The 288,358-nt window shown below is 38.8% G+C and overlaps 5 protein-coding genes and 2 pseudogenes across 23 annotated transcripts; 3 read left to right on the top strand and 4 right to left on the bottom strand.

Annotated features, from left to right (window-relative positions):
- Positions 1-13,004: 13,004 nt before the first annotated feature.
- TP53INP1 (tumor protein p53 inducible nuclear protein 1) lies at positions 13,005-30,976 on the top strand. Of its 8 annotated transcripts, none has more exons than XM_057734525.1 (6): positions 14,599-14,823; positions 20,508-20,614; positions 21,130-21,390; positions 21,973-22,361; positions 24,989-25,026; positions 26,132-30,976. In XM_057734525.1, exons 3-6 carry the CDS (start codon positions 21,279-21,281, stop codon positions 26,379-26,381), a joined length of 789 nt encoding a protein of 262 aa, XP_057590508.1. In that variant the 5' UTR covers positions 14,599-14,823; positions 20,508-20,614; positions 21,130-21,278; the 3' UTR covers positions 26,382-30,976. The 8 variants fall into 8 exon arrangements, with proteins under 8 accessions (XP_057590509.1, XP_057590508.1, XP_057590507.1 ...); XM_057734524.1 differs by having other exon boundaries at positions 20,508-20,632; XM_057734526.1 differs by lacking the exons at positions 14,599-14,823; positions 20,508-20,614 and adding an exon at positions 13,005-13,080.
- Positions 30,977-44,945: 13,969 nt separating this feature from the next.
- Positions 44,946-48,850, top strand: LOC130854297 (40S ribosomal protein SA-like; annotated as a pseudogene).
- A 15,304-nt stretch (positions 48,851-64,154) lies between these two features.
- Positions 64,155-77,663, top strand: CCNE2 (cyclin E2). 2 transcript variants are annotated; one of them, XM_057735045.1, is made up of 12 exons: positions 64,155-64,172; positions 65,103-65,142; positions 65,239-65,335; positions 65,418-65,474; positions 66,403-66,554; positions 67,467-67,602; positions 69,826-69,972; positions 71,117-71,212; positions 72,582-72,716; positions 74,701-74,812; positions 75,560-75,717; positions 76,148-77,663. In XM_057735045.1, the coding sequence occupies exons 2-12, from the start codon at positions 65,129-65,131 to the stop codon at positions 76,259-76,261; spliced, it is 1,218 nt and encodes a 405-aa protein (XP_057591028.1). In that variant the 5' UTR covers positions 64,155-64,172; positions 65,103-65,128; the 3' UTR covers positions 76,262-77,663. The 2 variants fall into 2 exon arrangements, with proteins under 2 accessions (XP_057591028.1, XP_057591029.1); XM_057735046.1 differs by lacking the exon at positions 64,155-64,172 and having other exon boundaries at positions 65,067-65,142.
- On the bottom strand, positions 77,588-127,474 carry INTS8 (integrator complex subunit 8). Its single transcript, XM_057735044.1, has 27 exons — positions 127,197-127,474; positions 124,908-125,082; positions 123,152-123,292; positions 122,395-122,466; positions 121,315-121,366; positions 119,792-119,974; positions 115,865-115,972; positions 114,221-114,376; positions 110,596-110,696; positions 110,026-110,167; positions 104,264-104,334; positions 103,697-103,872; positions 102,423-102,556; positions 100,634-100,744; positions 98,691-98,892; positions 95,218-95,339; positions 91,071-91,255; positions 90,579-90,612; positions 89,254-89,310; positions 89,109-89,170; positions 86,117-86,235; positions 84,275-84,378; positions 83,616-83,666; positions 81,976-82,049; positions 81,831-81,895; positions 81,623-81,666; positions 77,588-77,788 (listed from the first exon to the last, which is right to left on the bottom strand). Exons 1-27 carry the CDS (start codon positions 127,324-127,326, stop codon positions 77,672-77,674), a joined length of 2,988 nt encoding a protein of 995 aa, XP_057591027.1. The 5' UTR covers positions 127,327-127,474; the 3' UTR covers positions 77,588-77,671.
- A 29,467-nt stretch (positions 127,475-156,941) lies between these two features.
- On the bottom strand, positions 156,942-229,464 carry DPY19L4 (dpy-19 like 4). Its single transcript, XM_057737000.1, has 19 exons — positions 229,386-229,464; positions 222,499-222,744; positions 216,880-216,990; positions 208,122-208,246; positions 205,849-205,939; positions 205,452-205,573; positions 205,197-205,342; positions 193,638-193,761; positions 185,893-186,024; positions 185,693-185,791; positions 183,202-183,275; positions 180,022-180,180; positions 178,952-179,074; positions 173,760-173,880; positions 171,713-171,769; positions 170,917-170,999; positions 167,039-167,171; positions 163,996-164,154; positions 156,942-161,091 (listed from the first exon to the last, which is right to left on the bottom strand). Exons 1-19 carry the CDS (start codon positions 229,462-229,464, stop codon positions 160,927-160,929), a joined length of 2,349 nt encoding a protein of 782 aa, XP_057592983.1. The 3' UTR covers positions 156,942-160,926.
- On the bottom strand, positions 188,620-193,616 carry LOC130853384 (60S ribosomal protein L22-like; annotated as a pseudogene).
- A 2,129-nt stretch (positions 229,465-231,593) lies between the features above and the next one.
- Positions 231,594-287,793, bottom strand: ESRP1 (epithelial splicing regulatory protein 1). 11 transcript variants are annotated; one of them, XM_057737211.1, is made up of 16 exons: positions 287,374-287,734; positions 286,738-286,866; positions 285,368-285,481; positions 282,464-282,578; positions 269,817-269,915; positions 269,621-269,675; positions 268,085-268,195; positions 267,826-267,958; positions 267,674-267,716; positions 265,437-265,738; positions 262,418-262,636; positions 259,979-260,201; positions 256,777-256,915; positions 243,714-243,864; positions 240,254-240,363; positions 231,594-232,910 (listed from the first exon to the last, which is right to left on the bottom strand). In XM_057737211.1, exons 1-15 carry the CDS (start codon positions 287,503-287,505, stop codon positions 240,289-240,291), a joined length of 2,040 nt encoding a protein of 679 aa, XP_057593194.1. In that variant the 5' UTR covers positions 287,506-287,734; the 3' UTR covers positions 231,594-232,910; positions 240,254-240,288. The 11 variants fall into 11 exon arrangements, with proteins under 11 accessions (XP_057593194.1, XP_057593191.1, XP_057593189.1 ...); XM_057737208.1 differs by having other exon boundaries at positions 259,967-260,201; positions 287,374-287,733; XM_057737206.1 differs by having other exon boundaries at positions 256,777-256,945; positions 259,967-260,201; positions 287,374-287,730.
- Positions 287,794-288,358: the final 565 nt, after the last annotated feature.

Genomic DNA, 288,358 nt, shown 5'->3' with positions numbered 1-288,358 from the left:
CCCCATCCCCTGGTGCCTTTCTCACCTGAGCTGGCCCCTGCTCTCTCTGCAGAGTGTGTTTCTCCCTAAATAAATCTCTAAATAAACTTCTTACCTATCACTTTGTCTCTCACTGAATACTTTCTGTGATGAGACATCAAGAACCTGAGCTTCATTAAGTGCTGAAACCAGGTGTGTGATCTCCGTTGGAAGATCTTGGGTTTTGGCTGGGTTCGAGTCCCCGCTGCGTGGGTTAGAGTCCCGATCTGAGTTTAGCTGGGTTCGAGTGCCGGCACCTGGCTTCAAGTCCCAGTCTGAGGTGCAGGGTTTCAGTCCTTTAGCTGTAAATGTCAACCTGATGCTGATGACTCCCAAACTTCTGTTGCCAACCTGAACCTCACCCCTGAAATCCAGACCCCAGCTTCCGCTGCAGCATCCCCACTTGGATATCTAACAGGCATCTCAGACTTAATGTGGCCACAAGACCAACGTCAAATCCTTGGTTTACTCTCCCAGACTTGTCCTCCACATCCCAGCAAACGGCAACCTCAGCCTCACACATGCTGGTACTAGAAGCCTGAGTCGTCTTTAACGCCTCTCTGTCATACCTTAAGCCCAGTCTATCAGCAAGTTTTATCAAATATGTCTGGAATCCAGTCACTTCACTTCCGCCCATTCCAAGACTCCATCATCTCTCACCTGGGCCACTGCTGTGGAATCCCAGCTGGTCTTCCTGCTTTCACTCTTGGCCCTTGTGTCATCTGTTTCCCAGCCTTTTAAAAGTAAGGTGGATCATGGCACCCCACCGCTCAGAACCTTCCAATAAAGACTTTCCTGAGCCCTATACATCTGTACAGAATCTGATTCCCACCCCGCCTCCCTATCTCCTCCCTTGCTTACTCAGCTCCAGCCATGTTGGCTGAGTGTTTCCTTAAAGACGCCAAGCAAGCTCCTGCCTCAGGGAGTTTGCACCTGCTCTTTGCTCCACCTGAAATGCTCCTCCACAGATACCCATGGCTTACTGCCTCATCTGCTTCAGACGCTACTCAAATGTCCTCTCATGAGAGATGCCTTCCCTCCCTCTGCTTTATTTTTCTTCATAGCACTTACTGTCACTTACATATGCTATATCTGTTGTCTGTTTCCACTGGCTAGAATATAGCTCTGGGGTAGAGTGCCTCAAAGTGGTTCCCCATGTTGCCCACCTCCCGGTATACATGCCCTCATGTAATGCCCTCCCCTTGAGTGTGAGCTTGACCTGGTGACTTACTTCAAAAACAGATGGAACCTGGAAAAGGTGACAGAACGTCACTTCCAAGATTAGGCTGCAGAAAGACTAATTTCTATCCTACCTCCCCCCGACCCCCAGCCCAGTGGAAAGGCCCACATGGCCAAGAATTGATGTCTCTGGCCAACAGCCAGGGAGGACCTGAGACTAACAGCCACCTGAGTGAGCGGGAAACAGGTGCTCCCCAGCAGGCCTTGGGATGACAGCAGCCCCAGCTGTAATAAATGTTAGTTGCCTTAAAGCCGCTCAGTTTGGGAGTAGTACATTATGCAACAACAGATGACTAAACAAGGTCCAGTGGGGGAAGAATCCCTGTTTGTTTTATTCACATTATCCCCAACAGCTAGAAAAGTGCACACAGTATTACCCAGCAATGTTTCTGAGTGACGGAATGAATGAATGAATTTCAGGACTTGTGCTAAGAAGATGTTCTGTCTTGCTCTGGACAATGCGACGAGCATATGTGAGTCCCAGAACTACCTCAGCTGTTTTACTACCATTTGTCAAGCCAGCCTTGAATGCAAGGGCAACATAGAGAGGGCAGAGCCAGGAAAATAGCAAAGTTGCAAAACTAGAGCCCCAACAAACACACCTGCCCTCTCGGCAAATTTTTTGGTTACCTAAGAAAGTTTAAGCTAGCTTGTGCTGAATTTTCAATAACTTGAAACTGAAAGCATCCTAACTATTACATTTCTTATGGCATCATTCTCTCCCCTGCCCCCCAAGTGGTATTCTTTATCCTTTTCTTCCCTCTGCCTGCCCCGTTATGGCAGAGATTACCGTTGTCTACCCAGTTTCCATTCTCCCCTACCAAAAGAACCACGAGTTAGTTGGAGCAGTAAGGGGCCTAGCAGAAGAACTAAATCTCCCAGCCTCCCTGGAAGATCAGTCATGTGACTAAATTATGGCCAATGTAAGTAGACATTATGGAGTGGATCTTCTAGAAAGACTTCCTTCAAAGCAGGCTCACTTGGCGGGCAGATACACTTCTCTCTTGGCCTCTTCTGCTTTTCCTCTGCCTGAAATGGGATGGTGGGACCTAAAGTGGCCATTCTGTGATTAAAGTAAATTTGAGGAGGAAATACACACACTAAATACGGTGGTAGGAAAAGAGCCTGGCTCTTTAATGAAGCCAACATACTAACCCTGAGAACCCACCTCTGACGTCTATGATGAGAGAATTACAAATCCTCACCTTATTCCTCATTTCTTCTGTTACCTGTAGTGTAACAGATGTAAGCTTTAAGCCCAGGGTCTGTCTTTGTCTTCTCTTTTCATGCCATACACTTCTCCCGGCTGATCGCATCTACTCCCGCGACTTCAGGAACCATCTACATAATACTCCCAAATTGATGCCTGCGCCTTCTTCCTGTCTCCCAAGCTCCCAAGCAACTTCTAGAGATCCCCACTGGGTGGCACTTAGAAGCAGGTTGGGGGACAGCATGGACTGTGGAGTCAGGAAGATATTGTTTCCAACCCCGATTCCATTACTCTCTGAGCAACCTCGGGTGGGCAAGGGCACCTCTGAGCCTCAGTCTTCTTATCTGTGAAATGAACAAAATAATACCACTTCATAGGGTTTTTATGACAAAATATATCTATATGTGAAACAGTGCCTGGCGTATAACCAGTGCTAAATATGTTTAGTTCTCTCCTCCCTGTCACCCCCTCCACCCTCTCCTCTGCCTTCTGTCCTCTCACCTTCAGGTAAATGGTTTTACCAACTATCCCGTCTCCCAAGCTAGAAATCTTGGACTCTCCTTCAACTCCTCTCTGTCATTCCCCATTATTTCCTCGTAGCCAATCAATGACCAAATTCTGTTGCAGAATTCCCAGAACTGTAACCATGCTTTTCTATCTCCATATTACTCCCTGGTTTAAACTCTTACTAGCCCTTGTCTGGCTTATTCCTATGACCAACCTCAAGCTCTTCACAACTTGCCTTCCATCAGAGTTGCCCCTTTAAAAAAAAAAAAAAAAAAAAGGATCTTGTCTCAACATAGCATATTGACCTTTCCTGAATTCTGTTGTTTACAGAATAAAATCCAAATTGTACAAACGGTCATCTGAGGTGTCCTCTTCAACCCCTTGCTCCTCCCTCCCCAGGTACTCACCATTCTCTAAACATATCAGGCCTTCCCTGACTCTGTCTTCACACCTCTTAGGGTGTGTGTGTTCTGCCCCTGGTCCCTAAGCCACACCACCATCATCAATATGTGGCCCAACAGTTTAAACTTTTCTCCCTGAATTTTCCCTTTTGCCCTTACCCACTCTAAAAGGAGCTGTTCCTAGTCTCTGGGGAGGTGGACAGCAGAACTGGACTGGAGACATTTCCCTTTCTGGCTTGCATTTCCCCAGCCCTTAGCCCACTGAGCCCAATAGAGATTGAGGTGAGAGAGTGTATCTCTGGTGGAAACTGAGCAGAGGTAGATATTCCCCCAAACCAAGAAAAGGTGCCTGGGCCTGGGGAGAAGAAAGAGAGGCCTCTGGGGCCCACAGCAGCAGGGACCTGAGCCCTGCTTTCTAGATGCGCCAGAGGATGCATCAGGCAGTTGGCCGAAACAGCCATGATACATAGGGCGATGGGGTCCTGCAGCCAGGGTTCCTGTGTCAGAGACAGCAGCACAGGGGGCTGCAAGGCCCTGCAGGCTGAGTAACACCAGGATTTTAGCACGGCCTGAGGTGCAGGGGAAAGCTCCAGGAAGGACTAAGATTGAATTTCCTACAAGCGAACAGGATGGGAGCTGAGAGTGAAAATAAAGTTGAATGATAAGAAATCATGAAATGGGGTATTTAGCACCCTGGAATTTCTTACCTGCTTGAGAAGCGAGCCTCCACCCATCCTCTCAGGCTCCTGCCCTGCCCCTCCCCATGTGCCCTCTGGTCTCTTGCTCTTGTCGTTTAGCCCCAGATTTCTGGCTCCTTGGACGGCTATAAGGAATTCTTGCCAATCCTCACAACTTCCCTCCTGTTTCTTTAGACGTTGCGTTTCCTGCATAGCTGTTGATTCTGCGGGCAGCTTGTCCCAACACGCCCCCAGCCGGCCAGCCTCTGGCCCCCAAGAGTAGGGGTGAGAAGGGATACAGTGCAGAGAGCTTCTTTTTCCTCTTCTCTATCTGGCAACTTTATTCATCCTTCAGGATTCTACTAAAATGTCACTTCCTGGGAAACTTCCCTGACCTCGCTAGGTAGTGCTTCCTTCTCTGGGTCTCCACAACATTTTGCTTCTACCTTTGTGCTTGTCTCGTGTATTACTGTTTGTATATTTACATGGTGGCCTTTTTGCCTTGACTATGAGCACCCTGGGGACAGGAACCACGTCTCATTCACCTGGCACACTGTCAGCTACAGAATAGGGCCTCACAAATGCTTGTTGTGTCACTTCTCATGCAGTCCCCCAGACCCTCATGCACCCTTCTATGCTTCTTTTTTCTCTGTATCAGGTAGGCATGCATTTGGCTGCAAGTAACAGAGAACCCGACTACAGTGGCTTAAATAGAGATTTATTCTTCTCACACAAAAAGAAGTCTGGAGGTAAGCAACCTAAGGCTGTCAGAGACCTAGCCTCTTCCTATCGTCCTATTCTACCAGGTTCAATGTGTTGGTCATAGATGCTATTGTACCTCCAACATTACACATAAGTTGTAAGCAAGAAGAAATAGGAGGGTGAAGTGCCGCGTATGTCCCTTTTCATCAGGAAAGACAGGTTTTCCCAGACTTCTGCTCACATCTCACTGGCCAGAATATGTCACATGACCACCCCTAGCTGCGAGGGAAGCTGAGAAGGGGAAGACAAGGGAGACAGTGGAGGAGTCTGGGTGTGAGTGAGGACATTCTTGGGCCCCAGCCCAGACCTACTGACACAGAAATGTTGGGGGTGGAGCTCACAATCTGTGTTGTGTGAAGCCCCCTAAACAATTCCCACTCAGCTGAAGTCGGAGAACCATAGTCGTATATGATGGCCCGTGTTCTGGTAGGGGAAAATCCTAGACTAGAATTCAAAGCACTCATTTTTTACTGTAACTTTTGTTACTGGCCAGCCAGGAAATGTTGGTTTTCTGATCACTGCGTTGTTGTGAGCACCAGTTTAAATATTGTAGATGAAAATGTCTTGAGAGCTGTAAGTCATTGGACATTTATACTGATTTTGAAATCATAAATTTCTTAGTTCACAGTTTATGTAGCTGACACATTCAGCAGACTGCAGATGCCTGGGAAAAGCAAAAACACCCATAAAAGGCATGAAGAGATCGAAAAGTCACAACAGTAAGGGACGAAAATAGAAATTGAAACCACAGACTTTCAAAATACACTGTTATCAAAAACAAATGTTTGCAGCAGCCCCAGTGGTTGCTGCTACAGGTGGTTTCCATGAGAGGAAGGAGGACATACTTGGTTTCAAAAGCAATACTTTGGAGGAGAATGAAATGGAGCATTTAGGGGAAAGGATTGGTAAGAAGCTGTGGAACCAATGTAAGGGATTTGGTGTTCTACTATTTGGATTAAACATACTGAGACCCCGTTGTCTGAGTTCCAGAGTGTCTATCCCTCACTGTAGTGAGACCTGCTCACTCACTCTATTTATTCCACAACATTCACCCATGTAGCAGACACTGAGTGGTTTTCACTGGTGAACTTGGCCAGTTCATCAGCTGCTCACTAGGCACCAGGGAAGTCACAGTCATATCTACATTTGCCTTCAGATAACCTTCTCAGGTTAGGAACTGGCCATGACTGTACCAACACGGGGAGCGTGACCTGTCTGCCCAGGTGAAAACCATAGTGTCAAGAACGAAGTGCTGACAACTCTGTGAATACACACTAAAAATCAATGAATGTATAATTTAAATAGTGGGTTTTATGACTGAATTATATCTCAATAAAGCAGCTAAAAAAATGAAGTGTTTGCAGTCAGAGACCCCGTGACACAGAGGCCATCAAGCAGCTCAGAGACTGTGTGTCCATGTGTCAGTTAACTTTGTACAGAATGTGAAGCCAAGGTTTATTTACTGATTGATTTAACATCTGGGCTCCAACACACACGTGCTGTGATAAGAGAGCTTGTAGAAGCAAAATCACAAAGCCACGTGCTCCTTGGCCTGGTGAAAGAGGGTAGCAATCTGCATGTGAAAAGCTGATGATCTAACCAGCTGAAACTGGTGGTGACCTGAAACCCAGCTCAGTTCAAATAAATAGGCCAACACTGGGTCACAGGTTCCAAACATTCAACCAGTTTTAGAATTGGACTTCCTAGGGGTGTTTCAGTTCATTGATCAGAGAGAGCCTCACCTATTCCTCCTCCTTCCCCTCCTGTGCACCCAAGAGCTCCCTCACCCTGCCGAACCTGAGTGCAGTGCTAGTAGGTGGCCAGGACAGCTGTAATTCCATACGTGACAGTGTTTCCTCCATTGTGTTCCTCTGCTTCTTTCCTGGGAATTATTACAGTCATTGCTGGTATGGAAACGTAGTTGGTGAGACAGTGAGTCTCAGGGTCAAGTGCAAGCTACACCACTCACATTTTGTGATCTGGGGAACTCATTTCACACCTTTTGATCCCATCCCTTCTCAAAGTATTCGAGGACTTTGTAATAATCCCCTCTCTCCCGCACCGTGGTCTCAGCTTCTCTGCTGTGCCTTTCTCACTAGCAATACCAGCAGCTGGAACTTCTCTCTCAGAGTAAAAATTCAAAATAAAGACAAAACCTCCCTGTCTCCCCTGTCACCTCTAGTGCAGTCCTTTGCTCTCCTTCGCAGCAAAATTCCTAACAAAGAATTCCTTCGCGTTAATTGTCCCCCTGCCCTGAAATTCATATGCTGAAGCTATAACCCCCAGCACTCAGAATGTGACTACACTTGGAAAAGGGCCTTTCAAGAGGTGATTAGGTTAAACGGAGGCAGTCTGAGTGGGCCTCAACCCAGTACGACTGGTGTCCTCCCCAGAAGAGAATATTAGGACACAGACCACACAGAGAGAAGACCATGTAAGGACACGGAGGGAAGGCAGCCGTCCGCAAGTCAGGGAGAGGGGCCTCAGGAGACACCAGTCTCGCTGTCGACACCTTGATCCTGGACGTCCAGTTTCAAGAATGGCGAGGAAATAAATGTCTCGTGTTTAAGCCACCCAGTTTTTGGCACTTTCTTATGAGCCCCAGCAAACTAGTACACTTAGACTTCCTGCCTCTGCTTCCTCCTCTCCTAGTCTCTCTCTCGTGATTTTCCTTTCTCTTGTTAACCTATTCCAGTCAGGGTTGCATGGCCACCAATCCACCAGACCTGCTCACCCAAGGTTACCGCTGTCGCCAACTTGCTGAATCCAGAGGCCACTTCGCTGTCCTCATCCAACTTGGTTTCTCTGCAGTTGGTCACATTTTCTTTCTGACGCCATTTTCAACACTTGGATTCCAGGTTACTGCACTCTAAGTTTTCACTCACCTCATTGGCTGCTCCTTCTGATCTTCTTGGCTGAATATTCCTTATCCTTCTGTCTTCTAAAGGTCAGAGCCCCAGGCCAGACCTCAGCCCTCTTCTCTGTCCACAGTCTTTCCCCAGGTCATTCCATTCAGTTCTATGGCTCTAAACATTAGTAAAAAGCCGATAAGTCACACATTTGGGGCTTCCCTGGTGGCGCAGTGGTTGAGAATCCACCTGCCAATGCAGGGGACATGGGTTCAAGCCCTGGGCTGGGAAGATCCCACATGCCATGGAACCACTAAGCCCGTGTGCCACAACTACTGAGCCTGCATGCCACAGCTACTGAAGCCCACGTGCCTAGAGCCTGTGCTTCACAAGAGAAGCCACCACACTGAGAACCCCACACAAAGAAGAGTAGCCCATGCTCTCAGCAACTAGAGAAAGCCCATGCACAGCAACAAAGACCCAACACAGCCAAAAAAAAGAAATAAAAAATAAATTTATTAAAAAAAAAAAAAGTCACACATTTGCATCAGTAGCCCCCACCTGTCCGTCGAGCTCCAGGTTCAAATATTCAGTTGCCTGGAGCATTTCCCCTGAATATCCAAAGCGCATTTCAGACGCAACATACCTGAAACTCCAGGCTCTAATTTCCCATCACATTTAGAATGAAATCCAAATTTCTCATTCCTGCTTGAAAGTTCCCTCATTGCTTTTTGGACCTCATCTCCTCCCACTGCCCCCTCCCTCACCACCCTTCAGCCACACTGCTGGTCCTCTATGCACAGCTGCGGTGGCCTTGACACTTACTGTTCTTTCTGCCTTTACTACGAGTCACAGGTTAAAGCTTCAGAGAGCCTATTTAGTTCTTTACATCACTCAGGGTTTGACTCAAAATTCACCTTCTGGAGAGGATTTTCATGACCCACTGTCTCAATATCACTGTCCTGAAGGTTGTAGAACTCAATACACTCAGGTTACACTAATAACATTTTAATAAGCTCATATTATAGTGCCAAGCATTCTATTAAATTCTTTACATGCATGAGCTCATTTAATCCTCAGAATCACCCAATGAGACATTCCTATAATCCCCATTTTACAGGAGAGGAAACTGAGGCTAAGAGAGGTCAAACCCAAGGTCATATAGTTTGCACTAAGGTCTGATGCCAGAACTAGTGCTCTTAACCATTAAATTCAGTTGCTTCTCACTTTAAATGCTATTCTTAATTATGGACACTATGGCTTCCAGGATTAATTAGTTTCAATTGCACTTGTGTTTGAGGAGGTAAAGGAACTCCCATGTATCCGTGTGTACAAGGAGGCGCTTATATTCCAAACTCTGGTTTTAAACATTCAGATCATACAAAATGCTGGTTTCATAGGGTCAAATTCAAGCATGGGTCCAGACCACCTCTGTGGTTCTTGCTTACAGACTTATTAAAGAAGACGAGGGGATCTGGCTCTTAGCTTTGGTGGTGGTGGCGAAGGGGGGCTCAAGTTCTCTGCAGCTACGAATGCTTTTAAGCTTAGGTTTTTTCTTTTCAAAAAATCCTATTTCCACAAGGTGATTAGAAATAAAATTCTTAAAATAAAATCCTTAGAAAAAGGTCAATATGCTGGTGAGAACAAACATTATCGAATAGCTATGTGTCCCAGGCACTTTTCTGCTTTCACTGTCTCTCTAAGTAGGTATTATTTCCCCTCTTTTACAATTGAGGAAACTGAGGCACTCCGACGATAAATAACGGTCACCACTACAGCACAGGAGCTCTGCAATTCCCTGTTCCTTCCCTCTTCATCAGACAGCACACGCCCCAAAGTGGTGTTGCCTTCCCAACATGCCACACAATCGACTACCTGGGAGCCATTCTGTTACCCTTGTTCTTAGGGCTCTGAAATTTAGTTCCATGATATAATGATAAACATGAAAAGTTACTTCTCAGGGACCTATATGACTTTGTGGAAGTGTGGCCAAAACCCAAAAGACTACAGAGGAATTTAAAGTTCTGGGTCAGTCCTTTTCAACTCGTAGATTTATGGGTCCGATCAAGTAACTGCCAGATACCAGATCATGCTAAACACTCAGTGACACTGTTTGGTACCCGCACAGTACTATTCCTTGAGCACAAGGACGCTCTGCGGGTGACGTTTGCACTGGCTCTTCTGGCTGCCTGGGCTGCCTCTTCCCCTCGTGTCCTTCTGTCCTCAGAGAAGCCTGGCTGACCATCCTAGCTCCCCACCCAGCCTCTCTCTAACCCTGTATTCAGCTTCATTTTTCTTCACAGCACTCATTACATTTCATACTTATCGGCTGATTGTATCTCCTCCACTGAGGGACGCTGCCTGAAGGCTGAGACTTTGTTTTGTTCACTGCAGCATCTCCAGTGCTCGGCATAGAGTAGGTGCTCATTAAATAATTACTGAATGAATGAGTGGATGCTGTAAACACAGCAGGCCTGAATGAATGGGTGGGTGATCTTCAGTCTTTACGGGGCTATACTATTCACATCCTCCTTCTGTCTGAGCTACAAAGGGAGAGACATGACTACTCTTACCAGAGGAGCAAACAGGAAGAGAGGCTCCAAAAGAATAGAAATCAAAAACCCTCCTGCCTCTGATTTCATGGCCAAAGCCATGGAAAACTTGGACATTTAAGAACACAAATTAATCTTGCAAAATGTAATGGATATTTAAGGTGGTTAATTCCAGCCAAAAGAATACCCCAATAAACAAGTTCTCCTTAAGTAGGCAGACTAGGCAGGCAGTGTGCAGCTTACATAAGTAGCAATCACATTGTCTGCGTCACCCTTTTGAGAAAGGCAGCAAGACACGTTCTGATCAAGCTGTCCCCATAATAGAGTGATTCATGGTTACAGACCCCACCTGGAGCTGCCTTTGGCACATTCGGGCTGTTGGGCAATGACCCAGAAGTAGCCGTGTGAGTGAAAAGATAGCTTTAGCAGCAGCAACTACAAAGACGTCTGCTCACACACTTCAGAAAACAGCTGCCACTGTCCTGGGACAGGTCACGTCTGCCCCAGCTGGTGGGTCTCTACAGCTTCATAGCTCCCTGGGGTGTGTGCTGGTGTATGGAGGGCCATTCTAGATCATGGATCTAGGCCACATCCATGAAGGGATGACTCACTTTCTGCTCTGCTATAAGGATGTTTTAATATAATTTTAAATAATTGGACACTTTCCTGTGCATTCACCTAGAAACTAAAAAGCCAGGACTTTACAGAAACTGGAGAAAGCACACGAAGTCTAGCGGACTGTCGTCACTCACTCACAATCCAGCGTGTGCCACCACAGCTCTCGGGGGCTCTTCTCCCCAGACACTAGCTGCTGGATGAGGTGGTCCCGCCTCCCTTCTCCTTTCTGAAGCCTCAGCCAGAACACAGATCGTTTTCATTTTAAGGATTTTATTTCTAATCATGTGGCTATAGGGTTTAAAAAAACGAATCTGCCAGAATTACAAAGGTTCCAGAGTCTTGAAAAGCTAGTACACAATGGCCCTAGTATCATTCCTGATTTCTTCCTGAGATGGTATCTGGCAGCCCAGTTAGACTTCTGTTGCCTGTTTTTATTTCAGAAAGTGGAGTTCACCAAACCTCTCGCTTCCTACTGTCCCAGGCTTTCTGAAGACCAAGACAGACCCTTTCTTTCTTTCTCTTATGACAAGAGATTTCACCAGAATTCCAAGTGATTGTTTTCCCAAAATGAGAAAAAAAAACAAAAACAAAAACAAAAAACCTTGCCTTTCCCAGATACTTTACAACATGCTGGACGAATGGTAGAAGCCCAGCAGACCATATGTGTTGATGGACAGGTTGAAAATGACCTGGGCAGACTTCACTTTTGGAGTCTTCTCAGTACAGACTGAACAACTTGTTGCTTTCTTGTTCCAAGATTGCCCTGAGCAGCCACCCTATGGGGTTCCCCATCTGCAGCTTCGTAGGAAACAACATTCTTTAGCAGCCTTGACGCAAGTGGCAGGGTAATGGCCGCAGCCTGCCTTTGTTAACAGGAGGCGGGGTATTAGCTGTATTGTTTCTGGTTGTTGGCAGAAATGTGGTCCTGCCCTGTGGTCCTTCAGAGCAACACTTGAGGTGGAATCTCTTTTGTTGGGGTAGATAAGGCAGTGTATTGAGCTCCATGGAAAACAGACAGGAGGACTCTGACAGATGGGGAAAGGGTCACCCCCACAGCAGGGGGTCAGCCTGGACGTCGGTACTATAGCAACCCACTGAGAATTATCCCATGAATTAAAGGATGGTTGGATTCACTGGGTCTGCCCAGGCAGGGAACCTGGCTGAGTCTTTGTCAGCCAACAGACAAGAGGCTGGTTTGCAGCTGTCTGATTTGACAGTTTGGTTGTGTAGACAGCTCTGTGCTGTAGAGATGACATTACTCCTCAGTCTCACTGCATGTATGTGTGTAAACCAGTGGCACACCAAGGAGGGAGGCAACAGGAGCCACCCTCTCTGGGTGCAGGCAACAAGCAGTGAATTTGTGTGTGTGTGTGTGTGTGTGTGTGTGTGTGTGTAGAGAATTTTAAAACGATAATAAAACTAACTAAAATTCAGTCTGCTTTTTATTCTTTTCATATTCCAACAGTTCCAAACAATGCACAGTGATAAAATACTCCACCCTTACAGGGGCAGCCTTCTCCCATGCCCCTCCTCCCACCCTTTGGTATAACACAGGGATAAACAAATACCAGGTGGGACAATTATAAATCAGCAAGAGAGTAAACAGAAAGCAAATGACTCCCGAGATAAGATAAAAAAAAATTATCCTCAAAACTCTGCTTTGTGGAGTTTACAGAAAGTTGATTTGTATGCTGTGGGCCTTTCTCTTGTTTAGCTTTGTGTTTTGGTGTCCTATTGCTGCTTTTAAAACTACACCAACATTTACTGCCTCAAAACAATAATCATTTGTTTGCTTAAGACTCTGCAATCTTGGCAGGGCTCAGTGAGGATGGCTCATGTCTGTTCCATGTGGCGTCTGCTGGGCTTGGACCTTCCTAGAGGGCTTTTTCATTCACAAGTCTGGTACCTCAGTTGAGACAGGCTGAACATCTAGGGGCTAGTCAGGCATCTCTCTCTTTCCATGGGGGCCCTCCACATAGTTTGGACTTCCTCACAGCATGGTGGGCTCTTCTCATGTGGTGGCTGGCTTCCCCCAGAGTGCAAAGCAGAAGCTGTCAAGCTTGCTTAACGTCTGGTCTTGGGAAACCTGGAACATTATTTCTGCCACATCCTATAGGTCAAAACAGTCACAGGGCCAGCCCAGATGCAAAGGGAAGAAAAAACAGACTTCACTTCATGATGGAGATATTGTTGTGACCATCTCTGGAATCATCAACCACCTCATATTGTTTTCTCTATCATAACAAGGTATGGTATGCTTTCACATTTTGCCTTTAATGGTGAAAAATCTTACCAAGTTGGAAAGAGGTAGGTTTCAATGTGACCTTTTAAAAATTAGACCCTTAAAATTATCATCATGCCTGGGTTCTGCACGGGAAGATGGTCTCTTCAGGAATTCCTAAGAAGAAATGAGAGATTATGGGGCTCTTAATGTAGCAATGACATCTGAGAAAAAATAGGATGAATCCTATTTGCCAAAACCTAAAATTCAAGTTAAAGGTTTGGTCTACCTTCTGAGGAAAATGTCAAATGGCCCCCGAAATTTTGGTTATTACTCCTGGGTGTCAGACAATCCCCCACACTTTGATTTACCCCCTTTAAAACCAGTATTGTTGGAAACAGACTGATCACAGAATACTTGTGAGGACCAGAATGTGAGAGTCTTTTAGAGACTTAATGTATGATACAGCTGTTAAGGGTCGCTATCAATTTCACTTTGGGTTAGAGAACTGCATCTCAGTCCAAACAAGATGCACACAAGAGTGGAGATACATCAAAACGACTCCCTTGCCTTTGCCAGACAGTGAATCCATCTATATGTGTACAGGGCTTTGGTTTGGAAAGTATTTTCAAGCCCACGGTCTTACTTTCCTCTCACTGTAAATAACCCAGTGAGCAGGTAGACCCCGTGTGAATGGCCCACTGTTTCTACCGTGTAAACTTCAGAATAGAGATCACAGGTCACTTGAGCGCTTGGATGCAGCCGCCCTCCTAACTCGTCTTCCCCCAGGATTCTCCTCGCCTTCTGGAGCAGAGGGCCTCCAGGCGCCTGGCTTCTCCGCCTTCAGGTCCGGTCTGACGGCCTCTCCTGCCTCGCTGGCCTGTGGCTTGACTCCTGAGCCTGCAGGCGAGTTCAGTCTTCTCCCAATGTCCGCTACCACAGCGAGATGGGGCCTGGCTCCTGGTCTTAAAAAGGAGGTTGGGTGGGCGGTATCCCTGTATCTGGATCCCAGACTTTCTCTCCCAAGAAGGCCAAGAAGTTAAGTGGGCCTGCGTCACAGTCTTTGGCCTCCATCACTCTCAGTGCCCTTAATGTTCCTCTCACGGCAAAAAAAAAAAAACCCTTTTTGTCTCTTTATGCCCCAAACGCTCGGCCCCTCACTCGGTCAAAGGGACCGCTGGGGTCGGGGCTCTTCCTCTGCCCCTCCAGTCCCAGGGGTCCTCACACGCCAGCGGGTTCCCATGTCTGTGCGCCCCCAGCCCGCCCTCTCCTCTCTCCCAGTCGCCCCAGTGCCAGCGCCCACGCCCGCCTCTCCCCCTCTTTCCGCTCGCCCCTCGGCTCTCCCCTCGGCGCCCGGGCTTTGTTGCCCGGGCTTGTTTCTAACTCGAGAGCATCGCCCGGCTCGGCGCCAGGTCACGTGCGTTGGTGACAACCTCTCGCAGGGCGGCCCCGGGGCCCCCGCGCCGCCGATTGGTGGGCCGGGCCTGGCGCGGCCCCGGGGCGGGGCGGCCGGGCGGGCGGGCCCGACGGGCGGGCGCAGCGGCCGATCAGCTGTTCCGAAGCTGCACAACAACAAAAGGAACGGGACGGGCCGGCGGCGGCCAGCGGCGCGGCCCCAGGAAGGCTGGACCGGTCCCGCGCCCCGCGCCCCGCGCCCGCCGTCCGGGAGCCGCAGCTACCTCAGCCGCCCCGCGCCGCCAGCGCGCCGGTCCCCGCCGAGCCGGGCGCCCGCTGCCTTCGCCGCCCGTCCGGCTGCAGGTCGGGCCCACGTAAGTGCGGGCGGGGCCGGCGTCCAGGGCCGCTCGCTCCCGGCCGCCCCGCAGCGCTGCGCGGCCCGCGCCTCCTGCCCTCGGGCGGGCCGGCGAGCCGCGGTCGGTGCGCTCCCGGGCTCCGCTGCCTCGGCGGGCCGGCCGCGCTTCCTCCCCCTCCCCCGGCAGACCCTCGGCGCACCCCGGGTGCGGGCGGAGGCGGCGCGCGGACGCGGGCCGGGCAAGCCCCGGCGAGGGGCGGCGGTTGGGTGTTTGGTTTCTGCCTCCTCCCCCGAGCGTGGCCTGTTTTCTTGGCCGCGGCGGGACCTCCTCTCCCTCCTCCTCCTCCTCCGTCCCCTCCACTCCTCCTCCTCCTGCCCTCCGCCGTTGGACTGGGACTCGGCGTCGAGGCCCCCGGCTCCGGAGGAGCGAGCGCGGCCGCCGCCCGGGGACGCATCCCTCCAGGCCCGCGGCGCCGCCGCTGTTGCCCCTGCAGCCCTCCCGGCGCAGGGGCGCGCTCGGCAGCGCGGCGGCGCAGTCACCCGGCGACCGGCGCCTGCCGAGTGTCCGCCCGCCCGTTGCGTGTTGCTTGACCCTGCTTGACCTTACACACCACGGCCTGAGGCTGCACCTGTGGAAAGAGCAGTTTACGTGCCCATCACAGTTAAAACCCTCGTCGTTTTGATCACTCAGGCTGATGGGGTGTTTCTCGTGTCCCATATACTGTGTGAGGACTTTACGTGCATTACCTCAGTTGATTCCCACAGTAACCCTGGGAAGTAGGCTATATTATGCATAGGAAACCTGAGGGCCCAGAGAGATTGAGTAACTTACTCAAGACCACACAGCCAGTTAAAAGGAATTGGTGTTTTCTCTTTAAAAAGTTGCAGATGAATTTTACGTAGGGACGCCTTATTTTTTTGTATTTCCTAATCACATCTGCTCATTATCTTCTATGCTAATTCCAATTTAGAGCAGATGAAGGAAGAGCTCCCCCCACCCCTTCCATCATTCAGAAAAGAACCTTTTCTGAAAACAAAGTAGTTTGGGGAAAGGGGAATGAAAAGTGACTCATAGGGTCATTGAACAGAGGTACTGATGAGGTGCACAGGTTCTTGAAATCACCTGCTTGGTAACTGAAATGTATTTTTCATTGCTGATGTGAAAACCACGAGGAAGCTTTTGCTTTTAAGTCACAGCCACAGTAATCCTGAACCGGCTGCATAATTTTCAAAAGCTCCTGCCTGGAACCCAGGACCTTACTAATTTCTATGACTAAGGTCTCGTTTGTTTTTCCATCCTATCTTTTGTTCTTTTCTGTGAATGCTCCATCGATTGCTCATAGTTCTCTTGGGAATGGTCCCACTTTCAAAATTCAAGCTTAACAGGCTATGAATTACCACTTATTGCTGTCTTTGTCCACTGTCATTCAGCCTTCAGAGCCAACCTGGTGGATCCCCAGGAGAATAAGCCCCTTGTAGCCAGTTGAATAGGCTGGGTAGAGTGGAACAAGCAAAGACAACTTTCTTGGCTTGGTTTTTCTACAGTTTAAAATTTATTTAAAATTACCTGAATCAGCATATTTATTTTTTTAAACTAGTGAGAGAGGGTGAGAGAAAAAGAAAAAGATCATTTCGAGGCCACTTTTTGATGATGATGTGTTAGTTTAGCCACCTGATATTTCAAAACTGTCAAGAAGCCACAACTGCACACATAGTTAGAAGTTAAATCATCAAAGTTGTGGGATTTTTTTTTTCTTGAATTTATAATGTATTTGGAGCCGCCTACTGGCAGCCAAAACCAACTGAAAAGTGCTGTTCTCTGAAGTTCATAGAGCCAGAATTGAGTCTGGAAGGAGCCTGAGAGATCCTGTGCTGGGGGTGGGGGTGGGGGGCAGCGTGGAGCAAGGTCCTTGGAACCAGACAGGCTTATGCTCTAATGCTGCCCCACCCCTGACCAGCTCTGTCACTTTTGAGCAAGTTACTTAATTTCTGAGCCTTAGTTTCCTTATTAGTCAAATGGGACAAATAAGTACCTCAAGTCTGTCATATATAATAAGCATTCAGTAAATTGTAGCTCTAATTATTGTATAAACATTTTGTTGATACACTCAGACCCAAAGATGCTAAGTGACTTGCTCACAGTCATATAACTGGTGTGAAGTGAACTTGTACTGGGTGCCTACTGTGTGCCTGCTTCTAAGCGATGCATACTTAATCTTCACGTTGGCACTACTCTCCCCATTTTAGGGATAAGAAAACTGAGGCACGAGAAGTTACTATATATCCTAACTACACACAGTTTCCAAGGAGCAGGCAAGATTTCAAACAGAGCAGGCTAACTCCAGGGCCACGCGGCCTCTAGACTGGTTGCCTGTCTCAAAAATGAAAAAATAAATCATACTAACAAACTGTTCCAGACTTGTAACTCCTATTCTAAGTTCTCAAAGTAGAATGCTCTACTCCATAAGTATTCAACTCAGCCACTTTTCTCTGCCCACAGAGCTTTTCTACTGGTAATATGAGAAACATTGATGATAAAATGTTAATAGAGCAGGATACAAAATTGTGCATGCGTTAGCCTGCAGTTGTGATAAAAAACCGTATGTGTAGAAGAAGATGCATGATATATTAACGATTGCAACAAAGCATGGAATAATAACTAGTTTCCTTATTTATTTTCCAGACTTTCTGTGATGTGGTTTGGTTCATTTAATAATGAAAAAGACATTTTTTTTAAAGGGAGGGAATGGAGGTATTTCGAGCCAAGCAGAAGAGGGACCAAGCTGCCTTCTTGAAATGCTGGGGCCCAGACACTTTGCTTCTTTTCTCCACTGAAGTGAGATGGCCAGGCTTGCAGGTGCCCCCAGAGAATAGCAGTGCCACTCCAGCTAGCCTTCATTCCTCTGCCTCTTTCCTAAATTCCAGAGCTGTATTTGTGAACTTGTCCTCTTAGGACACTTGCTTTCTCTGGAAGTTTCACTTTAGTTTTATCATTGTCCTAGAGCTATGAATATTAAAAAGTCAGTGATAGATGGTGAGGAGTCATGTCTGAAGTTCTGCTTTGCCTTTTAGCTCCACCTAGAACCAGCCCCACAGAGAGCCTACATTCCTGGGTGGGAGCCAAGGTCAAGAGTAGCAGTGACTTGGTAGGGACAGTCTCTGGGTCATTGGGAGGATAGGCCATCAAGACATTAGAGAGATTTTTCTAGAACAGCCTTGTCCAATAAAAATATGTAATGTGAGCTATATATGTATGTTTAAAATTTTAAGTAGCCACATTAAAAAGGGAAAAAGAAACAGGTGAAATTAATTTTATTAATATATTTTATTTAACCTAATATAACTCAAATAAGATTAAAAATTTAGTTTCTCAGCCACACTAGTCGCATTTCAAACATTCGTTCACCTGATATGCCTGGCGGCCACCTCACTGAACACTTTTAGTGTATTGGGGTCTCTCCAACAGCTCCTGTCCTTTGTGACAGCTACAGAAAGCAGGGCCAAAGGAACTCTGCAAAGTTAGACCAACCTCACTTCAGGAACCAAAAGAAGATTGACCTGTGCTGTCCCATGGAAAGCTCCTCCAGAGACACCTTTCCTGTGGCAGAGCTGTGTGTGTTCCAGGCGTAGGCTGGCTTCCATGTTACGGTTTTGGAGCTGCAGCCAGAGGGGGCGCTTTGCAGCTGGGAACCTGCAGCTGCCCAGCCGCCGTGGCCCCGGCATGTTTTCTGCCTTGTAGTTGCCACTGAACTGGCTGGGGCCCTCCGTGGGTTACCTCATGTGGCGTCACAGTTGGGGGATAAGGGCCCATTCAGGACGAGCAGGGTCTCCCCGTGGGTGCTCCCTCTCCACCCAGCGCCTCTGGCTGGTGCAGGGCCTGAGTCCAGCCCTGTACTCTGGAGGAGTTGGGATTATTCTCCCAATCGGGTCAGCAGACACAGAATTGTACCTGGGGCCAATATCTGCCTCCATAATTTAAGAGAAATGGGGAAGAGATTTTGAAAATATGTATTTTCCCTCCTTCTTGATATGCTCAAAACCTTCATTTACACATCAGCCCCGGTTTAGCTCATCTTTGGGGATATGTCAGGCCAATTACACAGCCCACTTTCCTTCCAAATTCTCTTACATGGGACATAAAGCTGACTTTGAGTTCTCATACTAGAGCTCCAGACTTCATGATTTGGCCATGTTGCTGTCCAGAAGGGTTTCAGGAAGACTGGTTATGCAAGTGACTTCCTGTTTACCCGCTTTTCATAATTAATGGCTGAGGATGACAGATTGTGACCATAAAAGTATTCAAGTGTCATTTATTTGAACACACACTTGTAGTACTACATATGAGTAGTAGCCTGCCAAACAGTTTTAACAGTCCAGTGTGCACATAAAGAATTGAACCAGGAGTCTCATCAGCTACAGATTTGAACTACATTTACAGCTGAAGATGACTGTTTTGAAAGTGAAATGTCAAGTTAGGGATTTAAGACTGAGGATCCCTGGATGGTCTCACCCGCTCTTATGGTTCCTGTCACTGCCTTTGTGTTGATAACTGCCAAATCTGTGTGCCCAGCAGACACCACGCCCTTGAACTGCAGAGTCCTGTATTCAGCTGCCTTCCAGACTTCCCTGGTGCAGGACTGGCAGATTTCCCCAATTCCAGGTGTCCAGAGTACACAGCTTGTACCTCTGCAGTGTTCCTCTTCCACTGAACTATCCCACCAGCCCCCCAGTTGGTCAGGCCAAAAACCTGGGGCATCCTTGACTTTCCCCTCCCCTTTCCTTCTGGCTTACGAGGTCCTGCTGGATCTGGTCCCTGCTTAGCCCTCGAGCCTGCTCTCACAACCGTCTGCCTGGATTTTGAGCCATACGGAAGGTGCCACATTCTCACTTACCTGCACATTTCCACAGTGTTCTTTCTCCTTCCTCCATTCTTGAGCTTCTCAACCATTCACAATTAAAGTTATAGATTGAAGGTGTCCTTCCCTGACTTCTGCCTGTGTGGATCTGAGGAACACCCAGTACGTCTCCTTACATGGCGCTCATCACACCAGGTTGTTGCACTTGCCACAGGAGCGCCTTGTCCACTGCTGTCTCCCCTGCCCTGAACACTAGGCCTGATGCATAATAGGTGCTTCGCAAATATTTGTAGAATAGTCGTTGACATTGCCTGAGAACTTTGTACCAAGTGCCTTGCTAAGTAGGTTGCATGCACGATCTCATTAGACAAGAATAGGATCAGCAAGACCATCTAGGAGGTGGTGATTGGCAAAGTCCAGAGAGCCACCCGTCGGCTTCAACCAGGGTGAGAGTGGTGGAGAGAAGTAGGTGGATTTGAGCCCAGTGTGCAGCTCGAGTCAACAGGACGTGCTGAGAGCTTGGGTGGGGGTGGGTAAGGATCAAAAGGGATGAAGGGAAAGGGCTAGGTTTTTGGCCTGAATCACTGCTGGATGCTGCTGCCTCTCCTTCCTGAGAAGTGGGGGAAGGGCCGTGTGCCTGAATACGTTTTTGGGGGAAATTAAAAGATCTCTTTGCTGTCTGTTAGGTTTGATGTGCCTATCAGGTAGCCAGGCAGAAATGGATATATCAATCTGGAACTCTGGAATAAGCTCAGATGAAGATGGAGTTCCTCATTTAGGAGCCACTAGAACTCCATGGGGTAGACCCATTGCCCACTGAAATAGCGTGACTTCCTTACTCTTTTAGGGCACAAAACCGCAGAGCCAGCATTTGAACCCAGGCACAGTGGTCGTTTCCAGTTCTGGCTGCTGTCCACCTCGGTTTTCTACAGTGTGACCTTCTCCGTGCCAGCTGTACGAACTGTTTTGAAGGTCAAAGTATACTGTACTTACAGATTTTAAATGTAATTAGCTGTGCTTACAATCATATATAAGAACAGAGCAGAGGAAGGTGCCAGGAAAAGGTGAGGGCCTGGTGTGATAGTGGTCACTCACTGGCCACTATTGCTGGGTTCATTTGGCAGCTTCTCACCCGTTGACCGCGAATACCTGGTTTTTGCTCTACTTACAGAAAAGTAGTATTGTTCAAATTTATCCCTTATGATAAAAGCACCGATGTGAAGAAGAACCAACCCCTTCTACTGCACGTTTTGAGATATTTACAGATTGCATCTGAGTACTCGATTCATAATGTTTGTAAAAAAGAGGTATTGTGTTTCTTGTGTTTGTAAGAAGGGAAGAGCCATAACTGTAGGCTAAGGCATGTGCTTTTTCCTAAGGGTGGGGATATGTGTATTTTAAAACCACATACGCATATTATATAAACATGTGCTGATTGGAAATAACCTTCTTTTTCTGTTTTATTTTAGGGATAATGACTCTTCTTGCTTCTCACCTAAGTTGAATAAGCACCTTGTGCACTTTAATCCCCTGTCAGTGCCATCAGGCTGACTGAAGACAGGTTTTTGAAATCTCAGCTATAAAGACATCCAGCCAAAGTCTCAATCTTGCCTTAACAATGTTCCAGAGACTGAATAAAATGTTTGTGGGTGAAGTCAATTCTTCTTCCAACCAAGAACCAGAATTTAGTGAGAAAGAAGAGGATGAATGGATTCTTGTTGACTTCATAGGTAAGGGTGTTCTTAGTCATTAATCATTATAGCAGAAGTGGAAACTCTTGGATCTAGTTTTTGCATAAGTAAACCAGTAACTCTGAAGGTTTTTAAGCCTTAAAGGTAAAACAAGAATTTGTCTAAAAAAAATTGCAGGAAGCATTCTGTGCCAAATGATCAGTCAGTGAAATTGACTGACATCAAACTTTCCAGTTTTGCAGCTCTTACACCCTGACCAAATCAGGGCCACTTTAATAGGAAACCCTCATACTAGACAGGCAGTAACCCATCTGGCATATTATATGTTTACTCAGCAGAATAGAAAGTCTTAAAAACTGTTCCTGCAAAACCAACATAATCCATCCCATAGAGTGATACACACCTCCCCGACACACACACATGCACACACATACTAGGTGCCCAGAAGCTATTTTATAATCATGAGTGAATATGAATGGTTTTGTTTCTGACCTAAGTTAAAGGGAGGAATGTGAGCATCAGCTAACAGCATCATCTCTTCTTTTTCTGTGTTCTGATGTGATATCAATGTGATGCTCATATCCCGCGGGACTTCAACAACGTGTGTGGACTACGATCTAGACACTTGCACTGGTTTCTCAGCAGCAGAAGATGAGGAAGAAGAAGACATCAGTGAAGAGTCACCTACCGAGCACCCTTCAGTCTTTTCCTGTTTACCTGCGTCTCTTGAGTGCTTAGCTGATACAAGTGATTCCTGCTTCCTCCAGTTTGAGTCCTGTCCGATGGAGGAGAGCTGGTTTATCACCCCTCCCCCGTGTTTTACTGCAGGTGGATTAACCACTATCAAGGTGGAAACCAGTCCTATGGAAAACCTTCTCATCGAACACCCCAGCATGTCTGTCTATGCTGTGCATAACGCCTGCCCTAGCCTCAGTGAGGCCCACTGTGGGACTGAGGAATTTCATGACCCAGGCAGTCCCAGGTACGTTACTCTCTCCACAGACAGTCTGGTTAGTATGCATTTTATTTATTTCTACTACAATTCAAAGCTGAGTTTTTAGAGGAGGCAAAGTAATCTTGTAGAGATTCATGAAAGTATATGCCTAGTGCACAAGGCAGTTGATGATATGAAAAAACTTACTCACTTTAGATTTTCAAAAAAGTTAGTCATAGCATGGTCCCAGTTATGTAATGGAGAGCTGTCTCATTCATAAAATCATGCTGCTGAATGGAAAGAAAAGACTGGCATTTCTGCTAAGTATCTTAGAATATAACTCTGGACTTTATAGACTGGAGTATTTGGGGTATCATATTCAACAAGAATAGTATATCTTAAAATAAATCTATGATCTTCCAAGTAGTCTTAACCAGGTCACATCAAATGGCGCTTAACCTTGAAAACCTGAGGAATCTTAAGCATGAAGTAAAATGGCAGATTTAACAAAACATTTTGCTCAAAGAGTTGTTTTCTGCCTTACAGAGGAAAGATTTCACACCCAAACAATGTTTTGCTATTATATGGGTGTCCCGAGTTGTCTGAAAGGCTCTGCTTGAATGGCAGATGGATTGAGGGCCTGGAAAGGTTCAGGGAGTGTGCCTGGTCAGTGATATGTTCCAAAACAGGCTCACAGTCTGTGGCCTTTATCCAGAGACTGTATTCAAGAGTGCTCCCACCCATTAAAATAAAACCCACGGCCGTGTTAATTAGCTCTAGGTCCAGCTAGTCCATGATGCATGTTAGTGGAAGATTTCCACTGACTTAGTTTCCTTAATCCCTGTCAAGGGACAGGTGAATTGGATTTTGGAGCAGTTCACAATATTCCTGTGGTTAGTGCTGTCATGCAAAAGGCCTCTTTTTGGATTGTCCGGGCTCCGACTCTAGTAACTAGACCATTGGATATATCGTCTCCTATTTCCTGTTTGCCAAATATAAACAAAGCGCGGGCAGATCCTTGACTTGTTAACTTTACCAGAGTTTGCTGCACTCTCAAGGCTCAATATTGCAGATGATCTTGAATGAGGATAAACATACACTTGTACCAAACTGAAAAACAATTTGCTTATATAGTTACAGGCTTTATATTGGGTAAGATCTTTGATGGGAAATGTTACTTTAACTGGCACTTTATTCCATACTATAAATGTATCAAGATGTTAATGTTTCAGGCATTCCAACAAAAGTTTAAAATATAAGTTTTTGGAGGTGGTATTGATTTAATTGCTTTACATTAATTCAAATTAATTTCTAAAGTTCTTAGAAATTCTTCGCACCTGATTTTGATCTCATCTCTTGAGGAATTCCACTCGAGAATTTAGCGTGATTAATAGCCACTTTAAATTACTAGCATTTGTATATTTACACTTCAGTATTTTTTTAAGTGTGTGTGTATACGTATATATATTCAGCAGCTTTGTAGACAACTTATTACAGAAGCAGTACATATGCTCTACAGAAAATTAGAAAATGTAAGTTTTTAAATTTTAAATGACATTCTCACTACTGAGAGATGAATGCTGTTAAGACTCTAGGGCATATCCTTCCAAATTGTTTTTTCTGGATGGGCCCATGCACAGGTACATACACCATTTTTAACCTAAATGGAATCAAGCTATATGTACTATTTTATAATCTGCTTCCTTAGGCAATGATCTCTTTTTTATTTCCAGTAAGATTTTACTTCATCAGCTACACAAAGCATTCTCAGATTTGCCCACTAGAGCCCAGAATATTTCATCTAGTTTGTCCAAACCAGCATCCAGTTCAGGACCTTGTACTGCATCTGGTTATGTATTTGCAGTTTTGATGCAGTGAGAATGTTCTTTTGTTTTTTTATCTTGTTTGTTACTGTATCTTGTCACATGTTTTGATATAACACATAGGGTAGACATAAAGGATCACATGAACACACTTTTTTTTTTTTTTTTTTTTTTGCTGCAGTGGGTCTTCACTGCAGTGGTTGCAGCGAATGGCTCTTTGTTGCAGCACGCAGGCTTCTCTCTAGTTGTGGGGTGCGGGCTTTGTTATCCCAAGGCATGTGGGATCTTAGTTCTCTGACCAGGGATCGAACCCTTGACCACTACACTGGAAGGCAGATTCTTAACCACTGGACCACCATGGAAGTCCCTACACTTACACTTAATTTTATATGATTTTTTTTGAACATAAGAAAGTACTGCAAATTATTACAGTTTTATAATAACTAAAATTTTTTAACATCTTTATATTTGGATTTGAAATTCTTATAAGAATCAAGATAGAAATAAGATGTTACCAAAATTAGGAGGATGACTGTGTAGTAAATATGTGTATTTCTGAGCAAGAAATAAATCATATATCTTTCAGAAGTTAGACTGTTTTCGTCCTATCTTTGGAGATATTGCCACAAAGCACATAAAAGTAAGGTGCTTCATAATTAAAGATGTGCTTCAGAGGGTGTACTTTATTGCATTTTAGCCTTTATAAATATTGTTTGTGAAGGTTTATGTGCTATCATAATCTTAAATTAATACATGTGCCTTTAGTGACCCATAGTAAACCAGTTATAATAGAGAAAAGTTGACCACATACTAATAGTAAAATTAAACAGCATTTTCAACCTTACTAGTGATTTAATAGTTCACCATTTAACATTTGTAGGGCCAGGAAAAGCTGCTTATAAGACTCACTGGCACAGAGTAAGTATCTTCCCTTTGAGCCTGTGTGATGTGTGTTAGCAGTCTGAGCAGGGAGGCGAAGCACTCAAGGCACCCACCCTTTAACAGCCACTGTCTTTATTGTAACTGCTCTCTATTAGTTTCTTAATGTGACCTGCTTTAATTCTACCAGTTAATAAAAACAATATATTAAAAGATAATGTGTTTTCCTCTAGTGGTTACAGGCAGAATATTATAATTGCCTTTCCTGTGTAAAATAACCCTTAAAAATCTTAAAGTTCATTATGTGTTAATATAGTTTTGATCTATTTGATTAGCTTTTAATATAGAAAATATATAATAATTATATGGTTTGTAGCCATATTTTAAGATTATGTGTTCTCCAGGGGTCTTTATAACATTGTTATGCAAATGCCATTCCAAAATGTGCCCTGTTGTAATATAAATGTAAAACTTAGAATTGTATTCTGTAATAAGCAGGTAGCTTCATACCGAGAAATATTTTAAATGAGTAGAATTTCCTTATGCATGTTTCTATTAAATACAGATTTAAAGCTTGTTTCCCAGAACATTTTACTTACAGACAGAAAATGTCTCTTAAGGTGCTATTGGCGCAATGCATCAGTATCAACCCTGCCTCACAACCACGGTCTTTGGAGTGTGACCTGTGTTAGAATCTTGGTTGAATCAGTTAATAATTGTGACAGCCTCTCAGAGCCTGAGTTTCTGATCAGTAAAATTTGGGAATTAAAATACATAGTATTTTCAAAGTAGTTGGCAAATGCATATTTCAGTAAATGTTAGTTCCCCTCGTAGGAAAACTTATATAAATGTGTTTGGTGTGTAACTGAAATTCACTCAAAATGTAAGGCATTTTTAAAAAATACAGTCCACTTAACCACCTGTGGATTCTATGGCATATTTCGATTGAAAGTTGGCTTCTCCTTTCTACCATTATCAGTCAGTGTGGTCACAGAATATAAACTTGTCTGTCAGCCATGAGACACTAAGCTCTCATTCAACCATAAACAAATTAGTGTGGCAAATTGAATTGCCAAGTAGCTTTTTCAGTCTCACTGATAACACACTCTGTTACTTAATACATGCCCATTTTTTTCTGTTTCAGAGTGGAAGCTCAGAATGAAATGGGGCAGCACATTCACTGCTATGTTGCAGCTCTTGCTGCTCATACAGCTTTTCTGGAACAACCCAAGAGCTTTCGCCCTTCCCAGTGGATAAAAGAGCACAGTGAAAGACAGTCTCTGAACAGAAATAGCCTTCGTCGCCAAAATCTTACCAGGGATTGCCACTCTCGGCAAATCAAGCACAATGGCTGGGCTGTCCATCAGCCCTGCCCACGTCAGTACAATTACTAAGAATTTCGTGTGTTTGGTTGGTTTCTCTTGGTTTGTGCATATGTGTGTGCGTGTGTGTGTGTGGACAATGAATATGCTGTCTCTTTACAGCCAACCGATGACCAATCACATAGTTTTACCCGTGTGTTTAGACACTATCTTGAAAACCAGATTTACATGCTGTGTATCACGTAATGCCTTGCTCTTAACATTTACTTTTTTGTAAATCTTTTCAGAAACATATCAATACAGTTACAGTGTTTGGTGTTTGGGGATGTCTTTAAATCAATAAGGTGTACACGAGTTAGCAACTTAAAGACATTTCTTCCCAAGTACGAGAATAGGCATAGTTCAATTTCATCTTATTTGGTATTAATCAGTCTTTTGAGTAAGCAGAAATTTATTCTCAGGGTCAGCCATACACTTTATTGACCAGTACTTGATAATCTTTTCTGTATATAACGAATACATTTTTACACACTAACATGAGCATTAACAAGTGATGTGGTTGCCACAGAGATAATGGAATTATGGCTGAACTTTCTTTTGGAAGAAAACTTGATATATTTCTGTGTGTATGGGTTTTTTATTTCCCAGATTAGCCATACAGTTCATTTTGGAATTCAGGTACATTAAGTGTTAGCAAACAGTGCGTTCAGTAATTCCGATGTGACTGTGTAACATGGTACAGACATTACAGGCATCGTGGGACAACAGCACCTGTCTCACATGCAGAGCGATTAAATTAGACCTGTGAAATTGTATTTGGAAAAATGAAATGTGTGTCTGTAACTAACCCATTGGTCCACTATTTAAGTTGTCTGGATTCTTTCCTGCCAGCTCTGCCTACTCGCCACCTCACGTCAGCTGTAAATTCAGAAGTACTTGTCCTGGCACTTGAGTGACTTCCTATTTATATGTGCCCAAGGGAAAAGAGACGGGCTTTGTATTTCTGATACAGTGATAGATCCTCTGCCAGGGAGCCTGTCCTGCCAAGTGGCAAGCAAGGGTGAAGTGGATTCCTGGTGACATCTTCTCATAGCATCTAAATGAAGAGAATGACAGGTTGGCTTCCTTGAGTTTTCATTTTTTTGTTTTCACTCGGGCTTCAGGCAAAATCCTTAACCACTTTGGCCTCTGTTTCCTCCACCAGTGGGGGAGTAGTAACAGGTACCTCCCTCACAGTTGTTGTGAGGACTGTATACTGATTTGAAGTGGAGCTGTCCAGAACTGATCCTTGTGTGGAATTCCAAGGGCCTCTCTACCGAGTCCAGTGATGGGGGTGGGGCCTGTGGCAACTCTTCTGCCACAACTGTTCTTCAGAGTGTTGGTGCTAATGAGGCCAGGGTGCAGGGTTCGAGTCACACAGAGGCCAGTTAACGCAGAGAAAATCGATTTCCTTACCTCTAGCCAGTCACTTTATTTTTTAGCAGTTGTAATGGGTTTTGCTGAGCCATCTGCACTCACCAATTTCCTCTGAAATTAAGTTAAACACATTTACAATCCAAAGCACATTCTACTGACAGAGCAATACTATCACCTGCATGATCAAATAGCTTATTTTTTCCATCTCCTCTGCAACCCTCATTAAATAAGTACATGGCTATACAATGTTTTCAAGGGAGAAAGCAGCATATAGTTATGTGAAGTATTATTATATTCTTCAGTAACCCTGTAGCAGTTGGATGCAGGGAACCACGCGAGACATTTTTTTTAAGTGAAGAGCTGTGTTCTTTTCTGACTAGACTGGGATGTGTGGAGTCAGAAGAGGTCAGATAGCTTAGTTGGACGGTGGTATGAGGTTGGTCCTCCACTGGCTGTGCTGAAGGGCCAGGAATGTCTTTTCAGAACGAGAGTCTAGATCCCCCTTCTGTCCTTAGGCCCCCTTCCATTTCAACTACCCCTTAATTTATTTGTTTTCTAATTAGGGGCCAAGTCTGTAAAGTTTTGTCAAACTGAGCTAGAAGTTATTTTGTTATTTGTGTTTACCAGAGTTGGGAGGTAAGGTAGAGTTTTCATGAAGGTGTGTATGTTTTATACCACGACTGTTAAAGGGCCGTATGTTGCTAACTTGAGCATGGATGTAAGCCTCTGAATACATGGGGTTCTCTTTTTTCATATATTAAATGCAAATTATTAGTACCTCACGAGCTATAGAAGTTCAGCCATGAGAATTTGTTTGGCAGCATGAACAGATTTGTATATAAAACTGCAATGGTCTTTTTTTACTATTTTTTCAGATTTCTTAATATCTTAAATACATCTCTATCAGTTATTGACTTTTTGTTTGCCTTATTTGGGCCAAGTTTTTTATGCTTTGTACCTGGAAAACAAATGATTTTAGTCTTTGAGATGTTTTTTTCAGTGTAAGGATTACCACACACCGTCTGTGATGTCATACTGTCGTTTCTGTATCAATATCTAAGGTTTCTGTCTAAGATTGGCACGTGTAAGAATTGAAGAACGTGGTTATATAATGTAGTTGACGTTCTTGGTCATAAGATATTTGCTAGAGATCTACTATGTGCAAGACACAAGATCAATAATAACAGAGAGTGATGTTAAGTATTCTTTGAAACGTGGCTGAAATGCAGCTTATTATAAGTTAATTTTTTTGCTATTGTAAATATTAGTGGTTTACAATGTGCTTTAGTGCATATTCCTTAAAAATTCAAGCAGTGAGAAATAAGACCCCTTTGAATTTAGTGCTCTGTTTCTAAACTAATATAGAATGTTACTTGGAAAAAGTCTGGAATATATGGTGCACACAGCAGTGCTTCATGAATGAGTTTCTTCGTTTTTATAAAGCACCATGTTTATCAAAGTTTGTGTTTTTTGTTAATAAAACATTTTGTAATGTATATCCTATGTTTATTACTTTTTCTTCTTCACCTAATTTGATTATGTACTGCACTGTAAGTTGAAGATTAACCACCCATTATTTATCCTCTGTGGCAATTTATAATATATGGTTGGGTGGGTGGGGAATTTTCTGCAGAAAGTGCAAAGTGATTGGGTTTTTTACTTACTGTTCCAGGGAGCTTTTTTTCTACATTCATTTCCTGTGCATTCTTCCAGTTCCCCTGCAAACTGTTTCTGTTTACATACCTTCTCTGTTGTATCAGTACTTTGACTCTGGTGAGATGACAGTTTACTTAAAACTTGAGAGGGCCATTCACATTGCCTAATGTTTTTACTTCTCAAATCTGTGTAGTACACTGGTTTGTAATCTCTGTGTCTTCACTGAATCTGAGTATCTTTGCTATTTCTCTTCCTCAAGAAAACATATTGTCTTTATATACTTTTAAGAAAAAAGAGCAAAGAAGGGTATTATTTTATTCTCATTTTTTTTTTTTTGAGTTGGAAACAAACAAAAAAAATGAAGGACTCCAACTAGAAGATAAACATTTAAATAGCTTAGTGGAGAAAGTTTAAGAGTTTCCAAGTATTAGTTTTTGTTTTTAGAATCAGTTAAGAGACTGCTCCTTGTACTAGAGATACTAGCATATATTTTAATGTTACCTGAAAATTACCTTTTTATTTTATGTCCCATACATACTGGTTAAATTCTTTAAAAAGTTGGGGTACTATCATGGATGGTTTCACTCCCATCAGCCCCCACTGATGTATCATAAATGGCATCCTTATTTTAATGCTTAAAGTTTTATATAAAATGCTTTATTTAGAAAACTTACATAATATAGTGGTGTAAGCCTTGCCATGTACCAATTTCACTTGAAATTTCACACCAATTACAGTGGTTTGGGGTGGAGAAAGGTCCCGGAAAGCATACAGATAAGGATATCTTTTTCTATTTGTAACAGTATCCTTCACGTGGGAGAAGTTACTATTCCAAGGAAGGCAGCTTAAGTGGATATTGTTTTGTGTGTCGTTGAGAATTTTCCTTAAAAACTTTTTTTAAATTGTGTAATTGTTAAATGCCCAGTTTTTCTCTGTATTTTCCTGAAGTTTTAGTATTTGTTTTCTAGGTGGGCTTCTGAAAACCAAACCAGTACTAGTACTTGGGGAGGTTCGATGTGTGTGTTTCCAGGCTTGGTATGCATGAGTGGTTTTGCTTGCTTTTTTGGTTGTGTTTTCCTCCAGAGGTTTGGAACCTTAATCAGTAATTGTGTGTGTTAATTTTTTTTTAAGTGGCTTTGTTTTTTGGTTTTTTTCCTCAAGTAAAATTGTGAACACATTTGCTTTTCAAGGGCAGGGCATCAGTTCTAGAGACTGAAGAGTATTATAGATTGTACTTATGTGCCTTCTTGATGTGTTTCTGGAAACAACTTTTTTTGACAACTTGAAAACTCAAAAGGGACATTTGATTAGGTTATATACTGTACATCAATCTATGCATAAATGGCAGCTTGTTTTCTTGAGCCACTGTCTAAATTTTTTTTGTTTTTATAGAAAATTTTTATACAGATTGGTTCATAGATGGTCAGTTTTATACACAGACTAAACAATACAGCACTTTGCCAAAAATAAGTGTAGCATTGCTTATACATTGTGTATTAACACCAGTTCTTTGTAATTGGGTTCAGTGGTGTAATTCGCACTACCTGGAGTTACGGTTTTTAATCTGTCAGTAAATAAAATGTCCTTTAATTTCACTTTTGTCAGATTCTCTTATTTTGTCTTTATGGTCATTATCAATGAAGCAACTGACAAAGGATTAATCTCCAAAATATACAAGCAGCTCAATATCAAAAAAAGCAAACAACCCAATCCAAAAATGGGCGGAAGATCAAAACAGACATTGCTCCAAAGAAGACATGCAGATGGCTAAAAAACACATGAAAAGATGCTCAACATCACTAATTATTAGAGAAATCCAAGTCTAAGCCACAATGAGGTATCACCACACACCAGTCAGAATGGCCATCATCAAAAAACCTAGAAACAATAAATGCTGGAGAGGGTGTGGAGAAAAGGGAACCCTCCTGCACTGTTGGTGGGAATGTAAATTGGTACAGCTATTATGGAAAACAGTATGGAGGTTCCTCAAAAAACTGAAAATAGAACTACCATATGATCCAGTAATCCCACTCCTGGGCATATACCCTGAGAAAACCATAATCCCAAAGACACATGTACCACAATGTTCTTTGCAGCACTATTTACAATAGCGAGGACATGGAAGCAACCTAAATGCCCACCAACAGATGAATGGGTGAAGAAGATGTGATACATATATACAATGGAATATTAGCCATAAAAAGGAATGAAATGGGATTATTTGTAGTGAGGTGGATAGACCCAGAGTCTGTCATACAGAGCGAAGTAAGCCAGAAAAACAAATACCGTATGCTAACTCATATACATGGAATCTAAAAAAGTGGTACTGATGAACTAAGTGACAGGGCGAGAATAAAGACGCAGATGTAGAGAACAGACTTGAGGACATGGGGTGGGGGGCAAAGGGGAAGCTGGGTCGAAGTGAGAGAGTAGCACTGACCTATATACACTACCAAATGTAAAATAAGTAGTGGGAAGCTGCTGCATAACACAGGGAGTTCAACTCGATGATGGATGATGACTTAGAGGGGTGGGATAGGGAGGGTGGGAAGGAGCCATGGGAGGGAGTGGATATGAGGATATATGTATAAATACAGCTGATTCATTTTGTTGTACAGCAAAAACTGGCACAACAGTGTAAAGCAATTATATTCCAATAAAGAGCTTTATTTGTTTATTTATTTATTTATTTTATTGGCTGTGTTGGGTTTTTGCTGTGCCCGGGCTTTCTTTTTAGTTGCGGTGAGTGGGGGCTACTCTTCGTTGTGGTGCGTGGTCTCCTCATTGCCATGGCTTCTCTTGTTGCAGAGCACGGGCTCTAGGTGCGTCGGCTTCAGTAGTTGCAGCACATGGGCTCAATAGTTGTGGCTCACATGCTCTAAAGTGCAGGTTCAATAGTTGTGGCCTACAGGCTTAATTGCTCCGCGGCATGTGGGATCTTCGTGGCGCAGGGATCGAACCCGTGTGCCCTGCATTGGCAGGCGGATTCTCAACCACTGCACCACCTAGGAAACCCAAGAACTTTAAATAAAACAAACAACAACAACAACAAAAGAGGCTGAGCTACCAGTATGTCATATGGGAGAGTATTTATAGCTGCAGAAATATAAAGAGTAAAGGATTAGCATGGTGGTTACCAGGCAGGGAAGAGGAGGTGTGATTAGATAGGGCCCAGTCTAAGATGGGCTCCCAAAGCCCTGGCCCTCTCCTATTTCTTCGCCTAGGTGTAAGACTGTAGTTATGTTTTATACATCCTTATACATGAATAGATGACTATCTCACAATTCTTAAAAGATATATATACGCATACTTATTTATTTAATACCTCCCAAAGGCTAAGACATGAAACTTCCTCTAGACAGAACTGGGGTCTAAGAGCTAGGCCTGGAGAGAGAGACACTTTTCACTGTGTACATCCTTTTGTATTTAACACTACTTAAATAAAACTAAATAAAAATTTTTTTAAGTTTCTTGGTTCTACCCCAGACCTACTGAATCAGAATCTCGGAGGATGCCTGGGAATCTGGGTTCTTCAAGCTCCCTGTGTGATTTTTAGGCAGCTGAGGTTGAGAATCCCTGGAGTCAGAAGAGGGAAATCAGCAGACTGTGCTGTCAGGAATTCCAAGGACAAGAACCCAGTCCTCCTTCTTCCCCAGAAGTTGAAAGCCTTAACCCCTTCCTTGGGAGAGGAAATTCCAGACACGCATTGGCTGAGTGGAGGAAACCACGGGCTCTGGCTCTTGAAGGCTGCTGGTTCAGGTTGCCTCTCTGGAAATAGGAGGCCCCGGCCCACCCACCATAAAGTTCCTTCTTGGTCTCAGGTGGCCAGTCAGAAAAGAATGTGACTGCTCCCTGCACTGTTTTCTGTCACATCCTTCTATCTTGAGCTCCTTCCTTCCTTTAGTGGTACTGCCTCAGTCATCTAGCTCATTAGATCATGGATTATATGCAGTTAAGAAGTAGTATGACTTGAGTTCCATGTCTTTGGGTTAATTTTCGGTTTAAAATACTAAAATACTAAGGTATTAGGGACTTCCCTGGCTGTTCTGTGATTAAGACTCTGCCCTTCCACTGTAGGGGGCGTGGGTTTGATCCCTGGTTGGGGAAGTAAGATCCCACATGCCACACCACCAAAAAAATAAGGTAAAACAAAATACTAAGGTATCCTTCCTTAGCATACAAATACACATTTCAAATAAAAACTTCTCCCTGAATTTACAGTTTAGGGTCCCATAAGACTGCACACTCTAGACCTGGCCTGTCTAGTATGGTAGCTGCTAGCCACACGTGGCTAATTTCCTGCTGCACAGCACAGGGAATTCTACTCAGTGCCCTGTGGTGACCTAAATGGGAAGGAAATCCAAAAAAGAAGGGATACGTGTATACGTATAGCTGATTCACTTCATTCTACAGCAGAAACTAACACAATATTGTAAAACAATTTTATCCCAATTAAAAAAATCAAATAAGATTTAAAACTCAGTTCCTCAGTCACACTAGTCATATTTCAAGGGCTCAACAGCCCCATGTGGCCAGGGGACACTCTATTAGACAGCTCAGACACAGAACATTTCCATCATCCATACGGTTTCATCGGGCAGTGTTCTCTAGACCTATCAACCGTTCCACAGCCCCTATGGAGCAATCTCGGACCACCACTCTGCCATGCAGCTTTCCCCCTGACTTTATCTGCTTCAAGTTATTAGAAACATACAGGCTGTCATCCTCTTTCTTCATGGCCACCCTCCTTCCTATCCAACCTCGATGTCATTTTGCACCATTTGGGCCATTCTCATGATTGCATGCTCAACTCTCTTTTCTGTTTCAGACATGCCTGCTCTGCTAATCTCCAACCTTATGTCAATCAAATGCAGGACTTTATTTCTATGTTTGAGCTGCCTAAGAGCTACTGGAGGAAATCACACAACTGTGGGGATTGGGGCCATGAGACACGCAGAGGGTACAAGCTCAAGTGCCACTGTTGGGCTGTCCTGTTGTGTGCCCCTCATCAACGCTATACAATTCCCCTTCTCTACTGTCTTCAAGTCTCCTAATCCAGGGCTATCAAACTTTTTTTTATAAATTTATTTATTTATTTTATTGGCTGTGTTGGGTCTTTTTTTTTTTTTGCTGTGTGTGGGCTCTCTTTTTAGTTGCGGTGAGCAGGGGCTACTCTTCGTTGTGGTGCGCGGGCTCCTCATTGCCGTGGCTTCTCTTGTCGCGGAGCACAGGCTCTAGGTGCCAAGCATGGGCTCTAGGCACATCAGCTTCAGTAGTTGCAGCACATGGGCTCAATAGTTGTGGCTCACAGGCTCTAAAGCGCAGGCTCAATAGTTGTGGCGCACGGGTTTAGTTGCTCCGCAGTATGTGGGATCTTCGTGGAGCAGGCATCGAACCCGTGTCCCCTGCATTGGCAGGCGGATTCTCAACCACTGCGCCACCTAGGAAGTCCCAGTGCTATCAAACTTTAATGTGCAAACGAGTCACTTGGGAGACCTTAATTAAGAATGCAGATTCTGATTCAGTAGGCCTAGGGTGGGACCTGAGATTCTGCATTTCTAACAAGTACACCCTAAAGTCTGTAAAGCTGAAAAATGGATTACTAGTTAAAGAGCTGACTAGGCTTTGCTGTGATAAAGGAAGCCTCTAAAATAATAGTAACAAAGTCTGAAGTGATGGCTTCCCTGGACAGCTTTTTTCTCAACCAGTCTCCCAGGACCCACCCTGTCACTAATACCTCTGAAACCCTGGGATGTGCGGCCAAGGTTCCCTGCTTCAAACCAAGCCTGGGCCCCAGGGGACATGAATAGCACCTGGCTTTGTCTCCCTGATGAGCCCAGACTGTGTCGATGGCACTGGTTAGTACATTGCACTTAGAAGTTTCTGAGTTGTACAAGTCAGGCAGTAGTTTTCTAGGGGAAATTTTTTTTTTTTTTTACAAATATCTATCCAAAAATCCAGCACAAGTTAGAAAGTCTTTGAACTAAGAAACAACTTACAAAAAAATTTTTTCTGATCCCAAAACATTTAACGAAAGTTTTGCTGATCCAAAAACATATTGCACTTGGCAACACGTGCTAGAGAATGAATGTGCAGCCCCAGAGTTCTGCAGAAGTACCTGTGGGACTATTAGCATAACGAAACTTCCGTTAATACTCTTGCTCTTAAGAAGCAAACATGATGGAGAAACTGACATAGTTTATACTCTTAAAGCAATGTGAATAAACTTAAGAATTCTTTCTTGTATACCTTGTCATAAAATTGGATTGGTAAAACATTAATGCATGAATTAAAACACTTAGGGGAGGACTTGGCAAAGTAAGATGACATTAGTTTTAGGTTCCACTAAAATTTTTGCCCACCTACCGCTTTCTTAACAGAATCTGTACATTTCTTTGACATTTCTAAAATCTCTGTAGTGTTGTAGTTTTAAAACCAGTTTTGGAGGGTGCCATTGCCAATACACTTACTGGTAATTTAAATACCTGGTTATTACACAAAAATAACCTATTGCAGACCCAAAGTTTTATGTTTTACTGTCCATTTGGCAGAACTTACTTTTACTTCTATTTTCCAATTGTTATATTGGGAGGACATATCCTAGTCAGATACGGGAAAATGTGGGTTCTGGTTGTATTACATAGCAACACCTGTGTCGTATCTGAAATCCCAGTAAGTGTATGAAACTACCCTGAGGTTGTAAGGCTTCAAACTCACTAACATTTGAAGATGTTAGTAAATGCCTCTGTAGCTCTCACATGAGGATCCTTGGAACAGGTAGAAACCAGAGGACTGCAATCCTTAGGTTATTGCAGTTTTTTCTGTTTCTTTAAATTTTTTAAGATCCCAGCCCTCAGAATCTTAGTTCCCCAACCAGGGATGAACCTGTGCCCCCTGCCATGGAAGCGCAGAGTCCTAACCACTGGACCTCCAGGGAAGTCCTGATTGTAGTATTTTTATTATAAGAACGTATACCTTGATACCACCCTTTTCAGTGGTTTGTCTTCTAAGTCTGTCTCTTGTGGCTGTTTGTTTTGTTTTGTTTTCATAGGTAAACTAAGCTAAAATTGGGCCTACTCTGTAGTAATTCCTTTAAATGTAAATACTAAGTACATTTAAATGGCTGACAGGATGACAGCTGGGATATAGAAGGAACTGGGTCATTGATGAGGTGTGAAATGCAGGGCACTGGCCTTTCCCTCTCAGATGGATGGACCAGTGGACAATGGCTCTATTAAGGAAGTTTCTTGCTGTTGGGTGGTACTGATCCCACGAGATAAGGATCTGGCTGGCCTCTGTGTAATTCGTTGATTCAGTGTTGAACTGCTTTGAGAAACAACAGAGGGAAAAGTATTGCATCGGGCTCTAAGAACTTACACAAGGCTTTATTCCTTCTCCTTTCTATGCCATTTTGCTACTTCCTTCAGCTACTCAATGACCTTCAAACTCACCACATGTTCATGCCTCACTGCCTAAGTTGTATACACCATTTTTGCTTACCTGCCACTGGCTAGAATTGTCAGTAGCCTCTCATAGCAAGGAGAATGGGAAGATTAGCCTTTCTTTCAAATAAGGAGATCTACCTCTGATGAAGAGGGGGGGGCACAGATATCAGGGAGGGGGATGCCTAGCAATCTCTCCCACCCACCCACCCACCAAAACCCACTCATCCTACACGGTCTAGGATAGGCGTCACTTATTCTGTCTTCCTGTTTCTTCCCTAACCTCCCTAGGCGGACTCCTAGTCACTCATTCCTCTGAAGTCCCACTCCTACTTCTGCTTACTTTTTTGCCTTGAGTACAAGATCTATGAACCTTATCAGGGCTCATTCTCGATTGTAATTCCTGAGCCATGGACACCTATGGCTCAGCTTTGTATGAGAGCTCCACGTTACTCACTTTGTACTTCTAAGAACTGTACATTCACTTTTGTGTGCAGAACCCGGGACATATGTGGCAGTTTGCAGCCTGGGACCTTTGGACCTCTGGTGAAACCAGTAAAAGGAATCTATGCTATTTTCAATATATATTTAAACTACAATATATATTAAGCTAATAAATTTTATGCATAACCTGAGTTGGTATAGAAGTCAAAATATTTGTTGTTTGTATAAATGACATTTCAGTGTGGTTAAGCTGGTTATCCATGCCGATCAGAACCTTTGTCTGGCAGTTGTGTATATATAGAGCTCCAAGGCTAAAGGTCTCTGGTTAAAAACAAAAAAACTGGGAGTCACTGTCCTAGGTGCTCAGGAAATATTTTTTAATGAGTGTATGAGGAAACTGTTATTTCTTTCACTGCATAAAAAATTTCTTCCAAAAAACTAGGCCCATATTCCTTATTGGCAATTCTGAAGTCTGAAAGCTCTTAAAACCAAAAGTTATTCCATAAGTTTGGCACAAAACTTATTTTGCAGCAAAACCTGGCTTGAACTGACCTAAGACTCAGTTGTATCATAACATTCCTCCCAAAATATCTGCTGAGTGCTGGTGTTTTGTTGCTTTGTTTTTTTATTCTTTGTAACCATGAAAACGTCAAACAGAATCAAAGATACCCTGCTGTAATAGTGAGAAGATAAAAAGAAGAAAAGATGTGTCTCTCATTAACAACAGCACAGACAGTGAGGTTATTACAGGACCTTGATCCTGGTGTCTGTGAGGCATTCTACTGAAGATTATGGAGTAGAGTAATTATTAAATATGACTTAAAGAAACAGTAAGGTGTATAGTGATGATTAACAAAAATTAATAAAAATAAGAAAATATTGCATAGGACAAAAATGTAAGATCTTGACCATGTTTTGGTCGAGTGGATTCCACAAGAAGGGAACGTATATCTAGAATATAGATAGACTATGCCATGAAGAACTGACCCTGAAGGTATGTGTGAACATTTATTAGAATTGGCTACAGATGTTGAAGGAGCTTCACTGTGTAAAATAACCTGAAAATCAAGTGGAAAAAGCTCCTAATGATCAGAAAGCATCAGAAAATTATATGAGTAAATTTGATAAAATCATATCTGATAAAAAAAAAACCTTATTCTTGAGCAAATTGACATTGCTGATGAAACAGCTCTTCCCTGGAGATACATTCCTGGAAAGACATCAACAACACTGAAGAGTGAGATCCACAGGTCTTGGGTGGGCCACAGCTGTGGCCCACGTTAGAGAAAACTGGCAGTGACTGGAAAGAGCAGCCTCCAAGATGCCCAAACGGTGCACATGACTTACCTGGGCTGCACTATGCAAACAAAACATAGGTAACCAGAGAAATACAGTAAGGCTCCTACATACGAACCTTCAAGTTTCAAACTTTCAAATCACGTTTAGTTCATGTGTCTGGCGTACACTGTCACATGCGTGCATCCTCTACAAGTGGTTGTGCTTTTGTGTACTTTACTGTACAGTACTGTCTAGAGTACAGTAGTACAGTGTCTTTATTTCAAGCCCAGGATGTCCGGAGGCAAGCATAAAAGCAGTGATGATGTAGCTGGTACTGCTAAGAAGCTCCAAGTGATAACGATGGAAACAAAAGTAAAAATAATTGAGAGTGTGGAGAGAGGCAAAAAAGATGGCAGGTGTCGCTTATTCTTATAACATGAATCGTTCAACCACTGGCATGATTCTAAAGAAGAGGAAAAGATCATGGAATGTGTGAAGTGTAGTGTGCCGATATATCGACAATAATGTGGAAGAAGCATGGAAAAGTGATGGAGGAGATGCAGAAACTTCTCAGTGCATGCGTGCAGGATCAGCATCAGTGTCAAGTCCCGCTCAGCTTAACGCTGATTCAAGAGAAAGCTAAAAGCCTTGAAGGATACTTGAAGAAGCAACGTGGAGAAGAATCAGAGGGCACATCTTTTCATGCAAGCCATGGCTGGTTTGATCTGTTCAAGGCTAGAGCCAACCTTCACAACATAAAAGTAAGTGGCGAGACAGTGAATGCAGATATGGTAGCTGCCTGGGAATTTCCTGAAATGCTTTGAGAAATTATTGATGAAGGCACGTATTTACCTGAGCAGGTATTTAATGTGGATGAGACAGGACTGTATTGGAAGAGGATGCCAGACTGAAGTTACATCAGGAAGGAGGAAAAGTTGATGCCAGGCTATGAAGCAGCAAAGGATAGGCTAACTCTGTTTTTTTGGTGGCAATGCTTCTGGCATAATGAAGCTGAAGCTTCTTACTTTATCATTTAGAGACCCCACGAGCCCTTAGAAACATAGCCAAGGGCTCTCTTCCTGTTGTGTGAAAGAGTAACCCCAAAGCCTGGGTTACACAGGCTATTTGCCAGGACTAGTTTTTCCACCACTTTATCCTGGAGGCAGAGAAATATTGCTTGGAGAAGGATGTCCCATTCAACACTCTTTTGCTGCTCTACAATGCTCTGGGCCACCTGCCATTCATGGACGACTTTCATCCCAATGTCAAGATAGTGCATCTGCCACCGAATACTATGTCACTCATCCAACCTAAGGACCAGGGAGTTACAGCGACTTTCAAGAAATATTATTGACGTCACACTTTTAGTCAGGCAGTAAAGGCAAGTGATAAATCAGGAACAACCTTGTGACAATTTTGGAAGGACTATAACATCTACAAGGTCATAAAATACACTGACTTTGCTTGGCATGAGGTTACAGCCGTCACCATGAATGAGCTTTGGAAGAAACTCTGCCCACAGTTTGTTCATGATTTTTGTAGATTTGAGAAGGTGGATGAGGAGTCCAAAGAGCTCTTCAGCAACTTAGTGACCCTCAGTGAGAAGCTGGAGCTGGATTTGCAAGAGCACAACTTCATTCAACTCCTTGCTGTGCAACACAAGGAGCTTACTAATGAAGACCTGGAACTGGAGGCCCAGAGAAAGGATGAAGAGAGACAAGAGGAAGAAGTAACTGAAGAACCGAGGAGATTCATGATGCAGGAAAGGGCAAGGGGATTTTCTTTGAGGAGGCACTGTTAGTTTTTGAGACACAGGACCTGAACATAGAATGGTACACGAAGGTTGCAGCAGCTGTTCAGAATGCAATGCAGTGCTACTGTATCATCTATGATGAGAAAAAAAGAGCTACTGCCCAGACATCACTGGATTGTTTTTTCAAGAGGGTAGATAGAATTGAATCCAGCAAGGAACCAGAACCTGTGCCATCAGCGTCAGGCGTGAGTGAAATTGCAGCTGGCCCTCCATCTCCTATTGCTGACAATCCTTCAGCTCTACTATCCCTCACCTTCTTTCCCTCCCCCAGTCAGTAACTCTTCTTTCCTGTTCACTTCATGCCAGCCCCTGTATGCCAGCTGTTGTACTGTACTACTGTACTTTTCAAGGTACTGTACTGTAAGATTAAAAATGTTTTCTTTGGTTTTTGTGCTCATTTTTTATGTATTATTTGTATGAAAAGTATTATAAACCTATTACAGTGCAGTTCTATATAGCCGGTTGTTAGTTTCGTACTCACGCTAACTTTGTTGGGCTTATGAACAAAGTGGACTGAACGGAACTCATTCATATGTAGGGGACTTACTGTACTGTGATGGGTCAATAAGGATTTCACCACGGCAGTGGGCAGTTCACTGCAGGCAGGCCGATCAGGAAGGACTGTGAGGTTTCACTCTTCCTAGAGAAGTAATCCACACACCCATCCTGAACTTCTCGTGATGCCAATGTGGAATTTTACCCTCCGTGAAGAACAAGTAAAATCATTTAAGAAATAAGACAAAAACTGTCCTAGGTGCTTGCTTGCTGCAGTCAACGAGGGCCTCAGAATCAAAGACTTCCTGGAAAAGTTCAGTCTTCAGGTTGCCATTAATACAGGTGCTAAGGCTTGGAATTATGGTGATAAGTCAATATTAAAAGAGCTTGTCATTGAGATGATGCACACTAATCATGAGAAAAATCAGACAAACTCAAATCAAAGGACATTTTACAAAATACCTGACCAGCACTCCAGAGCTGTTTCAAGGTTATGAAAAGGAAAGACTGAGAAACTGCCACAGACTCCAGGAGACTAAGGAGACATGATGATTAAATGCAATGGAGTAAACTGGATTGGATCCTAGAACAGAAAAAAGACCATTAATGGGAAAACTGGTGAAATCTGATAAAGTGTGGGCATTAAGGAATAGTATTATACCATTCTTAATTTCTTAGTTTTGGCAAATGTGCCATGGTTAGTTAACATTAGTGGAAGATGGGCGAAAGGTATATTGGAACTCTGTACTATCTTTTAATCGTCTCTGAAAATCTAAGATTATTTCAAAATTAAAAGGCTATTTTAAAAAATGCTTGGACTTTGGTTTACAGTGGTGTCTGAAGCTAAATCCACAGATGAATATTTTGAAGGATTTCATATCGCTAATGAGAAGACCACCTTTTGCTAAAAGTTTATCAACTAAAAGTATAAATTAAGTTGACATCAATGAAACATTCCACATTGACAATGATGCTTCCACTGTGCATGTCTTGAGTGGGGAAATGGCTGAAGTGGTTTTTTTCGTTTGTTTTTGTTTTGTTTTGTTCTGTTTTGTTTTTAAGATTTTGTGTGGAGGGACTCCCCTGGTGGTCCAGTGGTAAAAGAATCCTCCTTTCAATGCAGGGAACTCGGGTTTGATCCCTGGTCAGGGAACTAAGATCCCACATGCTTCTGAGCGACTAAGCCCATGTGCCATAACTAGAGAGCCCACACGCCCTGGAGCCCTTGCACCACAACTAGAGGAGAAAAAAACCCACACGTCACAACTAGACGGAAGCCCATGCACTGCAACGAAGATTCCATGTGCCACAACAAAGACCCAACACAGCCAATAAATAAATAAATAAATAAATATTTTTAAAAAGATTTTGTGTAGAGGTATTTTTTATTGTAGTAAAACACACATCATAATATTTACCATCTTAACCATTTTTAAGTGTACACTTCAGTACAGTCACATTGTTGTACAACCATCGCCATCATCCACCCCAAAACTCCTTTCATCCTATGAAACAAACTCTTCTCCTATAAACAACCCCCAGCCTTCCCTCCCCTCAGGGCCTAGCAACCACCATTACAGTTTCTGTGTCTGTGATCTGCGCTACTCTAAGCACCTCAAATAAGTGGGATCAGATAGTATTTGTCTTCTTTGTGCCTGGCTTATTTCACTTAGCGTGATGTCCTCAAGGTTCATGCATGTTGTAGCATACTGCAGAACTTCCTTCTTTTTTAAGGCTGATTTGTATGTAAATACTACATTTTGCTTATCCATTCACCAGTGATGGATGCTTGAGTTGCTTCCATGTTTTAGCTAACGTGAATAGTGCTGCCATGAAAATGGGTGTACAAATATCTCTTCGAGACCCAGTTTTAAATTCTTTTGAGTATATAGCCAGAAGTGGAATTGCTGGATAATACATAGTAATTCTATTTTTAATTTTTTGAGGAACTGCCATACTCTTTTTCCACAGTGACGGCACCATTTTACACTCCCACCAACAGTACACAGGTGATCCAATTTCTCTCTGTCCTTTCCAGCACTTGTTTGGGTTTTTTGATAGTAGCTATCCTAATGGGTGTGTGAAATGGTTTTAAATACAGATAATCACGAGGATAACAGTAATAATGGAGATAAATCTGTAAACAAGTCCCTACATGAGATGGTGAAAATGGGTGATCAGTCAGTGGCTAGCCTTGAACCACGCATATTTATCAATGAACATGAGCTTATGGTGGTTCTCATAATTTAAGAGGGACTGCTTAGATGCAAACCTAAATTAATGAAGCATTTGACCTGGCGAAAAGTCCTTAAAATGGCCCTTCATTCGGCTCCTGCAATCACAGGTGCCACCCCGGTGGCTGCTGGTGACAGGCACTGAGGTTCCTCTCCTAAGATGCTCAAGCAACCAGAAGGGATGGATGTTTTCGGATTGTGTATGCACAGGCACACTTGGCTGAATTCGAACCTGCATATATTTAAAGATTTATCAAATGTGTTCTTAGAAATAAGATTACTAGACTATTTACATTCTATTTTATCCCACTATTTCATTTAGTGGTTTGTTATTTAAATAAACTACACACTATTTGTCCTAATGAATACCTCACTACAGAAATATTAATATGTTTGAGTATCATGCACTGCCTCAGACCCTGCTGGGGCTACTGCATTACACACTACTTCTCAAGAAATCTGAGAAATTCTGAATTCCAAAACTCACCAGGCCCCAAGTATTTTGCATTATAGATTGTGGACCTTCTTTTAGTCAAAAAGCAAATAATGCACTTGTGAGAAATCATTCCATTGTTCCTGGTTAAAATCCATTTTGAACAATTTCTAACACCTGCCACACTTGGCTGTCCAGATTTCTAACTATAGGCAGCTACTCTATCTTTCCCTCATAGGATAAAGACCTCTGATATATTCTGGCACTAATAAAAATAAAGCTTACTTATTACACAACGAAACTGAAAAGTTTAATCATCTTTGGTGGTAATACTTCTAGACTGTATCACACTCTAATTAGGGGCCTTTACAAGATTATATGAAGCATGAATTAATTTCTCCCTAATAATCCAGCAGCATCATTAAGAAGATCAGTTATTCATTGTGAAAACAGGGTCTGGCCCCAGACCATCTGTCTTCCTGAGTACGTGTTTGCATTTCAGTCTCCCATGCACCCTGGGCTCAGACCCTCCTGGCTGCTCTCTGGGTAACTGCCGTAGCATCATCACTGGAAAAGCTCGTTCGGGTTATCTAAAATAAGAATAAATGATCCAGCAGGAGCTTGAACTTCAGACATCTGTTTTTGCTATTCAGAGGCCCTCTTCCTTCCTCCCTACTTCACAGCTGGGTTACTAATAACTGAGGTACCAGGTAAATAACCCTGGAGGTCCAAGGTACCATTTTATATTATTCTTTGTCTCTATAAGGATTAAGGGGGCAAAAACAGACCTTAAATCAGCCCTTTGGCAGGCCAATGCCACATTGTGTACATCAAGAGAACACAAACTGGTAGCAAAGCCAATACATTTTGCGTGTGCTTTAATACTCTACTCCAAATTGCTTGAGCAGAGGGAAAAAGAACTTAACATAGATGGATTACAATGTGCTACATGCTTTGTATACTTTACTTCCTTTAATCAAACATGGGGATGTAGATATATTCCCCTTTTACAGATGAGGACTGAGGTTAAGTACTTTACCAAACCTCTCACAACTATTAAGTGACAGAAACTAGATTATAACCCATCTACCTCTCAAACCCAGTCTCTCAAAATTTTTTCACTTTATTAAAAAAAAAATCACAAAATCAATGCATGCTTGTTATAAAAGACAAACAACACAGATATGTTGATGTCTCCTTCCCAACCCCAATTCTACCCTCAAGGCATAAATTTTATCAGCTGTGACCAGGGATTGAACCAGGGCCTCCACAGTGAAAGCTCCGAAGCCTAACCACTAGGCCACCACGGAACTCCCCGACTTACTATTTTTTGACTTTACCATAGTTCAAAAGCGACACACCATACTTGAATTTTGAATGCTGACCTTTTCCCAGGTTAGCGATATGCAGTAAGAGACTCTCGAGATGCTCGGTAGTGGCAGCAAACTGCAGCTGCCAGTCAGCCACACCATCAAAACGGTAAACAGCCAATACTCTGACAACCATTCTGTACCCAGACAATTATTCTGATGTTCACTTTCAGTAAAGTATTCAATAAGTTACATGAGATATTCAACACTTTATTATAAAATAGGCTTTGTGTTAAGTGATTTTGCCCAACTCTAGGCTGATGGAAGTGTTCTGAGCACATTTAAGGTAGGCAAGGCTAGGCCGTGAAGTTCGGAAGGTTAGGAGTATTAAGTGCATTTTCAACTTACGATGGGTTTATTGGGATGTAACCCCATCATAAGTCTGGGAAGATCTGTAATCATGTATACACACATACAAAGATTTCCTTGTTTTTTCCAAAAGGAAGATCATTCCATTAATGTTACTCTGTAACTTTATTACTGTATGATATATTCTGTATTACAGCTAAGCCATAATGTATTCAACATTTCCTGACAGAAATTCAAATTGTTTTTAGGTTTTTGCAATTACAAACAGAATTTTAGTAATCTGTCTTGAACATATAACTTTACAAACTGGAATCTTGATTTCCACAGGATAAATGAACAAAAATGACATTACTGAATGTAATCTCTGTATTTTTTAATAGATAGTTGGCTGCATTCCCAAAAGGTGCAGCAATTCCTATTTAAAGCAGCAATATATGAGTGCTCATTTTCTCACCCTTTTGCCATCACAAAACATCAGTCTCTAATTTTTGGCCTACTTGATGGTTGAAAAGGGTATTTCACTGTACTTCTTTGATGACTGGTAAAATTTAGATTTGTGTGCTTCTGTTATCAGGTTTGACTCATAAAAAAAGAATGATGTGCAAGGCCAAACAATGGAATCTCTCTTCTCTAAGGCCTGGTAGTATTCCTACAAGACAGGGGCAAGATTCTGTTGGACTCTGCAAAGCACACCCTCAGTTGGCCAGCATGGTCTACACCTGGGGCATCAGAGAAAGAAAGGAAAACAAAATTGGACTCTGAGGTGTAGACAGTTCAAAAACAATAAATAAAGAGGTCAGTGGGGTTATTTTTATTAACTTTCAAACTTGGAGACCTTTATCAAAACCAGATCTTATTTGCCAACAAAGCAACTGACAAAGGATTAATCTCCAAAATATACAAGCAGCTCATGCAGCTCAATATCAAAAAAGCAAATAACCCAATCCAAGAATGGGCAGAAGACCAAAATAGACATTGCTCCAAAGAAGACATGCAGATGGCTAACAAACACATGAAAAGATGCTCAACATCACTAATCATTAGAGAAATCCAAGTCTAAGCCATAATGAGTTATCACCTCACACCAGTCAGAATGGCCATCATCAAAAAACCTAGAAGCAATAAATGCTGGAGAGGGTGTGGAGAAAAGGGAACCCTCCTGCACTGTTGGTGGGAATGTAAATTGGTACAGCTATTATGGAAAACAGTATGGAGGTTCCTCAAAAAACTAAAAATAGAACTACCATACGATCTAGTAATCCCACTCCTGGGCATATACCCTGAGAAAACCATAATCCCAAAAGACACATGTACCACAATGTTCTTTGCAGCACTATTTACAATAGCCAGGACATGGAAGCAACCTAAATGCCCACCAACAGATGAATGGGTGAAGAAGATGTGGTACATATATACAATGGAATATTAGCCATAAAAAGGAATGAAATGGGATTATTTGTAGTGAGATGGAAAGACCTAGAGTCTGTCATACAGAGCAAAGTAAGCCAGAAAGAGAAAAAACAAATACCGTATGCTAACTCATATACATGGAATCTAAAAAAGTGGTACTGATGAACTAAGTGACAGGGCGAGAATAAAGATGCAGATGTAGAGAACGGACTTGAGGACATGGGGTGGGGGGCAAAGGGGAAGCTGGGTTGAAGTGAGAGAGTAGCACTGACATATATACACTACCAAATGTAAAACAGATGGCTAGTGGGAGGCTGCTGCATAACACAGGCAGATCAGCTCCATGATGGGTGATGACTTAGAGGGCTGGGATAGGGAGGGTGGGAAGGGGACATGGGAGGGAGGGGATATGGGGATATATGTATAAATACAGCTGATCCACTGTGTTGTACAGCAGAAACTGGTACAACAGTGTAAAGCAATTATACCCCAATAAAGACCTTAAAAAGAAACAAACAAACAAACAAATCTGAAGGTCTTACAGGGGAGGAAGTAGGGAAACTTGAAGACTGGATGCCTTTTTTACAACCCTCGCCCCTCATCTGCAAGGTAAATAAGAAAGAGGAAAAAGAAAGGACAGAAAGAGGGAAAGACAAAAAACCCCAGTTTCCTTTAGCAAGGGCCAGGCTCCTGTCAGAAAGGGTTGGCTGTCCTAGGCCTCTGATGCAAGAAAGCAGAGAGGAGCTTGGTCTCCCACAAGCTCAGTCCACAATCTCCAACTGAGAGTGAAATCTGAGGACAAGCCAGAGGCAGTCAGTGGAGGAGCCAGCTTCAGCGTAATGAGTTCTCAAACTAGAAGTGTGCCTGTAGATATGTCATAAAAATTCTCCAAACCTTTTTTTCCTATTTTGAGCAATGAGGGAGGGGTTTGGAATTTGTGATGTCTAAGGCCACTTTCAACTCTAAGATTCTATAATTCCAATGATAAAATGTTGACAATTTTCTAAAAATTCCATCTCATCTTCAATTGGTATCCATAAAAAAGTTGAAAGATCATACAATTTGGATTCACGTCTAGCGTTCAAGTTCCAACCTGCCAACTATGTAGTCTTAGACAAGCCCCGTGGTTCCTCTGAGCCTTTCCCCTCATCTATAAAACTGACAAAATAAATCTCATAGGGTTGTTGTAAGGTTCAAGTGAGGGGATATTTGTGAGCGTACTTATAAACTGCAGAGGTTAAAACAAACATAGCAGAACATTCTTACTAATTCTGAGTGCTTTCCGTACTACCCAGACAGGGGTCCATATGGCGTTGTTCTGGATTCCCATCATAACTTCAAGGGAAACTCTCACAGTGTTCAGACCCTTGATATCTTGCAAATGAAGGAGGATGTTCTCAAATTTCTTGCAGAAGGAACCCACTTAGGGGGCATCAACCTTGACTTCCAAATGGAACAGCACATCTACAAAAGGAAAAGTGATGGTATCTACATCATAAATCTGAACAGAACCTGGGAGAAGCTTCGGCTGGCAGCTTGTGCCATTTTTGCCATAGAAAACCCAGTTGACATCAGTGTCATATTCTCCAGGAACACCGGCCAGCAACCTGTGCTGAAGTTTGCTGCTGCCACTTGGAGCCACTCCCATTGCTGGCCGCTCCACTCCTGGAACCTTCACTACCCAGATCCAGGCAGCCTTCTGGGAGCCAAGACTTCTGGTGGTTACTGATCCCAGGGCTGACCACCAGCCTCTCACAGAGGCCTCTTACATTAACCTGCCTACCACTGCCCTGTGTAACACAGACTCTCCTCCGCATTATGTGGACACTGCCATTCCCTGCAACACCAAGGGCGCTCACCTGGTGGGTCTGATGTGGTGGATGCTCACCAGAGAAGTTCTCTGCGTGCGTGGCACCATCTCCTGTGAACATCCATGGGAGGTCATACTTCATCTCTATTTCTATAGAGATCCTGAGGAGATTGAAAAGGAAGAGCAGTTGGCAGCTGAGACGGCCATGACGAAGGATGAATTTCAGGGTGAATGGACTGCTCCAGCTCCTGAGTTCACTGCTACTCAGCCCTGAGCTGGCAGACTGGTCCAAAGGCATGCAGGTGCCCTCTGTGCCTATTCAGCAGTGCCCACTGGAGGCTGGAGCGCTCAGCTGGCCACTGAAAGACCGGTCTGCAGCTCCCACTGCTCAGGCCACTGAATGGGTAGGAAGAACCACTGAGCGGTCTTAAGCTGTTCTTCCACAAACTCGTAAAATGGAAATAGGTTGACGGAAAACAAACAGTTAAAAAAAAATGTCTGAGCCACTCATTTCCGTTTCTTCACTTAATTTAAACTTCACTAATCAAATACTTAAATCACTCATTTTGTAAGTACTGACAGACTGTTTCCTGTTTTAGGCACTAGAAATACTTTAGTGAATAAGACACTGGAGGTCACTGATATCATGGGACTTGGAGTTGAAGATGTTCTCTTAACATCTACATCAGAAAAGGAAATCTGGACACAAGACACATAAAAGTTAAACAAGCTGTGTCCAGTATGGTAGAGATATGAATTTAATAAATATGTATGGAGCTCCTACTATGGCCCCAGACATAAGGACCAGGCACCGTTTTAGGTGTTGGGAGGCTGAGCATTAAACCAACTCCCTGGCCTTTTGGAGCTTACATTCCACCAGAAGAACTGAATCAATCAGGCCATCACTAATTATATATGGAAGACACAGCCAAAAAAAATATGAGGCTGATATGAGAGGTATGAACAAAGTTCTGGACCCAGAGCTTCCGGCTTCTTTTCCTGATGTGGAATGCTGCACAAAGAACTTGGAGTCTAAGACCTCAAGTGATGGGAAGAATTAAGAAAGGCAAAAATGAAGTTTCAAGTGAATACTTATTTATGGCCCAATGCTGGCCAGGCACAATGCAAGGTACCAGGCACCCAATGGTGAACAGTATGGACTTTGCAGTAAAGGGCTTCAGTGGGAAATACAAACAAACAAACAGGCAATTACAATCACTATATGGTGTGATGTATATTACAACAGGTAAAAATACCAGGGTGATGGGAGAACACAGTAAAGTGTATTTGTCAGGATTCTTTCAGCTGCACTTAAGCTAAACTGTGTTAGACTGGCTTATGTCACCAGGAACCTCAGGGCGGATCCAGGACTTAAACAAGGAATCTCTCTCTCTCTCTCTGTCAACATATCCTTTAATTTTGCAGACAGTGTGTTCTTCCAGATGAACATTCTTTGACACAGTGACACCAGAAGCAAGAGGCAGGCTTCCTAGCTAGCTCTACTGAAAGGAAGTCAGGGAGGGACTCTGGCCCTGCTTGGACCAATCAGCTTTCCCTGAAACTGTTGCCCAGGGAAGGGGCACCATGACAAGCAAGCTAGGTTTATGCATCTAACCTTGTTGGTGGGTGGTAGAGAGAGGGAGAAATACATGCTGGGTCCCCCAAAACCATGCTAAAGAAGCCCCTGAAAGGAACACTGCAATTGTGGAAAACAGCTGGAACACAGAGGAAGGAATGTGCATGGTGAGTTCCTGGGATGGTGGGAGATTAGTCTGGCTGGAACCATGGTCACACCTAAGAGCAGGGAGAAAAGCTGAAACCAGACTGTGGAGGGCTTTGAATGCCTGACTAAGGACTCTAAGTCAGCCTGATGGATACATGGTGACAGCTTTGTTCACAATCTTTCCATTTTTCCTGAAAATCATTCAGAGCAACAATAACGAAGGTGTGAAACACCTACAAGCTTACATCTTCAGTAGAACAAGGAAGTGAGAAACTTCACCAACTTCATATGGTGTGTAGAGCCACCCCCTGAACCAGCACAGGAAACCATAATATGAAGTTTAGCAGGTGCCCCAGGGAAGACCAGAAACGGCACTGGAGTCCAGAGGATGCAAGTGCCAGCAACTCCCAGCAATCCCCGGCGAAAATTCAACCTAGGAGAGGGCTCACCCTGGGTGGGAACAGACGTGAGCAGGACCAAGAAGGAAGAGGACAGGAACACTGGGAGGGGAAGAAATAAATCCATAAGTGCCTGGAGGACTCACAGGTGCAGCTTAGGAAAAAGAGAAGAACAGGCTGGCAGGAAGGAGCAGAACGCCTGGAAATCAGTGGTTGGGGGAGGAACCAGGGGAGCTCCAGACTAGTTGTAAGAGCTCAGCTGAGCCAGGTTAGAATCCTAAATTGAGAGGAGACCCCATTACACGGAGGCACCATAAAGTATACACCCCTATACTGACAGAGGAGGCAAGCCTTAAGCTGAGAAATGAGGAAAGCTCCCTTGTTCCCATCATGGGATTCTTTTGTCAATAGTTGTTTTAGAAAAATCCAACTCCAAAATGATAAAAACTTATAACTCAATATCCAACCAAAGGTATTGTAAGCAAAACAGTCATACAAAGCTACTGTCAGAAGAAAATATGAAAAGGAGTAAAGAAACTTCCCTGCAGGTTAAGAAAACTCATCAGAGAAATGTGGCCACAAAGCAGAAGAAAATTTTAACCCAACATCCTGTTGTGAATTTTTCAAAATGTAACGAGGCAGTGGCAGCTGTGCAGGGAGCTGACAAAGCAGAAATAATTCAAGGAAGATATGGTCAAGTCAAGGAATGAAAGGTGACAGACAACAGAAGGACAAGGAACAGAAATGGGTAGATTTAGAAAATAAGTGTAAGAAAAACACATACAAAACATTTCAGAAACAAAAACCAAATTACTAGAAACACAGAGAGAGGAGACACCACTCTAAAGGAAACCATGGAAGATACAAAGAATAGAAATAAAAGTGAAGAAGATAAAACGGAACTGAATAAAAATCATTAGAGAGAGAGCGATAGCGAAGACAGGTAAAGGAAACTGCACAAATGTAAAATCAGAGTTCCTGAAGAAAAACTCAAAACAACAGAACAGAACAGATATTTTAAAATAAGATCAATTTTAAGTAGGGTTTGGAACTGGGATTGGAGGGAGAGTTGGGCCCAGGTCACAGACCTAAATTTAGGAATGAGGTGGGGAAGGCAGACCTGGAAGTCGTCTGCAAGGCTTCAGTGACCGGGAGCAGGTGGGGGTGCTGTCTGACAGGCCCTCCTCCCTGGAGTCTCTGGGGAGCTTCCCCTGAACTGTGGCAGCTGCAAGAGGGAGACAGAGTGGGAGTGAGCAGCTCTGCTCCCACATCCCAAGCTCAGCCCAGTCTCCACCACCTGCAGAAGTGGAGGGCAGGGGCAGCAGCTTACATACAAGCTAGCAATCAGAGAACCAAAAACTACAGAGATTAATATAATGAACACGTCTCCAGCAACCAACTTTATAAAATTTTAACATGTTACCACATTTGCTTCAGATGTTTTTAAGGAAATACAACTTTACCGATACAGTTGAAGCCAATGATGAACCCCTCTGATTCATTTCCCCAAACCCCACTTGAGATACCACTATCCTGAAATTGATTATTTTTGAAAGTTTGATTTTGTGCTACTACTGTATTAGTACCCATAACTATATGTAATATTTCTTTCACAGGCTTTCAAATTTTATATAAAGGTATCATATTGAATGTTTCAATCTAAAATTTGCTTCCCCCCTCCCCCCAAACATTATGTTTTTGAAATTTATCCATGTTGATGCATGTGGCTTTACTTGATTTTGACCATAGCACAACATTCCATAATATGAATACACCACAATGTATTTATGCATTCTTTTGTTGATGGACCTTTGGAAAAAAGGTCTGACAGTTATTTTATAAAACTAAAGCAGGAGATGGAAAAAGATATTCCATGCAAATGGAAATCAAAAGAAAGCTGGAGTCGCAATATTCATATCAGATAAAATGACTTTAAAATAAAGAATGTTACAAGAGACAATGAAGGACACTACATAATGATCAAGAGATCAATCCAAGAAGACATATAACAATTATAAATATATATACACCCAACATAGGAGCACCTCAACACATTAGGCAAATGTTAACAGGTATAAAAGAGGAAATCAACAGTAACACAATAATAGTGGGGGACTTTAACATCTCACTTACACCAATGGACAGATCATCCAGGCAGAAAATTAATAAGGAAACAGAAGCTTTAAATGACACAATAGACCAGATAGATTCAGTTGACATTCATTGGACATTCCACTCAAAAGCAGCAGATTACACTTTCTTCTCAAGTGCACACAGAACATTCTCCAGGATAGATCACATCTTGGGTCACAAATCAAGCCTCAGTAAATTTAAGAAAATTGAAATTATATCAAGCATCTTTTCCGACCACAATGCTATGAGATTAGAAATCAATTACAGGAAAAAAAAACTGTGAAAAACACAAACACATGGAGGCTAAACAATACACTACTAAATAACCAAGAGATCACTGAAGAAGTCAAAGAGGAAATCAAAAAATACCTAGAGGCAAATGACAACGAAAACACGATGATCCAAAACCTATGGGATGCAGCAAAAGCAGTTAAGTTTATAGCAATACAGTCCTACCTCAAGAAACAAGAAAAACCTCAAGTAAACAATCTAACCTAATCTAATCTACACCTAAAGGAACTAGAAAAAGAAGAACAAACAAAACCCAAAGTTAGCAGACGAAAAGAAATCACAAAGATCAGAGCAGAAATAGAAACAAAGAAAACAATAGCAAAGATCAATAAAACTAAAAGCTGGTTCTTTGAAAAGATAAACAAAATTGATAAACCTTTAACCAGACTCATCAAGAAAAAGAGGGAAAGGACTCAAATGAATAAAATTAGAAATGAAAAAGGAGAAGTTACAATGGACACTGCAGAAAATACAAAGCATCATAAGAGACTACTACAAGCAACTACATATGCCAATAAAATGGACAACCTGGAAGGTATAACCTTCTAAGACTGGACCAGAAAGAAACAGAAAATGTGAACAGCCCAATCACAAGTAATGAAATTGAAACTGTGATTAAACACCTTCCAACAAACAAAAGTCCAGGACCAGATGGCTTCACAGGTGAATTTTATCAAACATTTAGAGAAGAGCTAACACACATCCTTCTCAAACTCTCCCAAAAAATTGCAGAGGAAGGAACACTCCCAAACTCATTCTATGAGGCCACCATCACCCTGATATCAAAACCAGACAAAGATACTACAAAAAAAGAAAATTACAGACCAGTATCACTGACACATTAAAAGGACCATACACCATGATCAAGTGGGATTTATCCCACGGATGCAAAGATTCTTCAATATATGCAAATCAATCAATGTGATACACCACATTAACAAATTGAATAAAAACCATATGATCATCTCAATAGATGCAGAAAAAGCTTTTGACAAAATTCAACACCCATTTGTGATAAAAACTCTCCAGAAAGTGGGCATAGAGGGAACCTACCTCAACATAATAATGGCCACATACGACAAACCCACAGCAAACATCATTCTCAATGGTGAAAAACTGAAAGCATTCCCTCTAAGATCAGGAACAAGACTAGGATGTCCACTCTCACCACTACTATTCAACACAGTTTTGGAAGTCCTAGCCACCGCAATCAGAGAAGAAAAAGAAATAAAAGGAATCCAAATTGGAATAGAAAAAGTAAAACAGTTACTGTTTGCAGATGACTTGATACTATACATAGAAAATCCTAAAGATGTCACCAGAAAACTACTCGAGCTAATCAATGAATTTGGTAGGATACAAAATTAATGCACAGGGACTTCCCTGGTGGCGCTGTAGTTAAGAATCCGCCTGCCAATGCAGGGGACATGGGTTTGATCCCTGGGCCGGGAAGACCCCACATGCCCGTGCACCACAAGTACTGAGCCTGTGCTCTAGAGCCCATGAGCCACAACTACTGAGCCCGTGTGCCACAACTACTGAAGCCCGCACGCCTAGAGCCTGTGCTCAAAAACCAGAGAAGCCACCGCAATGAGAAGCCCACAACACCACAACAAAACCCCTGCTCGCCACAACTAGAGAAAGCCCACATGCAGCAACAAAGACCCAACACAGCCAAAAATAAGTAAATGAAATGTTAAAAAAAAAATGCACAGAAATATCCTGCATTCCTATATACTAACAACAAAAGATCAGAAAGTGAAATTAAGGAAACAATCCCATACACCACTGCAACAAAAAGAATAAAATAACTAGGAATAAACCTACCTAAGGAGGTAAAAGACCCATACTCAGAAAAGTATAAGACACTGATGAAAGAAATCAAAGATGACACAAACAGATGGAGAGATGTTCTTGAACTGGAAGAATCAACATTGTGAAAATGACTATACTACCCAAAGCAATCTACATATTCAATGCAATCCCCATTAAATTACCAATGGCATTTTTTACAGAACTAGAACAAAAAATCTTAAAATTTTTTTCAAGACACAAAAGACCCCGAATAGCCAAAGCAATCTTGAGGAAAAGAAAACGGAGCTGGAGGAATCAGACTCCCTGACTTCAGACTATACTACAAAGCTACAGTAATCAAGACAATATGGTACTGGCACAAAAACAGAAGTACAGATCAATGGAACCAGACAGAAAGCCCAGAGATAAACCCACGTGCCTATGGTCAACTAATCTATGACAAAGGAGGCAAGGATATATAATGGAGAAAAGACAGTCTCTTCAATAAGTGGTGCTGGAAAAACTGGACAGTTACACGTAAAAGAATGAAATTAGAATACTCCCTAATACCATACACAAAAATAAACTCAAAATGGATTAAAGATTTAAATGTAAAAAACAAACAAAAACTAAAGCATATAACTGCCCTATGACCCAGAAATTCCCCTCTCAGGCATCACCCAAAAGAAATGAATATGCTTGTCCACAAAAAAGAAAAAAGCCAGACACAAATGAGTGTATATGTAACATTCCATTTGTCCATATCCATTTATTCCCTATAGGGATAAATGGAATCACATATATATATTCATATTCCTAGTATAGAACTAGTAAAACCAACCCATGGTGGAAAAAATCATAACAGTGGCTGCCTCTAGGAAGGTGGAAATGGGAATTAAAAGGGAAAAGAAACTTTCCGGAAGTGACAGTAGTGTTCTATAATTTGTCAGGAGTTTGGATTACACAAGTGTATCCATTATGAATGTACACTTAATATTTGTACTTTTCATTGAAATTTTACCTCAAAGGAAAAAAAAAACTAAACAAATATTGAACAATAAAGAAAAGAAAGTCTCGATATGTGTATAAAAACAGATGACTGAACTTGGTGTACCCCCCCAAAAAATAATAAATAAATAAATAAAATTTAAAAAAAGAAAAGAAAAGAAAAGAAAGTCTCTTCAATAAATGGTGCTGGGAAAACTGGACAGCCACATGTAAAAGAATAAAATTAGAATATTTTCTCACACCGTATACAAAAATAAACTCAAAATGGACTAAAGACCTAAACGTAAGACCTGAAACCATAAAACTCCTAGAAGAGAACATAGGCAGAACACTCTTTGACAGTAAATTGCAGCAATATCTTTTTGGATCTCTCTCCTAAGGCAAAAAAAAAAAAAAAGGAGAAAAAAAAAAGGAAAAGAAAAGAAAAAATAAACAAGAGGGACCTAATTAAGCTTAAAAGCTTTTGCACAGCAAAGGAAACCATCAACAAAATGAAAAGACGACCTACTGAATGGGAGAAAATATTTGCAAATGATATGACCAATAAGGAGTTAATATCCAAAATATATAAACAGCTCTTACAACTCAATATCAAAAAAAAAAAATTAATGATGACTGAAAAGACACTTTTCCAAAGAAGATAAGACAGATGGCCACCAGGCACATGAAAAGATGCTCAACATCACTAATCATGAGAGAAATGCAAATCAAAATTACAATGAGATATCAACTCACATCTGTCAGAATGGCTGTCAACAAAAAGTCTACAAATAACAAATGTTGGTGAGGATGTGGAGAAAAGGGAAACCTGGCACACTGTTGGTGGGAATGTAAATTGGTGCAGCCACTATGGAAAACAGCATGGAGTTTCCTTAAAAAACTGAAAATAGAACTACCATATGATCCAGCAATTCCACTGCTGGGTATATATCCAAAGAAAATGAAAACACTAATTCAAAAATGTACATGCAACCCAAAGTTCATAGCAGCATTATTTACAATAGCCAAGATATGGAAGCAACCTAAGTGTCCATCAACAGATGAATGGATGAAGAACATGTGTATGTGTGTGTATACATCTTTATCACTTATATGTGGAATCTAAAAAACAAAACAACTGAATATAACAAAACAGAAGCAGACTCACAGATATAGAGAACAAATTAGTGGTAACCAATGGGGAGATGGAAGGGGAGAGGAAACTGCCATGTATGAAACAAATAAATACAAGGATATATTGTACAACACAGCAAATATAACCAAGATTTTATAACTTTAAATGGAGTATAAGCTATACAAATATTGAATCACTATGTTGTACACCTGAAACTAACATTAGAAATCAACTACACTTCAATTAAAACAGAAACAAAAACAAAACAAATATTAAAGTCTGTTAATGCCGTGCATGCTAAAGTATTTCGGGGGAAGTGTATTGATATCCCCAACTTTTTTTTTTTCGGAAATACATCAAAAAATAAGATGGAATGATGGATGGAAGAGGGAGGACAGATGGAGAGATTAAGCACAGCAAAATGTTGATGCAGTTTAGGCAGTGAGTATACTGGTGTTCACTATAAAATCCTTTCAACTTTACTGAACACAAAATTTTCATAATAAAAATTTCCCCCTGCATTTTAACATTTAACTTGTCAAAAACCAACTCTTGATTTCACCCTGCCCTAAAGCCACCTTTCCCTTCATCTTCCCCATTCCAATAAGTGACAAACGTTCACCTAGGTGCTCACCTTTGGGTTGTCTCCATCCCACACATCTAATCCATCAGCAGATCCCTTCAGTTCTACCTTCAACATATGTCCTGTATGCAACCCTGAAACTATGTCCTGTTCCAAGCCACCAGAGTCTTTCATCTGACCTACTGGTCTACTAAGTGGTCTCCCTGCTTCTAGTCCCCACCTCCCTTCCAGTTAGAATCTGTTCTCCACACAGCAGTCACAATGATCATTTTAAAAGGCTTCCTCCTGCTGCCTCTCCTCTCACTCTCTCCCTTGCTCACTCCATTCCAGCCATCCTGACCTCTTTGCCCATTAATTATGCCAAGGTTCCCCTGCTTGGAATGTTCTTCCTTCTCATCCTCACAGCTTGTTCTCTCACTTCACAGTTCTCTGTTCAGCTGTCACACAAGAGAGGTCCCTGAACATCTATCGTGTTTTTCCTGAGTTCTTATTACTGACATGTTTATTTGTTTTCTATGCCCCCCTCCCCACTAGAATTAAGCTCCAAAAGGACAGGAATTTTTGTTTACCTTATTACATATTATGTCCTAGTGTTTGTTGAATTAATGAATGAACTAGATAAAACAGCACCTCCTCTGTGAGTCTGTCCCATATCCCTCCCCACCCCCTACAGCTGAGGTAGTCAACTCTCTCATGTTAGAATATTTTACCTCTTCCATAGTGCTTATTAGTTATTTGTTACACATCTCGGTCCCCAACACCAATAGAATATAAGCTCTTGTGGACAGTCCACGCCCTGCAGTTAAGGAGAACTGTGGCTGGCCCAGCACCCTCACCCAACCAGCACCCTCACCCAACCAGCACCCTCCTGCCTCTTTTAACCTCCACCCAGAGCTTCTGGATTTCCAACGCTGCCTTTATCCCTGTTCTTTCTCTGCACTGTGGACTATCATGAACCCTAGGCGGGCTGGACCAACAGTCTTTAGGATGCCCTCCAGCTCTCATACCCTACAATGGCTTCCTTCTCAAGGGCCCCGCTCTGAGATGGCGGCCAAGGCAGCTGCCACAAAGCCAGCACTCTCTGCCTAGACTCCGCGATGCTTCTGGAGTCTCTGAAGCCACGAACAATTCTGCCTCTAGAGGGCAGCATTCAGGCGCGGCCCTGCTTGCCCTCCAAGGTGTCAGCTGCAGAGCTCTTTCAAGGGAGAATTCACTGGAGTCTAGTTAGGAGGGCCTCCCCCAGTGAGCACACCTCTTCTGGCTCCCCATTCGTCCCACAATGGGGTCTGTGGTCGGCCATGCCCCAGGCCCAGCGTGAGGGCCCCAGCGACAGAGGCAGCCCCTGCCCCTAGGAGCTCCCAGCAACCCGGGAAGGGCAGTGGTAGAGGCAAGAGGCGGGGAGGAAGGGGTGTAAAGGAGAGCCCTCCCTAGTGCAGGGCAGGACAACTTATAGAGAAGGCATATTTGTGTATTAACAGATAACTGGGAGTTCGCTGGGGAAGACAGTGGAGTTGGGAGGAGAGGTACAGGTGCAAAGGTGGGAAGTGAGAAGGTCAGGATGTGGAGAACAGCACCCAATTCGATTTCCTGGGTTTGAGGGGCTTCGTGTGTTAAGTTAGGGGCTTTGGCCTTTAACCCAAAGTGATCCATAACAGGCCGGTGGCTATGTGGGCAGATCTGTGCTTTAGAAAGAGAGCTTAGGAGATAACATTGGAAGGAAGAATTGAAGAGGCAACACACGTCAGGAAAACCAGTTAGGAGATTACTGCACTAACTGAGGAGAGAATGGAGTGCTGAACTAAGGCAAAAGTAAAAAAGAGAATCTGGAAATGACATGATGGTAACTGGAGATAGCACGGCACAGGAGAGCTGGAGCCAGACTCCACTAAGGGACTTGGGCAAATTACATTTGCGCCTTGGCTTCCTCATCTGTAAAATGGGAATGACAGTAACAGTACCTGTCTCACAGTGCTGGAGGATTACAGGAGTTAATATAATGCAAAAGCTCAGAGTAGAGCTTCACAACATCTTACTCAGGACATGCTAACTGTAATTATGGAGCTCAGAGAAAAGAAGAAAGGAATGACTAAGATGACTCCCAGCATTCTGGTTTGGAAACTAGGTCTGCAGTTCTCAAAGTGTGTTCCATGGATGTCTGGGGGGTCCCAAAGACCCTTTCAAGGGGACCAAAAGGTCACAACTATTTTGACAATAAAATCGTGACATTTGTCTTTTTCACTGTGTTAATGTTTGCTCTGATGATGAAATTGCAATGGTAGTTAAAACTGTTGGTGCCCTGGCACAAATCAAGGCAGTGGCACCAAACTACACTAGTAGTCATCGTACCACCACTCGCCATATAAAAAATAAAGCCAGTTTACTGAAAAATGTCCTTGATGAGGCAATAAAAGGAACAGTCTGATGGGCAATCCAGGATTAAAATTTGGAAGAATTTTTTTTCCTACAGTTGTGTTTTGGCTAATAGGGATAATAAGCAAGTCTAATCAAATGGGGGGGGGATGTTTTATTCCTCTCTTATTATGTGAGAAATGCTGATTTTCATTTAGCCACATTCATTTTTAACTACAAATCAGCCCTATAACAATAAAAAGGTATCACCCTGACTAAAGCTAGACCAACTTGAGCAACAAGATAAAGATATAAATAAATCACTGAATGACTTAATAAATGGGGGAGAAGAGACAAATCTCCCAAAAAGAAGAATTTCAAATAAATTATGTAGATACTTCACCCTTAAGGAGGGGGAGCAAAACGTTCCACTCTTAGGTATAGACTGCGCACAGCGACTTCCTTACAAAGAGTAGGTATAGCACAGAAGGGGAGAGGGACAACTTCACAATGGAGAAACCTGGGAAACACCACCAGGTGATCCAGGTCAACATCAGCAGTCATAAACCATGATGACCTCATGTACCTTTGATATGATGTGATGAAAACGATACTTCACTTCTGTGATCTTCTTCCTCCACACCCATAACCATCTCATGGTTACAGAAAATCTAACCATGAGAAAAACACTGGATAAATTCCCATAGAAAGGCATCCTACAAAATATTAATACCTGACCAGTCTTCCGCAAAACTGTTAAGGTCATCAAAAACAAGGAAAGTCTGAGAAACTGTCACAGCCAAGAGGAACCTTAAGGTGACATAACTTCTAAATGTGATGTTTGTATCCTGCCACAGTAAAAAGACATTAGGGTAAAACTAAGGAAATCTGAAGGAAATATGGACTTTAATAATTATTATTAGCTTTGCATGATAATAACGATACAATGCACCAACACTGGTTCATATGGTAACAAATGCACCACACTAATATGAGATGCCAATAACGGGAAACTGTGCCGTGGTCGGGGAGGGTGGAGGAGGGTGGAGCAGTATATGGAAGCTCTGTTCTACCTGCTCAGTTTTTCTGTAAATCTAAAACTTTTCTAAAAAATAGCTTATTAATTTAAAAAATCCTAATATTAATTGGGAATAATTCTACCATCCATCACTCTAAACTTACAGAATTAAAGTTCTATAATGGGATATCCTGTCCAGAATTCCGTTCAGTATTTACCAAGGTCCTATTATGCATGCCTCTGAACTGGTGGGTACTGGCTGTAAAAAAAAAAAATGAACAAAACAAGGTCCAAGGCCTAGTTGGAGACAAAAGACATTTTAATTGGTAATTATTGTCCTAGGAAGTGAGCATAACTAAAGAGCACAGAGAAAAGGGTCTGGGAAGGCTTCGCAGAGGATGTATGGCACAGAAAAGGTGCAGAAACGAGAAATAACTGGGCTGGGGCAGATTTTTTTTTTTAAATCTGTCCTTCTAAGAATCTTCCTTTTTTCCTTTCTTTTTTTTCCCTGAAAATGAAAGCACTGTAGAGGCCAATACTTTATTTACCATGGTGTTCTGACTTTGCATTTTCAATGGAGAAAACATACTTTAGAAAATGCCAAAGTTTCTAAAATTATTACAAGTATAAAAGAACTTCACACATTTCAAAGTAAGTGAATTTTAAAACTGGGATGAGTAGAAAAAGAGGTAGCTAAAAATTAACATATACAAATAAGAAACAAAGATAACATATTGAAAGATGATACCTAAAACAGGTACCCAAAAGGACAACTACAAGAACAAAACTCTGGAAAACAGCAATTTTATAATTCAGCTTCCTGTTTTATTCAGGATCCTTAAAACTACTTCTTAATTTCTACGGGTATAAACTAGAAAGGGGGATGGATAGGAGAGAAAAGATAGCACTTGGCATCTGCTCTGTGACAGGTACACATGCAAGAGAGGGTCTCTACACACATTATAAAATTTAATCTTTGAAACAACCCTTGAAACGAGTGTGTCATCTTTTCTAGACAAAACTCATGCTCAGAGGGATCTGATAGCTTACAGCAGAGCAAGATGTGAAGCTGCGCCCAGCTGAAAGGTAAGCCCATGTTCTTTTTAGTCCCACTTGACCAGTGACCATGTACTTATAATATGACAAAATTAACCCTGTTTCCACACAAAGCAGTCTTAGGATTGTTTCTGAATTTCTCCTTTACTAGGATTGCACCCTGTTCGTTCATAGTCAACCGCATTGTCCAGTGAGCACTTGTAATCACGGTGTCTCATTCACAAGTAATTTACTAGCTGGCCCAGTGCTGGGCATCAACACTCCAAGACTGGTTTTCGGTGTGACTACCAAATTCACTCATGGAGGCCACCGGTTTTGCTTCTGTTCAGGTCACCCGCGCTTGCTGGAAGGCCTCCCATTTCTCACCATCACGCTGTTAGCGCTCTAAGCTTTACACCGGAACAGCCCAGCGTTTTGAGGTGACAACAAAAAGGAACCAATTCCCCTCCCCCCCCCCCCCCGAGAAAGCCATCCAAGCATCATAAATAGTATTAAATTCCTTGGGACTGACAAGATTGTGGGCCTCTTCAGATTCTAAGTCACCTTGAGCAAGGTTCATTTCCTCAGGCGTAAATTTGGGAGAAAAACAATTACTTTGCCGGCATCTCGAGACTGTGGTGGGAAAATCGTGAAAGAGGATTCTGCCCGAAGAGCACTCGTTATTTCTAGGCTCTGGGGCCCGCACGGGCGGCGCGGCACAAAAGGCGCGGAGCGGGGGCCCCGGGACGGTCCCCGCCGCTGCCTCCTGGTGCATCTCGGGAAGGGCTCCCGCCCGGGCCGGGGCGGCTTGGTCTCCCGGGCCTCTCCCAGCGGCTCCCTCGGGCCAGGGCAGAGAGACCAACACGGCCTGCCCGCGTCCGGCCCGAGCTGCCGCGGGTTCAAGCAAGTCTTCGCAAGGCTCCTCCGCCCCGGGGGTCTTTGTTCCCGCCTGCGTCCCCCGCCCCACTGCTCCCGCCGCAAACCCAGTTTGCGGAGTATCAACGACCTGTCCTACTTGGAGGTGTCCAATGTTGGGGCGCACTGGAGCGGGCCGTTAGCAGAGGCAGCGAGGGAACTCAAGTTTTGGATACGGGGGGAAAAGGAGGGAAACGCGTCGGACCGCCTCCTCCCACACCAGCGCGGAGGCGGGCGGCTCCCTCCCGCGCTGGTGGCTCGCGCGGGCTCTGCAGGGCGCGCTGGCGGCGGCAGCGGCGGGGCGGGGCGCGGCGGGCGGGCTCCGGGCCTGCACGTGGTGGAACCGTTCTCCCCGCCAGGCGTGACCCCGGAGAGCCACTGTTCTCTTGAGGAAGGGGCAGTGCCAGCCCCGGCCCCGCTCCGAAGAGGCCTTTACCCTTGGGGGCCCCAGAATTGGGTGTTGGGAGGAGAGAGGGAGCGCGCGGCTTCCAGGGCTGGAACTACCGAGTGAGAAGCCGCCAGGCAGCGGCAGGGCAGCGGCGTGTCGAGTGGCCCACCCACGGGAAGGGTAACCCGGTCGGCGGAGCAGGGAGCGGAAAAACAGGGTTGATACATACCTCGGTCGGCGGGCTGGAGCAAAGCGCAAGACAGGCATCCCCCAGCATGGCGGCCCGGAGGAGCCCCAGCCGGGCGCCGGTGGCCCCAGCGGCCCGGGGTGGCGCGCGGAAACACACGTGGCCGGCCGCGCCCCGCGCTGTGTTTACTTTCTGCAGCCGCTCCACGTTGTGCCGCGGTCCTCGCCTCCCATTGGCCAGCGCTCCGGCCAACGCCGCGCTCCTCCCGCAGGGGCGGGCCCTCCCGGTCCCCGCGTCCCTTCGGAAAACCCGGGTTCCCGGAGGCCTACGCGGGACAGACAGGGTTCTCCCCAGGATGGCCGCTTCCTGGCCACTCTACGCTCGCCCGAGCCGCCTCCACCTGGCCGTGCGCCGGGGCCGGGCCGCGGCCTGTCACCCCCGGCGTCCGAGAGTTGAGAGAGGGAGGAGACAGAAACGCACTGGCGGGAGATGAGGAAGCCCGGCGGCGGGGAGCCGGGCTGCGGAGGAGGGGCCTCTGAGAGCCTCCCTGCCGCCGCCGGGCCGGAGGGGCAGGTGAAGTGCAGGTGACCGCAGACCGAGGGCCTAGGCGAGCCCGCCCCGCGGCCCCTCGAGATGGGCGGGCGCGGACTCGCGGCTGGGCGCGGCGCGCGGGCCTGCGGACGGGCGCGCGGGGGAGGGGAGGGCACGGTCCGAAGGTGTCAGTCTGAGGCGCATGCGTGCGGGGCGGGCCTGGCCCGGCCTATATATTGGGTTGGCGCCGGCGCCAGCTGAGAGCCGAGCGGTAGCGGGTCTGGCGGTGAGGAGGTGCTGGGCGTAGGGCGGGATGCGGGAGGAGATGAAAGCCCACCAGGGCCGATCCGTCCCGCGGGCGGGAGCCGGGGGAAGATAAGAGGGGAGGGCTGAGAACGAGGCTTCTGGGGGCGATGGGTCCCCGCGTTGCGTCCCTGTCAGGACTTTGGCAGGGGGCCTGGGAGGCGGCGGGGGATGGAGGGCTGCCCCTAAGTGGGAGGCCACGGGAAAGCCTCTCATTCTAGGGGATTCTGTGTGCCACCCCCATTTGGGGAGCTATCCCTCAGGAGAGAGGATGGGGTCTGGGTCTCCTTCACGGGGAGACAAGTTCCCCGACCAGCCCCGTTTCCCCCTTTATTAATTGAACTTCCTTTCCATCACCCCCATCCCCCATCTGGAGTCTGGGTCCCGGTGCCCCTGCAAGCGATTGGCAGGGTCCGGTGGGGCTGGGAAGGAGGGAAAGGAGACTGAAGGACGTGACACAAGTTCCCTCCGCCCCCCTGCTTCCCCGCCACCGCCGCTCTCCAAATTGGCGCGGAACCGGCTTCTCCACAGCGTTTAGCCTCCACAGCCCCCTCTCTCCGCGGCTCGGGCAGGATGGGAGGGGGGAAATGGGGGCGCTGCCCCGGCCCCACTCGGGGTGTCTGGGGGTGATAGTGCAGGACGCAGAAAAGACCCGTCTGCCTCCCTGCGCGTTCGGGGCTGAGGGTGCTTTGCAAATTTTTGAAGACTCTTGTCCGGGCTGTACATTCAGTTGAGGAAATACAGGCATGTGTCCAAAATCATGAGTCCAAAGTCATGCACTAATATAGTGCAGAAGACAAAGTGGTAAAATGGCTCAGGTCATCTCCTGAGGGACTTAGCTGTAACATTTGACAGGCACTTGAAGAGTATGGATAACAATGTATTTGACTCTGGTTTTTCCTCTCTCCTCCAGAGGTTTCATACTCCTGAAAGAAAAGAATGTCAAGACGCAGGTAACATTATTTGTCTTGGAGATATGTTTCAAAGTTAGCTGCTGCCTTTGAAACGCATCGCTTACTAATTAAACTTCCTTTTAAAACACTCTACAGTAGCCGTTTACAAGCCAAACAGCAGCCCCAGCCCAGTCAGACGGATTCCCCGCAAGAAGCCCAGGTAATTCTGGCCAAGAAGAGAAAAACGGCCCAGGTGAGTTAAGAGAGAAAGAGAGGAGAGAGAGAAAATTCCTTGCTGGGACCTTAGTTTAACAATGGCCTTTTCTATTTTCCAGGATGTCAAAAAGAGAAAAGAGGAGAAGGTCACCAAGAAACAGCAGTATGAGATTAGGGTAATTCAGAACTGGGCCGGGTTTGGGGAAAACAAATGCGGGACAGAAAGAATAGAGTTGTGTTATTGCTTTGTGATAGGAAGATTCCTCTGACACTTTTAATGCCCCTAGAGGTCAGCAGGAAGGCGCTTGTCTTTGGGTGGTTTTTATGTCCCTGAATCCTACTACAGCTGCAGAGTAAGTTGCCTTGACGCAGCTGGTTCCTCTTTGTAAATCCCTCCCTCTAGGAGCTGCCTGGTGCACCAGGGCCCGCCTAATCTGCCCAATGTACTGCTCTTTGTTCCCTCTCTGACTATGGTGGAGAGTCCTAATAGCTGCTCCTAGGGCATAAATAGGATGTGAGGTCACTGACAGACTGGCACCCAGCCCTTTGCTACCTATCCTTCCTATGTGTTGTAAAGAAAAAACACTTTAGAAACAGTGGTTTTCTTTGAAACCAGCAGTGATTGGCGAAAGCATCCTTGAAGTATTTAAGTAATTGTTTACACTTTTAAGGTTTTGCCTTCCTGTATTCTAAAGTACTGGAACAGGCCTTAACGAGTGAGGGGTGTAGCTTTCTATCAAACAAGGTGCTCTGGCCAGTATTGATAAATATAGAGGGAGAATTTTATAATCTTGAAAGTGATTAATATTTGACTACACATGCGTTTTGTTGCTCTTTCTCCTCTCCCTCAATAGCTAATGTCTTGTATTTCCAGAATTGTATTTTGTTGCCTAAAATATTCTACCTGTTAAAAATGAGCTATATGGCTTTTTATAAAATATGTATGTCAGCTTAAATTAACTATGTTGTCAGCATTGTTAGCTAACGATGGTGTTTGGGGAAAACTATAGACTGTTTAGAAGTATTAGCTTTCATTTATAAAGGATCCAAGACAAAATCTCGTTTCCTATTGCACAAAGATATTTTTATTTTTTTAAATGACAGAATTGTTGGCCACCTGTATTATCTGGGGGGATAAGTCCTTGCATTATCATTGAAACACCCCACAAAGAAATAGGAACAAGCGACTTCTCCAGATTTACAAATTACAGATTTAAAAATCTTTTTATTAATCCTTCACCTTTGCCTGATTTAAGGTAAGAAAAAAATTTCAGTAATTTAATGTCAAAGATTAAAATTTACTGATGTAATATATGGTGCTATTTTGAGTTATTTTTTCCTTTCATTATAAGAGAAAAACTCATGAACTGCTTTTTTTTTAACTAGTCTTTAAGCATATATTATTTTACCTGACAGTAGTGTTATTTGCAAATGACATGGGTATTTAAAACCTTGATTCTATAACATTATTTTCATTTGCTTGCTGAGGACTGTAAGCCTTATCAGAAGAACTGAGTCACCTTTTTAATGGAGTTTATCTAAATTGTTAAGATGGAAGTATTTTAACATGTACAGCATTTTCATTTGATAGATCAGCTATTTTTATTTCTTACCAAACTTACTTATTAAGGTCTATACTTCTTCTAGTTAATGAATGACTAAGAGATACAGCTTGTATAAAATGTGTAGTGTAGTAATTTATATTTGGCTTTAATGAGCAAGTTGATGGACTCAGACATTTAAATTCACCAATCTTCCCCTTCTCCGTACTGTCCCACCTTACCCCCACTGTAGTGTATTAATGATCTATTTGGAGGTGATTGAGACTGTCTCTGCTGGGATCATATGCTTTAAATATTTACTTTTTTAGTGTTGCTCTTGAGAAAACATGGTTATCTTAAACAGGTGCCTTTGCAAATTATAAATAAATGAGGACTAGAAAGCACTCTTGAAATCTGTCAGTGTAGATTATCGTAGTCCAAGTTCTTGCTGTATAATTTCATACTAAAGGCATGGTTTCTAAAAGTAGCAATTTTTCCTAATTTACTTTAAGAACTTTTCCTTCCAAATTCTATTTCAAAGTTGGATTTCAGTGTTTGAAAGTTGAGTTTACTCTCTGTGAAATGGGTAGCTTGTAGGTCACACAATAATTTTCCCCCTTTCCATAGCTGGGGATGTTCACAGGATGTTTGGCTAAATATGTTAAAAAAAGAGACAAGATATGTTCATGACAAACATTTTGAAGTTCTGCATTCTGAGTTGGAACCACAGATGAGGTCAATACTTCTAGACTGGCTTTTAGAGGTATGTTCCAGCAATATAAATTTCCTTTTTCTCTGTATGATGGAAAAATATTTAGATGTAAATATGCTTTCCATGTATCTTCATGGTATATTACCTATTGCCAGGAGCCATTTTGGGGGGGCTACTCACTGTAATTGAGTATACCAAAATGGAAAATAACTGTCTGCTTGATAAGAGTAAAATCGTGAGGACACAGCTACCATGTCCCATGCAATGCAAACCCAATTCAGAAATTGTGGTATCTTAGGATCACTATGTACTAGGCACTGTTCTAGGTGCCAGGGACACTCGAGATAACAGAATTTGACAGGGTTTTGAATTCTGCTACACAAAGTGAAGAACCAGGACTAGGCTTCAGGACCCTCAGAAGTCCTTTTCTTCATCACCAAAATCAAATTATGATTTGGAATCCTAATTTCTATATCCTAAATGATAAGGAGGCTTTGAATATCCAGTAGCCCTAAGCCCTCGAGGCTCCATGTAGCTTCCTTTTATTATATCCCTCTATTCCTTTCAGAAATAAAGTGTACCATTACTTTAAAGGAATAATAGTGATCCAGAAATCCCTCAATATCTGTGCCAGAATGTTCTCTGTTGTTTAGGCCCATTCCCTTTCTCCGGATAATAATTCTAAAAGAATGTGTACAGTTGTTGAGGAAATGATTACTTATATTGATAACAAACTGATTTTCCCCCAACCCTTGGATATGTGCTCTGTAGTTTCCCTGTCTTTAATACAGATAGAGACAATGAACTCTAAGGGGAAAATACCACAGGCTTTTTGGTGGAGAAACACATGGCAGAAGAGATCTCAGAAGCTATCAGAAAAGTTCTTAACACTACAAAATGTTGTCCTTTTGAGTCAGGTCATCTTATTCCTTATTCTGACTAGAAGGGAAGATTATGTTTCAGCCATGTGTGTACAAGAATGTGGTTGAATTTTTACTTTTTTCTAAATGTCTAATGATCATAGATGCAACTGAAGCACAATTATGTTGATTTTATTTTATGTTTCCTTTTTATGTTACATTGAGTTTATTCAGTGGTTGTCTATCAAATTTATCCCTATTTTCCCTTAAATATATATTATATATACAAAACTAAATACAATATAATAAATCAAATCCAGGAGACCATTAAACTCTACTTTGTCTTAGTATATTCTTTCAGTCTAGGAGTGCAAAAATGGTTCAACATTTGAAAATATATTAACAGTTTAAGGGAGAAAACTCATAAGGTTATATATTATAGATGTAAAAGATATTTTTTTGAAATTCAGTATACATTCCTGATTTTTAAATGTGTAATAAACTAGGAATAGATTGCCTTAACACATTGTTTATTAGAAACTCATGTATGTCTATCCCTCTGTTTCCTCCCTACTTCATGAAGTTATTTTGAGAATTAAAAGCTTTCCCTATATTAAGTGTAGAAATGACAATTACTACTTATTATTAATATAGGGAAACAGGGGAATTCCCATTACAGTCAGAAACAAGGAATAAGATAAAAATTTTGTCTATCACCAATGTTATTCCTTCAGTTTTCTTCTATAATTCTTAAATGAGGTTAAGAACACTGAAAGGGACAGAGTTGTCATTTTGTAGTTAAATCTATATCTAGAATGGTGAAGAGAATCAGTTGGAACTATTAGAATATAAACTAAGCATGAAAACTTACCCATTTATCATCAATAAAAATTAGATGACATATATACACTATTGATACTATGTATAAAATAACTAACAAGAATCTAATGTATAGCTCAGGGAACTCTACTCAGTGCTCTGTGGTGATCTAAATGGGAAGGAAATCCAAAAAAGAGGGGATATATGTATACATATAGCTGATTCACTTTGCTTACAGTAGAAACTAACACAACATTGTAAAGCAGCTATACTCCAATAAAAACTAATTTTTTAAAAAATTAGAAAATTAATAGGAAAAAAAGTTTTCATCCATAGTCAGCAACAGTGTAAAGGTATCTGGGAATAAACACATTAAGTCTATGTGAAAAAAAACTTATAAAACTAATTAAGAGGACTGTAACAGATTTATTTATCCTATTAGCACATGTTAATTTTTTCCCCCATTTTAGCTTTGGTATCCTAAAAAGCAAAGTTGGGCTTCAAAAAGTGTTCTAAAATCTGGTATGATAAGAGGTAACTTTCTAATTTGGAAAAATTAATGGAATAATATTTAAATGTTTGGATTCTTCTCTAGGTATGTGAAGTATACACACTTCACAGGGAAACATTTTATCTTGCGCAAGACTTTTTTGACAGATTTATGTTGACACAAAAGGATATAAATAAAAATATGCTTCAGCTCATTGGAATTACCTCATTATTCATTGCTTCCAAACTTGAGGTGAGTTCTCAGAGGTTATCCATAGATGTATTTACCCCAAACTTTTTTGTTTTAATCAACACATTAACCCCAGAGAATACTATGTACCACTTTTTTCACCCCCCACCCCCACCCCCGGCTGCATTGGGTCTGCGTTGCTGCGTGTGGGCTTTCTCTAGTTGTGGCAAGCAGGGGCTACTCTTCCTGGCAGTGTGCGGGTTTCTCATTGGGGTGGCTTCTTTTGTTGCAGAGCATGGGCTTTAGATGTGCAGGCTTCAGTCAACTAGTCAAATGCAATACATGCTATATTGGGTTAGAATAATGGTCTATATCCAGCCTGGTATTTCTGTATTTGATGATGGTGCTAGGATAAAAGGAAACACCTTTCGTGCCTGAGATTTTCCTTCACACAATCTCAATCGACTTTTCTTAGACTCAACACATAAAGATATCATTAGTACCTTCTGAAATTTGTGAAGCCTGTATTGTTTGAGGGTAGAAGAGGTGCTGTGAATCATATATTTTTCTTCTCTTCCACATTTGTCTTTTGAGCTTTAAGGGCTACCCCCAGGTTCTGCCAAATGTGATGAATAAGTTTGTATTCAGTGTATCCTTACCTGAAATCATACTGTGTGTTTCAGATCTCTTTCTAGACTGAAATCTTGATCTTTAGCCTGTTCTCACCTGTGGCAGGCATCTCTTCTACTTCTCTGATCATTCTAGTTGTTCTTCTCTGAACTGTTAAGACAGATCTGTCAGCCAAACTGCACAAATTATTGTTTGGCTAACTATACTTTTGTACTAGGGTAAAGTTAATGTTTTCAGTTTCTAGACCTTTTTTGTTGAGAATCTTGTTTTAGTCTAAGATATACTAAACTGCCTATACTGTTTCAGGCAATCCTAAAACAAGTTTATTAACTAAGTTTCAAAATCAGTTCTATAAAAATGTTTCAATCAATATAGTTGGCTAATTTAGATACCTAGATATGAAAAATATCTTTAAATGTAAGGTTGCTTTGGCTATCATAGAATTGTTTTAGTAAGATTTATAATCATTTTGTGAAACTGTCCTTTAAAAAAGATGCCTAGATGTGGTTTGTATATAGTTCTTTTGTTTTAATCCCACTCTCAACTGTGCTTGCTATTAATTAAATCTATTTTAAAGGAAATCTACGCTCCTAAGCTCCAAGAATTTGCTTATGTCACTGATGGTGCTTGCAGTGAAGAGGATATCTTAAGGATGGAACTCATTATATTAAAGGTAATAATAATTATATCTTTATTATTTCTAGTTGCAATTTAGTAACTCTGTAGTTTACTAAATCTCAAAGACTACAATATAAGTAGTCAAAACTGAGGTTTTCCTATTAGGATCCAGTGCTAAGATGGGAGCAGAATTTGCTTAACCTGTAAACTCTGTTTTTCTGTATCTTTCAGTTTTCCTCTATTGAGAATATTATTTCTTCATTTTAAAGTGTTTAACAGCAACACTGTCAAAACTTATAGGTAGTTAGCATAAGCATTTGTATATAAACGAATCTCAACAACAATTCTCAAATCTTAGTTCTGATTTTCCACTTCTTCCAGCAGGTAGAGAATGAGATTACACTGCCTTTTTTTTCTATATGCATGGAAAGGACTATTAATAGAAGGGTAGAGGAGAGAAGCATAAAGGTGTTTAATCGGGCCCTGAATTAGAGATTAAAGGGTGAATGTTAGCTACTAGGAAGTATGTTTTGAAATTTGAGCATCATGGTTTTATAAATAGGACACACAAGAAAGCACAATCAATATGACTTTCATTTACAAGATATCTATAAACTATATACATTATAATATAAATTATACATGTTATGTTTATAAACGTTCAGATAGCTCTGTTAGAATGGGATCTTGTTGGCATGCTGGTATTGTTCTTTTAAAAAAAATTTTTTCATTAAAGTATAGTTGATTTTCAATGTTGTGTTAGTTTTAGGTGTACAGCAAAGTGATTGTTTTATATATATTCTTTTTCAGATTCTTTTCCATTATAGGTTATTATAATACATTGAATATAGTTCTCATATGTTCTAATAATGGGAAGATGGAATTCTTTGGGTAGTCCTACAGGCATTAAGACTCTCTGTTCTCTCCTGATTATTTTAGACTTCTTATAAATGGTAAAATCCTAGGGCTTCATGACAAGAAAGATATCATAAATTAGTATTTGTCTCCTTTTTAACTTTTACATTTTGAACAGAAGCCATTAGAGATCACAGAAAAAGTGTAGAATCAGTTCTTGGAAGAGCTGAATAGAATTAGCTGTGGAGTCATTGAATACAATTAAAAGGGCAATTTCGATAAAGTAGAGAACACATTTAGAAAGCAGGGGGCTGCAAGAAATGAGAAAAGTAGTAATGAAAAATAGGTCCAATGAACTTTGTAAATAAAGATAACTAGAGAATAATAAAGGGGTCTATATCAATAGACTAAAACACAAGCAGCTTTAGATTGTGAGGTGTCTATAATATTAAAATAGATAAAAATAAGCCTAAAGCAGAAAGTTTCTTAAATCACAATTTAAGGAAGTACCTATATAATGTGGTATATATACCTACATTTATTAACAGGCATTTTAATTTCATTAACAGGCTTTAAAATGGGAACTTTGTCCTGTAACAGTCATCTCCTGGCTAAATCTCTTCCTCCAAGTTGATGCTCTTAAAGATGCTCCTAAAGTTCTTCTACCTCAGTATTCTCAGGAAAAGTTCATTCAAATAGCTCAGGTATTGAAATTTTTATTGAATATATGCTAATGTTTTTAATTACAGGTTTTGTTTAGTGTATGTATAGTGTTAAATAGGCTATACAACAAAATGACAGCATATTGAATGAAATTCACTCCTTAATTGACTAGAACAAAACTTCTGATCCATAAAATTCTGTGCCCAATATTTACATTGCTTACTGAAAATTCTAGAAAACAAAGTTTTAAAATTTGAGTTTAAGGACTTCCCTGGTGGTGCAGTGGTTAAGAATCCACCTGCCAATGCAGGGGACACGGGTTCGATCCCTGATCTGGGAAGATGTGATCCCACATGCCGAGGAGCAACTAAACCCATGCGTCACAGCTACTGAAGCCCTGGTGCCTACAGCCTGCGCTCCGCAACAAGAGAAGCCACCACAATGAGAAGCCTGCACTCCGCAACAAAAAGTAGCCCCCACTCACCACAACTAGAGAAAGCCCACGAGCAGCAACAAAGACCCAACGCAGCCAATAAATAAATAAAAATAAATACATAAATTTAAAAAATAAAAAAACATTAAAATGGCAAAAAAAAATTTTTTAATTAAAAAAAACCTTGAGTTTAAATATATTATGAGCATTTTTCACTCTTTCAGAGTATGAGGTAGAGAGTTAAATAACTTTTTGATTGTAACATGGTATTTTTCAGCTAGTTGTTTTAGGTTTTATAAGTATGAAATTCTGTAAAATTATCTTGCTCCCACAGTTGAATACACAGGGAACCTATTTTTACATATTAAAATTTAAATCACCTAATTTAGTTATAACATTATTTAAAAATATAAGTTTAAACTTTCCTAGGCCTGTGTAACAAATGTTCTAAGAAATTACAGGAGGAGGGTACCATTCTTTCCTGCCTGCTTCTCAGAAGTAGGATCTTAAGGCTGCTCTAACTGCCATATACTGTAGTGAAGAACACCTACATTCTTATTCTATGTAGGATGTGAAAATCTTACACACGGAACTGAAGAAATTGTGGTACTCTGGAGGGGTTTTAAGTAACCTAGGTTGAAATTCAACTTTGTGTTTTAAATCTAATAAACTCATTATGAACACTAAAACTTGGATAACCAGTAAATATATTAGAATTGTTCATTTTGTAGAACTTTCTGATGCAGTCATAATTTTTTCCATCAGATTTCCTAGCATCCCAGATAATCATAGGCAGCTAAATGCTTTTGATAGGGCAAACCTTTGATAAGTTGATAAACAATGTAGAAAGTTTCTAGAGGTATATAATAGTAATAATTCATTCCCAGCTCCTCTACTCATGTTTCTATCATCTGTGGGCAAAAATAAGTTTTATTCCACTGGACAGGTATCACCTCAGGCCTCTGAAGTCTAACCCTTTTACACAATTTCACTGATCGTTGTTCAGATCTCTTACTGCCTGGATTGTACTGCCTCTTAACTCACCTACTTAGAAACGTGTTCCCATCTTGTGTTTCTGCTTCACCATAGCCTAAGGGATTGCTCTTAAAATGTAATTTCCCTGATTTTCCCTGATTTAAAATATTCCAGTAATTTCAATAATCATCAGAACTATAAAGTTCTGGCTTCTTAAAGACCCTTTATGATCTAACCTAAGCCATGCCCCTCCAGCAACCCCTTTTAAAATAATGAAGGAAAGATATTCCTTATTTCATATTTTTTACTTTATTATGTTCTGAACTACTAGAGTTCCAAAGGAAACTAATACTTTCTCATTTATCTTTGTAAATTCTGTTTCCTATATCTAAAACATTCTCTGCCTCCCAGTCGTTCTGGTTACCTTGTCTCTTAAGACATTTAAGCAGAAGTCCTCCTCCTCAGGGTGGCAACTTCTCTTTGGATCCCTGTAGTTTTAGCAATTCTTGGCATATGGTCCTCATCATAAGCACTCCAAAATGTTAGCTGACTGATATTTAGTGGTGACACATAGTACTCATCCTTTTCCTAAATTCTTACACTTTTTCCTCTGTTAGCTCTTAGATCTGTGTATTCTTGCCATTGATTCATTAGAGTTCCAGTACAGAATACTCGCTGCTGCTGCCTTGTGCCATTTCACCTCTATTGAAGTGGTTAAGAAAGCCTCAGGTAAGACAGTATATTTTGTTCTCTTCTTACCCATTCACAACTTTTAAAGGGACTGTTTTGAACTCAGCATCCTGCTAAACAAGAATTTAAAATTTTAATGGAAAAAAGTTACCATTTTAGTGATTATCTTCCCTTCTGTTAGAAGTACTTTCTAATTCTCACTGTATATCCACAAACAAAAAATAAGATCAAATGGAATTTAAACCCATTTGTAGTGGAATTATAGCTCTGCATTAAGAGTTCTTTGGGTTTTGACAATTTCAGTTTTCTATGTGGCAGGTACTGGCTAAGAAGCGCTAAGTCTTTTTCTCCCTCAGAATAGTCACCTTATAAACATATTTGAGAGTGTTAATGTTTTGACTTGCTAAACTTGTAAAAAAAATTTTTTATTGAAGTATAGTTGACTTATTGTGTTATGCCAATCTCTGCTATATAGCAAAGTGACTCATATACACATTCTGTTTTTACACATACAGACATTCTTTTTTTAATATTCTTTTCCATTATGGTTTATGACAGGATATTGAACATAGATTCCTGTGCTATACAGTTTATCCATCCTACATATAATAGTTTACATCTGCTAATTCCACATAAACTTGTTGATTTTGTTTTATGTGGCTGTTTTGGTTTCCTTTTTTACATGAATTTTAAATTTACTATCTTTACATTTTGAAGCACAGGCAAATACAGTAGGCATATGTTTCTGATGTAACTTTCACATTTTTCTAACTTTTCTTTATCTAGGTTTGGAATGGGACAACATTTCTGAATGTGTAGACTGGATGGTGCCTTTTGTCAGTGTAGTAAAAAGTTCTAGCCCAGTGAAACTGAAGATTTTTAAGAAGATTTCTATGGAAGACAGACACAATATACAGACACATACAAATTATCTGGCTATGCTGGTATGTTTCTTTCTTGTAGTTTTTTGGTCTTACTATTTAGTAAGCCACTGAAATTGATAGTAAGGATACTGCAGAATAATATTTCAGCAGTTATGTAAGATGGTAAGGGGATAGAAAGTTCTGATGGTCACACTGATTTCAAAATGTAGAAAAGCTAATAAAATAACTTTGAAGTCAAAGCAAGATTTGTGAAGTGTTTCAAGATTAATGTCAGTACTCTGGGTAAGAGTTTTTAAAAATACAAGTTGCAGGCAGTTGATATTGTTGAACCTCTAGAATATGACTAGTCACAGTTGCAAAGGCATAAGGAGACCATTTTATTAGGCCTAACTAGTCTCAAATTAGTACAGAAAAGTCTAGTTTGACTTTGTTTTACTATATCAGTGCTTTATCTTAGCTGTTAATCCTGCATGTTTCTTCACATGTATAGGATGAAGTAAATTATGTAAACACCTTCAGAAAGGGGGGCCAGTTGTCACCAGTGTGCAATGGAGGCATTATGACACCACCGAAGAGCACTGAAAAACCACCAGGAAAACACTAAAGAAGTTAACTGAGCAGACAAGTTGGAACTGATGAAGTGCTGCGTAGCATTTCATGGAACTTAACTGCTTAAGTTTTACAGGAAAATAGTGCTGTGACTGTCCTGGCCAATTCAGAAATTTCACTTCCATTCTTTGATTTAAAAACCACTTAAAATTGGCGCTAAGGAGAAAATTTACTTAATTCCTATGTTAGCTGTTTAAAGAAACAGCAGGACTTGTTTACAAAGATGACTTCATTCCCAACATTGACTGGATAGAAGCCAGCCACGATTTATGCCGTAAAGGTTTTTTTGATCCAGTGTTACTATGTTTATCTTGATAAACTAGGCATTTTATCATTGGAGTTTTCAACTAGATAAGTGCTACCTTAAAGGGTACATTAAGTGATACAGTACTTTGAATCTAGTTTTTAGACTCTCAAAATTTATAAACTCTTAACTAGTGCAATTTGGTTCTTGAAAATAAAATTTAAACTTGTTTACAAAGGATTAGTTTTGTAATAAGGTGACTAATTTATCTATAGCTGCTGTAGCAAGCTATTATAAAACTTGAATTTTTAAAAATGGCGAACTTTAATCTGTTTGACTATTTTTATTTGCCTTGCTATAACATTTCTAACCAGTAAAGCTTAGATGAACATGGTGTTTAAACTGTGCTCTGAACAGTGGGAGTACCAAAGAAATTATAGACAAGATAAATGCTGTGGCTTCTACTTGGGGCTTTGACATATAGGTTGCTTTATAATAACTTTTTTGTACATCACAATTTGGTTGAAAAACTTAAGTACCCTTTCAAACTATTTATATGAGAAGTCACTTTATTACTCTAAAAAAAATCTTTAGGGTTATCTTAATTTAGTGTGACTAAGGCTTTATTTATGTTTGCAAAACTGCTAAGGTCCTTTTTAAATTCCTACATTATGAGTTAAGGACAGTGTCAAACTGATAAAGCTTAACACTTGACCTAAACTTCTATGTTCTTAAGGCAGAAAAGCAGTAAATATATACTGATTCCTAGAAATCTATTTATTTAAAAAACAAAAACAAACCTTGACGTAAGAACTTGCTGTATATAGCTACTGCTACATAAATATTTTTGTTTTTTTAAAAATGAACTTTCAGCCTCAAAAGTGGATTTGATTAGAAAAATTTATACTAGATTACTAGTTTATTCTGTTACTGGACATGTGAATCTCTTCTTCCTTTGAAGAAACTATAAATTTAAGCTATTGTATGGTATGAAGTCTTCTGTATAGTTTTCGTTTTTAAACTAATATTTTTCAGTATTTTGTCTGAAAAGAAAACGCCACTAAATATGTACATATGTATTATATAAACGTAATCTTTTAATACTGTTTATTTTTAGCCCATTGTTTAAAAAATAAAAGGTAAAAATTTTTAACTAACTGCTTAAAAGTAAAGTTTTGCCATTGCTTGGAGAAACTTTTTTTTCCTTCTCTGCGCTGCCAGCTGTAACACTTCTTCTGGGTTGCTTGCGTTCAATTCTGTCTGGCCGATGGCTTTGATCTTCCAAAACAGAAAAGTGATGTTATTAGAGGTCTGGTCAATAAGTTTCGCTTGTATACATAATATAAAACTACCTACTTGCTAACAATGATAAACTGAACCTTTAATTATAGATGCTAAGAGGTGTAGAGGAAATTAACATGATGACTGACTGAAGCCGCTCAAGGTAAAGATCAATTACTGAACCACAGTTTGTGGAATTATCGTCAGTAACATTAAGTAAATTAATGTAAATTTACTTGACTAAAAAGACCAGTAAATAAACTCTACATGTAATCTGACACATTTTTACAGGTAAGGCTCCTACAACACAATTTAAAAAATCAAGATTCATGTTTCAGGGCTTCACTTTTTTAATGTGTAAAAATACCTAGTTTGCTCAGCACTATATTATAATAATTAGAAAGAAATACATCACCCTGATAAAAACCCATAGCAGTATTCTGCCACGGAGTGTTTTGTGAGAGCATGTTTTAGGGCCTTAAAACTACCTTAGATTACAGAAGTTCTAAATTTTTTTTTTTAAACAACAAAGACTATTCTGATAGGCAGCTTGAAGGGAGCTAACGCTATTCAGGAATGATCATCAGTTATGTTAGTGGGTAGGAGGAAGTGCGGATGATGCCATTTCAATATGAAAGAATGCACGTGGAAAAACCTAGTGGTGGGGTATAGCTAAAGAGTTATTTCAAACAAGTATCCTGGAGACGACTGGCTATAAAAGTTCAAAGTGTAAGACAAATTGGAATAGAAGCCAGATAGCTGAGAGAAATCACACACCCTAGGTGGATAGTGGTCAAAACCATGAGTGGATGAGGTTACCTAGGGAGGATGTAGGGCAATCAGAAAATACCCAAGGACTAACTTCTTGGGAAAACCAAGTTTAAGGGACAAACAGAGGGAAATACAAAGAAGAAAAGCAGAAGAGTCAGGGAGAAGAACTGAGTAAAGATGTCAGCGAAGCCAAAGGCTTAAATAATTTCAAGAAGGCAGGAGATGTAAACAAGGATAAAGACTGAAAAGTATTCACTGGCTTTGGCATTTGATGACCCTTGAGAACAGTTAAAAGACGGGACAGCAGGAAGTCAAACTGTATTGGGTCAAAGAGCTTCAAAAGACTAGGCAGAGAAGGGACGAGAGAGGTGGAGCACAATCTCTATTAAGGATGAGATAGTTTATAGGCTATGGGAGTGATTGACAATATAGGAGAGGAGATAACTAACTAAAAGGGATAGCATCACTGAAAGGACAGAATCAAAAACATAAAAACTTGTCTTCATCAGGAGTAGCAGAAGCTTTTACTAACTAAAAGAGTGGACTTAACAATGAGTACAGTTGTCAATTATTTTAAAGGTGGAAAGCAGGGACCTGAAACAGGAATGTGAAGCTGGCACTCACAAGGCCACAACTCCCAAGATTATAACTTTCACAAGGACAGGAGCTGGTCAGTCTTTTTTTCTGGTCTACTCCAAACAGAGAAGGAAGTTACTGAAAATGGAAAAGGGAGAGAGAGGACAGGGGCTTAATAGGACGAAAGTATAAATTATTCCCTAAAAAGAATGCAGACAACTGATTACTGGCAGGTAAACAAAAGAAGTGAGGGGCCAGCTAAGGCTGGAGGCCATGGTTTGATAGTGGCACACGTTTATATAGTTGTAGGACTTTTTCCAACAAATGGCCATAAAATTTAGTCCAAGTACAAAGTGGCACACGTTTATATAGTTGTAGGACTTTTTCCAACAAAACTCAGTGACTCAGGGAAAAAAAGCATAAATTTTTGAACTGATTCAGGGTTGGGACTTTTCCAGATGAAGTGAAGGACAAAAAAGCAAAGATGCTGAAAATATTAATCAGAGTAGTCCTGACAGTCAACCATAGATAGCAGGGGTTCCCAAATCTGGTTTATAATCAGCACTACCTGGGAAACTTAAAAATTAGATCCCAGGGTCTCACCTCAGACCAAATGAATCAGCATCTCTGAGAGTACACAGGCCAGTATTTGCTGTACTCAAGGTCAGTAGGGAAGGAAGAAAAGTTGGGAAAGGGCTGACAGACTGGGGAAAACTTGGTCATGAACTTGAACATCTCACTGATCATGGGGAACACGGGAGCCAGGAAGTAAGTAAGGGACAGATTATTGGCAGAGAGATCTCATGTAGAGCAATTTTGATGAAAAGGCCTGGCCATGGGTATGGGTGGCTGATGAAGAGTAAGGGTGACAATGGAACTTAGAATGCTAGGGGTGTTGCGTACGTTGATCACACGTCTTTTGACACATGTAGAGGAACAACCAGGCAGTTGTTCAGCTGAGCTATAGGTGTAAGCTTCCAAGGAGAATGGGCTTAAAAAATGATACAAGTAGAGATAGTCTGGAAATCCCATCAGGGCACTGGGAAATTTTCAGCACTGCCTTCCAGCCCTGCATAAGCTGGAAATAGGAGAATGAGTAGTCTCCAATCAAGTGGAACTGGCACCATATTCTTTTTCCTTTCTCGTTTTTTTTTTTTTCTTAAAGACACTGTTGTCATTCTGTTTCCTCTAAATAATGGCCATAAAATTTAGTCCAAGTACAAAGCTTTCAAATGCCCATCAACAAATGAATGGATACAGAAGATGTGGCATATATATACAATGGAATATTACTCAGCTATAAAAAGGGATGAGATGGAGCTATATGTAATGAGGTGGATAGAACTACAATCTGTCATACATAGTGAAGTAAGTCAGAAAGTGAAGGACAAATATTGTATGCTAACTCACATATACGGAATCTAAAAATGGTACTGATGAACTCAGTGACAAGAACAAGGAAGCAGATACAGAGAATGGACTGGAGAACTCGAGGTATGGGAGGGGGCGGGGGGTGAAGGGGAAACTGAGAAGAAGCGAGAGAGTAGCACAGACATATATATACTACCAACTGTAAAATAGTCAGTGGGAAGTTGTTGTATAACAAAGGGAGTCCAACTCGAGGATGGAAGATGCCTTAGAGGACTGGGGCAGGGAGGGTGGGGGGACTCGAGGGGGGGGCGTCAGGGAAGGGAGGGAATATGGGGATATGTGTATAAAACCAGTTGATTGAACCTGGTGTACCCCCAAAAAAATAAAAAATAAAAAAAATAAAAAAAATAAAAAAGTACAAAGCTTTCAAGGACACTTAATAAACAGCATATACTTTTATTAATGAGTGAAAGAGCAAAGAGAAAATATATGTGGTAACACTAATACAGCAAATGTTAGGCCAGTAGAAATGACCATGAATTTGTAATGTTTTAGCTTGTAAGTCAAATTTAAATAAATAATTCATCTATCTAGTAACTACTAAGCATCTATTATGCCAGACACAGTTCTAGGTATTAACTATGATAAAACCAATTCCCACCCTCATGGGGAAAGAGCCAATAAATAAGTAAAATATACAGTATGTCAGTTGTAGATAAGTGCTATAGAGAAAAGTTTTAAAAGGGAAATAAGAATAAGAGTATTGGAGGGAAAGAGGGGAGAGACATTGCTATTTTATAAGATGGTCAAGAAAGGACAATTACTAAGAAGGTGACATTTGAGGAGAGACCTGAGGGAAGTTACAAGAATGCTCCTGAAAGAGAAAATTTCACAGGCTATTGAGTGGTGAACGTTCTTGGCATGTTCAAAGAACAGCAGGGGTATTGGTAAAGCAAAAGTTAGTAAGGGAGAGTCAAATTAATAGCTAGAGGTCAAGTCACACATGGCCTTGCAGGCCACTGTAAGGACTCTGAGGCTGTATGAGACAGGAAATGGTTTAGTATTAGGGAAATTAAGTACATCATCGAAGAATCAAGGCATAAAATAACTTACCGCAATTTGTCTTTTATCTGTTTCTCCTCTCTTGTGATGAAGATCTAAATGAATCAGTTAAGAATAAATTTGATATTATTCAAATACCACGATAGAGTTTCAACTCTGCTCTTCGTTTTTTATTTAGAAAATACACAACATTAAATACTTCTTTAATTTACAGAAATGTACTTGTTCTAGTATCATACACATGTTAATGAAAGGATACAAGTCAAGTATTCCAAAATGGTAACATCCCATATGTAGTCATAGTAGGAGTCCATGGCATCATGACTGAAAAACAGAATTCTGTTACTTCTTCTTTTTCAAGCGGAAAAATTTCACCTTCATTTTATTTTAAAAACCATTCATACCTGTTTTGTTCCTGTAGTGATTTAAAGGCTGTTTTATAGTCAATCTCTCTGAGGAACTGACATAAGATTGCCACCTACATAAAAAAAAGAATTGAAAATGGTTTCATGTAAATAGTACTGACAACGACTACTGGCTTTGGAGGGGTGATTTTTAATGATTCTTATGTCAAGAATATATTACTTAAGATGCCCTGCAGATCAGGCTGAATGGATCAGCTCGTGTGTATGGAATCCATCCAATTTTAATTGTAAAAACCCCTACACGAGTGTCTATCTGCTCAATATTTTCTTCACTGATGACCTAAATCATAAATTTTTAGAGCTTTATTTGAATGAGAAGATGGCAAAAAGCCAGTTTAGAAAATTGAAGGGAGTGGAAAACTGCCAAACAAAAGTGTCAAGCATTCAAGGGCCTACAGAATACCCACTTAAACCTTTCACAGCTGGCAAGTACACAAGCTCATTTTGGCAAAATGTAGGCTCCAGTTTGCTTAACATAGAAAACAGATCCATTTCATTCAGGTGTGTAGGTCATAATGCTGGTCTCTGTTTTAAATATTTTAAGATTTTTAAATTGATTATTATTCACATACCACAATATAAATCCTTTCAGTGGCTTTTAGAATATTCAAAAAATTGTACAACCATCACCACTATCTAATTCCAAAACATTTCGTTACCCCCCACCCCAGCAAAAAAAACTCTATACCCATTAGCAGTCACTCTCCATTCCTCCCCTACCTCTCCACCCCTTCCCCCACCCCCCAGTCTCTGGCAACCACTAATCTACATTCTGACTCTATAGATTTGCCTACGCTGAACATTTCATATGAATGGAATCATACAATACAAAGCCTTTTGTATCTGGCTTTTTTTTACTCAACATAAAACTTCCAGGATTCATCCCTGTTGTAGCATATATCAGTACTTCATTTCTTTTTATGGCTGAATAATATTCCACTGTATAAATACATCAAATTTTGTTTATCTATTCCGCTGATGAACATTTGGGTTGTTTCTACTTTTTGGCTAGTATGAGTAATGCTGCTATAAACATTTCACCTACAAATTCTTATGTGGACATATGTTTTCAGTTTTCTTGGTTATACACCTAGGAGTGAAACTACTGGGTCATATGGTAGATAATTCAATGTTTAACTTCTTAAGCAAGAGCCAGATTGTTTTCCAAAGAGGTTGCCCCATTTTATATTCCTACCAGCAACATATGAGGTTCTAATTTCTCCACATCTTCACCAATACTTGTGAATTTTACACCAATACTGTATCTTTCAATTACAGTCTTCTTGTGAGTGTGAAGTGGCATCTCGTGGTGTTGATTTACATTTCCCTAATGATTAATGTACTCTTATCTACTCTTAAATATAAGAAAACATACTTGACAATGCTTTTTCCATTTATAAGGTTCAAAGACCAGTGTTTTCTAACTCATACTTTCATTTTAGTTAAAATTCTGTAAACTACTAAAAAAAATTTAAAGAACATGCCAAATTCTTAAATACCATGAATTTAAGCAATTATGATATGGAAAATAAAAGCTACTTCCCAGTCCACTGCCTTATATTCATTATAAACTCTAATATACATGAAAACAGACCAACATCATAGTATTCTACACGAACCTGTGTGTGGCAATTCAGCAGAGAACAGCACTTTATCATTCGTTTTAATACCTACAAAACAAAATGCTGATTATTTTCAAAAACTGGTTAATGTCAGTTGTAACAAACGTACCACTGTGATGTGGGATGTCAATCGTGAGATAGGCTGTACATGTATGGGGACAGGAAGTACATGAGAACTCTGTATTTTTCACTCGATTTTGCTGTGAATCTAAAACTGCTCCAAAAAGTATAATTTTTAATTAAAAAAATCGAGTTATTAAAAAATTTTAAATCTTATATCAAAAGCCATTATTGCAAGTATTAAAAAATGCCATTTATTAAATTATGATATTGATGGCCTAAACCAGAGAAAAGAGTTATGCATATTGAGAGAAAATGAATGAGATTTGTTTTGGTGTGGGAAAGTCATCAGGAGGAGAGACTGGTAGAGTGTGACGCTGAATCAGTTTTCGACAGGTTGAGTTTGAGGCGCTTTGGGGAAAACAAAGTGGCAATGGCTGTGGGCACTGGTAATACAGAGAGCAATCCGATCTAGAGGAGTCACCTTGGGAGTTACCACCACATACATGGAAATGAGTAACCTCACACAAAAAGAGGCCCAGGAAGAAATGTTTAAAGACAGACAAGAAGAAAGCAAGCCCGCAAAAACAACTTACCTGGTCTGTATAAACATCCGGGGGCACAGCCTTATTAAAGAAATCCGAACACACAGCTCCTGCCTGGAGGTAATAGTGAAGAGCTGCCGAATACTGATTTGTTGCTTGAAGTAGAAAAAAGAGATAAAGAATTGCCTCTCATTAAATACACAGCTGGGAAAATAGAGCCTCTTTTGTGAAGAGTCAGGTATTACTTCATGTTTGACAAAAGCAGATTCTAACCCCAGACCCAGGGATAACGCTCAGCCAGGACGACAATGAGAAAAACTGGCTTTACTTTTTCAACCACTTTAAAGAAGCCGTATAATAGATTCTTTCCTTCTAAAACTGATCAGCCAAAAATTTAGCTTGGATTTCTTGTCAAACTTACTGGTATAGAATTTAGTATTTGGAGGTATTTATTTCCAAAATGACTATAAAGAAATAGACCTTATTTTTCTGAGGTAGTTTAGAATCAGAAAATCTATTCTGAATAAAGATACTGAGATTCTGATAATAAATTCTTTGCAGGGCTGGGGTAAAAATGAGCATTAAAACTGGCAATTATTTGTTTCAAAAATACTCCAGGGGAGAGTAGGATAAGGTAGGTTGGGGTACAGATGAATGAGACTGGTCATGAGTTAATTACTGTTAAAGCTGGATGGCAACAAACTACTATTTATAAAATAAATAAGCTATAAGGATGTATTATACAACACTGGGAATACAGCCAGTATTTTGTAGTGACTATAAATGGAATATAACCTTTAAAAATTGTGAATCACTATGTTGTACACCTGTAACTTATGTAATATTGTACATCAACTACACTTCAATTTAAAAAATGAAAATAAAAATGACCTAAGGCTGGACTTCCTAGGTGGCGCAGTGGTAAAGAATCCGCCTGCCAATGCAGGGGACACGGGTTCGAGCCCTGCACTGGGAAGATTCCACATGCCATGGAGCAACTAAGCCTGTGCGCCACAGCTATTGAGCCTGTGCTCTAGAGCCCGTGAGCCACAACTACTGAGCCCATGTGCCACAACTATTGAAGCCCACATGCCTAGGGCCCGTGCTCCATAACAAGAGAAACCACTACAATGAGGAGCCTGCGCACCACAATGAAGAGTAGCCCCCACTCTCAGCAACTAGAGAAAGCCCGTGTGCAGCAACGAAGACCCAACACAGCCAATAAATAAATAAAATAAATTTTTAAAAAATGACTTAAGGCTGCCTGCAATAAGTCACTTCAAAAAAAAAAAAAAGGCTGGGTGGCAGACACAGGAGATATATGGGGGTTCATCACACTATTCTTTCTAATCATATTTTGAAATTTCTCTTTAAAAAAAATCAACTCCTAAAAAAGTGACCCAGAAACGATACCTGTCAGAACTTTGATCTGATCTGTATAGTATTAGAAATATTAGAAATCCCCTATCAAGTTGAAAAATCTTTCATATATAACTGGGCGTGGGGGTGGGGAGCGGTAGTTAGGAATCTATTTCCATGAATGCAAATAATTATCAAGAGTGCCTGGATATATTTTAGAACCTTTAAATAGCAATTTTGCAAACTAAACTTTAACCTCTTTCCTTAAGAACGTTTTACCAACTTTTTAGATGACCATTTACTATTAAAAAAAAAAAACACACATGGAAAGTAGTCAACATAAAATTAAAAGCATCTGAAAGGCTCAGAAAAATGCACACGTATAACAACAGTTACTCTCAACTTTATCTAAGAAGAGTTAGAGAATGTCAAAAACAAAAGTTTAATAAAGTACTATAACAAATGTAATATATTTATTTTCACTTCTAAAAGCGCTACAAAAACAAACACAAAGCAACCATACATTTCACTTACCAAAATAAATGTCTGCCTGAATAATCAACCAGGAATGGCTGTTTGGGTTTATACTGAGGGCATACCGAACTAGCTCTTTCACTGTGATCGCCACGGCTTCAAAGTCCACTGACTGGAGGCTACAGGAAAGACAATAAACATAATCTCTATTTTAAGAGTCAACTTCAAATTCCATACACACCTTTATTAAAAACAAAGACAGTCAAAATTTAGGTGCATAAATACAATGTTAAATATTACTAGGAATAAATATTTTAAAACCATCAAAACAACTAAATCTGAGGAAGTATGTATGATAAGCTAACTTTTTACAAGGGGCTAAAAACAATCTCATTTTTGTTTCCTTTTTTCCCCCCAAAATGCCAAAGAAGGTACACTAGGCCACTCTAAAGAAGTATCTTTAAATATTCTACAATATAAAACACAAAAAGGTGGCAGGATAAAACCCTGTCCTCCACTTTTTATGCACAATTTACAGGCAACAAAATTATAAAGAGACAGACATAAAAATTTTCCAAATGATTTTTTTTTTAAAGATTTATTATTATTATTTTTATTCTTGGCTGCATTGGGTTTTTGTTGCTGTGGAAGGGCTTTCTCTAGATGTGGTGCATGGGGGCCACTCTTCACTGTGGTGTGCGAGCTTCTCATTGTGGTGGCTTCTCTTGTTTCGGCGCACGGGCTCTAGGCACATGGACTCAGTAGTTTTGTGGCGCACAGGCTCAGTTGCTCTGCAGCATGTGGGATCTTTCTGGCCCAGGGATAGAACCCGTGTCCCCTGCTTTGGCAGGTGGATTCTTAACCACTGCACCACAAGGGAAGCCCCCCAAATGATTTTTAAGTTCTGTTATCTAAAGGAAGCTACAAAAACCAAGGGCTCAAAAACTAACGATACTGAAAAGGGGTGGGGGGTTGTGGGGGTTGGGCGGGGATGAATTGGGAGATTGGGATTGCCAATATATACATTACTAATAAGAAAAAAATATCAAATTGTACACTAAATATATGCAGTTTATTGTATGTCAATTATACCTCACCAGAAGTTCTTAAAAAAAAAAAACCTAACAATACTGCTACGTGGCCTTAAATCCATTTTGTGGCTTCCTGCAAGGGTAACTAAGTCCTCTGGATTAGCTGTTTAACTGGGTTAGGGGTGAGATGTGGCAAGTGTATCACTGCGGTGCTTTTGGAAGCAATGAAATATCCAAAAAAGGGCAGAGAATGGGGCCAGCTGCTCTGAGCCTAGTTAAACCTGGAGGTCCTGAAATACAGAATTAGGAGGTAGAACTGTGAGGATAAAAGCTAAGCCAGCACCCAAGAAATACGCTGACAGCTCCTATCTCCCGGAAGCAGTGAAACCCAGTGGTAGAAAAAACAGGCTTTGGACTCAAAAACACACTAAGGTTCAAGTCCTAGCTCTATCATTTACAAGGCCAACTTGGACAAAGTACTCCTGCGCTGAGGGGTTAGATTTTACCATAGCTTATCACTGTTCCCCGTATAGTGGGAAAGTATTGTGGTGCTATTAGTAAATACCAAACTGTTTATTTACAACTAATTTATTTACAATTATGTAAATAAGTTAAACTGGTTTACATTTTCTAGAAATTTATAAAATGTTAAGTCTAAGAATTCTATCTACATATCAAACAACCAATTTTAAAATAGTAACACTTAATCCATGCCCTCCTCACACTATTCTTGGAATCAATAAAGACTCTTGCTCAAGAGAAATATTTTTTCTGGTCAAACATTTAGTCACATTTTCTTTTCTTTGGGTTAACTTACATTACAGTAATTTTACCATGAAAATAATAGTTAAGGCTAGTATGTCACAGGCCTTATTCTGAACACCTAGTTTAGAAAGTGTATTATTTAATCCTCACAAGGTAGGTACTATTCTTATACCCATTTTACACATAAGGAAACTGGCACAGAAAGCAACTAACCCAAGGTCATATACCTGATAAATGGAGAGGCTGGGACTCAATCTCTCTGAGTCTGGCTCAGAACCTCTATGATAAACCATTCTTTTGCCCCATTTATAAACACACACTGAAAAAAATCAATCATTAGTTTACAGTCTAAACTTAGGCCAAAGAAGTAACACAAAAGAGGTGTCACAACCATCAATTAAAAAGGCAAAATGACCTCTACCTGATTCTTGGATTGCTATCTAATATACCAAATTTTATATAAAAATCTGCAGTTATTTGCTTCAGACAGCATGGTGCTGCTGTGAGGAGGAGAATGGCTTCCAAACTCTTAAGACTGAGATGGAAGCAAATTACTCTCATTCTACTGCCTGCTTACCTAACTATTACAATCTTTTCTTCTTCAAAGATGCCACTAAGAACAATAAAATGAGGCCTAGATCTGCCCTTCAGGCACAAAGAAGATGATGGTGGGGGGGGAGGAGGAGAGAAAAAGTAACTTTTGTGAGGAAACAAGTGGACTCTCCTGAATGAGAAGTTGCTATGTGTGGGAAGAGAAAAATATAAATGATTTCTTCATCCAGAAAAGGAATATTTTTCTCCCCTGAAAAAATTCCCGCATCCTCTCACTGTGATTCTCAGGTGATGAAAGTAAGAGAGAAGGTTTCTTTAATTAAAGAACTTCTTAAGACAACTATAAAGGGTTGGGAACCTCTGACAATCATTGTTAGAAAAACCTGATAGAAAGTCATTCTTTCATTAGCCTCAGTTTTCTAATTCCACCACTGACAAGGAATCAGGACTACTGAGACTATCTAGGTTCTACCTAAGGCCAGTATACCTTAGCTCTTACTTAGTTATGCCTTATCCATAATTTTTAGGAAGATTATTACCGTAACAGAGAAACCCGAAGTTGGTTATAGAGTCCTAACAAATTGCAGCCTTTTAATCAAATTATTCAAGGTTATCTATAGCAGCCTTTTAATCAAATTATTCAAGGTTATCTATATCTAAGTATATAAACAATTTAATAAAATATAAGCTATAATACTTCTTACTTGGGGATGGAGGATGGCCAGATAGAAATGTGTTCAGCTGTAATATCATTCACAATGTCCTCCTTATTAAAAAAAAAAAAAAAAGCGTGATTTAAAAGGGGATTTCTTCCAGAGACTTTTTTAGATGAAATTATGAAATACTTACCCGAACATTGTGAAGCTTTACAAAGAGTGACAAAATAATAGTCAAAACCAATGGTTCCTATGAGAAAGAAAACACAGAATCCTTAAATATTATATATTTCTCCCATCAACCGCAGGATACCAAGTATTTTCCTTCAAAAGATTCTTACCCTTTTGAAAGGGTACCTACTTTAGTTTAGAGCAACACTAAAGAGCAACCTTATTTTTAATCTCATGAAAGAAATCACAACACACAATTTAACACAAAAATGACCAAATTTAGGTGTCTGTCCTCACATGTCTTTTGAAATTGAGTAAATAGACCTTTTCCCTATTAGTACTTCCAGCTACCTGTAAAAAAAAAAAGTGGCTTTTTATTCCTTAAAATAATACTTAAAGGATGTAATTTAAAGAGTGGAATCTATGTCCAATAAATAAATGTCGTTAATTCTATTAAGAAAAATTAAAGTTAGGCTTCATATATCTAGCCCTATTATGAAGACTTCTTCACAGTTTAAAAAACATCTGTTCTTGGACTTCCCTGGTAGCAAAGTGGTTAAGACTCGTGCTCCCAATGCAGGGGGCCTAGGTTCAATCCCTGATTAGGGAACTAGATTCCACATGCATGCCACAACCAAGAGTTCGCATGCCACAACTAAGGAGCCTGCAAGCTGCAACTCAGGAGCACACCTGCCGCACCGAAGACCCTGCACAACCAAATAAAAATAAATTAATTAAATAAATATTTTTAAAATTTTTAAGTAAAAAAAAAACTGTTCCATTCACTAAAATATGGTAAGGTAAATGCAAAATAAACTTCTTCATTCAGACTATCCCATCCTCAAAAAAATGATCACTGAAGATAAAAAGCATATTAACAGGGACTTCCTAGGTGGCACAGTGGTTAAGAATCTGCCTGACAATGTAAGGGACAAGGGTTCGATCCCTGCCCCAGGAAGATACCGCATGCCGCAGAGCAACGAAACCCGTGTGCCACACTATTGAGCCTGCACTCTAGAGTGTGAGCCACAACTACTGAGCCCATGTGCCACAACTACTGAAGCCCACTCGCCTAGAGCCTGTGCTCCGCAACAAGAGAAGCCACTGCAATGAGAAGCCCGCACAACACAATGAAGAGTAGCCTCCGCTCACTGCAACTAGAGAAAGCCCGTGTGCAGCAACAAAGACCCAATGCAGCCAATAAATAAATAAATAAATAAATAAATTTATTTTTTAAAAAAAGCACATTAACAGATTACTTAATCAGTATTTAAACATTCAATATTTTTTTGGTCATATTCTACAGATATCAGCAATAATAATTAGATCAATTTTTATAAAACTTACCCGCAATTTTTTGATAAAAGAAAGCAGCTCACTCCTACAAAAAACACAAATTTTTGTTTATACATTTAATATCATAAGTTAAAAATAAAAACAAGAAAGTAAAGTATAGGTAAGGTTTATTCCTAACTTTCCAGTTCTGCATGTATAAGAGAGTATACCATTCTATTGTCATACTAACCTAATAAAAATATCTTTCCTGTTTTAATCACATGCGACATCTTTAGTCCTATCCAACCAAAACTGTTGATTTTGAATTCAGATTTGATTATATTAAATGATTAACAGGTAGTCTCTTAAAGTAGCATATAAACAAGGTATTTCCTAAGGTGGCGATATGAGACAAGTCCATCGGAGATCAGCACCAGAGAATTCTTACATTGCCCATCTTTATGATACTTAAGGATAAGGGCAGATGTTCTTACAATATTACAAATAGTATAAAGAAATAACTAAAAAAAAAAACTGTAAAAAAACAAACTGATAGAAACATACCGATACATTATACCTAATGTAGATTCCCTCTGCTTTATTAAACTAACTCTGCCATCATTTCCTCGTTTGTGTTGACTGGACACACTACAGATCTGAACAACAACTTCCCAAAGGTCTTTAGCAGTCCGTCTACTTTCTTTAGGGCCTGGAAGTTCTTTGCATGTAGCTGCTAAAAGTTGTCCAAGCTATAACATGAAAAACAGACAGAAAATACACAAAAGATAATCTGTAATGCATACATGCTATTTCTATTATTGAGGAACGTTTGAAGACAGGTAACTACCCACACAAACAAAACACAGTTAGCTTATGCTGTGCCTTCTATCTGACCACTGAGGAACTGAGAGCTCACTGTCTACTGACAGATCTGAATTGCATCTGGGAAGAGGCTCCTCTGGTTCCACCACATTATAAACCTCCTTGTTTCTAAACAATTATAGTCTAATAAGAACAAAAACAAGCATAGCCTAATGAGAATAAAACTGAGACAATGCAAAGAGGTATGTAATCTATTAAATGGGAAAAAAAGGTTGCTAAATACTCACAGTATGACCCCACCTTATATTAAAAAAAAAAAAAAGCCCATAATGGAACATATACACCACAATGTTAACTATAAAAGCCCAAAGATGAGATTAAAATAGTGGCTAAATTTCACTCACACACACATTATTTTTTTTTAATTTTAATGAAAAAATGAGGAAAAAATATGGATACCGAAGTTGGCAGAATAAAGGAACAAGATTTAGAGCAACTTTTCTCTAAGAAAAATGACAGCAACTGGGGATGGAGCTACTGTTGATGTGAGGAGGTAGAATTAAGGAAGGACAGATTACTAAAAGTGACTGATATGAATAAAGGCAGCCTTTAGGACCAAAGATGTAAGAAGGACCCAGAAATAAGGAATGGAAGGACTGAAAGCAAAAGGCAGAGAAAAGGCAGGCCCAAAATATAGAGAAAGAAAAAGGCTTAAATGCCAAATCCAGCATGTCTTTCCCTCTATAATTTAAAAGCAAGAGAAGGCCCCTCTGTCCTTTGTTTTTAGTAATTCTTTTACATCATTTCTCTTTCAAAGGTGAAGTAGCAAGGATAATTCACATTCACTAGGAAACTCCAGTTCCCTGACTGGACCTAGAAAATGTTCATAATGGGGTCCCACTGCTTGAGGTGGCTTCTCTTAAAGAAGAAGCCAGGATTATGACAAAGGAAAAAAAGTGCTTTTCCCCCAAAATGTCATAGAAAAATTGAAAGTACAGTTCAATAAATACTTGAATATTTGACTTAATTTACAAGAATTCTGGTGCTGCCTAAAGCTAGTGAAAATGGTATTAAAAACCCTAGCTATGCTATGTGAATGGAAATCAAGCGTCCGTGGTCTAGTAGAACATTTCACCCTACACGCCTACTGCACATACTCTCCTCTGCCAACTAGGATCACAACATACCCAAGTCATTTACTGCAGCTCTCAATTTCATTTTCTGCTGTCAGAGATCACATGCTTGGTTGAAGGTTACTACATTAAGCAAGTTAATTCATTTAAAAGTAAGAATTTTCAGAGGTATTAGGCCTCGAGTCCACTGAATTCCATATACATTCTTGAGCATCTCCTACGTGCTTGGTAACAAGTAAAGCACTGAAAATATAAAAATTAACTGTCCTCAAGAAGTTCATTGTTTTACAGGGGAGACAGGTGAACAACTAATTTACTATACAATGTAAGTGCAACAAAAGAAATATGTCCAGAGTACAACACCACAAAAGTAACAAGAACAGCAAGTTTGCAAAAAAAAAAGAGTTATAGAAAGCTTCAAAGAAATTACACAAACAGGCAAAAGTGGGAAGGGCATCCCAGCCAAACTAACAAACAGCACACACACATGCAGAAGTCTGACAAAGCACTGTAGTGTTCAGGGGCCGTGAGCGCTCTGGCACCGCAGACAGAGCTGGCATGACAGGGAGCGGGAAGGAGAAGCTCCCACACCTTAAAAGGCCTTGCAGGCCATGGTAAGAGCCATGGACTCTGTCTTACACCATTATGACTGTTCCTCCTCTTCCCACTAGCTAGTCTCTTATAATCCAAGTGCCCATAAATGCTGTATATCTTCCAATATACTACGCTCCAAGGGAGAGGCTGGACAGTTTTTATTATTTCAAAAGGTCATATTTGATCACAAGCTTAAGATTTTTTTCCTTTCTTTTTTGTGATAAGAGATATTCAAAGAAATAAAATATGTAACAGAATGGAAAGTAAAACTGATTAAAATCACTTACTATTTCACTACCCAGGGGTAATGACTATTATTCTCCTTCCAGACTCTTGCCTATGCATGTGTATATATATTCCACACCAAATTCAACATCTGGAAGCTGCTCTGAATTGTACAGTTTTTGATACATAATCCCTACTCTAGATGACTTAATTTGATTACTTTCCCCTCTACATTAACAAGGAAACAAGGGGCCAACTAGGGAAGGAGGACAAAACTCTAATCCAGATGACATGATGAGATGCCTCAGCGGCCCTGCAGCAAGGTCACCTCATCCCCTTCCTCCTCTGCAGCCAGATCAGGCGCAAGGGCAGGAAGCAGTGAGCTAACCTAGCCCAAGGTTAGGCAACCTACAACACAACATCCCGTGCCCTTCCACACTGCAGGCCCTCAAACATGCGGCCACCCTTCCTGGCACACAGCTCCACAGAATTCACTGCTAAGAGAAGCAAAGAGATAAGCTACTGCACTGTCTTAATACTGAGCAACGAGCTACTGTTCTAAGTGGAAATAACAGACTTGAAACAAAATGGTTCTCTCATCTGAGAGCTTCCTAAAGGCTAAGAAACTGCTGGGCATAATCAGACAAATACCCTAGATATTAGGAACTCCTATCTCAGAAAGTTCACTAAAAAAACAGATATAATCCAACATCTGAAATTCCAAAGAGAAGGATGATTCAAGTAGGACGATAAATTTCTACGAACAAGCTTACAGAAGACAAAAAGGAGGGAAAAAAGATAAGAAATCAGTAAGTCTTCAAAGGGCTGAAGTGAAATGAGATCAATTTTTTAAAGGACATACGTAAAATAAGGAGGAAGAAACAAATAATCAGAGACTAACATAAAAAACTGGTACAGTCTTGCAAGATTCCCAGATAATCATCGATTTAAGGGACTAGGTACTAAAGATGAGATAATGGCAGATAAGAACAACAAAAGGTAACACAAGCATTAAGAAAAGAGTAAGGAATTCTGAAAGACCAAACATACACAAAAATGCATGAAATCATGAAATTTTTTTTTTAACTACAAGACCAGAAAGGGAGAAAAGCTCACTGCTTATTCAGGGTAAACATAATATTAACACATGAAAGATAGACTGTTAGGGAAAACCTCCTTTGTCTCTTTTTTTTTTTTTTTTTTGGCGCATGGGCTTAGTTGCTCCATGGCATGTGGGATCTTCCTGGAGCAGGGATCGAACCCGAGTCCTCTGCATTGGCAGGTGGACTCTCAACCACTGCGCCACCTAGGAAGCCCCTCTCTTTATTTTTGATGTTTTCTTTACCCAGAAGCATTTTCAGTTGTACAGCACAGATGTAATTAAGAAAGGAGAAGAAACAAACAACGTACCATCAATTCACTGAGTGAATTCTCTCACATGGAAATAATTACTAATAACAAACATCCACACCAATAAGAATCAGGCATCAACTTAGAGAGTCTAACAGGCTTTGAAGAAGGGTAAGGGGCTCAAATGGAAAACGGGTGCAGCTCAGCCCTGATGGCTCCCCCAGTTCAACCCAGGTAGACCCGGGTATTCCAGAGCTGAAACCAAGGTCTGACTATATCAATCAAAGCAAGAAAAGCTGACTAACTTCTCACTAGTTTAGGATTATACCAAAATGTTATTAACTAAATAATTTTTGCTTGCATTCTCATAACTATAGGGTATTAGAAAAAAATATCACAGCGGGCAAACTCAAGTGCCTGAATTATCAAAAACTATACTTCTACCTACAAACCAACAAGGATTTGTCCAAACTTACATTGAATCTTAGAAACTAGACAAACTCCCAAAGTAGTACAAATCTAAAAAAAACTGGTCCGATAATCCTACTACCCTAATAATCCTTTCATTCAGATTAAACATGAATTACCTTTACATATGGATTACTCTGAAGCAGAAATGCAGGAACTTGCAGGGTAAGGTATTCATTTTCCCTCCAGTTTAACATAAAAGCAACACACTCCTCAGCAATAACTTGACGAAGAGGAATATCTGAAAAGCAAAGAAGAAAGTAGCTAGGATTACCATCAAAACATTAAAAGAACAAAACATGGGACTTGCCTGGCAGTCCGGTGGTTACAACCCTGCACTGTCACTGCAGAGGGCGCGGGTTTGACCCCTGGTCCAGGAACTGAGATCCTGCACGCTGTGTGGTGCAGCATGGCCAAAATATACATATATATATATATAAACAGAACAAAGCAAATAGTTGCTCAGATTCCAGGTAAACAAATTAAAAACAATATTTACAGATGAAAAAGCAGAAAAACACTAATGTTCTATATTTTTCTCTACAAAGTTTAAGGTTTCCCAGTAATAGATTGCCACAGTCCCCACTATTAATCACAAAATTCTCTACTAGGAACACCTTAAGTTGCCTAATACTCTACTGTGGAAGTCTAGCAGTTGGTACCCAGCCTCTACAAATTTATAATTTAAATGAGCAGAGAATAACCACATAAACAAAACAAATATACAATGGAATGGTATAAAATTCTAACATATTTAGAGCACAGAAATAGGTAAAATATGTAAAACTGTAATAAATCTGAGTAAATATGTTTTTCATTTTTTTAATAATTTTTCCTGATTAAAACATGATAAATATTCATGAGACAAATCATTCACTCATTCAAAAAATATTTACCCAACCAGTAACAATTTTAAATAAAAAAGATATGAAAAAAAAAAATCTCTCAGAATTGTTTGACAGTTATTTCCTTTGAATTTTTGTAGCTCAAAAGTATATAATACTCAGGTTTTACTGTATTTCAAGAAAGAGGAAAAGAGACCCAATGAATACTAAATAACAATGTTGAAACTTAAAATGAAGAGAGCTATTAAACTTGAGTACCTATATTTTTCAGTCTTTCTAAAAAGTCTGTGCCTGTGGCTATTTAGTTTATATCTGAATTTATTCCAAAAAGCAATTGGCGACAACAAAAAAGAAGCATAGGAATACAGCAAAATTAAATAAGAACACGTTATTTGCATCATCTTCTTAAAGAAGGAATGAAGACAGAAGTAAATTTAATATCCCAGTGCCCAAGGTGTCACTGTGTACTGCGCACCACACACTCTGCCGAAGGAAAGCCAGACAGCATTTGGCTCCAAGGCATCCTTTATTCACTGGGCACCTCTCATTAGTGAGTCCACAATGGTTCTTAAAGGAGAAGCAGCATCTGGAGAGTGGCGCTCAATCATTTTCCTCTTCTTCCTAATAAATAGTACATCCTTTCCTTCTCATTTCCAACACTGTGTGTAATACAAACTATGGGACAAATAGATGAACATTCAGTAAGTGAGGGGAGAGAAGGAAGAATGGAGGGAGGGAGGGAGAAAAAAGTGATGTCAACTCCAAACTACTCAAATGACAAAAAGGTAGTACAAAGAGATTATAATTATTTGAAGGCATCTCTAACCATTTCAAACAGTAAAAGCATAGGCTCAAGTTGGACTGGTGACTTCAAAACACAATTCCATCTTTTACTTCATGATTTTGGCCAAATTCTCTAACCTCAGCTTCTTGATTTACAAAATGGGGATAAATAAACAAGAAGCTATTTCATAGTGTTGCTGAGGACTAAGTCAGGTATGCACCTACACTCTTAGAACAATGTCTGCCATGTAGTTAGCACTCAATAAATGTTAGGGTTTTTAAAATTCTTCTTTTCATTTTTAGAGAAATCATGTATGAAAAGCCAATCTTCAACCTTTAAAAAGAAAACACTCTGGGGAATTCCCCAGCAGTCCAGTGGTTAGGACTCTGTGCTTTCATTGCCAAGGGCCTGGGTTCAATCCCTGGTCAGGAAACTAAGATCCCACAAGCCTCAGAGTGTGGCCCAAAAAGGGGAAAAAAAAGAAAGGAGTTTTAGAAAACACTCTTGTTAACAGTTAGTATATATCAATTCTTATTGTGATACTGAAGGGCACTGATGCATTAAAACTCAAAGGTACTCTATTTACAGAGTGCTAAAAAGTTGTGCTTTCTTTAAGAAATCACGTTATAACAATTAAATCAATTCAAAAGACCCCAGAGGGCCAGCAGCCTTTTGTTTGGGCACATTATTAGGACCTTCCTTTATACTTCAATTTTACTACTTATAGTATTAGATGTGTACAGTATGATTAAAATGCTCTAAATATTATTAAAACATGTAAAAGTAAGAAACTGCTTTAACTAAACAAGGTATGTGACACAGATCATAATTTTTATAAGCTCCTTTTCATAACAAGATAATTACATTTAGAACTGGACAGTCAAAATGTGGTACATATATACAATGGAATATTACACAGCCGTAAAAAGGAACAAAATTGGGACATCTGCAGAGACACAGATGAACCTAGAGACTGTCATACAGAGTGAAGTGAGTCAGAAAGAGAAAAACAAATATCATATATTAACAAGTATGCAAAATATAGAAAAACGTTACAAATCTATATGCATATTTATAAGGAGAGATCATAAACATAAGTCGTATCTTTTTCTCACTTCATACAGCATCATAAACATTTGTATATTGTGCTAGCTTCGGCAGCACATATAATAAACATTTGTATAACCATGAACATGGCTTTGGAAACAGGAAAAAAAAAAGAATTGGACAGTCAAAATCTGTTCCTAAAGTGACCACAAGTGACTTCCTGACCCACTGGCAATCATTTTGAGGGCTATCTATGGCAGCAATGAGGAAAGAAACCTTCAACATTTAGATTCAAGGACATTTTGAATCTTTCAATAGAATATCTTAAAATTGCAATACAGTTTTTGTAGTGTGTTGAATAGTGTCCCCTCAAAATTCAAGTACACCTGAAACCTCAAAAGGAGATCTTACTTGGAAATAGGGTCTTTGCAGATATGGTTAGTTAGAACGTCATAATGAATTAGTGTAGACCCTAAGTACAATGACTGGTGCCCTTACGAGAGGACGGACACACACACACAGACACAAGAAAGCCACATGAAAGAGGCAAAGACTGGAGTGATGCAGCTACAAGAATGCCAAAGGCTGCTGGGAGCCACCAGAGGCTCGGGAGAGGCAAGGAAGGATTCTTCTCTAGAGTCTTCAAAGGGAGCATGGCCCTGCAGACCCCTTGATTTCAAGCATCTCACCTCCAAAATCGTGAAATAATAAATTTCTGATACTTATGGCAATCCTAGGAAATTAATAGTTTCCTACATTTTCCCCAATGTTTTCAAGTGACCTCCCCACCTGAATTCTGTTTTAAAAGACAAATAATTTTTTCACTGATGGTAAAAAGTCCAGTAAATATTCTTTTAGTATGTTCCCCACAGTTATTTCAGTACCAAATTTCTGAAAATTTGTGAAAAACTCTTACCGGGAAGCCTCATTTCCAGATATCCTCGCACCCTACTAATAAGATCAGAAGGGGGTCTCTCTCCAGATTGCCCTGATCCAGCTTCATGTGTATGAATATCCAAAAGCAGCATCTCATTCAGCATGACCTGACGAAGTTTTGGTGAGAATTCTGTCACCAACTCCAAACAAGCAGCAAATAGCTGTTTCGCATGGGAGAAGTCCTATCAAAAGAAACAGCAGAGTAGCCTGGGTCACCTTTCCTCTGGAGTCACAAATAAGTGTCTTTGTAAGTACAGAACAAAGAGGAGAATTAATTTAAATGGTTAACACCAGTTATCTTGGAGAGTGAGGCTAGACTATCATCTTTTTATCATCTCCTCATTGTTGATTTATTCCAATAAATACTTCATTCTTTTGTAAGTTTTTTTGGTTTTTTGGGGTTTTTTTGGCTGCACCACGCAGCATGCAGGATCTTAGTTCCTCAACCAGGGTCTGAACCCATGCACTCTGCAGTGGAAGTGCGGAGTCCTAACCACTGAACCACCAGGGAATTCCCTGTAATTTTAAAAAAACGCCCAATAAACCAGCGGTCGCCAACCCTCGGGCCACAGGAACAGCACTGGTCCAAGGCCTGTTAGGAACCGGGCTGCACAGCAGGAGCTGAGCGGCGGGCGAGCCAGTGAAGCTACATCCACTGCTCTCTATCGCTCCCCATCACTAGCATTACCGCCTCCCCCCGCACCCCATCCGTGTAAAAACTGTCTTCCACGAAACTGGTCCCGGTGCCAAAAAAGGTTGGGGACCACTGCAATAAACAACTGATATAATATACATGCTATATTACTAAACAAGTTTTACATAAATTATAAAATAACAAAACCAGGGGATTTCCCTGGTGGTCTGGTGGTTAAGACTCCACACTTCCACTGCAGGGGCACAGGTTCAATCCCTGGTCAGGGAACTAAGATCCCGCATGCTGCACAGTGTGGCCAAAAATCAAATAAAATAAAATAACAAAACTAAAAGTTTTATATAAACATTATATACATATATTATACAGGTATAACATTCCATGACTAAAGACTTTCTCCACCTAAGATAGTCAGAATTAGACCTTACTGCCTTCAACAAGGTTCCACATTCTAAAATTTTGCACACAACCCTATTAGCCTATTTAATTGACTAATAAATAAATCAAATCAGCTATGATCCAAGCCCTTTCCTACACATCTCCTTCTAATTTTTTCAAAGAAAAATTCTTCGCTTATTCTCTCCACATGATTCCTTTACTCGTATAATCTGGCTTCTAACCCCACATCATGAAGAAGACATCACTCTTACTAAACAAAGATCTTCTAACGGCACAATCTACTCAGTATCTTTCGGTTACTTTACTGGACTTAGGGGCTGCAACCCAGTGCTATCCATTCCCTTTTCTTAACTTCCTCTAACCCCTTAGCTATCATGACTCCATAAGTCTGGTCCTCAAACAAGACTCTTTCTCATGCCACTCCTCTTGGACCCAAAGCTGCATGCCCTAGGTTCTGCATATTCTCCCAGGGTGACCTTTGATGATTTCCAAATCTACATTTCCAGCCCAGATAACTTCCCAAATAGATCCATATGTAAAATCTACAAAAGCAATTTTAAGGATTTTTGGTTTTGTTTTCTTTAGCTTGGAATACAATCTTTACTTAACTGAATCCTAAACCCAAATAAGAACTATTCATGTTCTCTAATTTTTTAAAAGAAATAGACTAGTAGCCATACATCCAAGGCCATTTTCATTTCACTGTGAGAGTAAAAGGAAAAAGAATAAACCAAAACACCTTTTCAAATATCCTCTTTGGCCTACAACTATGATTTTAAGATCAGGAAAACACAACTGATTCTGATTCCTGGCCTCATGCTAAATTTACAAAGCATATTCTTAACTAGAGGTCAATGTATGCTTTTACTCACCTTAACAGTACTGCAATGTAAGCCTTTGGCCATTAGAATGTAAACCAAATCTCTTGTTAAATTATCTTTAATTCCCAGGATAACACCACTATAAACAGAAGGTACTTCCCACTAGAAGAAATAAAATACATAAATACACACACATAAAGCCAAATCTAGATAAGAATCTTTCAGTAATAGTCAACCCCGTTTAAAAAAATCATTCAAAGGTCATTCTTGAAAGAGAAAGGAAAATGACAGCCAAAACGAAATGCTAATCAAAATGAACATATTCACTACAATGAGATAGTAATAAATAATTATGTGTATTGGAACTCTCTGAAGGATAGCCTATAGACGTAAAGAAGGAAAAAGAAATTCTAGGAGTTTAATATGTATTAACTCATATGATCCTCACAACAGTATTTTTTTTTAAAGAATTTCAACTTAAGCTTTTATTTTACCTAAGAGATTCAGGAATTTTATGGAACTTTTTTTTTTTTTTTGGTGGCTTGTCTATATCACCACTGCAATTATATTTCTTCTTTTTTTTTTTTTTTAATTTTCTTTACTTTTTTTTTAATTGGCTGCGTTAGGTCTTCGTTGCTGCGTGCAGGTTTTCTCTAGTTGTGGTAAATGGAGGTTAGTCTTCATTGCAGTGCACGGGCTTCTCATTGTAGTGGCATCTCTTGTTGCGAAGCACAGGCTTCAGTAGTTGTGGCATGAGGGCTCAACAGTTGTGGCTGGCGGGCTCCGTGGCATGTGGGATCTTCCAGGCCAGGGATCGAAGCTGTGTCCCCTGCACTGGCAGGCAGATTCTTAACCACTGCATCACCAGCGAAGTCCCTCAAAACCGTATTTTTAAGTAGGTACTATTTAGCTCCATTTCACAGATGAGAAAATGGAGATACACAGAAGTCAAATAACTTGCCAAAGACTAATCAGCTAGTTAAGAGCTGAGATTCAAACTCAGGCAGTTAGTACCAGAACTCACCCTCTAGACTGTTATGCTATATACTTCCCCTCCATATAAATGAACACAAATAACAATGTCAATGCTAAGGAAGCCAACTAAGGTTCAGACCAATTTTTCTTTTCACTGCACTTGTATGTTCAAACACCACAAAACATGCATCAATTTCTGGCTGCTTTTTATTATATATTCAGCAGAGGAGGAGTATGCAGTTAAATTAGAAGCAATGCCATAGTATTTTCATTTCACCTGTATCTGTGGACTATTTCCCTTGTATCCCTAGCTATATTCCACTGAAATGTTTAAAAGCTATTTTCATTTGCACTTTCCACACAGGAAAACTTAAAATAGACAGCTTCAGAAATATTAGCTTGGCATTTTAAAAAATATCTAAAGCCAAAAGTGCTCCCTAAAGAAGTTTTAATGATGTGAGTCTAAGCTACAGGCTTTAGACTTCAAGAAGATATGAAAAAAACTAAACCAAAAATACTCTCTAAGTACACAGCAAGTATTAGCTACAGACTGCACAGACATACCTTACACGTACATTAACAGCTATACTGAAAATGCATGTAATGCTATGACAACAAACGAAATATAAGCTCATGTTTAGATATGACTGATTTAATAGTATCTTTTTTGGAGTTTCATATTTTCTCTGTCAATGGATGTTCAAAGTGCAACTACTCTCATGTGAAGGTCCTTTACATTACCAATGAACTGTTGACAAATAAAGGGGTTCTTATTCCCAAAAAGGTCAGGGAACAGCTTTTCCATTAAATTACATCAGAATACAAGGGTAATTTTCTTATCTGTTCTTAACAGAGGGTTTCTTACCTTATTAGACACTGTCCAGAATTGGCGCTCTGAAGTCATACCATGTAATTCAATTAAAATCTGTCGAATCCTCCAGGGATCCACTGACAGTATCAGCTGATGCTCCAACTGGCCAATGTTGACACTTGCTGAGGCTAAGAAAGGAAAAAGAGATTTCCATTTAAATAATGATTTGATTCAAAGGTATACATAATCCTATAAATATGAGAATGGTAATTTACTGAGAGAAACTGTGCATGTTTATAAGTATTATAAGTTAAAAGCATCTCTCATCTTGAAAACTGATTTACTCAACTTAATGCAAACTATGTTTTAACTTCACTCTCATATAGAAAGCATAACACAATTTGTATTATGCCTGCATTTAATAAATAAAGATAATGAAGATACAGACAGATAAAAATCAGAAACTGGTACATGGAAAGAATTATGTGGGATATACAGAAAAATTTAACTTATATAGACAGTCTCCTACTTTTGAACATACTGTGTTAAAAGAACATATAAAATGTTTTGAGTAATAAACATTAAGAATGTGTTTTTTGAAGGGGGGAATTAGGAGGTGGAGGTACTGCCTTCCCAGAGAACAAAGAATTGATCATTAAAATCCCTAACTACAACTCAGCTTTCAGATACAAGTCTTCAATAATGCATTTTTCCAGCCTTTTATCTGTGTTAATATTATTCTTTTCCTTTACAACTCTACAGTCAAAGCAGTTTAAATCTAGTGAGGTTCAAAGCAGCTAAAAGTTGGTTCAGCCACTGAATTCTGTCTCCCCTATATTGTGTTGAAGCTTATATTTCTTATTAATGAGCAGCACTATATTTTCTACTTATATTTATAAAAGAAGAGAAAAAAAATGGAAGAAAATCATCAAAATAAAAAAGGCAAAAATGGCAATGGTACCAAAGCTGTTTAGCCAGCAGACAGTATCACAGTGATATATAGGCTGAAATGCAGCAAGCTTAAACCTTTTTTGTTCTCTACCACTCCCTTCCCCCCCTCTTTGTTTTTTACCTTCAAGAGCATAGCAGCAGAGTTACATGGGTCTATTTTCCCAGCTAAAATCTTTTATGTACCTAGGCCTACACCTCCATTAACCAGCAACTCAGCAGAGTCCCAAGACTTAACTGCTTAAACAAAAATCTGACTACAAACGACAGGTAAATGTCTATTAAATACCGGCATTAGTGTAATCTGAAACAAATGAAGAGGATATCCTCAAATATACTGAGGGGCAAAATGCGCCAACATTTTAGCTAGCAGAGCTAACCTGGGATATCATAAAATGAAGTTACAGGTTTAATGCACAGATTTACTCTAGGGGATCTCTTCCTCATCTGATCAACAAGTAGCTTTCGTTCTTCATCTTTCAACAATGTAATGAAAAGCTCATGTGAAGAAATCATGAAAACATACTGCAGGTCTTCCAACCCCAGACACACATTCCTAGATCAGTAAGAAATATTACAAAACAAAAAAGTGTATAATTTTAGTTTGGGGAAAACAATCATATTAACCAATTTTTATTAATAAACTGTTTAAAAAGCCACCATTCAATAATTGCACAACAATAATTTGAAATAGCTTTTAAAATCTCTCTTTGGTCCTTATTTAAAATTGTGATTTCAATGCCACAATATACAAAAAGAGTAACTGGCAGAATCCTACGTTTTATGTCGCTACATGAATCTAAACCATAAGTGCTTTCTCAAATACCAGTTAATGCCTGATTATAAGATAGGCAGGGCAAATCCAAAACGATAAGGAATAAAAGATATTTTTCTCAGAGAACTAAGTTCAAAATTAAGGGAAAAAAAGAAAAAAGAAAGGCACTTACTTTAGAAAAGCAGCCATGTTTCCTTTCAAAGAATCTGAAGCTTTTTCTAAATTTATTGATCTTGAACATACCTAGGAAGTTGAGTAATTTTTATTTGAATATAGGTACTTTAAAATAATTATACTACAGTTTGAAAACAACTGAATTTTCCTTTCAAACATTATCAGTCACAGATTTGGTTAAGAAATTTAAGAGATGAGACCAAAGAATATGCAGTAAAGAATAATCTATTTAGCATATGAACAAGTCCTGCTGAAATTTAAAGTATGTTGCCAAATTAAATGGAGTGATAAACTTTAAGAATCAGTAGCTCCTGTCAGAAAAGTGAGAAAAGAGTCATCTTAGCTGAAAAGTATGATCTATAATAGCTAACATACATAGAACCAATGGTTAAGAAGGTAACCAAGGTTTATTTAAAAAAAAAAAAAAGTAACCAAGGTTTAAAAAATAAACAATGAAAATAAAGAGTAATAGAAACCAGCTATGCAAATATTAGTAATCTAAAAATAATATTCTTATTATATTATTCTGAGTTTATTAGATTAGGCTTCCTTCCCACATATTATTTACAAGAAGTCAAAAAAATATATTATTAGTGTATAGTGCCTAACCTTAAGAAACTGTCAAATATTCTCTCATATGTTGACACAAAAATTAAATTATATAATGTTTATAGCAACATTATTCATAAGAGCTAAAAAGTGGAAACAACCCGAAAGCCCATCAACTGATGAACAAACACTCCAAATACACACTGAAGAATATATACATTAAATGGGATACTATTCAGCTATAAAAAGGAATGAAGTACTGATACACACTTCAACATGGATCAAATTTTTCAAGTTTTTAATGTTAAGTAAAAGAAGTCAGTTACAAAAGACCATATATTTTACGATTTCATTTATATGACATATGCAGAATAGGCAAATCTACAGAGACAAAAAGTAGATTAATAGTGCCTGGGGTTGGGTTTGCAAGGCAAAAATAGAGACACAGATGTAGAGAACAAACATATGGACACCAAGTGGGGAAAGCGGGGAGGGTTGGGGGGGAATGAATTGGGAGATTGGGATACCAAATTGTACACTCTAAATATATGCAGTTTATTGTAAAAAAATTAATTTTTTTAAAAAGATGCAAAAAAAATTAAAAAAAAACATTAGTGCCTGGGGTTGAAGGGATGAAGGGATTGAGGGAAAATGGGAAATGACTGCTAGTGGATAAGAAGTTTTGTTGCGAGAGGCAGAGAGGAATGAAATGTTGTCAAACCGGCTAAGGTGATGGCTGCACAACTCTGAACATACTAAAAATCACTCAATTGTACACTTTAAATGGGTGAACTGTAGAGTATGTGAATTATACTCCAATGAAGCTATTAAAAAAAAAAGACCCAATGCAGCCAATAAATAAATACTGGAAAAAAGAAAAAAGAAAAAAAGGAAGATGGTTATTTTGAGACTTTAGTCAGCCATCTTCTCGCTCTGCTGGCTTTCTGAATAAAGCCATATTTCTTGCCTCAACAACAACAACAAAAAAAACAAAAAGAAAGAAAAGAAAAAAAGGAATTATAGTATTTTTAATTACCATGCTTGGAAACAGTATCTTAAAAGTACTTTGCTCACATGAATAGGTTACACTATCAGTATATAGCACATCTGAGCATCTTGTAGTATGTACAATATATTTACATTCTAATAATTTTGCCCCACTGTATAGATAAATTAAGCTTGCTGCCATATATAAGACCTTATGATAAATAATACTTTAGTGTCCTTTCATGATAGATTATTTATTCAAATATAGAGATGCATTGTACATGTGTCATGTGTTGGGAAATATGTGATAACTCCTGATAGGCAACATAACAGATATGTGAATTCACATCGACTTTTTAAAAATTAAAAATATGGATAGAACTACAATCTGTCATACATAGTGAAGTAAGTCAGAAAGAGAAGGACAAATATTGTATGCTAACTCACATATACGGAATCTAAAAATGGTACTGATGAACTCAGTGACAAGAACAAGGAAGCAGATACAGAGAATGGACTGGAGAACTCGAGGTATGGGAGAGGGCGGGGGGTGAAGGGGAAACTGAGAAGAAGCGAGAGAGTAGCACAGACATATATATACTACCAACTGTAAAATAGTCAGTGGGAAGTTGTTGTATAACAAAGGGAGTCCAACTCGAGGATGGAAGATGCCTTAGAGGACTGGGGCAGGGAGGGTGGGGGGGACTCGAGGGGGGGGGCGTCAAGGAAGGGAGGGAATACGGGGATATGTGTATAAAAACAGTTGATTGAACCTAGTGTACCCCCAAAAAAATTAAAAAAAAATTAAAAAAAAAATTAAAAATATGAAATAGGTGACATCTCTATAGATGCTATAAATATTGAAAAGATCATTAAAAATGTTAATATTAATAAACTTAAAAATTTAGAAGTGGCTGAATTCTAAGATAAGAACATCTTAAAACTAATCAAGAAAAAAGAACAGATGATGAAATCACCGATGAAATGGAATCAATGTCAAAGATCTTCCCACAAAAAAAATCTCCAGGCCCAAACACATCATTGGTAAATTTTGCCAAACACTGAAAAAAGCAATGAGTCCATTTTCTTTTCCAGGCAAAAACAATGATACACACCCCAATTTATTTATGAGGCACACATGACTTTAGTAACAAAATCAAAGACAGGATCAGAAAGAAAAAAAACAAATGCATCAATCTCATACATGAATGTAAAAAATCTTCAAGTGGGACTTCCTAGTGGTGCAGTGGTTAAGAATCCACCTGCTCCAGGAAGATCCCACATGCCACGGAGTAACTAAGTCCGTGCGCCACAACTACTGAGCCTGCGCTCAAGAGCCCATGAGCCACAACTATTGAGCCCATGTGCCACAACTACTGAAGCCCGTGCTCCTACAGCCCATGCTCCGCAACAAGAGAGGCCACAAAATAAGGAGCCCAAGCACTACAATGAAGAGTAGCCCCTGCTCGCCACAACTAAAGAAAGCCTATGTGCAGCAACAAAGACCCAACACAGTCAATAAATAAATTAAAAAAAAACAAAAAAACAAAAAACTTAAAGTATTAGCAAGCCAAATCCAGCAATATATATTTAAAAATATCATAACATGACCTAAAACTAATACAATGTTACACGTCAATTATATCTTAGTTTAAAAAAAGGATCACAGCCTAGTTGGGTTTATCCAGACAAGTAAAGGTACTTCAACACTTAAAAATTAATATACTTCACCACATTAACCAATTACAAGAGAAAAATTACGTGCTCATCACAAAAGACACAGAAAAAGCATTTAATAAAATCTAAAAATCATTCATGATTTTTTTAAAAAAAGAGCCCTCAATCAATTAACGATAGAACAGAAAATTCCTTAATCAGATAAGGAGTAGCTATAAGAAAAACCTATAATAAACCTCATTCCAAACAGTGAAAGAGTGAAAGCTTTTGAGACTGAGAATGAGACAAGGAAGGCCACCAGAGCCCTTTCTACCAAACATTGTACTAGAGATCACTGTCAGCACAGTAAGAACAAGTACAAAGAAATAAAAATGAAAAGGCTAGAAAACGAAAAAAACAAAATGCATTATTTACAGATGGAGACTATTTAGAAAAACAAATGAACCTCCAGATAAATTAACAGAATTTTTAACAGTTTAGCAAAGTAGCTGGAAACAAAATCATTATACAGAGTTCAACTATACCTCTACACCAATGCATAAACTATTTCCAAGTTCATAGAAAAAATAAATAAATAAAAAGACTTCTTTGGACAAATTATAAAGCTTTAAAGGGCATTAAAGAATGCCTAAATAAATCAAGGGCCATACCAGTTCACAGATTAGAATACTCAATATTGGAAAGATACTAATTTTTCACAAGTTGGCTTTTAAATGTAATTCCAAACAAAAGTCCAACAGGCTTATTTGTGAAACTTGACAATCTGAGTCTAGTGTCTACAAGCAAATGCAAAAAGACAAGCATAACCAAAACAACTTTGAAAAACAATGTTTGTGCTTCAGATGATTATCAAAACAGGGATACTAATGTATGGGTAAAGAAACAGAAAAGTGGTACAGAACAAAGTCCAGAGACAGGCCCATACACGTATGGATTCTTGGCATTCAACAGAGGTAGCACTGGAGATTGGTAGAAAAAAGCTGGAACTTTCAATAAATGATACTGGAACAAGTGAGGGGGAAAAAATGACATCAGACCCCCTACTTCACATAATAAACAAAAATCAATCAGAGGTGGATTAAAGACCTAAATGTGAAAAGAAGGCTAAGCTCTAGAGCTTTCAGAAGATAAAATATAGGACAACTACAGAATTTGAAAAGCTTTAAGTAAGATACAGATATCCACTAATCTTTTCCTTTATGGAAAGATTGACAAATTTATTATATTAAAATTAAGAACTTTAATAAAAAGTTAAAAGAGAAGCAAAACTCAGAAAAGATACCTGCAGTATTTAAAATGGTAAAAGACAGGATATATAAAAAATTCCTGCCAAAAAAGAAAAAAAAAAAGACAATTCAACAGAAAAATGAGGCATACTACTTTGAACAGGTACCTCAAAAGATGAAATCTGTATGTGCAAAAAATAAATGAAAACCTGTTAAATTCCTCAGTAATAAAGGAAATGGATACTAAAACATCAATGAGATACCATCATACAATGACCCTGACAGGAAATCTGACAATACCAAGTGCTGGCAAAGATCCTAACCAATGAGAACGCTCATGCATGCTAGTGACAAAAACTCTTTGAAATTATATAGTAATATTGCAGATACACTTTCTCCAGGAATGTCACAGATAAATTGTATGTGGGTGCACCAGGATATATGCACAGTATGTTCCAAGAAGCACAACAGCCTCAAATTGTAAATAACACAAATGCCCATTATCATAAGAATAAATAAGTTGTGACATGGTCACATAATGTTGCATCACCCTACAGCAATGGGGGAAAAAAAAAACTGTATCTCCATACAACTTGAAAAAAAATCTCAAATATGTTCACTGAAAGACAAAGAATTTATTCTGTATGATTTCATTTATGTAAAGTTCAAAACCGGCAAATTAAAGAATATTCTTTAAGGGTACATACAAAGGTGATACAACTGTAATGAAAAGCAAGGAAATGATTATCACAAAAAACAGGACAGTGGCTTCCTCAAGGGGAGGCAGAGGGAGTTTGGTAAGGAGCATGAGAATGACTTCTAGAGTGCTGACAGTGTTGTATTTTTGGAGCTAAATGGTATTAATTATACTCTATGTACTTCTCTCAAGGTCTATTACATTAAGACTATTAAAGAAAGAGACAGAAAGATCCAGTAGAAACACAGATTCTGGAGCTCACATGAGAGGCGAGAAGTATGATCGAAGAGTTTATAGCGAGCAGGTGACTGAAGTTTTGGATGAGGATAAAAAGTGATATGAGAAGCTGAGCAAGCCAAAGACAAAACTTTTGTAAATAAAAACATTAAAGGGAGAACAAAAGAGAAGTCAATGGAGGCCTGAAAAACCCAGTGATGGAGGAGAACCAGAAAAGAGCTCCAGCAGAAGAGAGGGTGGGAGGTGGTGGTCTGTCACTAGGACCAACTATCAGCCAGAGAGGCAAGTCAGACGAAGACAGAAAAGAGGGCAATGGATTTGGTAGTTAAGAGATCATTGGTAAACTTAGAGCAAAATTATAAATCAAAAGGGGAAAAAAGGTCTTACCTCAAGAAGAAAGTCTATTTTCTCTTTATTAGGTCTAAGAAATAGCTGGTTAAATTGAACACTAATCGATCTACCTTCCAATATATCACGGACTGTGTTACAGGCACAGACTTTAAAACAGATCTCATCTAGAGCTTCATTTCTGTAGAATACAAAAGTAGATATACTAAATTTTTTTAACAAAAAGGAATATGTTACAAAACTAAAATCACAAGAATGAGCCATTTATTCTTGAGAGGTAAGATTTTATGACATTCAGGCACATTAGTAAATATCTAAGTCAGTGGGGAAAAAAGAAGGAAGGTTTTGAATTTATCAAGGGACAATTTAGCTATACAGATTAGGTAACAGAATCAAATTCTGCTATGTAAATTTTTTTCCCCAAGAACTTTTAAAATGGATTAGATGAAAATTAAAGTGGCTCCTCTGGCCATGTTAACTTCCCATAGACTAAAAAAATGTGAAAGTATCGTGTCAGACATACAGGTAATTTGGAGGTATGTTTTTGATAAATCTGAAATGCATACTTACTCTTTTATTAAAAAATCAGAAAGTAATTCATTTACTTACCCCTGTTGAGCTTTCTGAAAGAGTTCTCTTAGGACTGACTGCCGGAACTGGACAGGTAAACTGAAGGTTAAATTGTCTTCAACGAAAATCTTTATTACCTCCTAGAACAAAGACACAAAATTGCATCTATTTCAAAAATCATGAAAGAATCTTTCCCAAAAAAATTTTTTTGTAAAATTTAAAAACTTTCTATAATAAAAATTACACATTACACATCATTAAAATATCTCACAAGGAAAATCTCTAAGATTTTTAAATTACGTTAAGAGTGAAAATAGCACCCCCTTACTCTTTTTTTTAAAATTGAAGATCAAAAGTGAGAGGTGAGAGGAGAACCAATAAATAATTTAGCTATGTTATTAGCAGTTTTTAAACTTCTTTACATCCTCTTTAAATACAGGTTCAGGGACTTCCCTGGTGGTCCAGCAGTGGTGGTCCCCACTGCAGGGGGCGCAGTTTGTCAGGGAACTAAAATCCCTCATGCCGTGCAGTGCGGCCAAAAAAAAAAACAAACAAAAAAACAGCGTTCATACAACAAATTTTTTAAAACACTAAAACAATTAATTAAAAACAATTCCTATATAGCTGGCACAAATTTACTCATGTCTCACTTAAAAATAAACTTCCGTAAAAAACAAAAAAAATTTTATCTAAATAAAACATGCTTAGAAACTATTCTAATCAACTTAAATGGTTTAAAATACATTATTTAATAAATTACAGAAAATACCCACATTATTACAGTCTTTTTCTCAGTTCTTTATCAGCTCTTTATCAAGCAATGGAAGAGAGAAAGAAGGGGTGATAGTGTGAGGATTTCTGGAAAACAGCTAAAGCTAATCAGCTCTACTACAAAAGCACTGACAAAAATGGTTTCCAAACTATAAAGCAACTACTACTTCACCTCCACAGCAAAACACAGGCTACACAGGGGCAAGTAAGCCACTTCCCAAATGTGAAAAGACATATTTGTTACAGCTGTTCAGTAACTACTTGATGAGCACAAAACAAAAATTTATAGTTAATACAAAGAGAATCATATTAACCAAAAAAAAAAAAAGCTAAATATGATTTCTAAGGCACTCCTGCATATATAACTTAAGTGATAAATTTAAGAGTTGCAACAAAATCACCCTTTCCCCATTCCTAACTACCCATTACACTACTTTCTGAGTTACACATTTTGGCACTTTATTTTATTCACAGTAACATGCCTATTTATGACTAACATTTCCAAGGTCTGGTTTGCACAGGTCTTACCATTCCAGGGACCTTCTTAGAGATTCTATATCTTATCATAATTGATCCCCACCCACCACAGGTCTGTACTAGGAATATGTAACTGAAAGATCTCTAGCATTTAATAATTTCATCTGTATCTGAAATCCATCTTCAAGAAAGTTTAATTTTCTTCCCTAGGGCAAAGCAGAATTTGCAAAAAAGGGGCCAGAGGGAGGGAAAGGAAGTACTTATCCCCTCTCTTCTGCTTTCTCTGAAAAAAAAAATAAACTCTAGTTTAGAAGAGTGTACTAAAAACTTAGGCTAAAAGTCCATTTGGAGGATTAAAGACCTACATGTAAGGCCAGACACTATAAAATTCCTAGAGGAAAACATAGGCAGAACACTCTATGACATACATCAAAGCAAGATCCTTTTTGACCCACCTCCTAGAATCATGGAAATAAAATCAAGAATAAACAAATGGGACCTCATGAAACTTAAAAGCTTTTGCACAGCGAAAGAAACCATAAACAAGACTAGAAGGCAACCCTCAGAATGGGAAAAAATAGTTGCCCATGAAACAACAGACAAAGGATTAACCTCCAAAATATACAAGCAGCTCATGCAGCTTCATACCAAAAAAGCAAATAACCCAATCCACAAATGGGCAGAAGACCTAAATAGACATTTCTCCAAAGAAGACATACAGATGGCCAGCAAACACATGAAAAGATGCTCAACATCACTCATCATCAGAGAAATGCAAGTCAAAGCCACAATGAGGTATCACCTCACACCGATCACAATGGCCAGCATCACAAAATCTGGAAACAACAAATGTTGGAGAGGGTATGGAGAAAAAGGAACTCTCCTGTACTGTTGGTGGGAATGTAAGTTGGCACAGCCACTATGGAAAACAATTTGGAGGTTCCTTAAAAAACTACAAATAGAACTACCATATGATCCAGTCATCCCACTCCTGGGCATATACCCAAAGAAAACCATAATCCCAAAAGAAACATGTACCCATCATGTTTATTGCAGCACTATTTACAATAGCCAGGACATGGAAGCAACCTAAATGCCCATCAACAAATGAATGGATAAAGAAGATGTGGCATATATATACAATGGAATATTACTCAGCTATAAAAAGGGATGAGATGGAGCTATATGTCATGAGGTGGATAGACCTAGAGTCTGTCATACAGAGTGAAGTAAGTCAGAAAGAGAAAGACAAATATTGTATGCTAACTCACATATACGGAATCTAAAAATGGTACTGATGAACTCAGTGACAAGAACAAGGAAGCAGATACAGAGAATGGACTGGAGAACTCGAGGTATGGGAGGGGGCGGGGGGTGAAGGGGAAACTGAGAAGAAGCGAGAGAGTAGCACAGACATATATATACTACCAACTGTAAAATAGATAGCCAGTGGGAAGTTGTTGTATAACAAAGGGAGTTCAACTCGAGGATGGATGATGCCTTAGAGGACTGGGACGGGGAGGGTGGGGGGAACTCGGGGGAGGGTGGGGAGGGAGTCGAGGGAGGGAGGGAGGGAATACGGGGATATGTGTATAAAAACAGATGACTGAACTTGGTGTACCCCCCAAAAAAATAATAAATAAATAAATAAAATTTAAAAAATTTAAAAAAATAAATAAAAGTCCATTTGGAGACACAAAACTAAAGGTATGCTATAGCTTTGTCATTTCATAATTTCTGTTTTGAATTAAATAACATGAAGGCACTATTCACTTCCTAGAATGAAGGTTTTGCAAAAAAGATTTTAAAAGTACAACTTCTAATTCCCATTTCATTACAAAACTAAAGATGTATACCCAGAGGGGGCAATAAAAATCTCAACAGACTAATCTAAGCCCTTTTCATGAGTAAAACTGAGATGATGACCAGGCTCCCTGGCAAAATGGGCTATGCAATAGACTATCCAAACCTACCAAAACTGCTCTGCTCTCTTTCTCCTTCAGTCTTAATGTTTGCAGTGGCTAATAAGGCAGGTTTACAAAGCCATACTTTCAGATCAGACACAAGACTTTAGGCTCCATAAAGCTGAAAGTTCTCCATCTGTAATTTTAAACGTTCTGCCTACACAGTTTCTTACAGAAGGTACCTAAAATGGGCAAATTCTATACTTCAAGAAAGGATAATATCAATAATGAGTCAACATCTGTCCACTGCTTTGCCTTAGCATTCATAAACTATAACTTTTTATTTGATTCTCATAAGAAGCTTAATTATTAAGACTATTCTACAGGCCAATCTGACAGTCTGACTTGCCCCAAATGGCACAACTGTAAATGGTGGTGTCAGGATTTGAACTCAGCTGTCTGGCTTCCAGTGCTTTTCAATTACACCATTGTATCCCCATCATACATCTTACCTGATAGCTGCCAGATCTCAAACAAATATGGACTTGACTATATGGAGTCAATTGTTGAGATGTACTATCAGAAGAAGGTACAAGAACATCACATGCTTGACAATAGCCAGCTAACCGCTTCTCATCTATGGTACAATGAAGAGATAATGAACCTATCTGTAAAGTAAGAGGTATATATCATTATCCATCAATGAAATAGAAACAATAGTCTAGTACCCATTTAGTGCATTTTAATAGTAAAAGAAAATGCTGATGGAAAATTCAGGGCTGGAGGAACCATAAAAAAGTAAAAGGTTTAGAGCAGGGGTCAGCAATCTATTGCTCACAGGCCAAACCCAGCCCATGGCCTGTTTTCATAGATTTCTGGACCTAAAAACAATTCTTAGGGTTGTAAAGGGGAGGGGAAAAAAACCCCAACAAATTAGACTATGCCAAAGAAACTGTATATGGCCCACAAAGGCTAAAATATCTATTATTTAGCCCTTTACACAAAAGATTGCTGACTCCTGGTTTAGAGTTTTCAGGCCAACATAAAAAGGTAGACATTATTGTCATTCTATGTAGGTACGACAATTAAGATACCAACAAAGAGTGAATACTGTTAAAAACAAGCTTAAAATATTTTAAAATACATATACTTGGCAGAGATGTAGACAGCAAAGAAAACTCCATCTTCACTCAACTGGAAAAAATGAAATGCTTCCACCAAAACAGAAAAAAATTTAAAGACACATTTTTTTGAAAAATTAAAGTTTTAAATTACTATACCTGAAATGCCATAAAATTAGAAATCTGATGAGTTCCCTAGGCAAAGTAAAATGGGGATTCCCAATAAAGTAAATCTCTAGCACATTTAATTAATGTCTCTGGTGAAGAAAGGAAAGATCAAAGTGGGAATTTTTCTGGGCACCACGCATACAAAAACCTAGTTATATACTTTAAAATTCAGCTGTCTGAATCATAAAAAGAAAAATGCAAACAACAAACACACGAAAATGTCTACCCTACTAGGAACTAAGGAAATGCAAATTTTTAAAGATATTCTAGGTCACACATCAAATTAGCAATTAAAAAAAAAATTCACTGATGATTGGAATGTCCTTGGAGAAATGTACCTAGAAAGCAATTTGGCTTTATATACTACATCCTTCAAAAAATTAATGACCATTGACATGGTAATTCTACCTGCAGGATTTTAACTTGAAAGTATCTAAAGTCCAAACAGAAATGTATGCTTGGAGACATAAATTTTGCAACTTTATAATAGAAACAGTAAACAATCTAAATGTCCAAACATTAGGAAAATGAAATCAAAGCACAACTATATAACCAAATAGAATACATTTAAAATATCTATTCAAATATTTAAGCAAGATACAAAATAGTGTATTATAGCATGACCTTAACTGTATAAAAACATAAAGAATAAAAACTGGGAAAAAAAACAAGCTAAAACCACAAAAGGGGTTATTTCCAGGTAGTAGTATTACAGTTTTTTTTTAATGTTTTCACTCCTTTTTTGAACTACCAAATTTACAACACTGAACACTTACTGTTTTTTTTATCATCAGAAAAATTAAAGCCAAAAAATATACACATGTTTTAAAGGACTGAAAATCATGTGCTTGTCATGACTGTATTTACCTCTGCAATTAGTTCTTTGGTTCTAAAAAATTTTTCTCTGGCATTTTCATAGACAGCTGGATTTGTAGAGCCTTGCTGGAAGTATGCTGCACCCAAATCATAACACACCTAAAATGGTAATGAATACCAATTTACTCAGTAATTTTTCATGAACTTAAGAGCTGACAAAACTCAAAAGTATCCTTATCTCAGCAAAACACAGGTACATATACAAAAGAAAAATCAATATTCTTAGTCATAAGCAACAGAAGTCAACTCTGACTGACTTAAGCAGAAAACAGATTCACTGGTAAGATGTCAGGTGGCCAACAGAATTATTGGGAAAGTCAAAGAAAAACAAACAGGGGAAGGAAAGCACGCAGCCAGAACAAGAGCCAAAACTGACACCGTGAAACACCACTGCAGCCATCTCAACACTAGACTCCACAGATCATGTCACCTGCAGCCACCAGCACTAGACACTGAAAGCAGCTGCTCCACTTCTGCCAGGGATACACCTGGAAACTAGATTTTACTGTCACTGTTGCTCACCATCACAATGGATTATCTAGCATTCCCACTTCACTGACTTACTAGCTAGCTCCTAATTCAATCTGAACTAAATGTCTCTGTCTGTCACACCTATGTGACATGTTTGCCTTCGAGCAGGATAAGGCTAGAGAATGCCAGCGTTTGGAATTTTCAGCTTTATTATAGGAAGCAGGTTCTGCCTCCCATCAAGTCTCAGAAGGTAAGGGGTTGTTCTAACATAGAAGAGGGGGACAGCCACTAGGGAGTCTCTCCAATAGGTGGAGGAGGGACAAATGTCTACTATCACAGAACTGGCCAGAATAAAATATTGAGAAATGTGAATTAATGACTATAAAACGAGAGTGCATTTCCAGTTGTCTTTTTCTAATCGAACCTGATATTTTTCCAGGAACATTCATAAATTGATACCTAGATTTACTGAATGCACAACTCAAAGACTGAGTTCAACTTGGCCATTTTACAAACAAGAATATTAAGGCCCAGAAAGTGACATCTCTGCTTAAAAGCATATAACCAACCAAGTACTGGCAGAGCTCAGACTTGAAGCCAGATCCCTAAGTTCCTAATACTCTATCTCAAATCTACCCTTCACAAGGCTGACTGATTGGTCTTCTCAATGTGACTTTCTTAAAAAGCCTTCAAATTATTCCCCCAAGTAGAAGAAAGTTCAAACCCCCCAGTGTGATCTTCAAGGGTCTCAGAATCTGGACTAACTTCTCTCTCCAAACCTCTCTATTCTCTATTTCAATCACACCAGTTTTCTCAATTCCCCATTCACATCAGGTCTAGAAACTAACTTCATTCCACACCACTTATTTCCACTTACACAAAACCAATCTTAGCCAACGGACACTCATTCCTCCTCCAAACTCCTAAACTGTAATAGTCTCTGGTACTCTTGACTGAACTACTCTTTACTGATACGCATTATTGATACTATTCTGTCCTGTTCAACAAACCAAAATTAATTCTCCTCAGCCTCTAGAATACTGCATTGCACTATTTAATCCACATTTAATGTTGGGCTGATCTTCATTCTAGAGTGCTTCCTTCATCTAGGGTAAAGGAATGCTAAAGAAGTTTTTAAAAAAGTATGTGTGTGGGACTTCCTAGGTGGCGCAGTGGTAAAGAATCCACTGGCCAATGGAGGGGACACAGGTTCCAGCCCTGCTCTGGGAAGATTCCACATGCCACAGAGCAACTAAGCCTGTGAGCCACAATTATTGAGCCTGTGCTCTAGAGCCTGTGAGCCACAACTATTGAGCCCATGTGCTGCAACTATTGAAGCCCAGGCGCCTAGAGCCCATGCTCCACAAGAGAAGCCACTACAATGAGGAGCCGCAATGAAGAGTAGCCCCTGCTTGCAGCAACTAGGGAAAGCCCGTGTGCAGCAACGAAGACCTAACGCAGCCAATAAATAAATAAATTAAATAAATAAATAAATTTATAAAAAGAAAAGTGTGTGTGTATATATAATACAGAAAGATTTACACACACACAAACACACATATATATGCACACATATTATAGTTACATATAACTCCCCTTTCCCCAGAGTACAAGATACCAAAAAGATACTTTCAAGTATAACTATACTAACTGACTAGCCATTACAATGAGTTTAAATTCTATAGGTAAGTGGTGGTCAATAAGTTAAAAAAAAAAAAAAAAAAAACAACCAAATCTGGTAATGAAGCTGCCCTGAAGGACAGTAATACTTTTGGTTTAATTAGGGAAAAATTTAAGATTTTTCTTTTAAGTCAGGTAAATTTTAGTAACATAAAGACTGCAAATATACTTTAAACATTAACATGCCAGGAAATGAGTAGTACTACTAATTTGCCATTCAAAAAACAGAAATTATGACTCAGCTATGTAATTAAAAGAATATTTGATAAGGTTTACCTAGGATATGTTTCACAAGAGTTCTGTTTTTTCAGGTCTTATCCTCCACTACATTGTGAAAATCAGATGTGTCACTAATACAGATTCAGTGAGTGTAAGTACTAGAAACCTCCTACACGCAAGTTTCATTGACCATTTAAAGTGGTTACCAACTGTCAATGCCTCATGACTCCTACTCCTACTGTACGAGACTCCATCTCATCAAGTCTTGGAAAGGGATTATTTTCAACTCCAGAACCAGCTAATCTGAAAAGGTACCTCCCAACCCTTTAAAGTCAGAGCTACCTTCTGCCCTTTCAGGACTGGGAAATAGTGATTAAAGAAGTCATGCTGACTCACACAATGAAGAAAAGAGAATATGCAATGTAAAAGGCTCTGTCCTAGTGGCCCTCTCTAGGCAATCACCAAATATTTTAAAATTTCTATTACAGTCAAGATTCTGAGCTAGACAGTGAGGAAGATGCAAATATATTTTTAAAAGATATTATACTCCAATAAAGATCGAAAGAAAAAAATTTTTAAATTTTAAAAAAACAGTAAAGAGAACTCCAAGAGTTTACAATCCAGCAGGGAAAAAAAAGATGTCCATACACACAACATCTAACAACAAACAACAACTAAAGGGACCTCCCTGGTCGTGCAGTGGTTAAGAATCCGCCTGCCAATGCAGGGGACATGGGTTCGAGCCTCCGTCCTGGAAGATCCCACATGCCGAGGAGCAACTAAGCCCGTGCGCCACAACTACTATGCCCACGCACTGCAACTACTGAAGCCCGCATGCGCACCACAACAAAGCATAACTAGAGAAAGTATCCATGCAGCAACGAAGACCCCACGCAGCCAAAAAATAAACAGAATTACAAAAAAAACAAAACTGAAACCAACAAAGGAAATAGGGCACAGAGTTACGGAAAGCAGGCAACCTTAAGATCCTTGAAAAACTAGATATTTCTCTAGTAGTTTTAACAGCATCTCAAGTCAAAATTAAAGGGACAAGGGTGGAAATAAATTGTAATTAAAAATGCTAGCATGGGAGCTTCCTAGGTGGCACAGTGGTTAAGAATCTGCCTGCCAATGCAGGGGACAAGGGTTCAATCCCTGTTCCAGGAAGATCCCACATGCCATGGAGCAACTAAGCCCGTGCACCACAACTACTGAGCCTGCGTTTTACAGCCCGTGAGCCACAATTATTGAGCCTGCGCTTTAGAGCCTGTGAGCCACAACTACTGAGCTCATGTGCCGCAACTACTGAAGCCCGTGCACCTAGAGCCCGTGCTCCCCAACAAGAGAAGCCGTGGCAATGAGGAGCCCGTGCATCAGAACGAAGAGTAGCCCCCGCTTGCTGCAACTAGAGAAAGCCCGAGTGCAGCAATAAAGACCCAACACAGCCAATCAATCAACCAATCAATCAATCCATAAAATACTAGGATGATTTCACATAAGATTTTCCCAAACTTCATCATGCATTGATTAAAATCCTGAAATAGTTACCTGGCACTGCATCTCCTCAGTTTTGATTTTCAATCCAACAGTGGAACTCTCAGTTTCTCCATTTACCATGCCTGGCTCCATGGCCAATAAATCTAGCGTTCTCATCGTGTGGACATAAAGATCCTTGTTTAACTTAAGAGCTGCCTCTAGTACCAAGATAGAATCAGAAGCTTGTTCTTTTAGCTACAAAAGTTCAATAAACAAATTATTAAAATACAAAAAATAGAAGCACTGGATTATATTAAACAAAAAATTTACAGGATACTTAGTAGCTTGGTGTATTAATCTATTTTAAAAAAATGTTTCTAACATAGCAGGAGTGCAATTATATGTTAAAATTGTTATCTTAAAAAAAAAAAAAAAGAGGGACTTCCCTGGTGGTCTAGTGGCTAAAACTCCAAACACCTAAGGCAGAGGGCCCAGGTTTAATCTCTGGTCAGGCAACTGCATCCCACATGCCACAACTAAGAGTTTGCACGCCACAACTACAGCTCCTGAATGCCACAATGAAGATCCTGCACATGGCAACAAAGATCCTGTGAGCCGCAATTAAGACCCGGCACAGGCAAATAAATAAAGAAAGAAATATTTTTAAAAAACAACAAAAAAAACAGAACAGTAGGTTCCTATTGTGAAATCAGAAAACACAAATTGGAAAAGATTGACATCTTTCTTCTATAAAAAAGTTAATAATGAAAAAGTGTTTTAAAGATTTGCACAGTTCCACTGATTTAGTCAAGAAATGTTTTGTATGCTTCAATGTGTCAGCCATTTTTAGTAGGCATTAGATAATAATAACAAAATGATGAAGGTTTTTTGTTTCCACATTCAAAATACATTATCTGTTGTATACAGATACAGATTGTATCTTATTAAGCCTCTCCTCTCCCAGTTCCCACACTTTAGGTGGTATCTCTGGCACACTGTAGGTGTTAAAGAATTACAGAGATCATTTTTAACTTACCAGAACTACCATGTTTCTACTTTCACACTGACTAGAGCAATTAAAAAATAACTGCATTTTTCTGACTAAAAAGTAGTTTTAGGGAACTCCATTGCAGTTCAGTGGTTAGGACTTAGTGCTTTCACTGTCAGGACTCGGGTTAAATCCCTTATTGGGGAACTAATATCCTGCAAGCTGCTCGTGGTGCAGCCAATAAAAATAAAAATAAATTAAAATTTTTTTTAATTTAAAAAATAAAAATTTAAAATATAATGCATGTTTATTGTAGAATTTTGGGAGAATATAAAAGAATATAAAGATATCACCTATAAGAGTGATCTCTCACATCTGCTAAAGTACTTTGAAATATTTGAAACAGAATTGGTGGTAAAGCACTCTCATTAACATTAAAAACATGTACAATTTAGAATATTACCAAATTATGTTCTAACAGTAAAAATCTAAATGTCACTGCATCTAGACCTTGCCAAATCTTATATACCTAAGATTAGAAGAAGCACCTACACATGCTCTAAACATGTCCCGGAAAGGTTAAAGTGTAACTGATGCCAATACTCACCACTTTCAAAATACTTTCTGTTAGTTCTTTCTCCTGTTGCACCTGATTCATACTAAAAGAGAAATGATTGAAGAGTATCAAACATTACGTGAAAGACTGAAAACTCAAAACTTAAAGATCATTCTTGAAAGTGAGGCTGAACTTAAATAAAAACATTTTTAATGTTATTTCTTTTCATGCTTAAAAACAAAAACTCAATTATGATGATGCTCCTTTATTTACCATTATTTTCTCATTTGCTTTGCATAAAAAAAAAAAAACTTGTTCATGTATTTATTTCCTCAAACAGTTGTTTGGTATTTAACAAGTAACAGAAGAGAAGCGTCTGCACGGTGATACAGTCATGCAAACAAAAATATAACACAGATGCTAAGCATCAAAATACTACCCAGAAAATGATTGTCTAATAATGATATTTTTAGGTAATATTTGCATGTAGCATTAGAAAATAATGTTGCCTAGAAATAATAATTTCTTCCATCTACTCATTTACTTATCAATTATTTGTTAGGCATTTAAAACATGCCAAGAATGCTGCTAAACTCCAATGATTAAGACATTAAGGATAAATAAACCCTCAATTTAAGAATAAAACTTACTGGCAGCAAAAGCTTATTTATATCAAGTTAGAAACTATACTCTCCAGCTCCAAATTTGGGTAAGTTGCTACCTGGAATTTAAGAACTAGGTTTAAAACTCCAGATACAATCAAAGTGTTGCAATGAACTTTTGCACTCTAAATTAAAATAATTTCCCACACACAGAATAAATATACCTCCTTCAGGTAAATTTAATTAAATGAAAACAATCTTAATACTTGGAAGCAGGTCAGCTAACGTTAAGATGAAAGGAACAATTCACAAAGTGCTCCCCTTCTTTTTCAGAGTTCTCTACTCTAGACATCTCAAACACTATCTGATTCTCTCACGCCTCTAACTCCTCCAAACCCACCTTTATGCAGGCTTTCTGCCCTCTGATTTCTGCGCTATTCCTGTACCAGGAGTTACTACAAACTTACAAAATTTAAAAAAAAATCCTGACGAAAAAAGTGCCACGTAAGGGTCTTATTGGCCAACTTACACACTTAACTGAGGAGGTCCAGGTTTTGCCTGTCTGACAGGAAAGCTACTTTGAACAATTGTCCTAATTGCCCTGAAAAAAAAAGACAAAAAAACAAACAAACAAAATTTAATGCATTATAAACGTTACTTCAAGTATTTTTTAAGGGACTTCCCTGGTTGTCCAGTGGTTACAAATCTGCCTTCCAATGCGAGGAACATGGGTTCAATCCCTGGTCGGGGAACTAAGATCCCACATGCCATGGGACAACTAAGACCATGTGCCACAACTACTGAGCCTGTGCACTACAACTAGAGAGCTCATGTGCTACAACAAAAGATCCCAACGTGCTGCAACAACAGATACCACATGCCACAACGAAGATCCCACATGCCACAAGGAAGATCCCATATGCCGCAACTAAGGTCAGATGCTACCAAAAATAAAATAAGTATGCTTAAAAAAAATAGGAAAGAAATGCAAATGATGAAAATATTCTTTTTTAAAAAAAGTATTTTTTAAGTATTTTTAGAAGACTTAAAAGCTTTCTGAAATTCTAATAGACATATAATAAAAACTGCATAAATCATCCACATCTTTATCAGAACGCTTTTCATCTATGCAGTCATAAAGTTTCTCCACCATCAAATTCACTGTTCCCAAGATCCTCTGAGAAATCCCTAGAGTAGAAGGGGTGACTTAAAAGCATATCCCTGAAAGTCAGAGTGCAATTAAAGAGAGGTTGCCCAAGACATTTTACGTTTATGAAAACATTTACCATCTATTGTAGAGAAGTATAGCCATGGCAGTGGTTGGAGGTAAAGTGGCCAGATCCATGTCTACATGCTTTGTCCCAGGAGGAACTTTACTGATGCACAGCAGTTCATTTAGTAGCATATTCAATACTGGAACAGACAAACTTAAAAAGGAAGAATTAAAAGATACATAGACTGTGTAAGCACAAAATACACAACTCAGTATTTTCACTAAAAACAATTACACTGTTAAAGGAGTAAATCTACAGGGCCATTTTATTAATCTGTCTCACAACTTATATGGAAATTTACCTATCAAATTTTTAAAAAATTTTTAAGCTTTTATTATGAAAACAATTTAAACATACATAAAAGTAGACAGAATAATATAATACAGCCAGCGTCAACAATTATCAACTGATGGCCAATCTTGTTTCATCTCTACTCTCACCCACTTCCCTCCTTCCCATATTATTGTGAAGCAAATTCCCAATATTAAATCATTTTTTCCACAAGTATTTCAGAATATATCTCCAAAAAATTACATCCTAACATAATGACAGTATAAATTTCACATCTAAAAAATTTTAATTCCTTACCATCAAATAGCTAATCAATGCTCAATCTTCCAACTGTATCATATACATCATACTTTTTTGTACACACACCTGTTGATATGCCTCGAGTCTATTAATGCGTAAGTTTCCCCTTAGATTAAAGAATAAAACTTTTTCTTAATTCTAATATTCAATGCTGGAGTAGATGTGAAAAAATAATGTTTCAATACTACTAGTGTGAGTATAACCTAATACAACTCTTTTGGAATGCAATCTGGTAATATGGATCATGTACTTTAAGAAATGTTTATACCACTTGATCAGGCAATATAACAATCTATACTAAGGCTATAACTTAAAATTCAGCTACAGTTTATAGACACAGACATTTAAGGCTCTGTGATTTATAAAAGTGAAAAACTGGAGAAAAACTGTCAATGAAGAAACAGTCAATAAATTATCTACACAATGGAAAAACCTCCAAAAAACAAAATGGGGAAATGTTCATGATATCTTGCTATGTGAAATAAAACAGAAATCAAAACTGTATATAAGATATGTTCAGCACTTTGTTTAAAAACATAGGGAGAAAAACAACAAAGATTAGATAAAAAAGTTAAAAAAATACTTCTCTCCCTTCCCCTATTATTTCCTATTTTCTGAATTTTCCCAAATGTTCTATACAGTATTTCTTTTTATATTGTGAGAAGGGGATGAAAACAAATCATTTTATAACTATGCCTTTGAAAATATTTATTTGTAAACAAATAACCACTAATTCTAATAAGACAGTTTAAAAGTTTGGGAGATAGTGATTGATTTATGACCAGTAAAATTAACTGAATCATTCAATAGGGAACTGTCCGTAATATTACACACCATCCATCATCAATTTATATTCATTTTCTTCAGATATGTAAAAGTAAACTAAACATTTAAAACTGTTTAGGCGTGGATTTTCTCTACTTATCACATCAAAAAAAAAAAAGAACAATAATAAAATGGCTCATTATTGATAACACCAAGTTTATACTTTAAAATGTGATTTAAATTCATCTAACAGTCAAATATTTTCTTACACATTTTGAAAACTATCTGCATATTTTACCAAGAATAGAGAAAAATAATTTTCATTTTAAGGGTCAATATTACAAGAACACATGCTGAAATAAACCAAGATGTCTAATAGTACTCAAAATAAATTCATTTAAATCTTTTATACCTTTTCTCTAATGTATCTAAGTCCCACTTCAAATGTGCAGCAACTTTAAGAGCAAGAAGCTTTAAAATACGATTTCTCTTGTTATCAGGTGGAGGTTGAACTTGGTTCTGTTCATTAACTGAAGGTTTGGAAGCCTGTTCCAAAAACTGAACTATAAGTTGAACTGGTGCAGGATCTAGGATTTAAAAGAAAATAATTCTTGAACTTAAGTTCTAATTATGAAGATGCAAAAGGATTCACTGTATTAGTTTTTGGCCACAAAAGGAATCCAAACAGGCCAAGAGGCACATGAAAAGATGCTCCACGTCACTATCAGAGAAATGCAAATGAAAACTGCAATGAGGTATCACCAGTCAGAATGGCCATCATCAAAAAGTTCACAAATAATAAATGCTGGAGAGAGTGTGGAGAGAAGGGAACCCTCCTATACCGTTGATAGGAATGTAAATTGGTGCAGCCACTATAGCAAACAGTATGGAGGTTCCTTAAAAAATTAAAAATAAAGCTACTAAATGATCCACCAATCCCATTCCCAGGCATATATCCAGAAAGGATGAAAATTCTAATTTGAAAAAATACACGCACCTCAATTTTCATTGCAGCACTATTCACAATAGCAAAGACATGGAAACAACCTAAATGTCCATTGACAGATGAATGGATAAAAAAGATACATACACTGGAATATTAGTTAGCCATAAAAAAGAATAAAATTATGCCACTGCAGCAGCATGGATGAACCTAGAGATCATCACGCTAAGTAAAGTAAGTTAGTCAGAGAAGACAAATATCATATGACATCACCTTATGTGGAATCTAAAAAAATGATACAAATGAACTTATTTACAAAACAGAACTAGACTCAGACAAAGAAAACAAATTTATGGTTACCAAAGGGGAAAGGTGGGAGGGATAAATTAGGAACCCGGGATTAACAGATATACACTACTATATATAAAATAAACAACAAGGACCTAGTGTATAGCACAGGGAATTATATTCAATATCTTATAATCACCTATAATGGCAAAGTATCTGAATCACTTTTGCTGTACACCTGAAACACTGTAAATCAACCATACTTCAACTGAAAAAAAAAAAAGTTAAGAAAAAAAAACCATAATCCAAACAGTTGTGTAGCTACAATAATTAAGGATGATGATTTATAAGAAGTGTGCCTGGGGATTAAAGGGAAAGATAAGGAAGCCTGCAAGCAGGAAAGGATAACAGATTCCTACAGAAGAAAGCACTTTACAGGAAAGAACATAATGGGTATAGATTTCCAGTTCAACAAACAATGAAGTGAGGAAAGAGATGCCATCTTTAGAATTATTATTTTAATGCTTAATTAGTGGAACGTGCATCAAGTTACCTCTCTGCACCTGTTTCTGTCATGCAAAATGGAGGATAATTCCACCGATCTCAAAGGATTATTATGAAGACTGATTAAATGAGATAACAGATATGAAGCATTAAGCACAGTGCCCTGGTACCCAGGAACACCCAACAAACGTTAGTCAGAAGCAATTAAAAGAACATAATAATACAGGTGGTAAGACTGCCCAAGTGAAGTACACTAACTTCTCGCACAGTAGTCTCCACCAGGAGACAAGGCCAGTCTATTACACTGAACAAGTCACGTCTGGATTCGAACTTTATCAGCAAAATATCATTCAAGGAGCTTACCTCTGGGGTTTTCCCCCTCCCTGACAGCACTCATTAACTAGGATGTTAACCACGATCATCATTATACAATAACCATCTTGCAAGTGTACGGTTTTCTTCTGCTTTCAAAGATTTCTTCGTTTGGATTTACAGCCTAACTTTGAACTATATAATTAAGAGGCGGTAAAATCTCCCCATTGAGGAATAAAACAGTTAAATGGGAATCTAAAATAGTTAACTAGTTAGCGTCGGGATCAGCCCCAGGACAGCTAATTTCTCCCCATCTCCCCAGACTGTCTGGGGTTCTGTCAAGAGGAGGGCTCGAGCCAGCCTCCCCAGCCCAAGCGCTCTCACGAGGCCATCTCGCAGGTGTTAAAACCCCAAACAGTAAAAGCGGGTGGCTGCGGAAGGGCCTTTGTTTTGCTCTTTTCTTTGGCCTCCCACAGCAGTGCCCCGGCACCGGGATGTTTAATGCTCAGCCAGCGGGCCTCGCCAGAGCTCGGCTCCGCTTCCCGCCTCCCCGGCCGCAGGTTCGTGGCCGAGAAGGCGCAGGGCGGTGAGAGACCGGAGGGCAGCGCCGGCAGCCGGACCCCTCTCCCCTCGGGTTGCAGGCGCCGCGCTTACCCGGGCAGGGCTTGCGCAAATGTTTCTCCAACAGCGACTCCTCCAGCAGGAACTCGAACCAGCAGGTCTGCGGCGGGGTGCAGGGCCGGCTGGAGGTGGCCGCCTCCCGATCCGCCGCCTCCGCGCTCATCCTGCCCCCGCCGCCGCTACCCCCCGGGACGCTTCCCGGCTCCAACCTGACGCTCGGACGCGGGCCCTGGGCCTGGGAGCCGCGGAACCGCCGGGAGCTAGCACGCACTCGGAACGTCCCGGAAACCCACACAATCCAAAATGGCTGCTGGACGCAGCCAGAGCTGGGGATCCTGGATCCGCCTCCAGGCGCCGCCGCCGCGCCTCCAAGCCAATCGTGACTTGAGTTGGAGAAAGTGGGCGGGACCTGTCCTTCACACCACGCCTCCTTCCAGTTGCCTTGGGAGACGGCTTGGATTGCAGGTTGATCTTACGCGGTTCCCTGGGAGCTTCTCAGCCAGCAAGTGAAACAGCCTCATCGACAGGTGTCAGTGTCTTCGGAAAAGGTAGTGAACACTGCAGGTTCAAACTATGATCTAGGCAGTTTATTTTAGGTGCTTTTAATTTTCCCACTTCCATTTCTGAGATTTCCTCCTACTAGGTCCTCTCCGCGGATGCGCCCTACTGTTTGGGCGCCAGCGTCCCCGCCCTCTTTTCCTAGATAGCTGACGGCCCACACGAGATCCAGCTTTTCTGCTACTTCTCAGGACTAGCTCTCAATATTTAGCGCCTAATTAATTCCCTTGACATCCCGGCAAGAGGTATTGTTAACCCCATTTTACATTTACCTCCATTCTGTAATGTTCTTGTGTTTTTTATTAACAAAGTTGAAAAAAAGTGTATTCGTAGATCGTCCACACGATCTATATTAACAGTGCAAACAAACTAAACTCTCTGAAGCTTAGTTTTCAAATTTGTAAATCAGGAATTATACTAGTGCCTAATCTTAGGCTTGATAAGAGAATTAAAGGCAGAACTTGATAATACAGGTAAGCTTTTTAAACATGTGCAAACGTTAGCTAATATCATATAGTGCTTTTTTTCATATACATGATTCTAGTTTTCTCCTATAAACGACCCCGTTATACATGTTTTAACCAATGAAAACACTAAAGCTCCAGTGTTACCATTTGCCCAAGGTTTCCCAACAAACAGGGGTTGGAGCTAGAGCTTTGGTCATCTTTCCACTGTACTCAGGCTGCTTCCAACATTGGATAGAGGGGAGAAGACTGATGGCTTATGGTCTTTTCCAGAATGAAAAGGCAAAGCTTTGAAAAGTTTTAGGAAAATTAAATGGAAGTAGCCGCCTCCATAAGTGAAAGTAAGTCATTTCTTCAGTGGCCATTGCCTTGTTCTCTTCCTGTGCAATCCTCTTTCTGAATTCTGCCCTGCCTCTCTCCCACTCTTCCATTCTGGTGTTCCCTGGGGTCCTGTTCTTAGTCCTCTTCTCACTGTAAAAACCATCCCTGCATCACTCCTTCCTACTCCTGAAACTCTATTCTAGGCTCTAAAGAACACAGCTTGGAAATCATGTATTAGACTAATAAAATCATGAGGACTTGAATTAATAAAATATCAATAGGGAGACACTTATCTCTTCAGCAAGTGGTGTTGGGAAAGTTGGACAGCTGCATGTAAATCAGTGAAGTTAGAACACCCTCACACCATACACAAAAATAAACTTAAAATGGCATAAAGACTTAAATATAAGACAAGACACCATATAACTCCTAGAAGAGAACACAGGCAAAACATTCTCTGACATAAATCATACCAGTATTTTCTTAGATCAGTCTCCCAAGGCAATAGAAATAAAAGCAGAAATAAACAAATCAAACCTAATCAAACTTATAAGCTTTTGCACAGCAAAGGAAACCATAAAGAAAATGAAAAGATAACCTACAGACTGGGATAAAATATCTGCAAATGATGCGACCAACAAGGGCTTAATTTCCAAAATATGCAAACAGCTAATACAATTCAATAACAAAAAAACCCAAACAACCAAATTGAAAAATGGGCAGAAGACCTAAATAGACATTTCTCCAAAGATATGCGGATGGCCAGTAGGCACTTGAAAAGATGCTCGTCATTGCTAATTACTAGAAAAACGCAAATCAATACTACAACCTCACACCAGTCAGAATTGCCATCATTAAAAGGTCTACAAAATAATAAATGTTGGAAAGAGTGTAAAGAAAAGGGGACCTTCTTACACTCTTGGTTGGAATGTAAATTGGTGCAGCCACTATGGAAAACAGCATGGATGTTCCTCAAAAAACTAACAATAGAGTTGCTATATGATCTAGCAATTCCACTCCTGGGCATATACCCAGATAAAACTATAATTGGAGAAGATACATGCACCCCTGTGTTTATAGCAGCACTATTTATAAAGGCAAGACATGGAAACAACCTAAATGTCCATCAACAGATGAATGGGTAAAGAAGATGCAATATATATACACAATGGAATATTACTCAGCCATTAAAAAGAATGAAATGATGCCATTTGCAGCAACATGGATAGACCTAGAGATTATCATACTAAGCCAAGTAAGTCAGAAAGAGAAAGACAAATACCATGTGATATCACTTATATGTGGAATCTAAAATACGACACAAATGAACATATCTACAAAACAGAAACAGACTCACAGACATAGAGCACAGACGTGGTTGCCAAGGTGAGGGGGGGTGGCAGAGGGAAGGATTGGGACTTTGGGATTAGCAGAGCAAACTAGAATATATAGGATGGATTAAACAACAAGGTCCTACTGTATAGCACAGGGAACTACATTCAGTATCCTGTAATAAATCATAATGGAAACGAATATGAAAAAGAATATATATGTATAACTGAGTCACTTTGCTGTATAACAGAAATTAACACATTGTAAATCAACTATACTTCAATAAAATTTTTAAAATATATCAACATGGAGATTAAATAGTTATTTTCATGGAAAATTTGGCATGTTTTATTTAACAGGTGGGCATAAAAAGCTTAGAGGTGAGGGACTTCCCTGTTGGTGCAGTTTAAGAATCCACCTGCCAATGCAGGGGACAGGAGTTCGAGCTTGGTCCTGGAAGATCCCACATGCCACGAAGAAACTAAGCACACGAGCCACAACTACTGAGCCCTCATGCCACAACTACTGAAGCCTGCATGGCTAGAGCTCATGCTATGCAACAAAAGAAGCCACCACCACAATAAGAAGCCTGCGCAACGCAACCAAGAGTAGCCCCTGCTCGCAGCAACGAAGACCCAATGCAGCCAATAAATAAATAAATACATGTATTTATTTTAAAAAAAAAGCTTAAGGGGCAAGAGACAGGCTCCCATGTTTCTGACTCCAGTGACATGGTGAATGACCTGTGTCTCCACCGTCTATCAGTATAGGAAACAGCTAGAGGGCAGGTTTGAAATTCAGGTTGGAAATGTTGAGTATGCACCACCTGTGAGGTGTCAAAATGGAAATGTCCAGTGGACACCGAGTGTTATAACATAGATGATTACTGTACAGAAAAACAATAGCTAGCAAACACTCATCGTGAACTCACTGTGTGTGGGCACTGGTTTAAGTGCTTTACAGATTGTCTTTGTTCAGGATGCTGTAACAAAGTACCATAGACTGGATGGCTTATAAACAACAGAAGCTTATTTCTCATAATTCTGGAAGCTAGAAGTCCAACATCAGGATGCCAACATGGTTGAGTTCTAGTAAGAATCCTCTTCTGGAGTACAGACTGCCACCTTCTCATTGTACCTCACTTGGCAGAGAGCAGGAAGGGAGCAAGTTCTCTCATAAGGGCACTAATCCCATTCAGGAGGCCTCTACTCTTACGACCTCATCTAATCCTAATTACTTCCCAAAGGTCCCATCCCCTAAGACCATCATGTTGGGTGGTTGAGTTTCAACATATGAATTTGGGAGACGGGGGGACATAAACATTCCATCCATAACATGCTTATTATCTCATTCAAGCCCTATGAGTGGGTTTCATTATTATCCTCATTTTCAGGTGATAAAGTGGGCACAGAAAGATTTTTAAAAATTTCCCAAAGTCACACAGCTATTAAGTGCCAGATGCTAAATGTGGACTTAAGCAGCAAGGCTTCATAGCGTGAAATTTTAGCCCCTAAACTATATGCCTCTCTAATAAATTTTAAAAAAAAGGACAAAAAACAAAGAAACAAAAACCCAGTCCAGTAGAAAATTGGGCTAATATCAAGGAAATGCAATCTACAGAAGAGGATATCTGAATCCCAGATAAGCATTGAATAAAAAAAATCAAGCTCATCAATGGTCAATGAAATGCAAATTAAAACAACAGTGGAACAGCATGTCACCCATCACACTGAAATATTAAGTGTTTCCATGAATACAGGGAAATGGGAACCATCATACAAATCTGTGAGAGTATAAACTGGAACAGCTACTTCAGAGAGCAATATGGCAGGATCTAGATAAACCAAAAAATATACACACTTCCCTAACAGCAATTCTACTTGTATGTTTATACCTAAAGAATTCAAACACCTCGAAAGGAATAAACTAGATCTACATGTAGGAAAATAGATATATCTCTTTTGTAATAAAGTCCAATTCATCAATCTTTTAAGGAATCTTTGCCTACCTGTTAAAAAAATCTTTGCCTATGCAAGGTCATAAAGATAAATATTCATATGCTTTCTTCTAAAAGATTTATTGCTTTGCCTTTCGTAATTAGGTCTGTGATCCACTTTCAATTTTTTTTTCATTTTTATTGGTGTATAGTTGATTTACAATGTTGTGTAATTGTTTTTGTGTATAGGTCAAGATTCATTTTATTTCCATATTATCATTTATTGGAAATACTGTCTTTTTCCTATTGAATTTTTTCAGTGACAACTTTGTCAGAAATCAGATGAATGTTCATGTGTGAATCTGTTTCTAGACTTTGTTTCCACTGGTCTATTTGTCAATCCTGGGACCAATACCACACTGTCTTTTAATGTAGTTTTATTTATTTATTTTAAGTAATTAATTAATTAATTAATTTAGGCTGCGTTGGATCTTTGTTGCTGTGCACAGGCTCTCTCCAGTTGTGGCAAGTGGGGGCTGCTCCTCGTTGCTGTGCAAGGGCCTCTCACCGTGGTGGCCTCTCCCATTAAGGAGCATGGGATCTAAGCGTGCAGGCCTCCAGCAGCTGTAGCATGCAGGCTGAGTAGTTGCGGCTCTCGGGTGCCAGAGCACAGGCTCGGCAGTTTTGGTGCACGGGCTTAGCTGCTCCGCGGCATGTGGGATCTTCCCGGACCAGGGCTCGAACCCCTATCCCCTGCATTGGCAGGTGGACTCCCAACCTCTGCGCCACCAGGGAAGCCTTAATGTAGTTTTAGAGTAGTTTCATAGTAAGCCTTGATAGCTGGGAGTGTGGGTCTTCCAATACTGTTCATCTTCTTTAAGGTTGTCTTAGCTATTTAGGTCCATCACATTTTCATACAAATTTTAGAATAATCTTGTTAAAATAATCCTAGTATTTTGATTTAAAATGCATTTAATTTATAGAAAGATTAGAGTTGACATCTTGAGTCTTTCAATCCATAAATATGTCATATCTTTCCACTTACTTAAATCTTCTTTAGTATCTCTCAGCGACTTGGAGTTTTTCAGTAGAGATCTTTCACATCTTCCTTTAAATTTATTTAAATTCCTTTACATTTATTTAAGTTTTATTATAGACAATTTTTAAAATTTCAAATTCCAGTTGTTACTAGTATATAGAATATGAATAGATCTCAGAAACACACTGCTGAGTCAAAAGAAGCAAATTGTGGAAAAAATAAGTACAATATGGTATATGTGAATTATAAACCCCCCCAGAATGCCATATACTGTTCACAGATACATACGTATGTATACATGCAAATATGTACATATTAACGGACTGATGTGGCATTGTCAAAGTATAGTCTGCCATCCCCAGAGGACCTTCCAGATCCTTTCAGAGTCTTTGAGGTCAGAACTATTTTCTTAATACTAAGATGCAATTTGCCTTTTTTTCTGTGTTGATATTTGCACTAATGATTCAAAAGCAATGGTGAGAACTTGTGGCACCTCAGCATGCATTAAAGCAGTGTCATTGTTTTCACTAACACCATTTACTGGCAGTGTTTAAAAATGACAATTTCGGGACTTCCCTGGTGGTCCAGTGGTTAAGACTTCACCTTCTAATGCATGGGGTGCAGGTTCCATCTCTGGTCGGGGAGCAAAGATCCCGCATGCCTCATGGCCAAAAAATCAAAACATAAAACAGAAGCAATATTGTAACAAGTTCAATAAAGACTTTTAAAATGGTCCACATCAAAAAAATATTTTTAGAAAAATAACAATTTCACTTATGTCCATGGTGACACAGTAACAAGTATTAATTTTATTAACTCTTGAAACTTGAGTACATGTCATATCTTCTTAATATTCTCTATATGAAATGAGAAGCACACATAAAGCACCTCTGCTGGGTATCAAAGTACAACGACTGTCTCAACTTGAGCTATTTGAGCTGTGATTTGCGCTAGCAGCTTTTTCACGAAACACCATTTTTACCTGAAAGAACAAGTACAGACTAATTATGGTTTTTCAGACTTGGGTGTTTAGCAAACATTTTCTCGAAAATGAACAAAGTGAGTCTGTCACTTCATGGAAAACAACTGACAGTATTTGTGGCTAATGATAAATTTTGAGTTTTCAAGTAAAAATTAGAATTCTGGACCATAAACTTGACAGCTTTCCAATGCTTACAGACTTTTCTAGTGAAATAGGTGGTGACATTATTAATTTTTTTGATATTATATAATAAAATGTGTCAACTTTTGGGTGAGCACCATAACTCAACAAACCAACCAGTATTTCTGTAACGGGTACAAGATCCATTCAAATTACAAGACAGACCAACAGATTTTTCTAAAAAAATTTTTAATTAATTTTTTTTTTTTTTTTTGGCTGCATTGGGTCTTTGTTGCTGCAGGGGTTACACTTCGTTGCTGTGAGCAGGCTTCTCGATGCAATGGCTTCTTCTGTTGCAGAGCACAGGCTCTAGGCTTCAGTAGTTGCAGCACATGGGCTCAGTAGTTGTGGTTCATGGGCTCTAGAGCGCAGGCTCAGTAGTTGTGGCACACGGACTTAGTTGCTCCAAGGCATGTGGGGAGCTTCCCAGACCACGGATCGAACCCATGTCCCCTGCATTGGCAGGAGAATTCCTAACTGCTGCACCATCAGGGAAGTCCCAGACCTATGGATTTTAATATAACAGAGTTCAAAAAGTTAGCTGATACAATTGCAGATTCTAAATTGCAAATAATCTTTAAAAAACCACCGTTTTCTCGAGTTTTGGTATAGCATCAAAGAAGAAAATCCACAACTATCTGAAAAGACTCATAAAATTCTCCTTTTTCAACTACATAACTATATGAGGCTGGTTTTTCTTTGAATAGAAATTTTGATATTTCTACCAAAAGAACATATTGTAACAGTTTGAATGCAGAAGCAGATATGAGAATCCATTGTCTTCTGTTAGTCACACAAGAAAGAGATTTGCAAAAATATAAAACAATGCCGTTCTTCTCACTAAATTTTTTAATGAAAATAAAGGGTTTTGCATAAAATTATATGTTGACATAATTTAAATATGTAATTCATTATATTTTTAAATGAATTACATATTTAAATTTTTCTCAGTTTTGATTTTTAATATGGTAAATATCAGTAGATATAACTGACATAAACAAAGGCTCTTGGGAGTGCTTAATAATTTTCAAGAGTGTAATGAGGTCCTGAGACTAAAAAGTCTGAAAAACTACTGTATTGAGGCTTGCACAGCAAAATCCTTCCACTGGTTTGGCTCTGAGAGAGAGGGGAAGGGAGCTAGAACAGCAGTAGGGTAGGAAGGGGGAGGTGAGGTGGGGGAGGGGTCACAGGTACTGCAGCTTTGTCTGTAATATTTGTATATTTAATATTCATATTGTATAATGTATAACTAATTATAATATTTATGATAAATATTTACTTATTTATTTATAAAGGATTTGACGTGAATATGACAAAATGTTAGCATTTGTCAATTCTGGGTGGATGGTGAAAATGTATGTCTAGTGTATCATTTTTATGTACTTCTGTAAATGTTTTTAAATTCTCAAAATAAAAATTTAAGTAAAACATATTATTCTTAAGTAGTATAAAAATGTATTCATGTTTTTACAGTCCCTGATATCTCCTCAAAACCCATGAAAATTGATATGGGCTTACAGAAACAAACTACTACAGAGCATTGGAGTCATAAACCATGACTCATATCAGGTCCTCTACCCTCCTTTTCTCGTCCAATCCTTACAATATCCTACAAAGCAGGTATTATGACCCAATCTTTTTTTTTTTTAATAAATGTATTTATTTACTTATTTATTTACTGGCTGCACTGGATCTTTGTTGCTGGGGGCGGACTTTCTCTAGTTGCAGAGAGTGAGGGCTATTCTTCATTGTGGTGTGCGGGCTTCTCATTGCACTGGCTTCTCTTGTTGCAGAGCACAGGCTTTAGGCGCATGGGCTTCAGTATTTGTGACTCAAGAGCTCTAGGGCACAGGCTCAGTAGTTGTGGCGCACGGGTTTTGTTGCTCCACGGCATGTGGGGTCTTCCCAAACCAGGGATCAAACCCGTATCCTCTGCATTGGCAGGTGTATTCTTAACCACTGCGTCACCAGGTAAGTCCATGACCCCATCTTACAGCTGAAGAAAGTGAGGATCAGAGAAGTTAAGTAACTTCCCCAAAGTCTCCCAGCAAACAATCCTGGTGAAATCAGAATTTGAGCCCTGATTTGGGCTTCAGTGTAATGGACCACCTTCTACCTGATAACTCTAAATGATAATTAGACCATATGCTATATTTAAATTGACTTAAATGTTCCAACTGAAACTTTTCTTAGAAATACTTCACCATGTTAAAAAACAGAAAGAGAAGCAATCTGCTGCTAGTACCAAAAAATGCCATTCTTTCTGTCATGGCCTGCTGTCTGACAACATTTTTGGTATCTATATGTGCTGAGTTGCTTGTGTCTAAAGATGAGCAATTTTGCGTTAGAATCTTATTCCTCACAAAACTGGGACATTTGTAGAGACATGCATGGACCTAAAGACTGTTATACAGAATGAAGTGAGTCAGAAAGAGAAACACAAATATCGTATGTTAACACATGTATGTGGAATACAGAAAAATGGTACAAATCAACTGGTTTGCAAGGCAGAAATAGAGACACAGATGTAGAGAACAAACATATGGACACCAAGTGGGGAAAGCAGGGTGGGGTGGGGGGGGGGTAAATTGGGAGACTGGGATTGCCATATATATATTACTAATAAGAAAAAAAATATCCAGTTGTATACTTTAAATATATGCAGTTTATTGTATGTCAATTGTATCTCAACAAAAGTTCTTAAAAAAAAAAAGAATCTTATTCCTCACAAATAAAATTCCATGCCAGAGAATTATACTTAAGCATAAATTCCTTCACTGCAATTCATAAGCACTAACGATAATTTTAAAAAGAGAGTTAAGTAATTGTTCTTGGTTTCTGAAATCATAGTTCATCTTCATGGGCAATTTCTGTTTTCTTTCCTAACATCTGTTTAACTAACCTGCTCCTTTAAGCTTTGACAGTTCTACCCATGTAAAATCATTTGCTGCTCCTAAATTTGGCAGAAGGAAATATAACCCATTTATGCATTAAAAATAATAATTAACATACCCTTGTACACTGTTGGTGAGACTGAAAACTGGTGTAGCCATTGTGGAAAACAGTATGGAGATTTCTCAAAAAATGAAGAATAGAACTACGAGGGACTTCCCTGGTGGTGCAGTGGTTACGACTCCAAGCTCCCAAGGTAGGGGGCGTGAGTTTGATCCCTGATTGGGGAACAAAGATCCTGCATGTCACGCAGCATGGGCCAAAAAAAAAAAAGAGAGAGAGAATAGACTACCATATGACCCAGCTACTCTACTTCTGGATATTTATTCAAAGAACATAAAAACACTAACTCAAAAAGATACATGCACCCCTATGTTCACTGTGGCATCACCTACAATAGCCAAGATATGGAAACAACCTACAAGCATCCATCAATGAATGAATGGATGAAGATTATATATAAAATGAAACACTACTCATCCATAAAAAAGAATGAAATCCTTCCACTTGCAAAAACACGGATGGATTTGGAGGATATTATGCTAAGTGAAATAACTCAGAGAAAGACAAATGCTATATATTCAAATGTCAAATCTAAAACAAAATAAATGAGCAAACAAAATAAAACAGATACAGACAACAGATTAGTGGTTACCAGATGGGACGGTGGTTGGGAGGTGGGAAAAATGGGTGAAGAGGGGGACTTCCCTGGTGGTTCAGCGACTGAAAATCCATGCTCCCTGTACAGGGGGCCCAGGTTCAATCCCTGGTCAGGGAACTACATGCCACAACTAAGAGTTCAAACGCCGCAACTAAAGATTCCACATGCTGCAACTAAAGATCCCACATCCTGCAACTAAGACCCAGCACAGCCAAATTAAAAAAAAAAAATGGGTGAAGCGGTCAACTGTATGGTGATGGATGGTAACTAGCCTTGTGGTGATCACTCTGTAGTGTATACAGATGATGAATTATAACTCTGTACACCCAAAACATATAATAAAAAATAATAGCTAATATAGTATTTATCATTTATGAACAAGGCATTGTACCAAGTATTTTACATACACTACCTCATTTAAGCCTCATAACAATCCTACAATAGGTAGGTACTATTAAGTGTGCCCATTTTATAGATGAGGAAACTGTCTCAAAGAAGTGACACAGTATCACACACCTAGTTAGCAGTGCAATAGGGATTTGAGTCTCCATTTTATCTGATCGCAGAGGGCAAACTTACCATTCTACTTCATCAAGAAGATTCCTTGCAGGAATTCCCCAGTGGTCCAGTGGTTAAGGCTCAGGGCTTTCTCTGCCGTGGGCCTGGGGTTTGATCCCTGGTCAGGGAACTAAGATCCCACAAGCCACGTGGTGTGGCCAAAAAGGAGATATTTTGCTGTTGGGTTTTTTGGTTTGTTTTTTAAATAGTTGTAAACCTACAGAAAAGTTGCAAGAACAGTATAAAGAACTCTCACAACCCTTTCACCCAGATGTCTCAATTGTTAATATTTTACCACACTTCCTCCATCATCCTCTCTCCACAACATCTTCTCGGACCATCCTGCTTCCTTGGACCTCAATAGGGTGACCAAATCTTCCTGGTTTGGCCAAGGACTGTCCCAATTTTAAAAGTGAAAGTCCTACAGCTCAATGACCCCGGCTGCCTTCCGGGCAAATCCTAACACTAGGCAAGTCGCCATGCAACAACAACCCTTCACTTTGCCCCCAGTTGGTTGGATGCTGGGTGCTGATGTCTCCCCTGGGAGAAGGGATGTGGGAAGAGAAAGGAAAATGGGAAGGGAAATTTGTAGTAATTATTAATTAATCAAATGGCCTGAAGGCTGTCACAGGACCTGAAAGACTCTGGAGTGCTTAACTTTAGGTCAAGGAAAAATTCCCAAAAGAGACAGTACCAGATTGAGTAATATCATAAGAATAAGTGGAATTTGAGCAAACATTTTTACAGTGGTGGTTGTGTGTCACAGAGTCGCTTGCAAGGTCCACATTCTGTATATGCTCAACAATTATTCAAGTAGGAGTTTCTGTTTTATGCTGATGATAAACAGCATTAAGTGGTCATAGTCTCCTCATGAAGGCTTCATGGTATAAGAAAGCTTCATGAGAGTTTAAAATATTTTCTCTTGTATCCTCCCAGCATTCTTGTTCTTTCAGTAAGTCATAAACTCTTCCCCTCTGAAATCTGGCCTCCGCCACTGACTACTACAGGAAAACAGAGTTAGAATGAAAAAAAAAAATGGATAGAGGTATTGTTACTAACAAGCAGCCTAAAGATTTTTTTCATAAAGGGCCTCTGAGAATCACATAAATATAAATAAATTTAAATTCAGTTCATTTATTTGAAAATTTTTTAAAAAGCCAATGCAATACAATTCGTTTATGAATGCATAATTTATTCAATTATTTTGCTAATGGTTACACTGCCATCTTGTGGCCTTTTGGGAATGATATTCATACCTACATCACCTTCTGATACTTCGCAGTGTGGAAGAAGGAATATAACACAAAGCTGGTGATTGGAGGTAATCTGTTCTTTACATAAGCTATCCTGCTACACCTAAATGAATCACATCTTCATAGAGACTTCCAAAAATAGATCTTTGGGGAGATATAGTGAGTCCTATAGCTACCAAAAGTAAGTTCCTTCCTCTTACATTCTCTCCGCAGCCTTCTCGGAGTCCTGTTATGTGCTACCATAGCACCGCACATCTGCATCCTGGCATTCATCTCACCTCCTTGCAATTACTTAACAGTCTAATGTCCCTGATAGACTCTAAACTCTTCAGGGTAGGGTGGGAAGGAGCAGGATAGTGGTTGCATTGTTTACCTAATACAGTCCCTGGTACATAACAGGCACCCAATAAATATTTGCTAACTAAATAAGATGTTTTATTGAACACGTAGCACCTACATTTCACATTCATGCAAATGCATCCCTATAAACCAGAGCTGCAAACCTTTAGTTTATCTCCTTTCTCTGACCTACAGCATTACTAAACTGCTCCTAAGACTTGCTGCTATGTTCTAGGTTTTACAACCAAGCCACAAATTTAAAGCTCTACAAGGCAGTGTTCATGTCCCAAGCATCTGTCTTCGTGTTACCCATAGGGAATTCCCAGCTGTATGGGTAACTGAATGTAGACCTTCTTTACCTAAGACAAGGAACAAACATACACTGATCACCACGATGGAGCCAAAGCCACGTCCTCGAGGTCTTTCTGCTTCAACCTGGCAGCCTCACCCCACCCTCTTGTATAACCCTGTCTACAGTGGCAGACAGTGTTCGTCAGGGTCTGGGCCAGACAAGTGCCTCCATTTCTGCATTTCCAGGTTTCACAGAAAAAGACACAGCCCTTCTGACTAGCTGGTAGTCTGTCAGCCGGGCGTCTGGAGACAAGAAGTCATGAAACTTTCATTTTAATTTCTCTTTTTGTTTTACTTCCAAGTACTATATACCTCTACACTGAAGGCTTGAAAACAAAACAAAAAAAATTTCTCTGCATACCGATAGACAGGACAAAAATTCAAGGTATGTTTTCAGAATTGGACCCCAGAACTTTACTGACAGACATTCTCAGTAGCTGGAAGAATTTTGTCACATTAACATATCAACCTGCGCACCACAGGCCATATTTACTCTCAATTTCTTCATGCTGTGGAAGAATCATAGGGGACCAAGGCAGATACTCGTCTCTTAGCAAGCATTTGAGTTCGTTCAATCTCCTGGCATAAGATGAATTTCCAAAGTGTTTCCAGCAAGCTCAGAATTAGCACAGATGAGAATGTGGTAGCCAACAAGACTGCTTCAAATCACCTGCTTTGAGACACCCCACACACAGGTCCACAGGCTGGTGTCAGCCTGCAAACTGCTTGTTACCGGTCTGTGTTGAGCTAAGCCCTGGGATGGAAAGTCTGACTCTGGAAATGTTCACAGCAAGTGGACATGGTCCTGGCCTGCGAGCGCCTTCAGCAGAGTTCGAGGGCCGGGGGACCTGCGTGGCGGCGCGATGTGCAGCGTGAACTGGAAAACCGTGAGTCGGTCTGTAACAGATTGAAACTAAAACACAAAACAAAACTTTCTTCACCATTGGTGGTTCAAGAAGCACTGTTCTAGAACATACATGAAAGAAATTCTCAGCCACATTTCACAAGCCTGAAGTTCACCGTACACAATAGACAACAAAACCCCCGAAGGACCTTTATGAATGAAAAATAATTGTCATTTCAGCCAAACTAGAACTGACCTGATTCCTTCACGCACTTCTCCGGGAGCCACATCCCCTCGGTCTGGAGGCAAGGGCAGCAGCAAGCTGGGAAAGGCGGACGCTCTGCACACGTGCACTCTCGCTTTCCCCACAAGTCCACGCAGCGAAAAGGAGCACCAGGGCTTGGCGTGGTAACCTGAGCAGCGGCACCCGGCGTAATGCCTGATCCACCCACGGCCACAGCAGACTCCACACGTACACTGTCCAGAAGCAAAGGTCTTCTCTTCACCTGCATGTCATGTATGCAACCTACATTGTGAGAGAAATGCACAGGACATGAGATGAAGAGCCACAAGACTGTCACAGACAATGAGAAACCTAGATGCTGGAATGACTCTGACCCAGCAGCCCTGACTGTCACCAAGAGCCACATTCCTTTTGCAAATGTGTAGGGAACCCAGATCCCAGCTCTAACTAACTGCAAAGCACTTGCTCTTTTGGTGACTTCAGCTGTGCTGACAATAGAAGCAGGTCGTTTCTGAGACCTTCCCTACTCTACTCTGACAGTTCAGGTGGTGTTGCCTCCCACAGGATCCTGGGAGAGCCAGGGACAATCGCTTACCCAAAGGCAGGCAGCCCCCTGTGAGTTCTGCCACATGCCTTTGACAGATGAACTAAGGAGCCCAGAGATTAATGCCACCCGTGATGGGCACTGGACCTGGAAGATCACGAGGGCTAGGAGCTGGAAGCAGTCCTCTGTAAGCACAGCAAGTGGGTCTACAAAGAGATGAGAATGGAGCAGACATAGAAAGGCAAGCAGAGATACAAAACCAGGTTTAGCTCTAAGGAGAGAGAGAGAGTAGCTAAATGCCTAAAGATTTTTTTTTTAATGATCCACTTCAGGCCAATTGCTACAGGTAGAATTATGGAGACTTTAAGCACTGTTGCATTTTCTCTGAGTTTCCTGTCCTCAGATTCCTTGAGATTTGTTTCTTTCCATGTCCATGATGTTTTCTGTTCTTTGTAATCCTTAAAATCTCAGTATACCTCATCGTTGCCAGTTCCCGGTTTGGGGCATTGCAATATGTGAGTGCTGTGTCCCTGCAATGTCTCAATGACCCATTGCCACGAGACATCTGTTGTATGATGCTGCATTTCATGGCACACCCCTGAATAACATGTCTCAACCAACAGAATGGCATTGCCTCTAAGGACTCACTTGTAAGAGTCTGCTTTCTTACCGAAGGTGAGACTCATTGCCACAACATGATTTCAGCTTCTAAATACTGATATAATGAACCCAATAAGCTGGTGTTAGCAACTCCAGCAATGAAATTCCCATAGAAATGTCCTAGAACAAAGTACTAGAGGGCTTAACTTTGGACCAAGAAAAATTCACCGTAGAATTTGTAATTCTATCATAGAAAGAGTAGACTCTTTCCTTGCTGGCCAGTGAAGGTATCCATGGCCAAGGATGATTTGTGTCTCATAATCTGCCTCTCAGAAGAAATTAGGGGCTTTTCAACTGTTACCTAGGGTGTGCAGTATGGTCCAGTGGGATTGCCCAGGGGGTACTTGAGTCTCATCAACAATGTATCAGCAGCGATCACCTCCTCCCCCAAATCCACGAGGTAAAGAAGACTGGCTCTCCAGACCACGCATAATCTGAGGGAGTGATATTAGGCCCAAAGAGGAGAAAACTGGTTCTTAGAGGAGTGAAAACTTCTCTTTTTATGGATAAAGCACAACATATATTCAGGTATATAAACAGATATGTACAATATGTCTGTGGTATTAAATTTTCATGGGGGAAGCCATTGCAAAAAGAATACCTGAAAAGGCTCCCTAGGAGATCATAAGACAAAAGAAGAAATTGAGAAACATTTGTCTAGACTCACACTACATCCTGAGATTTCCACATGGAATGGTATAGAGTAGAAAACGTTAGACAAAAGCCAGAAATTCAATTCTGGATTCGGTTCTGGCACAGCTGCAGGAACTTAAGCAAATCAATCCCTCTGAAGCTGTTTTGTCTCTTCTAAAATGAGGATAACAGTGCCTTTTATATCATTGTCATCAGGCTCAAATAAAATGATGGATATGACTGTGTCCTACCCTCATTCTTAAGCATTTTTCTCTACCTTTCTGACTCTGCAGATCAAAGTCCCCCTCTGTTTCCTCCTGCGATTTTATGTAACATGCCACTGCCATCAGGATCCATAGCGTGGACAGTAGCCACTACGGTATTAGGACCAGCATCTTCTGAGAGAAATATTTTATAACCAAAGTAAAGAAGAATGTTCGACTACCATCATGAGTTTTGTTACAAGGATAGGAATCAATCAGTCTTAACAATGAAACAAGCTAACTTACTATTTGTGAAGGGTACATTCCTTTGGGCATTTGTGATTTTAGGAAAAATTATTCTAGCTGGCATTTTACAATTTTATTAAAACATGATCATCTTGTTTGATTACAGATGCATACAGTTTCCAATGTCCGTTCATTCTTTCCTCCACTTTGTTTTCAAAAGGATTTCGGGTGGCCTTATTCTCCAGTGTGTGTCATGTAAGGGCTGCTCATTAAGTATCCTCTGATTCGTGGGGTTGCTGAGAGTACTAATCCTCTTCATGGACTTGTGGGTAAGAGTCTATGCCATCCAAGGATGTCTTGTGCTTGGAGAGGAGCATTCAGTACCATTTGGACTTTGTGTGTTGCTCACAAAGTTAAATCTTATAAACACATTTTTGAGAACCAATGTTTCTTAAATATTTACATATTCATTATAATGTAATCACTCAACCAATGTGAACTACAATGAACAAATTTAGCATGGCTGATTCTGACTCAAATACTTCAAAAAGCCGTCAAAAAGTAAAACAATTACAAAATGTATTACTCTTTTTACCTAAATCTATGCTAAAACATTAACACTGTTGGTCTAATTCAATGATGGTGAATCCAATTGTTACTGCTGCCGCTCTTAGACCACCTTAGGTAGTAACTAAGCTGCATAATCGGTTCTCATTGATTTTCCAATTAAAATACTAGGCTGCTGGGCTTCCTAGGTGGCGCAGTGGTTAAGAATCCGCCTGCCAATGCAGGGGATATGGGTTCGATCCCTGCTCCATGAAGATATCACATGCCGCGGAGCAACTAAACCCGTGCGCCACAACTATTGAGCCTGCGCTTTAGAGCCTGTAAGCCACAACTACTGAGCCCATGTGCCTAGAGCCCATGCTCCGCAACAAGAGAACCCAAGGCAATGACGAGCCCGCGCACCGCAACGAAGAGTAGCCCCCACTCACCACAACTAAAGAAAGCCCGCGCACAGCAAAAAAGACCCAACACAGCCAATAAAATAAATAAGTAAATAAATAAATAAATTTATTAAAAAAAAAAGAAGTCTTTGGAGAAGACTCATGTTGTGAGGAGCTGAGGCTTCTGAGCCATGTGCATGAGCCATTTGGGAAGAAGATTCTCCAGTCCCAGTCGTGCCTTGGATGACTGTAGTCCCTGCCAACATTCTGATGGGGAACGTCATGAGACACCCTGAGCTGGAAACACCCAGCCAAGCCACCATCAAATTCCCAATCCATAGAAACTGTGAGGTAATGTTACTTTTTGTTACTCGTTAATTGGGGGGTAACTCATTACATAAACATCGATGACAAGTACATCGTGTTGATATGATTTCTAGTTTTCCAGAAGAAAATGAAAACTCAATGAAATAAATTTGTGTTAATTTAAAACTACACAAAGAATGTTTCTCAGCATTATTGTATTCAACCAGAAAACTGACTTTTTTTTTTTTAGTTTTGACTCCCTAGCATTTTGAAGACCTGATGAAAAACAAATGAACAAACGAATAAAACACACCATAACGCCATAACTTCATTCTCCAGCAAAAAAAGTGATTTTAGATGTAAAGAAATGAGTTTCTCTCAGCACCGCTGAAATGTTTCAGAGGATACCAAAATGGAGCACCACGGAATCACAGCCATGTCCCACAAGTGTTGGGGAGCGCTGCTGCAGTATCCCCTACACTTACAGCCATGGAATGTTGAAATTATACAATGTATTGAGTAGGGCAGAAATCAGTCTCTGTTCCTTGAAGAAAGCAATTTAAGAGAAACGTTTAGTAAAGCAGTGGGTGATGGAGTTGGCTCCCAGACTGACCCACTTAAAGGAAGACAGATCCCCTTTAGTCTCACCCTCCCTCTTGTCCCAGTGCTACCCATCACTTCCACTCAAGGGATGAGAAATAAATGAGAAAAACATTTTCTCAATATCACTTTCTAATTTTTCTCCCTGTTTTGCAACAGCTTTCCTAACCTGAATGCACTCTGCCTGGGTAGATATAACTGAACTAGGAGAATCACCTATTAGTTGTCAGGGGATTGGTATGGGAGGGAGGAGCAACTGGGTAGAGCCGAAAAGGTGAACGGACATCACTCTCACACAGTGGTTCTCACAGTGTTCTTCCTGGACAGCGTCATTAGCAGCACCAGATTACTTACTAGAAATGCACATTTTTACACCCCACCACAGACCTAGTGAATCAGGAAGTCCGGGCGTGGAGCCCAACGAGCTGTGCGATCACAGACTCACCGGGTGATTCTGATACATGCATTATGGCCGTGGGTCTCAAACTTTGATGCACATTAGAATCACTTTGGGAGATTTCAACAAAAATAGAACAATTTAGGCAGAATCTCAGACGGTGGAATAGAGCCCTCAGTATTTTTCTAGAGAAAAAAATTTTAGAGCAGTTTTAGGATTGCCGCAAAATTGAGAAGGCAGCGATTTCTCTTATACTCCCTGCCCCAACAATACGTAGCCTCCCCAGTTATCAGCATCCCGCACCAGAGTGGTATGTTTGTTACAATTGATGGGCCTGCTTTAACAAATCGTAATGACCCAAAGTCCATAGTTTACATTAGGGTTCACTCTTTGTGTTGTATATTCTAGGTGTTTGGACAAACGTATAATGACATGTAGCCATCATTACAGCATCATACAGAGGAGTTTCACTGCCCTAAAATCCTCTGTGCTCTGCCTATTCATCCTTCCTCTCAACTCCAGGCAGCCACTGGTCTTTTTACTGTCTCCATACTTTTACCTTTCCCAGGATGTCATATAGTTGGAATCATACAATATGTAGCCCTTTCAAATGGGCTGGTTTCACTTAGCAATATACACTTAAGTTTCCTCCATGTCTGCTCATGGCTTGACAGCGCCTTTCTTTATAACACTAAATAGTATCCCGTCATGTGGGTGCAGCACAGTTTATCCACTCACTTACTGAAGGACAGCTTGGTTGCTTCCGAGTTTTGGCAATTACGAATCAAGCTGCTATAAACATCCATGCGCAGGGTTTTGTGTAGATATGTTTTCAACTCCTCGGGTAAACGCCAAGGATTGCAATTACATGGCAAAAGTAGATTTTGTTTTCTAAGAAACTGCCAAGCTGACTTCCAAGGTGGCTGTCCTATTTTGCATTCCCACCAGCGATGAATGAGAGTTCCGATTGCTCCACATCCCCACCAACATTTGGTGCTGTCTGTGGTCCACACTTCGGTCCCTCTGATAGGTGTGTAGTGGTATCTCTTTGTTATTTTCATTTGCATTTCCCTGAGGGCATATGATATGAAGCATTGTTTGCCATCTGTATATTATCTTGGTGAGGTATCTCTTAAGGTCTTTGACCCATTTTTCAAATCCGGTTGTTTTCTTATTGCTGAGTTTTAAGAGTTCTTTGTATATTTGGGGGTTTTCTATCAATATATTCTCAAGCTCAGATATTCTTTCCTTAGCCATGTCCAGTCTACTAATAAGTCCATCAAAGACATTCTCCATTTCTGTTCCAGTATTTTTTTTTAATCTCTAGCATTTCTCTTTGATTCTTTTTCAGGATTTTCATCTCCCTGCTTATATTTCCCATCTGTTCTTGCATGCTGACTTTGTCCATTGGAGCCCTTGGTATCTTAACCATATCCTAAATGCCTACTTGGATAATTCCAACATCCCTGCTATGTCTGGTTCTGATGCTTGCTGTACCTTTTCCATTATTTTTAATGCACAAGCAGAACTTTTGTTTCCCTGAAGTAGTGATAGTTCTTTTATAAATCAGTTCTTAGCTCCCAAAATGTCTTTTCAAGTCACATAGAAGGTATAAAACGTGAAATTTGTTTTTAAACTTGGTCCAACACTGAAACCCACAGGTTGGGCCAAGAGCTTGAAGAGGGTAGGACCCACACCATTTCGTGGCACTGTTCCTCTGGAAGAGTTTAAATGTGCGTATGTATCCCAGCCCCATTCCACAGGCACCTCAAATACAACCAGCAACAGCGGCCCTGCAGGCACCCCCACAATGCCACTGCATCAGCTCAGCGTCAGCCTCAGCCACCCTCTACCCACCTCAGGGCCAAAGAAGCTGCAGGAGGGCTGTTGGCACCCACCGTAGGACTCACTCCGCCTCCTGCTTCTTGGTCTCATGTCCCCCAGAGCCCTTGGGGAGCATTAGCCTTGAGAGAAGCCCTAGCTTTTGGCATTTTAAGATACACAAAATAAGGACCACATGTGAAATGAGTCTCAAAGTCTATGATTACAGGGCTGAGAGAAGACCAACCCAGCCCACAGGTGAGCCAAGAGAGAGATAGGTGAGCCACCGGTTACAGGGAAACCTGTGAAGGACCTCATGCTACAAGTTGCTATGCAGTGCAGTGCATTTATTTCCCAGGGCTGCTGTAACAAAGTACCACAAACTGGGTGACTTAAAGCAACAGAAATTTATTCTCTCACATTTCTAGAGGCTAGATGTCCAAAATCAAAGTGTGAGCAGGGCTAATTTTTTCTGAGGGCTGAGAGGAAGAGCCTGTCCCATGCCTCACCTGGCTTCCTTGGGGTTCCTTGGCTTGTAGACGTGTCTCTCCAATCCCTGTCTCTACATGGCTTCTCCCTGTGTGTCTGTGTCTTCATGTGGCATTCTCCTCTTACAAGGACCCCAGTCACATTGGATGGGGGCCCAGGCTAATATCCTCATCTTAACTTGATTACATTGTCGAGGATTATGTCCAAATAAGGTCACATTCACAGGTTAGGACTTCAGCATGTCTTTAGGAGACATAATATATAACCTGCAGCAAAGAACGGACTCCTCTCTGAGAGTGAAGGCAGGCTTCAGGGAGGAGGTAGTGAAGAGCAGAAGAGGCTGACCAGGGCCTTTACCTGAGGTGCTTCAGAATCATTCAGACTGTTTGATAGGTAAATGTGCAACCTGAGAATTGCCAGTAAATTGTGAGAGGACAGCAAACATGGGCCTGTGTGGCAAACCCCGCTACCCTCACGCCAGTTCTTCAGATCCAGGCAAGTGCTCTCCTGAGCCTCCTGCTTCCTCATGTGTAAAATACAAGTATCACTACCTACCTCACAATGTGGGATGTGAGGATAAGTGTTTGGCACAAAGAAGCCCCCAGGAAAATGAAGTCCTCCCTCCTCCCTCCCACACACTGCCGCCCCCGCCCCCAGCTCCTTCAACTCTCTTTGCATGGCTCACTGTACTAGCTTTTGAACATCCTTGGAGAATACAAGCATGTCTTCTTTTACTGAGCTTCATTTTATTGTGCTTCGCAAATACTACTTTCTTTATACAGATTAGTTTGAGGCAACCATGCGTTGAGCAAGTCTATTGGCACCATTTTCCCAACAGCATTTGCTCACTTCGTGTCTCTCTCATTTTGGTAATTCTCACAATATTTCAAACTTTTCAATTATTGCATTTGTTATGGTGATCAGTGATCTTTGATGTTACTATTGTTGTTGTTTTGGGGTACCACAAAGCGTGGCCATATAAGACACTGAACTTAATTAAAAAACAAAACAAAACAAAACTAGGCTTCTTGCACCCAACAGTTAGCCAAGTTGTGAATGTAAAGGAAAAGTTCTTGAAGGAAATTAAAAGTGCTACTTCAGTGAACACTCAAATGATAAGAAAGCTAAACAGCCTTGTTGCTGATATGGAGAAAATTTTACTGGTCTCAATAAAAGATCAAACCAGCCACATTCTGCAAGGTGAAGAAGCAAGTGCTGATGTGGAACTGCAGCAAGTTATCCAGAAGATCTAGCTAAGATGATTCATGAAGGCAGCTACACTAAACAACAGATTTTCCATGTGGATGAAACAGCCTTCTATTGGAAGAAGATGCCATCTAGGACTTGCAGAGCTAGACAGGAGAAGTCAATGCCTGGCTTCAAACTTCAAAGGACAGGCTGACTCTCTTGTTAGGAGCTGATACAGCTGGTGACTTGAAGTTGAAGCCAAAGCTCATTTACCATTGGGAAAATCCTAGAGCCCTCAAGAATTATGCTAAACCTACTCTGCCTGTACTCTGGAAGTGGAACAACAAAGCCTGGATGACAGCACATCTGTTTATAAGGTTTGCCAAATATTTTAAGCCCACTGTTGAGAATTACAGCTTAGAAAAAAAGATTCCTTTCCAAATATTACTGCTCATTAATGCACCTGGTCACCCAAGAGCTCTGATGGAGATGTACTGTGAGATTCAAGTTGCTTTCATGCCTGCAGATACAACATCCATTCTGTAGCCCATCAAGGATCATTTGATCAAGGAGTCATTTTTACTTTCAAGTCTTATTATTTAAGAAACACATTTCATAAGGCTATAGCTGGCACAGATAGCGATTCCTCTGATGGATATGGGAAAAGTAAATTGAAAATCTTTCGGAAAGGATTCACCATTCTAGATGTCATTAAGAACATTCACGATTCATGGGAAGAGATTAAAATAGCAATATTAACAGGAGCTTGGAAGAAGTTGATTCCAACCCTCATGGATTTCCACTGAGGGGTGGAAAACTTCAGTTGATGAAGTAACTGTAGATGTAGTGGAAACAGCAAGATAACTAGCATTAGAAGTGGAGTCTGAACATGCAACTGAATTGCTGCAATCTCTTGATAAAACTTTCATGGATGAGGAGCTGCTTCTGATGGAGGAGCAAAGAAAGTGGTTTCTGAGATGGAATCCGCTCCTGGTGAAGATGCTGGGAAGATCACTGAGATGATAACAAAGGATTCAGAATATGACATTAACTTAGTTGATAAAGCAGCACCAGGGTTTGAAAGGACTGACTCCAATTCTGAAAGCAGTCCTGCTGTGGGTAAAATACTATCAAGCAGCATTGTATGCTACAGAGAAATTATTCATGAAAGGAAGAGTCAATCGATGCAGCAAACTTCATTATTGTCTTATTTTAAGAAATTGCCACGGCCACCCCAGCCTTCAGCAACCACCACCCTGATCAGTCAGCAGCATCAACATCCAGGCAGACCCTCCACCAGCAAAAAGATTACAGCTCACTGAAGGCTCAGATGATGGTCAGCAAATTTTAGCATTAAAGTATTTTTAAATTAAGGGATATATTTTGATTTTTTAAAAGGCATCATGCTATTGCACATGAACTTAATAGACTACAGTACCATATACACACAATTGTATTTGCACTAGGAAACCAAAAAACTCATGTGACTTACTTTACTGTGTTGATCTGGAACGGAATACTTTCGAGGTATGCCTGTAAACTAATGAATTGAACCCGACCTTCCCTTCAAGAACAAAGACCTCTCGTTTTGCTTAAGGCTGGATGGTTCAACTTTGGTTATTTCACAGTGATTAGCGTCGGACTTCTAAAAGAAGTTTGATTTCATTCACATATTATACAAAAGTCTACCCACATAACTGGTATAAATCTCAGTCTGTAACAGCTGACTCCAGACTCTATCCCACCAGGCTGGCAGAAAATGTAACCCAGGTCATTCCTGGGCATCCCATTCACCTTCCTCGGGGAGTATCAAGCTTTGAGTCTTAACATGATGCCAAAGTTCCTCTTATTCCAGCCCACATGAGCTCTCGGGTCTGTGGCTCTGGCTTCCACGCCAAACATGGTGTCCCCATCAGTGTTCCACTCAGCCAGGCCCTGAGAAGCTCTGCCCTCCTCCATACCTCGCACCAAGCAGGGGTCTCCCTGACTGGGAGAATCTGCCAGTGCCCTTCCTACCCCACCAAAGAATGCATCTCGCATCCTGCTACATGCTTGAATGGGAGACTATATAGGGGAAAATAAGGGGCGAAAAACAAATTTCCCAAGAATCAGTCTATCCCTAACAATTTTTCCTAAAACTTACCCAAATAGATGCATGAGAATACCAGGAAGTGAGAACCTCTAATTGCACATTTAAACAACCAGCTTTAATATTCTAATAAAAATACTGGTTGTTGCTCCCTTCAAAAAAGTATTTTTTTTAAATCAAGCTCTGACAACAAGTTAAACTCTTTGGAAACCATTTTATTACAAGAGAAGCTAAAGAAAAAGAGAAAATGCCTAAATAAAAGCATATGTGTTGGAGAGGGAGACATCTGTGAGCCTGGGAAACCATTTCCCCTCTCCTAAAACTATCCACCTCACAGGACTGTTGGGAGGATTCAAGAAGAGTAAGAGCATAAAACAGACAGTTCAAGCTGCACAGAACTTGATAAATCTTGTGTATGTTAATGTTGTTGTTATTACTGCAAATGGGATTATGTGCTAGGGAAGGCAACTAGAAATAAACACCTAACATGAGTTTTCTTTCACTGTAAATACACACAGTGTTAGAAGCAGCCTGACCATTTTTGCAAAATTGTTAAAAAGCCCGTTCCTGAGATTTTTAAAGGAACACCTAAACCCACAATCTGACCCCAAAGGCCAGAGCAAAGGGCACATAATTTGACTTCCTCCCTTCAACCCAGTGGATGATCCCAGTTGAGACCTCAATTCAGGGGCTGACGACACTGGAGGCTGAGCTTCCTAAACCACGAAACCATTTCTTCTGGCCCCAGTCCATGTGGAGAGGTAGGTCTGTGCATTAAGGTTACCTGTGCAGCTATAAATCTCATGCACACTTAGCATTTGGAAACTAGAAAGCTGAAAAAAACAAACAGTGGTTAGGACTTGGTCCAGTGGTTAGGATTCTGCGTTTTCACTGTGGAGGGCCTGGGTTCAGTTCTTGGTCGGGGAACTAAGATCCCAAGCCTCGCGGCACAGCCAAAAAAAAAATAAAAAAGTCAGACTAGCACGCCCCTGTCCAGAAAGAAACACAACTCCACCCGCACCCATGCCTTCCCCAAAGAAAGCCCCCACTCGCTACAACTAGAGGAAGCCTGTGCACAGCAGCAAAGACCCAACGCAGCCAATAAATAAAATAAAAATAAATTTATAAGAGAAAACCCCAAAACAATACCAAACGACCCACACCAAAAGTAAGTTATTAGAGGCACTAGAAACATTACATGTTGGTTATAAATTTCTTCTGTAGTCATAAAAGAGACAGAGCAGTACAGTAGAGCCTAAATCATGGGAAGAGGAAACAAATTATCTTGGCCTAGACCATGTGCGTATAAACCTCTGCCTTTGTATCTGAGAATGATAGTACCCAAATAGACAATGGGTAAAGTCAAAAGAAATCCACATTCCTTGTCTTTGGTAAAGACAAACATTAATTGCGCCTATCAGGAATGAATAGGGCTTCCTAGGTGGCGCAGTGGTTAAGAATCCACCTGCCAATGCAGAGGACACGGGTTTGATCCCTGCTCTAGAAAGATCCTACATGCCGCGGAGCCACTAAGCCCGTGTGCCAAAAAAAAAAAAAAAAAAAAAAGAATGAATAAAAGGAATAAACGTTCTATGAAAATGACTACATGATAAATATTTGTGTTGAATCTAAAAAAAAAAAGCTACGCTTGAAAACTGATGTGTGGCATATGGGGTCACACTATGCCACAGCAGCTTTAAAGTACAGCCAAGATGACTCAAATTCAAATCCAATCATATAAGGTAATAATAGAATGGCTGAGATTTGTCTGTATTAATGCTGAGTAGGAGTAAGAAAGGATCTCAAAGTTTTAAAAAATTATGTATATGTGTGTATCACTTTTTTTGCTTATAAGAATTATAAGTCCTTAGAATCATGTAAATATGTATTGCTAGTTACTTGGTCCAATATACTTATATTTTATTTAATAGGCTCATCCTTAGGGCTAACTCTTGAAGAATTAATTTCTAATGCAATACTTAATGCTTTTTAAAAAGACAGTACTGTACAGGAGCTGTGAAAATGCTTACATTGCTATGTATTAGGAATTGGACAAAAACTTAACGTGAGATAATAGCTTACATTTACAAAACACTAGCTATTGTAGCAGGAACTTAAAATGCTTTACTTAAAATCTAATTTTTACTTCTCACCAATTACCCTACAGGGTAAACATTATCCTCATTTCATTGTACTTTGTCACTGTGGTTATGAAATCCACTAAGTAGTATTATAACTGAATATTTGGAGCAATTCCTTGAGCCTATTTTTTCATTTCTATAGGACATTTAATTTATCAGACTGACAAATAGCCATTTCCTCATTCAGTAGCTCTAGCCCCAAGTTTTCAGGTAAGCAATAATTCTGTTAATTCTCTCTCTTTAACAATGATACTTCCAAGAGAGAAAGTTGATTAGTTACTACTGTGAACGACCTGCTAAATTTTCCTCCAGTCATTAACAGCCTTAAAGTTTACATATACACTCCCACAGCTGGAATGGTAGTATGAGGAACCCCCGTAAAACAAACCTACCTAACTGGTGACAATTGTTAAAAACAACAACTTAAAAATCTCTAGAAATTGATCTAAGGGCATATAGCAAATGAAGAAATATTTCTTCAAAAAATCTGCTAAAACTCCATAAGAACAGCCAGAGTCTGTGGCGTTTGAACCCATGTAGCATTGGAATCCTCCCGCTTCCCTCCAGCTCAGCATGATGGAAACTCCACTCCAGGTGTGTACAGCCCCTCAGTACCCAGCCAAGGGCTACAGTATCTTCCTGAGAGGAGCAGGCCACCAGAATTTCTCATCTCCCCCAGCCATGTGTTGTAGAGCCTAAATTCCAAGCAAGTGAAGCCAAGAAGTGAGGGGCTACCTTCTTTCATTTAGTCCCCAGTTTTAGAATAAAGGCTCTACCCCAGGCATGCCACACTGAGAACAGGGGGTCCCTGATCACCCTCACCCCAGCTCATTTGTAAGACAGAGTTTCCAAATTGGGTGAGGCATGCCAAGAAGACCAGACTATCTCCACCCAGAAGCCTGCTCCTAAAGTAAGAGTGTCACTCAGGTACATACCTCTGTCTCCACTGCCAGCTCCACAGCTATGCCTCAGTGATTTTTGCCTAGAGACAGAACCAGGATGTAAAACAGAGTTCCAAAGCTATCCCCAAAGGAACTGACTTTATTGGAGACAGAGTATAGGAAAGTTCAGGTCTAAGGGTACTCAAAACAATAGAGATTTTGATGGAAAGCAATTAAGAGAAAACTGGTAACTTTTAAAGAGCTACAAGCTAAACCATAGGTTACCTAGCTTACCAGCCAGAACCAGGGAAAGCAACAGCTAAGAAGAGCCCTCCTAGCTTTAGAACAAACCATGAATGTTTTCCCCTAATACTACCCTTCAAGGAGCCAGAATTTAATTGGATCAGATTGTGGAGCAATTTATGCCCCAGGGGATTGTTGAAAACTAAATAGAGCAAACAGCTCTAGTGGAGCTTATCAGCTGGATGGGGTCAAGGAAAGCGACTGAAAGGAGCCCTATTAAAATCACTGTCATACTAGAGGGTCTGTGTACATGCGCAAGGCAGTGACGTCTGAGGACCAATAACAGAGGCTCCACAATGTGGAGGAAATAGACATCACTAAAACAATCCAGCCAACACTGAAGAAATAAACAAGCCATCTATAATTAACAAGCTGGGGGGGGGGGGATGTCAATATCCAGATTTGCTATAAACAAAGAGTATCAAAGAGAAGTTATTTTTAAAAAGAATCAGATGGAAATTCTAAAGATGAAAAACACAGTAACTGAAATGAAAAATACAGCTGAGGGGCACAACAGTTGATTTGAACTGACAGAAGAATTAGCAAACTTGATAGAGATTGTGCAATCCCAAGAACAGAGAGAAAAAAGATTGAAGAAAATTGAGCAGAACCTCAGAGAAATATGGGTCACCATTAAGCACATATGTGTAATGGGAATATAAGAAATTCCAACTTTGATTTTTAAAAAAACTCAATGTATAATAACCAAGAGGCTCAACAAACGCCAAGCAGAATACATGCAAGGAAATCTACTTCAAACACATCAAAGTAAAAATGCTATTATCAATAACATCAAATGTGAATAACAACGCAATCAAAATGAAAAGCATTTGTGCTTCAAAGGGCACTACCAAGGAAGTGAAGTGAACCCACTGATTGGAAGGAAATACAATCGGCCCTCCACATCCACAGGTTCCTCATCCCTGGATTCAACCAAGCCATGACTTTGATTGATTGGTTGAATAAGTGGATGCTGGACCCATGAATACAAAAGGCTGTTTCATGCCATTTTTTAAAAAAAGGGACTTGAGCATCTGTGGATTTGGGTATCTGCAGGGTTCCTGGAACCAATTTCCCAGTGGATACCAAGGGACAACTGTACAGTTGACCCTTGAAAACATGGATTTGAGCTATGCAGGTCTGCTTATGTGCAGATTTTTTTCAATAAATATAATACTGTTTATGTTCTGTGGTTGGTTGAATTCAGAGATGCAGAATCTGAGGATAAGGAGACCTTCTACGGGCCTTGAGTGTCCACAGATTCTGGTATACACAGGGCATGGGGTGTGGGGTGCAGGATCCTGGCACCAAACCCTCATGAATACCAAGGGACAACTGTATTTCCAAATTACATATTTGATAAGGGATTTATAATCTAGAATTATAAAGACCTTTACAATTCAATAATAAAAAGACAACCCAATATAGAAATGGGCAATTTCTAAATAAACATTACTCCAAAGAAGATATACAGATGGCCAATAAACACATGAAAAGATGTTCAAAATCAGACATGATGGAAATGCAGATTAAAACTACAATGATATACCACTTCACATCTTACTAGAATGCCTATAATGAAGAAGAAAGATAATACCAAGTGTTGGATGTGGAGAAACTGGAAACTTCATACATTGTTGGAAGGATTGTAAAATAATACAGCCACTTTGAAAACCATTCTGGTAGTTCTTCAGTTACCACAGTTATCATATGACCCAGAAATTCTACTCCTAGACATATATCCAAGAAAAATCCACCCAAAACCTTGTACATGAACATTCACAGCAGCATAATTCATAACAGCTAAAAAAGTGGAAACCACCCAAATGTCCATCAACTGACAAATGGATACACAAAATGTGGTATATCCATACAATGGAATATTATTGGGGAATGAAAAAGGGTACATGCAACAACACGAATGAACTTTGAAAACATTTTTCTAAATGAAAGAAGCCGGTCACAAAAGACCACATATTATATGATTCCATTTATGTGAAATGTCCAAAGTAGAACTTTCTGTCCAGAGACAGAAAGTATATTAGTAGAAGTTGCCTGAGGACAGAGTGGTTGTGGGTGACAGTCAAAAGGTATGGGGTTTCTTTTTGGGGTGATGAAAATATTCTAAAATTGACTGTGATGATAGCTGCACAACTCTGTGATTATACTAAAAACTGTTCAATGGTACACTTTAAATGGGTGAATTGTATGGTATATAAGTTATATCTCAATAAAGCTGCAACCAAAAAAGGTTCATATGTAAATAAAAGACAACAAAATTCTAAAAAGAATTTTATTATAGAAACAAAACAAGGAGCGTAATTAAGCATGAAATAAATAATTTCATTCTTGATAGAAGTACATTTATGTTACAAAGCAAACTAGTTCATAACCCAACTCTTTTAAAGAATTTTTGTTTACTGAAATTAACTTTTATTCTTTTGCAAAGATGTACCCTTAGTTACAGGAAGAACATATTTAATCTAAACATACATTGTTGTAGATAGGATTCAAAAGTCAACACACATAAAATCAGTTGTGTTCATCTTTGTTAAATAGCTGTATGAAGCTATTATTTTAAAATGAGAAATGGTTGTTTATGAGATATCTTACACTATAAGTATGGAATGTATATTTCTTTTTGATACTATTATTCCATTAAATATAGTTGTCAGATGTTCAGTGTATCTCTTATAAAACTGCACATATCACACATGCCAAAATTAGAATGTTGCAAATTCTAAGAGACTTCTAAACAGAAATGATTCAGAGATGCGTTTATGCTAAATTCAGCAAATCTGGTTCTAAAATGCCCTTTTTTTGTATTATGGAAAACAAATATAATGTTTAGAAACCTTAATGGAAGGAAAATGGTTGAATCAAATATATTCCTTTGCAATTTTCACATCTAATTTTATTTAAAGTATTAATCTTAAAAAAAAGTATGTCTTGCACATTCAACAACTAAATAATGAGCTATTATTTCAATAAGAAATTTTTCAATTTTACTTGCAACTTTTCAGAGCTGTAATTTTAATATATATTGGGATCTAAAACTATTAGCAAATAGCAACAATAGAGAATGTATATTTTAAAAACTGGACAAATGACATAATATATTGAGATGTAAATCAGGAAGAAGTTATTTGCTTTACAATAAGTTCTTAAATACACAGAACAGTTCACAATATATGTCCTTTAAATAGTCATGCATTTAAAATAAATTTACCAAAAAAATTGATTTACATACTTTTAGAAACCCCAACAGTTTTATAAAGAGAGACACTACTTTTACCCACAAAAGGCATCAAAATGTTTTAACAGTTCAAAAATAGAAACAGCCAAAAAAACATTTGATTTCCCCCAAAAAACAAAGTTTAATAAGATGGCTAGTCACTGTTCCTTTCAAGAAATTAATAGCTTATTTTTAACTTTATTTATTTATTTTTAGTCTATTTTTTAAAGCATATTTTTCAGCCCCAACTTGTAACACACTTTGACCTCCATTTCTACTTTTCCTTGAATCAATCCAGACTGTATGGAAGAGTGTCATAACATTAGACTTTTAGTAATTTGGGTTAATGTCCTGAAAAAACACTCTGTCTATATATTCAGGATGTAATGAAGAAAAATTTTAGAAGTGCAATGCATACTCCCCAGGTTGTAAAACCCTACCAGCCTAATAAAAAGCACCAAGACACAGATGCCAAAGTTAGAGAAAACATAAACTGGCAGAGAATATCATACACCTTATCAAGTAAGTTTTATTTATTGGATTGTTTGGCATTTGGGAAGCTAAATAAATTAATTTAGCAGGCTAGAAATCCCATCCTACCCTTAACAAAGATTTGCTTATTAATGAATTAAAGTTAATTGCGAAAATAGCATAGTGAGGATTCTTTCCCTGTGCTTAATGAGGAAAAAGCTACCAAAATTTTCTTATGAAAAAGTAAGAAATGGATAATTTTTTTGAAAATAAAAAGTAAACTTTGAAATAAGGAGGTTAAGGCACTTATTTCAATGGTTTTGCAACATGAGGGGCAAAGTATTTGTTTCATATTTCTTTGAGAAATTCCTTCTACCCCAAACCCACAAACTTTGCCCCTTTCACAGTAGATCTTTATTGTCAAACCTAACAACCATAAGTTACTCAAATGGAATTACGTGCAGAATTCTTAATCACTTGTTACTTTACAAATAAGTAAGGAAATAATTAAATGTTCCTCAAAGTTTTCTAGCACTATTGTTTTAAGTACAGCTAAAATGGAAGCAAATAAGCTTATCTTTCATACCCAGTACTATTATTTCTATAATAAAGCTCACATTTTTCTTTTCAACTAACGCTGAGTGAAAAATTCATTATTTAAAAACTTCAATTAAAAACTGCTCCAAACCTATTTTATTTAAGAAATAAGTTGACAGAAGCAAAAGCAACTTACTAATGTCAAAAACAAGAGATACACAACAATCAAAACTAATTCAGCATACTTGAGCATAAAATAAATCAATAAAAATTCAATTAAATATTTCATGCCTCATAGAAAGTAGGTTGTTCTATTTCCCTTTCAAAATATGCAAGCAGGTTTTTAAATTACACTGTTTTACATGCTCCCTCTAATTATAAGTACTACCATGTGACTCTTCACTGTGTACTTAGGTAACTATGGTAATATTTTCACAAGGCTTGAAGCTAAATACTAGTGACTCACTATTAAGATATACAGAGAACCTGAAATAGCCTGCCTGTAGCTATCTTAATAGAAAAGTTAGAAGTCACATAAATCATGACTTGAGAACCAATAAAACTAATGCACCAGACATATGGCACTGCCATCAAACAATTCTTAAGCTCCCAAAGAACAAAACATCTTAGAGCTAATCTAAGGATGCACGTGCTTTTGTACTTTTAAAATATATATTACAGAAAATAAAGATAATAGAAGGATGCTCCTTTCTAATGTAGTAATTTAGAGTAATGAAATTGCAATTTTTATAGCACTCTAACAAGTGAAAAATTTTTAAGTCTGTTCACTTAACAGGTGTATAAGGTAAAACTAAACATGCATCCCATCTTATTAAAATGATGCATCCATCCTGAATCTCTTTATAAGGCCAAATTAATCATTTAGAATTTCTTTTAATTAACAATTGAAAATATGAAAACATTTAACTTAAAGGAACATAACAGATTGTGGAACTGTGCTTTGAATTTTATTATAATTGCCATTTTGTTCTTAATGTTGAAGACTGTATCACCGTTTCATAAATAATAGCACTTGTGTTTTATCATAAATATATCTCTATGCAGAGGTATGTTGAACAGCATCTGCACATATCTCCAGAAATTGTTGCTCATTTTAGTGTACAGATTCTCATTCTGATAAAGGTTTAATTTTTTACTTAATACGTCAATAGAAAACATGTGAATAGATTATATACTCCACATCCATATTTTTTAAAAACCTAAACATTCTTTTTTTTTCTTATTTTTTAATTTTGAACATTCTTTTAAATGTCTGTTTTTAAAAATACACAGGTAACAAGAGTTACTGTTTTATCATGATTAAATTGGTATCAAATTTATAGAAGCAAAAAAACTAAACACTTAATAATCATAAAGTAATGAAATGCAGTATCATGCACTATTTAGTACTAAGAAAGTGCTCACTTCTATAAGCAGCAGATGATGAAAGCAGTATCATGGAAAATCTCGATATATCTTTACGTATATCTTTAAAAATCACTTTCCGTTATATAATTTCCATTTTAATTTAAATGCCACAAATTTTCAGTAAACATTTAAATTAGTTTTTTATTGTAATATTTCAGTTCTATTATACACCATGAAATACCTTCAGAAACTGCCTTGAGGGAAGAAATAATTCTTTCCTTCTATTCTATAATTATATCACATTACGTATTTATTAAATGTTATATTTGAGACATACTCTCTGACCTTGAACATATTCAAATTCAAGACTCATGTTACGATGAAACGAAGACTTATGAGGAAAATTTTTCAATAGTTTAGAAGGTAAAATCTTTAAAGACCATGTAGCAATAAGGAAAACACCTGGCTGGAATACTGCAGAGTGTCAGATTTGACATTTTATCAAAGGACAGTGACATCTGATCTTCTTTCCCCCAAAGAACTCTAGATCCAGTCACCAGCAGGAGGGAAAAGCAGCAGCAACATTTCAAATGTCCATACTCTGATTTCCAAAAGACACCACATAGGTAGAAGAAAACTGCACTCTACTTCAGGTGGTATAAGTCTTAGAAACGAAGGCTCTGCTATTGTTCAAGACTGAAAGGATATCACAGTGTTGATTTTATATACAAAGTATGATCTGTTCCAGTATACTCTAGTGAAATAATTCACATATGGAGAATAGTTAATTTTGACCTCATGACAAAATCGTCCATGTTTTGAATAGGTTAACTTGTCACCTTCTTCACAAACCACCTATCAAATGATATAAAACATAATATTAAAAAGGTTATTAAGTTTACAGGAGAAATGCAATCAATGTACAAGTGACTATATTTATATGAAAAAATATATTATTGCTAAACATAGACTATCTCACATTGCTTAGCAAACATCTCATGTTGTTCAGCAAATAAAAGCCTCTTCATAAGAGTTACCATGTCCACTAAATTCTTAAGCTTCCCATTGAGACTGAGAAAGCAGTAGAGAGTATTTTCCAATTTTTAAAAGATTTAATCCTAAAACTTAGAAGGCTATGCTTGATAGTCTATTATCATTCCTCTGAAGAACATTATCATGGAGCCTACCAAGCTTGAGAAATGGTCACATATTCTTAACGTATATTCATACTCTTCTCCTTGTGCACGATTGACACACAGTAGCAAGTAAGTTTCTGTCACTTATTCAGTACAATCCTTTACATTTTCACCTTAATGAGGTTCACTAAGATAGCTTAGCTAGCTTCAAGAGTTTCCTATAGTAAAACACTAAATATTATTCTAATGCCTAGGAAAGATGTCAGAGAGTCAACTTCGAGAATAAAAGGATAAAAACATACAGATAGCCAAAAAACACATGAAAAGATGCTCAACATCACTAATTATTAGAGAAATGCAAATCAAAACTACAATGAGGTATCACCTCACACCAGTTAGAATGGCCATCATCAGAAAATCTACAAACAATAAATTCTGGAGAGGGTGTGGAGAAAAGGGAACCCGCCTGCACTGTTGGTGGGAGTGTAAACTGATCCAGCCATTATGGAGAACAGCATGGAGGTTCCTTAAAAAACTAAAAACAGAGCTACCATATGACCCAGCAATCCCACTACTGGGCATATATCCAGAGAAAACCATAACTCAAAAAGACACATGCACCCCAATGTTCATTGTAGCACCATTTACAATAGCCAGGTCATGGAAGCAACCTAAATGTCCATTGACAGATGAATGGATAAAGAAGATGTGGTACATATATACAATGGAATACTACCCAGCCATAAAAAGGAACAAAATTGGGTCATTTGTAGAGACGTGGATGAACCTAGAGACTGTCATACAGAGTGAAGTAAGTCAGAAAGAGAAAAGCAAATAGCGTATATTAACTCATATGTGGAATCTAGAAAAATGGTATAGATGAACTGGTTTGCAAGGCAGAAATAGACAGATATAGAGAACAAACGTATGGACACCAAGTGGGGAAAACTGAGGTGGGGGGTGGTGGGATGAATTGGGAGATTGGGGTTGACATACATACGCTAAATGTATAATCTATGTATAAAACAGATAACTAATTAAAAAATAAAGAATAAAAGGATGGATAGCTTTAAGTCTGTGCCTGGCATTACTTGAAAGAAATAACCAGATCTTCAAAATGGAGCAAGAAGGTAGCCAAGAGCAGAATGATAAGGCTCTAGACAGCAGATAGCAATGTAGCAGTAATTACTGAATACCTGATGCTTAATAAAATTCCATTTTGTCACCAATTAAGCCAAAGATCAGAGACATCAAGTACCAACAGAGAAATTTCAAAATACATGCAGTAGAAAACAGAATAGGTTTATATTATAAGATTAAGGGGTCATGGGACTTCCCTTGTGGCACAGTGATTAAGAATCCACCTGCCAATGTAGGGGACAGGGGTTTGAACCCTGGTCCAGGAAGATCCCACATGCTGAGGAGCAGCTAAGTCCCATGTGCCACAAATGCTGAGCCTACATGCTGCAACTACTGAAGCCCAAGTGCCTAACACCCAGGCTCTGCAACAAGAGAAGCCACCACAATGAGAAGCCCATGCACCACAAGGAAGAAGAGCCCTCACTTGCTGCAACTAGAGAAAAGCCCTCACGCAGAAAGGAAGACCCAACACAGCCAATAATAAATAAATAAATAAATAAAAATTTTTTTAAAGATTAAGGGGTCATGAAGAGAGGGAAAGGTGGAAATCATAAAAACTAATTTCTTGGGACTTCCCTGGTGGTCCAGTGGTTAAGACTCCGCACTTCCACTGCAGGAGGTGTGGGTTTGATCCCTGGTCTGGGAACTAAGATCCCACATGCTATGGGGCATGGACAAAAACAAACAAACAAATAAAATCCACGCCAACAAGCTAATTTCTCACCTCCAAACTGGTCTGGGATGATTACGACAAAGAGCCAATTAATTACGAAGGGACAGAAAAAGTCTTGGCTGCAACCTGAATATGTAATCCAAACAAGAATGACCTACTAAACTTTGCCTAAGATTCCCCCACTCCCAACTTTCCCAGGAGTAGAGGCACCCTTTCCAGTGCCTAACTACCAGATATACAAACTCCCCTGTCAGTCTTAGTTGCCAGATATACAGTTTTTACACTGCAGGCTGAGAAGTAAGACAGCTTGGTAAAATAGCTAAAATCAATGAAAACTTAAGATACAATTAGATTCTTAACAACTAAAGTAGCTCTGAATACACTAATTTTTGTGGATAATAGGGAGTCAATGTACAGGACTGTGTTAATTTAGTAAGCAATTTTTCTAGATATGTATCAAATTACAAGAAATTTCTCAACATAAGGATATAAAAAACAAACAGCTGCTCTTTATATGTTAAAATAAAATCATTGTTTAAAACAAATTATCTTTTGTTTATAAATGCTGAACATGCACAAGTATAGGCAACAAATAAGGAGTCTAGATATTGCTAACAGTTTTTTTTTGCAAAATTGCCCAACTTTTCTTTTGTACATTGAAAAAATGCTTCAAACTGCTTTTAATAAGCTCCCCCCATTTTTATATAACTTTTAATTATATTCCTAGTTAAGTTCCAATGTTTGAAGATACTATGACAAGTACAAAGTAATTTTTTTCAAAAAAATTTAACTTTCCAAATGGTTACTTACATGGCCATTTGCAATGTCTAATAAATCTTTAACCCTACAGCCTCTCATGGTTCCCACCTCGTTGCAGATAGCATCTTCTACAATTAGGTAATTCGCCTTGTAGGATGTCAGTATTTTATAAATATCTTCAGCAGATCGCTTTGAATAGATTTGGAAGATCTGAAAGAATATAATTAAAACAACTTTAAAAGACATTTAAAACTTCTGTTTATCAAAATTATACATTGAGCATCTACTATGTTCTTAGTACTACCTGTGGAAAATAAAGACATTCACTAAGACTTGATTCCTGCCCTCAGGAAGCTTATATTCATCTGCTATTGGCCACTTGCATATCTTCTTTAGAGAAACGTCCATTCAAGTCCTTTGCCCATTTGTCCATTTTTCCCCAGTTTTACTGAGATATTATTGACATATAACATTGTGTAAATTTAAGGTGTACAACATGTTTATTTGATATGCTCATGTGTTGCAAAATGATTTAGCACCATAGCTTTAGCTAACACCTGCATCATATTACATAATCACCATTTCTTTTTTGCAGGGAAACCATATAAGATCTACTCTCAGCAACTTTCAAATATACAATACAGTATTATTAACTATAATCACCATGCTGTACATTAGATCCCTAGAATTTACTCATCTTATAACCAGAAGTTTGTACTCTTTGACCAACATCTCCTCATTTCTCCAACCCTCCCAACCCCTGGCAACCAAAGCTCTTCTGTTTCTTCGAGTTCAGCTTTTTCAGATTCCATATACAAGTGATATCATACAGTATTTGTCTTTTTCTATCTGACTTACTTTACTTAGCTTAGTAATGCCCTCAAGGTTCATCCATGTTGCTGCAAATGGCCTTTGCCCATTTTTTTAATTGGGTTGTCTTTTTATTAGTGAGTTGTAATAGTTCCTTTAATTTTTTTTATTACCATGTATCAGAGTGTTTTATACTCATTTTATACATGAGATAAAGTCAGTGAGGTTAAAAATAATTTGACCCTTGTCACAAATACTGAAAGAACAGGGATGTTCAAAACTCATGTCTTGATTACATGGTGTTTTTCATTACAGTTCTGCTGACTTCATTAGATAATAAGCTCTGGATCTTATTAGATTATACATTTTTTTAGTTTTCCTGAAATGCTAACCTTGGATAATCACAAAAGTTAGGCTGAAAGTATCACACAGTGTCCTGAAAATACTGAGATTTGTAACCTGGACTGACAAGATTCCACTCTATCTGCAGACTATTCAGCAGTTGCTTACTACATATTATGATTGCTGTCTGTCTAGAAACTGTAGGTCCAATGTCCATTGACGTGCTAGAGATACTCATTCTGCGGACAGAGAACGTTAATGAATCAAGAGGAAGTTTCTCACTCATCTCACTTTGCTAAATAAGTTCATGTGAATGGTTCTATCCTATCCAGCTTATACTTATTTATAGTTTTTTACATACATTTTTACTTATTCTTAAGTTTGGGGAAACTAACATACTATTGGGGCATATAAAAAAACACTTCCGCGCAGAGGCAATAACATTACTGTTGGACTAGAGTGAGGTTTCTCAGCCTAGACTACTGACATTTTGGGCCAGATAATTCTTCGTCAGGACAGAAGGGAAGCTGCTCTGTACCCTGGAGGATGTTTAAGAGTATCTCTGGTCTCTACCCACTAGGTGCCTGTAAGAACCCCTCCCCCAGCAACACTACCTTTTCAAGTGCAGCAAATACTAACCAGAGGCAGCTGTTGCCTCTCAGGTAAATCACTCCCAGGTAGATCTCCCCATCTTTGACCTCTCCCCTGCTTCAACTGTCCTATAACCTTATTAACTCTAAAACAGATCTAAGCATTCCACTCCTAGGCTCCTGAAAGGTCTTTGATGACTCCCAAATGCCTCAAGGGTAATAAGTGTAAATTCTTAAGCACGCCCTTCCAGGTCCTTCAGAATTTGGCTTCATTTTATTTTCTAGTTTCATGGCCAAACAAATTTCATGGCCTATGTGACTTTCTCAACCTTTTTCCAAACAAGTTTCTAGTCATCCTTCAAAGCCCAGATCAAGGGAACGCCCTTTATGCAGACGAACTTTTGCGGGCAGAACTGACTGCTCCTGCTTTTGAACTCCTCTCTACTTTCTGTGGTTATATGTGAATGTGTGTGTACATACAATTATAATTTAATAGTACATATTAATAATAACTAACATTTAAATTATACTGTTTCAGGCATAGTGCTTTATCTTATTTAATTCTCACAACTAGGAGGTAAGAACTCTTATTACTTTCAGATTCAGAAACTTGCTCAAGGTCACAAAGCTAGTACATGGCAGAGGTACCATTTGAGTCCAGATACTCTAATTCCAGAGTCTGGATTGTTAGACTCTAACCTTTGTATTAGAGTCTAACTTCTATATTGCTGTACTTCCTCCTTAGTTTACAGTATACTTAAAAACTATATGAAATTTTCTCCAACTGAAAAACAGAATATTTAGAACTCAGGTTCAGTTGGTCATTATCTTCAGATATGAAGTTGCCATTTAAATCCATACCAAACATTCAAAATAATATATTCTCTGAATAAGAAGCAATTAGATACCATACTAATGTTATACTAAGTTATTAATAATAGCCCATGCTGAAAAATAAGTGTTTTATAAACAATAATAGAATTTTGGCTTGAAAATACAAAGTGCATAGACATTAACTGAAAGCCTTCCTTCAATAATTTGACTGGAAACAATATTCTCAAAAAGAATGCTTCCCTTTGTAAAATATTATACAACAGTCTCTTGAAGCCTGTGGGAAATGAAATGTTTTTCCTAGAAACATATCAATACTCTCCATAAAACAAAGAACTTCATATTCTAATGTTGGCCTCTCTTGGTTAAATGTATTATACAGCTTTTTTAAAACTAAAGCTCATTAACTCTTTAAAATTGTCTGGACTTTCCTAGCTAACCGGGAACATATGCATCATTACAGAACTATACTAAAGAGTCACATAAAAAAAGATCCAAATGTAGAATCTGCAATGCCTTACGTTTTCATTTCTCTTGAGAAGATCATCATCACTGTAAAGAGGCAAACTTGTTACCATCCATCCAGTGCATAATTTAATCACACCCATTAACTGTGGACTTCCCGCAAACACAGCTGCAACTGGAGCTTGCCTTCTGCAAAGAACCATAAAGATTCACACGCTGAAAAAGGTAAGTATACTATTTATATCACTGATTTATATCAATTCTGAAATACCAAGCAACTTAAAATGTATTGTACACAAGTTTCAATATGTTTTCATTTCATTTCATTTTTGGATTAATTAAAAAAAACTGAGCACCTATTATATGCCAGAAACTGTTTAGACTGCTAAAGATAAATAAATATTTAGAAAAGAGGTGGAAGGACAAGGCCCCTGCTTTCAACAGGGAGCAGGGAAAGAGGATAAACATATAAGTCAGGTGGTAATAATGCTATTAAAAAATAATGCAGGGGAACTTCCCTGGTGGCACAGTGGTTAGGAATCCGCCTGCCAATGCAGGAGACACGGGTTCGAGCCCTGGTCTGGGAAGATCCCACATGCCACGGAGCAACTAAGCCCACGTGCCACAACTACTAAGCCTGAGCTCTAGAGCCCGTGAGCAACGACTATTGAGCCCACGTGCCACAACTACTGAAGCCTGCACGCCTAGAGCCCGTGCTCCCCAACAAGAGAAACCCACACAATGAGAAGCCCACACACCACAACGAAGAGTAGCCCCCACTCTCTGCAACTAGAGAAAGCATGCACGCAGCAATGAAGACCCAACACAGCCAGTAAATAAATCAATTAATTAAAAAAAATAATGCAGGGTAATGGGACAGTACCAATTCAATACTGCTACTGTGAATTCTCAGATTCATCTCTGGCAAATATTAACTACCATAACCCAACTCCTTCCAGATCCATCTATCCTCCTGCTCCTTCCATACTTTTACCCATGTGTCTATCTCCAGATAACACATGAAGGACTTCTCTACTCTAAATCATAATCCAAAGTCCCAAATAGATGCCACTCACAAGACAGGTCCCAAAGGCTGCTCTAATATCCTGACTTGTTTATTTCCTCCCTGTATTCAACATTCAGCATCTACTTGCTATATGCTAGGGATATTGTCAAGCTCTGAAAATAAACAGCACACAGCCACTGTCCTCAAGGAGCACCCAGTAATGGGGAAACAAAAATGAAACAGAAAAATCACACCACAGTAACATAAATGTCCAATCATTTGATGTAAAAGGTCCAGTGTTTAGGCCTTTGCTGGTTTTGAAATATTGTGGTAAATCACACACACAGATGTGACTTCCTCTTTTGTTAATGACAACACAAGGCTATATAGTCAGTGTTCCACAAAGGAAGATATATTCACAAAAGAGTATTAATGGGCAATAGTTCAGGATGATCTAAAAAATAATTTTTATACATACAAGAGGCGTCTTCATAACGAGACCTATAATAAGACCTATTCTCATTTCTATAGACCTATTCTATAAACCTAGTCCTCATTTCTAGAAACATTTTTTGGTCTTTTTTTCCCCCTCCTTTCCTGGCCTTTTCTGAGAGTATCTCATTCCTTTTTCAAGTTTTAGATTCTTCTTCTATGTGTTTAAAATTTTTCATACTATTTCATAGTCTCTATCTATAGGGTAGACTGGTTGGAAAAATGGTTGCAATAATTCTTTCCCTACAGGTAAGCTCTTAGAGGAAACTCTGGTCTTCATTATGTGACTTGCTTTGGCCAGCAGGGCAGTAGCAAACATAATATGAGCAGAGACTTAAAATATGCTTGCCCTTGAGATCTGTCCTCTCTTGCTGCTCTTGGGAACTCTACAACCACCACCCTGTGAATGAGCCCAGTCTTACCTGGGCTGAATGATGAGAAGCACGTGGCCAAGTCAGTTCCACCCTCAGCTGACACCTACCCAGCCTTAGACATGTGAGAAAGGCCATGCCAGACTATTCATTCCCAGATGAGCTGGCCCAGATCAGAAGAATCCTACCCATTGCCTCCACTCAGCTGACCACTGAAATGGTGCAAAATAACAAATGTCTATTGTTTGTAAGCCACTAAGTTTTGTGGTAGTCCACTGTGCAGCAAAAATGGACACAGATTTTATTATCAGAAATTGCTAGAGGTCTAATTCTATTGCATCTCAAGACCAACAGCTGATTCTTGCTGTGTTGAACTATTCTTCATGTGTTTTGTAACTTTAGAGCTTATCTTCATGAAGCTTTATTTGTGAAATCCTGGGTTGAAGATTATACCAGGCACTCCAGACCATCCCAGAACCACTTTTTATGCTAATTTCTTTCTTTCTTTTTTTTAGTAAATTTGTTTATTTACTTATTGGCTACACTGGGTCTTTGTTGCCGTGCGTGGGCTTTCCCTAGTTACAGCGAGCAGGGGATACTCTTCCTTGCAGTGCGTGGGCTTATTGCAGTGGCTTCTTTTATTTCGTACCATGGGCTCTAGGTGCTGCAGGCTTCAGTAGCTGTGGCTTGTGGGCTCCAGAGCACGGGCTCAGTAGTTGTGGTGCACAGGCCTAGCTGCTCCATGGCATGTGGGATCTTCCCCGACTAGGGACTGAACCTGTGTCTCCTGCATTGGCAGGCAGATTCTTAACCACTGTGCCACCAGGGAAGTCCCTATGCTAATTTCTTTTTAAAATTTTTTAAAATTTTATTTGTTTATTTATTTATTGGCTGTGTTGAGTCTTCGCTGCTGCACATGGGCTTTCTCTAGTTGTGGTGAGTGGGGGCTACTCTTCATTGTGGTGTGTGGGCTCCTCATTGTGGTGGTTTCTCTTGTTGCAAGGCATAGGCTCTAGATGCGTGGGCTTCAGCAGTTGTGGCACACGGGCTTAATAGATATGGATCATGGGCTCTAGAGTGCAGGCTCAATAGCTGTGGCGCACGGACTTCATTGCTCCTCAGCATGTGGGATCTTCCTGGGGCAGGGATCGAACCTGTTTCCCCTGTGTTGGCAGGCAGATTCTTAACCACTGCACAACCTAGGAAGTCTCCCTGTGCTAATTTCTTGACACAGGGTTTCCTGGATTAGACAAGTGTAATTTCAAACTACAAATGTGAATTCAGATGCATCACTACAAATTCAGAGGAGACACTTTATTTTTGAGCAAGAGCTGAGGGCAAGGAAGACATGCTTTCTTATCATCTTTCTCTACCACTTGACGGCTATTTTGCTAGTCCATCCTTTCACTGATACTGTAGCCCTCTGAGGGTCCCTTAGTTATATATGTATGTTACAGGAGGGAACAAGGTGTTTCAATTACAATTCCCGGTTTCCACAGGCCCAAGAACACATCTCCTGTCACATTAAAATCTGCACGAGTATTAAAATTAAAAATCTTGTTAACCTTGGTTATGAAGACTAGAAATCCACCACTCATTCACCTCCAACCCTGGTTAAAAGAAGCATCTCTTGACTATTAAATAAAAGGACACTGGGGCTTCCTAGGTGGCGCAGTGGTTAAGAATCCGCCTGCCAATGCAGAGGTCATGGGTTCGATCCCAGCTCCAGGAAGATCCCACATGCCACGGAGCAACTAAGCCCGTGTGCCAAAAAAAAAAAAAAAGGACACTGGTTCCGTTTTATTCCACATTTCTAGATATTTAACAGCTAGAGTTTCACATCTCAAACTTATCAATACTATATTTTTGATGGAAATGAGTTCAATTAGAAAATTAGAATTACACATCTAATCAAAAACTAAATATCCCTAAAAATACACAGCAAAATTCCTGAGTTTTATGGGAACTTGGAAAAGGATAATTTATTATTTCCCCTGAATCCATTAAACTGCATGCAGTGATTAATTAATAGCTTAACAACAGTCTTGGGCAGTTCAGGTCTTACTTTATCCAGGTCATAAGTTCCACCGTATCTGGGTCATAAAATTCTTGTAGTTCCATTAATTCTGTCATTAATCTTGGAAAAAACTAAAATACAAAACAAAATCCCCGAAACCTGTGTGTAAGTATTTAGAAAGTTTGCAACTGTTTCAGAGTACTTCCAAAGACTAAGAGGCCAACTTATAACAAACAATATTACAACACAGTTCTCACAGGAAAAATGGCATGGATTGCTTTACTTTCTTTCGGTTTCTTGTTCATTCTTCTCGTTTCAAATAATCCACTGCATGGTTAATTTACTGCCTACATTCAATATGTAATTTCATCATTACCAAACAATTAGTCATCAATTATATCTTTCACGCACATGCATGCTGAATAAATAACTAAACAAACAAATTTCAGATCAAGTCAAATAATTCACAGGTTTACTGGCAATTAATTTCATGTTATATTATGATAAGCCAAAGAGTTTATGTTATTTTATAAATATTTAAATTTTGGGGTTGCCAAAATGCTTTTTATTATTTACTAATAAATACTATTTATTCATCCATTTCCTTTCTCAATTATAAACTGAATTAATAACAGTATTAGACTATAGAAAATTGCATCAGACGGCATTCTAAAAATGTTTTACCTCTTCTATTATGTCCTTATTGGTAGAAAATTGAGTATTATTAAGTTTATCACACTTTTATTTTGTTAGAATACTGTTCCAATATAAGTATCCTACACACACATATAAATTTATCACTATAACATATATTTTAATCATATGAAAAATCTAATCTTCTTACCTCTTTCCATAAGCTGAGACCTATTATAGTGGGCACAGCCATGCTCAGAATAAGAGCCTAAAATGTTAAAGCAGAAAAGGTTATGGATCAATACATTTCAGAATGTACTTTAGAGGTACTAGACACTGACCCTATAACCAATCAAATATTCTTACAGTTATAACAATTTCAATCAGAGAGATGGGAGTCAGCATGGACCTTAGTTCCCAGAGTGAGATGGGTGAAGAATAATGAACTTAAGATATATAAAGCTGGAGGCATAGTGAGAAATATATATTTACTCTATAAATGTAAGGCAGAACATTAAAAATGGTAATGCTCATCACAATGTTTCAAATAGCAAGTCAATACTTGACAATTTTTCCAGGAATTTAACTTATGAAGAGCTTACAAAAACCACTGCACTGCTATGTAAATAGCTCATAACGGTAACAACAACAAGACAATGAATTAACACAGGAAAAAGAGCCTATGTATCAATATATATCAAATACCATGCTAAGATAAGAATGTATATATTCCTCTGGAAAAAGACTGGCAAAATACAACATTATTATTAGAGATGATAAATTTATCATCTTGCTGTGAAAACCTGTTCTCTTCCTATTGTCCCATGTCTACTGGTGACCCCACAATCCAGTTACACGAACCCAAAACCTAGGAAACATCTACGATTTCTCCCTATTCTTCATTCTCCATCCTTAATGAGGCACTAAATCTTATTACTCTTCTATTTTTTTCACTTCGTATAGTACAGTATTAATTAAATGGGCTTTGAAGCTAGAAGAACCTGGGTGTGAATCATAGTTCTTACACTTACAAGTTACGTGATCTTGGGCGAGTTATTTAACCACTTTAAGCCTTTGTTTCTTTGTCTATAAAATACAGATAATAAAACTTAGGTAACAGAGTCTTTGTAAGCTTTGAATAGCATGTGAAATGCTTCAAACAGTAGCTGACACAAAGCGAGTTCCCAAAACAATTGAAGTTTTTATCGCCTCCATCCTCCATGGCCTGTACCTGGGTGACAGCCTCCTTCCTGGTTCCAGTCTATCACCCTTAAGCCTATCCTTCACAGAACTATCAGGGTGAGCTGAGAGAAAATGTGAGGTTGGCTCTCTGGTGCCCTTGCATAAACATGTCAATGTCTTCCTACTGCCTATGGGATAACACCAAGCTCTGCAGGACCCTCAAGGCCTTGATCACCTTACCCTCCTTGACTTCCCCAGTCTCATTTCTTGACCACTCCTACCTCACACTTTATGTGCCAACAAAACCAAATATATCATGCTTTTTCTTTGCCTGTGTTTTTATTCCCTTTGAATACATCATGTTCATTGCCTACCTGTGTTTCTTCCCTCAACCATGAATACCCTTTCTTTCCCCTTTGATAATAACTCATCTTTCAAATCTCAAATTTGAAGTCTTCTTTGAATCCCTAAAAAAACTGAATAAGTAGCCCTTCTCTCTCCCAGCAGCACCCTATCAACACTTCTTATCTGTTTTTATGATTGGGAGACTGTAATCCACTTGATGAAAATAATTTCTTTTTTTTTTTTTTGGCCACACTGCACAGCATGTGGGATCTTAGTTCCCCAACCTGGGATTGAACCCTCGTCGCCTGCAGTGGAAGCGCAGAGTCCTAACCACTGGACCACCAGGGAATTCCCCAATCATGCTTATTTATCTTTTTATTCCAAGCATATTACACATAGCAGGTATAGTGTAAATGTTCCATTCACACTGAAAACATACCATAATTCTAAATCAAAGCAAAAAAAGTTATCAAAATCAATTTTTGATAGCCTCTAACATTATTGTTCACTTATATTTTTACCTTCTCTTTTTTAAGTAGGCTGCATTGAAACACACTACTTTTATAAACAGAAATGATAAAAATATGTTTTCCACAGGAGCTTTTTCTCTCTTTTTCTCTACCTATAAATCATAATGTGATTTACTCATGCTATTTTAATTGTATTCAATGTGATTTCCATTCATATAATTTAAAGAGAAACAAGTTTAACACAAAATAACAATGACTCACCAACAACACTGGGTGTACAGTTCGTAATCGAAGCCACTTGAAAAGTGTCATCCAAAGTTCAGGAGAACAGACACCAAATGCTGCTAACATGCACACATAAGGAGTCCAGAGGTATTTCAAACTGGAAAAGACAAAAGAGTCATACATGAGCCATCCCATGAACACCATTATTATGTGATTTCTCTTTTCTGAGTTCTTTCCTAATACTCATGAAAACACCACAATGTTGAGGGAGACATGGGTTACTAAAATGAGGATGACATAAGACATTAACACAGATGAGGTGTCGTAAAATTGTACTCTTGGAGAGAATATAAACTGTTATACTTTTTCAGAAGGCAATTTGGCAGAACCTATAAAAATTTTAAATACCCCAAGACAATCTCATTTCTAGTACTACAGCCTACAGATATATTAGTATAAATGTATAAAGCTATATATATACATGGGGTTTTAACTGCAGTATGTTGTTTTAATTGCAAAAAAATTAGAAACCTAACTATTCTTCAATAGGTACTGACTGAATAATAAATCCTTATGAAAAACAAAAAAGCAAACTACAAAATTTTATGTGTACTGTTACCTTAATTTTTTGGTAACTTTTTTTCTAATGTACATATATACAGTATAGCCAAAAAATAACATTTGGAAAGATACTGCTGACAGTTGTGACCTCTGAGAAGTGGGATGGAAGGATTTTCATTTTTTATTTCATACATTTCTATATTATTTGGGTTTGTTACATGATCTGCATTATTACTTTTGAGATTAATTTTTTAAAAACAGGATTGAAAAATCTGGGCTCTTAAAAAGATTAAAAATCCAGGTGTACAAAAAAATGAACTTGTGCAAATAAAAGGCAGTACATTACTTTAAGTTGTAACTTGTAATGGAAATAAAAGAAACCCATCACCCTAAGTGACGGTAAAAACTGAGGACAGAAGAGGAAGAGTTTAGAAAAATTTGTGGATGTCACTGCTTCACACAGATTATCAAGGAAAAATAACCTCAGAAGATAACTTTTATAGTTAATACTAAGGAAACAATAAGATCCTTCCAAGATATATTCTTTGATGACAAACTCAAAAGAGACTAGAAGAATATGAGGCCAGAGTATAAATGTGAACTGTTTTGGTTTTATAACACAGCAAAGCTATGAAATGGAGAAGACAAAGTAACATTCATTCATCTAATAAAATTTTATTGATCATGCACTTCAAGGTGACCAAAGTACTAGAGAGGAAAAGAGAAAAACAAGACATGGCTACAGCCCTCAAAGGAGGTCTTTATCAAAACGGAATAAAACTGAACACATGGGAAACAATTAGAAAATAAATACAAAAAAATTTATATAAGGTCTAGGGTTACAGGAAAGCAAAATGATTACTTTGAGAATGTACTGAAGGTTTAAAAAAATGAATACTGAATCAGGCTTTGAGCGTAGTGGATGTATATAGAATATATGTTGCTAAGACAGAGGAATTGCATTAGTTTCCTCTGGTCAACCAACAGCTCCTCCTAACTTCCCCATTTCAGAAAATACCAAACCTATTTTTCCAGTCTGCTAGAATCAATACTAGAGTCTGGTTTATGACTCCAGGAGACAATATTCACATTGAATTACACATATATGACATCCCTTGGAACACAAACTCTCTGCTCTAGACATTGGACCGTTATGCCAATCCACTGATTTATTCGTATCCAACCCTTCCTTGCCATTTTATTTCAACAGCCAGCTAATTAACATCTCAACCTTTAAATTCTCTTCCAATTCAACCAAATGCCAGATGAATCCTTTTCAAACATAACTATGAGAAGACATGTTCTGTTAAAAAATCTTTAGTTTCCGAATACCTATAGTTATCAATGTAAACTCATCTAAATCGTTTTCAGGGCCCTCTAAAATACGGCCCTGACACACCTTTTCAGGTTTTTTTTCCTACTACTTCCCTAAGTGATTAGTGGTCCAGCCAGAGGTTTGCAAAACAATCTCAGTGTTTCCATCCCATAATGCACACAAATTTCTCCCTCTTGGTAAAAGAGCACCTGTCTCTAGTTGCTGCCTTAGCCTCTGATTCCCTTTATAGCCAGACTCCTTGAAGTCCACACTCATCTCTCTTTCTTCACTTTCTTTTCTCTCTGATCATATCCTTTAAAAACTCTTCCTTTGGCTTCTGAATTGCAACTCTTCCTTGGATCCCTCCACCACAGTCCCTGCTACTCCTTACTTAGTTTCCAGTTCCCAAATATCTTAGTTTTGGCCCCTTTCCTCCATCTCCATTGCTACTCACTTCTAGATTCTATTATGATACCTTCTTAACTGGTTTATCTTCCTCTAACCTTGTTTCCCTCAAACCTTTCTCAATTGTTGCTGCCAGAGAGATTTTCCCTAAAAAAGTAAAGATGACCATGTCAAATTTCTGCTTAAAACATTTGATCTATTCCCTGCTTATTTTTCCAGACATATCTCGCTACTTCCCTCACATTCATCCCACACTACTGGTTCCCAAAGAATACTTCTTTTCCCCAGATTATTATACACACACACACACACACACACACACACACACACACACAGGCACACGAGAAAACTGACAGCCTGGCCAATCTCTATCTCTCAAGACTGTGGCCGTTTAGAAAATCTCCCTTAAGCTGATTTCCCCTACCTACCTTCCACAAGTGAGTTAGTACCTCTCCTCTGGGTGATCAAAGCACCCTTTGTGTACCTTTCTCATAGTATTTTACTTTGTTCTAGCTCTTGGTTTACTTATCTAGAATAGGAACTCTTTGAAAAGATTGAAAAAGACTAGATTTCATACCTCTCTAATCCCTACTGCCTACCTGGTAGAGTGCCCGACACCTCCTAAGGGACCATGCAAGTTATCTGCATGAGTAGGTGATCATGTTTTATAGGCCTAGTGAGTAAATCAGAGGATTAAGGACCAATGATAGAATAATGCAGATTACATGTTCAAAAAAAGGATCTTGAACTTAAAATGGCAGATCCAACAATGAAGAATGGTGGGAATAACAAAAGATTCTTTTTCAGAGAAAAATAAAACTGAGGAAGGAGAGAAAGAAGGGGGAAAAAAGGTAAACCATGCTCCAAAATTCTACTACTACAAGGCAACAAGATGAGAATCAAAACCTGAATCACTTAAAATGTTCATACTTAATACACTTCTTCATCCTACTTAGGCACTACGGATTGCTAACTATTAGAATGAACCTCTTATTCTCGGTTCAAATTTTCATAGAGACACCCCCAGTCATGGGTTTGGCAGGCTGATAAAGTCTATGGACCTCTTATAAGAAAACATTTCCAAATGCATAAAATACATGGGCTTACAAAAGAAACCAATTATACTGAACTACTGACATCAAATAATAAAATTTGTATTTGTAATACAGCATATTTACACTTGTTCATTAATACATTAAATGCAGGTCTAATAATTACTATAATTTTGAAGTAGTGATATATATAAACAATATTCAAGATACCTGTAAAAAACCAATATAATGAGAAAGTAACTATGCCTTCTATTGGTAAAACACCACAGGCACTGCTAAAATGGCTGTGATTCTATATCTATAGTCATAATTAAAGGAAACAACTTAAATCTTATACCATATCAATATTCTTCACCTCTCCCTACTTTATTCCCGTCCCTATATTTCAGAACCTCAATTGCTCCCCCTTGTGGCAGAGATGTATCAGCTCTGTGGGTGTGAGTGAGATAAACAGTAGAGCATACTCAACACAAACACTTCTAGACTTCTGTATTTTGGATCTTCCTTTTGCAGCATGGGTGCATATAGGTGCAGTAGGCTTACCAAGGTTCTGGCCATTTAAGAGGGAAGGCCTGAAATTTGAGGACTAAACAATTTGAAGTGGAAGATATTAGAAGCCCTTTTGGTCACACATGAGAGTTCACCAATGCAAATTTTATCACAATCAGAATCATTCAGACGACCAAAATATATTTCTCATATATATTTGGTTTTTGACCACGGTTCCTGGCTCACAGCTCCCAAAACCCTTGGAATTTCCTAAGTGCTGAGAGCTTAAAGGTATCTTTTATTATGTAAATGAGGTGACTTTTGGAAAGCAGCTAAGCATGGTTGCCAGTGAAGCCAAACATGTGAACTTTCAGTCCTACCCCAAGACCTCTGGGGAGGGGAGAGGGCCTGGAGGCTGAGTTCAATCACCAATGGCCAATGATTTGATCAGTCGTGCCTATGTAATGAAGCCTCCATAAAAACCTACAGGACAGGGTTGAGAGAGCTTCCCGATTGCTGAACATGCGGGGAATTGGGAAGAGTGGCGCCTGGAGAGAGCATGGGTGCTCCAGGCCCTTTTCCCATACCCTGCTCTATGAACCTCATCCACGTGGCTGTTCCTGATTTATATCCTTTGATAATAAACAGTAATCTAGTAAGTAAAATGTTTCTCTGAGTTCTGTGAACTGCTCTATCAAATTAATCAAACCTGAGGAAGGGGTCTGGGGAACCTCTGATCTAAGCCAGTTCATCAGAAACACAGGTAACAACCTGGACTTGTAACTGGTGTCTGAAGAGGTAGCAGGGGAGTCTTGTTGGACTGAACCCTAAGCCTGTGGATTCTGGCGGTACTTCTGGCAGATAGTGTCAAAATTGAGTTGAATTGTGGAATCCCCAGCTGGTGTCCAGAAAATTGTTTCCTGGTATGAAGAAATCTCCTCCCCACTTTGAAATTGGGTGCTCAGAACCATTTTACATTCCTATGTCTTATTTCTCATCTGAGTCAAACTTCAAAGAAAAGGGTATCATTTATTGAACCCTCACCCTCATAACACCATTTACCTCTCCTTCACTGATCAAAGTTGAAATTTTATTTTTGTGTGCTTAGCTTCTGTCACCTTCATTAGGCCATAAGTCACATAAGGTTAGAGATTGTTGTCTACCACTGTATCCCTGGCACCTAGCACAATGCCTGGCCCTTGGAAAATATCCAATAGTTTTTGAACAAATAAATGAATAAGTAAGTATCAGTTCATTGTACTATAAACACCACTCTAAACTCCAAATAGATTAAGGTTTTTTTGAGTTTTTATAGTGTTTTACAAATGTATTCTTGAAAGTATCCACTAACTACCATTAGAAAGGACAATTCTTTGTAAAAACAAATGGCTCAAATATACACTTACCCTTCTATAATCATTGCAAGAGAGCCCAATAAAATAGTGTGAATCACGTGATAAATTATTTCTGGCCTTTCTCCAATTCGTCCATCTTCAAGCGTAATAGTTTCTTTCAGGGATTTACCACTACTGAAAGAAATGTTTTTTACTACTTTGAAAATATTTATTTGAAAAATCAAAGCTCTTTAATATCCTAATGAAAAAAATATATAGCTAGTTCTTAAAATCTGAAAGTATATTCTGCCGGTCAAATATCTAACTTACAAATCTCCAAGTCTTTGAAAATAGCTTTTCGAACTTGAAGACTACTGCCTCAATGAATACTAAACATGAAACTTCAGGAAAGATAATAAAAAAGATACTTAGGTTCCTTTTTCAAGATCAATTATCACTAAACTAGTGACTGCTAAATCAATACAGTTAAATCATAATTTGAATTACTAAGTTCTCAAAATTAAAATACTAGACACAACCTCCTTTCAAACATGATAAAGGTATTTTTAAATAGTCAAACTTTATAATTTAAAATCACGTATACTACGAGATTCAGTAAGTAGAAGAAATTATGCTTACAGTTAAGTAAAATATCTGAGTAAATTAGTGAATGAGTCTGTAAAAGTTTAACTGGTTATTTAAATATTATTCCCGTATTAAAAATGGACATTACAGGGACTTCCCTGATGGTCCAGTGGGTAAGACTCCGTGCTCCCAATGCATGGGGCCTGGGTTTGATCCCTGGTTGGGCAACTGAATCCCAAATATATGCTGCAACTAAGAGTTCACATGCTGCAATTAAGAGTTTGCATGCTGCAACTATGAGCCCGAATGCTGCAACTAAAGATCCCATGTACCACAACTAAGACTCAGCACAGCCTAAATAAATAAATAAAATGTACATTACATATTTGAATTTTATCTAGCTAACTTATAATGATATTTTATACACTGATAAAGAAGAGAATTAAATTAGAAGCTCTAAAACAAATACACAAATATTGGAAGGATAGTAAAAATAAGTTTTATATATTTCCATAATTTATTAGTTAGTAATATGATTGGTTCTCCTAGGTACTTACTTAATTCTCCTAAAAATAACTTGAATCATAGAAATAAAACAAATAATTAACACTAAAATGTAGAAAGGTAATAAAGAAGACTGTGTCAATCGCAAAAAAAAATCTTGAGATGGTGCCTGAAGGGATTCTTGACATAGGAGCCAATTCATTGTAAAATTCCTACAGAAAACAAAAGCATGATATTAAGATCACAGATGTTTTAAAGTACTGAACATAAAAGTATTTTTTTTATCTCAGTAAAAACTAAGACAAAACAAAACGCATTTCCTAAATCCATTAACTTACAACAGCAAGGTCATACGCTTTATAAATGAAAATACTAGCATTATAACCCTCCTCAATAAATTGCCCTAATAAATTTAAAACTACTACTTTTTTATGATCCAGTAATGTGATCACCTCTAGAACCCAATACAGTTTTAAGGGAGTTTTGCTTTCTATTTTTATCTGGAAGATAAAAAAATTCAGCTGTCTAACCTCCACTGGCACTGTCCAGTATGATAGCCACTAGCTACATGTAGCTGTTAGCACATGAAATGTGGCCAGTACAAATGGAGATATTCTTTAAGCATAAAATACACCCTGGACTTCAAAGATAAAAAAAACCATGAAAAAAGGAACTTAAAAAATACAAAATATATCTCAATAATTTTATATTGTTTACACAGTAAAATAATATTTTTAATATATTGCATTAAATAAAGTATGTTATTAACATTAAATTCACTTGTTTCTTTTAACTTTTTTTTAATGCGACTGCTAGAAAATTATATATGAGACTAATGTTACATTATTATTGGACAGCCCTGTTTTACTGATAAATATAACATAACTAGGACCCATTTTAAAAAGAGGTATCTAGGGGTTTCCTAGGTGGCGCAGTGGTTAAGAATCCGCCCGCCAATGCAGGGGACACTGGTTTGATCCCTGCTCCAGGAAGATCCCACATGCTGCGGAGCAACTAAGCCTGTGTGCCACAACTATTGAGCCTGCACTTTAGAGCCCATGAACCACAACTATTGAGCCCATGTGCTGCAACTACTGAAGCCCACACGCCTAGAGCCCGTGCTCTGCAACAAGAGAAGCCACGGCAATGAGGAGCCCACGCACCACGACGAAGAGTAGCCCCCCACTCACTGCAACTAAAGAAAGCCCGCGCACAGCAAAAAAGACCCAACACAGCCAATAAAATAAATAAATAAATAAATAAATAAATAAATAAATAAATTTATATTAAAAAAGAGGTATCTAATTATTAAGACAGAAATCATAAAATTTGAAATATAAGCTATTCGAGCTATAAGAATCAGGATAAACTTTTTTTTTTAAACCCACACTAAATATAATCAGTAAGACTCCTAGTTATACGGAGACTTATCTGCATTCTCACTCCCAGTCCACCTTCAACTTCCATTTAATCCTCAAATTCCTGGCCCTGGGGAAGGAAGCAAGCGACGGAGTGATGTTCAGGAGTGCTCATGGATACACTGAGAATGCTGCACAGATCACTGGGTTTAAACTAAAAGATTAAAGTTTCACAATGTGCCAAACAGCAATACAACTGAGTCGAAGAGGCTGCCATCAAAATATTTTATACCTAGGACGAGTGCACTTTTTAAAAAAATCTGCCTATTAAAGTTACTAATTCTGTAAGGTCCGATTCAAATTCCAATGTAATGATATTCTTTCCACAACCCCAGTCTCAATCTTTCCTTCCCCATATTCCCACAGGCACTTTAATTATCCCTTTATTATAGTGTTTAATGCAATCTGCTATGCATTAGATTGTAGTCATTTTTGTATCCCCCAGAGTACTTGGCCCACAATCTTGCACATTAAAAAAATATTGATTAACACTTCTTTAGTGATTCTTAGAAGTCTGCCTCAAGAGAAATGTTTCCTGAAATTCTGGTGAACTACAAATCCTGATATCCAGTTGGCACATTTGAGCATAAGGCACTTACTATTTATATCACCCATGCCATTAATTGTATAAAAACTATCTAAAGAGCTGGCAATATTCTTAAGGACAAGGACCAAGTTTTAATCTTAAAATACGTAATGTATTATCTTGTGAAGCAAATCCAGTACCTGACATGCGGAACAAAGGAGCACTATTTAATATCAACTAAGAAACACTGGACAAAAGCAGTCCTTAATGCTAGGTTCCTTCTAGAGTCTTCCAAGGTTAAAGAGAAAGTCAGTGAAAATGCCAGTCAATTATGCAGGTCTGCAACCAACTTCTACTAGTTGCCAGCTGAGTGTCAGGCCTACAAAAACATCTGAAAAAGACATGGCCCCTACCTTTATGAAGCACGTGGACTCTTAAAGAAGCCTTTTATCTTAGTAGATAGCCATATATGACTTACACAGAAGTCAGAAGACTTCTCTAGTGTTTAAGGCATGTCAAACACTTGGTTAACTGATATATCACAACAAGAAATTTCATTCACAGTATCTAAAATCCCATGTAATCACAGCAAATGATTGTAAGGTTCTAGGGTCTACTATATGAACTAGAAAAATGCATAGGTAAATATATATTTTCTGTTATGCATATGAACTCTATCAGTACATAAAACCATTTATTTCATTTTAGATTTTAAAAATGCATTTAACCAACAAACAAAAGGTACAACACTATTTTTGAATTTAAAAATTTAGCTTCTGGTCCAATCCACTATTATGACCAAAGATAAGATTCTTTGCTAATATCTTACTGACCACCCCTTTTTTGAATGCCCATATCCCCCTTTTTTTTAAAGTACAGGTTTGGAGTACATCATGAACTTTTTAAAAAAAATTGAACAATAGTTGATTTACACCTATACTCTTTTTAATATAACATTTTTCTGGTTAGTGGTTAAAATTTCCTTGGTTCATTCATTTTAAATCTTTAATTTATTCTGCCCTTAGACTGTATCATCATTCCTCACCAAGGGAGAAAGTAGCCTAAATATAGTGTGATGCTATGAAGTTTAAGTATATCTAACTTTAAAACACCTACATGAGATTTTTTTTTGAAATGAGAAAAGTATTAGTCATATTTCTTCTAGATATTGTAATATCCCAAATTATTTTCTAAGTGGTATGTAATTAAGTATATACTCCCTCCTTCAACTATTTTTGCTCTTTATCTTCTCAGTGGTAAAGAGTTAACTTACATAATCTAAAACTTACCTAGTCATATTTAGTCCAAATTTTACTTCAAGGAATTTCAGCATATGTCCATTTTCTTTGTGTGGGACAAACATCTGGAGGAGAAAAACACTAGTTACAACAAAGAACTATTAGCTATGCTTATAGCAATATGCTTTTGTCCAATACTATAACTAGAAAACACAGCAAGACTACAAAACAAAAAAAATAAATTAAAAAATACATGCTGTGAGACCTCTCTGGTGGTGGTGGTGCAATGGTTAAGACTCCTCGCTCCCAATGCAGGGGGCCCAGGTTCAATCCCTGGTCAGGGAACCAGATCACACATGCATGCCACAACTAAGGAGCCTGCCTGCTGCAACTAAGACCCAGTACAACCAACCAAATAAATAAATGAATAGATAAATAAATATTTTTTTAAAATACATGGTGTAACTATGAAGCAAGGAGATTTATTGGCAGAAGTCAATCATTATCTTATAGTGAAGCATAAAACTATAATGGGGTAGTAAAAAGATTTTAACCTTACTCCACCTGGCTTAAATAACTTACCCACTCTTTTGAATGTTTTTTACTCATCTGAATCTATTCCATATATTACTTAATGTTAATGCATAATGATGACATTTTAAATTAAATAAAAATAAAGTGTCAAAAATAAACTCCAAATGGATCAAAGACCTACATGTAAGGCCAGACACTATAAAACTCCTAGAGGAAAACATAGGCAGAACACTCTTTGACATCCATCAAAGCAACATCCTTTTTGACCCACCTCCTAGAATCATGGAAATAAAATCAAGAATAAACGAATGGGACCTCATGAAACTTAAAAGCTTTTGCACAGCGAAAGAAACCATAAACAAGACTAAAAGGCAACCCTCAGAATGGGAAAAAATAATTGCCTATGAAACAACGGACAAAGGATTAACCTCCAAAATATACAAGCAGCTCATGCAGCTTCATACCAAAAAAGCAAATAACCCAATCCACAAATGGGCAGAAGACCTAAATAGACATTTCTCCAAAGAAGACATACAGATGGCCAACAAACACATGAAAAGATGCTCAACATCACTCATCATCAGAGAAATGCAAGTCAAAGCCACAATGAGGTATCACCTCACACCAATCAGAATGGCCATCATCACAAAGTCTGGAAACAACAAATGTTGGAGAGGGTGTGGAGAAAAGGGAACTCTCCTGCACTGTTGGTGGGACTGTAAGTTGGTACAGCCACTATGGAAAACAATTTGGAGGTTCCTTAAAAAACTACAAATAGAACTACCATATGATCCAGTAATCCCACTCCTGGGCATATACCCAAAGAAAACCATAATCCCAAAAGAAACTTGTACCATAATGTTTATTGCAGCACTATTTACAATAGCCAGGACATGGAAGCAACCTAAATGCCCATCAACAAATGAATGGATACAGAAGATGTGGCATATATATACAATGGAATATTACTCAGCTATAAAAAGGGATGAGATGGAGCTATATGTAATGAGGTGGATAGAACTACAATCTGTCATACAGAGTGAAGTAAGTCAGAAAGAGAAGGACAAATATTGTATGCTAACTCACATATACGGAATCTAAAAATGGTACTGATGAACTCAGTGACAAGAACAGGGAAGCAGATACAGAGAATGGACTGGAGAACTCGAGGTATGGGAGGGGGCGGGGGGTGAAGGGGAAACTGAGAAGAAGCGAGAGAGTAGCACAGACATATATATACTACCAACTGTAAAAGAGTCAGTGGGAAGTTGTTGTATAACAAAGGGAGTCCAACTCGAGGATGGAAGATGCCTTAGAGGACTGGGGCAGGGAGGGTGGGGGGGACTCGAGGGGGGGGGCATCAAGGAAGGGAGGGAATACGGGGATATGTGTATAAAAACAGTTGATTGAACCTGGGGTACCCCCAAAAAATAAAAAAATAAAAATAAAGTGTAATTTTTTTAAAGTATATCTATAGAAAAGACAGAATCCTATTTTCTCACCTAATATACTAGGTATGATTAATGTTCAACTAAAAATGTACTATAGAAACTCTATTACTTTGCTATCCCATTATTCTCATTAAAATTTAGCCCAGCAGGACTTCCCGGGTGGCGCAGTGATTAAGAATCCACCTGCTAATGCAGGGGACATGGGTTTGATCCCTGTTCCGAGAAGATCCCACATGCTGAGGAGCAGCTAAGCCTGTGCACCACAACTACTGAGCCTGAGTGCTGCAACTACTGAAGCCCGCATGCCTAGAGCCCGTGCTCCAAAACAAGAGAAGCCACTGCAACAAGAAGCCCAAGCATCGCAACGAAGAGTAGCCCCTTCTCTCTGCAACTAGAGAAAGCCCGTGTGCAGCAACAAAGAACCAACGCAGACAAAAAAATAATAAAGTTCTTTAAAAAAAAACAAAACAAAAACTACATTGAAAGAAAATTTAGCCCAGTATATTTCATTATTCAATTTGCTCTACTACATGAATCTCAAACACAGAGTTACTTACCTTCATTATAATATTCAATGTCACTGTCAGAGTACACACCAAGTAAAAATTAATCACTTTCATGATTTTAGCCACAAAAGTCCCTTTCTTCACATTCAGCTATTCAGGGGAGAAGATCATATGAACAAAGAAGTGAGGTTTAAAAAAATTAACAGTTTAAAAATCCACCCCAAGAATGATAAAAAGGCAATTCTAATTACCTGAAGGCACTTAGCAAGCATTAAGGCTACTACTAAACTTAATAAAGGAGACACCAATAAAGCTGAATTTTCAAACTGCAGTAAATATCCCAGAAAGAGAGAAAATATATAGATTTTATAAACTTCATGAACCTGTTGGGACAAAAACAAAATGAATGAATGAGAATGAGTTTTATTGTACATCTTTTCATTAGATAAGATTTGACTACAATTATAAAGTAAATGCTCTACTATAATTTTCAACAGTATTGTATTTACAACTGTTCAATCATGTTTTTAATGTTATGGAATATAACTAATTTATCACTTTCTTTTTAGAAAGAACTCTCCGCAAACAAAGTAAAAAGCTTTGAAACCATGGATGTCAAAATCAGACTGGAAGAACCTTCTTCAGTCCCAGGCTCTGACAATTTCATTTGGTTTGTCTTGTCCATCTAGGCAACATTAAGCTGCATAAATCAAAAATCATAACCTTTAGCAGCAGGTTCCAAACCTACCCAGTGAAAGTACACTGCCATGAAATGTAAAAGAAAAGTATTTTTGTACTTGGCCCATTTAACAGTGACAATAAGAAAGTTAAACTCAATTTCCTAATAGAAGATCTCCCAGGAAAGTTATGTTTTACTAGATTTCTTTTCTAAAATTCAATAGCATAATAATTTAATCTACCATAAAACAAATTCCCTTTAGAAAGGGGAGAACTAAGACAAAATACAGACACTAGTTGGGGGGAGGGGGAGGAATCAAAAGGCAGAGTGTTAAAAATTAAAAAAAAAAAACAGGAAAAAAAAAAAAAGCCTAAAAGTCCAAAGCCATTTTTTAAAAAGATACCTCACTGTTGGGAGGCTGAAACAATAACAACAGAGGGCACCATGGGATCTTCTGGGTGCTGGTAATGTTCTATTTTTTCATTTGGCTGCTGGTTCTCTGAGCTCCAAACCTATCCCTCTATCCCCGGCCTCATAACGCTGGGGACGGCCTCTGCAATCTACAGGCCTCTGCAATCTACACTTCTGCTTTTTCATTTGGCTCACTGTTAAAATCTGCCAATCTGTGCTAGCAAGTGATAATAAAGTTGGAGGAGAGAACAGGAACGTGTTCCTTTCTGCAGCCTGCAGTTCCTGGGAGGATCACCTCAGCGATGCTTCTTCACTCCAACAGAGTAATTCCTTCCTGTTTAAGCAGCTGGATGTAGCGGCAGTTTTCCTAATGCTTGAGGAACCAGCTTTATCCCATCTTCTTACTCCTGAGACAGCAGCATCAGCTGGCCAGAGTACCATTCTCAGAAGCCTGGGTCCCATTTCCACAGAGCCCTTCTCTCCAGTTCAGACATACCAGCAAAGTAGGTAGCGGCCCCTCCCCAGAAGTCTGTTTCAGCGTCACGGGGTACCCTCCTCTAAGCTTCTAAGTTTTAATAATCCCAAATTCTTCCTTTGATCCCTCAGCTCAAGGGGTGGTAGCTGCTTCCTGAGGCTGCTACCTCCATAATACTTTCAGGTACTTATTACCCTTTCATTTAACAAGCTAACAGCTTTACACTTGGTTAATGATTGTTTATATTAAATTCTCTCTACTAAAATAAACTAAACGTTGGTACTCATCAGAATTTTGGACCATCTGAAGAAAAGGAAGAAAAGAGCAAGAAGATTCCCAAATTTCTGGCTTAGACAACATATTAAATACTCAATAAATGTTTATAAATAAAGAAAACAAAGATAAGAGAGGGCAAAAAAGAGAAAGAAACAAAGGAACAAAATGTTTATGGGAACCTTCACTGCTGACAGAAGTATAAACTGTAAAACCATTCTGGGGAAAGGTCTGGTATTTCTAGTTAGATTGAATATGCACACACCCTTTGACTTGTAATTCCACTAAAAGGTATATATTCTAGAAAAATCTTGCACTTCTGTGCCAAGTGACATGTGTAAGAATGCTTATAGCAGCATTGGTCATATGAATAATAAACTGGAAAAACCAGAAATATTCATCAGCAATAGAATAGATCAATAAATAAAAATGAATGAAATATAGCTCTGTACATCACCATGGATGGATCTCAAAAGCAAATCAGGCAAAAATAGACAATATATTATTTAACAACATATTTTAAGGAATACATAGATAGGTGATTAAAAAAACATAAATAAAAAGAAGGAAAGGATTAACAAAATTCAGGACAGTTAGCCTCTGGTGGGGAGGGAGCAGGAGGTGACTGGGAAAAGGGGCTTCTAGGGTATTCATGTGTTCCATTTCTTGGCCTGGGTGTTCAAATACACATATTTTTTCTATACACTGTAGATATGACATATATATACTCTTTTATACGTGTCCTATATTTCACCTTTTTTTTCAAATTTTTTTAAAGAAACAAAGAGAAAATGGAGAAATGGCTATAAATAGAGAGGAAGCATGAGGTGACTTTGGTTAAGCAGACCATGTTTAAGGGAATTTCAAAGTGTTTCTAAAAGGACTAGGGGAGAATGAGTTTAGCAACCTTTTGAGTAGAAGTATAAATCACAGCCTATTAAAGCATTTCAACATAAGCTTAAAAGCTAAATGGTTTTATACAACCATATAAAAACATTTATTCCCTAGATTTAAAATCATGACTTTGAAATGCCATAATACCTTTTCGCTTTGTTCCAGTGAAAAACTATCTAGCAAGAAGAGAGATATTGCTTGAAGAAACAAGAGATAGTGGCTGTACTCCCACATCATCATAAAGGTGTAAGTTGAAGCACTCATCAACAAGTAGCAAAACCTCTAGGGGAAACAAAAAAAAAGAAACTAAATATCAACACCTATTTGATAAAAATCAATGAGGTAACAACCTCAAATTTTGCTGCTCTGTTACTGGTTCCACTTTAAGGCTATACAACTTTTGAAACTTGTTTTTAAATCACATAATCATTATTAAATCCTTATGAAAACAACAAGATCTTAAATTAAGCACTCCAGAGAGAAATCAACCACTTGCCCCTTCAGTGTTCAACAACACAGAGAACTTCAGGAAGACAAAGAAAAAAAGAAAATTCAGCACAATTTTCTTTCACCCCAAAAGAAATAAAGTAATAAATATTTTCAAATGGTGGCTTTTACTAGATTTGACTGCTGGGCTTTAGTTACAGTGGAAGTAACTCCTTTCACTCTAGACTATAATATTTTCACTTCCATGGTGCTTCATATTTTTCCTAAGAGCTTCCATTTGATTAGTCTATTTATGTTTCAGCCCATTCCACTCTCCATGGAAAAAAGTCCATTGCTTTTTTTCATTTCCTTTCAGCAGAGTGTGGCCTTACCTGTTCTCAAAGTTCTTACTGTCAACCATATAAAACTCAGCTGTTTTCCTCTGCTAAAGTACTAAACACAAGGATTTCACTGCCACTGCCTGAAATATGCCTGGCTAAAATCGATTTTGTCCTTCCAAATGTCATCTCCCAAGTGATCGCTTAGTGAGAACCAAGTCTTAGCATATTTCTAGCAACAGTCTCAACTTCTAGGAATCTACCATTTATTCCCAATTCCTCCATCAGCCATAGTGTCAAAAGGCTTGGTTCTGATAAGAACAGTGAAAGGACAATAAGAGTCAAGTCAGGAAACCTAAGATCTGTGTTCTCTAAAACTAAATCTTTCAGATTCAGCTGACTATACTCAATGATAAATTCCAGATTCAGAAATACCTCAAACCATCAGCAGGTATAAGAATTTTCCAGAATCCTGAATAAGATTAAGACCAGATAACCAAATGTAAGAGATGGAAAAATTCCACCAGTTGATCAAACATCAAGTGCAAAGTCCAGAAGGGCTCAGCACTAATAGAATATGTAAGCTTCTGCTCTGTCACCACAGCTGTAAAGAAAGTGTTCTGGAAATCTTCTAATGTGGAACAACAGAACTGCAATAACCAGGCCTAAAACCATTACCCTCAGAAAAATCAGTTTCAGAAATCAATGAAGGGTCAGATCTAGATTCAGCCTAATTAACCTACTGGCCACTTAGAGATTACTTTGGGGATGCTAGGGAAAAGCTACACTGTAATGAAACTCAAACTACTCTAAGAACATGCAGTGAAAATATGATAGAGGCAATGCCCTGGCAGTTCAGTAGTTAGGACTCCATGCTTTCCCTGCCAGGTGGGGCCTAGGTTCGATCCCTGGTCAGGGAACTAAGGTCTTGCATGCAGCCAGATTTAATAATAATAATAATAGTAATAATAGAAACACATGTCAAACACAATCTGGAAAATGACCTAAGTTTCTCCTTTCTCTGGACATTTTCAAAATTCTATGCACTCTTATCTACCCCTTGCCTTTCTCACTTCTTTTTCAACTATGTCTTTATTGTCAGCTTTTTCATATATGTTACTTAAGGAACATTAAATGAGTTTCAGTAATCAACCACAGATATCTCTGGATGGCTCCAGGTCAATTGCACAAAAGATCTGAGCTTGGATATCCTGATGCAACTGGGACCATGAGATATAGCCTCAAGAGCAAAGTACACAATATATGATTACAATATCCATGTTGCTATAATAGTACTCAGTATCGAAAAGGAGCAAACTACTGGTACATGCAACAACTTGGATAGATGTTTACAGCATTAGGCTGAATGAAAAAAGTCAATCTTGAAGGATAACATACTATAGGATTCTATTTATATAACCTTTCAAAGTGACAAATTACAGCGATAAAGAGCAAATCAATGGTTGCCAGAGGTTAGGGCTGAGGGAAAGATGTAACTATTAAGGGGTAACATAGTGATGTATAGTGTGTGTGTGTGTGTGTGTGTGTGTGTGTGTGTATTTACATATATGTACACATCCTGATTATGGTGACAGTTACTCGAAACTCACATGATAAAAATTCATACAACTCCACATTCTTCCCCCAGAAAAGGAATGCATGTAAAAAAGTTATAATAAAAAATACATATATAGGGGCTTCCTAGGTGGCGCAGTGGTTAAGAATCCGCCTGCCAATGCAGAGGTCACGGGTTCAATCCCAGCTCCAGGAAGATCCCACATGCCGCGGAGCAACTAAGCCCGTGTGCCAAAAAAAAAAAAAAATACATATATATGTTTAGTTTGAATCAGTTCACATGAACTTACAAAAATAGTATAAAGAATTCCCATGGACTCCCTCACCCAGTTTCCCTCAATGACAATATCTTACACGACCATAATACACTGTGAAAACCAGGAAATTGACACTGATACAATACTATTAATTCAGGTACAAACCTTCTTTAGATTTTAACACACACACAAAGGCGTGTGTGAGTATAGGCTGAGTTCAAGGGAAGCAAACACAATTGAAAGATTGGACACTTTTACTTTTTACATATATATATTTTTTGGTTTTTAAGTTTTATTCAAGAACTCTTACAAAATATATCAGATAATCTAGTTTTAATCCTCATCTTCCTCCTCTTCATCTTGATTAATCTGGAAGTAACGCGATTCATAACTTTCTTTGCTGTTAGCAACCACTTGTAACCAATCACGCACATTATTCTTCTTCAAATATTTTTTGGTGAGATATTTCAAACACCTTTTGGAAAAAGGCACCTCAGAAGTTACCGTAATCTTGCTTTTGCTTCTTTGAAATGTTACAACACCTCCACCAAGATTCCCAGCTTTTCCATTCACTTTAATTCTCTCCTGAAGAAACTGCTCAAAATTGGCAGCATCCGTGTCCCCAACTTCTACAGGATGGGTACAGTCAAGAGTAAACCTCAGGACCTGCTTTTTTTTTTTTTTCTGCCTCCCTGTGCTACAAGCTTCTTCACAGGCGCCATGGCAGCAGTGGAGGCAGAAAGGGCTGTTTTGCTTTTTAAAAAATTGAGTTGAAGGGTTAAGAATACACCATAGTCAACTTGCTTTTTTTTTTTTTTTTACTGCCGTGTTTTTATAGAATTCTTAATATTGTTACCCCTTTAATATCTACATAGATATTTTGCCCTTGCTGTGTACTCTTGAGTACCAGATGAATGGTTATTTATAAATAATCAAATAGCTGATAAGTACAGTTTTCCCCCTTTACCTTAATACTAAGAGAGGAAAAAAGAGAAAGGAAGGGAGGGGAGAAGGGAGAATATTATGGAATACTTTCAAAATAGAGAAAAATAATTGTAGTTAAATAAAAAAGGAGAAACAAAATGAAAACTAAAATAGGAGTATAAGCTATTCTTGGATCCCCTCAAAAAGCACCAAGAGTCCTTAGTAAACAACAGTGAACTGAAGGGAAATACACTTTTCACTGTATATCTATCCATTTGCACTGATTGAATTTTTTTTTTTACCATCTGTATAATGCAGAGGTATTACCTTTTTAACTTAAAAAAATTAGAATTTTAAAAAATACTAGAAAGAATACATACATGGCAAGAAAAAAGATATTCAGAAAAATATAAAGATAGAAGGAAAAAAATAAATTTACACTTCACTCTACCTTTTCCAAATCTCCTTTTAAAATAAATAAGAATAATGGTTTTATTAAAAAGATAGTTGATAGGGAATTCCTTGGCAGTCCAGTGTTTAGGATTCTGCACTTCTACTGCAGCGGGCATGGGTTCGATCCCTGGTGAGGGAACTAAGATCCCACAAGCTGGACGGTATTGCCAAAAAGTAAATAAATAAAATAAATATTTGATAAACCTTTTTTTTGGGCAACAAAACTTTCATATTAATTCAAAATAATGGTAAATAAAAAAGAAGCTTAGGCAGTTCATTTTGCTGTATTATACTCTTTTACTAAAAAATCGAAGAACTATTCTTTCCTAGGAGAAGGCTGCACAATCTAACAGGAAAACACTCAAAGACTCCCTCACTATCATAGAAAATATTTTCTCAGAAAGCTCTTTATGCAAACCCAACAAAAGGAATATTACAAATCTGAAACGTGTTCTTATTTTTTTAGGTAAAAGGAAATACTAGTGCTATAAAAAATGAAATAAAGTTTGCTATGCTCAGGACATGTGACATCACTGAAAGGAGGAGAGAACATTTTTCAGCGATTTCAAAAAGGAACCATAAGTGAATCCTACTTCCTAGCCAACCAGGTCCCTACAGTCCCTTTTTCTACCCAGAATTCTTAACCCAAGACAGACAGACAGACTGTCAAAGGACTGCTACATATAAGTCCATTTAACTGCTAATTGGTGGCCTTTTATAATCACATTTATTTTATGCATTTAAAATCATTATTCTGAGACAGAATCTCTAAGCTTCATTTGACTGCTGAAAGGGTTTATGGTGGCAACAACAACAAAAGTAAGAATCTAAACTATCCAGGACAGTCTCCTGAAGCTCACTAGTTTTCCTCCACCTCAGTCACACAGAAAACATAAGGGCAAACAAAATATGCACTGCTACCACTGCTGTCACTTGTAGTCATTCTTTATATCTTCATTAATATTCTTCAACTCGTGATGATTAAAGGCCATCAAATGTTCCAGAAGTGAGAGAAATGATAAAATAACAAGACATTAATTTTCAAAACAAGATATTCTTCATATATTTGTCAAGTAACTGCACTAAAACAATGTAACATCTCCTTTCTCCTGAATATAATTTACTGTCAATCAGATTACAGAATAACAGTTATACAAGACTGCCCAACTATATCCTTTATTGTGTAGTAACTAGATTTCACTGAATATAACTCAATATGAATAGTTTTAAAATTATGTACCACATTTGCAATACATTAGAATTAATTGTGACAAATAAATTTGTATCTTACCTCTCCATAAGAATTTAAGTTGCTTTTTAAATAGCCTGTAAGTGCAGCAACTTGGCATGCAAAATACGGTAGTGCCCAGTTTTCTCTTAAAGGAATGGAGTATTCAATTCTTGTTGTATCTACCCTAAAATAAACCACAGATGAACAGCAAAATAGCAAGACATTGTATTTGTGCAACACTATACTATTCAAGGCACTGTCACACACATCTCATTGTTCTCCATATCCTGTGAGGTAGGCATGGACAAAGCCATCATTACCTATACAGCATCTTTGAACAAATTAATAGTGTTTCACCCCTACCTTACCTCCTACCCAGGAAGACTTAGTGCTGCTGTATCTGCTTGATGAATAGATGGGCCTCTGTGAGAATTTAAAAAAGGCATCCCTGCTCTGGGCAGATACAGCCTCATACTACAATACACAGCTTGTTGCAGAGTATACTGGAGCTCAGTCCCCACCCTCTCTTCCCTTAATGGGATGGCTATCTCTCTCTAGAACACAACGTGCACTACATAACTAGCAGGCCTGGCAGAGCCACAGTTCTTATACTAACCCTTATACAAAAGGAACATGAAGCTCAGGGTGGTGATGACTTAGGTCATACAGCTAGTAGGTGGCACAATGCATATCTTCTGTTACCTAGTTTAATACTCTTTTCAATCAGCAGGAAACCCAGAATTAACATTACAGTAGTCCTTTACATGATAGATCTAGAGAGCTTTGAAAATCTCCAGAATCACAAACACAGAATGTCTTTGCAGGCTCCTCCTCAGGTTCTCCTCTATCAGTTTTCATTGAAAACCTGTTGTCTCCTACGCATATCCTCACACCACAGTGGACTCCCTTCCCAACAATAATTAAATCTGGATCTCATAAATCCAATGGCTATTTCCCACACAAAAAACAACCGTGCTATTGCTTAAAAAACTTCATGAAAATTGCTGCATAATTCTCCTAATGCAAACAAGCATGTAATTTAGTTCAAATTGTTACATAGGGAATTCCCTAGCGGTTCAGTGGTTGGCACTCTGTGCTTCCACTGCCAAGGGCTTGGGTTCAACCCCTGGCTGGGGAACTAGGATCCCACAAGCCACGTGGCACGGCCAAAAAAATAAATAAAATAAATTTTTAAAAAATTTTCTTAATGTGGTAGATCCATTCAATAGGATACTACTTAGCAATAAAAATGAACTATTGATACACTCAACATACATGAACCTCAAAATAATTATGCTGAGTGGAATACAAAACCAAAAAAGTATATGCCGTATGACTCCATTCATATAAAACTCTAGAAAATGTAAACTAATTTACAGTGACAGAAAGCAGATCATTGGTTTCCTGAAGACAGTGGAATAGCAGCAGAGGTGAGATAAGAAGAGGAAAGAGGGAGACATTACCAAGAAACACAACAAAACTTTGGGTGTGATAATATGTATTATACTGATTTTGTTGATGGTTTAACAAGTGTGTCTAAATGTCTAAAATTATCAACTTGTACATTTTAAATATGTACAAGTTTATTCTATGTCTATTACATCTCAATAAAATCGCTAAAAGGTATTAGAAAATATGTGTTCTATGAATGTATATGTAATTGAATACACACACACACATATATATACACACATATTAAAAACATGAAGATCAAATGAAATAAAAGCTGGAAAAAACTCAGTACAGTGTCTAGAACCTAGTAAACAGTATTAGATCTTATGTCTTTCATAACTCTGTAATGAACTATTTTTACTTAATATATTATGAGCATCTTTCCACAGTATATATGTCAATATACTTCAAGAATATTGAATGCTCATGGCACATAACTGTACAGATTTATCATAATCTAACCAGTTCCTATTGTTATACACTTACATTGTCGACTTTACCTATTACAAACAGTTTTTAAAAACAGGAACCAATGTTTTTGTATAGTGATCATTGGTTTCACTGTTTACTTTTAATTCCTTAATCCAACTGGAATTTATTTTACTATGTGTGCAATAAGTATTGCTTGCTTTTCCAGATTTGATTGCTGCAATACCATTTAGTGAACATCATGTATTCTAAAGGCCACCTATTTTCATAAAATATTATTTCTGAAAAATTGTTGTGAAAGCTTTCTAAAAGACAAAACAAGATAGTCACATGTCACAAGTCAGAAAGTACAAAGGAAAGGATGTCTATTCTCAGGTCAGGACTCTGCCAACCACTCTATCAGCCCAGAATTGGGAAGCTGAACCTGGCAATCCTCATTCCAAAGACTCACTCACTACCCCTCCCCAACACACAGATTAGTGCAGTGAAACCTTTAAAACTCTGCACCAGAAACACTGTCTGGAGAAGGAATAAAGGGAACCTCTTCTAGTCATTGCAGCAAAAACTGTGTAGGGTCTCTGCTTGTTAATTTCTACACCTGAACAAGGTTCCTCATGGCCAAAGTCCTGAACACCTGTGCTACTCATGCTCTTCCCCACACCATGCCTGGTGGTACTGAGAACCAGAAGACTAATAGTGGGATGTGACAAAATCCAATGAGACTCACTTTTTCTCCCCAGTGGCAGAGTCTAGCAGACAGCACCACAAACCAGCAGTTCAAGTAATAACTACTTTTATCAACTGGGTCTACGGATACATTCCCAGAGATCAGCCAACTCTGAATTTTCGTGTTTTCATTTTAAACACATCATAGTATAAGCATAACCTGAACCACTTGGAAGACCCTTTGTAACTCACTATTGCCAAAAGATTTCAGGATTCACTTCCAGGTTTGTGTTAACAATCCAATTGGTAACACAGTACTACTTCAATTGGCTTGGGCTAATCAGAAAAAAAAAAAATGAGATAGTCTTAATACTAAATGATTGTATTGCCAAGTAAAAACAAAATGATGTACTGATCACTGTGGTTAAAAAAAAAAAGAGATTTCATCTTGGACTGAACAGAGACACATGATAAGAACTGAGTCATCTCATGGTACCCAACTATGTAGGTATGTCATACTCAAAAGACCTTACTGGACTGACAGTAGAAGTTTGGCTTTAGCAAAATATCATTTTTCACATTAAAGTTTTCAGTTAATATTTTACTGGCTTGTTACTTCATTAGTAAACTGGTTTCAATAATAGCATTAGTGTTTTAAGCATTAAGGAGCTTAAAAACAGTTTTATGTTTTATATTTAAGTAGCATTATCATTCAAATTATTTAAATCAACACATGGAATCCAAGATTATCAAGTTTTAAACATATATAACTGAAGTTTGAAAAACACTGATTTAGATTAGACGTGAAAAACAGCTTGGCATGTCAATCTATAATGTGTGAAAGTTGAAAAACACTTATGCAATATCAGTATAACTTCTAATGGCTATATGTTCCTTTGCACTGACATATTACAATTTACCTAACCATTCCCTTATATTTAGGTTGTTTTCTAATTTTTCATGTTATTACAAATAATACTACAATAAATAAGTTGAACCAGTGAAACTTTTCCTTCTTTTCTGAATTACTTCCTTGGAATAAAATGAAATTCCTGGGGAAAACTGGCATCTAAAATTTAAAAACCTTATACTTCCACAAGTATTCAGAGTATACTAATATCATTAGTACAGACCCAATACCATGTGTTACCATTATTTTCTGTTAACTCTGGGACATGTGCATTCCTTGCATCTTACCCTTTCATTAATCACCAATGTGCATAGTTATGCTTTTTTGGCCAAAGATTAAACTTAGTAAAGACATTTATTCATTTATTCATTTATTCATTTATTTAGTGGCTGCATTGGGTCTCTGTTGCTGGGCATGGGCTTTCTCTAGTTGCGGTGAGCGGGGGCTACTCTTTGTTGCATGTGTGGGCTTCTCATTGCGGTGACTTCTCTTGTTGCGGAGCATGGGCTCCAGAGCACAGGCTCAGTAGTCGTGGCACAGGGGCTTAGCTGCTCTGCAGCATGTGGGATCTTCCCGGACCAGGGCGCGAACCTGTGTCCCCTGCATTGGCAGGTGGATTCTTAACCACTGCGCCACCAGGGAAGTCCCCTTAGTACAGACTTTTAATCAGATATATTTTCTTTGCTCTTCAAATATAAACATGTGTCCACTGAAAGTGATTCTCAGGTATATATTTGTAGATAAGAAGATCAGTGGAGACCAAGAGCAATTTCTATATTGTTTATACATGAAGACTGGACTCAGGTTAGCCCATTTTGGTGATAAGTCTGTTCAAAGGGAGTCATTTGCCTCTGAATCCCCCCCCCCCCCGACTACTGTACACACAGTGCTATTTCCTGAAATTTTCTTGAATTTTCTAGTATGCCTACATCCTTTAGTTTGAACAAACAGGAGGTATTTTACAATCCTGCTAATTCTTTTTTTTTAAAGGTTTATATATTTATTTGTTTGCTTGTTTGTTTGTTAGCTGTGTTGGGTCTTCATTGCTGTGCAGGGGCTTCCTTTAGTTGTGGTGAGGGGGGCTACTCTTCATTGTGATGTGCGGACTTCTCATTGCGGTGGCTTCCCTTGTTGCGGAGTACGGGCTCTAGGCGTGAGGGCCTCAGTAGTTGTGGCTTAAGGGCTCTAGAGCGCAGGCTCAGTAGTTGTGGTGCACAGGCTTAGTTGCTCCATGGCATGTGGGATCTTCCTGGAGCAAAGCTCAAACCCATGTCCCCTGCATTGGCAGGTGGATTCTTAACCACTGTGTCATCACGGAAGTACCTTGCTTTCTAATTCTAATATTAAGGTACAAGTAACACAAAATGTCACTAAGAACAACTAATAATCTTAATATAACAGAGGACTAATAATATCTTTTCACACTTTTCTAGGCAATCATATATAAACCAAAGCTGATGAATTAAAAAACAGCATATTCTTTCATGGCATTAAAATATATTTGCAGTAATGGAACAGGAAAGAAAGCCCAGAGATAAACTACGGTCAACTAATCTATGACAAAGGAGGCAAGGATATACAATGGAGAAAAGACAGCCTCTTCAATAAGTGATGCTGGGAAAACTGGACAGCGACATGTAAAAGAATGAAATTAGAACACTTCCTAACACCATACACAAAACTAAACTCAAAATGGATAAAAGACCTAAATGAAGGCCAGACACTATAAAACTCCTAGAGGAAAACACAGGAAGAACACTCTTCAATGTAAATAACACCAAGATCTTTTTTGATCCACCCCCTAGAATAATGGAAATAAAAACAAAAATAAATAAGTGGGACCTAATGAAACTTCACAGCTTCTGCACAGCAAAGGAAACTATAAGCAAGACCAAAAGACAACCCTCAGAATGGGGAAAAAATATTTGCAAATGAATCAACAGACAAAGGATTAATCTCCAAAATATGTAAACAGTTTATCCAGCTCAATATCAAAAAAACAAACAATCCAATCAAAAAATGGGCAGAAGACCTAAATAAGCATTTCTCCAAAGAAGACATACGGATGGCCAAGAGGCACATGAAAAGCTGCTCAACATCACTAATTATTAGAGAAATGCAAATCAAAACGACAATGAGGTATCACCTCACACCTGCTAGAATGGGCATCATCAGAAAATCTACAAACAGTAAATGCTGGAGAGGGTGTGGAGAAAAAGGAACGCTCTTACATTGCTGGTGGTAATGTAAATTGATACAGCTGCTATGGAAAACACTATGGAGGTTCCTTGCAAAACTAAAAATAGAACTACCATATGACCCAGCAATCCCACTCCTGGGCATATACCCAGAGAACACCATAATTCAAAAAGACACATGCACTCCAATGTTCATGGCAGCACTATTTACAATAGCCAGTACATGGAAGCAACCTAAATGTCCATCAACAGATGAATGGATAAAGAAGACGTGGTACATACATACAATGGAATATTACTTGGCTGTAAAAAGCAATGAAACTGGGACATTTTTAGAGACATGGATGGACCTAGAGACTGTCATACAGAGTGAAGTGAGTCAGAAAGAAAAAAACAAATATTGTATATTAACACATATATGTGGACTATAGAAAAATGGTACAAATCAACCCATTTGCAAGGCAGAAATAGAGACACAGATGTAGAGAACAAACATATGGACACCAAGTGGGGAAAGCGGGGAGGGTTGGGGGGGGGAATGAATTGGGAGATTGGGAGACCAAATTGTACACTCTAAATGTATGCACTTTATTGTAAAAAATAAGAAAATAAAAAGTTAAAAAAATATATATATATATTTGCAGTATAAAATATATACCAATACGGGACTTCCCTGACGGTCCAGTGGTTAAGACTCCACACTTCCTCTGCAGGGGGCACGGGTTCAATCCCTGGTCAGGGACCTAAGATCCCAAATGCCGCACAACCAAAAAAGGAAAATATATCCCAACAAAAAATAAACAATGCAAAACAAACACATAATGAAAAAAACTGCTTGCTATGTTTCAACTGCTAAAAGATATATTTTAACAGAATATATCAGATTAATTTTTCTACCTAACTCCTGCTCTAGCTACCCAGGGTATATTGTGTCATTAAACAAGGCAATTTAATAAGGCAATCGAACTATAATTAAATAAGGCAATTTCCTTACAATTCTAAGATCTTTAAAATATTTTATTTGACAGGGTGTCTTATTATTCTTCATTGCTGTTATTTTTACATGGAAAAGTTGTCTGGTCTTTCTCTTTGAAATTCTGATGAAGAAAGATCTAGAGATTAAATGAAATGAATATTAACATTCACTGCAGGTGACAGCCAGCCTCCAAGATGGTTCACAATAGTCCATGCCTCCTGGTGTTAACACCGTGTGTGTGTATCCACTTCCCATGCTGTGTCACAGTTAGTCTGCATAACCAACAGAATATGGCAGTTCTATATGTTCTATATATTCTAAATATGTTCTATCATTTCTAATATTAGGTTATTAAAGATATCTGGCTTCCACTATGACACATTCACTCCAGTCTCTTTTGGATCATTCACTCTAAAGGAAGCCAGCAACCAAGTTGTGAGCAGCCCTCTGCAGAGGTCCATGTGATGAGAAACTAAGGCTTTCTAGGCCAACAGCCAGCGAGGAACTGAGGCTTCTTGCACAAGCCACATGACTGAACTAAGTAAAAATGGTCCAAGCCAGTCAAACCTTCAGATAACTATAGACCCTACCAACTACTGCCTCAACCTCACAAGAAACCTTGAGCCAGAACCACCCAGATAAGCCACTCTGGATTCCTGACCCTCAGAAATTGTGGCAGATAACATTTGTTGTTTTAAGCTCTTAAATTTTGGGTTGATCTGTTATACAGCAATAACTAAAGCATCACATAGGCAAGAAAGCAATCCTTTTAGAAGGTCTCTATTTTAAATAATGCTTGTTGTATACGAAATATACTTTCACTCTAAAAAGCAAGAACTTTCGAGACCTAGTCTATGAGTACTGAAATAAATTCTGTGAGTGTGCTAATGAAATTTTAGAAGAGTACATGGCAACTTAAAATATTCTCTAACAGGCAGTTTCTGACTTAACAAGAAGTTATCTATACCCCTAGCATCCACACCAGATTCTCTAATACTATTCTATACTAATACTATTCTAATACTAATACTATTCTAAATACTACCCTATACTAATACTATTCCAGAGAGAAAAGGCTAATTGCACATCTTTCACAGGAATATACAAGGTGAGCCTGCTCTTCCTACTGAGCCAGAAAACAAGACAGCTTTCAAAGATTAATGAAGATGTGTCAAAAGAACTTGGGATTCAGTCTGAAAGCACCCCTATCGACCAAAGTTGTAACAACTTAAGCAAGAAAAAGAATAATAATGGTAATGTATTTTAGCCCTATTGAATCAATGAAAATCACTAAGTATAGAAAGATGCTTAAAAGAGAACACCAGAAAACGGTTTTCATCACTATATGTGACAGCTATTAAAACAATCTCTTACAAAGAAATTGGTAATTAAAGTGAAATTAAGCATTTGTCCTAACTTCCTAATAGTAACTGAATTTAAAGGTAACCAAAGAACCTGGTTAATAAAGAAAGAGTCTACTTTTGAAGAATGAAGTTAATGAAAATAGAAAAATCTAACTTTATAAACCCTAACAAAACTACTAATTTAGGCAAAGACTGTCAACTGGAGTTATAACTCTTGGGTATATGGCTAATGGTGAAAAGAACACTCATTTGATGCCCCAGAACACCACAAAGATTGTTTTATAGTCATAAGAGGAAAGCATTATTATTCAATGGAGAGATCAGACTATCATCCTTCAAAATAGCAGTCAATTTCATCTTCACTAGGGTTAGGCCAACTAGATACCCTGTAATTTATAAAGCACAGGACATGAAAACCACATCATCTACAATATATTCTAACCAGAACTGTTTATCTTGAATCCATCAAGCCTTTAGAGATATCTTCCAGATTACACAAACACAGAAGACTGATGGAAAATTAAATAACACCTCAAGGAAGCAACAGGAAAAATCCAGAAGGTGGGACGTTCTGTAGGACTGACTTGGTCCCTTCAACAAGCCAACTGTCATTTAAAAAAGGGACTATGTTAGATTTAAAGAGAATTAAGGAATGTAACAACCAGATGCAATACATAGTCCTGGATTAAATACTGGTTTGGATAAACCAACTACAGAGGGTATTTTGGGGTCAACCCAGGAAATTCTAATATTAGCTGGGTATTAGAAAAGATAAAAAAGTTATTGAGGACTTCCTAGGTGGCACAGTGGGTAAGAATCCACCTGCCAATGCAGGGGACATGGGTTCGATCCCTGTCCCAGAAGATACCACATGCCGCGGAGCAACTAAGCCCATGAGCCACAACTATTGAGCCTGTGCTCTAGAGCCCATGAACCACAACTATTGAGCCCATGTGCCGCAGCTACTGAAGCCCACGCGCCTGGAGCCCATGCTCTGCAACAAGAGAGGCCACTGCAACGAGAAGCCCGCGCACAAGGCAGAGTAGCCCCTGCTTGACGCAACTAGAGAAAGCCCGTGTGCAGCAATGAAGACCCAACAAAGCCAATAAAACAAATAAATTAATAAATTAAAAAAAAAAGTTATTGAAATGTAAAGGCAGAGACTTCTAAATAAGGAAAGCAGCATTAAAACAGCATGTGCAATATATCTCATCTTGGTTAAAAATATATATACATGTATATACATACATATATCACAAATATGTACATACAAACACACACATATTCACAATAGAAAAAGGTCCAAAAGAATATGCACCAAGATATAAACAATGCTGAGTGATCTCCAGGTGGTGGGAATGTGAAGTTATTACTTTATTTTTGCTGGTTTCAATTTTTTTATGATGTACATATACTGCTTTTATAATAATAAAGTTTGGTTCATCCCTGTACTTGTAAGAAGAGATATGTTTAACTCATAAAGCTAGATAGCTATACTTGAAAACTTCTAAGGAAGATTTTGAAAATCCCTTATATCGGGACTTCCTAGGTGGCACAGTGGTTGAGAATCTGCCTGCCAAAGCAGGAGACATGGGTTCAATTCCTGCTCTGGGAAGATCCCACATGCCACAGAGCAACTAAGCCGTTGCACCACAACTGTTGAGACTGTGCTCTAGAGCCCGTGAGCCACAGCTATTGAGTCTGTGTGCCGCAACTATTGAAGACCATGCCCCTAGAGCCCGTTCTCTGCAACAAGAAAAGCCACTGCAATGAAGAACCCACGCACCACAATGAAGAGTAGCCCCCCATTCTCAGCAACTAGAGAAAGCCTGTGTGCAGCTATAAAGACCCAACACAGCCAATAAATAAATCAAATAAATAAATCTATTAAAAAAAAAATCCCTTACAGCAAATTATTGCCAGCATATGACCCTAAACAAAGCCCAGTAAGAGATGTAGCCCTAAATCTGAAACTCAATAGCATGGAATTACCATATTTTTCATTTGGCAGTTGCCGAAACAAAACGTGTAACAGGGACTTCCTAGGTGGCGCAGTGGTTAAGAATCCACCTGTCAATGCAGGGGACACGGGTTTGATCCCTGCTCCAGGAAGATCCCACATGCCAAGGAGCTACTAAGCCTGTGTGCCACAACTATTGGGCCTGAACTCCAGAGCCCGTGAGCCACAACTATTGAGGCTGTGTGCCACAACTACTGAAGCCCATGCACCTGGAGCCCATGCTCCACAACAAGAGAATCCACCACAATGAGGAGCCCGTGCACCACAATGAAGAGTAGCCCCTGCTTGCCACAACTCGAGAAAGCCTGTGTGCAGCAACAAAGACGCAATGTAGCCAATAAGTAAATAAATTTATAAAAAGAGAAAATTAAGAAAAAAAAGTATAACAGAGAAGTCTCATTTTCTAAAATTTAATCATGTTAAGTGTTATGAGAGGAAAGTGCTATGGAGAGGAAGCATTTTCAAAAACAAAAAAAGGATCATTAAAAAAATAAATTTTTGACACTGATCAATGCCAAGAAAATTTTAGCCCTCCACTTAAACGAAGCCCCATCCCCTACTCTCTTTGTATTCACTATTAAAGATCTGAGACTCCTTTAATCACCAAAAGGAATGGATTTATTAATTCAAAGCACACTGTCATAGATTAATATAGTGGTTAACTTAAAATTGATATATCTAATGCCTCTTCCTTCTTTTCATGAAGATATGTCATCAATTTTAAATAGATGAGGAAAGAGGAGGTATATTCAAGTATGCCAATGTTGCTATGGTTGAAAAAAGAGAGATAGAGTGGGGTGTATTATTTTTCAATTTTACATGACAAATGACCACGAATGTAGAGGCTTAAAATAACACAAATTGGGATTTCCCTGGTGGTGCAGTGGTTAAGACTCTGCACTCCCAATGCAGGGGGCCCAGGTTCAATCCCTAGTAAGGGAACTAGATCCCACATGCATGCAGCAACTAAGAGTTCGTATGCCACAACTAAGGTGCCCTCATGCCGCAACTAGGGAGCTGGTGAGCTGCAACTAAGGAGCCTGTGAGCCACAACTAAGACCCAGCACAACCAAATAAATAAATAAAATAAATAAGCAAATAATTTTTTAAAAAATAAAATAAGATAAAATAACACAAATTTGTGAGCTTACAAACCCAGCACAATATGGCTGAATTCTCTGTTCAGAGTCTCCTTGAACTAAAATCGAAGCATCTACTGGGGCTGTAGTTCTCATCCACGGCTTTTAGTCCTTTTACAAGCTCACTGGTTGTTGGCAGAATTCATTTCCTCCTCACTTCAACCCAGCAACAAGGCACCAAATCCTTCTCATGCTTCAAATATCTCTGAATTCCCTTCTGTACCAGCTACAGAAAGTTGCTCACTTTTAAGGGCTCACACAATTAGATCAGGCCCACCAGGTAATCCTGCTACCTTAAGGTCAACTATGTCATATAACATAACATAATCACAGGAATGATATCTCCTCATATTCACAAGTAGCAATCAGGGCATATAAGGTTTGGAGGAGGGGGAGCCATTTTTAGAGCTCTGACTACCACAGTCACAAAAAATTGTAAAAGTTAACTAAAAACACCTTTCTTACCTGTTAATAATGAACCATGCAACAGTTAGCATTCCTGCTAGCCAAGTTCCACTCATAAGCCAACTTGTAACAAATAAAGCAGTGACATATATTCCTTGCAATCCAAAAACAATGCCAATATAGAAATATACTGGCTCAATAATCTCCTAATTGGGGGGGGGGAAAAAGAGAGGAGATAATAGGATGACAGTACCAAATTTTGAGGATTCATAAATATGTGAGAAAATAAATATTAAAATCAAAAGAGACACATACATTGCTACCAGTTGCTTGATATAAAACGCTGGCAATAAGTTCTGGATATAGAGACATTTGCTGCACTGCATTTATAGTCTTCAGAGATACAGTTTTGTTATTGTGTGTCAGTTCATATACACCTAAAGTCAGAAAAATTTTTCTCCAGATTATTTATTCTGCTTTTACAAGAATTGAACATGTTATTCAGAGGTCATTAAATACTTTAAACTATTATCAAGAAGGATCTCAAAATATAATACCCTGTGCCTCATTTTTCCAATTTTTAAATTAACTACAAGAAAAAGCAATACTACATTCTGAGACAAATGTCCACGTTCAAGGGCTCCCACATAAAAGAAAAATGTTTTATTTTAGGAAAATATTGTTATTAAATATACAAATATAGTTATCATACCTCTTTCAAATGAAGGTGCCTTTAACATATCTTTATAATAAGAGTAATAAATGGCACTGTCACCCTGAAATGTGATTTCCCGTTCAAGCTCCTAAAAGAAAATGAAGTGATTATGTAAATACCAGTGTCTTAAATTTCAACTGCAATCTTTTTCTCTCTTCATATTCCGAATTAATGCTATTTACTTATCCTTTTATTTAAAGACATGTTTGAATTTTCCTTTAATCACTAGTGGCCATATTAATAAGGTTAAACTTTTCAATAATCTGGCAATCACTATAATGAAACACCTAAGGTTTAAACTGGATTGTTAACTCCTAAGTTACTTGCCTATTATATATAAGAAAAATCCAGAAGGAAAACCCAAAGTAGTACCATAAGGAGAACAAGAATAGTATAGCAGGAAATAAAAAATGATTGCTGAGGTATTAGAGATCATAATAAAAACATAAGTTTAAGAAGAAAGTACTATTTTTCTATTGCTATTTCATTTCCCTATGTATCCAGAACAGCAAGCCCTTAATTAGGGCTCTTCAAGAGCAGCAGATAACTAATCAGTGCTTTTCCAATGGACTTTCAGAAACGTAAGTAAATCTTAAAATTCCTAAAATTAGGCTATACAGAACCAAGAATACAGGTAGTCAAAAACATTGAAAACTGTGCTTTTAATGCTCAATCAAGCTTTCATAAATCTATAACCTTTTAAAATGAAATGTGTTTATTTTCATGGATAATTTTATCAATTAATACAAAAGATATCTGAGCAGTTTCCCCAAAGTTTGATCAACAGAACTTCCTAAGGTATTAATGAGGCGTTACCTAAAAAGAGTTCTATAGTTAAATAAATTGCGTAAAGGCTGGATTAAAGAAAGTTAAATGAGTTTCTTTATTGCAAGACTTTGCAGAGTTTCAGTATTCATTATGCACTATGAATCTCCATAAAGTCTTTCCTAGATCTATGTGACAACTGAACCCTTTTTTTTTCTCATTTAAAGCTTAGCAGTCTAAATAAATTTCCTCAAAATGATTTTTTATGAATTGATACAGATTTTTCTTCCTAAAATTTCAAAGATGTAAACTCTTAATCAGTGCTTCTCAAATTAAATGTGCATGTAAAACTCCTAGAGATCTTATTCAAACATAGATTCTGATTCTAAAGTGTGGCCTGAGAATCTGCAATTCGGAAAAAGCTCCCAGATGATGCCAATGCTCCTGGCTCATCACAGTGCTCTGAAAAACAAGGTTCTTGATGAATGTCTTTCAGATTTTCAAATCTTTGTTGTTCTCGATTCTGCCTACATAAGAGAATCACATGGAAAGATTTTGTGCAATATTGACCCCAGACACTCCCCCTACCCCACTTAAGAATCTGTGAGGGACGTTATTTTTTAAATCATCTTAGATGATTCTACTGTACATCCAGCGTTGAGAACTACCGATAGTTAATCTTCAAAACATTTTCAAGGAAATAGGCTATGCAAAAGCCTTGGTCAAATCAATATAGGTGAGTAATTATTCAGTTAAATGTTTTGGTGGTGTTAGATAAGTCAACGGCTTAAAAACATTTAGGCAGCTTGACTACTCACTCAAAAATAAGAACAACAACAAAAGAGTCTGGGCTAAAACAAAAACAAAAAAACTTTATAGAGTCAAGCAGTAATACCATGAACTTTGCCAATGCATATTACAGATATATATGATTGTGAAAGTAAGTTTGAAAACAAACTTATTCAAAGGCCAAATGAATTATGAATATAACCATAGTAAGTAAAGAGTCTGTGAGTTGCACATGATTTAAAACCAAGCATGAAACATACTAATATGAGGCAACATATTAATAAACACTGTTATGTCTGCTAATCATTTTCAGTACCTTAAAACATTCTAATCATATAATCTAAAGATTAAAATATTTTGATGCTGAAACTTCCACAGACTGTTTCTTAAATATAAACTACCAAAACTACTAAAAAGCTGACTAAACTTCGTAACATTTCACTGTCATCAAAAGTCCCTAATAAATCAATTACATGAAGGAAAGCAATTCTTTCTTCTATGACCTTGAAATACATTCTATTAAATTTTTCAAGGTTGATAGTGTGACTCAAAACAGCTTCCATACCATTTTGTTCCTAATGGCTTACAGCCATAACATAAGAAAGCACTTGTCATACTTCTCATGCATATGTTTTGACTCCCTGGAAAACACATTATTTAAATTAGTATTAAATATTAAAGCAAATGTTCACATGCTCAAAATTCTTTTTTCTTACCTGCCTGTTAGAAAACCAGAATTTCCGTTCATGGTATGCTGATAAATAGAGAGCATACATCATACCACTAGTAACTGCTGCAAGACAGCCAATGAATATCTTTGCAAAGCGCTGAAATAATATATCTGAAAAAGCATAATAAAAGTAATCAGTTGTGGGGAATATTTATATTTATGCACTTCCATTAAAAAGAAAAAGTAATCAAAGGTAGTATGTACTCTTGATATGATGTGACAAAAAAGGCATTCTAACTCTGTGGTCTTCCTCCCCAAAACCCATAATCTTAGTCTAATTACTAGAAAAACAGCGGACAAATTCCAACGGAGGGCATCCTATAATACACCTGACCAGTACTTCTCAAAACTGTCAAGGTCATCAAAAACAAGGAAAATCTGAGAAACTGTCACAGCCAAGAGTAATCTAAGGAGACATGATAATTACATGTAATGTGGTATCCTGGATGTGATCCTGGAATAGAAAAGGACATTAGACAAACACAAAGGAAATCTGAATAAAGTATGGACTTTAGTTAAAAATAATGTATTAGTATTGGTTCATTAATTGTAACAAATGTACCATACTAACAATAAAATGTTAATAACAGGGAAAATTCTATGTGTGTGTGGGGGGGCATGTAAAATGGGAACTCTGTACTGTACTATTTGCTCAATTCTTCTATAAATTGAAAATGGTTTTTGAAATTAAAGCCCTATTAATTTAAAAAAAAGGAATAAAAGGAATGTACTACCAAATACTAGAGGGAAAAAACATGTTCATTCAGAATTACTATTGTTATTCTTTTCCTTACCAAGAAACCTTTTTATTGAGGAATAACTTACATACTATGAATTACAGCTCTTTAAATTGTACAATTCAATGACTTTTGATGATTATGTATTGAAAACATTACATACCGGACTTCCCTGGTGGTGCAGCAGTTAAGACTCTAAGCTCCAAATGCAGGGGAGGCGCCTGGGTTCTATCCCTAGTTAGGGAACTAGATCCTACATGCAAGCTGCAACTGAGAGTTCACATGCCACAACTAAGGAGCCCAGAAACCACAACTAAGGAGCCTGCCTGATGCAACTTAAGACCTGGCGCAACCAAATGAATAAATAAAATAAATAATAAAAATAAATATAAAAAAATAAAATATCACATACAACTGTTGTATATATGTAAATACTTGACGAAAACATAAAATACATTTGAATTTTCTACACACAGGATGATTTAGTCCTGCTATAGCTATTACAATTCAGTATAATAATAACAAATACTGTATAATTTCACTTACATGTGGAATCCAAAAAACAAAACAAATGAACAAACGTAACAAAACAGAAACATAGTCATAGATACAGAGAACAAACAGGTGGTTGCCAGGGAGCAGAGAGGCGGAGGGAGGAGAGAAATAGGTGAGGAAGATTGAGAGGTACAAACTTATAGTTGCAAAATAAATGAATCACAGGAATGAAATGTAGAGTGTGGGGAATACAGTCAACAATTACATAATATCTCTGTGTGGTGACAGATGGTAACTTGAGTTATGGTGGCGATCATTTTGAAAACTACAGAAATATAGAATCACTATGTCATGCAACAGGAACTAACATAGTATTATAGGTCAATTATACTTCAAAACCAAACAAACTCACAGAGAAAAAGACCAGACTTGTGATTAAGAGGTGAGAGGTGGGGGAGAGGGAATTGAATGAAGGCAGTCAAAATGTACAAACTTCCAGCTATAAGATAAATAAGCACTAGGAATATAACATACAACATGATAAACATAACTAATATTGCTGTATGTTACATATGAAAATTGTCAAGAAAATAAATCTTAAGAGTTCTCATCACAAGGAAAAAATTTCTTTTCTATTTCTTTACTTTTGTATCCATATGAGGTGTTCACTAAACTTCTGTGATAATCATTTCATGATATATGAAAGTCAAATCACTATACTTATACAGTGCTATATGTCAATTATATCTCAATAAAACTATAGGGGAACTATTGATACTATGTATAAAATAGACAACTGATGGGAACATACTACACAGTATAAGGAACTCTACTTAATGCACTGTGGTGTCCTAAATGGGAGGGAAATCCAGAAGGGGGGGACGTGTATATGTATGGCTGATTCATTCTGATGTGCAGTAGAAGCTAACACAACACTGTAAAGTGACTATACTACAATAAAAACTAATTAAAAAAACAAACAAACAAATAAAAATAAAACTATAGGGGGAAAAAAAGATTCAGTAAATTAAGCCCAGGCCTAAAAGCCCAAAGCCCAGTGTTATGTTACTAAATGACTGACAGGTTTGTGAAAACAAACTTTCTGATTTATTAATTTAGCTAAACTAAAATCTTAGCTATTTTCAAAATATTATTTAATAAATATTAGTTTGCATAGCATACTAGAAATATTAAATAGAATAACTAGCTGGATATCACTAAATTAATAAGAATTATAGGGCTTCCCTGGTGGCACAGTGGTTAAGAATCTGCCTGCTAATGCAAGGGACATGGGTTCGATCTGTGGTCCGGGAAGATCCCACATGCTGTGGAGCAACTAAACCCGTGCGCCACAACTACTGAGCCCATGCACCACAACTACTGAAGCCCGTGTGCCTAGAGCCCATGCTCTGCAACAAGAGAAGCCACTGCAATGAGACACCCGCGCACTGCAACAAAGAGTAGCCCCCACTCACCACAACTAGAGAAAGCCCATGTGCAGCAACAAAGACCCAACACAGCCAAAAATAACATAAATAAATAATAAAATAAATCTTAAAAAAAAAAGAATTATATTCAAAATGCTTGAAAGACACTACTCAATAAACCAAATATTAGATCAGGGAATTCCCCGGTGGTCCAGTAGTTAGGACTTTGAGCTTTCACGCCAAGGGCATGCGTTCAACTCCTGGTCAGAGAATTACGACCCCACAAGCCTTGCAGTGCGGCCAAAACATAAAAATAAATAAATAAATAACATAAAAACTAAAAAAAATAAAGAATTCCCATGACACAGTTGTTGCAAAACTACTGTTTCCAACAGCAAGTGTAAAGCATTTGGCCTGGCACATAGTAAGAGATCAGTAAATACTATCATACACGACAATTAATTAAAGCAACGTTGACACAATGTAAACTATAAAAAGACTAATAAGAAAACTTACCTACAAGTGGAAAAATTGGCCAAAGTGCTACAAAGTTTCTAAACATGTATCTTTTCCTGTTTTTTTTAATTAAGTCTCAGACAATGACAAATTAATCCTAATTATCAAGGGATATTACAAAAAAATATTCAACTAAATCCTATGATAAATGCCTTACCTTAGTACTATTTTGTTTTTGAAAGAGTCAAAGCTGGAATCAAGCTATCAGTGCTTGGTATAAATGTATAAATTTTAGAGAAAATAAAGAGCTCTGGGCCCTGGAAATTATTCATTATAAAATTATCATGGGAGGACTTCCTAGGTGGCGCAGTGGTTAAGAATCCGCCTGCCAATGCAGGGAACACAGGTTCGAGCCCTGCTCTGGGAAAATTCCACATGCCACGGAGCAACCAAGCCCAAGCGCCACAACTATAGAGCCTGTGTTCTAAAGCCCTTGAGCCACAACTATTGAGCCTGTGTGCCACAACTATTGAAGCCCACACACCTAGAGCCTGTGCTCCACAACAAGAGAAGCCACTATAGTGAGGAGCCTGTGCACCACAATGAAGAGTAGCCCCCACTTGCAGCAACTAGAGAAAGCCCGTGTGCAGCAACGAAGACCCAATGCAGCCAACAAATAAATAAATAATTTTATTAAAAAAAAAATTATCATGGGAGTTCCCTGGTGGCCTAGTAGTTAAGATTCCAGGCTTTCACTGCAGTGGCCCAACCAGCGTTCAATCAGGGAGCAGATATCCCACAAACCACGTGGCCAAAAGAAAAGAAAGAAAAAAAAACTGTAGGATTCAATTTCACACAAAGTAAAAAAAAGAGAAAAAAGAAAAAAGTGTAACATTGAAATAAATACACTGCCAAATTTTTAAGAATAGTTATTATCTACTGGAATTACTCAAGTATTTTATTTTTATTATACTTTTCTCTATTTTTCATATTTTCTACCATAAAAGTGTATTTTTGTAGTCAGGGGAAAATACTATTTTACAGTAGCTATCTCTAAATTGTTTAGATATCTTTCTTATACTGTATTTTCCAAAACATTTTAAATTATCACTCTATTAGTCAGCTTGGCTATAGTAAAAAAGTGACCCTCATACTACCAGTGGCTTACAAAACAACTATTTATTTCTCACTCATGTCACTGTGGATTTTGGGTCAGCAGTCACTCTCCACTCAATTGCAGACTTCAGATTAGCTGTGGCTCTTTTTGTATCTTCAGAGTTCCAGAATGGGATCAGTCCCTATTCGGGACATGCTATTCTCATTACAGAGGAAAAGAACAGGAGAACAGGCAAAAACATGCAATGCCTTTTACAATTTCTGGTCAGAACTAGTACACTGCTGCTTCTACTTAACATTCCATTGACCCAGGCAAGTCACATGGATAAACCTGAAAATGGGGTAGGGAAGTATACTGCACTTCAGAGGCACTCCAAATCACATGGTAATGGGAAGGAATGTATAATCCACTTTCAGGGAAGGGAGAAAACATCTGGGAACAATAGAAGGATCCACCAGGGTTTGCCCCATTAGTCACAAATATTTACTTCCCTCCCAAAGGCAAAACACACTCACTCCTTGTCAAGAAAGATACCCCTGAGTCAGAAAGAGAAAAACAAATATCGTATATTAACACATATATGTGGACTATAGAGAAATGGTACAAATCAACCCATTTGCAAGGCACAAAGAGAGACACAGATGTAGAGAACAAACATATGGACACCAAGTGGGGAAAGCGGGGAGGGTTGGGGGGAATGAATTGGGAGATTGGGATACCAAATTGTACACTCTAAATATATGCAGTTTATTGTCTGTTAACTGTATCTCAATAAAAGTTCTTAAAAAAGTAAAAAATAAAAATAAAAAAATAAAATAAAATACTGCTTTTACTAAGTCACCAAAATAAAAAAGAAAGAAAGATACCCTAAGAGCAGCTTATTCAGCCTGCTGCCTGCATGTAGAAGGTTAGGGACTCATACATCATTTTTTAAGACATGAATACTTGTGTCCTTCTTAATCTAGTCTGGCAGTTCTTTTGACAGTACGTCTCTCTCTAAGCTTAGCCAGCAATTCTCCTAGGTATTTACCTAAGAGAAATAAAAATAGATGTCCACAAAAAGATTTGTACAAGTATTCATAGCAACCTTATTCATAATAGCTAAATACTGGAAATTACTCAAATGTCCAACAAGAAAAGCAGGAATAAACACTTACAGCAAGATGAATGAATCTCAAAATGAGTATGTTTTTAAAGGATTACATATTGAGCTAAGTTAAGGAATCCAGACACAAAGGTATATATGTTGTATGATTCCATTTATATGAAATTCTAGAACATGGAAAGTTAGTCAATACTGAAAAATATCAGAATGGTTATTTTGCTGGGGGGGGAGGGAGTACAGGGAAAATCTACTGGAAAGGGATACAAAAGAACTGTATGGGATAAGGAAAATGTTATGTATCTTAGTTGTATGCAACTACCAAAACTCATTTAATTAAATACTTATGATTCTGTGCATTTTATTGTATGTTGGTTATACCTTAATTTTTAAAAATTAAATCATTCATTTTTGCAAAGAAAAGAACAATTTCATTGTACCTACTTGATTCCAGTCAGCTCCATACTCCAATAACTATAACCAGACATGCCTCTCTCAAAGATTTAACTACAAGTATTGTAAACTCATCAAGCTTTATCTGTCACAAAAGCCACATCCTTTGTTCTTTTTCCCTGAGTGCTTTATTCAACTAAAAGGAGTTACTAGGAGCTACTTTAATCCATTCACACATTTTAACAAACTATGTGACAGTCATGCCCTTGATTTGGGCCTTGCCCTAAAGATTCACCTTAACCAGCCTTTGTTACTCAAAGTATTTCTCATTTTTATTGAATATTTTTCACTAGTTGAAAAGACAAACAATACTAACTTCAATACTACAAGTCCCAGAAATTTTGGATTTCTATTTTCCTCTTTATTCCTGCTTGCAAATGGGCCAATTCTGTTCTAATGCATCTCTTTCCTGCAATCAAAAGCAGCTCATATTCAAGGTACTCTAGTAATAGTCTATTTTGTGATCTTGTTATCTAAAATAATAAAAAAAATAGTATTAAAATTGCAACTATTCACAGGAAACAGTGTTATAAAATGTTTTGTCACACATAAGATGGATAACTATTTTCCAGCTCCCAAAGCGTTTTTTTGTTGCTAACCTTTGAAGCAGATCTGTAAGTAACTCACTGCCTTTATCTTATTTGAGCGAATTTATATAAATGGGCCCTGAACTCTCCATGGGAAAGAATCTATTTGCAAAAGCTCTCCAGACCCTAAGGATGGCATATTCTCCAAAGCCACTTTAAGATATGGTTCAGGAAGATAACAGAAAAGGAAGGAACTACAGAGGATAAAACCAAGGACCACAGAGAATAATGAACTGGGAAACTACTCCCAAGAAATACAGCTAGAGCCTAACCAAGAAACATTCCCTACCCTAGAGAAGGAAGACCTCATATTTACCTAGTAGGATTTCAAAATTGCTTTGGACCAGTGGTTAATGTGTCTCTTGCTCTTATGCTGTCCCCATCCAAAAATGTATAATGGGAGAGGGGGCATGTGCAGAAAAGAGTTAACATAGCAGGCCCATAACTGCTTTGCTAAGAAAAGCCTGCTTACAAGACAGGCTCTTGGCAGACATCTGGGAACCTGCATTTCTAAAGGGTTCCCACCATTTTCTAATGTGTGGTTTACTGTGCCTAACTTATTTGTGCAAACAGTGTGGGTCATACCTACTGCTTTCCTTCTGGGAGTCTAGAATTTTCGTATGCATTAAGCAGAGGGTACATGACCAGCCACCAGTAAAAACCCTGAGCAGAGTTGCTAATAAGCTTCCCAGGTAGATAAAACTACAAATGTCACAAGTTGATGCTGAAGGAATTATGCATGTCCTATATGACTTGGAAGCTTCTGCCTGGTTTCTGGTAGACTTCAGCCCATAGGTCTTTTCCCTCCGCTGATTTTGTTTTGTATTGTTCACTGTAATAAATTATAGCTGTAAATATGATTAAGTTCTGAGACCTGTGACTCCTTCTAATCCTGAACATGAGGATGGTCTCAGGGACCCCTGACACAGAGCAGATAACTTGTCTTTTTAATTCATAGGTCTCTGGATCAGAATGAGTCATAGCTGATCCTGCTGAAGATAAGAAAAACTTGGGCTTCAAGACTGATCCCCTGGGACTTCCCTGGTGGTGCAGTGGTTAAGAATCTGCCTGCCAATGCAGGGGACACAGGTTCAATCCCTGGCCCAGGAAGATCCCACTTGCTACAGAGCAACTAAGCTGTGTGCCACAACTACTGAGCCTGTGCTATAGAGCCCGTAAGCCACAACTACTAAGCCCACATGCCGCAACTACTGAAGCCTGCGAGCCTAGAGCCTGTGCTCTGGAACCAGAGAAGCCACCACAATGAGAAGCCCATGCACGGCAGCAAAGAGTAGCCCCTGCTCTCCGAAACTAGAGAAAGCCTGCCTGCAGCAACAAGGACCCAACACAGCCAATAAATAAAAACAAATTAAAAAAAAAAAAAAAAAAAAAGACTGATGCCCTGACTGGCTAAGACTGAATGTCTCCCTTGGGGTTAGGGAGGTACCAAGTGTATTTTGTCTGAGGTGGAGAAATAAATATTTATGACCAAAAGGCCAGAATGTGGTAGACTGTTATTATTATTCCCAACTATTTTGTCCTTTCCTATAAAAAGATTTTTCCTCCCTGCCCATTACCATGTGACTTGCCATGCTTTCGTGTAGTCAGACTAAACTTCTCCAACCCACTGTCTGGATTGATTATATGACTTGGTTGGGCCAAAAGAATGTGAGTACAAGTGACAGTGTGCCAGTTCAGCAGAAACTTTAAGCAGTACTGCATGACTCTGCCTGTTCTTCTGCTTTTTTTTCTCCGCCACAAGAAAAACACATCCCAAAGAGGAATTGTGCCTTCATGACTTATGAAGCTATATTAGTCAACCTACAGCCACAACATGTAATGTTAATCAGAAGTAAATGTATTTTGTAAGTCTGTGAGACTTAGGAATTGTTCTACCGCAAAACCTAATAGGAGGGGGCTTCCTAGGTGGCACAGTGGTTAAGAATCCGCTTGCTAATGTAGGGGACACGGGTTCGATCCCTGCTCCAGGAAGATCCCACATGCCACAGAGCAACTAAGCCCATGAGCCACAACTATTGAGCCCATGTGCTGCAACTATTGAAGCCCACGCACCTAGAGCCCATGCTCCACAACAAGAGAAGCCACAGCAATGAGGAGCCCGTGCACCACAATGAAGAGTAGCCCCCACTCACCGCAACTAAAGAAAGCCCGCACACAGCAAGAGAGACCCAACACAGCGAATAAAATAAACAAATTAAAAAAAAAAAACAAAACCTAATAGAAGCTGACCGATATCACCACATACTTAAGACAAAATATGTTTATACATTTAAAATATTACTGTAAAACATACAACCTAACATAACTATTTTTGTAATAGCACAAAAACTCCAAATCTCTCTAACTTACGTTTTGGAGCTCTTTCAGGAATTGGAGTGCTGTTGATTTTCTCTTCTTTGGCAGATTCTTTATTTTCTGAAGACTTTGGCTTTTTTCTTTGGCGCAGTTCTGTAGTTGGTCCTTAAAATATTTGAGAAGTTATTGCAATGTGTGTATCAAATTATTCTGTCTATATCTCAAACTGATTTACTTTTACTATACTTAGGCAAAAGTCCCATGAAGAACTATTAGTACCAAAGATAACTTTTTTCATAATTATTTTAGCACTCCCCACAAAACTTTCCTTTCCTACAAACAAAAAGACAATGTAAGTTCTGCCTCCAACCCGTGCTTTCAAAGTCCTATTGATAAACTGAACTTTTCTCCTGAAATGATGCTATTTTCAAAACATCCCCAAATAAGTAAACTCTTTTCCAGAATGACTGGAGAACAAACTGTCATTTAATAAACGAGCTTATGATTCTAGTTACCTGAGAGTATAACATGCATCATTTACGAGTTAACAATTTTTAAAATATCAAAATATAGGGACTTCTCTGGTGGCGCAGTGGTTAAGAATCCGCCTGCCAATGCAGAGGACACGGGTTTGATCCCTGGTCCAGGAAGATCCCACATGCTTCTGAGCAACTAAGCCGGTGAGCCGCAACTACTGAAGCCTGCACACCTAAAGCCTGTGCTCTGCAACAAGAGAAGCCACCGCAATGAGAAGCCCATGCACCACAACGAAGAGTAGCCCCCACTCGCCACAACTAGAGAAAGCCCGCACACAGCAAGAAGACCCAACTCAGCCAATAAAATAAATAAAAATTTAAAAAATAAAAATAAGAGTATAATAAAATACATTGATCATAAAACTGTACTTCATTTTTTAAACTAATCCTGAAGGTTCTGCAGAATTTCACAGTGCTGTGGCAACATTATCATTCAACAGCCTTAGAGATTTAGGTATTGGAAAACAGGCTGAACCTATAAAAATCCCTGTATTTGAGAAACTCTCAGAAATTTTCCCAAAATTAGACCATCTACTCTTTCTATACCTGATTTAAAAAATGTAATGCAGAAAGTACTTCCAAATCAGTAAATTCCAAATTAAAGAGGAATTGACTATATTCAACTTAACTACTTTTCTTCCCTAGAGTTAATTATGAGGTAGACTATGTCATGTAGGTATAGCACACTATGATGGGCTGTCAAGGCTTAAGGCGGTATAAGAATTTATCTCCTTCTTATAGAAGCAGAGAAGAGTTCTTTCTTTTCTCTTAGTAATGGCTAAAAGCTACGAAAAATGAGCCTAAAAAGAGTCAAAAAATGAGAAATGAATCAGCTCCTGTTGCTGATGATCAGATGGCTGATTCTCTAACATTACTGTGGAAAATGAGTAAAATGCATTTTAAAATAGCTTCAAAGCAAATTCATGTTTGCTAAAATATCTTTAAACACTGGCATACTGAGGGAAAAAATGCTGTATACTTAGTGGCTTCTGTCTGACTAGTCTAGTTTTTAACCATTTCTATACTATTTATAATTTATTTCATAATCATGTTAAGTAGTAAAGTCAGTGAATACATTTGAAAATGACATTAGAAAAGCCATACCATGGGTATTGAGTATTTTTGCATACAAATCTGGGACAACTAATAAATATTATTATATTCCTTCTTCATGATTTCCTTTTAATTTTCCCCTGCTATGGGTTAAAGCAAAAGTTAGAAGCAGTCAACAAGAATGAAAATTTATGTAAAGCCAAATGAAGTCCTCAGATGCAAGTTATTGTTTTAAATTTTATTAAAAAAGAATACAAGAAAAAAATATAAACACAAAACATTTACTTAGTAGATACACATGCATGATTTAAACACATTAATAGTACTGGATTTTTAAAAAAATTTAATTGGGCAACTTCAGAAATCAAGTTAACAAATCTATTGAGGTAGTTAAATTATGTGAACAATGGGTTAGACAGGGCTTTTTTATTAGACAGAGTCTAAAAGCACACATTTAAGATAAAGATAATTTGGGAAGGAAGGGTATATTCACATAGAAAACTGTTCTTTTCAAAAAGCTATCATTTTTCTTTTTTAAAAATTTTCTCTATAAAATGAATCACTTTACAGGGATTTTAATAGTGTTCTCTGTGCACATAAATGGTTTTTCTGTTTCATTTTTGTTTGTTTTTGGTTTTGTTGGCTGCACTGCACAGCATGCAGGATCTTTGTTCACCAGCCAGGGATCAAACCAGCGCTCCCTGCAGTGGAAGCGCAGTCTTAACCACTGGACCACCAGGGAAGTCCCAAATGGGTTTTATTTATAAAATTTATAAAAGTTTACACAAAAATTTTGCACAGAACCCCAAGTTATTTATGAAGTATATAAATCTTAGTCATCTCTCAAGAATCTATATTAGCAATGCTTATCATACAAATAAGTAATCTATAAAGGATCTATAACACTATATTTTCTTTCTTTTCTTTTTTTTTTTTTGGCCATGCTACACCACTTGTGGAATCTGAGTTCCCCGACCAGGCACTGAATCCAGGCCCTCAGCAGTGAAAGCAAGGAGTCCTAACCACTGAACCACCAGAGAATTCCAACACTACATTTTCTTGATTCTAAGATGCCATATATTTTAAGATACTACTTATTAAGTTTTTCGAGGGGAAAAAAGGCCCTACCATGTTAAACACATGCACTGATTTTAATACATGCCAATTTCAGTGGCATTAAATTGTGGGAGCAAAAACTACTTCTTGAGAAATACAGTAACCTTTTTAACCAATCTCTTCAATCTTGTCCCTAAATTTTTTGCCTGTGACCATAGATCAAAAATGGATGCAAACTTTAGCTCATTTCCTTTATATTGATCTTTTAACTTCATAATTATAAACAAAGCCCAGAATCTCTAGGTCGATAAGCAACAAAGGCCAAAGCAGTGGACAAACTAGATTATTAATTCTGATAGGAAAGCTCTGGGATAGAACTAAAGTTTCCTTTTCACTATCTTACACTTTTAGCATTGTAAAGAAAAAGTCAAAGTAGTAAAGCAACTATACTTCAATAAAAAAAAAAGGAATCTGTCCATATCAAAAATAAATAAAGAAAAAAAAAGTAAAATAAATAAAAATGATAACATAGCCACAACAATAACCTGCTATTTCAGTCTCTGGCCTGGTGATCTTCACATAAAATAGTTAACAGGCTACAAACAGGCTTGCAAATGCCCATCTAGACTATACATAGCAACTTCCAAGTGAAGTGTGAATACTGCTCTACTCAAAGCTGTCACTTTTTTTCTTTGCTCTAACATTTCTTCCAGGAAACATAAATACCATGACCCTCTACAGCACCAAGAGAAGATGAGATTTCCCAGAGTATTTACTTAGAGAAAAAGTGGGACAATGAAGAGGATCCAAGTGAATGTGAATGATAAGAAAAAGCAACATAAAGAACATCTGGATACAAGTAAAATAGACTATTCAGTCTAATTTTAATACAGTGAATACAAACAATATGCATTTGAAAAAAAGTATAGAGTAACTAATAAATGGAAAGTACTCAGAATAATGCCTAGCACATGGACATGTTACTATAAATATCATTACTGGGTTACAATAAATGAGAATTTACTCATTCATTGTTCACTATTATATCCCAGTACCTAACTTACTAGACAGCCAAATATTTAATTAAAAAATCTGTTGAATGAAACTATAATTTAACAAAACCACAATCCATTAATTGTTCCAAGTAAGACGTATTTCACTGCTTTGGATTATCTGTAATTATACAAACAAAAAATCATTTTTCATTTTATATCACATAAGTAAATTTCACAAACTTGTATGGTTTGTGAAATCATAACTGGTTCCACATCATATTTTTTCAGTTAAGTGCAACTTTAACCTCTTAAAACAATTTATTTGCAAGATATATATTATATTAAAGACTTTTAGTACTGCAGTATTAATTTTCTTTATGCTTTAACTTAAGTGCTGGGACTTCCCTGGTTGCGCAGTGGTTAAGAATCCGCCTGCCAATGCAGGGGACAGGGGTTCAATCCCTGGTCTGGGAAGCTCCCACATGCCTTGGAACAACTAGGCCTCTGCGCCACAACTACTGAGCCTGTGCTCTTGGGGCCCATATGCCACAACTACTGAGTCCATGTGCTGCAACTACTAAAGCCGGCGCACCTAAAACCCGTGCTCCGCAACAAAAGCCACTGCAATGAGACGCCAGCGCACGGCAAAGAAGAGTAGCACCGCCCCCCCCTCCCCGCCCCGCCACAACTTGAGAAAGCCCACGTGCAACAACGAAGCGCCAACACAGCCTAAAAAGACAAAAAACAAGCAAAAACCCCTTATCAACCTACCCCCAGAGATTTGCAGTTAGAAAAGGAAAAAATATCAAAATGGATTACATATGCTGCAACCAAAGATAAAACCAAGGCAACAAACAATTACATTCTTCCTTACCAATCACAAAGAGTTTTGCTTTTGAAGCTGTTTTTAGGCAGAAGTGTCTTAAATTTAGATCAGTGTTAACACAGAAAACGTAAGGAAGAGGAGGCAAATATGAAGCAAGAGTGAGCATAGGGACAGAGCAGCAAACAATTCTTACAATTAACTTTTTAAATTGCTTTCCACTGAATTCTTGAAACTCCCTTCTTGCACTCTTGATTCAAGAAGACTTCAATCTAAATAGATCACATTCACAACCCCCCTCAATAAGGTAAAAACTCATGTTTTCCAAAAGAATGAAAAATCTAACTGCTCAGTCAAGGACACCACTGCATCTATGCCTGAAAGTAGCGTGCCTATCATGAAGATATCACGACACGCATGTTTCCTATAACATCCCTCACTAGCTAAGTTCCTCCCAACTCCCCATTTTTCTCTCATACCTATCAATTTCTATGAATAAATACTGAGGGAATTAATTTTCTTGGCATTGGCCCTGAAGGGGCATGAAAGGCTTTCTCCAGCCCACCCACTTGCGCCCTCAAATCACTCCTTGGCTTCCGGATGCTTGCAAAACCACTTACATCCCTTCTCCCTTTGCCATCTCCTCTTAACCTGTGACTGAACTTGACCTTCTTCAGTTTCTGCTAGTTCATCCCCTCCCAATCCACCTTACCACGTTTATCCTAAACTCTTGCCTCCTTTTATCCCCTTGGCCTGCTGCTCCTCTCACCCGGTGGTGACTCTGTATTTGTCAGAATCCACAGACCTCTGAAGAACGCGCTCAGGCTGAAGGGCATTTCATTTGGTTAAACAACTAACACTCTCGAAAACGCACTCAGTACCTGAACCTACATCTTCTGAACCAAAGTATATCCCTCACCGCACTGATCATCTGCTCACAGCCCTCCCTCTCAACCACCCCCCGCAAGGCATTCTCTCTTCCTACCCGATTCCCAACTTCAAGGGGCACTTCTGCTTCCCACTAGAGCCGGCGCAACTCTGGGCCATTTACTCCGCCGCTTCTGAATTTTTCGGCACACCTCCCCCCGCCGCCCCGCTCTTTCCCGCCGGACCGCCGCGGCCGCCCGCCGCTCCGGCCTCGGGGCCCCTCGCGCCCCCGCCCCTCTTTCCCTCGGGCGACAGCAGGCGCGCTGGACTCCGGGGCGGTCACCTTCTTCCTCCGCCATCGTCCCCGCGGAGGCCGGGGCGCCCCTCCGGCTCCCGCGCAGCCCGGAGTGTCCCGCCCTCCGCGTTGCGGAACCCCTCTGTCTCCCCAGGCCCGCTCCCGGCCGCCGCGCCCCCACTTCCTGACCCGCCTCCCTCCGGTGTCGCCGCCAACGGCGTCCCCCCGGGCGGCCCTGGAACCAGAGTGCTGGCAGCAGAGAGCGGCCGGAGCGTTTGGCGGGCGCGCCTGGGCCTGCGCGGGGAGGAAGGCGGTTTGCGGGTGGCGCCGCCCACGGCGGGCGCTCCGGGCCCGCCCCCCCCGCCCCGCCCGCCTCCACCCTACCCCACCCCCACCCCCCACCCTGTCCTCCCTGCCCCCAGGAGGCGAGTGCTGGGGGTGTGGAGGATCGGGTCCCGCTGCACGGCCTCCGTTCTCCCGTCCTCACGGTAAAGGGCGCCCCAGCGGGCTTTCTGGGACTCAGTTGATTGGACTCAGGTACTCAAAGAATATCGAGGTCCAGCCCCCGCACTCGTCCCATCTTACAGAGGGGAAACTGAGGTCCAGCGAGGGTAAGTTGCAGAGCTAGGCGGAGTCAGAGCTGGAACCCAGGGCTCCTGCATCCTCAGGGTGCTTTCAGAGCGTGGCAAAACCCTCTGGGTTGGCGCATTGTTTTAGTAGGCCACTAGACATTTACAAGAAAGAAGCTTGTGCCTGGAACTCAGTGTTTTTAACCACCCAAACTGGTTGAACAAATGTATTTGCATTTCATGATATTATTTTATTTATTTTTTACGATTTATTTTTTTTTAAATTTATTTTGATCGAGCCGGGTGTTAGTTGCGGCAGGCAGGATCTTTTAGTTGTGGCATGCGGACTCTTAGTTGTGGCATGCAGGATCTAGTTCCCTGACCAGGGATTGAACCCCCCTCTCCCTGCATTGGGAGCCGGAAGTCTTACCCACGGGACAACTAGGAAAGTCCCCATGATATTATTTTAAAAACAGTAATACTATGGTAAGTTCGGGGAAGGGGATATATTTAGATATTCCACAACAATGGAACCATGGTTTTAACTTGTTATACTGTTTGTCTTCACTTTTATTACACCTGGCATTCTCCAAACAGACCAGGATCTATCCCCCTCAACAGTACGAAGAAGTAATTTAGGAACTGACAAAATGCCCATAATAGAATGAGAGGAAAAAAAGCACAAGAACTGATGTCATGGGGTAATTACGGTTGTCCCATTCTTAGCAGACAGCAAGAGTCTCCTTCCTTTATCAAGTTAGGATATTTGGGGAGAAGCTATCAGTTTTCAGTGCTGTGCAAAAACAGTTCCAGGAACTCTTTTTATGCCTTTGGTTGCCTGTAAATATGTCTTGCCTGTCAAACAACACTGGACCAGGAGTTAGAAACACTGGTGGAAAATACCAGTTGCCCAGAAAATGCCTGGGTCTAAGCAGAGAGAGAACAAAACTGTCAGCCGTTGAAAACCGCAAGAGGCCATGTACACAAGCAGAAGATTTCAGTGCCCAGGTTATCAGATGATAAGCAAGCAGAGCTCCACCGCATGGGAGAACACTACAGTGGCCACTGAGGGCCACTGTTTTCTAAGTCAAGGGTCTTGAGGTGATGACCATTCCTTCTGTAATTCCTTCATGATCACCTCAAGGACTTAATTGTAAATTTAAGTGTAATTTAAATTGTACTGCATGCCCTATACAGTAGTGGAGAGAGAGGAAAAAATAGCTTCTGAAAATCAAATGGAAATGTGAGAGGAGAGAAAATTATTCAATCTTTAGATACAAATCAGTGGAATAGTGATTGTGTTCCATAGTGGAAACATTCTTCCCTTGAACTCTAAATCTCCACATAAGAATAATGAGAATGGGTCATTTTATTCCTGAACCAGTGTAATTTTGCTATGAGAAAAATAAGACTTTTTTTTATTCAAAACATCAACATCATCCAGAAAGATGTATTGCTAACTTCTCAAGATGTTGCCTCGCAGCTGGCAGTATAGCTGAGCATTCAGTAAGTCATTCAATAACTCTGTAAGACCAGCTGCTTCCAGGTGGTAATGCACATAGCTAGTGGACACATGGTCCTAAGATAACTTCTGATTAAAATTTGATTGACCATTTTATGACTGCAAACCATAGGCTGCTAGTTTTCCATCCAGAATTTGAAGAGTCATTTCATTATCCTCTGCCTCATCTTGGTCAATATTAAACACCTCAAATTTTCCCAAACTATATTTTATTTACAGTCCAGTCTCAAAGAACAATATGATTTTCTGCCTCCTCTAGAAGGTTGAAGGCCCCTTTATCTGTATGCAACAGATATTTTTAGGGATTGATGTGAAATGCTTTGTTTTAAGAAGTTAAGTCTTTTAAGAAAATGTAGATTAGGAGGCTATTGTAGTAAACTGTAGTAAAAAAATAAAGGCTTGAAATAAGGCAATGGAAATAAAGATGTCCAAAGAGAATGGTTTCAAAAGATGCTGGAGGTAAAATCTACAGGGTCTAGTGACAAACTGGATATAATAAATGATAAGTTGAAAATGATTCCCAAGTTTTCTATCTTAAAATTAATTATGTGCCTTCTGTGTGCCAAGCACAGTTTGTTACCAGAATATGAGACGAATATAAAACAAAAGCCCCTGAAGACTTACCTACTTGAAACAAACCAAAAAGAACCACAGGCAAAAGCTGTTTCAAAAACATTCTTCTATCCAGTGCTTCATCTTATTATTAGTAACAGAATAATTAGTGTGAAATATTTGCATCAGTTCAGCTTTTCTTCTTTTAAAGATATGGAGCTCTTTCATCTTTCTTATGTCGTAAATTTGTAATTATCCATTGATTAACATTCAAATTATTCTCAACACTATCTCCTTTGTGAAGTCTGAACCAAATATGAGCAGTTTGTCTTTGAAAACACTCTTACCATCATTATATTCTGGCTGTATTTTGGTGATGTTTTTATCCCATTCTTTCAACTCTTTGAAATGTTGAAACACATTGTAGACAAATATTTTGGTAATTGACTTAAAAGCTGTTGATAATAGTATTAGCTGTGGGTGTCTTAGAAGACCAACGTGATAAGTTATTTATTTTGCACTATCCGTGAGAACTATGCTTTGAAGTTGTTTTGTCTTAGCTTGTCACTAGTTCTACTTGTGATTATAGATTAATTTTTTTCTATGCCTTTTCTGTGAAAAAAGGGGATAAGGGGCTATATTGTCAGTTGCTCCTGCAGTTACTTCCCAAGCAGGCCTTACTTGTTCCTCATTGTTTGAAGCAATGCTTCAGTGCCTCCTGAATAGATTTGCTCTGTTATCACTCATGAGGATCTGCTGCCTTCCTTTTCTATTGACTGGGAGAACTAGTCATACAAACCAACAGAGCCAAACTGGGAACCATATAATCCTCTCCAGTGGGACACATTAAACAATGTGTAATCTATTTAAATATCTTTGAATTTAACATGTTAAGCATCTTAGGACATTTTCTAAAGTATGGTTTTTTTCCTAGTTAAAACTCCTCCAGGAAGAGACTTTTTTTTTTTAAACCAAATTGGTCATATGAATATTCCTAAATTATTGGTACTAAGCGGCCTATTATCAAGATTGTACCAGGCAAAATGCTATTTTAGTAGACAAAAGTTGCTGACTTTGGACCAAGATTCCATCCTCTCTTCTTTCAGATAAGTAAGCCCTCCAAATATTTGTGAAATTGAGTTGAATTGAATATTAGAATTGCCAGATAATATAGGACACTTTAGTATTATATGTTCGATGCGGTATCTCGCCAGGCTTAAGCTAAAAATTATTTGAAATTTCCATTAAATTGAGTATCCTGCTTTTGGTTTGGTTTGATTTTTTGTTCCTCTGTCGACCCTATTTATGGATCGAGACTGCCCCATGAGGAGCTCCCTAGCACTGATTCTCTCAGGCCTTCTGGATGCATGTAAATAACAGATTGAATTCTTTCTCATGATAGAGGAACAGCAGTTAGATAGCAGATGGATTCTAAGTACCTCAGTTATTAATTCAGGCAAGCAGCTGCCATTCCTCAAGCCCTGATAGGTGAAATTGCTCCTGCTGTCTTCCCACCCTACAAAGGGCCCCAGCTAAACCTGAATGGGCCTAGTACAGTCCTGGAGCTGCCATTGAACTGCTTCTCAGTCAACCAGCCTGTGCAGCCAGCCTGCTGTGTGGAGGACTAATCACACTTCCAAAGTATAGGTATGGTAAAACCAAAAGCATACAGTGATTGTGGGGGAAAAATGTTTCCCACCAAAATTATGACTTACCACCATAACAATTTATGTGTTACAGAGTAATTGACTTGATATATTTTTTTAATACATTAAAAAAAAACACAGAAACAAAGAAAAAAACCTGTTCATCAATTATGACATGATTTAAATATAGATAATTTTTAAAATCTTTTTAGAATCCTGAATAAACACTCTGGTTGAGAATAGGACCCTGAAAAGCCAGTAGCACTATGAGTCCTGAAGATGGCAGAAGCAGCCGAAATCATGTTTAGGTAAATTTCACACCAAACTCTCTCTTTGGATGTGTATATCAATATGAAAGGTGACTCTCTGAATTGGTACTTCAGTGTAAAAAGCATACTATTAATAACTAGATTAATACTAACATTTTAAACATTTTTAAACGGTGCTAAAGAAAAACAATTTTTGACTTTTAAATTTATAAACAACTTTAAAAGAAAATTGTATAAAGCACGTTCGTTTTTTTACCTGCAAGAATGAACATACATTAATTCATTCAATAGATATTTATTGTATATATCCCAAGCTCTGGCTAGTCACTAAGGATACAGGGGGAAAGATGATGCAGTGGGAAAGAAGATATACTTATCTTGATGGAAGTTACAATATGAGGAGCAGATTATAGGGAGATCTTACAGAGTCTAGTGAGTCAGGAAAGGCCTTCCTCAGAAAAGTAAGATTTCTGCATAGCAGTTAGTGAAGAGAGGAATAACAGAAAAAAGAATATGTTTCAGGCAGAGGAAACAAAAAGTGCATCACTCCTTCAAAGAACTGGAAAAAGTACAACAAAGTGTAGAGCATGAGGGGAAGAATGCCTTGAAAAAAGCTCCAGAGGTAGGTAGGAGTCAGCTCATGCAATAGCATGCAGTCGTACATTTCGGTATTTTTTCCTACAGCAAATGGAAACCTTTAATAAAAAGATTTTAAGAATACATAATCGCTTTGTTGTATTCTTATCATGCACACAAAAAATAAGGAGAGGGACTTCCCTAGTGGCACAGTGGTTAAGAATCCGCCTGCCAAGGCAGGGGACACGGGTTCGATCGCTGATCCGGGAAGATCCCACATGCCACGGAGCAACTAAGCCTGTGCGCCACAACTACTGAGCTTGCGCTCTAGAGCCCACGAGCTACAACTACTGGGCCCATGTGCTGCAACTACTGAGCCCGAGAGCCACAACTACTGAGCCCTCGTGTTGCAACTACTAAAGCCCGCATGCCTAGAGCCTGTGCTCCACAACAGGAGTAGCCCCCGCTCTCCACAACTAGAGAAAGCCCATGCACTGCAATAAAGACCCACACAGCCAAAAAATAAACTTATAAAAAAAAAAAATAAGGAGCATGGGAGGAAATTTTTGGAGGTGGTAGATATTTATGGTATTGATTGTGGTGATGGTTTCACTAGTTTATACTTATCTCCAAACTCACCAAGTTGTATATATTAAATAAATACAGCTTTTTAAATCTCAATAATACCTCAATAAAGTGGTTTAAAAAACATGTAATCAGATTTGTGTTTTTAATTTGAAAGATTATTCTTTTAAAAAAGCATTCTGGCAATAGAGGAAAGCAGAATTTGATGCAAGGAGTCCAATACTGAGGCAAAGAACTGGTGAGAGATACTGATGACTAGGATGGTGAGGAGAGGAAGTTAAGAATGGCTTTCTTAACTTTAATACCTGGTGGTATGCAGTGCTGGCTCCTGAAGTAAAGAGAACGCAAGGAGCAGCAGGTTTTTGGACACAGAAAGATAGGTTTTTAACACATTGAATTTGAAATGCCTGGGGAGACGTCCAAATGGAAATATCCATTGCATTGCTGAGTTTAGAAACCAGTAGCTCTGAAGAAGAGTGTGTAAGTAAATTAGTGAGTTTCCCCAGAGAATAGATAGAGAAGGTGACTGAGGAAGAAGCCATGAGAAACACCATCAGGTCAGGAAGGATGAATTACACACACACACAAAAAGGCTGAGAACCGTCCAGAACAAGCTGAGAATTCCATACTGATTTTTTCAAAAAATGTTTCTAGTGTTTAACTCTACTATCATATTGGTTTCATGTGAGTTATAAAACACTCGCTCAAATTCAAGTGTATAATCAGCAGCTTTGTTACCCATTTATCAACATTCACTTTTAGAACAGCAACAATATGTAGCTGCTGAAAAATTCAGCAGCTGAATTAATAGCATACTGGCAATAAAGTAAAAATGCAGACCAAAGGAACACTATGAAGCCCTACTCTGTGACTTGGTAACGATGGACTGTATTTGTGCAATGCTAGGGAAAGAGCCAGAGCAGCTAAGAAGCAGTTTGGAGAGCACTAATCACATCAACCAGTCTCCAAATCTTTATCTTCTAGATCCTTTCCTGTACTTTCTGGGCAACCATGACAGGTTTTACTTAATCTACACTTCATTTCCTGGTCTATAAATATAATAATAGTAGTACCTACTGTAATAGGTTGTTGTGAAGATTCATTTAATCGATACAGTGCTTTTTATTGTTGATTATACATATTCTCGGGAGGTTTGTTTTGTTTTGTTTTGTTTTTTGGTTGTAGCTTATAGTATACTCTGCAAGGTAATGATTACCAGCTTGGGTTTTGGCCCGAAATATCCCTCCACTTTCCACGTAAAGGAATTGAGGGGGAGTACACTGAAATGAGGACATCTGCCCTTTAACTTAGATCTAACCTAGGCGCAAGTCAAGTAGTTTGTTTCTGAACCTCTTATCCCTCAGGCCATACCTTGGGATCTTGGCTTTCAAGATCCCGCTTAACACAAAGGAGGCAGCAAAAATGTAGAAAAACAATTTCTCCCTGTGGCACCCGCTCAGTGCTCTCTTAACTCCTGAATTTCATCCTGGTGGCCTTTCAGTCCTCAATGTTTACATCACCTCCTCTCTAGTCTGTCTCGTATTAGCACATGCACTTGGGAATGGATTACTGGGCACAACTGCAGAGATTCAACCTTAAACAGAAGACATCTGGAAACTGAATTATTTCTACCAGTTCAGTCCTGTTTATTCTTTTCCTCTTCTCATTGAGAGCACTTCCTACCATGGCCCAGTTTTAAACTTGGAGCTCCATTTTAATCATGACCCAGATAATTTGCTTCAAAATAATACAAAAATGGGCAAAGTAGAAAGGAATGCCAATAATCTATATAATTACATATAACCCTATATATAAAAGATTATACAATTGATTATATAATCAATCTATAGGAACGACTGGCTTTGAGTTCATAATTGTTAAAGCTGGGTAGAGACATGGTGGTCATTATTCTATTTTTGTATATGTTAAATTTTTTTCCCCAAAGAGCTGGGGGAAACAGAGGAAGAGAAACTGTGTAATCAACTATAAACCTAAGAGATAGATCTTTAAGATTTCTTATATACTCCAGTCCTCTTTATTCTCACTCTCTTCCTTCCCCACTGGCCTTACTCAATCCCATACCCTCCTGACTACTACCTGCGTTCGTTTTCTGCCATGAGAACAGCTACAGGAGGTATTATTTCAAGGAAGTAAATAGGAAATCCCCTTAGCCCCAGCAACCTGTTTTTCTTGAAGGCAAGGAATAGCCAGGACAATATTAAATGCCTGCCAGAGACATCAAAGCACAAGGAGCTTGGGGCAGAAGCTCAGCTTGCCTAGAGCTCCATTGCATCCTCACAGATGGCAGAGACCCAAAGCTAAAGCATTGGGTCTGGAATTGAAAGCAATTGCCTGATTTTTATAAATGACATTAGCCAGCACTGAGACTGAAAAACTGTCCCAGGTGAATTAAACTTCATTTGGTGAATGCTTAACAAGAGCATGCGTGTAGAAATGTACTAGACAGAGGGAAATACATGTATATTTCCTGCCCTTGAGGTTATAGCCTAAATCCGGAATTGAACTCTATAAAGAGTATATACATAAAATAAGTGATACTGACAGTATATGTAACCCTAAAATGGTGGAAGTCAGGCAAGACTTAACCTGGCTCCTAAAGAATGGATAGAATTTGGATTAAAACAGAATATTGGAGAACTCAGCATTAGCAAAGAGAGTAATTGGAATAAAGCTGGAGTGTGTGGAATTCAGAAACACTGAAGTTCTAGCTCTTACTATATGACTTTTAAGAAATGTCAGGGCTTCCCTGGTGGCACAGTGGTCAGGAATCTGCCTACCAATGCAGGGGATACGGGTTCGATCCCTGATCTGGGAAGATTCCACATGCCTCACAGCAACTAAGCCCGTGTGCCACAACTACTGAAGCCCACGCTCCACAACAAGAGAAGCCCCCACTCGCCACAACTAGAGAAAGCCCATGCGCAGCAACAAAGACCCAATGCAGCCAAAAATAAGAAATTAATCCTAAAAAACAAGATTTCAAAATCAAAATCTCAATGATTTATGTTCTAAGGTTGATTTTTTGATCTATATCTGGAGTGCATTAATCACTGAGAGCTTTCACAAATACTTACAGTAACTTAGGGAAATTACCCTTCCACCTCAGGAAAAGATGACTTTACCCACCACAACCTTCCACCATTACCCTTAATTCTTCTAATAAACAGAATGCAATAATAATTAAACAGAATGCAAACATTGAGATTAAACAGGCAAGTTTTATTATCAAATGTAACAATTCTACAAAAACTCAGTAGTATTGTAGTATTACTGCCTATCTTAAAGTCTTTCAGAGCATTGGGCAGACAGCTTCTTAAGGCAGCCAAGTATAAAGAACTATTTTTCTGATCTTAAGTGCCAGTTATCAATTTTCACACAAAATGTTTTTTCTTTTTTCTTTTTCCTACTGCAGTTAAAGGGCCATTGCTGTCAGTGAAGAGAGAATGTTTGGCTCTCCATTCAAGGTGTTAATCAAAGTAATGCAAAGTAAATAAAAATAGCAGCCACATAAATCTGCATGGCATTGCATCCAAGCTAAGGACAAAATGAGTAACTTAAAGAAACGTGCACTCAATCAAATCCTGTTTTCCCTTTGGAGTTACACGAGGCAGCAGTACTATCTAGCTAGTGTCTAATATTGCACTTTTGGAGCATAAACACAGCTAAACACATAGTGCGAAACACTGACAGCATCAGTACCTCTTCTCACCACATCAGTGTTTACCTCTCAGTCTAGCATGCTGACTATAACCCTACGCTTTTAAAAGTTTTAATTATTTGACAGTTAAGGCATTAGAGAAAAAAGGTTTCAGGCTATCTTAATATATACAAGCATTCACTTTAGTTAGTATATTGCTTTCTAGAATACACTGTTCAAATAGTCTCATTTTTGTGATGTTAAAAACTATGGAATTTCTTATTAAAGTCCAAACCATCAATAATGGGAAAAGTACAATATAAAATAATACATATGAAGCCACAACATTCAGTTACAATTCAAACTAGAAATTACTAACTACACGTAGCTGCTTCATTTTTGGTTTTGCATTTTGGCCCCTAGTTCATTCTTATTTACAACTGATACCTGCTGAGAAAAAAATCCAACTTTTTAACTATGTATGTTTTGCAGTGGGTGTGCCATTTCTTCTCATTTATTCCAAGGTGTTTTTAAAATAGTTTTCAGTGGCTTTTAACTGTAAGACACTGTGATGGCTAAGAGACTAGGAAAATACTAGTTTTACTTCTTTTTCTAAGTTTGTGACTTAAGTATTCCAAGACCTTATTCTTGAGTTACTTAGGAAGAGCACGTGATTGTGCACAAGATAGGGAGATGGGGAGAAAAGAGTGTGAGCACACAAAAATGAAACTTCGATAACAAAGTTCCTGGTAGATGCTAGTGGAGTATATTTTCCCCCAAAGACTTAAAACTTAGGAAACATCTATGATGCCACGTTAGCTGGTAGTAATGGAGACACCCCATCTCAAATTCACATTTTAAATGCCTATTTGCAATCAGCAAGGAGCCAAGCATGCTGCTTGCAATACGAATTTGGCTTCACTGGCTCACATTTTTCATTCCACCGAAAGATAGGGCACAGGCCCACTGTCCAATCATGTTTGCTGAAAATACTGCAGCCTGAGTGTAGACAAACTTCTCCTGAAGTTTCTAGAAGTTGTCTTATGTCTGAAGGTTTCAGGATCATCATACATCTTTCAAACACTGAAAAAAATGAACAAATGGGAAAATTATAGTCTCTAAATTTTACAATTCTTAGTAGCCATAAAAAAGAGATTCTGAATTCTAAAACGTCTAAAACAGCCTTAAGGTAGTCCCAGTTTTTATTTTACGCAGACATAATTGGCATTTACACAGCAAATTCTCAGGGAATACAGTGCCAACAAGTGAAGTTTATGTGATAACTGTCATTTCCACAATACCCTACCCTTTGTAACTCTTCTGGAAAGAGAGGACTCTCTTCATTCCTTATTCTGGGTCCCCAAGTTATCAGAGCATTTTACTGATACCAGAGATTCAATACCATTTTTAAAATAAATTAAACCATTAAGATAAAAATTTTGAATTAAATTCTAGTCTAAGAAATTTTTTAAAATTTCAAACAAGAATATTTGTATCAGTAAGAAGCACTGAGGGGGACTTCCCTGGCAGTCCAGTGTTTAGGATTGTGTGCTTCCAATGCAGAGGGCACAAATTCGATCCCTGGTCTGGGAATAAAGAGCGCGCACGCGTGCACACACACACCCCCCCCCCCACACACACACCCCCACACACAAAAGCTCTGAGGAATGACACTGTAGCAAACATGAACTCTACATGTCAGTGACTAATTGATAAAAGCCACCTTTATGTGGATTATTTCATCCTTACAACCATCCTATTATATTACCATCTTATCCCCATTTTACAGATGGGGAAACTAAGGCACAGCACAATTAAGCCAATTAATTGGAAGATCTAGAATTTGAACGTAAATTGGTTCCACTGTGCTATTTTACTTATGCATCACACAAAATCTCTAAAATGAAAACTGTAACTAGGCATGTGTATACTTTCACATGTATATGAGAAACAAAAAGGAAGACAGAAATAAAGATCGCTCTTCAGAGTTCAGTCCTGTTCATAAGGCCAATCGGTAATTGTGGTTAAGACTAGATTTGCTTTAAAAACAGATTCCAAAATTGGTACAGATTTACGTTCAGGTACTTTAAGCACAGAGAACATGTGTTTATTTGTTAGAATTCATTTTTTAAAATGTACTTTACAGGGACTTCCTAGGTGGCGCAGTGGGTAAGAATCCGCCTGCCAATGCAGGGGACATGGGTTCGATCCCTGCCCCAGGAAGATCCCACATGCCGTGGACCAACTAAGCCCGTGCGCCACAACAAATGAGCCTGCACTCTAGAGCCCGTGAGCCACAACTATTGAGCCCATGTGCTGCAACTACTGAAGCCCACGCACCTAGAGCCTGTGCTCTACAAGAAAAGCCACGGCAATGAGAAGCCTGTGCACCACAATGAAGAGTAGCCCCTGCTCGCCACAACTAGAGAAAGCCCATGTGCAGCAATGAAGACCCAACATAGCCAATAAAATAAATAAATAAATTTTTTTAAAAATTTAAAAAAATAAATAAATAAAATGTAGTTTACAAAGTGACCATAATTTAGCACTTAGCTTTAAACACTATGCATTGAAACCTCCTCCTTGGATACTAAATACAGACAAGAAAATCTCTATCAATGACCCAACAACATTATTGCCCAATATCTATTTTGTCCTCCTTTTGGCAATAGCACCTGATTTTCCTTAAAATGACTGCCCCTCACCCAATCTCAAGGCCATAAAGAGGCAACTTTACCACTGAGCCCAACAGGTGACCCAGATATAGCCAATTAGAGCCCTGCATGTCCTTGGCTACAGTGGTTTCAGAGAAGGAATTAAAGTGGGGCCAGTGACACTGAATTCCTGGCTTCCTCTGGGCTTGCAATGGAAGGGTGGTAAGCCAGAAGTTGCTGGGGGTATGTCACGGACAAAGTTTGCTGAGGGTGAGCCCTTGGATTCAGCCAAGTCAGTCAACTCTGGACCTGTCTGTTATCAGAGTTAATGAGTTCCACCTTCCTCATTCTCAGCCTATAAGTATTCCAGTAGGAAACCACTGTATATGCTGAAAAAAAATTTTTTTTTTAATTTTTTAATTTTTGGCAGTGCTGGGTCTTTGTTGCTGTGAGTGGGTGTTCTCTAGTTGTGGTGAGCAGGGGCTACTCTTTGTTGCGGTGCACAGTCTTCTCATTGCAGCGGCTTCTCTTGCTGTGGAGCACAGGCTCTAGGTGCATGGGCTTAGTTGCTCCGCAGCATGTGGGATCTTCCCGGAGCAGGGATCAAACCCGTGTACCCTGCACTGGCAGGCGGATCCTTAACCACTGCACCACCAGGGAAGTCCCGATGCTGAAAATTGTACCTTCATATTTTGTGAAAGTGTGGAAAAGTTCAAAAGAAATTAAAAGTTTAAACTTCTCAGACCTGCCTCTTAATCCCAGTGGTATCCAATGGAATTTTGGCATTTATCAATAGAGCTGTAGATTCCTAGCTGCCAGCAAAAAAAAGAAAATCTCAGACGGATAAGGAGAACATGTTTCCTATTCCCCTTTAGCTGCAGAAAAGCAAACACTATTATGCAAAGACAATTTTGAAGCTACAACTGCAAATATCCACAAATCTGTTTTTCCTTTCTAGTAAGATGTGTTAAAACATACAATGTTGTATTTTGCACTAAACTGTCATTAAAAATACTATGTACAAAGAACTCTTTTAAGATATCTGGATTTGACCAACTGGTGTTACACCCTCTGAATGAACCTAAACCCCTTAAAAAGCCTGCAATTCTGATTAGTTCCAATATTTTATTTCCTTCCAGTAATTTTGATATCTCTTTTCTGAAAAGTATAATTTATAGGTGAGATTTTTTTTTTGTTAGGACAAAAGAACAGTTTCTTCTTCCTTATATTAAAGATAAAATAAAACCCATGGCTCAGATTCTTTAATCAAAGAAAGTCTGTTTATCATTTAAATCAATAGAATCAGCATTTATTTGTCATTCCTGCCCATTTTTATACTACTAGTTGGAGAAGGAAGAGAAAAGTTTTGTCTAATTTTGAAAGCTGCTTTTTGTTTTAATCCAAAAGATACCTTGAGGGACCTCAATGATGGTCCAATGGCTAAGACTCCAAGCTCCCAATGCAAGGGGCCTGAGTTCCATCCCTGGTCAGGGAACTAGACCCCACATGCTGCAACTAAGAGTTAGCATGCCGAAACTAAAAGATCCCACATGCCACAACGAACATCCTGCACATGGGAATGAAGATCCCGGGTGCCACAACTAAGACCCAGCACAGCCAAACAGACAAATAAATATTAAAATAGACAAACAAAAACCCTGAAATCTATAAATAAATAAATAAATGCCTTGAATTTTTTGGCCAGAAACCAAAATATTAGTCACTAGACTGACCGCCCCCTCCAAAAGACTTTTCAATCTACAAAGTAATCAAAACTATATACTTAAAAGACCAAATATAAAAAATACTCTTCGAATGAGAGCTACATGCAGGTTTTTTGTTTTGTTTTGTTTTTTTGCATAAAACTTAGCTTTGTGACAATATTAGGCTTAATACATTACAAGAGCCTCCAAAAATACCTAGTATACAGACAAAAGTTTTCATAAAAAAAGAAACTATAAAAACTTTATCTTGGACTTCTCAGATTTCAGAACTGTGAGAAAGTATTTGTTGTTTACAAGCCACCAAAGTCCATGGAGTTGTGTTAAGACAGCCTGAATGGATGAAGCCATTTACCAAATGATCAAAATTGATACCACCAGGGAGGTCATGTGGGTATAGTACAACAGATATTATGTATCACAAGATCTCATGAGGGGGCTCTTTACTTCTATGTATTCTTTCCTAACACCCATCACCCCAGTGTAATCACAAGAAAAACATTAAACAAATCCAAACTGAAGGACAGCCCACAAGCCTTCAAAAACAGTACAACTCAAAATTGTCAAGGTCACAAAAACAAGCAAAGATTGAGAAACTAACACAGACCAGAGGACACTAAGGGGACAGGCCAACTAAATGTGAAATTCTAGACTGGATCCTAGAATAGAAAAAGGACATTAATGGAAATACTGGTGAAATCTGAATAATGTCTTAAATGTAGATAACAGGCAAAAACATTGCCCCTGTAATAATTATTGTGATCACAGCAACAAAACAATTATTTGTATAAAGAACTTTAGTTTGTATAACTTTATGCTCATTAATCCACCTAATTCTCACCCCCCCAAAATGTTACATATGTAGTGATTTTTTTCCCAATTTTTACAGAGAACGGAAATGTCACCTCTAAAGAATTATCATCTCCATATGTATAGTTGTAAATATAGTAAAGAAGCAAAATATAGTTGTAGATATAGTAAATATTCTATTCAGCTCAATGCAAGCACTTACTCTGCTATCCTCTTATTTGCCCAACGAAAAAGAACACCAAGACTGAAGCTAGAAGTTATGGGTCTTTTGATCAGCTTGGTCATTAGCTATAGACTCTGCATGCAAAAGTTGTCTAACCTCTCTGGATTTCATCACATCTGTAAAATGGAGCCAGGGTACCTGTCCTGATGCCTCACAGGGCTGTGGTGAAACCCAAATGAGACTGCAGATATAAAAGTGCTCTCAGAGCATAAGCCACTCTATTGGTGTCAAAGATGACTGGTGATGATAAATTTGATATTCATGTGGATGAGGAGAAAAATATATAAACAGGCACTCATAAGGTTAAGGGGAAAGAAACAGGTCCAAAATTCCTTGAGGGCATACAAAAAAAGAAACTGAAAGGAACTATTCACTGTGGTTATTTCTGGATCGTGGTATTATTAGTGATGTCCTTGCACCTGTCTATATGTTCCAAATTCTTTACAGTGAGCACACAATACTTTTATGATCCTTACTTCCCAGGGTTGTTGACATAATTAAATGAGATAACTTATGCCAAGTATTTCACATCCTTCCATGTGAATTTTAAAAACTCCTCAATATAAAGGCAGATTAATCTGATGCTATAAGAAAATGCAAAAGTCTGGATTTTCACAGAGCAGATGATTTGTTATCCTATCATGACCCCAAATACACAAATACATGATAAGATAGAATTTTGCTGAGTAATGGTCATAGTCAGTTTAGGACATTTCTAATATAATTTCAAAAGGTTCCACTTCTAGTCAGTTTTGTTTTGTTTTGTTTTTTGGCCCCACTGTGTGGCATGGGGGATCTTAGTTCCCCAACCAGGGTTAAAACCCAGGTACCGGCAGTGAACGCGCCGAGTCCTAACCACTGGACTGCCAGGGAATTCACCAATTCTAGTCATTTCTTATTCAAAATACTCATTTTACAGTATGGACAATACGCTTGTCAGGTTCATAAACAGCATCAAGGGGTTGAATAAAGAACATTTGAAAAGACAAAGTATGAACCAAAAGGAACACCAACAGGTTAAAATAATGTGCTCTCATCACTGAACTATACTAGAAAATACCCCGTTCACACTACCACATATCTAGGCATGATGCTCTTTGTTAGCACCAAGATATTTTGAAACCTCACTGAAAGTGGCAGAGAATCAACACTTCCAACCCAGAACTGGGGTTTCTACAACTTCAGAATGAGAGACTAAGACTCCAACTGTCATTTCTCAAAGACAGTATTACACTGGCAACCTCTTTTCTAATTTAGAATCAAGGTGGTTGAAGCGCACATAGTCCTTGGCTATGAAAATGGTTACAAAATTTGAAAATGACATGTCAGGGACTTCCCTGGTGGTCCAGTGGTTAAGAATCCGCTTTCCAATGCAGGGGACATGGGTTCGATCCCTGGTGGGGGAACTATGATCCCACATGCTGCAGGGCAACTAAGCTCGTGCCCTCTAGAGCCCATGTGCCACAACTAGAGCGCCCTCATGCATTACTCAGTCCATGTGCCACAACTAGAGAGCAGCCCATGTGCCGCAATGAAAGATCCCACATGACACAACAAAGACCAGATGCAGCCAATTAAATACTTTTTTAAAAAAAGGAACGCAACTCACCATTAAAAAAAAAAAAAAGACATGCCAGCAAACCAATTTTAGCAAACCCAATTAATAAAAAAAATGAAGAAATAAGCCACACCAATTCCTGACCATGTCCTTGTAACTCTATCTCTTTTGAGGAGACTCACAGACAATGTCAGTATCCTTTAAGGAAAGATCATAGATTAATAGGAAAAATAAACAAACAAAAAACAAACAAAAAAAACTATTCAACCTCTTCCTCTAGATTTAGTTTTAGAAGAGAAGGACACGCAACAAAAACCTCACGATCATTTTGGAATGAAGCATTTAAAATCATACCCAAATGAACCTTAAAAACATTATGCTAAGGGAAATAAGCCAGTCATGAAAGGGCAAATATTGTGTTGTTCCATTTATAAGGTACCTAGAATAGTCAAATGCACAGAAACAGAAAATAGAATAATGGTTGCTGGGGGCTGGGGAAAGAGGAAAAGGAGACTGTATAATGTATTTAGAGTTTCAGTATGAGAAGGTGAAAAAGTTGATGGTGGTGATGGTCGCATAACAATGGGAATGTACTTAATGCCACTGAACTCTACACTTAAAGATGATTAAAACGGCATTATGTTATGTATTATTTTACCACAACATTAAAAAAAAAAAAAAACTAGGAAAAAAAGTGTAATCAACGGAATTGCATTATCATATGACAGTGATTCTACTTCTAGATATTTACAAAAAATAATTTAAAATACTCAAATATTTGTACATAATTGTTCACATCAGCACTATTTACAATACCCAGAAGGTAGAAATAGCCCATATGCCCACCAACAGATACACGAAAAAAAAAAAAAACACAATGTGGTATAGCCATACAATGAAATAGTATTCAGTCATAAAAAGGAATGAAGTACTGATACACACCACAACATGGATAAACCTAAAAAACATGTGAAATGAAGCAGACTATTTGCCTGGGTCTATGGAGGGAAAATTAGGAGCTACTGCTTAATGGGTATGGAATTTTCTTTCGGAGTTGGTAAAAATGTTTTGGAACTAGATAGAAATAATGGTTGCACAATATTGCAAATACACTAGATATCATTTAATTGTATACTTTAAAATGATTTATTTTATGTTATGTGATAAAAAAAGAAAGCATACCCAACCTATATTCCACATGATATTGCAAATAAATTTCCAAATGGAAAAGTTTCCCATTATCCCAAAATAACATGCAACTGTTTCCATATATGTTGCTTAGATACTATCTACTTAGATGACCTTAATTCCAGTCTCCATTCCTTTCAGGGTTTCTGACATTCTTACTCACAAAAAGGGAAGAGGGCACATCCCACCTGACTTCTAAAAAACACTCTGAGATTCCTGACCTCTATCTGTTTGGTCCTTTATAATTTAACTTTCACATCACAGAGCCTTACCTTCTTTTCTGAGGATGGTCTAACTGCTGGGGCCCTTAAATACAAACCCATTCTTTGGATAGAGTCCTGGCCTGGTCATTTGTGTGTACAAGTCCATCCTCGGTTGCATACTAAAATGCAAGTTAAAACAAACAGGATCAAAAGATGGACGTACTGTCACTACAGATGGTTAGTATTTCAACTCAATAGATCTACCAACTGAATTCTAGGACATTTAGATCACAGGAAACAAGTTAACGCAGATACAAGCCATATATGTAACTGCTAATCCCAAGTCAACATTTCTTACTTAACATGTCTAAATACCATAAAATTCCGTACTAGGAGCGAAGTTAGATTGAGCATGTGGATAGAAAAAGAACATCATACCATACCACCACCAAACACTTCAGATCTTGCTAATAGTACAGTTTCCATGACACCACAAGTGTGACTAGATATCAAATATTTGAGCACCAACGATTTTCAAGGTATTGTACAATAAGCCCAATATCTCTAAACAACTTGGTAAACTTTAAACAATATTAGATATATCTGTAATGTCAATCTAATTCTCTCAGCAGTGCAGCAAGTAAAAAGCAGTGAGAGGCCCAAAGAGGTACAGACTAAAGTCAGTTCTTTAAGGGGAAACAAAAACTAGCACTATTGAAAATGGGACGCCACTGACAGTAAAGGTTAATGCAAAGAGCAAATGAAAAAGTTAAAGCGATTATATAAGGATCCCTAAGAGCCCATTTCAGAATAAGAGCTCCTTCAACTAAAATATAGACACAGATTTATTTCCATGACCAGAATGACATCTGCATCACTAAATACCTTTGTAGTAGTTTGCCTTCAAAAATTCAGTCCTCATTCTATTAATCTCATTTCTCAAAATGAGTCTTACTCAGGTACTTTTTTACTTTATAAGAATGCAGATTTGATAGCAGAACCCCTGTCCTGCATCTTGCTTTAGCATCAGAATTCTTCCCTGTTTGTAAATCTTTGCCGTTTCCAGCTTTACAGCCCCCTCAACCTCAAATGAAGTATAGAAAAATTAAGTTGGAGTAGTTTTATAGAAAGAATTTTGCTGAGGATAGGGGAAACATACATCCAAAAAATTAAAAATAACATTTATAAAGACATATGCCATTTTATATATGTGTGTGTAAAAACATGTCATATATATGTATATAAAAAGAATCAGAAACCATTAAGAGATTTCATTCATTCAACCAATTATTATCGAGGATTTGCTTAATTACATAAATAAATAAATTATGCAGGATGAATCATAAATAACCAGAAATCAAATGAAAAGCTCCCATTAAATCAGCAACAGCAATAAATGTACCATAGGTAAAGACAGGCACAGACTAAAAAAAAAATGTTCTCAAGTGTAAAGTCATCCATTGATTTTTGTCTTGTGACAAAGCCATATCTAAACGAATCTAGAATCTCATGGTTTGCAGCTATTACTAAAATAAATGAGAACAGACAAAAATAAATAAGAAGGCAAGGACTCAGAGACAGAAAATATAAGCTTTTATACAAGAGTGATATGAAATTAAGTTATATACGAAAGATTTTGAACAAATGCATGGTAACTACCTTAAAGCTCAAACTACTGAAGAATAATTTGATATACTGAATTAGATAACTGAGGTTCCTATGTAATCCTAAATTACTGATCTGGTTCATAAATTCCAAGCATTTCAGAAAAGAAGGCAAATGCCTTGAGACAAAATAATTTCACAGAATCTTTGTGCTTCTGATTATACTAGGTCTGCTCCAACCTTGAATGATTCCCTAGAAGCTACTAGAAGATAAAATAACTTCGGTCTGTAGCAGTTTATCTTAATTTTGAAGCATGTCAATCTTTTAGCCATAAATCTAGAAATAACTGCTACTACATGTTTGTGGTATAATAAATATCCATAAAAGCCAGCCACGGCACTCTTCCTAAGAAGAGCAATTTCGCTTACTCTCATAACCAAATTATGTGTATGACCACTTAATTCTATTCCGTGTGAATGTAATAAAAGTTAATTAGTCCAAATAAAAGAAATTAATTCAACTGACCACTAAACCTGAAACTTTGCTTCTACTTTCTATAACTGGAAAACGATGAGAGAAAACACAAAAATCAAATGTATTCTCCATGAGATTAAGTAATCTTTTCAACAGCCTTCAGTAAAATTCTCTACTCTTTTCATAATCTAGTGAATCAGATATGAAGTTCGGAAAGTAACTCTTTTACCCCTGCAAGGGCTCCCAACAGGCAGCATAATTGTTTAGGGAGGAAGCAAAGTATCTACTGATCTCTAAAAAGTAGCTTACTTCCGGAAAGAATGTGCTAAGCCAAGCAGTAACAAAAGATAACTTTTGTCCACCTTCAGTCTTTCACTATCAGACACAGATTTTCTTCATTTGTCAAAACATATCCTATGATGGTAACTTGGTAGGTTTGAGGCATCCCCATTGACATCATTTTAGCAGAGCTCCACAATGCTCCATGATTCATGGAAACCAAACTTGTAAACCTGTTCTATGAGTGAAACAGCACCTGCAGGCGCAACCCTTATCAAGCTGTACTGTAAACGCTCAAGGGCTATTTTAGGATTTGATGATTATAAGCACTGAAAGTGCTTCTCAACTCTAAAGACTCAAGCAAGATTCAGCTCCAAGAGGAAAGACCATTTCTGCTTTTAGTGCATTTAAAAAGCTACAAGATACTGATTTTTAGACATTGCAGGAAAGGAAGGAGTTCATGTTCTAAGCATATGATTAAGAAAGGAAAGATGTCCACTTAGGTGAGATGACAAAGAGAAGATTTTGCTTGCTGTTAAGGAGCTCTTACCAAGTTGTTCTTAAGTCAAAGAACAACTGATGGACACAGGCAGTGGTAGAAAACCTGACAAGAGTAAATATCAGTTTCACAAGCATTAACAGATCATAAAGTACTCACTAAACATCCTATAGGTCATTTTAAGCAGTTACCATCTAAAGATTCATTGAGTCACCCTTACAGTTTTCCCAGATTAGGCAGAGAGGCCTCAGACTACTTTTTACTCCAAACTCTTTTTTCTGTTAATTAAGAATTAGACTTTGAAGAAAATTCCTTCTTAGCCAATCTTACTCTAGATGGAAAGACCCTAGGCATTGTGTGCCCTAAAGAGCTTTCTCAAAGCAGCCCAACTGAAAAAAAAAAAAAAAAAAAAAAAAAAAAAAAAGCATCAATAAAGTTGACATAATTAAAATAGCATGGAAAAGCCCTAATCATGTCAAAGGGATGAGCCTGAAGTTAGCACTCAAGACAACTAATCCCCCTGACCTTGACTTGTTCTTCATAAAGTAAATCTATTTACTAGCACTTGTGCACACAGTTTCAGAGAATTTGCTTCTTTCCTGGCATCATTCTTTAGGCACATCAACGTAAGTAATACGGGCACTGAGTATTTTTCTTCTTCAAGGTACTGACCTGGTAACCTTGGAAGAAGTTAAGAATTTCCTTAACTCCAGTATTGTAGGCCAGGCCCTGCATTCTGACCACCGTGCCAGGCTGTGGAGGGACACCGCTAAGATTAGCAGCTGTAGGGAAGTAGCCAAGACTATTGGGCGAACCTGGGGGGCTAAAGGGAGAGAAAGCACAGTGAACCAACAGAAATAGACAATGTCTAATATTTACTCTAAAAACATTTGTTACTTAAGGAAACAGACTTTCTCAAGGTGATCTTGCTTAGAATTCTTAAGAGTTATCTCTCCCAAGACAGGTAAATACACCATAGCTAGTCTGTCCCACATTTCCACAAAAGCCAGAAGTTGAAAGATAGAAGGGTTAATGCAGAGTGAAATGCAGGGTTTCCCCAAGATCCAGTTCTGTCCTAGATTCGTAAATGAAGGGAGGAGAGAAGGAAACTTTTGCAGCCACTCAAACACAAAGCACCACTTCCAAAGCCAAGCTCATTGATGATTAACTGGCTAGTTATCAAGAATACTAAGGCATGAAAAAGCATGAACACAAAGGAATAATAGAAACCATAGCCACAGAGATCAAAAAGTATACAAATGATTGCTCCAAAGAACAGACTGTTCTACCCCTATACACAAGCAAATGTATAACACAGTAAGTACAGCATAATAAGACAGCAAAGTACTTTAGTACCCATGAGTTATTTCTTCCAATCTGACTGAAAAATCAGTGTGCGGCGGGGCATGGGGGAACAAGTAAACTGGAAGGGATGCAGAATAAATTATGTCAACCACCATTAACATGGGGGGAAATTGACGATGGGTCCTCTTGGTGTATCAGCAGCAATTACCTCCAAGGAACACAAGCCACGTCAATCATTCTTTATGTGGTAACTCAACTTATCACTATATTATGAAATTAGTTTCATCCTGTCCCTTACCCAATCTGTTTCCCACCACAATTAGTTGCTAGATACCTGTACTTAAAAATACACACGCGTAGGGAAATTTTTCCTTAAAGAAGTCATTAGCTTAAAGAGCAATAAAAATCCACAGTTTCAGATTATTAACGCTTATAAATCATTCTAAGTAGGTAATTATCCCATTTCAAAGACAAGTAAACATATAATGAAAGGGACTAAAAATCTTTGAGATTATCTATCCTATATAATCCTAACTGATTGAAAACAGCAAAGTAGGAGGACTTACTGAAGTCAAAATTTACTCTGAAACTACAGTAATCAAAATGGTGTGGTACTCCCACAGAGACGGAAATGAGCAATGGAATAGAATTTGAGAGGCGAGAAATAAACCCTTACTTTTATGGTCAATTGATTTTCTTATTTGTTTTTCACCACATTGCGCAGCCCACAGGATCCCAGTTCCCCGACCAGGGATCGAACTCGGGACCTCGGCAGTGAAAGCTCGGAGTCCCAAACACTGGAATTCCCTGGTCAACTGATTTCTGACAAGGGTTCCAAGACAATTTGAAGAACAGAGAATAGTCTTTTCAGTAAATGGTGCTGTAACGATGAAATAGCCACATGTAAAGGGATGAATTTAGACCTCTACCTCATGCTATATAAAACATTCAAAAACTTTTTTTTTAATAAATTTATCCTTGTGGTTTTTGTTTTTTTACTTATTTATTTATTTTATTGGCTGTGTTGGGTCTTTGTTGCTGCACACGGGCTTTCTCTAGTTGCGGCGAGAGGGGGCTACTCTTCATTGTCGTGCGTGAGCTTCTCATTGCAGTGGCCTCTCGTTTGCAGAGCATGGGATCTAGGCGCATGGGCTTCAGTAGTTGTGGCACATGGGCTCAATAGTTGTGGCTCACGGGCTCTAGAGCACAGGCTCAATAGTTGTGGTGCACGGGCTTAGTTGCTCCGCAGCATGTGGTATCTTCCTGGGGCAGGGATCAAACCCGTGTCCCCTGCGTTGGCAGGCGGATTCTTACCCACTGCGCCACCTAGGAAGTCCTCAAAAACTCTTAAAAGAATATGTAGTAATACATTTTCATGACCTTGCATTACATATGACAATAAAAGTATAAGTGATAAAAGAAGAAACAGATAAGTTGGACTGCATCAAAACTTAAAACTTTTGTGCTTTAAAGAGCTCTATCAAGAAAATGAAAAGAAGACCCACAGATTGGGAAAAAATATTGACTAGGTAGGAACCATATAAGGTCTCCTACCTAGAATACGTACAGAAATTTTACAACTAAAAACAGTAAGAAAAATAACTCAATTAAAAAAGGTGCAGGGACTTCCCTGGTGGTCCAGTGGCTAAGACTCTGTGCTCCCAATGCAGGGGGCCCAGGTTCGTTCCCTGGTCAGAGAACGGTCAGAGAACTAAATCCGATGTGCCACAACTAAAAATCTGCATGCCACAACTAAGACCTGGCGCACATATATATACATATATATATTTTTTTAAATAATAAACAAATAAGGGCTTCCTAGGTAGCGCAGCGGTTAAGAATCCACCTGCCAATGCAGGGGACACAGGTTCAATCCCTGCTCCAGGAAGATCCCACATGCCACGGAGCAACTAAGCCCGTGTGCCAAAAAAACAAACAAAACAAACAAAAAATAATAATAAATAAAATAAATAAAAATAAAAATGTGCAAAGGGGGAATTCCCTGGTGATCCAGTGGTTAGGACTCCAAGCTTTCACTGCTGTGGGCCTGGGTTCAGTCCCTGATCGGGGAACTAAGATCCCGCAAGCTGCGTGGCACGGCCAAAAGAAAAAAAAGTGCAAAGGATTTGAAAAACCATTTCTCCAAAGAAAACATGTTAATAGCTAATAAGCACATATAAAATTGCTCAAAATCAAGTCATTAAGGAAATGCAAATTGAAACCATGAGATAGCAAATCCACACCCATGAAAATAGTTAAAAGAGCTGAAAAGGATGTAAAGAGGAAACTCTAAAACATTGCTCATGGAGATGTAAAATGGTGACACCCCTTTTGAAAACAGTTTGGCTGTTTCTCAAAATTAAGCGTAAGGTTACCATATGACCCAGCAAATTCCACTCCTAAGTACATACCTAACCAAAGAAAACTAAAAATCTAGAACCCCACAAAAACTTGAGTGCAAATGTGCACAGCATTATTAATAGTCAGAAAGTATAAGCCACCCCAAGTATCCTAAAAAATGATAAATTAAATGTTGTATATCCCTACAATGGAGTATCAGCCATAAAAAGGCATGAAAAGTGCTGATCCACGCTGCACATGAATGAACCCCAAGAACTGGCTGAATAAAAGCAGCCGCCACAGAAGACCACATGTGGTATGATTCTATTTAGAGGAAATGTCTGAACAGGCAAATCCACAGAAACAGAAAATATATTGATAGCTATTTAGGGGTGGGGAGGGGCAAGTAAAGTGGGTACAAAGGAAGTGAACCAGAGTCCCTACTAATGGACACCAGGTGTCCTTTGGGGGTAATAGGTTACTCTAAAATAAGATTGTTATATTATCTAAATACGAGTTTATACAACTGTTCTAAAATTAGCAGCACAACTCCATAAACACACTAAAAACCATTGAATTGTATACTTAAAATAGGTTAACTTTATGACATGTAAACTACCTTCATAAGCCTATTTTCAAAAACTGAAAAAAAGTCACAGTATTTACTTTCCAACTAATCCAATTCAGTCAAATACAATTTACAGTTAATGTTTGAGATATTTAATGCTTTCCATGGAAAGTTACTCAGTTACCAGAAAGTCTTAGCCTTTTTCAAATCCCACGAAATTTAAGGAATGGTAGGGAGTGCTGTATGTTTTAGGATAAGGGAAACAATTTTAAACATAAGAACAGCTTCAAAGAATATATGGATTTTTCTGCAACGACAGAATAAGGATAACGTAAAAATTACGTGCATTTGCTTTGTGGTGGTGGTTTAGAGAAAGATAAGGAATTTTCTAACCACACCCTAACCAATGGCAAAAAAGAGAGCTGTCCACCAAAACAAGACTATGCCGTAACTCATCCCAACATTCATTTTAAGTCATTATTTTGGATTTTTACCTCCATTATATCTTTAGTTAGGTTTCAGACTCTCAAGTGTCAGTATTTATCAATGTCTCAGGTGTCAGTGGTATCAATAATGTAACCGCTACTCAGAAGCTACAAAGGTTCAAAAAAATGATAGAACTACTAAGAAACCCAAGGGCTGGGGGCCAAATGAGTGAGTCAATGTAACACTGAACTCTGAGGTCCTACAGTGTGTGGAGGGACTGTACCACATCACATAAACCAATAAGGAAACTGCACTTGAGCTGGGTAAGAAAACCTGTCGAGGGGACTTCCCTGGTGGCACATTGGTTAAGAATGCGTCTGCCAAGGCAGGGACGCGGGTTCCATCCTTAGTCTGGGGAAGACCCCACATGCCACGGAGCAACTAAGCCTGTGCGCCACAACTATTGAGCCTGCACTCTAGAGCTCATGTGCTGCAACTACTGAAGCCTGTGTGCTTAGAGCCTGCGCTCCACAACAGGAGAAGCCACTGCAATGAGAAGCCTGCGCACCACAGTGAAGAGTAGCCCCCAATCCCCACTAGAGAAAGCCCACGCGCAGCAAGAAAGATCCAACACAGCCAATAAAAAATAAATAAAATTTTAAAAGTACTTAAAAAAAATAAAAGACAGAAACCCTGTTGGGGTTGCCTGAACTGGCAAAGACCTGAGGGGAGGTGAGAGGAAATGAAGGGAAAAAGAAAACAGCACGAAAGGGGTCTCCCCAAAGGTTTATATGCAGAAAACTGCTAGAGCATCACAGCTATGAAGACACTACTACTGAGACTCACTCAGCAAGTCACACTGAGATCGCGTTAAGAAACTACTGAATGAAGCAGGTGAGTGACTACATTATAAAGTTGGTGAAGATCGCCTTCACTACGGTACTCCAAGTTCTCTCTACGTATTTGGGTAAAAACTTTCAAACTCAACGTAGAGGAAAGCTGTATTTCCCTGAGACTTTATGACTTCCTTTCCTTTGAAATTATGAGTTTTGCAGTTCAAGTTTCCTCCTGCTCAGATTCCATGATTGTTATGCCAATATTAATTTAACTGCCTAAGCTTCTGTTGCCAGACTATCAAACATTTCCTCCTATCTTATATTTTTTCAAATATATTTATATAATCTAGTTTTATATAATTTATATAATCTAGTTTTATAATATTCTATGTATCCTATTAAGTAACAGAATCTAGTTTTATAATATTCTACGTATCCTATTAAGTAACAGAATCTAGTTTTATAATATTCTACGTATCCTATTAAGTAATAGAAAATTCTCTGTAGAGCAAGGAAAGATATATGAAAATACTGAAGGCTAGGGCGTCTAACAATACAATATATACTATATCGAAAACAATTTTCATAATATCCTTTCATTTAATAATTACAAATTTTGGTAGCACTGATGTTATCAGGTAGCATTCCAAAATAATCATAGCATGACAATATTCATAATTTTAGGACCTGCCATATTTCTCTCGAGGAGAGAGGATCAAAGCATTATCTGTCCTATTAAAGAAAGAGATTAAGGGAAAAGAAGATTAGAAGACTATATTCTCTCCTCTGGGTACGTCATAACATATTAACATAGAAAACACCCTGAGAAGGCTTGCAAAAAGAAATCTGGTTTTCACTTCTTGCAGAATTACTGCACAGAGCCTTTAACACCCCTACTATTACAAAGACCATATATTTGGAAAGCGACTGGAGAAAATGTTTTAATCCTAGCAAGTGCAAAGGCTTGAGTCAAATTTCATGTAGGAAATTTCTGAACTTAATTGTTCATCTGAAATGAACAATCTCAAGAAGGCTGACTTTTCAACATTCTTTCTGAGTTAATAGTGAGGCAGATGGACTGATTACTACATCTGGATCCTCAATTTCTGTTAGCTCTTTTTAAAATTTATTTATTTATTTTATTTATTTATTGGCTGTGTTGGGTCTTCATTGCTACACATGGGCTTTCTCTAGTTGCTGCAAGCAAGGGCTGCTCTTCATTGTGGTGTGCAGGTACCTCATTGTAGTGGCTTCTCTTGTTGTGGAGCATGGGTGCTAGACGCGTGGGCTTCAATAGTTGCAGCACATGGGCTCAATAGCTGTGGCTCACGGGCTCTAGAGCACAGGCTCAGTAGTTGTGGTGTGCAGGCTTAGTTGCTCTGTGGTATGTGGAATCTTCCCAGGGCAGGGCTCGAACCCATGTCCCCTGCACTGGCAGGTGGATTCTTTACCACTGCGCCACCTAGGAAGTCCTGTTAGCTCTTCCTAAAGGCTATACAAGCCTCTCTGTGCATATGCATCTATCTCTCGGAGAAAGTTTTAAGTAACCAACAAATATAAAAACTCTTAAATAAAGAAATCTGCCAAGAATCTATTTCACTAAAATAGTAAGCAAATTTAGGTATTGTCAAAACAGTTTGGTAACTAAACTTAAATTTACTCCAATTATGTCAAAGATTACAAAAAACACACAAACAAAAAACCCCACACCCAAAACCCCGCAAAAACCAAACAAAAACAAAAAAAACAAAAACCAAAAAAACCCCCCAACAAAAAACAAAAAACCCCCAACAACCCTACTACCTACAGTTATCATAAGCTCCAAATACATAAAGTTACAGACCTCTTACTCAAAACAAGAATTGCCCCCACAAAGCTTCATTTTTAATTTGCAAACTGAATCCTATACTAGAAATTATTTTAAAAGTAATCTTTTTGTACAAAATAACTTATCTTTTTACATTTAGAAAACAATGACATTTTAAAAAGTAATATTTTGATGAAAAATCTAGATGACGAAGGAAGCAAAACACACTTATCCATGGACATTTGCGTTCCTTGGCAAAATAACAGAAGACAAAGATTTCCAGAGAGGCACATTTACATAAGTTATTATTTTGTAAGCTATTTTCACGTTTCTTTTTTTTTAAATGCACTTTTGTCTTGTTTTTGAATAGGAATAGAATACAATATTGAAAGGTACAAATATAGAGCAAGCAGTATGACTCCATCACACTCTTTCCTCCCTCCAAATCAAAACCTCTCTAGAAGCAATCTCATCCTAGCTTCATGGTTATTATGATTTGATTATTTTGAACTTAAATGGAAAATGTTTGCTAATAAAGTCATTTTGCTTTTGGTTTAAAAAAAAAGGCAGCTTAGAAGACCACATAACATACAGTAAAGAAAATCAAAAGTCATTACTCTGTATTATTAAATAAAATTCATAGACAAATGTCAATTTTTGCTTTAAGCCTACTTCAGTGTAATGTCTTAAAGATATATCAAGGAATTGCTTAAATGGGGCAATGGAGGCAAAATAGGTTTATTTTGTTTATCAAGATTGGCACATGTGTTTAGTTAAGTTCTTCTGCTTTAACTAAAGTCATTAATGCTTAAGAATAAACTGCTTTATTTAAAGAAATATTGGGCACACAAACAGCAACAGGTGAAAGAAATGATCTCTAGGTTTTTGTGTTTTAAAATGTTCTGGGAGTAAGGGTATAGCAGGGTAAACAGGGAAACAGATGATACAAGATTGGCAAAATATTGATACTGTTGAAATTGGGTAACAGATATTTTCCCAGATTATGTTTGTTTGAAAATTTCTGTAATAGATTTTTTTTTTAAGTTATGCTTGAAAATAATATGTATAATACCACTCCCATTTTGTAAGAAAAAAAAAATCCTTAGGGGGGAAAACAACTTATACATTGAAATCAATCAAGTGTTTTGAGTAATTAAAATTTTTTCCTCGAGGTTCACCGCACTTGATAATTTTCTACAATGCCAAAAAGAATTTTAAGCATATTTTAAATTCCCTGAACTGCTCATCATAAGAATAAGGTCTTTAGACTAACAAACGACTATTCCATGAAACTACACTGAATTCTCAGGAACCGACAGTATAGAGTGAAATGCCCACAGCAGCTCTTGCTTACATCATTTAGCAATGACATCCAAACTAAAAAAAAAAAAAAAAAAAAAAGTTGTTCCCACCAACAAATGTTATCTGGTGCTTCTCCATGATTACAACATTGCCTGATACTGCATTAATATTGCACTGTTACAATATTCTAGTGTCATTTCATTGCATGCTCTGGCACTAAATGTTTAAGTAATAAAAAAGAATTTTTTTTAAGCCAAGATTATTTATTTTTCTTGGTCCTATCAGAAAGCTTTCAACAAATAAGTTAGAAAGTAAACTGGTTGTCAAGTGTTATTGTCGGGAGAAACTAGCTGAAGTGTGTATGGGATGCCCCTGTACTGTTTGTTACAACTGCATGTGAACCTATACTTATCTCAATAAAAAAAGGAAACTGGAAGAAGGAAGCCAAGTGTTCGAAATAGGAAATGCAGGCCATCTCTCAGAGGCTTGGTATTCTTTTGGCTCAAGTGCAAAGAATTTCAGGATATTAAAAACATCACACAACAAACAAAGCACTGCACAATGCCTCAATATTACTAAATATACATATTAAATGCTTGGGTAAAAAGAATCTGATTTTACAAGTAATGGTTATCCCAAGAAATAAAATGCTCCTCCTCCCAAACCTTTCTCACGGAAAGGCAAATAAAGCATCACTCACTAAAAATGTCAAACGTCCCTTTTCCTCCCCTTTTGGTTCAAAGTGATATGTTATTATTTATCATGTCCTGCAAAAGGTGAGGCAATGGATATACACAAGACATTTATGTTGACCCATCTTTAAATTACATGACATTTAACTGAAGACCCAGCATGTTTTTTACCTGTGCTGTGCTTTTGATGCAAAAGAGAATATTCCCTTCTAAGAAAAATGAGACGTCAGAACAAAACGTAGGACTTTATGTAATGGGAGAGACAAGGTGTAAAAGAACAGCTTCCAGTGATAAGCAGGGTGGACATGAACAGATAGCCCCTTCTAATTCTTTTCTTTCCTAGGCTAAGCTCTGGGATACTGGGTAATCGAAACCTTCTTCCAAGTGGTGAAAGGAAAAAACAATGTTCGTAACCAGAAAATAGAACTACTTGCTTTAATTTCACTTGCTCTTCAAGATGCTGTTGTTACCGACACACATTTAGACTGCTAAAAACTCATTTAACAATAAACAAACAAAAATGCAATTCACTGGTTCATTGCTTTCTCCTTAGACATTCCTCAAGTAACCCAAATCCTTATGATGAAATACCCACAATAGGTTCTATCTCCAAATATACCAAGTTAGAGGAAATAAAATACGAATACCCTCTAGCTGAAGGAGCACTTTGAAGTTACTGACTTTGCACAGGGGTGAATTCTGTCAGCTACTCTACACCAGAAAGGGTCCATATTTTATTAACCCTAATATATGTCGCACACAGAGGTACTAAATAATAGTCTGCCCAGATAAATTCAAAGTTAAAAACAGTTAAAACCAGTCACTTTGAGGGGCATGCTTTCAAAAGTCTGCAAAATGTTAGCATCTTGATGTTTTAAAGTAATGAACATGTTGCACTAATCTGAAGTCAAACAGCATATTTCATTTAAAAAATGGATAACAACATTTTAAATCAACTACACTCCAATAAAAATTTTTAAAAAATTAAAAAAAAAAGTGGAGGGACATACCCTGTAATAAATCATAATGGAAGAGAATCTATATACACACATAAAGCTGAATCACTTCGCTGTACAGCAGAAATTAACACATTATAAATCAACTATACTTCAATAAAATATTTTTTTAAATGGAGGGAATTTAATTTTTTTTAATTTAAAAAGAGACAAACTCCAGAGCTTCTGATTTAATGTCCTGTTTCACCCTACAGTATGCTATCTCACACTCTTCTACGTATCAGAGAATAGGCCAAAATATACTTGAACATTTATATTACAGAGCCTCAAATGCCTTAGAGTCATGTGAGGTTAGAAATGGTGTTCTGGGGACTTCCTTGGTGACGAAGTGGTTGGGAATCCGCCTGCCAATGTAGCGGCACAGGTTTGATCTCTGGTCCGGGAGGATCTTATATGCCACAGAGAAGCTGAGCCCATGTGCCACAACTACTGAAGCTGGCGCACCCTAGAGCCTGTGCTCCACAACAAGGGAAGCCAACACCATGAGAAGCCTGAGCACTGCAGCGAGGAGTAGCCCCTGCTCACCGCAACTAAAGAAAGCCCACAGGCAGCAACAGAGATCCAATGCTGTCAATAAATAAATAAATAAATAAATAAATAAATAAATAAATAAAATCTTGACTTAAAAAAAAAAAATTAATGGTGTTCTCCCCAAACTGTAAAATATTTTCTTGTCTTTGGAGTTTGCTTTTTAAATTATTACAGATTTTAAGTATGGTTAACAACACATCCCCATGTTTGAATACTTGGTTCGTGTAACTTCACTAGAATCAGAGAAATGTAAATTAAAATAATGAAACATACTAGGAGTTATTTGGAAATATTAATTTAAATATAACATACATGACCTTCGATTTAGAAATTCCACTTCTGGGGGCTTCCCTGGTGGCGCAGTGGTTAAGAATCTGCCTGCCAATGCAGGGCACATGGGTTTGAGCCCTGGTCTGGGAAAGATCCCACATGCCTCGAAACAAAACTGAGCCCGTGCGCCACAACTACTGATCCTGTGCTCTAGAGCCCGCTAGCCACAACTATTGAGCCCAGGTGCCACAACTACTGAAGCCCAAGCACATACAGCCTGTGCTCCGCAACAAGAGAAGCCACTGCAATAAGAAGCCTGCACACTGCAATGAAGAGTAGCCTCCGCTCTCCACAACTACAGAAAATCCATGCGGAGCAATGAAGACCCATCGCAGCCAATAAAATAAATATTAAAAAAAAAATTCCACTTCTGTGAAATTGTTCTACAGAAGTAGAAGTATTTAAAGATCAATACAACTTTTGTTTAACAGAGAAAAATAAAATTAAATGTCTATAAAAATAAAGGAATTGTTAAATTATATTTTTACTCTTGGGATATCATGTGGAAGTTACAAGAGTGAGGTAAATATACAGATATTCCTTAGGGAAGTCAATAACATGCTTGCAAGTTAAAAAAAAAAAAACAAACCACAACCACCACCACCACCAGCACAAAACCACAAAACCAGAGGGCAGTATGTCAGTATGCCACATTATTTACAAGCACACAGATATGTGTATGTTATCAAATTGATAGTAGTGGTTACTTTTGTACTTGGAGTTGTGAAAAATAGGAGTCACTCACTACTTCTATCCTCTTAAGACTTAATAATGAGAACATTACAAACTTTAAAACCACTAATAGAAAAAAATTAACATATAGCAGGGGCCCAAAGTTACAGGAGCTATTAAGCCATAAATGTCAGTTCCTCTTGCCTTTGAGGCTTCAAGACTCAAGTTCCCATCACACTATGATGGGAAACTATTTCTAAGAGATTCATTCCTTCTTTTAACAGTGTCTAGATAGTAAATCAATGGTGGAATTGGATACTTTGCAAGTGTATTACAGGAATAAGTAACTGCACCAGGCATCCAGTGGCACAAGGCATGCCACTCCTGACATTCTGATGGTATAAGAAAGGAAGACAAAGATCTTTCTTATAACCAGAGCCACTACCAGCAAGTGACTGTCACAGGGTCCAGAGGAGGTGACAGATTGGGATTGGGCTGGGTGCCTGACATAGTACTCAACCATGAACAATTACTTATGTTTCTGAGCCTTTTCAAGTTTTCAAAAGATGGCCAGTTGATGTTTATCGTAGCTTTCTCCCTATTCTTTTTCCCCAACAAAATAAAGAACATTTTCAATAGCATTAATGAATGTTTTTAAAATTCCTAAAAAAATAAACAAATTTAATTAATAGTAGCTACCAGCTTCACTGCTACCAAGATTCCAAAGTTCTTGCTCCCTACTGGGAAATTATATATAGATGGAGAGGGAATAAAAAATATAGTGTGACAGGGAATTCCTTGGCGGTCCAGTGGTTAGGACTCCCCATGGCCACTGCAGGGGGCCAGGGTTCAATCCCTGGTTGGGGGAATAAGATCCTGAAAGTCACGTAGCAAGGCCAAAAATCAAAACAACAACAAAAAACCAGTGTGACACAGTAACTGTAGAGATAAGATAGGTAAGTTACAGGTCACCCATCAAAAACCTCACCTTTACATTGGTGGGTGTACTCAAAACATTTATTTTAAATAGCTTGAGAAGCAAAAAACAAAGCCTAGTACACTTAAAAATTTTTTTTGAGGAATATTGCTTGTGCCAAAGTAAAATTTTATTTTAATAAAGTGAACTGGTTAGTAGCTAAACAAAGACTTCTAAAAAAAGTTTTTTTCAAAAGAAAATTGAGAATGAGAGGTTATTATACATCCAAGTTAGAATCACAGGCAATCAGACCTGGGAGGGACTCCAAACACTTGGCTGATCTCATCATTTTATAAGAACCAGAAAGGTCAAGTGAATTGCCTCGGGTAGAAGATATGAAACCAAAACTCAGGTCTCCCAATTTCCAGACTGACAAATTTCTCTCCATTATATCCTGTTGCCTCCGAGAAAGTGAGGACAACTAAAACTAATCGGATTTAAAATACATTGATTCTAAGAAAGCACTGAATAATCTCATCCTGGACTTGTTAGCAAAGATTTAGAGGGGAAAGAACACAAGCCCTATAAAATTTAAAACAACAGTTTTTGTTTATTTTGGGTTGACATGAATTCATGCTACTTAAAAATATAATTGTCCTCACCATGGATTTTCCCATTTTGTAATTCATTCACAGCATACTGCCACCCTATTACAATGATTACTTTGCTACTCACTAACGGCCCTAAAATAGAAGGAAAAATGGAAAGTTGTATACACACATAAGCTAAAAGAACATGCTGTCAATAGATGGTTAAAAAATAGACATTTTGTGTTGTCTTAAAACAACCTCTTGGTCAGAGATACAACCAGAAACTGCTGCCTGCCATGCTAACCTTCCATGTGGCAGACAATATTCTTTTGTGAACTCAGGCAGTGGCTATCAAAGGAGTCCTTTGTTTCTGTCCCTCATTTCCAGTTCCATCAGAGCCTCACCTGGGATAGTACGCTGTGTAGTTCATGAAGAGCTGGGTGCCCGCTGGGTAGTATGCTGTGGAGGGCTGCAGTGCTCGTGGATTCAAGAGCACAGGGGGCTGATAAATGGCAGCTTCAGTAGGAATAACTGCTGCAGGAGCTGGAAATGTGTAGGAGGGAGGAGACAGGCCTAAATAAGCAAAGAGAGAGACCTTGAGATATATGTGTAATAGCTGACACACATGCGAGCACCAAAGCTATAAGGTCGCTGTTCCATGTACACATTTGAAAGAAAGAGACCAGTTCTGCATACCATTCCAAGCAACTTTCTTTTGATTATATAGATCACACCAAGAAGCAATCTCAAATCTCACACACTCCATCACCCTAAAGAACAGTTCTTAGTCTGAAATTTGGAAAAGCCAGTTTCAAGTGAACTTGCAAGTCTTTGCAACCATTTTCATGACACATGATTTTTACCCCCCAACTCCTAAGTGCCAGTTACCATAAACTAACTCTTTGAGGAAAGAAACATGGGACGGACCGACATTTAATGTAACTTCAAACTAAAAGCTGGGTTTTTTTCCCCTTTGAGAGCTATGCTGCTAGTCCCTCTTGTCATCTACTCCATAGTACAACATAAAGATAATTATGATAAAACACCATTCACCAGGACCATGTATGATGCCAAGGCATAGACTGTGCCAGAAAAAACTGACCCAAAAGGAGGAAATTAACTCCGGATTTTGTACACTTTAAGGCAATCCAGAAGATGGGTTTTTGACACTAATCTACATCTTCAGACCAGTGTAAAAAATAAAAAATCCAACCTGGGAAATAAACTTGAAGAAATATGTGCAAGTCTTCCTGGGAATCAGCAGATGAAAAGCTGATTCAGATTAAATAGATACATAAAGGATGGAATTCCTTTGTCTTCTGGTCATGTAACATCTTCAAGGCCCAGTAACTCACGTAAGTCAGACCACTTGCTGGTCACTAGCTTTAATGTGTAGTATGAACACAACTCTCCAAGCCATCTGCACCCAACAGAAGAGATAACTGAGAGGTTGCCTGAACTTGGGGTCCCTGACTTTAATTTTCAAACCTAGCACTACCTAATATATTTTGCAAATAGCTGAGGCCCAAGGGATAATTTTCATAGGAAAATCTCTACTGTCTTTCGCTTTTCTTCTGACGTTTCTATATGTCTATGGAGATAAGTCAGCTGAATATGGGTACATAAACCCCAAGACCTGTGAGTTCCCTAGCGGCCTAGTGTTTAGGATTCCAGGTTTTTCACTGCTATGGGCCGGGTTCAATGCCTGGTCAGGGAACTAAGATCCTGCGAGCCGTGTGGCATGGCCAAAAAAACCCCAAAAAACAGACAATCAATACCCATCAAAAACTGCTACATGTTAGATATCTAATGTAGATAATTTTAAAATTATGATCCCTGGCCTTAAGGAGTCCACAAAAAGAGCAAACAGAACAAACTGAGTCACGTAAGTCATAAAGAGACTGTCACCTAAAGGGAGTTGGCAGGGAAAAAAAAAGTCTAGTAGAATAAGCATATTAGCATGCACAAATGGAAATTGATTTTTTAATGAGTGAACTCTTCCACTAAAATGACAAATGGCCAAATTTTAATTAAAACTTTCAGAAAGTATTAAAAGATATGGACATATATTTTTATGTAAAAATGCATTTACATTGGGGGCGGGGAGGGGGGGCTCAGCTCACATTGCACAAGACGTGGGATCTTAGTTCCCCAACCAGAGATTGAACCTGTGCGCCCCCTGCAGTGGAAGCACACTTTCTTAACCACTGGACTGCCAGGGAAATTGTTAATATTTTAAGGCTTACGAGGGGGAAAAGGGAAGAACTAAAAGTCTTACAAAGTCTGTAATGACCACTTTTCCATCAGGAATAGAGAAGTAAAAGGTTATCACAGCAAAAGAATTTGGGTTATACATGATGGAGAAATTCTCTTATCTCACAATGTTTGATAAGTTATCAGTAAGGGAAATTGTAAAAGTTACTGATGTTATCAATGGTTTATGGACAGGAAACATACAACTACAATTACATGTAGATATCCACTTATGGCCAATCATGAATTTTTAAAACTTGATACTCATTAGTGATCTACTCTTAGATATTCACCAATAGCAAGCAGCAGATAAATGGAACATTAGCAGTTAGGAATTCCAAAGGATATAAAAGATTAAGCCCTACCAAATGTCCTATGAATAATACTTTATCAAATAGGTTTACTGGCATAGGTCCTTCTTTACTAGAAAGTGATGTCTTAACGCCGCCCATTTTATTGGAATCAAGCACATAATTCAGTTTACTTTCTCAGTTATCTTTGGACTGTATTCCAAGTGCTACATTCTTTAAACACACCCAACATGCTATGCTTCCTAACAATGTACGTCTTACTCAGAAGTGAAAACTTCGTCAGAAAATTCAAGGTTTAAACATCAGCTCTCCAAATGTTCCTTAGTCACAAACCAGAACTTGGTCTCCAGACTAAAGGGCTCCTTCCTCTCAAACAGGATTCCAGACGGCTTGCACCAGGTGCCAATGAGCAAGAGCATGGCTTGATATTAAGCACTGATCCTGCGATCCAATGGTAACTTTGGCTTATTTATTTACGCATTTATATATATATATATATATATTTTTTTTTTACTAACTTGCTCTTTCCAGAAATCCTAGAGAGCAAGAGAGATGCTCCTCACGTTATCCTTCCCCAAAAATACTTAGTGCTCACAAAATTACAAATGCAAAACGGGCATCAAATCACCCTTCTCTAAAAAAAGAAAAAAGCTTAACGTGTTGCAGAAAGAAAAGAAAAAGGATCTGTCCGTACTTATTTTACCTTTAAATGCGTATTAAAATATATACATAGCCAGGTTGCCTCCCAGAGTCAGTGCTTATCTTGAGCACACTAAGCTTCAGAAATCAAGTGCTTACTGGAAAAGCAAGAATGTAATTTGAAAGGAGGTATCTGTAGCATCTCTAATTATGGGTGTCCACAACCAAGGTCTTAAATGATTACCAGATACTACTGATTTCAGATGGGAAAGCTTTATGTAACCACCTCACCTGCCTCAGAAAGAACCAGGGGTACAGAAAGTTATGAAAGCAGCTTAAGCACCTACCAGCATATAGCGTAGAATAGCGCCAAGACCCAAGAAAAACTTACATGGTAACTTACATGGCGGTGGGGATAAGCCATTTCGATTTAAAGTGCCCCCCATTAACACAAAGTTCATCTCCTCAGCTGAACACTGAAAGACTTCAACATATCTGTCCTTCATGGTTTTTTTATGACACTTCTGTGCAGCCATAAATGCTCTGTCCGCAGACTTCATCTGGATAAAGGCATCTCCTGATGGGCGGCCCTGAGCGCGTGGGGGAAGAATAAAAACAAAAGGAGACTGTCTCCTTCAACAAGGAAGTGGTTGCTTACAAAACATGCACAGTGACAATCACCCATAGTACAGACATTTTAGCCACAAAAGTTGGGTGACAGCATGATCTCCTGAAACCTGACTTACATTTCATGACCTAATCAACAGAACTGCCCACAAAACCTAGAAGAAATAGTTTTGAGAGCACACAGCTGAAAGTGATCCTTTTTGGTTTTTTATCAATTAGAATTAGATTTATGGGCTTTTGAAAGGGTCTCCTTGTGACTGCGGTTTCAAAGTATAGGCTTGCATACTGGGTTTTTCCTTTCTGAACAATCCGATTAAATCTTACTCAATTGAGAAAAGCTAGGAACAGAACCAGTATTAGAGCTTTATGTATCCTCCTACATGAAATGAACAAACCAGTGTTCTCTTTTGCCTTTCAAGTCTGTCTCTCACTGACCTGCAACATCCCTTTCCCTTCTCCCTGAAGCCTAGATTGGGATGTGGCTTGCGGATAGGGAAGGAGGAGAAGAATTGGGAGCTGCAAAGCACAGCAAAGGGTGGTAGAGCTGTATCATCAGCATTGCTTGGGAGCCCTGCTCTCACCTCTTCCCTTGGCATTTCCTTTTTAAACCTTGGCCGACAGGTGTTTATAGACATTTCTTCTGTTACTAATAGCTTGCTAAAAATCCTATTTAAAACAAAGCTGGTGGATTTCTGCTTTGTTTTAAATGAAGCAGAACCAGAATGCCTTAGTTTTGTTTAGCACAGACATTTTATGGGAGAGAAAAAAGGCACAACCAGCTTATAAGACTGCTTTTTTATTTCATGGATTTCTTTAAAGTCTGTAAGGGACTAGTTACTGCAAATTATTACCATGCAAGTTACCATAAGAGTTACCATACCAGGGAAATTAGGGACACCAGGGAAACCCAGTCCAAGATGGAAAACTAACATCTTCAAGGCAGCTAAGAGCTTGTCCATCATCAAAGAAGCATTTCTCCCAAGTGCAATCACGATAGGTCACAAGGGTCAATGAGAGGAAAATCTGTCTACTGTTGTTAATCATAGAGTAATAATAGCCCCTAGGTTATTAGAAACGGTGACTCAGAGAGAACCCAAACAATTCCCTGGTGATGCTAAATTGTGGGGAATTTTATTCAAAATGACTCCCGTCAGTGAAGCATGCCGAAAGGATTCCTTGTCAGATAAAGTTGCATAGCTTAATATTGACGTGAGAGACAGAAGGTGCCGGTGTGGAACACCAAGCAGGGGCTCAATGTTTTCTGATTCCTTGTACCCAGTGGCATGCACTTTATAGTGAGACAGGATTATGGTTATGAATGTGATCTAATTTTCACATGGAAAGAGAAAGTAGGAAACTAGCAGTTTAGAAAAAGTTGGTATTTCTAATGCAAACCTATATTCAGACTGATGCACAGAAAACACCTTATTTTTAAAAATTAATATAACTTTGCTTTTAATAAAGAGTTCCAAATTTTAATTAGAACTACGTGCTTTATGGGTTTTCAGAGTTCTGTCCTGCTTATGACAGCACAAAATACTGACAAATTGCCAGCAACTAATATAATTCACTTCATTTAAAAAGTGAAAGATATCAAGCCCCAGAAACTACTTTTAATATGCTTAGAATATCTACTGCATACTGTAAGAATCTGATTAGATTTTGATAGAGGATTCTCAACAATTAATTCACTAACACATTTGAGTGCCTTTTATGATCACATACTGTTGCAGGTGGTATAGAGACAAGTTCTTTTGAGTCTGCATTCTACTGAATGTAATTTGATATCTACTATATATGTGAAATAAAGCCATTTCTAAACAGTCTATGTATATAAAATACTTGGGAGCACAAACATGCTTATTGGTTTATATATTGTCTATGATTGCTTTTACACTACAGCAGCAGAGCTGCAGAATTCAGTAGTTGCAAGAGTAAAATGTTGTATTACACTGAATATGTATTTGTCTCCTACCTGATGCTATTGATAATTTGATGGATATATGTGATGACGGAATCAGAGCTGAATTTGAATTACTATACCAATGATAGCATTTTTCTGGAGTTCATCTTAAAGACCTCTTGCATTTATAATTAAATCTTTCCTTCAAGACTTACTATACAACAGATGAACATTTGTTACTTTTTTATTGGAAGAGTGTACTTAATAAGAATAAGCAAATCAAATCAGTTTTCCAGTAAGTGATTTTCTTACCTGGTGATTCAATACCATGTGGACCCCATGAGTTCGAATATCAGTGGAAAATTCCCCCAGGAAGTCCAGGATATCCTCAATTGTGGCTGCATAGGGAAGACCTCGAAGGCGTATACAGTCTCTAATGTTTGTAGGGGGCACAAATTGCTGAGGTAGTACTGGAATAATGGGAGGGGTTGGAAGTGGAATGAGAGGGGCCGAGGAGAATCGATTCAGCACCTGTACTCAAAGCAAAACAGAAGTGACTTAGAGCCTTGCCACTCCAATGCTGTCTGCAGACCAGTGCTGGCATCACTGGGGAACTGCTAGAAATGCATAATCTAAACTTCACCCTCACCTAGTCAATGTGAATCTGCAGTTTAACAAGATTCCCAGGGGATCCACAAGCATATTAAAGTTTGAGACGTACTCATGGAGTACTGGGAAAGCTGGGAAAGCAGGATACCCACTTTTTTTTTTTTGATACCCACTTTTTGTCAGATGCGTGCTGAGGTATACACCACAGACACCATAACGCACTTAGATTAAGGATTTATCCTCCTGGACAAATGTATCACTATTTGCCTTGAGACAAGTATCCTTAACATCTGCTGCTTTTATAAGAATCAGGACATACTGTTACAATGTGGACTTATGCACAACCTATTAGATTTTATTCCACTAAATAGTGTTTCTCTCGATATTGTCTTCACATTCCACCTCCAAACCCAAGGAATATAAAGAAAATGACCCAGTAAAGGAACCATGGTCAAACAGTGACTCTGGATTGTATTAAACTATGTCACATTTATCACGATGTATAAAATAGAAGGCAGAATGGCTGGATAACATAAACCTGAAAAAAATCAATTAGTGAAAATAATAACAATCACTTAGTTACCATGTGAATTTGAGACAGTGGCAAAACAGAGGATCATGACTAGCTTTTTCCTTTTAAATTTCTGACCACACTGCAAGGCATGTGGGATCTTCATTCCCCAACCAGGGATTGAACCCGTGCCCCCGTGCATTGGAAGTCGGAGTCAACCAATGGATCCCTGGGGAAGTCTCTTGACTATCTTTTACATTCACGGAGTTCGGCTATCTTGAGAAAGGATGCAAGGTCAGGATTTCTGAACCATTTACCATTGCAGCCTTTATCAGCTCGTAACTAAAAATATAGGAAAATCAATGAACTCCCGCCAAATTGCCCTAATTTCCTCACTCACACCCTGTCCAGTTTCTATCAGAATAAAAGGTGACAACAATCAAAGAGTAAACACAACACAGCCAAAGAGAAAGCAAGACTATAAGAAAATATACACACAATCAGGACACAGTACAAACATTAGGGGGAAGAACACAAATGGAAGATAAATGTGGTTTTAAACAAACTTGGAACAGGGAACGGTCTAGCACCTACAGTACTTGCCAAATAGCAGATGAGTAAAAAAGTTACGGAATGAAGTGATTGTTAGTAATGAAAAGAAAACAGTGCAAAGTCTATGACTACTTCAATGCTTACTAAATAGATTATTAGAGATGGGAGGCTGGAAAGAGAAAGCTCACCCACACTCAAAACGACCTATGGCAAAGTCATACAGAGACAGCATATTCTACAACCAAGCCAGTTAATGTACAGAAGCCAAGGCTCTGGGGTAGTCCATTCTAGGGCATGATTTCCATGAAACTGCTCTTCGAATTAAAGATCTAAAATAAAGGTCTCATTTCTCCCCCCAGTTCGGGAAGGATGTTTGAAGCTGAAGCATGCTCAGCATATTTTAGAGATTCAGAATTTATGATACTTATTTTCAACAAGGTACAGAATTGTTTAAACTACAAGTATGCTAGTAGTTTAGGGTTCAAGAGCACCAGTACAATAGAACACAGAATAAATGTAGCATTTTGCCTGCACTTATCCTAGGTATAAAAATCAATCTGATATCCTAGCAGGTGAGTGGTTCTATTTAACTTGGGAGAATTATTTTAAATCACAACATGCAATGGGCTTTGCAGAAGCTAGACAAAATAATTTTAGGAATTCAAAGAAATAACAGTAGAGTCAGTGTCTGAACTGCTTACAAAAAAGACCACAGAGGAATCATTGAAATGACTATGTTCTACTATGGAGCCAAGGAGAATAAGTTGAAGAGCCATGCTGAAACGGCCTACATGATCTCAGGTGCAAAGGTAATATTAACTGACCTTCAAAGAGAAATGTTCAGCTGGTAAGTCAAGAAGAACAGCCGAAAGGCTTGAGACCCTACAGATGCTTTTACGCTTGGACTTTAGTGTGTTTTTAGGAACTGATTGTTCCATCTGTGCCTCAAAAATAGCACTGAATTCTGAAAGGCAGTAACAGGACAAAAGGACACTTTGCACTGTCACCAGCAGTACAGAGCTGATCAAGCCTTTTGGGAAATAAATTTGGCAAGACATTAAAACCTTAAAAGCTCACAGCCTATATCTAGTTCTAAAGAAATCAATCAGAAATTGACAGATAAGCATGTTTACCTGAAATTTCTTATGATAGGAAAAAAAAAAAAAACAACCCAAATGTATAATAGAATTTCTGAATAAATTATATATCCCTGTGAAACACAGTATTAACTTAAAGATTAAAATTTTCAGACATGAGTAAACTTTTGAAACTGAATACAAAAGTATACCTACAGCAATATTCCAATTATATAAAAACACAGGATTTTTTTCTGTGTGTATATTAAGATAACCGGGTATCATTTGGTTACAGAATAAGATTTTTTTCATGTACTTATACTTTCTGTAATTTCCAAGTTTTATTTTAACACAATGAATAATGTATTGTTTTCAGAAATAAAGAATAGGAACTATATTCAGTATCTTGTAATAACTTATAATGGAAAAGAACCTGAAAAAGAATATATATATGTGTGTGTATACCTGAATCACTTTACTGTATACCTGAAACTGTAAATCAACTATACTTCAACTAAAAAATAAATTAAAAAGGAAAGAGTAGAAATAACACAAACCCACCAACATGCTCTTAAAAACCAACCTGCTGAACTTCAGCTGCTGTGCTCCTGAAGAGTTCAATGTATCTTTTACCCAACAAGTCCTTATGCTTCCTCAATGCGTTCTGTGCGTATTCCTCACAAGCAAAGAGGACAAAAGCATCCCCTGTTGGCCTACCATCTGGGTACGTAACAAAGAGGATGCCTTCCTTCCCCCCGGTGATGGGGCAGTGCTGTCCAAAGAAGGCCACCACTTCATCAGCTGTGGCCGTGAACGGGAGCCCCCGCATGCGGACAATGACTTGGTTTTCCTTGGAGAGAAATTGGGCTACCTCATTGGATGTACCTAGGGAACACAAATATCAGGAAGCACAGGGAGAAATTAAGACATCAACTTTACCAAATTTAAAATGGTAAAATTTTTGGCAATGTCTTGAATTCATAATTAAGACCCACACTCCCAAATGAATTCATAATAACATTCCAAGAATCAGAATTCTCTTCCCATACATGTAAAACTATGCCCCTACCATTTTCATAAAATACCTTTCTTAATTTCGGAAGGTAGCCATACAGTTAAATCATGGACCAACCACCATATTCTTCTCAAGGAGAGGCAACTAGTCATCATGGTGGTTAAGGGCACAGGCCCTGGAGCTAGAATGCCTGGGTGCAACCGTGGCTTTACCATTTACCAAGCTATGACCTCAGTCAAGTGTAACCTCTGTATCACAGTTTCCTCATTTGTAAAATGGGAGTAAAATTACCTACTTCATAAATTATGAGAATAAGTTATTACATATAAAGCACTTTAGTGATTTTTGTTATTATTTTCCTGATTACTTTTCATTAAGAAAGGTCCAAACATACTCAAATAGAGAGAATAATGAATATACTTGGCAGCTAGTTTCAACATTTATCAACACTCTGGCAAACATAAAGCATTCTGTACAGTGCTGTCTTCTAGCAAATACTCAAATATACATCCTTTACTAGTAACATTTTCCCTAAAAGCAAATTCTTATCATACTGCCCATGTACCATGAAGTCCCAGGCACTGATATGGACATTAACTAACTTTGCCATTTGCAATGTACAACGTTATCTAACATGAAACCTCAGACCATAGCACCGCCAAATATACTTTATCCCCAACCAATATCAAACAATGGAAACAGCGTTAACTTGAAGCTCTGAATTTGGAAGCCTTGGTTTACCTCAAGAAAAAAAGTGCAAGAAATATACCAGCACACTGCATAAACAACATGTTGTTACTACAAGTTTTACAGTTGCAAAGAATTTATCAGGGCTATATAATGAAGGGATATAAATGTTCTCTGTATTTAAGTGAAAGTCACCTTACTATACTTCGGCAATAGGTGTCAAAAGCCCCTTAAAAGGTCCACCCACATTTTTTGAATTACCTATCCTATTTTTAGAGATTTATCCTGATAAGCAGCACATATAGAGATACAAAAATATTCACTGAAACATACTTAGAGTGAAGAGTTGGAAATAAACTCTAAATGCCCAAAGGATTGTTTAAAAAAATTATGGTACGTATAATACAGTACAGCAAATTAACATTTAAGAAAACTGAACGGCATAAGATATTCATAATATACTAAAAGGAGAAAGGAAATTAAATCAACATGAGCAGAAAAATAGAAATGTACAGAGTAGGTACACATACAGAAAAACAACTGTTGGACAAACATTTCTTATGCATCTGTCATTTTTATGTTTTTATGTTTTAAAGTTATGAATCATTCAAGAATTAGATAAATACTTTATCTGTTCCCACTTCTTTCTGACCATATGATTACAAACACCACATATTCTAAAATATACTAGAAGCTGGAAAGCTACCATGTTCCTGGCCACTGATGCGTCAAGGAAGTTGAGAGAAAAACTAGACGCAGATAAGCAACAATTTCAGGGATTCTGAAACTGCTGTTTGAAAGTAGTTTTCAGACCATTTAATTTCTTTCATGAACTACTCTTGCCCTTTGTACACAACTTTATATGACCCTTTGACCTTTGTATAGCACTATTTTTAATGGCTATTTAACTACAGTTGGTTGACTCAAGCCTTAGGGCAAGTGTTACACATTACACTAACTGATACTACTGGATATTTCTTCTCTTATTAAAAAAAAGAGTCAACTTTTCTGTTTCATTGGGAATAAAAAGCATTCATGACCCTATTTATCTACCCTTGGTATATAAGTAAAATTTTAGATTCTTCTTATTATAGCCACATTATATGGAAGGTACTTACCACCAGCAATTTTAAGAAAGTCGTCACCTGTTGCTTTGTAAACCTAAGAAAAGAAAGGGAAATTAAATACAGTTTCTGAGTCTTCTGATGTGAACACTCATTCAAGATGCCAGGGTTGTCAGGGTGTCACATGTCAGGTTGTGAGGACATACCTCAATGTACCGGGTCCCCATGTGATGTTTATGCCTCTGGAGTGCTAGGTCTCTGTGCTCCTCACTCACAAATCTAACAAGAGCTTCTCCGTTCCTTCGACCCTGGGCATTCAGACAAAGTGCTGCACCTCCCCTTTGAAAATAACAGAACAGAAAGCAGTAGGAAAAAAAAAACACACAAAACAGTGAGGAAAAAATGACAGAACATCTATTATCCCTTTGGGATTGTTAAATAAAATAGAGATTAAGGAAAACCAACTTGGCAATATTGAGTCCTTTGAAGAATCTTGCAATATCTTGATCCGAAGACTGCCATGGCAAACCTCGCGCCCTGACTACCGTGTTGTCATCAATAAGTTCCATCTTGCTGCTATGGATTCAAGAAAATCTTCAGGTTGCATGATTAATGCTAGGCAGTCTGACCTATTACCCCCATAAGACAACTGGCCTATTTACACTTGAGGTATTATTTATTTGAAGTTCAGACAGACTTGTAATACTGCCCAATTTACTTCATAACCTCAAAAATTATCTGGGCACAGTTCAAAGTATTCTTCAGGTAGTTTACTACACAAAGGCAACTGCTTGTGCAAGTTCAACACAGCTAGCTCACCCAGCAAACCACCTATCAGCTGAGTTGCTGCTTCTCTGTTCTCAAAAGAACCCAGCATCAATTCATAGGCAGTAAAGATCTCCCAATACCCTGATGGCCTGTAAGTTCCTAGAGCCGAGAAGGCTAGGTTTAAATTCATTCTCTGATCTAGCTAGTACACCAGTGGGGTTTAAATCCAGTTTGACAGCAAAACTTAAGATCCACATAAAGCTGGTAATTAACACACATCAGTTATGCGTGCACGTGGTCAAAAGTCTGCCATTAAAATATCTCCCCTATCAAACAGCGAGGCATTACAGAGAGGGTTTATGGAAATGCTTGGGAGTTCCCACACCTTAATGAGTCATTTGTAAATCACCTATTCTATATTTTGACACCTTTTGATGTTCTATTCCTCCCATATTTATATTTTCAGTACTCCTAGGACATTTTCCTAATGAGTCACTTTCTCCGCAACTGAATAGGCTTCAACATCTCTCTTATGGGCAAAGATGTCAGAAGTTTCTGTTCACTTCAGGCACCAAACAATCTCATGCAATTCACTGCAGTGATTTACAGACTTAAATAGGTCTATCTGTGATCACAAAGAGAGATACCACCATTTCATACTTCTCCCCAGTTATTCCTTTGCTTTAAAGTGGGAGCCGATAGAACATACTTAAAATTATCTCAGTGAAAACCTTGTGAACTCTTTTAAAGCCTATGATTTTTTTCCTTTGAAAGTTTTCTAGTGAGGATGGAGAGTTCAGAGAGGCTAAAATCAGAATCACAGATACAAGCAACACAAACATATGATGTACCCATGGCCATAGTGACTAAGGATACAAATAGTTCATTAAATGTTAATCCCAACATCTAAACTTACTTTAAAATACAATCTTCTTTAATAAATGACCTACTATTAAAAAATGGATAGCCATTGGGAGATTGGGATCGACATATATACACTTATACGTATAAAATAGATAACCAATGAGAATCTGCTGTACAGCAAAGGGAACTCTACTTCACCTTGTTGTAGAAACTAACACAACATTGTAAAACAACTATACCCCAATTAAAAAAAAAAAAAGGATAGCCAAAAGGTTTAGTAAAGTCACTAAAATATAAGGGAAGTTAAATATCACGACATGAATAAAAACACACTAAAAGGCTCAAATGGAATAGTATTCAAGTACTTACCAAGTGCCACTTTCAAATTTGTAATTTACTCTTTCTGGATCTGAAAACCTGTGATCTAAAATGAGAACATACAAGCCATCATTTTAGCTATTAGGGAGACAAAGCTGTGGGGGATTGGGGGCATTCAGAAGTATAGGCGAGGGAAAGTGGATGGGATCAGATCCTAGGTCCGCATTGTCACAACACCAATACTTACTATAACGGTCTGAAATCATTGCTAAAATTATATTTCCCATATCTTCAACTTGACAGGCTCCATACCGGGAGGCTGAACTATTCTTCTCAAAATTTAAATCTGGGAGATTAAGTTAAGGAAACATTTTGGGGAGGTAAAATGAGATTGCTTTTAACCCAAAATTAAACTCTCATGGAGCCAAGTAAAATGCATCTAGATTGACAATTCTTTGAAATCTCAGAAGAGCTGCTTCCCATCAATCCGGACTTCACACCTAGGCTTTCTGAAGTGTCCAACTGCCCTATTGGGCTAAGATGGCCAAATCAATCCTGTCCTGAGGAGTAATGCCAGGAATAAAATGTTTATTGAGTGGTAGCAAATGCATGAATAACGAGCACTTTAGTGTCAAACCATGAAGTGTACAAAGTTAACAGAGTCTCTATCCTATCTTCACAACACACACAAGGCAATGACCATGATCACTTAAAGATACAGTGACACCCATCAAGACCACAAGGTATTAAACGACTTTTTTAAGCCTAATGTTCAAAACACCTCAGATTACTGATGACATTATAACTCTGACTCCATTTTTATTTAGAACTCCCTTCTGGAAGATTTTTGGAGCCCCATGATGCAGCCATCCTGGATGGTAGCAGCAAATGCTTGTCCTTTTAGAGCAGATGTGTAGAAACAATCCAACCACTCAGAGCCAACAATGGCCAGTGTGGCTTTTGATTAAGTGAGTACACTGTTTGGGGAAGCCAGGAAACACGGCTTTTTAAAGAAATACATGGCTCAAGTTGGGTTTGAGGGTGCAACCAGAGAGATTTCCATCAAGTTTTATTAATTTGGAGTCTAAAATAAGCATGTATCTTTGTCAAAATAGTTACCTTAGGAAGCTAACAGTCATCGAAATGTTTAATTTCTTTAGTTTTAATTTTCAGTGCTGTAGACACTTTGTGTTATGTATAAATTTGCCTAAGTTTCATAATATAGTACAATGCACTTTACAAATAATACTGTATAGGACTCTATCTTTTCTTGAGTTCAAAATGAAAATAGCCATCTAAGTGGTGGTTATTAAAATGTTTGCCTTATTTTATAAAAATATTTTCTGACTGTTATTTTGTAATTAGGGTAAAAAAATAAAGACAAATACTAAGAAAAAGTGGGTAGGTACTAGTTTACTGCAAACCAAGAGGATACAATGTAAAAACAACTCAGAGATCTCTCTCCCACCAAGAATTATAGCCAGTCTTCTAATATTCTTTTCTATTCTCAATTAAAAATTCCTTTCTATTTCATCCCCACAGCTTCCTTTTATCTTTCTCCAGTAAAGAGACATGCTAGGCAAATTCATTTCTGTGTTGTCTCTCAACCAGTTACATTTCTCTCTAGTTAAATATGCTACACATAGAAAGGCAGCCATATGTTCCCTGGCAAGTTACTTAACCACACGAAACTTCAGCTTATCTGTAAAGCCAAAGCTGTGATAATCTTTACCTCCCTGGGCTTTTGTGAAGATTAAATGAGATAAAACAAGCCCAGGACACAAAGCAGGCATTTAATACATGATGCTCTCCCCCTTTTTCCTAGAACCTTCAAGTGACCAACTTTCATAACCTATGATAATCACACTTTAAGAGGGTCACTTTTATGACTAAAAAAATCTTAACTCACCAGATGCCTATTTGTATACTCACAGGATAATCATCAGGCTAAAATGGTGGGTGATTTCTGCATTCCCCCTGCAATCCCGCCCTTTACAGCAATCATCTAGTAATGAAATAAATGTGCTACCCACTAAGGGATTAGAAAATCAGTCCTAGGAGATGTTTAAGCAACAGAGCAATGACCACTGACTAGGGTATTTAAAATGATTATCCTTGGAAAAGGCTGTACTATAAAGTATTTATTAATTCAGTGCCATTTTCACAGAATATAATGACAGGACAGGAAAACTGGAGCCAAAGGATAAAGATGCTTTAGGGAGACAACTGCCCTAAGTTCTCTGGGGAGATGGGAGGGACTTTAAGGAACGTTACAGAACTGAGAAGAGCTGTGACTAGCCATAGTTTATCATGTAAACTCTGCCACAAATCATCTGGAACCCTAATTCTAATAACACATTCAGCTTTGTAAGGGCCTACAATGAAGTAGAGAGAAACATATCCAAGAAATGGAGACCAATGCCACCATATAAGCCAGTGTTTCTCAGCCTCAGCATTAGTGGCATGTAGGGCAGATAATTCTTTGTTGGGAGATGGGGGAAGGTGTCCTGTGTACTATAGATTTTTAGTAGCACGCTGACCTCTACCTACCCCTAAGTTATAACAATTAAAAATGTCTCCAGACATTGCGAAATGTTTCCAGACACTGTGAAATGTCCCCAGGTGGGCAAAACCCAGCCCAGGCTGAGAACCATAGGTATAAGCTGACAGCTCCCAAGAGTAGCAACTTAACCGCTTACCATCTATTGATTCAGAGAAAACTTTTACATGTAGGAGACCATTACTAGACAGAAATTTTGAAGAAATCTGACCAAGGAAGCACTGTGTAAGGACAAACCTGATACTGTGGCAAAACCCCTATCAACAGACACACACACACACACACACACACACGCGCCCCTATACCTTAAGGAACATGGATAAAAACACAAGAGTCAACCCTTGATCTTCACCCTATTTCTATGCAGCCCAGAGAAAAGTATGGCTTTTACATTTTTTTTTTTAAAGGATTGGAAAGAAAGATTAAGCAGAGACTGTATGTGGCCTGCAGAAAACTAAAACATTGACTCTCTGGCCCTTTACTGAAAAAGTTTGCTGACTTTTGACCTAGAGGAATGAAAATTGCCAAAAACAGAGAATGCCACAGGCATGTCTGCCACATCATAACTTTCTATCCCCAAACAGAACCTTGGGGAAATATTAACTTTTGGAGGAATTGGAGTGGGAAAGTATATTCCATTCAAACCAGTTTTTTTTCTTCTATAAATGACAAGAGGCATAAGCCTTCTCACCTTTGCTCAGCTAACTCCCCTATAAAACCCTCTTATCTTCTTAATCCCTTAACCAAATTAGACCATGGGTCACTCCCACTCAGCACCAAAGCCTTCCCTAACTGCTCTAGGTCACAACCATCAATTTAAGAGTTGATTAGATACTATTCCTATAAAATATTACTCTCTTCAACTGTATTATGCATTTCCTGAGCACAGGTCCACTTTCCTCTGATCTCTTTCCATCTACCACAGCACCTATTACTTCCAAGACTCTATTGACATAAATGATGGTATTTATTACACACCATTTTGTGCCAAACTGTATATTTCCTCCTATTTTTGCAGTAGCCTGCCAGGCAGATAATAGTAAAACCAAACAGATGAAGAAACTAGGACTGAAAGAAGTTCTGTAACTCACTCAAGTTTCCCAGGTAATGGAGCGGGAATTATCACATAGCTATGATTTGACTACGTGTGTGTAATTCTTTGAACCAAGATTAAGAAGCTTTGCTTAATTTGTTTTGTTTTGAGCAATAGTTTGTGAGAAGCTTTCTAAATGTATATATGAAAGCCAAGTGAAAAAGATCAAAATTAACAACGTAAAGTATTGTGTCTGTGTAGAATAGATCTGTAGCTGAAGAATTATTTTACTAAATTCTACTTTTTAAATTAAGAATATGTTCTAGATATTTGGCTACCTTGGTTCCACATAACACGTCCCAACGTGTTTTCCTTCAAGTCATCACACACCAGGAAGATCAGCAGCAGTAAGCTCCCAGCAACTTTTAAAAGTCACCCAACCTCCTGCATGCCCAAACCACCCACCTTACCCACCCACACCACTGTCTTTGGAAGATTCATTCAGTTTTTCATAATTCTTACCAGAATGTAACACGAACAACAAAGAGGAGTGAGAAAAAACTTTTAGTACCAATTCTTTCTCCTATCAATTTATAATTACATATTGAATTACTTGCTGCACGTCTGATCTTGAAGGAAGGAAAGATGAGTCTGTGCCTCCTGATTTATGGTTCGTCATGCAATTTAGTCATTCTGCCCTTAAGGCAGCCACAACAGCACCAACAGGCTTAGCCGGCTTTACAAAGGAGAAACGCCATGAGGAACGAGGAAGGGTAAAGCCAGACGTGGTGGGAATAAAATGAGCACTTCAGGTTGCAAGGGAGCAAAGTGCTGCATTTACACAGAACTTAGAGAAGTCCAGAGACTTTGCTGATAGTTGAAAACAAGGAATATTTCCGTAGTGCCTAAGGTTAGCGAAACGGATTTCAGGATTTAATCCATGCTTACATTATCTGAAGGTGGAATTCAGAGAGAGAAATTTTACAAAGTCCATGGATATTAACTTGTCCATTCAAAAGAAGTTACCTTTTCTGACTGCCTGAAAACAGACACATTTGTTTTCAGAACACTCAATTTCCCTGGTAAATAACATCTTGTTAAAACTAAGTTTTTAGTTTCTATCTAAAAGAAGCACACATATAAAATAAATACACTGTGGAGCACTTAAGTTTAAACTATGTTAAAATTGTGCCCCAAATCAAAATTCCAGCTGAAAGCCATTTTCCGTTGCCATTAAACAACCCCCCCACCAAAGACAAAAAGTTTGCTTACTCCCCCTTCCACTGTTTACTCTTTTATAGTATAACACAACGGCCTATATTGCCAGACGTTCTTCAATAAAATTCCTACGCGAAAGGAACAATAGCAAGCATAAAATATCACAAGAAAAGTTGAAATCGTGTTCCAACTAAGAACTGAACTTCCTACAATGATGTGAAAGAAAAAAAGGGAAAGAAGTGATAAAACACCCTTATATGAGTTACATAATTTAAAAAATAGGTTCTAAGGACTTCTCTGCCAGTCCAGTGGTTAGGACTCCACGCTTGCACTTCAGGGGGTTCAACCCCTGGTTGGGGAACTAAGATCCCTCAAACTGTGCTACCCAGCCAAATAAGTAAATAAATAAATAAAATAAAAAATAAAAAACAGGTTCTATAAATCATCTGCTATATTTTAAAGTGAGCTTTGAAAGAAGCAAATCAACAATGCCATTGTAAGAGAATGCAACTAAGAATGGAAGCAACAAAAACGTTCCTTATACCAGTAATAAATGCTGGGGAATCTAAAACCATAGTTTTAACTCCATTCCTCAGAAGCTTACTCTTTCCAAGAGGGGAAAACAAAAACAAAAGCGAGATCCATCCTAACAAATATTACTTCAGGAGATATTATTGTTAACAAAGCACAAAACTGACAAAATTATATCTCTGAAGAAACAATGTAGGGGCTAATGCCAAAAAAAAAAAAAGGATAAAAGTTTCCACTTTAGATAAAGACACGTATATGGGATAAACAAATTAGTAAAGGGAGACTCCATGATAATGTCTTCCAAAGCCTTCTAAAACAAAAAAAATCCTGGAATTCCCAAACTCACTTTTTAAAAGCAAATTATTTTATAATCAAAATAAACCACACAAAATTAACATAACTCTGAGTGCTGGCCAAGAATATACAGCATTTCTAGTCACCTAACTTATTACAGACCACAAGCCAGAGTATTCCCTGCTTTGGCTCACATCACACCGATGTGATGCCAAAGATAATTTCTCCCCCGCTAGCTAACAAGGTCAACTACTAACCCAGCTTAACTGCACACTTGGCGATATTTAAAATCCCTTTCATACACAGAAAGGTACCAAGGTGGATTCAGCATTTGCCTCCACTTTTTAAGAAGGGCAATGAAGGTTTGTGCAACTGCGAAGGCCCAGTTCAACTAATCATAACAAATAAGCACATAAGTGCAGAATGAACCACACTCACACACACTATTTTACAGAGAAGCAAAGTTAACCCTGAAGTTTATCTGTACTAACATGTAGTTGATGTTTTAAAAGGTCTATATCCAGTCTCACATGAGGTTAGAAAAAAAAATTTAGGTGTAAAATAGTTGAGATAAGGTCTTAAAGCAATAAGGAAGTCCTTTCAGAGTCCTTGGCAGCTGGCTTTCTTCTTCCGAGACACACAACAACCCAGTCAACACCGGTGAGTGCACAGTAGGGCAGATGGTGGCTGAGTGGTTGCATGTACTATCTCATTATTCTTTACAACAGTTATGCCCATTTTACGATGGGAAAACTGAGGCTGAGAGGTATAGTAAATTCACCGCCAGTAAATCTTGACTCCAGAGGTCGTGTTCTTAACCACTCTGCTAGTAAGGCTATTATCTCCATCTTTAATACATGGGAAAAACAGGCCCTTGTCACTGTGTTAGCAGCACGCCCACACAAATACATATCGTACACCTCCATCAAGAAGTGGTGAAACACAAACACACAGACAGACACACACACCCCTACTAACACTTGGATGGGCAGAGGAGAGCCGTTTTGTGATTTTCTTTTTTGCCCCGATAATGGAAAGCTGCACTAGTGAAATGGCATATGTTAATAATATCAAACAGCATGTGTGGATGCAACACCCTACAACTGGATTGAAATTTTACAAAACTAACTTCCATTTTCTCCTGAATAGTTAGTCTCAGAAAACACAGAACATAGCCACAATGAGGTATCACCTCACACCGATCAGAATGGCCATCATCAAAACATCTAGAAACAACAAATGTTGGAGAGGGTGTGGAGAAAAGGGAACTCTCCTGCACTGTTGGTGGGAATGTAAGTTGGTACAGCCACTATGGAAAACAGTTTGGAGGTTCCTTAAAAAACTAAAAATGGAACTACCATATGATCCAGTAATCCCACTGCTGGGCATATACCCTGAGAAAACCATAATCCAAAAAGAAACATGTACCATAATGTTTACTGCAGCACTATTTACAATAGCCAGGACATGGAAGCAACCTAAATGCCCATCAACAGATGAATGGATAAAGAAGATGTGGCATATATATACAGTGGAATATTACTCAGCTATAAAAAGGAATGAGATGGAGCTATATGTAAGGAGGTGGATAGACCTACAGTCTGTCATACAGTGTGAAGTAAGCCAGAAAGAGAAAAACAAATATTGCATGCTAACTCATATATACGGAATCTAAAAAAAAAAAAAAAAATGGTACTGATGAACCCAGTGACAAGACAAGAATAAGGATGCACATGCAGAGAATGGACTGGAGGACATGAGGTTGGGGGGGCGGGGGGTGAGGGGAAGCTGGGACGAAGTGAGAGAGTAGCACAGACATGTATATACTACCAACTGTAAAATAGATAGCTAGTCGGAAGTTGCTGTATAACAAAGGGAGTCCAACTCGAGGATGGATGATGCCTTAGAGGGCCGGGACGGGGAGGGTGGGGGGGAGTCGAGGGAGGGAGGGAATATAGGGATATGTGTATAAATACAGCTGATTGACTTTGGTGTACCTCAAAAACTGGTACAAGAGTGTAAAGCAATTATATTCCAATAAAAAAATAAAAACTAAAAAAAATTTTTAAAAAAACTTGATTTTTAGAAGAAAAAAAAAAAAACATAACATAAATTTATAAGAGATAATCTATTTAAATAGCCAAACCCACCCTCAAATAATCTTCACAAATTCTAGAATTTTATCCCCTAGTTAACAAGCAGGATGTTTGCAATCAGACTCAAGTTCAAATGCTGACACTTCTAACTTAAGACAAGACCTCTAAGCCTCAGTTTCCCTAGCTATAAAAAGGAGGCAATACCTCCTCCACTGGGCTCTTGGAGGCTACTGATGGGATAAACAGTAAGGACCCAGTTGATAGTTCTCTTCTTTCACCTGCTCTCCGGACAAGGCCATACTTCATTTAAAATGAGTTCTTGGACTCCCTGGTGGTGCAGTGGTAAAGAATCTGCCTGCCAATGTAGGGGACACGGGTTCGAGCCCTGGGCCGAGAAGAGCCCACATGCTGCAGAGCAACTAAGCCCCTACGCCACAACTACTGAGCCTGCCTCTAGAGCCCTCAAGCCACAACTACTGAGCCCACTTGCGGCAACTACTGAAGCCTGCACACGCTAGGGCCCGTGCTCCAAAACAAGAGAAGCCACCGCAATGAGAAGCCTACGCACTGCAATGAAGAGTAGCCCCAACTCGCCACAACTAGAGAAAGCCTGCGCGCAGCAACAGAAGATCCAATGCACCCAAAAATAAATAAATAAAAAATAAAATAAATAAAACGAGTTCTCAGTAAAGGCTTGGCAAAATGAAAGAAACACAACAGTAGAAGTCTTGATTAAGGAGAATAAACCAGCTCATGAATAACAAAGCTAACAAAAAATGGGTTAAGAAACCAAGAGGAAGTAATTCCATCCAACACTGTGGGGAAATGTTTGCTTTTTAAAAAAACAGATAATTCATTATGCAAACAGCCTCACAATCAAAATGTACTTTCAGCAGGGAACAACTAGTATTTTTTTTAAGAACTTTATTGAGATATACTTAACAGACAATAAACAGCATGTATTTACAGTGTAAAATTTGGTATCCCAATCTCCCAATTCATCCCCTGCCAACCCTCCCCGCTTTCCCCACTTGGTGTCCATGTGTTTGTTCTCTACATCTGTGTCTCTATTTCTGCCTTGCATTTCCTCTTTCATAGTTGTTAGCATTTGCCTTATGTATTGAGGTGCTCCTATATTGGGTGCATATATAATTGTTATCTCCTCTTCTTGGATTGATCCCTTGATCTTTATGTAATGTCCTTTCTTGTCTCTTGTAACATTTTTTATTTTAAAGTCTATTTTGTCTGATATGAGTATTGCTACTCCAGCTTTCTTTTGATTTTCATTTGCATGGAATATCTTTTTTCCATTCCCTCACTTTCAGTCTGTATGTGTAGGGGACAACTAGTATTAACTTCTACAAGGGATCTATGATAAATTTCTTCCTTAAAAAAAAAAAAAAAAAATTACATGGGCCCCAATTCCTATCAACACACCCTCACCACTCACCTGAGTAAGTAAAAAGCTTACAAAATGCCACCCACAGTTCACCTGCTAAATGAGGTCTTCTTTCCAGCCAGGACTGTGTAACTCAAAGCAGGTAACAAAACTGCAGCTGGAATAACTGAGAGGCTCGACACTAACACCAGAAATGGTTTTAGAACCAACATAAAGACAAAAGAGGAAAATAGGCGCTAAAATAAGAAGCAGGAGTGCATTCAAAAAATGTCTAAACCTTGTGCTCATACTGCTTCATTTACATAGCACACATGGTTCACAAAGCTTTCACTAGGGAATACCTGAGATAAAAGTAAGGCTTGGAGAAGGCTAGTAACTTTCCCAAGGAAGCAAAACTGCAAATCCTCTTACTTGGTCCTTTCTGAGGGTTGGCAAGAGCCTCTCTCCCTTCCCTGCTGGCTTACCTGGTGGAACAGGTAATCCCTCAGGAGCAAATGACTCTCCGTCTACTTGGCAAAACCATCAAGGGTGTGTAACGAGTATCTTTATGTTTCCAAATCCAGTGCCATTTCCATATTAGAAAGGAAAACATTTAGTGGTCTGAAAGAATAGTACAGCTCTTCAGTTCAGACACTGTAGAAATCCTTTGCATAGTCAAATTTGGTATGATTGCCTTTGACCTGAGGAATTAGTTCGGTGGCCTAGCCGGGGAAATAATGATTCCTCTGACTAGGGGTCATAAAGTAACTGATCGCAGCAGGAACATAAAACAAAAACCACAGACAGAAAGGCTTAATAACATTTCTTACCTGTTAAATGGGAATGAAACATGCAAATAAAACACTAATAAAAACATTAAGATTAAAATCCACTTTGGGAGGAATTCCCTGGCGGTCCAGTGGTTAGAACTCCACGCTTCCACCACAGGGAGCATGGAATCCACCTTTGGTTGGGGAACTAAGATCCCTGCATTCTGTGTGGCGTGGCCAAAAACAAACAAAAAAACAAACAAAAACAAAACAAAAATCCACTTTTTGATTGACAATAAAACTAACAAGGCTAAGACTTCCAATGCAAGTCCAAAGAAACTAGGCTAAAATTAGGCTATTTTAAAATAAATAAAGTGAAAATTCCATAATTTTTCAATGAATGCATTACTTAATGGCCATGAGATCCTTCCTCAAATTTCAGGTCTTATATACCTGAAATGGAGCCCAACTTAGCTTTATTTACAATTCACCAGTTTACTATAGTCAAACATTTCTGATTTTCATCTCCATGGTACTTGAAAAAAATACTGCCAACAAATAGTTATAGAGCTAGGATGAAAAGGAATGACAGAGAAAATAATCAGCATAGTGTCTCACTCACTCACCTAAAGGTCAGTTAACGCAAACTATACAGAGGTAAACAGTACTTTAAAAAACTGCTGTATATATTGTGTAGATAATACAGCATAGAGCAAGGAAAAAGCCCAAGTTACCAGACTGAAGATGTTTACTAATAACCCTAAATCTTATATATGTGAAGCTCTTAAGAAGAAACCAAGAAGAAAGAAAATGAGTAAGCTTTTACCAAGTTTTCTCTGAACTGTTAACACATTGAGAAAACCAAAATATCTAAGAAACTCTTGTTTGTAGCTATGGAAAGTTTTACTAACATCTGACCTACAATTACTAAGGAAAGATTTTCTTTGCTAAAAGAGAAAACTGAGCAGAGATAAACCGTTCCTAATATATTGCCTTTCCTACTCAAACTGTCTTCTTCTAAATTAAGATAACTTATTAGACTTTCCGTCCACTATCTACTAATACTTTGCTAGATTTTTTGGTCCTCTATTTTGTGCCAGGACATTAAATGGTTTAGCATTTGCTATGGATGGAATTGTGTCCCTCCCCAAAAATCCAATGTGAATGTATCTGGAGATAGAGTATTAGGAGGCAATTAAGATTAAATAAGGCTATAAGGGGCCCTAATCTGCTAGGCCTGTGGCCTTATAAAGAGAGGAAAAGGAAGATCTCTCTCCCACCACTCCTGGCTGTGCCAGCCCCCCACCCCTCATTTGAGACACAGGGAGGAGGCAGCTATCTGAAAGCAAGGAAGAGCCCTCACCAGAAGTTAACCATGCTGGCACCCTGATCCTGGACTTCCTTCACTCCAAAACTGTGAGAAAATAAATTTCTGTTGCTAATAAACCATCCAGTCTATGGTATTTTTTATGGCAGCCTGAGCTAACCAACACAGCACTCAAACCAACAAAACACATAGCAAGTTCTTCTACTGTCCCAACCTTCTAATGACACTCTTGTAAGAATTCCCTCCAATGAGTTTATTCTACCATTCTCTCAGCACTGCTGGGAGCTACACCAGTAATTAACTAGTAGCTGAATCAGCTATTTCAAAATTCTAGCTACCTACTTCCAAGAAGAAGGCAAATAAAATGGGTTTCATATGCTTACAAATGGTTGGGGAAAATATCCAAACAATCTTTTTCATCAAGAAATTTTGAAGTAAAACAAAAATCAGGCTTTAGATCCTGAATAAGGATGAGAAAGTTTAAGAATAAACATCTATAACCCACAAATTCCTGAAAACAACTTGAATCCAACTTCATGACAATTCTCAGAATGGCTTTGGGCGAGTCCCCAACACTTCTATTACTCAGTGTTACATTTGATATGTTAGCACATGACTGCTTATTAGTTAGCACTTTAAAGACTTACTGGATGAAAGATGATGGGTCATTCATGACAAGGTTTGTGATTACAAAATTTACTTTTACAATACATAATGCATCATATGTATTATCTTGGTAATGAAAGAATTTGGGATAAAATCTCAACTTCATTTTAGCATATCAAAAGATAGCTTATAATAATTACCACAGTCTTCATGTATTTGACAAACCCAGAAAAGGTTAAAAGGGGTGCCAGTGAACAGTTGTTTGTAAAGAGTATACACCCAGGGATTTCCTAGGTGGCGCAGTGGTTAAGAATTCTCCTGCCAATGCAGGGGACACAGGCTCGATCCCTGCTCTGAGAAGATCCCACATGCCACGGAGCAACTAAGCCCTTGCGCCACAACTACTGAGCTTGTGCTCTAGAGCCTGTGAACCACAACTATTGAGCCCAAGTGCCACAACTACTGAAGCCCACGCGCCTAGAGCCTGTGCTCCACAACAAGAGAAGCCACTGCAATAAGAAGCCCTTGCACCACAACGAAGAGGAGCCCCCGCTTACCACAACTAGAGAAAGCCCAGGTGCAGCAACAAAGACCCAACGCAGCCAATAAATAAATTTATTAAAAAAAAAAAAAAAGAGTATACATCCACAGCTTTAAAAAATCCTTATCTATTCAAAAGAAGCCAAAATAAACCCTAAAACCAAGATGATCAAGAACAAGTGGCCTCAGAATGTGGCAAAGAATGTGGTCTTCACATTCATCAATTCATCACCAACTGAAAAAACAAAAGAAACAAAACCGAACCACTCTCATAATCCAAAACTGAATTCTATTTTAGATATGTTCACCTCACAAAAATCCATGCCTAAATCCATCTAAAGCACTATTCAAATTCAGCAAATTATAACTAATTCGAAAGATACCAGTAATTTTACCGTTTCTCCTAGCATAGCAGACAAATTTTGGACAAGTCAATTTTCACACACTGTCAAAGTTAAAAGTGTTTTAAAGTTTCTTGAATTGCTATTTTTTTCTGGAGCCATCTTTTTAAATGATTCCTGGATCATCACTTAAAGGATACACTCTGTCATTGCTGCAACGTCCAGTTTATCAATATCAGGTGAACCAGGGCAACATTTCTTGAATTCTTTTCGAAGATCAAAAAAGGAATAGAAGCATTCAGGCAATAATACATTCTGAGGAGGGACAAGGTAAACAATGTTAACTACATAAATTTAGTTCAATGATTCCCTAACAATTAGGAACCTAAGAATTGAATGTATGTATATTTTATGACAATTTAAAAAAAAAATTTTAAGTTAAATGTTAGTTACAGTATTTTATCACAGTATTACATCCTACATAAAAGTATCATGGAAAAAATTCATCTTATTTTAAGGCAAGGATTATACGTTTGTGCTCCTTTATATATTCCATTCAAAACAGTTCTGAAGCTATAAAACATTTGGGCAATTATATTTTATATTTTTTGTTTGATAACGCTATGTTCTTTGTCTAGCCATAATTATTTTAGACCATCTGTATTTTCAGGCAGCAATATCAACCCTCTCAGTTTTCACACAGATGCATATGTTTACAATATCTATTTAGACATAGGATTCTATGTCTTTATCAAAATTTAGTTTTCTATCAAAACAAAGTAGTTTAAAATACTGGGTTCTGATAATGCATTTTCTGTGTACTAAAATGAGATTAAGATAGTAAACTCCTAAAAAAAAAAAAAAGATAGTAAATTCCTGATTACCTGGAGAGGATTATTTTTGTGTCAAATTATAGTCCCACATTAGTTTTCCTGACCATTGTTATTCTGGCTAAACCTAACTCAAATTAGACTTAAAAAATATACATCACAAATCTCAATGGCAAAGGAGAAATGGTTACCAGCAGTTCTTAGCTACTAGCACTACACTTGTGGTAACTAAACAAAGCTCAGCTGTCGGAGCAGATATTACACTACTGTGTCACTTTTTTTCCTGAAAAAAAAAAAAGAAATCCTCATTGAATAATTTCCAAAGTTTAACTTTGTTACACTACATTTAGATTTTTCTTAAAATTTCAAGATAGTTTGTGTTCACTTACTAGAAATCTGTATGTTATAAAGTCAAGAAAATAAAAACTTTTTAATGTTTGTGACCCATAATATTTAGGCAATGTCTCTATCTAAATTTCCTTTATTGGATTCTATTAGATGTGATCTGCTCATGCTATATTTGAAATAGGTATCACTACATCATGGTGACATTTTTCAAAACAGTTACCAAAAGAATTGTGAATCTTTAAGATTACCTACAAAAATGCTTATTTAAAAAAAAGCTGTTTATAAGGACAGGAACTCAAATGTCCAACAATAAAATTTGGTTTAAATAGGTATATCCACTGAAAATACTGAATATTTTATTTACTTTTTACAAAAGAAGTATACATTCAATTTAAAGTAGGCTAAAAGGTTTGTGTAGTATGAATCCACCTTGTAAAAGGCTCTTCTACAAAAATCTGAAAGAATACATTCAACTATGTTCACATTCAAAAATCCACTTTAATGTTTCCTAACTGGAAGGATTATTTTACATTTTACCATTTCCTTATTTTTCTGTAATCAACAGAATTATTTTCATAATGATACTAAATTAATTGTTTTAGTTTTCTTTATCAAAATCCTAATAGAAGTGATTCAGGGAAAATGTCTCAATTTTTCTCTGGAGGTTTTCCCACATCTAAAGCACTGTATCTAAAGTAACAAAAACAGCTGTTTTCCTCCACCCCAATAGGGAAGGATTAGGTTTTATCCCTTATGTAAGTTTGAGGGGAAAAAAATTCTCATATGTATCTATTTCTGGATTAAGGGTATAGCAATTTGTCTAGCATTTAATGAACAAAAAATACTCCCCCCTCCTTTTAATCAAATAATTACTAAGGTTGCTGTAAAAGGGAGTGTTTTCTCCAGCCTTCAAGATATAGGAACTTGAGTTTCTCCTTCAAACTTTTAAAAGTTGTCATTATACATTTAATTCGTTTCTTCCCTTTTCCCTACCGGAGTAAAAAGAAAAAAAATCTGCATTGACTACTCACTTGTGACATCAATTGCCAGTCTAAACTTTTCATTACAAGGCTTACCTCACATAGTTTCCTTAAAAATGTTTAACTTCCATCTTTTCAAGTTCAGTATCTGCCTGCCACAATAAAAAGTTACAGCTCTAACTAATTAAGTTGATAAGATCGACTATATTAGCAATGATTGGTTACACTGGGTCAGCTGTCTATGCTCACCATTTTTTCTCAGCTTCTCAGTATTCTTCCCAGGGAGGGAAATCACATCTACAGTAAGATAGTATTTTTCTCGTTTCATACTCTTTTCCATACCACAGAGATAAGTAAAGGTAAAAGATGGGGCTGACCCTATTGTTTTGATACAAAAGTCAATCAGTTTTGAACATTTACTTTAAGTCAGACAAAGCACAGTATGCTATTATTAATATTTCACTAGTTATATGGTTAAGTCTTACTTAAGAGTACAAAGCTTTTAATGAAGTTATTAGAATTACCATTTAAAATTCAAAAATTCAGCTAATATGCTTTAGAAAAGAGAAGGTCAAGCATCTCAAAAACTTGACATAAACAAAAAGGAAACTTCCATTAAGTCACCAAAGGGTATCTATAAAACTACTGTAATCCTAAACATCTCTATGAAACTATTGCAAACTTTTTATTGTGGTAAAATATACATAACACAATATTTACTATTTTAAAGATTTTTAAGAGTATAATCCAGAGGCACTTAGTACATCCACATTGTTGTGAAACCATCACCACCATCCCTTTGTCATCTCAAACTGAAATTCTGTATCCATGAAACACTAAGTCCTCATATGCATATTTTTTAAATAGAGAAAGTTGGTTAAAGCATTTTTTAAGCCTCCGGTCACCCCTAGGTCCAATCGTTTTTTTGAGAAGCCAGCACTCTTACCTTCTTGGAAGCCTCAGGATGCAGGATTTGCCTGACATGAAGCTGCCCGTCAGTACAGAGACAGAAGGAGGTTCCTACCCCAATATTCAGTTCATTGCTCACTGACTGGTTAAACTGAAAAGAACAAAACACATCCGGCGATGCAACGGAGGAAGAAGTTACAAACTTTCAAAAGCGGCCCCACTGTGTTATAACCAGAGAAAAACCGCTCTGTTGTGAAGAACACGGCTGCTGGGGGCAACATTAGAAAGACTCGGTTCCCACAAACTGTCTAGCTTCCCTCTGAGAGGGTAGCTTTCCAATCAATCCTCGGTTTACTCACAGGAGAATTCGGTAAATGCATTCTTCCTCCCGTTCAAACCTACCCCCACCCCCTTTCTATTTTTCTAATAAATCCATTCAAGACTTTTTAAGTCAGAGGTCTCATTTCATCACCAAGTTGCCTTCTGATTACATCATTCCCTGGTGTGACTTTTTTTTTTTATGTTAGGATGGTGCTAGACTTAAGAAAGATGCCAGTTTCTGAAACAAATGTGGGTAACGTGTATACAGACCTCTGGAAAACCTAGTAATAGGTTTCTTGTAACATCCCATAAACGATAACTTTCCCCTATAATTCGCAACGCTTGTGCTAGGGCAGAAGCCGTGAGAGCGCCGGACGTTCACCTGCGCACAGGTGTGCAGCGCCCCGCCCTATCCGCGATCCAGTACCCGTCAGCACCCTGAAGCAGCCGGTTTTCAGGTCACCTCAATCCCAGTAAGAGGATTCCACCACTTCCACGGTGACCCAAAGAGCAGCCCCACACGTTCGGGCCTGCAAACCCTCCCCGCGCTAGGACCAAGGCCGCTAAGGAAGTAAACGGAACCGGAACCGGGCCTTTGGGAGCTCAGGAGCCTAACACCAAGCAGGCACGTTCAGGTTCCCACCCAGCTGGGGCCGCCTCCGGCACGCCCGCAGTTGGTCTACACCACAGCGCCCCCTGCCCCAGGGCTGCGCCGCGGACCCAAACCCGGGCCGAGGCCGGGCGCGTCTGGGGTCTGGGCCTGGCGCTGGCAGCGCTGGGGTTCAAACACCGCTCAGCGCTCTGCTGCTAACACTCGGCCGATTCTCTGGCCCCAGGCGCGATTCAGGACGCAGCTCCAAAGCTAGCAGGTTTTGGCCCAAAGACCCTGGGGGCTGGGAGGCGAAAAGGCGCAGCGACCTCCTCCCGAAGGTCCGCCCCGGGTTCCAAGCCCGTGTTTCGCCACCGCGCTCCGGGGATACGCGCGGGCCACCCGGCGAGGGCGTGGGACCTGCCAGGGCCGGGCCGGCTTGGAGGGCCGCCCGGGCGGCTGAAAGGGGGGTGGGCGGCGCAGCCCTGGCCTGTCACCTGTCGGAGGGCTTGGTCCAGCTGCGGCGCCGAGGACAGACTCTCCGCGTCGATCTTCGTTTCTTCCTTACAGTCCTCCGTCAGCTCCAACTGATCCGGTCTAACTAGTACTTCGTGCAACTGTCCCACCTCCGGGGGAGAAAAAGTAGTGGTCAGTCTCCCCTTCCTCCATGTGGGGACGTCTATCTTCACTCTCCTCCCTTGCTCCCCTGCTGGGGCGGCCCACACCTCTCCACGGGTTTGGCCTCAGAATCAGAAGCTCACTTCTAGCCAGCGGCTGCAGCGGCGGAGAGATCCGCGCGGCCCTGCCCCACCCCCACCCGGATCAGGTCCGAAAGGCCCTGGAAGTGAGAACCTGGGCCCCCCGGGATCCCACCTCGCCTCCGCGAGGTGTCCCCTGACGGGTAAGAGAACGTGGTTTGGCGGAGCCCGGCCTCCCTACCTGGGCCAGATTTTGGAGGACTGAAACTGTTCCAAGGCTGCTGGCCAAGAGGTTTGGTTTTATTCTGGATCCGCGTAGGCCCCAGGTCCAGCCCCATAAGTGGGCACACAAGAGCACTTGTTGACCGGCTCCCCAAACTTTTACAAGCTTTTTTGCCCCACTCCTATCATTTGGACAGAAACGTGGAGAAATACCTTCTTGTTGGCCAGATCCACGACTTTCCATAACAAGAGGATCAGCTCCTTCTCATCCGAGCCCAGCTTGGCCCCTGTGGCCCCAGCAGTGATTCCAAAAAGCACCACCAAGTAATCCGGAGACGCCGTCATGACGAGAGGTGGGGAGGGGGAAGAAGGGGGGTCGGGAGGCGGTGAGGTGGGGTGGAAGTGAGAACGAGGAAACCTGTACAAAACCTCTTCTAAGAGAAAAAGAAAGAGCGCCCACCCCCCCTCCTCGCCGCCTCTAGTGCAAAAGGCGGTAACCAACCACCCAAGCCCACACCTGGCCAGAGTTCCACACCCTGGGCAGGAAAGGGGGTGGGAAGGAGGGCGAACGAGGCCTGCCCTTTTTGTATTCAATTGCCTGTGCGTCTATGCAAAAACCCAGGAGCAGGGCTGCACCCGCGGGAGGCGCGCGCAATGGCTGAAAGCTTTTCTGTTTTGGGCTGTGGCTCTACCTGCCCGCCCCTTCCCCCTCCCCCACGTGGTGCAGGTAAGAGACACCTGGCGGCGCCGGCCCATTGGCTCCTTCAAACCACGACGTGGCAGCGGTGGGGGAGGAGGCCGCCCGGGGGCACGGGGAGGAGGGGGCGGGAGACAATGGCTGGATGATTGGAGAGGGGAGGGCGAGGAGGGAGGAGGGGGAGACGCGAGGGGCGGGGAAGAGGCGGTCGCCACCCAGGGGGTAGCCGAGGCCGGACGGGAAAAGGGTGAGGGGTGAAGGGCGCGGAGGGCCCGGTCACCCATTTGGAAGTAGGCGAGAGGTGTGGGGGGCTTGGAGAAATGCCGGCTGCGGGGAACGAAGCCGGAGGTTCTAAAGGGTCAAGCGAAAAGGCCTGGCGCGGGGAGGCGAAAGGAGGCCAGAGGTGAGGCCCGGGTGCGGAGCTGCCCAGGGCGCGGCGCCCGGAGAGGGCGAACCGCGGAGGGAGGGACCGGCCAACGGCAGCCGGGAGGTGGCGGGAGC

Source organism: Hippopotamus amphibius, chromosome 5, assembly GCF_030028045.1.
Source record: "Hippopotamus amphibius kiboko isolate mHipAmp2 chromosome 5, mHipAmp2.hap2, whole genome shotgun sequence".
Lineage (NCBI taxonomy): Eukaryota > Metazoa > Chordata > Mammalia > Artiodactyla > Hippopotamidae > Hippopotamus > Hippopotamus amphibius.
Note: the sequence above shows the minus strand (reverse complement) of the source record. Positions and strands in the feature narration are given on the sequence as shown.

Coding starts and splice junctions, on each gene's coding strand:
- TP53INP1 (XM_057734526.1), top strand. CDS start 21,279: ATGTTCCAGAGACTGAATAAAATGTTTGTGGGTGAAGTCAATTCTTCT. Junction 21,391..21,972: donor GATTCTTGTTGACTTCATAG/GTAAGGGTGTTC, acceptor ACTACGATCTAG/ACACTTGCACTGGTTTCTCA. Junction 25,027..26,131: donor ATAAGACTCACTGGCACAGA/GTAAGTATCTTC, acceptor TTTCTGTTTCAG/AGTGGAAGCTCAGAATGAAA.
- CCNE2 (XM_057735045.1), top strand. Junction 67,603..69,825: donor TTCTAGACTGGCTTTTAGAG/GTATGTTCCAGC, acceptor ATTCTTCTCTAG/GTATGTGAAGTATACACACT. Junction 72,717..74,700: donor AGTTCATTCAAATAGCTCAG/GTATTGAAATTT, acceptor TTCCTCTGTTAG/CTCTTAGATCTGTGTATTCT.
- INTS8 (XM_057735044.1), bottom strand. CDS start 127,326: ATGAGCGCGGAGGCGGCGGATCGGGAGGCGGCCACCTCCAGCCGGCCC. Junction 123,293..124,907: donor TTAGATACATTAGAGAAAAG/GTATAAAAGATT, acceptor TTCCTTTTTAAG/TTTGTCTGTTCCAGTATTGA. Junction 84,379..86,116: donor TCAGGCAGACATTTATTTTG/GTAAGTGAAATG, acceptor TTCTACTTCAAG/CAACAAATCAGTATTCGGCA.
- DPY19L4 (XM_057737000.1), bottom strand. CDS start 229,464: ATGTCCTCATTTCAGTGTACTCCCCCTCAATTCCTTTACGTGGAAAGT. Junction 205,574..205,848: donor GGCACCTTCATTTGAAAGAG/GTATGATAACTA, acceptor TTCTGACTTTAG/GTGTATATGAACTGACACAC. Junction 205,343..205,451: donor ATCAAGCAACTGGTAGCAAT/GTATGTGTCTCT, acceptor CCCCCCAATTAG/GAGATTATTGAGCCAGTATA.
- ESRP1 (XM_057737206.1), bottom strand. CDS start 287,505: ATGACGGCGTCTCCGGATTACTTGGTGGTGCTTTTTGGAATCACTGCT. Junction 269,916..282,463: donor CGTTGCAGCAATGACAGAGT/GTATCCTTTAAG, acceptor TTAATCTCCCAG/ATTTAAATTTTGAGAAGAAT. Junction 267,717..267,825: donor TGGGGACCCGGTACATTGAG/GTATGTCCTCAC, acceptor TTCTTTTCTTAG/GTTTACAAAGCAACAGGTGA.